At 42.9% G+C, this 239,638-nt stretch overlaps 7 protein-coding genes and 1 long non-coding RNA gene across 11 annotated transcripts in view; 3 read left to right on the forward strand and 5 right to left on the reverse strand.

Moving 5' to 3' along the window:
• Window positions 1-861: 861 nt before the first annotated feature.
• LOC310853825 lies at window positions 862-4,120 on the reverse strand. Its single transcript, XR_014568843.1, has 5 exons — window positions 3,908-4,120; window positions 3,392-3,745; window positions 2,798-2,930; window positions 1,805-1,871; window positions 862-1,704 (listed from the first exon to the last, which is right to left on the reverse strand). It is a non-coding gene; the product is annotated as an uncharacterized lncRNA (long non-coding RNA).
• Window positions 4,121-4,754: 634 nt separating this feature from the next.
• LOC310854140 (motile sperm domain-containing protein 2-like) lies at window positions 4,755-14,876 on the reverse strand. The gene is made up of 15 exons (XM_083758659.1): window positions 14,836-14,876; window positions 14,674-14,731; window positions 13,925-14,080; window positions 12,875-12,961; window positions 12,474-12,628; window positions 11,944-12,004; window positions 11,072-11,110; window positions 10,573-10,697; window positions 9,687-9,821; window positions 9,102-9,199; window positions 8,307-8,400; window positions 7,675-7,771; window positions 7,289-7,412; window positions 6,228-6,342; window positions 4,755-4,999 (listed from the first exon to the last, which is right to left on the reverse strand). Exons 1-15 carry the CDS (start codon window positions 14,869-14,871, stop codon window positions 4,850-4,852), a joined length of 1,530 nt encoding a protein of 509 aa, XP_083614785.1. The 5' UTR covers window positions 14,872-14,876; the 3' UTR covers window positions 4,755-4,849.
• A 912-nt stretch (window positions 14,877-15,788) lies between these two features.
• On the forward strand, window positions 15,789-22,120 carry gemin8 (gem (nuclear organelle) associated protein 8). Its single transcript, XM_083758551.1, has 4 exons — window positions 15,789-15,804; window positions 17,884-18,082; window positions 19,309-19,494; window positions 19,989-22,120. Exons 1-4 carry the CDS (start codon window positions 15,799-15,801, stop codon window positions 20,246-20,248), a joined length of 651 nt encoding a protein of 216 aa, XP_083614677.1. The 5' UTR covers window positions 15,789-15,798; the 3' UTR covers window positions 20,249-22,120.
• Window positions 22,121-39,885: 17,765 nt separating this feature from the next.
• On the forward strand, window positions 39,886-86,395 carry LOC310854429 (neuronal membrane glycoprotein M6-b-like). Its single transcript, XM_083759075.1, has 7 exons — window positions 39,886-40,045; window positions 74,283-74,469; window positions 75,294-75,453; window positions 77,425-77,596; window positions 80,788-80,861; window positions 81,241-81,306; window positions 82,054-86,395. The coding sequence occupies exons 1-7, from the start codon at window positions 39,976-39,978 to the stop codon at window positions 82,204-82,206; spliced, it is 882 nt and encodes a 293-aa protein (XP_083615201.1). The 5' UTR covers window positions 39,886-39,975; the 3' UTR covers window positions 82,207-86,395.
• LOC310854323 (SWI/SNF-related matrix-associated actin-dependent regulator of chromatin subfamily A-like protein 1) lies at window positions 66,329-68,881 on the reverse strand (the record flags this gene model as incomplete). Its single annotated transcript, XM_083758920.1, has 1 exon — window positions 66,329-68,881. One exon carries the CDS (start codon window positions 68,879-68,881, stop codon window positions 66,329-66,331), a length of 2,553 nt encoding a protein of 850 aa, XP_083615046.1.
• On the reverse strand, window positions 69,000-69,251 carry LOC310854324 (small ribosomal subunit protein eS21-like; the record flags this gene model as incomplete). Its single annotated transcript, XM_083758921.1, has 1 exon — window positions 69,000-69,251. One exon carries the CDS (start codon window positions 69,249-69,251, stop codon window positions 69,000-69,002), a length of 252 nt encoding a protein of 83 aa, XP_083615047.1.
• A 4,954-nt stretch (window positions 86,396-91,349) lies between the features above and the next one.
• Window positions 91,350-199,914, reverse strand: filip1l (filamin A interacting protein 1-like). 4 transcript variants are annotated; one of them, XM_083758781.1, is made up of 8 exons: window positions 199,601-199,914; window positions 158,321-158,538; window positions 157,351-157,532; window positions 154,870-155,043; window positions 153,538-153,621; window positions 152,722-152,816; window positions 101,658-104,493; window positions 91,350-92,147 (listed from the first exon to the last, which is right to left on the reverse strand). In XM_083758781.1, exons 2-8 carry the CDS (start codon window positions 158,526-158,528, stop codon window positions 91,974-91,976), a joined length of 3,753 nt encoding a protein of 1,250 aa, XP_083614907.1. In that variant the 5' UTR covers window positions 158,529-158,538; window positions 199,601-199,914; the 3' UTR covers window positions 91,350-91,973. The 4 variants fall into 4 exon arrangements, with proteins under 4 accessions (XP_083614907.1, XP_083614908.1, XP_083614909.1 ...); XM_083758782.1 differs by having other exon boundaries at window positions 199,571-199,914; XM_083758783.1 differs by lacking the exon at window positions 199,601-199,914 and adding an exon at window positions 175,385-175,401.
• Window positions 199,915-239,166: 39,252 nt separating this feature from the next.
• LOC310854118 (uncharacterized protein) overlaps window positions 239,167-239,638 on the forward strand; it is a 29,683-nt gene continuing 29,211 nt past the window's right edge. Inside the window, exon 1 of the mRNA XM_083758634.1 lies at window positions 239,167-239,291. The gene's annotated coding sequence lies outside the window, so the exon portion shown is untranslated. The remainder of the gene's footprint in view (window positions 239,292-239,638) is intronic.

Consider the following 239,638-nt stretch of genomic DNA (forward strand, 5'->3'; position numbering starts at 1 on the left):
GCGGAGGGACTGCACTGATAGGTCCCATATGGGGCTAATCTGATCTGAGCAGCTTAGTTCAGTCAAAAATCTGAATATTTTAAAACATTCACATCATTGTCTCTGACATATTGAGATGTGGTTAGTTCAATTTCTTAGGGAAATGAAAATGTAGATGAACTCAAACTGCAATGCGGTTTACACCGTTAACTACTGAACCTATGCTGTACGTACTTTGTCACAGGACACATGAGTTCATCAGGGAAGTGTTAGGGTTTTTGAAGATATATCTTTTGGGGTTTGAAAACTTTGGTATTGTATTTGTCTTAAGACCTGTCTCAGTCCAGACCAGGCTATGCCTGCTGGTGTGGGAAGGAATCGCACCAGAAATCTTCTCTCCCATACGGTGTACAACCAGAGCCTATATATTGATAATGATGATGATAATTAATTTTATTTATATAGCACCTTTTAAAACAATGTTCCAAAGTACTGCACAGAGCAGGGTAAAACACATCAAGTCAAAAAACTAAAAGCAAATACAGTATCAAAAATTTAATATGTATAGTCAAGTAAATAACAGATTATAAAAAACATTTGGTGTAGAGCTAAGTCTTCTTTTATTATGAGTAAAATATGCATCATTGATAATATACTGAGATTTTCATATATTGTACTTAGTTTGTTTCACTATAATAAAACTTTATTTGTATAGAACCTTTCATGACATGAAATGCAGCTCAAAGTGCTTTACAGAGAAATAGAGAAAAAAAGAAAGGGCCTAAAACAACATGACAATAATAGCAGTAATGCATACGGTGAGGACATGAATAAAAAGCTCAACTAAAGCTCAACTAAAAGCAAGAGTTTAGAAGGTAGGTCTTGAGATGTGCTTTAAAAATGTCTACAGAGGCTGCCTGTCGAAGGCATAGTGGGAGTTTGTTCCACGCCGTTGGCCCGTAGAGGCAAAAAGCTGCTTCAGTTGACATTTTTAGGCACATCAAGCAGGCCAGCAGTGGAGGACCTGAGGGGGCGGTCTGGGACATAGCCTATGTAGGCAGGCACTGGCAGTCATGTTGGTAAGAATTGGTGTGAGAACATTGAGAGCTTTATAAACAAGTAAAATAATTTTAAAATCAAGCCTACAAACAATCGGGAGCCAATGCAGTGAAAGCTAAAACTGGAGTAATATGTTCTCTCATCTTAGTTTTAGTTAAAACTCTGGCTGCCGCATTTTGAACAAGTTGTAATCTGTCAGTTGTTGTTTTGCATCGTCCAACGACAGATAGGCTCTGAATCGCGTAATATTTCAATAAATTTCAATTCAGAATACCCCCAACCAAGTTCTTATTGTACTGTTACATTCTACAGTCAGGTTGCCAAGTCTACTTCATTCATTCTGCTCACTAGAACCAATTATGAGAACTTAATAAGACTCATGTCTTATCCACATTTAGCTTGAGAAAGTTCTCATTAATCCAGCATTTGATGCTGGATAGACAGGTCAACAATGGGTCTAAAGCACACGGATTGTGTGGAGCTACAGAAAGATATAATTGGTCTCTCTTTTCACACATTTCCTGGTCTTCGGAGCAGCCAATCATCATGTTCTATTCTATTGGCAGGGTAATTCTAGGGAGAATGACGGGGACCTGACTGGACAGTCTGGTAGAGATCGTTGTCTGGGTGCTGGAGGGCAGTGTATGTGTCTTGGTCCTCTTGGTCCTATATGGAAATGCATTTTTTAATTGTTTACTTACAGTAATTACATGTTACTGTTATGTTATGTTGTTGAAAAGTAGAGAGAGAAAAAAAGGGTTCATACACCGTTCACTGTATAATGAAGAGTTGCTGCTTTGATGGATGAGGCAGAGACATGTGAGTTTGTTCTTCTGTTTCATATAGAAAATAACAAGACAGAGTTAGCATGATAGTGCTTATTGGTTTTCCAATAATAGGGCTTTTGTAAATTAGCTTTGAAATTAAAATAAAAGCTGCAATGATATTGTACAGCCATTATTCCTACTATATTTACTGTATCATTCATAATTCACTATCCACAAAAAATGCCACTAAGAAGTGATCTTACTGAGTGTAAAGTCCCGGGGTGGGGGGATCACATACTCTGATAGGCAGAGCTCACAATACTATTGTGATCTAGACTAGAGCAGTTGTTCAATTTGTCAAATATTATAAGAATGCGGCGAAAATGAGACACTGAGTGCTTCTAGATCTGCTATTTTCACACTTTTCGCCTCTTTCTTATATTATTTGACAAATTATTGGCAAATAATAATTATTAAGAAATTGCCATTGCCTCATGTTGAGAGGCGTTGAGAGCTTGTAGATCTGCTATTATATATATATTTTTTTTTTATAGGGATGGGAATTATCGATTAATTCATTAATTGATGATAAATGATGAGTTTTGAATAACCTTATCGATCGATTATCCAGTTATAGTTGATATATGAATCAACTATAATTTTGAAAAATAATATGAGAATCTTAATTTCTCTCAATGTCTAACACAAAAATCTACATTTTGCTGATATACAGAAAGAATACAAAAGGCATATTATATTCCTTAGTCAAATATTTTGTGGACCATTTGAGATACAGCGCAATGGCATCTTGGTATGAGGAATATAATTAAATGAAACGTGCACTGTCTTGTCTGTCACATCACCTGCAAAAGCAGAGACGTTTCTGTGGTTACCAAGGTGGGGAGTTGTTAAGTCTAATTGAAGAATTTCGTAACGCTGATAAATCTATTATATATATACTGCTGAACGGAATGCGGGAATATAGTACTCACCGATGGATGATTCTCCTGATGGCAAAGGTAACTGCAATTCCAATGATGACAGTGATCTTGCTCATCAGTGGTATAAGAATGTACATGGTGATGGGTGAAGTATTGATATCGTCCACTGCATGCTCTCCAGTGACTGTGATAGAAAAAGAGTAAGGCATTTGTAGACCATTACCGTCAAGCCAATGTGTCACAGTGATAAACAGATCCCTTATCCTGCTTCAGTTTTCATAATGTGGTAGGCTATCAGTGGCAACATGAGTTAGGATCATAACAGACGATGTTCAGCATTTGTTCAGTCAGGGAACATGTCAAAAGTTTGCTCAGGTGAGCTGTAATCACGGCTGCTATATCGTTATGTTGGCCTTGTTCATTGTTGTGTAAAATGCACAGTGGGTACTATTAAACAAAAGATCGCACCAATAAAGACCTATAAACAGGGTAGAATGAACATCATTTATGGGCAATCCAAGACCCTTGGAATGATCCAAACTTTTCACTTGTATTTGATGCTAGTGCTCTGGAATAAACATGAAATATGTGATATTATCTTACAATGTAAAGACAAAAAGTGAATGAATGTAAAACATAAATTACCTTCCACTGTAGTCTGGGAAATACCAAAAAAGGACTTAATGTTCACAGTAACGTTGAGTTTGACAAAATGTGTTCCTCCATAGAATGCACACTCACAGTTATAGCTTCCATTATCTGCTGTTGTTAATTTGTTGAGGTGTAGAAACATTCTCTGATTCTGATTCAACAGTGTGATCCTGGAGTCACAAGAACTCTCAGTGTTATTCCCAGTCTCATAGCTATAACGCAGTTGACATTCTTCTCCTCCCCTCCTTGTTGTGATCGTACATATTATACTTATGATGACATCAAATGTTTCATTGGCACATATCGGAGTGACATCTGGTTCTTCACCAATGGTTTTAACAAGAGACACTGCAAACAATAGAACATGAGTCAATCTGTATACTATTAATCTTGTTAATATTTTTTCCCCTGACAAAGTCCACCAAAAAATTTGCACTGGGAAATCTACCACAGATGTATGTTAACACAAATAACAAATCATCTGTGCAGTATAACCGATAATTACTGTACCTTCTGTTGCAGCACACAAACTCCACAACTGCAGGAGAGAAACAAATTGCATTTTCCATGCAGACTTGCGGACTAAGGACAAATACAAATGCACCATTCCTTCCTCAGCTCTGGGCTACACAAGAACTGTAATGTAGATTGCAGCAAATGTTGCATTGAAAGAGTCTAAACAACTTCTGACCCACACTCACCCACCATGCACGTTCAAATGGTACCGTATGCATTCCATATGACTAACATGTGAAACTTCACCTCTTCACCTCTCACCTCACGTCTCACATACCTCAGAAACACAGTGATAATATAATGAGGAAGTGCTTCAGTTATTGCTGGGAGGTAATTATGTGGTAGCCAAAGTTGATCTGATCTGAGCTTAATTCAGTCAGAATTCTGAATCTTTATTTGATTAGCTCGTTAACCACTAAACCTATAGGCTATTGTACTTCAGACGAAGTAAGAAAAAGGCGTTCTACAAGCTCACAGCAAGTCGCATTGCGACGAGTTATGAGCATGTAGAACAGTTATTTTGGAAAATATTGAAAAGTTAGAACATTTTTGCCTATAATTAATTAATTATATTCCCAAAACAGGGACCCCAGGGTTTACGTAGTGCCAGTGTTGCTGTGTTCACTGTGAACGGCTCTCAATTTTTATTGGTTTACTTCCGTACAAAATACACATCAAATCATACACTATAGACATAGCAAGAATATAATCATAAGCCGATGAGGACTGCAAATCGGTACAAATAAAGATGTTACAGATTGATAGAGCAACGTGTTAAACGAGTCAGTCGTTTTCATAATGCTCCCGGACAACCAAATCACACATAGTAGTGTAAAGTGCTTGTTCAGTTTTTCTCCGCCATCAAGTGGACAGTTTCACTTCGCTATGGCCGCTGTGCGGTCTACATTGCCGTTTTGGTCCCGGGTCCGAATACGGTCAGAAGCACCCGTTTTCTCCTCCGTACAGCAGCATGTAGAGGGTGGAGCAGCCCAGCGCCGTTACCAGGACGACGAGGACCTTCTGCATCCAAAGACAACGGTCCAGCTTCTGCTCCAGACGTCCACTGCTGGACAACAGCCTCAGGAGCTGAGGAGGAGGCGCTGAAGTGGTTACTGTATGATTTGTAATAATAATCAAAATCTAAAAGGTAACTAATTTTTATTTTTCAAATAATTGTAGTGGAGTAAAAGTACAATATTTGCCACTGAGGTGTTGTGGAGTGGAAGTAAAAGTACTGGCAAATGGAAATAGGATGATACTTTAAGTAAATTTACACCACTGTTATAGAGTACCACTGACTGGAACCATGAAGAATGGCATGCTCAGATGCAGGCCCTTTTTAAATTATTATTAATTTATTCTTCAAGTGGAGTGTCTGACTTCACAAGCAGTGCTCTGAAACCCCCCACACATCCTGCAGAGCTGCCAACCGGCACACATTTTGTGTACCAACCAGGCAATTCTAGGCGTATAGACACCTAGAATTGCGTGGTTGGTACACAAAATGTGTGCAGGTTGGTAGCTCTGCATCCTGTCTGACTTCCTTGGCTGTCCACATTTGTCACTTTGTTCAACATCTGAAGGGTTCAGTGTCTTGGTGCAAAGACTACGGTAAATGAAAGTTAAGCTGTATAATTTTGCAATTCAATTGAGTGAGTGATAAAATACTGTAATGAAGCAAGTGTGCATGTACAGTTTGTCATGTAGCCTGTGTGTCCATCCCAGTGTGTTAAAAATGACAAAACAAACTTGGTCTACTGATGGACGGACCCTGGAAGGGGTGGGAAAAGGGGGGAAACTATATATTTATAAAAAATAAAATAAAATGTTGACTATACTGCTGAATGTCATGAAGTGCTATTCAATAAACCGAAATAATAAAAAAATAACTTGGTCTTAAAACCCCACTACCTGGCACCAGAGGTAATGAGCCACAACGCCTCAATCATCCTGCACACCTCTAGCCTGCCATGTATGTGTGATGCATTATTATTTAATTATCATTATTTGGTTTGTTTCGACCACAACAGAGGTCTTCATCCCTGAAGAAGACATCTGAAACGTAGGTTTCTCATCGTCGTGTGACCTCCCTTTTCATCTCCTTCATCCTTTGCTGTGGTCCGCACATCTGCAATATTGCTGTGCACCCTTCTATTCCTGTCTGTAGGTTTGGTTGTCTCTGCCATGAGTGCCAAAGCACATTTCATAACTCCATAATACTACTCTACTAATGTGTTACTTAAATGATCATCAGTTCCATGTTATTCATCATTCTCCAAGTGAATGGTGGATGTCTGGTGCCATATAAACCAACCGTAGTGTGCGTGTCTTGGTGGCTGTTCGTTCCGTTTGTGAACGGTGGTCTGTTGCACGTGTTGGTGGGCTGACTGAGGGTGGGCTTCAGACCCTGCAGGACATGGCACTTAAGCCTGAGAGAAAAGGAACACAAGTAACCATTACAAGGAACGCAGTTTCCGGGCATGGATTACATTGTGCAGGATTTGCTTCTGAAGTTATGGCCACTAAGCTCATTTGTTTTATGTCATACTATTTTACATTTCTAGTGACTACAGTGGGAAAAAATAGGGAATATAAATTTGGTGCCCAAAAGCAACAACAAAAAAGGGACGCTCATATCATCTCTCCCCAAGCAGAACAGAAAACAAGAATGACTCTCGGAGATAACTGCCAGGTGCAACAAGCTCTTGTAACGCGTTTTCTTGTAGCGTGTTTTTGTTCGTTTGTTTTGCTGGTTCACTCACTGCGTTTTGTTATGGTTGTCCTCTAGCTCCAGTTAGCTCATAACGTTAGCTTCTGTTAGCTTCTGTTGCGGCGTTCAGAGTATGGGTTTTTATGCAGTTCAGACTATCATTGGCTTAGGAGGCAGCCAACCATGACTAGGTCGCTAGTAAGATCGCAAGGAGGCAGCCAATCATGACTAGGTCGTCACTGAAGTAGTCTTTACGGTCGCCAGTAGTGGTGGGTGAAAATGTGGCCCAGGCGCTTTTCAAGCACCTGGCAAAAAAATCAAGCTGGGAAAGTTCTTATGTTTTTTTTCCCTGCCCTGAAACATTATCATCAGGTATTATTATTATATAAAGGAAGAATAGAGGAATAAAAAGTGTACAATATTTGTTAAAATGTCATTTGTATGTGGACACGACGACCAGTTCATTAAGCCTGGTTTGCCTGGAGAGTGGTGATGATCCACCTGAACTGAAGCCACAGCTGTTGTTGTATGATAAACCCTAAATATAAAGGGAAGACATCATTGCACATAACCACGCCAAGGGGTCTAATGAAGTCACCTCAAACACAATACAAAAACCACGGCACATGGGAAAGCGTCTGCAAAACTACTATCATGGTCCTGACCGATGCTCCATGACTTTAGCCTTGGGGGTGTCCTTCCAGAACTGGCTCAGGTCCTGCTGGGTGCCCGCAGGTTCCATTTCAGCGGCCATAATGAGGAAGCGCTCCTGAGGCAATGATTGGGAGCCTGGAGAGCCAATCACAAAACAGGAACTTATATACACGTGTGTGTGTGTGTGTATGTACGCATGTCTTTTTCTTTGTTACAAATCGAGCACTGGGTATGATTGAGTGGTGGTCTCTAGTCTAGCCCACTGTAGAGCAGTGGTTCTCAACCTTTTCAGGCCCTCAAAAGCACCATATATGAAATGGAGGGACCCCCCCCCCCACCCCAACAGAACCACTGCCATATAGGTTAGGTCTGGTAGAGTGTGATGGTCTGGAGGTACCTCCATGCAGAGAGACCGTGATCTCCACGATGGTCCCCGCTGCACAGCTGCTACTGCTGGGCTTCACCCTGTACTTCTCTGGGGCTGTGGTCCGTACCTGAGAGCGCACGCACACACGCACAGTGGTATTACTCAGAGTTTTTACTTAAGTAAAAGTATCGATACTGCAATATAAAATACTCTGTAACAAGTAAAAGTCCGTAATTCAGTACAAAGTACAAAAGTATTGGCATCAAAATGCACTTAAAGTACTCATTATACAGAATGTCCCATTTCAAGTTGTCTTTTAGTCTTTTGAAAATAGCAGATCTACAAGCTCACAATGCGTCGCATCATGACACATTAAGACCTGATGCCGTATTCTACAAATGCCTTCTAAACTAAACTTTTATTTTTTTAATTACATTTTCAATAAGTGAACAAAGTGATAAAGTCACAGCGGTGAGCTTGTACATCTTCTATTTTTGAACAGCCAACGCGAAAATCTAAAATGACACAGAACGCTTTCCTGGTTTGAACGGATTAATACATTTATTCAGCTCCAGTAGTTGCTGTTACAGTATGTTGCTGTGGACAAGAGCTTCAGCTAAACGCGTCAAACATGGGACGGAATATCAAGGAACAGGACTGACCTTATAGGCCACATAGTTTTTGGTCACGTTGTTGAGGATGATGAGACATCTCCTCTCCGTCTCTTTCTGACCGAAGGACAGCGCCTCAGCCGGACTGCAAAACGACATCCGACATGAGTCACACACTGTTGTGAGATTGTGGATTGGCTATTTCCAAAAAGCCGATTTAAATAGGGTCAACATGTTCCACATTAACCATTTTTTGCTGGTGGGGACCCCCTGGAACACCCCAAGGACCCCTGGGGGTCCCCGGAACCCCACATTGACAACCACTGCTCTACTGTACACAACACACACAGACAAGGAGGAAGAGAGAGACATGCATCACTGAATTCACAGGCCTCAGCGTTTACAGGACTTCCTGTAGAGCTCGATTAAAAAAAAAAAAAAACAATGCGGTGACATGACATTTTCTCTTTACTCCAAACTGAAAGTATTGAGTTTTGAAAGTATAAGATTTAGATAACAAATGCCATGTCACATAGGATGCAAGTTTGCAGTTTGAAGATCGGCTATTTGATGAGATATACTATATTTTCTACTATATTCTATTCTATTTTTCTACTATCATTAGTTTACTGCTTAAGCATGCAACATTGTACATTTCCAACAGTAATGGGTCGCACAGAGCAGTGAGAGTGTGTTGATTCTTTTCTAAAATGGCCAAACGTTGTGGCTATCCTCCAGCCTTGGTCAGTGTGTTATATTTCTACCACTGATTTTAAGATGTTCTGAGCAGGAACATAAACTAAACATTTTAAATATAGCCTAATAAGTTAGCCACAGCAAACTGACCTGACATGAAGCAGAGAGCCTTTGAATGTGGTGGTAGGCCTGCGGGCATATCGCCCCCTGCTGGCTGCATCTGTATCACCTTCATCAGCAAAACACACCTAGAGTAGACAAGTTGTTCAGGGACACACATATGGTAGTAGTAATCTGGCATTAATAATAATAAAACGCTATTTGTATAGCACCTTTCATGACATGAAATGCAGCTCAAAATGCTTTACAGAGCAATAGAGAAAAAAAGAAAAGCAAAGGCATAAAACAACATTAAAATAATAGCAGTGAATAAGGCAATACAGTTACAGCCACAAAAGCTATCATGTGGCAGATATCATTTAGCATCAACAGCATTTAGTTTGAGTTAAATTAAGCCTAAGTCACATGACGGTATCACACATAAAAATAAACCTACAAGCTCACAACGTACACTCTCGGTGTTAACCAACACATAAAAGGTCCATTTGCTTCCAAACAATCTAATTAAGTGGGGAGTCCCACATAGACCCCTGTGGGTGCTCGAACCGCACATTGAAAACCACTGTGTTAAACTGGGAAGCACAAAAACAGAGTAAGAACCAGACATTTGAGGACCTTTCTGGGTCTGAGAGCTGGTTCAGAGTTCTGTTTCTCCTTTGTTGCCATCTCCTCATCCTGGCTGGGCTTCAAGGAGACGGGCGACTGGAAGAAATCTTCTGGAAGGGGAGGGTAGCTGTAAGCGAAGCCGTCCTAGAGAGACAATTTGACCGGTGCATGCTTAGTGAATGAGAACAATGCATGTATGAGAATGGAAATTGTTCTCGGGGCTGATTTTAATATAATGGGTACAATTACTGTAAGTCCACTAAGAGCTGCATCCCTGCTTGTTAATGTAAGTTAAGATGCATTGGGGAAATAGCATCACGCAGTACATAAAACTACCTGTAAGAGTAGGCTTTATAAGATCGTCTGCCTCCGTGTTTGAGCTTGTTAATGATTGTGGAGTATTTCATTGGTACACGTGTACATACATGTACTTCACATTCATTAATTCACTTACTACTTTGCTGATGTTCTTATGAAACGACCTAGAGAGACACAGACGACTGCTCATTGACAGTGTGGTTTCCATGAATGAAACCTATGATATTACAGTTCTGATGGCCTCTCTAATTAGTTACCATCTCACATGCAGCCATCGTGTCACACCCGTGAAGTGTATACCGTTGGCAAATAACTGTGCGGCAGATCTTTAATTAAAAGGAGTGTTTTTAAGTGGTGCAAACCACTTCTACGTCCAGCTTACAATGCCTTGCACGTGTTTGTTTGTGTGTGTGTCTGTCTGTGTGAGCATGGAACGAGAGAAGTATGTGACATGGCTGCCACCTGCTGGACGCACGGGAGTTGCACCACTTGGTTCACACTGGTGTGATTTTTTCAATAGAAGCAAAGTGTATACTTGTGCAATATGTGTACTCTGTGCGTGTGTGCATCTACATACAGTGCCTCCCATGTGAAAGGGCAAATGTTCTGGGTCGATATAGGTCAGAATGTCTGTTTTGGAGACAAACTCCAGCTTGTCGATGGCCTCTGGATCCAGCCAACTTTTAATGATCTTCCAAGCAGCTGGAATCACACATAGACAGATTACAAATTACAATTTGCATCAACAGTGCTTTTTAATATGCATGATTCGAATAACCACTTAAGCACTATTTTGTACTTTGTCACGTGACGGTGTTACACAATGTGAGTTTGTAGAGCCTTTTTTTTGTTGATATTTTAGAAAGTTTAAGAAAATTAGCAAACATTTTTTTTAAATGTTCACCTATATGACATGCCCAAAATAGGGACTCCAATGTGAGATTAGTAGAGGTCCCCCCCCCCCCCATGCATATTTCATGTATTTTTATTATATTATTTTGAGGGCTACACAGCACCCCTATCATCCTGCCAGGTTGAAAGTGGTTAATGTGTGTTTATCGGCCACATCAACTTACCATTCATAATCCATGGCACTTCATACACATAAATTTTGTCTGGGGAAACAAGAAGACAAATGTATCGATATAAAAAATTACGTAATGCATTCACAGAAGATCTATCTGAATACTATCTGCTCTGCAGACAAATGCAACCTTTACACATTTAGCCGAAATTACAATGAATGCAGTGGAATTTACAGAATGACTGAATGTTACTGTGAAACTAGGGCTAGTTCCATGATAAAAGATGGACAATAGTTACCTCACACCAAATCTGACATTGGGCGACCTCTGGATAGAGGCCCTCAGTAAGTAGACAGTTGGATATAGAGCAATTTACTATCTAACTGAATGATGGATACAATGTATGTAACCTAGATACCCTTCCCTTCTTACTATGTTCATTAGTACTTTCAATACTAGTTTACTAATTACTTTTACTGTCTTGTACTGTCTGTCTTTGTTTTATTTTTCTTGTTCTGACCTTGATTGGGGGTGGGGGGGGATATTTACATGTCGGATACAGCAAAATGTACACATATGTTTAAACATTGCTGCATCAATAAAAATAAAGTTGATGGACAATAATTGCAATAGAATGTATGATTGTATATTTTAAAGTAGGACTGTACGATGAAACAGAATTGAACTTGTACTGTAAATTAATAATAAATGTAATTTATTTTACATTTAAAAAATAACTCCTTACACCTACCGTATAATATTTGTTTTCTTTATACCAAAGACTAACCTAGAATCACGCCTGACTCTGAGGATTCATGAGTTGATGGTGTAATATGTGCACATTGACACAACATGATGGTTGGATTGGTTGGTCATCTGGACTTTACTTTGTGAGGTGTGCACTGAAAGGCCTTGGTACTTACACAACAATCTGGGGTAGTACACCTGGAAACAGTTGATGATATACTTCACAAAGTCCATGTCCTGCAGGGGAGCAGCATATTGTGTATCTATTCTTAAGAATTAAAAAAGGGTACATCTTCCTTGCTGGTTTTAGAGCGCCCAGAGGCCCAAAACCCTCCATGAAAACATGAATTGTATTTTTATGGCGTGGGCCGCGTGGCTCTGGAAAGTCTCTACCAGTGTATAAGGTTACTGTCTGTGTGTCTTTCCTGAGCTAATCTTGCAAACCGCTGGACCGATCATCAGCGCCAAAGTTCTCATGCACTCTGCACTACCATAGAACACCACGTCACAGAAGATTGGCATATTGGCCAAATGACCACATGAAGATCAGGCTGTGTGAACAGATAATAGCAGGAGAGGAGTCGAGGAAGGGGTTTGATGAGGCAATGGTAATTGGATGACTAGCTGATGCCTCATTCAAAAGCCTAAATACAGTAGTAGAGAGCCAGAAAAAACACAGCACCGGAGTAGTGAGAATGCTTCTTACCACATTGCTCAGGCCAGAGTCAGTCATGTCAAACACTACAGTGAGATGGGTACCAGGTTCTTTCCTGATAAAACTCTCCAGCCAGAAGGCCACATATGTCCTTTTCTCCTGTAGCCCACCCACAGCTTTGACAAGTAGTTTCACCCTAAACCAGACTGAGGAACAGCAAATACAGTTTAGAAATAATGTGTCGTCTATCAAGAAGATCTTCTCAGGAACATGTACACACCCTGGCCCTGCATATAATGTTGAAATGTTCTAAACATCATGCCTGGCTGCTATATCTGTATTATGTATACTGTATATGTTTGATTAGATTTGACATGTTTCTAATTCTAAGATAATTAGAATTTCTAAGAGATCTAGATAGACAAATGGCAAAGTCAATAAGCAGCACTTACACAACGTGTTGCCTTCCTTGTCGTAACCATGGAGATAGTGCATGCCAGTCTCCATGAGCTGTTTTGATACAGAGCTTTCATTGATATCTGCAAATGGAGATAAACGTGAAAAAAACAGTGTGCCAATACAGACTAAGCTACACAGCAATGACAAATCAAATAAACACAAGGTCAGTGTGTATGCGTGTATGGAGAGAGAGACGATGTATAGGCTTGTCTAGCCTCAACAGTGCAGTGTCTATGTTGGCACACTGACACAGTCGTTTTCATTGTAGCCTATGATTCAACTGTCAGTCACAGTTTCGTCTCCAATAATGGCTTATGGGGATTAAAACTAAAGGTAGACAGTACGTAAAGTACTGGTAGAGAACAGGATGGATGTTTAAGTTCTTCCTTCCTTGGGGGCCATGTTGTGATTTGTGAATATTTCAAGACTTTTTGTTAGACATGATGCATCCACTTTATGAGGGGTGGCAACAGCTCCACCAGAGAGCTCCAGACTTCCCTCTCTCCAGAGCAACATCCTTGGTCTCCTTCCAGTGGGACGTACATCGAGGACCTCCCTAGGGAGATGCTCGAGAGGCATCCTAACCAGATGTCTGAACCACCTAAACTGGCTCCTTTCCAGGCCAAGAAGCAGCCACTCTACTCCGAGTCTCTCTCGCGTGACTTAACTTCTCACCCTATCTCGGGAGATGCCAGCCACCCATCAGAGAAAACAAATTTCGGCCATTTGTTTAGTTAAATATGTTTAGTTGTTTGTTGTTGTTTATGTTTAGTTAAATAACTGAAAAATATGAATAACCTATATAAATAAGAAAATATTACAAGCAAATGTCTTGACATGACTAGTGACTTCAATAATAATATTTTAGTTTTGGTTGCTTTCTGTAATGGAAGCTTCATATTACAATGCAATGTTTCATATAAAACACTATTTTCTCAACTTTCTCAGCTTGTCGATCTACTATTTTCAACAAAAGCTCTCCCAACAATACGGATCTTGGGGTTCAAGTGGTTAAGTTATGTTATGCGGACAGAAGAGCGTACCATTCACACAGAGTTCTTTTCTCCATTGAAAGCTCTCTGCTATCATCTTCAAAGACTCCTCCACATTATAGTGCCTCCATTCCAGGTAGCTGTCCACCAACACATCATCCTTCCACAACCTCTCCAGATCACTGGCTTCATACTTGTCTGAGGACTCTGCACATTAGATGAACAGCAGGAGATAAACAGCAGTGTAGTTCCAACCTCACCAATGCTACCACTATTTTACCAGCATGTCACATACTGATTACATACCGGTACACTACTAACAGCACAGTTTCAGAATTGGTAAATAATTAAATAAATGCCTGACAAAGTGGCTTGTAAAGCAGGGAAACCCCAAGCCAAAAATAACAGCATTTGGCTGGTGGTATTGTTTAACTAACACAATTTAGAGATCCTGCATCTAAAATGCAAATAGGTAGGCTATAGCCTATAGCCCACTGGCTACTGCAGAATAGCAGATAGGTAGCCCTGGTTCTTGACAGATAGGCAACCTTAACAATGTGGTATGATCTGAGTAATGTTGATCTATGCATGCTTTTTTTATCTTCAGGAAGAAAAAACAAAGAAACAAAAACAAAACAAAAAAACTTCAGTCTGAGACTCTGAGTAGATAGCTCAGTTTTTTGTGAGTCACTTTAAAAAGGGCACAGTCAGGAAGCATAAACTTCATAGCTACATCGACACACCCACATAATTATCAGATTTCTGCTTGTATTACTTTTATTTAGGCTACTTTGCCCTACCTTGCACATATTCAGAGCGGAATCTTTCCCTGGTTTCTTCTATTTTCTTTTGGATACTCTGTGGACAGGTGGTACCACATAGTTAAACACATGAAAACCAACGTCAGCGAAGCTGTTGCACGAATTCAAATCGCACTAGTTTTGTAATAGTGAACTTAATACCTCTGGGGATTCAGCAGCCGTGCAATCCGCCGTCATGGTCGCAAACGGTGCTGCCGTGGGAGCACAGTGCATTGTGCAAGGAAGTGCTGCTTATTATAACATTCGTTGCACAACTTGCATAACAACTATGTTTATTGACCCATAGCCGGGGGCAGCACAACCTATAGGATTAGGGTATAAATTAAATGTTATACATTTTCTATTGTATTTAAAGCGGCATTTGGCAAGAATATTTGTAACATAAGCGGAACTGAACAACAACAATAGTGTTCTTCGTGCACAGCACTTCATTATGCAAAATGCACGCTATAAATTCAGCTACTGCAGGTTAATTTACAAATATAGTTGTAAATTAACCTGCAGTAGCTGAAGTAGCGCCTGTAAATATATTTACAGGCGCTGCTCTGAATTGTTGCATACGTGTATATGGGTGCAGTGCAGCAGCACGGCCTCCAGATGGCGCCACATACTCACCAGTCCACTCACCATCCGCAAAGGATGCTGGGTAAATCTAGCAGCCGGTGGGGTTGCCATGTCTGCTTATTATAAGCGACTTGATTGATTGATTGATTGATTGATTGATTGATTGATTGATTGATTGATTGATTGATTGATTGATTGATTGATTGATTGAGTATTTATTAACAGTTTGCAGAATTACTTACAGTACATTTCAAGTACAACTCAATACAAAAACTGTCAACTGTGAGTAAGTGCTTAATTGGGAATTTGGGCTTGTTTCCTATGCAGTGATTCTATGCCAGATTTGTGCTCTTAAAATGTTTAAAAAATATTCCACATTTGTCTGTTTTTTCCAAGATTTTGTATAGCCGATATACAAGCTCACAACGCGTCGCGATGCGAACGTACCGTATACAAATATGCCGGTAGCTAATATTTTGGTATACCTGGTTGCTTGTTTCACTCGCAGAATTTGGCAACACTAGCATCCAGGCTAACAACATGGAGGTAAACACATCTCCTACTGTCTCTTGTCGTAGAAATCTTAGAAATGTCGGATAAATGTGATTTATGCTCAGCCGGTTGCTTATTCGTTTGTGATTATATTTGCCACTGTAGTCCCCCATCTTGTTTTCCAACGTGGCATCTCTGTCAGTTAGAAGGAAGTTAGTAGCCTACACAGTACTATACCACCTGATCGTTTACCTTTATACCACGAGGGATCCGTGTCTGTTTTATTTCATGGATGTTATTAGCTCTGGTCCACTCCATAGCCCGCCCGTAATGCCCTTGCTGCCGTTGAATTAATCATTAGGGCTATGGACCAGACCAAAAACAAACTGGTTAGGCTCCTACTTGGCCTCACCCTCCGAACCCCTCCTGCCCACTTTGACAGGCTGGAATGGCTTTAGGGTGGATGACAGAATACAGCATCTTGCAATGGGTCTGGTCCACAAGATTCGATACACCACCAAACCATGTACTGCTACCCATGCATGTACCTGTCTAAATACTTCCTTAATGTAAACGAAGTCCACACCCACAACACCAGAGGGAGTGCAACAAACCATGTGCAATCCAGATTCGGCACAAACAAGGGACTAAATTATTTTCGCTCCTATGCCACCAAAATGTGGAACGCCCTACCAACAGTCATTAAGACATGCGAATCCCTTGACTCCTTCAAAACCGCTCTCAAAGGGCACCTACGTATTGCTGCAATTCGAAACTGCCCCCCGTAAAATCTGAATCCCCCCCACCACCCAACCCCTTTTCCCCTCACTGTAGGCTATATGTTTCTTTTCCCTTTTTTACCTCCTTTATGATGAATTCCTGTTCTGTTCGTTGGCTATATAGAAGTGTCTATTTGTACGTCTCTAAATGTTTTGATAAATTGAACATGGTGGACCCTCTTGTAAACAAGTTTAATGCGTTATTGGGTCGTCCACTCACAGTTAACAGTCTTTGTTTTGAGTTTGTGCTGAAATGTACTGTAATTCTGCAAACTGTTAATAAATATTTCAATCAATCAATCAAACTCAGAGCTAGGATGTTATAAAGCTCTGGACAGAATCCGTGTTTACAGAGCTAGGAGCTTTGATTGATTGAAGTATTTAACAGTTTGCAGAATGGGTACATTTCACTTTCACATGAAAGCACAATAACTCAATACAAATACTTAATTACTAGTGTGGTCGACACACTGATAAAGTATTACACATGTTTACAACAGGGTCCACCATTTTAAATTCATCAGAGGTTATGGTCATGTCTTGACAGTAGCCTATGTCTGATAAGTCTTATGACAGACTCATGACTGTCATACATGTGTTCATCACAGACATTTGTGAGCGGGCATGAGCCATGTTCATGTTCTTGGCTACTAGTATTTTCAGGTTTCTCTCCAAAAACTAGAATAAATTAAGCAAAATATTTAATGTATTAATCGTTTCACAAAATAAGGTTGTGCTGAACTGCTGATATGTGACTATTGTGTATTAGGAGAAAAACTGCTTTCAATTTTGTTTCCTTCAAATGACTTGGGACTTGGGACATTAGTTTTAAGAAGGATGGCATCTCTACTTGTCAAATAGACAAACCTTCCAGCCATTTTGTAGCCGTTATTGTTGTATTTCCCACCCTAAAGTAAATAATTGTATTATATTTATTTATATTGCTTTGGTTCTTGACTATATAATAGTCGTGTTCCTGTCATTCTTACTTGTTGTTGCTGCTACTTTATGTATGACACCTGCAGCCATTTACCTCTGGGGATCGATAACGTTCCATCATATCTATATCTGTCACGATTACAAATTTAAGTTTACGATGAATTGTCACAAATAATTGGAATGTTACAATTTCAGTGATGTAAATATGTTTTCAATGTAATGGGTCTGAAATATACAAAGAGATCATTGACACATTTAAAAATGTATTTAAAAAAAAAGAATGGACATTTCTCAACATGTAAACGATTGACGATTATGCAAAAATAATTGTGATTATCTGAAATAATTCTGATTTGCCGATTATGTAATAATTGTGAGTGTATTCATATCTTATTTCTGTGATGGATGGACACAGGAGGAGGTTGGCAGCGCTGCGAGCTGGTTTGCAAACCCGGTGTACGGGCGCTACTGGCAACACTACCAGCTGGCCATGTCGTGGCACCAGAGGCACAGACGTGCCTACCGAAAGGCACTGGAGGCGGCCTACGGCCCTCTGTACCAGCCCTACCAGAACCCCGGTCGGCCTGTGCAGCGCTACGCAGACTGGCATACAGGTATAGCAGTGGTTTTCAACCCTTTTCATACTAAGGCCCATTATTTCTTCGGCATTTGAGCCACAGACAACCATTTGATGAGATTTAGCCTCCAATACGAAATATGTTTTTGTCTCACAATTCCATGCCGTAGGTACCATAGAAGAGACAACAGGAAATGTTGATCAAAATAACAATTCTTCTACATTCTCTAATTGTGTAGACTTCTTGTAAATGAATTATTGTAGATGGTCAACAATAATTTAACTCTTGAGAGTGTAAAATGAAAACAAATGGACCCTTTTCTTTTCCTTTTACCTTCTCAAGAGTTCTATTAAGGGACCACCTGGAACCCCCTCAAGGACTACTGGTGGCCCCTGGACCACTGGTTAAAAGCTACTGAGGTATAGGACTGTACTTGACAATTAATTGTCACGCAAATAATTGCGATTAACAGTAGTTGAGCTTTTGACATGAAACACAATATGAACTAAAAACTGCACATTTCTGTGTGGCTCTTAGGCTTCGTAAAGAAATGACTGACAATGACAGACGCCAATAATCAAAATAAATAATATACTACGGATTGAATAGGCCACATCTTTTAATTTTATGCTTAAAGGTATATTCAGTGATTTCACTTAATTCAAATATCACTTATTTTGTTGTTTTGTTGTGATAATCCTCCCTACTATAGAGTGTGCTGGCCATATAAGGAGTTCCTCCCTGTCCCAAGTTAACCCCTGGGGGTCAAAAAACCTTGGACGAAATGCTGGGTCCCACAGCCAAAAACGAAACCTAAGGTTTTTTGAGTGGAATCACTGAATATACCTTTAAAAAAGGAAGTTGTAGGAGTTGTAGATCCGCTATTTCCTCTATTTTGGAAAATATTTGAATATGTATGAACTCCTTTCAGCATGGAAACGATTATGCAAAAATAAGTGTAATGATCTCAAACCGACTGCTATATCGGGCAATTATTATGTGATAATTGTGACAGGCTTACACATGGGTTAAAGTTCTCAGTCACCATTTGGATTCCACAGCAGTCTTCAATGGAATCATGTTGTGCACCGAAAATAGCCAATCTATAAAATCACAACGCGTCACGTGCTGTGAGTTTATAGATTGGCTATTTTCGGGTTATTAGTTATATTTAAGATGAAAGAGAGAAGAAGTGTTCAAACTAACAATAGAATAGATTAATTTTAGGATTTTATTTTGCTTTAAACCATGCCTACATAAAGGAGAGGGTGGCGGCGGTCGGCAGGCCACGGTCCACGATGATGAGGAGGTAGACAGTCGGCGTGGTGAGAGTGACGAGGACGACAGCAGCTCGGAGGATGAAATCGAGTGCGACGTCAGCAACATGGAGATCACAGACGAACTGCGCCAGTACTTTGCCCAGACGGAAAAACACAGGGAAGAGCTGAGTAAGTTACCTTATTCATTATTTTCTTATATCGATTATCAATCGGGCGTGCTCTCTCCTCCGCGTCATCAGTGCCCATAGCCTAGGTGGGGTTGGCGAAAGGGCCTTTCTGTGTGGAGTTTGCACGTTCTCCCTGTGTCCCCGGCCTAGGGTGGGTACCCCAACAAAAAACATGCAGTAATCCTGGTCTCTAAAACGGCCTCCCCCTGGCCAGCTGTGGGTGCCTGATGGAGGGGAAATGAACTGGTTGGAATACCGTGTTCCTTCCACGCGCTACGTCCAACAGGTGAAACGGGTCAGGTGAAAAGAAGTAAGTCTTGGACTCCTCATGTAATGAAGGAAGCATGAGGTCAGTCCGTTGCTCTCCCTAGGTTGGCGGAGGAAGTGTAGCGCCCAGGATCACAGTGGACAATTGACACTGTGTGAAAAAAGGGTTAAAAAATTTATCGATTAGTTTGATTAAGTTTTCCGCCCCTCTTTCCATCCTCCCTACAGAGAAGCAGCAGCAGTTGGAGGAGGACGAGCAGGGGCCGTACGTGCCGGCCGACAGGGACATGCACCGGGAGGCGTGGCTCGGCAGCGTGGCCCCGCCCGCCGAGCGGCCTGGCGAGCGCCGCGCCGCCGAGATGAAGACGCTGTACGGCGCAGCTGCCGCCAAGATCCAGGGCATGGAGGCGGCCATGCAGCTGACCTTCGACAGGAACTGCGACCGCAAGCAGCCCAAGTACTGGCCCGTCATCCCTCTCAAACTGTGACTGACGTACGTCGCTGGTTGGTTGGTTCGCCATTTTACGTCTGCTATTTTGTCCAATGGGCTCTATGTACACACTCCATTTTGGAACGAACTTGGTGCCCCTTCCCTACTTCCTTCACAGGTGTTACCGCTGATACTAATGAAGTCTCTGTTCCATTCTGGGTGCTGCAATGTGCATGTTGGCTCACTGGAAATATTATTCTGTGTGCATAAACTGCATACAGCCCATCCAGTGCGCAGATGGGCATTTCCTAAGTAGCGAGATGCCATTCACTGACGTTCTCTCCTGTGTTGGCCATTCTTCTTCATAAGTAATGAATGGAGAGGCGTCACTTTGTACTGTAGCTGGCTGCTGCTCAGTGCATTTGATAGACGTTTATAAATTCCTTTGGAAGTGCACTAGACATTTTCGTTTGCAGCAAATGTATTTTATTTGTTTAATGCCATACGTGATATATTACAGTTATTAGCTCTGCTCTTCTGGATAAACTGGTTTTGTTGTGGGCGAGGACTACTAGATACGCTCTGCACCCCTGCCCCCCTTTGAGGAGGCAGAGAGACGACCTTTGCTACTTAAGGAGTGGTCGTGTTACAAACAAATGCAGCTCAGAGGGAGGCTCTGGAGGAACTGAAGCTTGAGTCTGAGGAGCTGTACCAAGCCCATCACACACCGGGTGCGCAGCGACGCGGCACAGGCGTTGCCGCGCGGCAACGCCTGGAAAATAGAACAGTGGCGTATCGGAGCGTCAGGCGAGGCGTGAACGCGCGTCGGACGCCACCGGTGTGCGATAGGTTCATTGAAAATAACGGAGGCGGCTGTTTTGACTCGCGGCGTTCGCAGACGGTGTGTGTAGCCCTCCAGGAAGCTCTGAAGCCTGGCCCCCTTCTTTTTCCCTTTAGTCATGAGGGAACAGAATTTCTTTGTTCACACTCAGCAACGTGTTATTTGACTATTGGTCTTCACGAGAAATACTCAATCATTACGATCACAACCTGCCTCAGCCAATATTATTATATTACTTTCAACGTCCAAAAGATGGCACCATTTCCACAACATAGCTTTTCTCTCCACTGCATACAATCACTTAAGTTTCATGACAAAGGCACCATTGGGAAGAAAAAAAACCTGCATTCTGGGCCAGATGGTAAATCCCTAGTAGGTATTCACCCACGGGTTAAAACTACATGTGTATTTACGTAACCTCCTTTTCTCAAACTTGTTTTAGCCACATGACCATTTTTATTTTATTTTCTTCAGCATTGAGGGTTGCATAGGAAGGGTTGTTTCTCTCAACGTGCAGGCTGTACATTAGTGCTGAATACATTTTTGATTCATGTCCTGTTGAGGGAAAGCCATTCCTATGCATAATGCAACCCCTGACAGGGTGGCTTTGAACCCCATGCATCCAAAACATATACGTATATCGTTGATGACAGACAGAAAGCTTGTATCTCCTTATTTCAACATGTTGTTTTTGTAAATGAATGCCTTACTTCGTCATACTATGCTGTAGTAGCCAAAAACTGCCAATCTTCAAGCTCACAAACCGGTTCATGCTCACAAGTCACAACACGATGCGACACGTGAGCTTGTAGATCGGCTGTTTTTGCTATTTCAGCATGTCTTTAAGGTGAAAGTGAAAAGTGACAGTTTTGAACATGCAAGCTTTCCACCAGACAGAGACGATAGTTCATGTTATTTGGCTTCAAAGCCACCCCTGTGGTTCCTCATGAAATGTTGAGTTATTCTGTTTGATCTGTCTTGGCAGCTCTTTCAGGGTTCATGTGTTTATGCTGGATGTTTTTAAACCCTGTGTCTTACAGTATTTCTTTTTTTATATTGTTGATATGGTTTCTAATAAAGTTTTCTTCAGTGAAATGACAGTAATTTTATTTGTGTGTATTCACTGCCTTGCTCTGGGAAACATCAGAGAAGCACTTGCACTTAGACTCTTAGTGGATTTTCATGATAAAATGATAAGAGCCGGGATCTCAACCACGGACCTCTCTTAACCACTTAAACCCTGCTATGTACTGTGTTGTATGTCAAATTGCAGTAATAGCAGATCTACAAGCTCATGACATGGCAAAACGTGCATGACACGTGATGTGTCCGTGTAGATTTTTAAGATCGTTCACCTCCTTCCAGTGGTGGAAAGTAACTACCGGTATGTGCATTTACTTAAGTACAGTAGGCTACTGTACAATTTCTAGGTATTTGTATACTTTGTACTTGAGTATTTCCAATTTCCAATACTTTACTTCAGCATACATTTCCATCTACAAGATCACAATGTGAGGCATTGTGAGCTTATAGATCTGCTATTTTCAAAAATATTTGTATAGGCTACATTTGGGACATTTTGCATAGTGAGTGCTTTCTACTTTTGGCACTTTTGCCAAAAGTATTGATGCCAATACTTTTGTACTTTTACTCAATTCCTAACGAAGTAGTTATACGTACATTGCGAATCCCTTGACTCCTTCAAAAGGGCACCTAAGGACGGCTGCAATTCAAAACTGGCCCCACCCCCTTTATATGTTTCTTTTCCCTTTTTACCCCCTTACATGATTTCCTGTTTATTTTATATTGAAGTGTATATTGTTACGTCTCTATATAGAGAGAACATGTATGTTCTGATGAATTGAAAAAGTCGGAAAAGAGGATGGGCTGTTTGAACTTATCCCTAGCTGCAGTTTGTGACAATGCTCATTTGTGTTACATTACAATATTACAATATTTTTTAGATGTGGCCAGGGCAATGTTTTCTGTGTACGGTAAATGTATAACAAGGGTTGTTAATTTTAACCCCGTAGCGTCTCTCTCTAGCTCTCTCTCTCTCTTTCTGTGTCAGAATGCAGAATGTGGTGACGCTATGCCTCGCCGCTCCGGACGCATGGTCCTCTGACAGCCAGAGAACTCTCCCTGGAGAAGGCCAGCCAGTTCCAGGAAGAGGGAGGGCCTGACGAGCAGGAAGAGGAGGAGCCTGAGTAAACATCCGCCCGGTGGAACTCTGGACATGGTGGTCAACATGGAAGGAGTGCAGGTGAAAAAAACACCACTTTTCAACCTATCTTCATATAATTAGTCCTCACTATTGATCATGATAAAATAGCACAACCCTTCCCGTGATATAATTGATGGGGAATCCAAGGCAAGCTAATAGAAACTGCAGGCTTTCTATTCCTGAAAAGTTGCAACGCAAAAATGGAAGCCATCCAGGATAATAAAAATGTATATATTTTTTTAATCTTGTTTAAAAAGAATCTGCCTAACGATGATGTGGACAGGTTTCTGAACTGCCCACAGCCCTCCTATAGGAAGATGGGTTGAGAAGTGGTGAAGTAGTCCTTTAATTGTATAACATCAGTATAACAAATAACACTGCTGTCCATGTGTTGAGAATGACCAGTTGACCAAAACCTGCCTTTTACTAGTCTGCACTCTGTCATTGGGTATCATTCTGAAAACTGGTGTATAATCCATGTAGCACCTCAGGCTAAAACAGCATCAGTGTTGACTAAACGGGGACCTAGCTGTTCTGCTCCAATGCAAATACTGATGACTCCAATGCAATCCACGTCCACTGCATTAGACATTAGTCTGACATTAGTCCGTGCCCCCTAAGCAATTTCTCCTGTAAGAACAATAATGCTTTTAAATCCTTGCCTCGATCGTTGTAGCATAATATAGATTCTAAAATATGTGTACATATGTGTGTGAATTGTGAATATTGCAGATTATATCTTCGCTCTTCTACTACCATGAGGAGGCAGGGTAGCCTACCCAGTGCACGCCCTATAGTGACATCCCACAAGACATACCAGTTGAAGTTTTGTGACCATGTCTCGTTGCCTTACAATATGGGTATGTGGAATCATTTCTATTTTATTTTCATGCGTAAACTCCTGGTGAGAAATGTAGTCACTCTTTGATTTTGTCACTGCGGTTTGTGCGAACCATCTTTTTTTCTTTTATGATAGTTTGAAGTGAAGATAGACAGGAAAGAGGTAGAGAGAGAGAAGGGGAGAGACTAGCCCCGGCCCCCATATGTGCCCTCTCCCTACGCTCATTCTGTAGCTCCGAGATGAGGTCACACACTGGGCCCCTCCCACCGCGTTTCAGAAACGGCGCAAGTTTCCGCAAACATCGTTTCTTATCCTTACCAGACCATTAATCCAAAACGTGTAGGGCCGATGCAGGTTTACACTAATTCAAAGTTAGGATCGGCCCAGAAAATCCAACTCGCCATTTGAACTGAGCCTTTACGTCCCGTCTTTTGTCAGTCGCTTCCATGTTTATCAAGGAAGTGTGCGTGTGCGCGTGCATGTCGAGTGAACTGAAGTCGGTTGGAAAGGCTAGTTTAGTAAGGGCTCAGTTAAAATGGCGAGTTGGATTTTCTGGGCCGATCCTAAGTTTGAATTAGTGTAAACCTGCATCGGCCCTACACGTTTTGGATTAATGGTCTGGTAAGGATAAGAAACGATGTTTGCGGAAACTTGCGCCGTTTCTGAAACGCGGTGGGAGGGGCCCAGTGTGTGACCTCATCTCGGAGCTACAGAATGAGCGTAGGGAGAGGAGTCAGAGGACACATATGGGGCTAGGGAGAGACACGCAGTAAAGGTCATCATGAGCTGGACCCGAACGCGCAACGCTCTGTCAGGCCAGAGCCTCTGTGGAGCCTCATGCATGCGCCCGGAGGACCGCCAGGCCAGCGGGTGCCCCGGCCTATGCCCGTCTCTGTTGTTTGTGCGCGCTCGACCCAAATGGCTCCATAACGTCCGATTCCATATTTCATTTCAATTCCAAAGTATCCCCGTTAGAAACACGTGGATCTGCCTCTAGTTTTCCGTGGTCCTAAATCTAACTTGTAAGTTCAAGAATCAAAGGTTATGACTCAGCCTTTCATCTTAATATCCTTCTCTTTTAGTGATTACAGTGTGCGTGCACTCGCACACTCACTCAGAAATCTTTACATGTACTGTATCTGTGCAGCATGAATGTATATCGAATTTCAGTATTTAATTGATTGATGCAATCTGCGCCTGCGGCAGAATTATCCATTTGTGCCAGTGGCAGGAACTGCGTGTCAGATGAATTCTATGCTTTAGCCTTGCTATGGTATGATGTTTTCTTGAACACAGCCATGCAAAGTGTGTAGCTTAGCTGCAGTGTGATAGTGCATGCAAAGCATGCCACTGTTTCTCTGTTAAGGTGTGTGCTGTGACTGTGTGTGACTGTGTGTGTTAGCCCTATCTATCAGTACCCACGAGATATGCCATCTGCCTTCTCAATGTGCATCCGCAATAATGCATGCATAAACGGAGTGGCAAATCGAGTAGCATAGTGAGTGCAATGTGAGTTTAACGTTGTTTAATGCAATCAGGTAGGACCTTTCTGTTTGGAAGGATGGGCCAGAAAGTAGTTTTTTGCCACTTGGTAGGCGTTCCTGCAAAACTTCCGGTTATGATGATGATGTCACGCGCATACCCCATGTGTGCAGACAGTCATAAGTTAGTTAGTTAGTTAGTTAGTTTCATTTATTGTCCACGTGTGGAAATTCGTCTTCGGTCTCAAACAGTAAAAAACAAACGGTTACAACAACAGCAACAACACTTAACACAATTATTTTCTCATGGCAAAAAGTGCAGGACAACAGTGGCAGATACATTGGAAAACAAGACAAATATGTTGTTTTATCAAATTTACATTTGATTGTTGCAGGTATATAATCCATAGAGGACTATAATCTAGGGACTATAATCTCATACACTATATTATATTTAGAGGGAAAGGACTACTCTATGGTCCTTCTATGGGTTAAAGGTTACCATTACAGTGGCCAGGGGTCAAGGAGGTCATGGCCTCTTCCCTCCCCATGCATACAGGAAATATTGCAAAAACTAAACTCTACTTGATTGATCCTCAACATCCATGAGAATATGAGATGATCTCCCGGCGGGTGGCGTCCACTCCTTCATGTCAGAGCTGTTGGTGCTGATTGGATTAAGAGGGAGTTGATCTACTCTGTGGAATCCTCAGTGTGGATTAGACCAGTGTGGATGTTGCAGGGCTTGCTCAAAGCAAAATACCGGGCTAATACACACTCAAGAAGAGAAAGGATTGTTATGCTGCATTCTGCGCCTCGGTTCCTCAAGATTTGAAGAAGAGGGCACTGCATTAAATACACAAAATCAACCGTTATCAGGACGTTGGAATATGGCCAATATACTGGCATACTAGACGTGTTTAGCTGTGTTCACACACTGCACGCATGCAGGGTGGTGCAGACATAGCCTGGTAAACGACTCTCCCTGCTGGACGTGTCAGGGCCAACTCTGTGGTCGGGGGCATGGAAACTAGGGGGTTCTAATATTGACTATTCTCTGCCTATCGGGATGCAACACGAGTCGGCTCTGGTGGCCGTCGCAATGCTCGGCATGGCGATTCGCTCGACTAGCGCCTCGCTCGGCCTCACATGGCTCAAGGCCACCAGAGATGGCGCACAGCGCGCCTCCGTCATGGTCACAAAAAGCAAAAACTCCCATAGTTTCACTTCCGCGTTTCCCAGTATGTGTGATTATGACATTCTGGCTGTATTCTAAGCTGCTGATCACGGACATTCTCTTGATTAAGGGGTGATTACATTCGAAGCGGGTGGGTCAGTGAATCTGGATGGTGTTGGCATTCCAAAGTGCTTTGGGAAATGTATTGGTCGACTCGTATGGTGCAACCAATGCTGACTGAGTCTCTAGCTAGACACCCCAGTCCCCTTTTCCACCGGGGTTGAACCCGCTTTGGTTCTTTTTCCTCTTGAGCCAGTTCAGAGTGTTGTGAATGAAAATGAATCGGAAAATGAATCGGTACAGAAGTTGGTTTTGGAAGTGGAACCAAAAAATGGCTGGTTCCATAAAAGCACCAAAGGTTCCAAGAGTCTAGAACGGAACCAAATCACGAACGAAAGTTATTTTGGTGGAAAAGGGGCCCCAGTGATTTCATTTGCTGCTTTAAAGTTAAACAATGTTTTTTTTTGCCTATAATGCCCAAATAGTCACTAGCTTGAAAGTAGTTGCTACACAACAAGATACAGTATGCATATTATGGCTGTTGATGGACACACATTTGGCCATGGCAGCCTGTGGGTCTGTGATCTACTGATGATGTGTCTCTCCAACCACAAACACTTCCTCACCCCTTCAACCCAAATCAAAATTATGGACAGTGATTGACTGTGGCCAAACGCACACACACACACACACACACACACACACACACACACACACACACACACACACACACACACACACACACACACACACACACACACACACACACACACACACACACACACACACACACACACACACACACACACACACACACACACAGTCTCTCACACACACACACACACACACACATACACACACACATACACACACACACACACACACACACACACACACACACACACACACACACAGCAAACATAGCCATTAAAGACCAGTAGCACTGGCAGGATATCAGGACTATTAATCATTCTCTTTCCTGTGGATTATTGATTGTAGAGTTTCTCTCTGCAATCTGTCTGTCTGTCTGTATGTCTGTGTGCCTGCCTGCCATTTCTCGCTTGTTAAAATGTGTCTGTCCTCTCTTGCCGGCCCCTCCTCCATCATCCCGTCTTACACACAGACTCTTTCTTTCTCTAACCCCCCTTCCTTGACTCTCTCTGCCTCACTTTCTCTTCATTCATCTCCAACATCTGTTCCCAATAAGGCTTGGTGTGCCTCGCGGCCGGTGAGAAGTTGAGAACAGACAGGATGTAGCCAAGTGACATGATTTAGTGCCAGGAGGAGCCGGAGACATTCTCTCTCTCTCCAGGAAACACTCATAAAAGTCCTCGTATTCCCTGCTCCTCGTTCCTATTTTCCCAGGAGTTATTTTCCCATCATCACCCTCGTCGTCGCAATCATGATCATCATCATCACCGCCGGAATCGTCTACTTTTTTTGTTGTTGTATTTTATTCTCTGCGTTGCATCTGTTCCTCTCATTAAGTTCCTTTACTTCTCTTCTCTCCTTCCTCTCTGGTGGCCTTTCATTCCTCCTCTCCTTTTTTTCTTCACCCTTCTTCAAGCAACTGCTTTTCTTGTGTGTGTGTGTGTGTATGTGTGCGTGCGTGTGTGCGGGCGTGCGCACGCGTGTCAGCAGAAGCAGACAGACTAGAGGAGTTTTTAGGTTTGAAAGTGATTAACTGTGATTGAATGAATGGAACAAGGCATCACAGCAGCCAAACAGGAGCTAATGTAATGGCTGACAAACAGAAGAAACAGTCACAACTAGATCACAATATAGAATAATACCATGATCAAATATATACTGTCTGATATAAAAGATATAATAGACCCCCTAGCAGCCCCCAGTGGCCATGATGCTTTTTCTATTCTTCAATAAAAATATACAAAGTCTTCAGAAAAGACCCAACTGAAGTAATTGTTTTTGGAGCCAAGGAAAAACTATTAAAAGTCAGTGCTCAGTTTTAGTCAGTAATGTTAAAAACCACAACCCAGGCCAGAAATCTTGGTGTGTTCATAGACTCAAAAACAAAGTCAGACTATATTTCAAGAATTCGGAGAGTATCCATATTATGGATATCACCATATTTGAATCATATCTGGTAATATTCTGGCAACAGAATCTAGGGATTCTTGGGTTTTTCGCCCAGTGTTATTATCTAGTATTCAAAGATTTATATCCCGGCAACATTTGGAAAAACAATGTGTTCATCTTCAGTATAGGCTAGACTACTGTAAGGCATATCGTTACAGGTCTCCCTAAAAATAGATCAGATGACTCCAGTTGATTCAAAACGCTGCTGCTCGAGTCCTATACCAAGAAAGTAGGTCATATCGCTCAAGTTCTTCGATTTTTACACAGACTTTCTGTCGGTCAAAGCATTGATTTCAGAATATTACTGTTGTTTTATAAAGTATTGAATGGCTTACGGCCAATACATTTCAGATATTGTTGTATAATCTATATTATGAACCATTCCAGACCTCTCAGGTCTGCTCTCTGTCTCCAGAATCTGAACGTTTTATGCATATCCCCGGAAACTGCAGGCTACAGCTCTTTGTTCTTTTAAATAACATTGATTGATTGAATACTTTATTGGCAGAAATGTAATCAGTACAGGGTACAGTCAAACAGAAATGTAATCAGCAGTATAGGATACAGTCAAACAGGATTACAAATAAAATGTCCATTCATAATAATATGAAGAAGAACAAAACAACAAAAATCAAATCATCATAAAAGGTAAAAATATTAAAATACCAAAACTATGTACAGGTTGGGGAACAAAGAAGGGGTTATAAGGAGGTGGGGGTAGTCACTAGACTAAGGGGGGGTAATCATTTCCTCTCCCTTTGAAAGGTGGATTTTCAGGCTTGTTTTAAAGGACGCCATGGATTTGCATTTTTTGAGGGAGGGAGTCTGGGCATTCCACACTTGGGTGGCAGTGCTGTAGAAGGAGAATTTGCCCATGTTTGTTTTGAAAGTGTGTGGTACCAGATCGTTGTTCTCGCTTCCTCTTGTATTGTGGCTGTGGGTGTCACTCACTTTTTTGAGGTAGTTTGTCAGGTATGCGGGTACAGAGGGCATTAATTTATTTATTAGTGTGATTGCCCTGCAACTATATAGTAATTGCTTATTGAGCTACTCGAGTGTGCACTGTGCAACCACACTCGCAATTTCCCCTATTCCGAATTTTCTAGTTTGCTTTGCATTAAGAACAATGACTTTATAAGTATGCTAACTCTCCAGGAAGAGAACGGCTATAGTCTCTATTCAAACTCACTCAGTGCCACAGTTCGCCTTATGACGCCAATGTCCACCAATGAGATGCAGAGTGAGTAGATGGAAATTGTGCCATTTTAAAATACCAAAACGCTACGCGGCCCTCACGTGTACGCTGCACAGCCGATCTGACCGATGTGTCTTTTAGTCATAGTTTTGGGGTACCTGTTGTACCTGTCTGCCTCTGTCCCTTTTGTGCCCATATATGGAGATCAGATTTCTGTATTGTATCTGACTGTCTGTCTACCTCTGTCCCTTACTGTATAGGCCCATAAATGGAGATCTGTTCTGGACAACCGCCTATCCAATCATTTTAATATGAATTCATAAGGAACAGGGGGAAAAGATGAACGTTTGAATACTGTAGTCGACATAAATTATGCACCCATGCATGCATTAGTACCACCATTAATGGTGACACGGATTTATGCATGCTTTCTGCACTCCCCCATACACACATCCCCATAACTATTCATTCCCCTACAAGCAATACTCTACAACAGTATATCTACCATGACAAACTGTGCTTTCCTCCTATGTTGGCTCACTCTGAGCTTCGCGTATATCTACCTGTTCGTTCACTAGCAAGGGACCACATCATCAATCAAGATGTGTTTGTGATGAACTAAATAAAACGAATCAGACTGGGCTTCACACATTAACTTTTGAAGGCACTTATCCTTCGAACAAGTACATTTCCCATTCACTTGTCTGGGCACAAAAGTCACTTGTATCACGGAGCATGTGCACACACAAATACAATTTAAATCTGTTGGTTTTGGTGAATACATGATGTATATTCTCAGTTTACAAGTTAATAGCCCTAGAATGTCTGATCTGATCTGATACATACATTTCATCGTCAGTCTGCTAACCGTGCGCAGATAGGACAGTGCTGTGTATTTAAAATACATGAAATGTATGTAAGATCACATACATTCTAGGGCTAACAAATTAACAGAAGTCCATCGATCGTCATGCATACTTTCGCAAAAGAGCGGGGCAGTCTATTTTCTGAATAGCGTATCGTTTTTTAATTCATATTCTTGATTTGATTTTAAAACATGTATGTTAATGTTTCATGTAATCATCGAGTCTTAAGATTGATCGCTCATTTAGCACAAAGAAAGACGATGATATTATGATGTCACTATATCACTATCTTTTCATTGGCACGTTTGACTGTCAAGGTTTCAGCCTCCAGGAAGAAACCCTAAATACAAAGTGAAGACATCATTGCACATAACCACACAAAGGGGTCTAATGAAGTACTGTCACCTCATAAACATGTGAAAAACTGGAAAAAAATAATAATTATCACGGCACTCCATCTAAGATGTTGGCCCACCACGCGGGAGACCTGGGTTCGATTCCCAGGCGTTACATATATGCATTGTGGGGAAGCTTTGAGGGAGTCCGCAAGCACCCCCCGGGCGCGATGAACCCCTTGAGGGCAACACAGAGAAGCAGAGTGTGTGGGAGTGGTGCAGAATGCGAGAGTGAAATAAAAGGGAGGGGAGAGGATTATAGGTGTGTATTTATAGAGGGTATATGCGCATGGAGTGGCAAAGTGAGTTTAACGTCGTTTAACGTTGTTTAATGCATATGATAGTCATGGCCAGAAAGTAGTTTTTTGCTACTCAGTAGGCGCTCCCGCGTAACTTCCGGATTTGATGATAATGTCAAGTGCATACCCTCATATACTGTATAGGAAAACAGAAATGTAATTGAGGTGTGGTCCTGCAGCTGAAAATCCACGAATAACTCCAAAACTATGGGTGAGTGGCAGTGCACTGCCCACACAGAAAGCATGGTGCCTACAAATACCGGTCTGGTAGAATAGCAGAAGTCAACCATGCACTGGTACAGTACGTCCTAAAATCCGTTTTGTCAGGACAAGCTTCTTTTCTATGGAAAATCATGGCTGGCTAAACACAGAGCGACCGACCCGTTTTGGAACTCTAACAAGCCGTGTGTATAGCTGGGAAAAAAAGGAAGAAAAAGTAACCTTGCCCCATTTTTCCCGTGCATTCTGTCCTCCACAATGTGAAACGGAGTCACTGTGTGGGCAGCTCTGATGCTTTTAGCCCACATTTCAGCATGCAGCCGCAGCTTCCTCCGTCAGGCATGGATTCAGTGGGTCGCAGGTGCAGCCTGAGGGGGGGGGGGGGGGGGGGGGGGGGAGGGGGGGGGGGCAGCCTGGTTGGTCCTGTGATGCTGCCATCCCCAAGGGGTGGAGCTGATGGAGGATGAGAGAGAGAGAGAGAGCACCAGGAGATGATGGGCTATACTAGGGTAGGACTGAGGTGAGCATGTTGGGTGAGCTGAGGTCGGTGCACGGGGGGGGGGGGGGGCACTTGATGACGAGGAGGATGGTGTTAATGATGAGGATGAAGGTGATGCTGGTGATTTTGATGAAGATGATGACGAGGGGGAGAATGATGGTGATGATCAGGATGAGGAGGATGAAGATGACGTGTGATGAAGAGGTTGATGATGAGAAGGAGGAGGAGGAGGATGGAGATGAATTGTGATGATGATGATGGTGGTGGTCGTAGTGATGGTGGTGATGACGATAACGATGATGACGATGATGACGATGATGAAGAAGAAGCAGGGCGGAGCAGACTGCGGCCCCATCATATCTGGGCCAGCAGGATTAGGGGGAGGCTCTGCAGATAAACCACCACAGGGGGAGGGGAGGGTGTGCGTGGGATTGTGCGTGTGTGTGTATGTGTGTGTGTGTGTGTGTGTCTGTCTGTCTGCGTGAGTGGTGGGCGTGTACGTGTGAGTGTGATTGTGCAGAGGTGGGTGCAGGGTTAAGCCATCCATAAAGACATGGGAGTCAGATATTGTAGATAAAGGCCGATCTCAGAAATGCACTCGCACTTTCATCTGATCTACACCCTCACTATACCAGAACCATTCAGAAAGGTGCGTGAGTGTGTGCGTGCGTGCATGTGCACATACATACACATACACGTGTGTTGTGTGATAGAGAAAAAGAGACAAAAGGAGAGTTTATGCCTCTTGCTTCCATGCATGTTCAATCCAGTAAACAATTTTGGCAACATTTTTCTTGCTGTGTCCATCTATTATCATAATCCCTGTTCACTGACATTACCATGTCAGCGTCGATTTAGTCTTCAAAGCAATTGTGCTTTGATGTAACCATGGAGGCCGGAGGAAACCATATGCAAAGTCTGGGAGGAGAAATGGAGAGCAGGTGTGTTCTGCACGATAAGAGTAGTTTGCATGAGTTTGCATAAAATTGCCCCTACATGTGTAGAGGAGAGCGAGAGCGCAAACGCATCGTATTGGCCTTTAACTGTAACCAATTGACCAGTAAAAGGAAGAAATTGCGCATGAGAGTGTGTGTGTGTGTGTGTGTGTGTGTGTGTGTGTGTGTGTGTGTGTGTGTGTGTGTGTGTGTGTGTGTCTGTGTGTGTGGATTACCCTCAGTCACCATCCCACGGTTCCGTTCGGGCCATGGGAGGAAGTATCCTTGGTGATCGACCGTCGGGAGCAGGCGGAACAGGGGGTGAAAGTGGGTCACTCTACACCACAGATTAAGGCACAGATCTGACGCACGCACACACACACACACACACACACAAGCACACAGACAAATAAACAAAGTCATGCAGAATATATCACATACAGAGAAAGAAACACATGCACCAACACAGGGATGTATGTTTACAGAATACTGGAATCAATATATGTCTATCTCATCACTTTCACCCTTTTCGACAAATACATTTATTTTCTTTTTCCAAAATAGCAGATCTACAAGCTATAACAACGTGTTGCTATGCGACACGTTGTTATAGCTTGTACAGCAGTTATTTGTGCTATTTCTCATGGTGAAATATATAGGGCTTAAGTGGTCAAAAAGCCATGGATTAGGCTAAAGTAGGAGACTGGTTATGCTCAATTTCTTGCATTTCAAAATAAAACAGCTCCATTCCACTAATGGACACAGACACAAGTGGACTTAAGCATTAAAGCCGAGACAGGCAAGTTGAGGGAAAAGCTTATGTCCATCAAAGTCCCACTTATGTCTCCCATGTCCCACTTATGTCCATCATGCCCCTCTTATGTCCACCACTGCCCAATTACAGCATGTCCGGTGCCAATGTTCTGAGTGTGCTGCCCCTCGCTGCAGATGAACCACTCTCTCAGTGGTCGAAGTTCAGAAGGATATAGCAGTCAGGGTTCAGGGGTAGAGGAAACTCCATGTGGAGGGCAGAGAATATAGACGGTCAGGGGTAGAGGAAACTCCATGTGGAGGGCAGAGACTAGACGGTCAGGGGTAGAGGAAACTCCATGTGGAGGCAGAGACTAGACGGTCAGGGGTAGAGGAAACTCCATGTGGAGGGCAGAGACTAGACGGTCAGGGGTAGAGGAAACTCCATGTGGAGGGCAGAGACTAGACGGTCAGGGGTAGAGGAAACTCCATGTGGAGGGCAGAGACTAGACGGTCAGGGGTAGAGGAAACTCCATGTGGAGGGCAGAGACTAGACGGTCAGGGGTAGAGGAAACTCCATGTGGAGGGCAGAGACTATAGACGGTCAGGGGTAGAGTGGCCGGTAGAGCTGCCAGGTTCCCAGTTTGATCCCACAGGCTCCCCCAGAGTTAGTGTCGAAGTGTCCTTGAGCAAGACGCTGAACCCCTAATTGCTCCCGATGTGCAGGTTTGTGCCTTGCATGGTTTCCTCCGATATCGGTGTGTGAATGGGTGAATGTAATGCACAATCTATGTAAAGCGCCTTGGATAAAGGCGCTATACAGTAAATGCACCTTTTATTTAAATCCTGCTGGCAACATTGACATTTGTCTGGAAAAAGAAAAGTATAGTAAAACAAATAAGTCAAATATTAACCCTGGCAGGGATGTTTTTTAATAATCTTCTAAAAATGAGTGATTCCATACAGACCGCAGGATTAATTTAATGAGTTTAAAGAGTAGAAATGTAGGGAAATCCTGGACTTTCTGTTCCATAAACCGCAATAAGAGAAGGTGTGTATTTCTGTGGCAAGCATGGTGTTCAGTGGGTGTGAAAAATGAAGAGTGCTGGTTGGCTGTAGAATCCATAATACATGCATTGATGCACACGCATGCATGGTTTGGGTTTCACCAATCCCAGGATTCCCAGCTTGATTGATCTTGATCCCCCAAATTGAAATCAGCTGCTGTGGAGCGTGGACATCCAGAAATGCTACATCTAGCAAGACTTCAAATGTTTAAGTTAAAAGACTTTTTGAGCCAGCTTTGTGGAATACACATATTTTAGACTAGAGGGACATGTCTGCATTCTTTGGCTATCAGAGTTGATTGGCCAACAATTGCAATGGAATTAATTTGTTCCATCTCCATCGAGTAGGTGCTCAGCTTGCATCCTTCTTGAACATTTATTTTAGTTTTTAGGCTCTGCTAACTCAAGTTGCTTAGAGGAACTGATCAAATCACTGAAGATGCTTATCAATGTTATCTACTACTGTTTTAAATGTCGCTATGGGGACAAAAGTACAATATTTTGTTTGAAAAGCAGCGGAGTAAAAGTCCTGCACTTGCAAAACAATTACTCAAAAAGTACTGTCCACCACTGGTCCCTTCCATTGAGACCACACATGTCTGAGGACATGAGAGCAGTGTTGATTTCGTCGAGTAATACTATGACAAAAAATGTCCGACTACCTTTTTTCACTGCCGAAAACTAAATGGAAACTAAATATAAACTAAGCTACCATTATGATAGTATGATGACTAAAACTAAGACTAAATATATTGACAATTTCGTCAACAAATATGGGAAATGGAACTAGTGGACAAGAGATCCAGTATAAATCATTTTACACTTGGTTGCATGCTGAAAATAGTGACGCGTTGTGAGCTTGTAGAGTGTAAGTCATTACGACGGCATCAAATACAACTGTACAATTAGTCGATTAAAATCTTATGATATTCAGTCGACTAAAACTAGACCAACATGTGACTAAAACTAAATGAAAACTAGAGACTATGGCTAAAACTAAAATCAAAATTTGCTGTCAAAATCAACAATGGCCTGAGGACATGAGAGGACTGTAATGGCCTCATTACTGTGGGGACAACCCCATTTTGGCTTCCATCCATGTACAGTAGCTGTAATGAGGGTAGGCAGGCGTCCATGGCACAGCTAGGCCTGTCACAATTATTACGTAATCGCCTAATCACAATTATTTGAGATAATCGCAATTATTTCGCATAATCGTCATAATCGTCTTAATCTTGTCCATGTTGATTTTTTTTTGTTATATTTTATATAACGTATTCAAAGAATAGTGGAAATAGCACCTCTACAAGCTCACAATGCATCGGAGTGTGAGCTTGTAGATTGGCTAGTTCCACTCTTTATTCTTTATTTTGTTATTAAATATATTAATAACAAAGGTTATTAAATATATTAGTTATTTATTTTTATATATTTTTGTTTATGAAGCCTAAACAAATGTAATTTTTCTTTGAACTTTTTTATTGAACATTTACTTTCTGTTGAGATGGAGGGAACCCTGTTACTGAACAAACACTACCGGTATATAGCAAATCATTCTGAATCTGAATAGAGATACGGTATTTAACAATTGTTTTAAACAAAGAAATATCACTTATTTCACACCCCCTTTAATGCTGAAGGTTTTACCAGTATGTACACATACATTATGTCCACACACTCTCCAGATGTTGAAGTGGAAAATTCCACAGGATCATCATTATACTCTAATAGCTTAGTATGTATACAATATACAATATACTGTATATTGAATGTTTTGTGTATGCATGTAAATCATAATTATTACCGAAGGCTATTTCCCCCACAATATTAGCATTTTAAAGTAGGTCAGCAGTTCTATTCTAGTTCCACATTTATTTTATATGACCAGAGCTCATTTATTTTATAGTTAAAACCACGTGATAACACCCATGCATTAAAATGTAATGTTAGAGCCACGGGCGAGGTGTGGAAGAGTCATGTTTCTGACACACACATGACAAAGATCTCAGACTAGCTTGAATCTTTTGTACTTCCATAATGATTTGCATACTGTCATACTGTGGGTCAGCATACTGCATTACTGCACTGTGTGTGTGTGTGTGTGTGTGTGTGTGTGTGTGTGTGTGTGTGTGTGTGTGTGTGTGTGTGTGTGTGTGTGTGTGTGTGTGCGTGCGTGCGTGCGCGCGCGCGCATGCTTACGTACGTGTGCGCGCGCGTGAGTGTGAGTGTGTGTGTGTGTGTGTGAGTGAGTGAGAGATGGTGGAAAGTGCCAGAGTGCACTGCATCTCATTTTCTGGACAAGTCCTTAATCTGTGTGATCCACGGACGGATTATGATGGTGTGTCACACCGTGTGTGTGTGTGTGGGGGGGGGGGGGGGAGGGGGGGGGGGTTCGGAGGTGTCACTGCACTTGAGATTCAGAACTGAGTTTGGACAGGCATTTGTGTCTTTGTGTATGTGTTGCACTCACACACTCACGCGTGTGCGTGTGCGTGTGTGTGTGTGTGTGTGTGTGTGTGTGTGTGTGTGTGTGTGTGTGTGTGTGTGTGTGTGTGTGTGTGTGTGTGTGTGTGTGTGTGTGCGTGCGTGCGTCCGTCATGTGAACAGGATTCAGTTCCCCATTGAACACTGAATGGATAGCATCTATTCTTATATAAGTGATTGCTGGCATGAATCTTCAGCACATTATATACTGAAAGCCCTGTGTACATTGTCGACACGTTGTGAACAGGTAGATCTGTTATTTAATTTAAATATTTTTTTTTGCCTGACTGTAAATCATCTTTAAAATAAAAAATGTTTTCTGCATCATGACTACAGGCTGCAGTGCGACCTCTCAATGCATGTTCGCCAACCAGCAGTACATGTTTGCCACCGTTAATGCATGTTCGCAAACGTCAATGCATATTCGACAACCTTAATGCATGTTCGGACTAACTGGACTTCGGATCTATGGGCAGACACCCCTTTTTTCAAGTTCTTCTCCCGTAGAGTATAGTAGTGTTAGTAACACAGACCAGTCTTTCCTCCGAGGTAGAAAGTCTGGTGACGCGATAAATGGTTGGGTGTCTCACCTCCCCCCCTGTATGACATAAGAGCAAAATGGCCTCTATATGCAATATGGTCAATTACCATGTGATTGGCCAAATCCCAGGACGTAGGACGTGAAATGTATGGATTTCAGTATAAGTAAGTCAAACTGACCTGCTTTAAAACCTACTGTATCTCCCTCCATGGACAAAACATCAGGCACACACACAGAGGGTACACAGAGGGTACCTCTGAGTCTACAAGCACATCTGCGCGCACACGCGCCCCGCATGCAAGGGGGGGGGGGGGGGGGGGGTCCTGGACAGTTGTGTGGGGGCTAAGCTTTGCACTAAGGCTACAGTACGTGTGTCTGAATTAATACCTTATTTAAGAGGATTGCAGGCAGATGGCATCCCTTTGTTTGAGGATGTGTTTATTATTACAAAATGAGGTGAACTGGAGCCCGGAGCAAGCCCACTCCGCTCAGCTTGCTGGCTGGCCCAGTGGACACACCCTCTTCCATGTTTTTTCTTGTGGATTCAGGATTCCTGCCTATAGGTCTCAGCTGTCATTGGACGGCGAGAGTGGATTTGGTATCCCCGGGCCAATCAGAGCTCTTTCAGAGACAAAGGGTTGGAGGGACTGGCATGAGGAAAGTAGACTATGGTCCATGCATCATGCATGCATTGCAGTTCATAGAAAAATGTTAATACACAGGAAGGAACCTTTTATGTGGGGTGATAATCATGCTTCTCTTATGTGTTCCACAATGTCTCTGCCTCTCTCACTTCTACCTTTAAAATGTAAATACATACAAGCAACTTTTTTTTGCTGTCTTCCCCCAACCTAGCTATAGCTCTGGTCCATATACTATACCCCCCCAACCCCCGCAATTCCACTCTCCCTCAAGTTACCAGATGGAGAGAGGGTGTTGGGGGGGTGTTCGATAGGGTACGGACGGTAGACCCTTAATGATCCCCGTGGGGAAATTCAGGTGTGTGCGTGCGTACTGTGTGTGTGTGTGTGTGTGTGTGTGTGTGTGTGTGTGTGTGTGTGTGTGTGTGTGTGCGTGTGCGTGTGCGTGCGTGCGTGCGTGTATGTGCGTGCGTGTGTGTGAGTGAGAATGAGAGCACTCATACAGGCTTGTGTGTGCACAGTAAGCAGTAAAACATCTTCAGAAAAAACTGTGGTGGTGCATTAGCCTACAACACAAGAGAGTGAAAATGAAAAACAGAGCGACAGACAGACAGCTATAGGCCTTTTCTTGATGAAATAAATTGACATTGTCTTGGGATGATAAGGGGGGAAAGACATGCAGAAATATCTCCTATCTATCACCGTATAATCTCATCTCCAAGTGGGGCATTCAAAAAGCGTCGAGGCATCACATCAGCACCACTCTCATCATCATGATCATCCTTGTCCAAAGTAGGCCTGTGTGTGTGTGTGAGTGACGTGACGTAGCGCCAAAGCGTCGCCTGGCATCGTTTGGGCTGCGTTAATCTGAAGCAAAAATAAACCCAATCCATCTGATAGCACACGCAGTTACGTCGCCGTCTTGAAAAGAGATTGTAAAATACAAAGAGAGAGAGAGAGGGTTGACTTGACGGGGAGGTGGTGGTTGGTTGGTTGGTTAATAGAAAAAGCGGCGAGAGACGGAGAGAGAGATAGCGAGGGAGAGAGAGAGAGAGAGAGAGAGAGAGAGAGCGAGAGAGAGAGAGAGAGCGCGAGAGCGAGCACAAGACAAGTCGACAGGATACTGCATCCAGTCAGGGTACAAGTGCCACAGGGGGAAACTATTTCAAAATGGATGGAACAAAGCCTACCCAGGAGTCTAATGCGGAGGAAAATCAAGACGAAGGACAAGAAAGCAAAGGTACGGAAGTCGGTGACCTTTTTTTTGCGCGTTTTGGAGACATTTGTATATTATTATTATTATTCCCTCGCCAGCGTCCTCCTTTCTCCTCCTGCTGCTCGATCCGCGCATGGCTGAGCGCTTTAACCTGGCAATGGCTTCTTCTCGGTGCGCGGCGACGCCGGCGACACAATAGCGACCACCACCAGCAGCAGTAGGCGGGGGGCTCAGATCCCTCGGCTCGGTGTGTAAAGGCTACAGACATCAATGCTGTGCAAAACAATTGATCAATGCAAACCAGCCAGCGGAGCGTGGAATTAAAACAAACAAACAAACACATACAAATCAATTATCTGCATATATTGTTTCGTGTAGGCTATTGGTGTTTGACATTTTGGTGCGCGCCGCGGCGGCAGACGGATAAGGAGGCGTGTGTGTGTGTGTGTGTGTGTGGAGGGGGTGGGGGCGCTCACAGTCTGTTTTATGGGGCATGAATGTGATATTAATGCTAATTTGCCGTGCTTTGTTGCAGCCGTGTGGGATCACCTCATTACCCTATCTAATTAATGAGCAGGGAAATAAGACTGGAGCATAATAAAAGCGTGTGTGTGTGTGTGTGTGTGTGTGTGTGTGTGTGCGTGCGTGCGCGCGCGTCACGTGTGCGCCTGAGCGCAGCGGCAGGACGGCATTGTTTTGCGAATTTGCGAAAGGTGTGTGTTGTGACTGTGTGTAGCCTGTTATGTTATGTCTTACAGATTCATAAGATCCCTCGACTGATCGAGTACCGTAGTGCCTATTCATGGCTGTATGAAGAGGTGGTCTTGCGTTGTAGACTGCAGTGATTTAAAATCAAATCATGACATGATCTGATCAACTTGATATAGGCTACACACTTGACACAAACACACTGGGGGGATGGTCAACACGCCCATGGCCATAGTAGGTTATTATTACCGTAGTCCTCGAACTATAAGGCACCATGCATGCATGCAGTGGCCACCATGGGCTTACTCACATCACATCACATTACACACACAGTGAATTGTGGCTTTGGATTTCAACAGATTATCTTATTGAAACACCTTCTATACGGCTGTGTGTGTGAGCGCTTAATAGGATAGAACGAAGACTCCACAGAGTGGGTGTATCTGGTGGTGGTGGTGGTGTGTTTTTGATGTGGCACTGTGGCAGTGATTGCACCTTAATTTGTCTGGAATGGATGCAGACTAAACCGTGGACACTGGACAGTTTAGATGACTGTAATAGTAGGTTCTTATTTACTCCATGTTTACCCCATACCTTAATTCAAGAAGAGAGCTGTCATCTTGTTATATATTATATTTTTTATTTATGCCTCCCCCCTCTCTCTCTCTGTCTGTATGCATAATAATTGCAGGTTTCCTTTATGACAACCATAAAGGATGTCATAAAACATTATATTCAACATCACAGAATAGCCAACTTTTTAAAATATGGTTTAAATTGTATAGTCTAGAGACTGAGCAATGGACCATTTTGACAGCAGCAGACATTTTGACAAGTAAACACAGCTGAAGGTAATTAACATTATGTGGGTGTGTTTCTTTTTTTTGTTTTTGTGTGTTTCAGTAGCCTACATGTTTGCATCTCACCCAAATACGGCGAAATAGCAATTCTGTACATACACACACACGCCTAGAAAACCCCAAAATCCGTACATACAGTAACATTATATACGGAGGCATGGCTAAGGCGGCTGTCGCTAGGCTATAGTATTGTACGGAATTGCCAATCCGGGCTATTTCACCGTGTTTGGGTGAGTTTGGGTTTGACATTATTTACGATTCTGTGCTAGGGTTACAACTCGGAAGGGGCTGAGTCGGCTCTGCCGAACTTCGCAACACTCGACACGGCAAATCACGGCTCTTAGGCCGCTCTGTGGTATCTCCCGTGGCTCAAGTTCGGTAGAGAGTCTAGAGACGGCACCCCTCCGTCATTGTCTACGGGGAGGATTTCAGTGTAATATGTATGAATTTTGGGGTTTTCTAGGCGTCTATGTACGGAATTGCAATTCGTGCTATTTCACCATGTTTGGGTGAGACCGGTTAGATGTATGCCAGCATGAAATGTACACTGTCCATGCTGGCACACAACAGCACAAATGAAACACATTTAGTGTTCACTTCTCACTGCAGGTAGTTGCCACCAATATCTCTAGCTGTGATGTAATGTGCAAAGGGGGGGGGGATCTCACAATGCATCGCGATGCAGCGCACTGTGAGCTTGTAGGTCTGCAAAAAATATTTTTATATATTCTTCCACATTTGACAACGTGAAACAGGATATTCTGCATAATGAGTACTTTTGGTACATTTTGATGGAGATACTTTTGTACTTTTATTCAAGTACATTTTGAATAGGGGATTTCTACTTGTAACAGAGTTGTATCTACATTGCAGTATTGATACATTTACTTAAATAAAACATGTGAGTATACTCTCCATCACTGTGTAGTATGTACCAGTCAAATTTACCACACCATCCATCGTGGCATTCATGTCTGTCTAACCCAGGTCCTGGGGGGGCTTTTAGAGGGGTCTATTCCAGTGATGTGTGAGTGATGTGTCAGACCACTGAACCTACCAATGACACTAATGTAATGCTAGACATAGGACTAGATTTAAGGATGGCCTGCTTGGTGTGTGTGTGTGTGTGTGTGTGTGTGTGTGTGTGTGTGTGTGTGTGTGTGTGTGTGTGTGTGTGTGTGCGTGTGCGTGTGCGTGCGTGTGCGTGCGAGCGAGTGCGTGCGTGTGTGCATTTGACAGCTGGAATGCGTGAGTGTGGCCGTGCGTGCGTGTGTGTGTGTGCATTTGACAGCTGGAATGCTGCGACCATAAGCTTATCTCCCGTTAAGATGCTGAAGATTTGTGGCGCAGACTCAGAAATGAAGTTTGGGGTTGTGTGTCTGTCTGTCGCACATGTGTTTTTGTGATGGAAAACAGTTTAGAAAGTAATTTACTATTGTAGTGTTCTCACATATAGACTTACAACAAAACACCATTTGTTTAAAAGTAAAGTGAACAGACAGTGAATGTCAGGCCCCTTTTACAAGAGAACGGTGTTCATCGAAAACGGGTGGTGAAAGTGAAAACACCTTCCAGAGTGGAAATCTTTGAAAACGCTGTTTCCTCCCGTCTCCATGTAAACCGGCAAAACGGTGAATCTGCAGCTCATGTGGGTTTACAACGCATATGATGCAGAGCCGCAGGTGATATTTGGAGTTCCTAGAATGAGCAAGCGCTCCCTCGCCCTGCTCAGCATCTCCCCAGATCACTCAGTAACATACCAAAGTAATATATCACATCACATGATGATATTTTTATTTTATTAACAGTGCTTAATTATTTTGCATTTTGTACAAGTTGATGTTTCACTACTGTTAATTACACTATTATTATTTTACCAGCTTGTGGCTGCACTTTAATTATTATTAATGGAAATTGTAATTTATTCCTAGATGTTTGCTATGGATTGGTATCCGAGTTGTACTCTGTATTGTCCGATATGCAAGTTGCGCGAATCGAATCGTGAAGAATGAATGGTTTCGGAAGATCTCTAGTGTGCCTCCTCTGCTCTGATACACATGGAGACACCATACACTTTCACCTGTTAGTTAGGAAGAAAAGTACAAGTCTGTGTGTTTTTGCCAGGTCTGGACTACATTTGCTACTTCTCTACTAGCGACCTTAGTAGACACTTTTTCATTATTGGTTGCCTCTGAGTCTAAGCCAATGGGAGACTTACACGTATACAAAACCCATAGTCTGAACGGCTGCTATTGTGTTTTGTATGAGAACGCAAGAGAGAAGTGGAACGCGAGTGGCAACAGAAGCTAATGTTATGAGCTAACTGAGAGCTTGCTGCACTTGGCAGTTATGACTGAGTCATTCTTGTTTTATAAATATTGAGCCAATGAAAAGTATAATAAGAGTTTGTGACTAAATAAATAATAACGGCAATGACGACATGATCCTCGAGGGCTTAATTCCCACCCACGAACACTGTGACTTGTGTTTGTTGGAATGCCCACTGCCCGGCCAAGCCGGAGGCACTGCTTTCGTTTCTGACTCTACGCCTCCAGGACGCCCCAGAATGGCAGCTGTAGTATTTGATGTTGAAGGCCAATCTGTGTTATACCGTACTTTCAATATCCTGCTTTCCTGACAGACAGCATTGAGGGACTTACCATTCCAGTTCAGGTTTTGTTTGAGACACACACAGGTAATGCTTGTACAATGGGCAAGGAAATGGTTGTTAGCGTACTTAAAAAGAATCAGACCTGTCTGAAATGAGTGGTGCTGTGTGTGCTTTGTCACCTGTTGGTACCCTAAACAGACAGACATAGGGACACACATTGCTGTTCCTTACTAAAAAAAATATACTTTTAGTTACTCCACTGCGCCCCCAAGATTTTTCGGAAGGGCAAAAAGTGCATTTTATTACGTGTGGTGGGCTCAGAGTGCGTCCAATATGTAAAGTAGGCTTTTTGCACCACAACCGTCTTTGTATTGGTGAGGAGTAAAATCGTTCTTTTTATTTTAGCACAAGTCGAGAGGCTGTGCTGCATTTCATGCGAGGGCAATGAATTGAGAGTCCCATAGCCTTAAGGCGGAAGTCTTAAGGCTATGGACCAGAGCTATAGCCAGGGCTACTTCTTTATATAACCAGGGCTATAATCTTGCTGTATGTCCAACATTCTGCTTGAGGAACACCAACACCATGTACAGTCTCACATTCAATGTACAGTACAAGTGCTACGTTACGTTAGTGTCACGGTTACGTTTAGAGACTTCATTGCGGTAAATGGGAGTTCATGGTCTCGATTGGAGGAGTTAGTTTAGTTTATGAACTGGAAAATGAGAGTGGAACTGTTCATAATCCCAGAGAGAGGGGACATACAGTACACATTGATGTTTTTTGCCTGATTGCTTGGCATAATCTCTAATCTGTACTTCTATAGACATCAGCTGTGCTCAGAACTCTGAAGACACCAACCATTAGTGTTCTCTTCTCTGCTGCCATGGCTCAGCACTAGTGTTATGGCACATCGCATTCACTATTGGATAGTATGAGAAGGGATTGCATGAAACGTATTGTTTCAATTTTATATACAATATTTCTTTAAATACTCTAATATTATATTACATATTTTACTACAGGGAAAGTATTGGCATAGCTTTTTAAAGCAGGTATTACTGCTAAACCTTAGTGAGAAAAGTACTGACAGAATGACACTTCACATCTTAATAGATGGGAAGGGGAAGCGGTATGACTAGGAAGTAGTGATGGGAGATTTGATTTTAGTTGTTTTTAGATTAATCTGCATCGGTTCGATTAATCCATCAGACGTCGGTCTGTCTTTACAGATAAGCAAGCCCAAAGTAACAGCTTGGAACAGATCTACAAGCTCACAATATTAAATATAAAGGTATTTAAGTTAAATCTGACTTGCCTTAGACTGCAGCAGATACCCTGTTACATGTATTTTTCAGAATGGACAAAATTATTATAATATTTCAATACAGAATGAGATCATATCGACATGGGTAATATCGGTCTCACCCAAATATCGGCCATAACAGCAATTCATTATATCGGATATCGATATCGGCCAAAATGTCTCATCGGCACATCCCTACTAGAAAGTGTTCTGCTTTCATCACTCCCTCCATAATGAAATCTGTTATTCATTCTTTGGTTCTGTCTCATTTAGAATAGTGCCCTGTTATCTGGTCATCAGCTACAAAATCTGATTTTAAAAAGTTGCAGGTTGCGCAGAATTAAGCAGCTCGTCTGCCACTAGGCTGTTCATACAGGACAAGTATTAGTTATATGCTTGAACATCTGGCATGGCTAATGGTTGAAAAGAAATTAGCGGTGAGTCTTCTAATTCTACTGCGGAACATTATCACCACCGGTAAGCCGTATAGCTTGGCTCACCAGTTACGAATGACTTCTGAACATGGTTACAACACTAGAGGAGCAGCTTCTGGAAACATAAGAATAAAAAAAAAAAACATAACTTAACCACTTAAGCTCTATAGACTTCGTCATAGCAAAAATAGCCTGAATGAAGAAAGCGCTGGTGCAACTCGGATGATTTGAGCCTTTTTACTTTAGTAGCAGTGTGCAAAACACAGAAAATTGCAATGTGTTCTCTGAACGGTCAAGCACATTCCATTGCTTTAAAACCTGAGACCAGATTTATAAAATGTCTTCTGAATCCAGATTTCTTTCTTAAAAACGTATGTTTCAATATCAGTAGTTGGCATACTTTTTCATGTCAAGGACACCCAACAAACATTATGTGTATTTGGTTGCGGACCCGCATCTCAAAATATTACGTTTCATGGACCCCAGAAGCAAAGGTTTGAGTTAATTTGTTTTGCTTTAAAATAATATATATTGGGTGCACGGTGGCACAGTTGTTTCGCCTCACAGCTAGAAGGTCCTGCATGGGTTCGATTCCCGCTGGGGATGGGAATGCTTTGGCAATGTCCACGCCCCTCCCGACCCCCAATATAAATTGACTGCTACAATAACCTTAATAATAGAGACAATATCCGACAAAATCGTAAAGCAGTTATTAGCAAATAATTATATCATATATCAATGAGCTTGTAGATTGGCTATTTTCAGCATGCAGCCAAATGTAAAATCAGGCATTACGGCACCATTAAGGCATGCCAAAAGATTTAGTCGGTTGAAATCGTATGATATTTAGTCAACTAAAACTAGACTAACAAAAACATTTCAGGTGACTAAAATATGACTAACGGGCGATTCACACTATGGTCCCGGGTGCGCCCTCGGGGCCACTTGGCAGATGTTGTGGTAGTGTGAATGATGCTTACCGTTACCGGGAGTGGATCGCCCAAACGTCCCCGGGACCGCATGGGGGTACACTCTGCTGGAGAAAATAAATCATTACACTAGGTTTAAACCAGACGCAGCATGTATTCTTTATATCGGTGGCCAATCTGAGACATTTTCACCGATACGATCCATATACTGTATATGGTCATATCGGCCACCGATATATCGGTGTACCGATTATCGGTGTACCGATTATCGGTCGGTCTCTAGTGCCAGCCATCAAGCACACCACCACCTGGAGGATCAAAGTGTGTTATGCAAGTGTACCCGCCGCCCGGGTGCGCTGTTGAATCTCAGGCAATGTGAATCATGGCCAGCGGGGACCAGGCAACCGTTTCGGGAACGGTTGGAATGAAACAGACTCAGTCCGTCTCAGTGTGAATCCCCTATAAAACCACATCAAAAATTGCTGCCAAAATCAACACTGTTGGAGAGCCACACCCACAGGTGTCAACAATAAGTGTGGAAGCGTTTTTCTCAGTGCAATTGTGCAGCACCCTGGACATCTCTCTCTCTCTCTCTCTCTCTCTCTCTCTTGCCAGCTTTCCTCTTTGTTCTAAATGAGTGACTTGACCTGTGTGAACGTACTGTATACCTCCTTTCACTGTTCCTACCTTGCCTCAATACATACCCCCCCTCCTCCCACACACACACACACACACACACACACACACACACACACACACATGGGCGCATGCGTGAGTGAGTGAGTGTGTGCATACAGTACGTGTGTGTGTGCGTACCATCGCACCATTACATAACACGGCGTCTGCTTGCCATTCTTGAGTTGTGCTGGTTTTCAGATCAGATCCATGAGATTACAATAGCAATAGCTTATATATACAGTATATATATATAAGAGAGAGAGAGAGAGAGAGTTTATTTATTCTTTACTTTAAACTGAGTCTAGTCTACACCGGTAATGAAACCTATTGTTGATAATGTTTAAGGTTTAAATAAATTCTTGCCTTTTAGCATGGAGTTACAGGACAGATGGAGTAGAAAGAGAGATGAGATGTGATACAGAGTATGAGCAGGATTCCAACCTATGACTAAGATTATGTCTGTACTGTGGTATGCAAGCTAATTGGCAAAGAAGACTCTTTTAATGATGTATTAAGATTAAACGATGAGATTATCAATAGTAGAACGCCTACAGAGTGTCAAAAAGTACTTTCTGGCCTTGACAGCCCATACATCCAAACTAAAAAGTCATGTCTGATTGCATTAAACAACGTTAAACTCACTTTTAACACTCACTCGATTTGACACTCACTTTATGCATGTGTCCTCTATTGGTACCCAGATGCAGGCACGTGCAGAAGGGGGGCCTTTGGGGCTTGGGCCCCTGCCTTCCCCCCCCCCCCCTCCTCTTATCATCATACCTCATCATACATCACATTCCGTTCTCAGCCAATCAGCTGAGCACATTCCATACAGACAGACAGACATACACACAAAGTTCGAATCCCGGGCGTTTCATGTGCGTGCGTGTGTGTGTGCATGTGTGTCACGTAAGCATGAACTCTACCATGGCGTCTCTTTGACAGCACCAGGGCAACAGGACAATACCATGTGTTACTTTGGTGTTCAAAGTAGGAGTCACTGGGCGATACCACTTCAAATCAAATCAGTATCACAGTTATTTGTCTCGATTGAAAATGTGAAAATTAAATAACCAATCCAAAAGCTCACAATCGGAAATGTGTATGTTGTTGCATGGGGTCTGCTTTCATTTCCCATTGGTACTAGTAGTAGGGATCCCGCGGGGCGGTAGCCTGGATCCAGCCCAAAGACCCCGCCCACTCTCTGACTGCATCTCTTGGTCTGGTGTTGCACTGTGAACCTATAATTTCTTCGGGACAAAAATTTATTATCCAATGAGAATCGGTGGTGGGGGTGGGTCTAACGAACAACCAATCAGCGTTTTCAGCGTCATCACACAGCGCAACACACATGAGGAAGGAGGGAAAAACAACAACAATGGCTATTGGTTGAGGGAAATTCTAATCCCCTCCCCCTTGAAATCGCTCAGACAGGAGACAATGTCAGACTGAAGCTTCAAGAAAGCTACAGTCTGATAATCAGGCTAGCGGGGCGGGGCATTTTCACATTCTAATACAGCCTGAAAACAGAGCAGCCTGCTCAGTAGCACGCTTCGCTAATCATCCACACCTCCCGGGATCGAATCCCGCTGCCGCCACTATTTTTCAAACAATCGCAGACTCGTTTTTTTTCATAGAAATCATCGTAACATTTTGTAAAAGCTAAAGAAAGCAGCAAATGATACAAATGTAACACTCATCTTTTACAATCTCTAATAACAAGCTAAAACATGAACCTTGGTTGAAGTTGTCCTTTAACACTGATTATGTTTTTTTAAACACAGCACACACGCGCGTGCAGTGGCAGTGCACACACACACACACACACACACACACACACACACACACACACACACACACACACACACACACTTTGATTGTCCTCCCTTCCCTGAAGGTGTGCAGTAGCATGTGAGAGCCATCACAGAGGGAGAGACTCATGTGTTCTTCATTTGGAGCCATTATTTGCCCAAAGCATGCTGTCAGGCTCCATCTGGTTGTGTGTGTGTGTGTGTGTGTGTGTGTGTGTGTGTGTGTGTGTGTGTGTGTGTGTGTGCCTGTGTGTGTGTGTGCCTGTATTCGTTTACGTGTCAGTGACCCCGGTGTGGGCGAGGCAACATGGAACGCTATTGTGTCTTCATATTCACGTTTTCTTTCACCTAATTTCTGTGCCCCGATCTAAATTTACCAAATAGCAAAAATAGACGATCTACAAGCTCACAACACCATGCATTGTGTGTGTTCTGTACAGTCATGGTCATATTTCTGTGTACGACTCACTGTATATGACTGTACTTTTAATTGCCTCATTTCATAGATTTTTCCTTAAGCCTTTTACTGCCTTATATTCCACTGCTATTTATACCAAGCACCTTATGTTTATATCATTCACTTTATATGTCAGTATTTCTTCCCACTGCCATGCTGACATCTGGTCTTTCTTTCTTTCTTTCTTTCTTTCTTTCTTTCTTTCTTTCTTTCTTTCTTTCTTTCTTTCTTTCTTTCTTTCTTTCTTTCTTTCCTTCTTTCTTTCTTTCTTTCTTTCTTTCTTTCTTTCTCAATTCCATTCCACCTTTCCTGAAACTCCAATGATGCAGCTTGTACGTCAAAGAATTTCGGCCCAAATGTTTTCGCTCCTGTCCGTCCGTCCGTTACACTGCAAACAGAAACACAGAATATGAGAGAGAGAGAGAGAGAGAGAGAGAGAGAGACACACACAGAGACGGCTACTACAGCACCAAGGACAGCGACACAGTAGGGTAGGCTGTGCTCACTGCTTGTGTCAATTATTTTCAGTAACAAGACATCAAACATGGGGAATGCAATATGTCAGACCTGCCTCCTCAATGCTTTGCTTTTGCTTTGTAATCGCCAGCTTTGATCTTTTCAACTTGTTTTGTTGACTTCATGCTGCAACGGTGCACGCTTCAGGTGGGCTACATACAGTTTATTGTGGGACGGTGCTTGACCCACAGGTTGTTGTTTTCTTTGAACGCCCTGTCCGCCCCCACAGCAATTGAAAAACCTTTGCAATCCAAATGGAGGGCTCTACTATACAGTAACGTTGTTTTTCCACATTCTACTTGTTACTTGACCCCTTGGGCCTTTCTCGGCCCCACCCCGCTCCCATTGTTAACATTGTGTTTAGAATCCAAGATGGCCGCAGCACCAGGAGGGGGTGAGGCAGAGGGGAGCGGGGCGCGGTCGACATATACCCTTACTGGGCTGCATTCACACATTCAAGACACCGGTCTTGTGTTTTGTCTGTGTTTAATGGCCGCTCCAATGCATTTCCAGTGGAAGCTCAATGGTTTGTTTGATGGGGGGAGGGGGGCAGAACACATCCATCAAAGCTGTGTTCAGACACAAGACAGGTGTCAGACACAAGAATGAGTGAACGCATCCCAGTAAGGGTATATGTTGACCCCGCCCGCTCCCCTTTGCCCCACCCCTCCTGGTGCTGCGGCCATCTTGGATCCTAAACACAATGTAAACATTGGGAGCGGGGTGGGGCCGAGAAAGGCCCTTATTGCAACAACACGTTGGCTTTGGCAATGATGATTGAATATTGAATATTATTTAAGTATTCTTTAACGGAAATATAGCTCTTTAAACTAGAAAAATGCACTCCATGGAGGGCACTTGGCCCCTGGGCACTTGGTATGACAGTCGACAGAACGATGCAGCAAGCAAGTCACTATGGGCAAAAGTGGACAAATTCTTTGGAGTTGCTCTCAGAGGTCCCTCCTCAACATGGCATGCGATTCCAATTTGGAATATGACTGCCAGAGGGGGCACGGTGGCACAGTTGGTAGTGCTGTCGCCTCACAGCTAGAAGGTCCTGGGTTCGATTCCCGCTGGGGACGCTGTGGGCACTGGCGGCGTGTTCCCTCCTCCGCGTCATCAGTGCCCATACCCGAGGCGGGGGTTGGCGATAAGGCCTTTCTGTGTGGAGTTTGCATGTTCTCCCCGTGTCCCCTAGGGTAGATACCCTCACAAAAACATGCCGTAATCCTGGTCTCTAAAACTACCTCCCCCTGGCCAGCCGGGGCGCCTGATGGAGGGGAAAGGAACTGGTCGGAATAACGTGTCCCTTCCACGCGCTACGTCCGGCCGGGGAAATTCCCCTCTGTCAGGTGAAAAGAAGCAGCTTGGACTCCTCATGCATAGAAGGAGGCATGAGGTCAGTCCGCTGCCCCCCCAGGTTGGCAGAGGAAGTGTAGCGCCCAGGATTACATTAGATAATTGGCACTGGGTGAAAAAGAAAACTGGGTTACAAAATCGTGGGATAAAAATTAAAAAAAGAATATGACTGCCAGAAATTCTTTCCATATATACTCATTTCCGTATATTTGGAAATGAACATCTCCTCATGTTTTGTGCGTGGGTGGGCGGGCATGCATGATGTGCGGGAGGCGAGCGAGTTCACGCTGCGCGGTGCAAATTAGTCTACGGCGGATACTGTATATGAATAGCATAGCGAGTGGCAGGTTGGCGCAGCGTGCCTTGTTCCTGCACGCTGCCAGCCTGGCCTGGCCTCCCTCCATCGCCCACTGTTGCACAATCTGTTCCTCTTCCACACACCCATAAAAGGGCGTCCCATGCCGCTTATAGCACTCGTACTTATCAGCAATTCAGCATCGTACTGTTGATTGACACCTGTGTAGATTATTGACAGCATAATCATTTTTTGGTTTGTTACGGTTAGTGGAACTGCTCCGACTTGGATTAGTTTGGGATAAATCTTAATTCTTGCTTGGTTGAAATGATTTCATGCTCGCGGATGGCAATGAAAGACATCAGAGACACATATTTCCCACGGAGATTTTGAAACACGACTATTGACCAAAAAACTCCCATATCTGCAGAGCGAAGTACAACATTAATGTGCAAACACAGCAGCAAGATTCGTGAGCTGCTGTGATAGGAGAAGGATATAAAATGGAACACAACCACCCTAAAGACTAATCATTGTGTGTATTCCCTCTGCATCGAGTGATCTTCGATCTTCGAAATTGATTTATTGGAGATTCTGACTTTCAATTGTACATACTTTTTGTTCCACTTTTTGCGTTGGCAATGTAAACGTACTCAGAGAACTGGTTCTGCTCTATCTGTTCTCAATTTAACACACACACACACACACACACACACACACACACACACACCAACACACCGCAATCTCTCATTCCTTGTGTGGCAGGCGGCCTGCGGCCCCCTGAGGCCGTTCTACTGTAAACGGGACCCTGTGTAATCGTATCATCAGTGAGCGGCTGAAGGGCCCACGTCCAGGGGCCACTGACTTTGACATCTCAGAGAAAGTGACATCATCATCCCACAGTCACACAGCCCACAGTTACATAACCCGCGGAGCAATTACCGGCACATCATCGCTCCTGCCTGGCCAGAGGGGCCATACTTTTTTTTGGTGGAACAGGGGACTAATCCACTAATAGCCATTGTTAGAGTCCGCTGAACCGACCATCAATCGCATCGCATTACAGGTGATCACTGAGATGATGGTGCCTTTGAATAAGGCATGGGGAGAGCATGTTTTGCACTCCGTCCGTGTGTCCGTCCGTTACTAGCTAATCTCCGGCACCGTTAGCCCGGTCGATGCCAAACTTTGCACACACACTCCCTAGATGCCAACAACGAACCTGTGCCCCAGATTTTCCAGAACGGCCTGTTATAGCGCCACCATGAGGCAGATCTTCAAATTATTACCTATAACGGCACCGATCTGCGTGAAATGTTGCATGCACACGTCCTAGAGGCCAAGGAAAAACCTTTGACCTGCATTTTTCACATCTGCCTTTTATAGCACCACCAGGAGGCCAACTTTTGTAAAACACATTCTTTGATATTACTCCTCCAGATTTAGTCCAAATATCCCGCACATCGTTACACAGTATCTCTATAGTCTTGTGCTCAAGACGGATCTGGCCGATATTTCATATTCCATCCTAATTGGCTAACATTGGCCTCCAAAGTTTGCAGGATTGGCCTGTTTAGAACAAAAAGCCTCAAATCAAATGCAGCGTGCAATTTATGTGCAATTAACATTTTCATGCACTTTCCTACTAGGCTGAAGAATAAATCCCACCCTTTTCACATTGGCCTGTTATAGCTCCACCAACAGGTGGATTTTGGCAAAACACATTTTTGGAACCAAATGCCTCCAAAAAATCTCCAATTGCCATCAAAGGCGTAGGAAGAAATGGCACCCTTTTCCCATTGGCCTATTATAGCGCCACCAGGAGGCCACAACCTGACCTGGCCTGGTGGAGACCGAGGGGCACTTTTTCTAGTTTTGCTTTGAATTTGCAGGCTGGAAGGGAAAGACATGCATGTACTGTAACATGCCGGAATTGAACCGGGAATAAAATACCATCCACCCACTATACGGTCACACCAATGGTGGAAAGTAACTCAGCACATTTACTCAAGTACTGTACTTAAGTAACATTATGAGGTACGTTTACTTTACCAGTTTCCAATACTTTTCCCTCTACTACACTACATCTCGGATCCAGATATTGTACTTTTACTGCACTACATTTATTTGAAAACTTTACTTTATTTAAATATTTGTTTATTTAGACAATTTAGATTAATGAACAGTACATTTAAAAAAAAAAAAGCGTAAATACACCAGATTTAGCAGATTTATTTTCCATCCGTAGTCCCTTTAGGACATTGAACACTAAACAAAACTGACATTACAAGACACGAGAGGACAGCATACAAAAACATAATGCATTTCAAAACACAGTAAAAGGAGAAAATAAGAAAATATTAAAAACTATTGCTAGGGCCAACTCTATTGTGGACTGCCAGTCATACGTGATCACAAGACTGGTTGTTGAAGACTTTAGTTGCTAGTTTGTAGATTTTTATCATTTCAAAACATCCATTAACCACTTCATTTCGGGCATACGAAAAGTTCACAATGCGTCGGATATGCTATTTTCAATAATATTTGTATGTATTTGAAAACTTCAAAAAGTACATTTTGAATTCCGGTCTTTTACTTTAAACAGAGTATTTCAGATTTAAGTTCAAATGGCGTGCCCCGGTCCTCTTTTCAGGAGGCGAGGTTGTTCGAAACCATTTAAAAATGGACCTCACGCAGTGGTTCACCTGATGCGTTTTATAAAAGAGATTTTGGATGAGGCACAGTGTAGGGACATTTGATATAGACTGGTTAAGGTTCCTTGCAGGGTTCAATCCGCAGGGGTCCAGAGCAGTGGTCATAATCATCTGTGTAGACCCACGACACGCTCGACTTCATCTGACAGTGAAGAGAGGAGAGACCCGGGAACAGCGGGGCTGTCATCTCCATTTAGCTTCACACAGGAACACTTCACTAGTGGAGCTCAAATACACTTATATTATATTTGAGCTACCTCTAGTGTGATGGATAAAGCTCGCCTTGTTCTATGCCATGGGATTATATAGAGCATGCATGGGCAACTGGCCACATGCGGCTCTCACCATCACTTAATGCGGCCTGCAGGTTAATATCCGAATACTGATATATTATTGATTTCAGTTGTTACAAATTCCAAACATACAAAGTAATTACTTCAATCTATATTAGTAGCTTTTTTCTCCCTTTTTTCTCCAAGCTCAAAACGTGTTGCAATGCGACGCGTTTTGAGCTTGTAGATTAGCTATTTTTGCTGCTTTTGTGTAATAGGATGACAAAGTAGGACATTGATATGGAAAAAAAGTTAAAAAAAAAAGTAATAATAGGGAGATAAGAGGCTTCTGCCTGACCGTATATGCAATGTGGCCCTCTGGAGTGAGTGGGGAAATATAGTGGCCCTCTCCATCATCAAAGTTGCCCACCCCTGATATAGAGCTTCAAATAGAATGTCCCTAAGATAAGTTACATTATATTAAACCACTTGTTTGTTGAAAGTGGTTAATGCTCTGAGTCTCAGTGGTGTCTACAAACCTTTTTCTCATGTTTATTATAACTTTCTCTGCAGCAGCAGCAGCCGGATATTTCCTCACTATTCTTTGTCTTTATTACCAGAGCTATAGAATCCTCTGCACAACAACACACCCTTTTGTTGTTTTCTTTTTGGCCTTTACCCTTTTGACTTGTTGCGTCTTCTGGCGCTCTTTTTTTGGTCTTTGGCTTGCCTTTGTCCTGGCTCTTGCATTGGGGGGGGGGGGGGGGGGGGGGGGGGTTGACTGTACCCCCAGGCACAGTCACCTCTTTCCCTTTTATGTTGGCTATGTCTTGACTTCTGCCACAGACGCTTTCTCTGTCTTCTGAGCGCGATTGCGTCCAGTGATGGCGTCTTGCTCTGTAGTGGGGTGCAAGCATGTGTTTGGTCCGACGTATTAACAGTCCTACAGTCATGAGTCCGACACCCTACCAAAACCCAACCCTAAACCTAACCTCACAGGAAGCCACGGGTTACTTGTAACCTGCCGCGGGTTACTTGTAACCTGCCGCAGGTTAGTTTTAACCTGCCGCGCATGTCGGGAGCCACGGGTGAGTTTTAACCCCGGCCACGGGTTAGTTGTAACCGCCCCACATGCCGGTGTTGTCGGACTAATGCCTGTCGGATTGTTAGTACGCATGCACCCTCTGTAGCGTGCCATGGTCACTGGATCTCAATGTGGGTACCAGGTACCTGAGGCGGTTCCAGGCGTGTCCCTATAAGCGAAATTATTCATATTTCATAAAATTATGGTCCGTGGCCTAATGTATAACACGTTTTATGTTAAAAGGGAACTCACTGCCCACTTTTTTACACTGTGTGTGTAAAAAGTCTGTTAATTTCTTGCCAGAGGATGACAATCTCCTTGCTCTACACTGTGATTCACAGACACATACAGCCTGACCGAGGTCTCCAGGTTTGTCAAAAGTTATCAGTGACTATAGCTTAACCACTACCAAATGCTTTAATGCCTCCTGTTTTCACTACACTTAATATCTTTGTCGAAAATTGCCAGTCTACAAGCTTAGCAGCAGCGCATAAGTTAAGCATTACTCACACCTACAGTATGTCATTCCGTGAATACCACAGGTTTCTATAGTAAAATATTGCCACCTGGGCCTACTAGTGTGTGTACCTTTACGTATGTCTCTTGAAGACTAGTCACTTTGATTCTTCTTGTATTCTCCACTACAAGGATGCTGGTGTGCGTAGCTTGCATTCCTGTGCAATGGGGAGCGATTACCACAGCAACCAAAACAGATAACTTAACAGTAGGTTGATGATGTCTGAAGTACATCATAACAGTGTGGACAGTCAGTCCTAAAGATACGACGTGACCACAGTTTAAACACTCGTACGGAATGTGTGCTGGCGTAATTATTTGTGAATGTTCACATATACACAGCCGATACTTTCTATAATAGTTTACTTTCATGGTATGCCGTAAGTGTGTGATGTTTGACTGCAAAGTTGAGTGATTGTGCGTTTGTGTGTGCGTTCGTGTTTTACGGCGCTTTGTATTCTTGCAGTTTACGTTGTTGGCATGTAGTTTCAAATGGTCCCACTTCTGAATAGGAGGCCAGATGTACTATAAATGTGCAAACACGCTTGCAGTAGTTGACAAATTGTGTGTGTGTGTGTGTGTGTGTGTGTGTTTGTGTGTTTGTGTGTGTGTGTGTGTGTGTGTGTGTGTGTGTGTGTGTGTGTGTGTGTGTGTGTGTGTGTGTGTGTGACTGTGTGTGTGTCCTGTTGCGCATTCCATCTGTGTATACAATTACCTTTCCTTGTGCCCTATAATATTTGCATATGTACTCTTTAACTGTGATATACTGTGTGTGTACAGTATATTGTATGTGCATTTGAGTGTCCATGCATGCATGTGTGATTGTGTGTGTCCAGGGACTTGTGTCCCCTAGTGCCCAGCTGTTGGAGTTTAACCCCGATTTGCCATGCCGCAGAGTAGATGAGAGAAGGGGGGGGGGGGGGTGGGGGGATGTGGTCAGGACGCGGTGAACAAAAGGCCTCACCACCAGGAAGGGAACAGGCCCGGGGAAGACCCCGGCCCACAGGTCAAATAGATAACGCATCGATTAGCGCGCCACCGTGATTAGGACTCAAACCTTTATCCAGATTATTATTTTTTGCTAGATATTGTGATCGTGATTAACCCCCCGATTAAACGAGGAAACAATAAATATGCCATGAGCCGCACATCGTCAGTGTGTCCGACAATGTTTTCAGTCTTTCTAAATATAAATGAAATAATTATCCCTGCATGTACTGTAGCTGTGATGTGGGTATTGTGCGATTAGAAGCCGCGGGTAGACGGATATGCACAGTAGTACAGTCGGTAATGATCATCTGCTCTGAGTGGCAAGAGAGGGATTTAAAAGCCATTCGCTTCATTGCACTCTATACCAGGGCTGTACCACTCTATACCAGGGCTGTACCACTCTATACCAGGGCTGTACCACTCTATACCAGGGCTGTACCACTCTATACCAGGGCTGTACCACTCTATACCAGGGCTGTACCACTCTATACCAGGGCTGTACCACTCTATACCAGGGCTGTACCACTCTATACCAGGGCTGTACCACTCTATACCAGGGCTGTACCACTCTATACCAGGGCTGTACCACTCTATACCAGGGCTGTACCACTCTATACCAGGGCTGCGGTGCGACTGCTGACCTTGCAGGCAGCCGCACATGCAGCGCTGGAAAGTGGCCAAGTACATTTACTTAAGTACTGCACAGATTCTACAAATTTGTATCCCCATTTTTTCACCCAGTGTCAATTATCTAATGTAATCCTGGGTGCTACACTTCCTCTGCCAACCTGGGGGGGGGGGGGTGGGGGGGGGGCAGTGGACTGACCTCATGCTTCCTTCTATGCATGAGGGGTCTAAGCTGCTTCTTTTCACCTGACAGGGGAGAGTTTCCCGGGCGGACTACCCGCGTGGAAGGAACACGTTATTCCGACGAGTTCCTTTCCCCTCCATCAGGCGCCTCGGCTGGCCAGGGGGAGGCAGTTTTAGAGACCAGGATTACTGCATGTTTTTTGTGAGGGTACCTACCCTAGTGGACACGGGGAGAACATGCAAACTCCACACAGAAAGGCCCTTTCGCCAACCCCGCCTCGGGTATGGGCACTGATGACGCGGAGGAGGGAACACGCCCCCAGCGCCCACAGCGTCCCCAGCGGAAATTGAACCCAGGACCTTCTAGCTGTGAGGCGACAGCTCTACCGACTGTGCCACCGTGCCCCTCTACAAATGTCTTCTAAATCTGTAAAATTATATCTATCTAGTATCATGTCAAGGACCCCCAGAATTATATGTATTTGGCCGCAGACCCCCGTCTCAAAATATGTTGTTCCAGGGACCCCCCGGAAGTAAATATTTGAGTTAAAAACGTTATATATATAAATATATATATTTGACACATTTTCATGATTTTTCAAAAATAGAGCTTGTAGATCTGCCATTTTTCAACAGGTAATTAAGTTTAAAATAATGGTTAAAGTGGTTAAAAGCTATAAGGTGACACAGACGCACAGACTCAGGTCTAAATCGGTTAAGTAACTTTACTGGAGTATTTCCAATCTCCAATACTTTTACTTCTACTCCACTACATCTCGGATCACTTTTATGATTATTGTTACATACATTATCCACTTACACCCCGTATACATTTCGGCCCGTTTGAAAATAGCTGATCTACAAGCGCGCTGCTATTTTCAAAATATTTGTATACATTTGAAAACGAATAATGGGACGTTCTGCATAATGAGTAGCCTATCTTTTACATTTTGAAGCCAATACTTTTGTGCTTTTTTTTTTAAATCTGGCCTTCTACTTGTAACAGAGTATTTCTAATATTGCAGTATTGATACTTTTACTGACACAAATGTGAGTATATTGTCCCACCACTGATCACAAGCACAGGGGTTCAACTTCTGACATGCTGGAAGGTTAGGGTCAGTATAATGCAGAGTAGAAGTGGGGGTCGCTCTGACCTGGAATCAAGGACGGGCCACCGGTATATGATCGGCTTACTTACCTTCGTGCCGGGATCCCACCCTCAGCATTTTACATTGTCACCTTTCTGTCGAAACGGCAAAGCAAGCCGATTAATGGAAGGAAAACAAAGGTTCACACAATATTTGTTTTGGGGATGGGGTGAGCCTGTGGTATGCAGATGCGGGCAGATGCAGGCAGATGTGGGCAGATGCAGAACAAAAAGAGAGAAACATGCCACCTTTATTTGGGGAAATTTATGTAGCACAGTGTAGCACAGACTGCTTTTGTCAAACAGATGGAGCTGTTTCAGTTTCATCTGTGCTTTGCTGGGTAAGGTGGCGGCCATTTTTAGAGCATATGTATGTACTTCATCTCTCTAATGCTCCACGTATCTCCTGCTCCCTTTATCTCTTGCCCTGCCTCTTGTAGTTTCTCTCTCTCTCTCTCTCTCTCTCTCTCTCTCTCTCTCTCTCTCTCTCTCTCTCTCTCTCACTCTCTACATCGCCCCCTCTCTCTTTCCCTCGTGATCACTCGCACTCCATCACTCTCTCTCTCCCCCCATCTCTCTCTCTCTCTCCCTCTCTCTCTCTCTCTCTCTCTCTCTCTCTCGGTTCTGTCCGCAACTCTTTTGGGAATCTACCCACAATGCACTGTGAGGAAATTGCCCCCATAATGAATGCAGAGCGTCTAAATTGGAATATGGCCCTAGGCGGGGGACCAGGCCGACCGTTGAAATATTCACACAGCATTATTAAAGCTTCTTTTAAGAGACCAGATGTACTGATGTGTGTTAGAAGCCATGATGGAACGTCAGGTTATTTGTGCCATTGTGGCCAGTGCAGTTTACGGCAAATCATGAAGCTGTCTGATCACTAAGTGACACATCATTTTGAATCATCTGGCAGCTAGTGTGTGACTCTCGTAAAGCCTGAGTTACGCTTGGTGGCGCATCATCTCATGCTCCGCAAATCGCAGGTCTATACGCTGACGTTGCATCGCAGCGCAGCGCAACCCGTTGTGAGCTTGTAGATCTGCTGTTATAGCTGCGCAACGTCGGCGTGAAACCAAGCATCAGTCAGGCTTACATGTAAATGCGACTTGAGCCACAGTCAGAGGTGGTTTCAAATCTGATTCGAGTCTGATCGGAGATCCGTCTCAGACTGAATGCAGTAACCTGATCTGAATCGGATCGAACATATACTTATTTAAACAAATCAGATTCCTATCTGGATGTGGCACAGATCTGATTGAGGCTGGATTTGAGAAATAAATCAGATTTTAATCAGATTTGACTGGATGCGACTGCAGTCTAAATGGGGCCTTCAAAAACTCTCTCTCTCCCTCGTTTTAGACAGATGTAGCTTCCCTTTGAGAAGACTAAATCACCTCATTCTTGAATGAACGCTCTATTGATCAGCAGATTCGTTGACTCAATTCTTGTCAAATACATATCAATAGTGAAAGCTAGCGGTACGTGCCAGCCTCTCTGACTCGTTATTTAAAACCTCCCTAGCTCAAGAAATGGAGGACATTTGTCAACGGCCTATGCACCCTAGAGGAGCAAAGGGCTTAAGTAAGTAAGTAAGTAAGTAAGTAGCTCAACACAGGCCGTGTTTTCAGTACTTGAGGCATCCCTGGCTCCTTATTGAATGGTTGGCTTTTCGTTTTGTATTCTGTGGGATATGTTCAAAGTTCAGTGGAGCAGGAAAGGTTCACTGCTGTCGTATTTGTGCACGTGAGAATGTGTGTCTTAAGAGTTGAGTAGTAAGTGTATGGCATACATGTCTGTGTGCATTTGCAAATGTGCGGGTGAAGAATCGTGTGTGTGTGTGTGTGTGTGTGCATGGATGTGTGTGGCTCTGATGGTCTTCTCTGCCGCTGAACTGGGTCGTGGGTAACGCGTTGCCATGGCAACTGCTATTCGCCGGGCCCCGGGGCCAAGAAATGCTTTTCGCTTTTTTTTGTTACACTCTCCTCCTCTGTTCTTCCTCTTTCGCTTCGTTCCGTTCTTCTTCGACTTCTTTTTTTTCTCTCCTCTCTTCAATGCCTTCATTTCATCACTTCGTTTGGCGTTCTCTTGGGGGGCGATTACTCTTTCCTTCGTTGATTCCCATCTTCATTTCTTTCTTTCTTTCTTTCTTTCTTTCTTTCTTTCTCTCTTTCTTCTCACCCGCCATTCTCGCCCCCCTCTTTTTCATTCTCTCCCTCTGTCAGTGTCAGCCACTGTGTCCATGCATCCTCTCCCTCTCTTTCTTGCATTTCGTCAGTGAAAAAAGGTAGTCGTGAACATTTTTCGTCATAGTTTTAGTCGACGAAATCAACACTGCTTTCTTGTACCCCATTTTCCAACCCTTTTCTATGCCCCCCTCACTAGGGTTGTCACAATTATTACAATTCATCCTCTAATAAAGTGTAACATTTATAAAAATGCCAGTAATTTCTTGGTAGCCCATATTTCAGTCCTGTGCACTTTTTCATTACGAAGCCTGAGGGAAAATAAAGGGAAGCTCCGCACACTCAGATCTGCGCACAATCAGTTTATTTTTGGCAAGCTTTCGGTCTACTGACCTTCTTCAGGCATCAGCAGATGAGCGGTGGTCCCTTTTCTATTTTCTTTTCTTCTTTTCTTTTTTCATTACGAAGCCTAAAAGGCAAACAGAAATGCAATTTCTATTCATAATGTTCCAATTGCGAATGCCAAAAACACAATTCAATCGTTAATCGCAATTATTTGCGTGACAACACAAACCCATTTTGGGTGGGAACCCCTTTTGGTGTTAGCATTATGTTATGCTTTAGCTATTGAAAAATAGCAGATCTACAAGCTCATAGCGCGCCACTCGGTGGCGCGCTATGAGCTTGTAGGTCTGCTATTTTTGAAAAATCAAAGAACGACTGACATAGAAACATAGCTTTTTCAGAAAACTGTCAGGATGTAGAAGACGTTTTTAGAATCTGATCTCAGGTCAGAATGGGTTAAATGTGTAATGGTGACAGCCCTATACCCCCCACTCTCTGTCTTACAGCTCCCCTTCACATACAGCATTATCTTTTTATTGAGCAATGTTTGGGTCGTTCAGGCCTTCATCAGGCATTCATCTGTAGGTGTGTAATGTTTCGGTCGTTCAGGCCTTCATCAGGCATTCATCTGTAGGTGTGTAATGTTTCGGTCGTTCAGGCCTTCATCAGGCATTCATCTGTAGGTGTGCATAAGGTCGTTCAGGCCTTCATCAGGCATTCATCTGTAGGTGTGCATAAGGTCGTTCAGGCCTTCATCTGGCATTCATCTGTAGGTGTGCATAAGGTCGTTCAGGCCTTCATCAGGCCTTCATCTGTAGGTGTGCATAAGGTCGTTCAGGCCTTCATCAGGCATTCATCTGTAGGTGTGCATAAGGACTTCATCAGGCATTCATCTGTAGGTGTGCATAAGGATCGTTCAGGCCTTCATCAGGCATTCATCTGTAGGTGTGCATAAGGACTTTTCTCCCTCTTTTCTTTCTGCCACTCCCTCCTCGAGCCGACATGCTACTCCTTTCCTTTTCTCTCATGCGACAAAAACCCTGTATTTCCAGACAAATAGTTCAATGGAGTATGAATGATCTATTATGCCCCCCCCCCTTTATCTCTCTCTAGTCTACCCCTCTATATCCTGCACCTCCGTATGGCTGTCTTTCTCATCTTCTTTCTTGTGCTGTCTTCTCTCTTCCCACTCCTTCCGTCACGCCACGGTCTAACTCTCCCACTCCTGTCTGTCTTTGCCATCACTGAGTGGTGGGTAGCTAAACCGTCGTGCTTGGAAAGTGTTGTCTTTCGCAAAGGATGGAAGAAAAAAAGAAATCACACCCATGTGAAATGAGGGGAGCTCTTATCATTCATACATCATCATACAATCACAATTTGCATCCTCACTTTTCCATCTTAACTTTTCTGCTTTCACTTTTATCTTCAATATGTACTTTGCTCAGCCAATCGAATCATCGCTATGGGGTGATCAGCCAATCACAAGCCAATGTTTGTGTTTACACAAACCTGGAAAGATAGGCATACCCCTAAAAAAAATACGAATCAATTGTCTATTGTGTTTCTCGCCCCCTGCTTCCCTCGTCACTGTGTGATTGTCATGTTCCTTTATCATGTGACGGGAGTGTTCTCCCTGTTGTTGTTCTGGGGAGGCTAAAGCCCAACACACACAGGCTGCGCAGCGTAGCAGCACAGTATCGACGTGCCTCGAGTCCCGCCCATAAGCACCAACAGGACGCGGCGCTCTGCCGTACAGTTGTAGCACAGTAGTAGAAATAGAACTTTGGCGCATCGGAGCGCCGTGCGATGCGTGAACGCGCGTCTGATGCCGCCGGTGTGGGATAGGTCCATTGAGAATAATGGAGACGGCTGTTTTGACAGCCACATGCCTCCCGTATTGTATACCGTACATATACCGTATTACTGATGAATTGATTACAATTGACCACAATCGGGGAAAAAACCTGGGGATTTTTGTGCTATCCTTTTAGCATAACCTTTGTCTGTTAACAATCCTGCAATATACAAAAAACAATATTCAATCAATCAATCAATCAATCAATCCTCTAGCAGCCACATACCGAGGTTCACACTATCTCCCCCAGTCCCAGAGAATGATCCCCTCCCGGCTGAACAGGACAGACAGACAGACAGGCAGACAGATATAACTATAAATATAGGCACAGGATAATGTATGTATCACCAGTGTGTGTGTGCGCATATAGAAAGCATTATTGTCACGTTCTGTGACATGTTTTGTATTTTCATGTGTTCATTGGTTTTTAGTTAGTGTTTTCCTGTGTTTTTGAAGTATTGTATTTTCCCAGTTTCTCAGTTGCCGTTTAGTTTTACTTTACACCTGTGTACTTTTATTTTGTAGTATGGTTTTGTGCCTTCCTGTATGCCCTTGTAGTTCTGTGCCTGACTTGTCTAACTTTGTGATTAGTCTGTTATCCACCTGTGTCCTTTTAGTCCCCCAGCCTATTCCTGTACATATACTGTAGTAGGAATGAATGTGCAGATTCAACAGTAATGTGTATATCGGCAATAGGTACAGTGGATCTGCATTGAATTGAGTGAGAACTATTTAAAAAATGCTAACAGCAGATAGTCTGAGCAGGCTTAAGCAGGCTTCCGCTTATAATAGAGTGCATCCATGAGCCACAGAGCCAGAGTGAGCGAGCAGGATTCACTAAGCATTAATCCAGTGATGGTGGCATTTCTCAAACATTGCATTGTCAGGGACTGGCTTGCATGTGGTGGCAGTTTCAGTTAAAACCAGTACTTTAATAGAAAACACTTACACTCACCATTAAACACTAAAGGCAAGCAACATGCTAGCAGACCCTGATTATTAAAAAGAAAACCCCAAGTCAGTGAACCAAAGAAACTGCTATTGGAGACCATATTAGTCAAATAAAAAAAGTTAAACTACTATGTGACTAATAAAATTCTGGACTAGACTAATGGTGTAAAACAGAATGCCTTTGCCGAGCTACAGCAACTTACTAGAACTGTGAATTCCTATTATGAACGTTGCCAGCAGCCAATAATAGTGACATTATTGAGTGAACAGGTAAGTCAGTTAGAATAACAGTGGACAGTGACATGAGGCATTTGTTCTTGGCTCTGGCTTCTGACATTACATCACGACAGGAGAATGGCAAAGTGTCCACGGCTTCAGCAATGCACTCAGCAGCTGGTGTCATTTTTCACCTCGGGCTCAGGGACAGGAGTGTGTGTGTGTGTGTGAAGGGGGGGGTGGTTATGATAGACAGAGAGAGAGAGAGAGAGAGAGAGAGAGAGAGAGAGAGAGATGCAGCGAGATAGGGCGAGGCAAAGTGAGAGTGATGGTCCGACCCCGCTGCATCTCCTAAATCCTACAGTAATGAATAGACCATTGATTTCCATTAGGGGCCGGCTGGCCCGCTCTGACCGCCCTCCACTGAGTCCACTGTCACCGCTCTCCATTAACTCCCTTTAAACTGTGCCTGATAAACAGTCAGCATGCGTTGCATTGCCGCGGGGGGGGGGGGGGGGGGGGACACACCGACTGGATGACAGATCCCGGCCTCTCTGTTTAAAAAAAAAGAAGGGAGAAATGTGCATGGTCGCTGGGAGGCTGTTAGAAAGGGAGAAATGTGCACGATCGCTGGAGGGCTGTTAAAACATCTGACATTCTGCTGATGCTTTGATCCGAGGTCCCCGGCCCTACAGTGTCACGACGAGTGCATGCATGAAACATGAACTTGCGCAAAGTAGTTCATGGCATGGTATGTATTCCCATTCAGCTATTCAGGGGAAAATATTCTTAATCTTATACCAAGTACATTTTGGTATTCGGTCTTGAAATTAAGTTGTTAAGTAAGTACAATGTATGTATTTGCAATACAGTGGACTAACCATTTGTTCTCAATGCGGTTGTACTTGTTTCAGTGACCACGGCCGATGATGCCCAGTGGGAAAGAGGTCCGTTGGGGAACAGTGGCTGTTGTACCGTTGCCCTTTTTTCCTTTCTTTTTTGTTGTTCTTCAACCCATTAAAACTGGGAAACATGCATGTCATTTTAGAAAAAAATTTACAAGCTCACAGAGCTTCGTGCCGTGCTGTGAGCTTGTACATCTGCTATTTTTTATTTTATTTTATTCTTTTTTTATTTACAGATTTATTTATTTATTCAGACAAAACAATTTTTTTGTAATTTATTTCACTAAAATATGTGAAGTCATTATATATGTCTGCCTCAGCCAACAATAGCCTTATTGTGTGTACCGTTTGGCTAGGTGTGATCACTTCCTGGGTGGCTGTCCTCCCATTCATCAAAAGCCTCCATTAAAACAGCTTCATCGCCGTCCTCATCCTCAGTGAATGACCTCTGGAACATCTCTGTGATGGCCCTCTGCTTAGTGTCCTTGGAATGGAAGCTGGCATTTTCTGCATTCTCTGACAAGTTTGCCTCAGATAGGCCCACCTGCCCCAAGACGTTCATCTTCCTCTGAATCATGGGCCACAGATACTCGTCAGCCGTTCCTTTGGCCACCAGGTAATGAATATCCACGTTGCTGGTTTGCCCAATGCGGTGCACTCTATCCTCGGCCTGAATGAGGACCCCCGGGTTCCAAAAGAGCTCTGCGAAAACCACCAGGTCAGCAGAGTGCAGGGTCAGGCCCATGCTGGCTGCCGTGATGGATAGCACGGCCACACGACTGTTTCCACAATACTGGAACTTCTCGCACAGCTGCCGCCGATCCGCCGACGGAGTGGTCCCGTCGATGCGGATGTATCCGACGTGCCTCTTTACCAGTTCACGGGTGATGTTGTCCAGGATGATCTTATGATGGGCAAAAACAAGAAACTTCTCCCTTCCGCACTCCACCATGTCTATGACGTACTCCACTACGGCTTGCATCTTTGCTTCAGCCGTGTGGTTATAGAAGACGAGGAGGGCCTCCTTCTCTTTCATCTTATTGTCGTATCCCTTGGCCAGCTCCTTAGCTGCTGCTGATAGGGCAGCCTTGGTGCGTGTGTTTACTCCATCTATGGTCACTGTGACAACTTTGCGCTGCTTGGCGGGTAGCTGGGAGAGAACTTGGGACTTGAGGCGGCGAAGCATTAGACACTCGTCCAGCAAAAGCTTCAGCTCCCCGAGGTTAGACGAGCCTGAGTAGTCCCAGCCCCAGGGCAACTGTTTGGCACTGCAGTAGCGGACCCCGAATTCATGAAAGCGTGGGAAGAGGGTCGGTTTGACAGCCAGGATCTGCGTGTAGAGCTCAGAGGGTCTGGACAATGCAGGAGTACCAGATAGAAGGATCACTCTCTTCGCTGCCTTTAGTAGTGGCAATATTGCTTTACAGCGGGCAGTCTTCATGTTCTTCAGAAAGTGGGACTCGTCCATGATGAGAACATTGAAGGGATTGGTTTTCTGCTGCTTGTCCATCCTGCTGAGGAGATCATAGCTGATGATGTTGACCAAACCGGCACGCAGCTTGTCCTTAGCCTTCACCACCACATTAATGCTGTCTGGACTCACTGAGGGAAGCCACCGTCTGAAGGCCTCTGCCCAGGTGAATCGCACAGAGGAGGGAGCCACAACCAGTAATGGCCACTCCTTCTTGTAGTAGGCTGCGATGCAGATGGCCTGCACTGTCTTCCCCAGCCCCATGTCATCAGCCAGGAGGAGGCGGCCGTCCTTAGACACTGCAAAATTTACTCCCTCCCTCTGGAAGGGCATGAGGCTGCGTGTGAGTGAGGGGTCGATGCCGGAGAGGTCTGCCTCGGGGACCTCTAACGACCTGGCTCGAGTCCCATTGAAACTGTCTGCAAAAGCCTGGATGACCACCCTGGGCAGAGGCTCCACCTTCACTGCCGCAATCCCACTGAGGACATCCATGAGACTTTTGTAATCCTCCAATGAAAAGCTCCACTTCCTCGTCTTCGTGTCGTAGCTTTTGGATGGCATCTGCTTGAAAGCTGCTATGGCATCAGCGTGGTAGCCAATGTCAACTTTGAATTGGGTCGGAGACAACAGACTGCACTGACCCTGGACAGTGGCTCCAGGTTTCTGCCAGCCACCCATATTATCGACCTCCTCCATATCCTCCAGAGGTCTTACGGCGACTGATAAGATTGAGCCAGCTTCTTCCATCAGCCGCTGATAATCCTCCATGCCAAAGTTCCACATTTTCGCCGCAGGGTCATAATTCTTGGACGGGATGGCTTTAAACAGGGCAATAAGCTCTGCATGGTAGCCCACTTCTATTCTGAAGCGGCCCTGGTCGTGAGGCACACACTTCCCTCTCACAGAGATGGCAGGCTTCTTAGCGGGTACAGCAGTCAATGTTGAAAGCTTTGAGGAAAGCTGTCCCCTGGGACTTTGGGCAGGGTTAGCATCTTCTTGTTTGTAGAATGCAGAGCTACTGGATGTAATAGGGATGTTCACATGTTGACTTTTTCTCTGAGGAAGAGGGTCTATAGTTTTTATCTGTCTCGAAACAGGGTTACTCTGTTCACTTTTCTTCCATACACCAGAGCACAACTGCTGGGGCTTGTTTTGGTTTTGGTGGTTTGGGCTCTGTGAGATCCTTTTGAAAGGAGGAACTAACTCAACTGGTCCAGACGTTGAAGCAGAAACTGGTCCTCTTTGATGAGAGGAGTCAAGATAAGATAGCACATTCTGGTTGGAGTATTCTGGGGTACTGTCAAACCCTGTTGATCTTTTCAGACTGGTGTTGTTGACAGTCTGATGATCAAATCTTTGGGCTCTTCTCTCTAAAGCCTTATGTCTGTTTTCCTCAATTTTTCGCTTCTGTTCATCAGTGAACTGAGTGGACATTATTGAATTATCGCCGTAACATGCAGTTAACGTTACGCTGTAGTGGAAATCTAAATCTGAATGCCAGCAGTAAAAGTAAATGGCAAATACATATAATTTTGGGGGGCATTTAAGGACCTCAGACGTCCTTTGAAACAATGTTGTCACGCTGGGCCAGTCGGAGGAGGGACTCGTCGGCCTCGCCCATTCTACGGATGTCGCCACAGATGGCGTAGGTATGGTACTGGCCGTTGACGCGACCGGTCACCTTGTCGACCTCGGCGATGTTGATCTGGATAGAGGCATGGTCCTTGGCTGCGATGATCCTGTTGCTGGCGGAGCATTTACGTGGGACGTACAGGTCCACAGCGTCACCAGCGTCGTTGTGCATGTTTAAAGATGTGACTTGTCGATCTCCCACAGAATCAATTCAAGACAAATAACAGATGGGAAAGCTGCCGTTGTGCACTCGTTGTTATAGTACTTGAAGACTATGATGTCAGTATCATGGCGTCATAATAATTCTCCATATATGGGCAATGAAAGGCATTATCATAGTACGAGTAGGAAGGCCAACCCGCCCAACCTATGATGCCAGTATTGTTATTGAAGCATATTGATGACATCAGGGATCTCCATATATGGAATTAGAGGAGCACACAGTACAGTGCTTATTTTTGGATATATTTTGTATTGATACAATGACAATGAGACATGAAGGGTGAGAGAGAAAGGGGGATGGGATATGGCACGCCATAAAGAAACTCGCTTCATGGTATGGTGATGTAATCTCAGCTTCATATCACGGGAGCTTTACATTATGTAGGAGTTCAGCACCCGAAACAGCCCTGTGTGTGTGTGTGTGTGTGTGTGTGTGTGTGTGTGTGTGTGTGTGTGTGTGTGTGTGTGTGTGTGTGTGTGTGTGTGTGTGTGTGTGTGTGTGTGTGTGTGTGTGTGTGTGTGTGTGTGTGTGTGTGTGTGTGTGTGCGTGCGTGTGTGCGCGTGCAACCGTGCGTGCGCAGTGGTGGAAAAAGTACTCAAATGTTTTACTTAAGTTTAAGTATCAATACTGCTATTTACAAATGGCCGAAATTTATATGGCTGACGTGGTTAATGTATGTTTCCTGATCAAAATCAAAATCTACAAAGTAACTAGTAAAGAAAGTTTTCAAATTATTGTAGTGGAGTAAAAGTACAATAATTGCCTCTGAGATGTAGTGGAGTAGAAGTAATGTAGAGTGTGCGTGCGTGCGTGCATGCGTAGGTGCGTGCGTGCGTGCGGATTGGCCGACACAGCCCCAGAGGCACACGACTTAACTTAACTGGAGGGAAATCGCTTAACCTCATCGCCTGTCACAATCAATTGATTAGGTTTTGTGCTTGCCGCGTGCGGTCACAAAGAGGTCCCAGTGCCTGCCTGCATGGATTCTCATGTGGCTGGACGGAAGGGACTTAACTCACGAGATCCGTACTGTGATACAGATATACAAAATGACAGCCACTACTGACCTGTCCGTTGTTCAGATGGGCCTGTGTAGACTCTGTAGAGACCAGAGTACTGCAACGGGTCGGGTATCCGCGGATACCCCGCGCGTACCCGAGTTTGACGGGTGAAAACGGGTGGGAAAATATACTTTTATAAGTTAACGGGTGCGGGGACGGGCGGAAACACAACGAAACACGGGCGGGTAACATTTTAATCAGAGCACACTGCAGGTTGTTATAAACAGCAGCTGGGTGCTTCTCAACAGGTGAGACAAGTTAAGTCTGTCACATGCCCAAGGAATCGCCAGTGATGTCACATCACTGCAGTGATCGTAGCATTTCACGGGGGGGCTCACCGGAACCGGCCCGACCCCCCCTGGGCGTGTTCCTGGGGACCCCCGGGGACCCCCACACGATAACTCTGTCATTTCTCGACCGTTTCGGACGCGGGTGGCTCGCCGGCACCCTGGGCACGTTCCTGCGGGTCTGGATGTTCCGCGGACCCCCCCAGGGACCCTCACACGGAGTTGCACCACTTACTTCACACAGGTGTGATTTTTTCTGTAATGATTTGATACACCAGCTTTGTGTGTTTGTGTGTACCACATAGTGACGATTTGATTGGCTGAGCACAGAATGTGTACCACATTTGTGATGATTCGATTGGCTGAGTTCGCCAATTGTGATTGGCCGGAATGACTGATGTTTTGTGTTGATGTATGATGATAAGAGTGCCCCCCTCACTTCAAACAAGTGTGATTTTTCAGGGCCTCCTACGCCCAGCTTTGTCTGTTTGAGTGAACACAAACACGACGAATTGAATGGCTGATCACTGCATAGCGATGATTTGATTGGTTGAGCAACGTAATGTGATCTATGATGATGTATGATCTTTCTTTTTTTTGAGTGGTGCAACCACTCCTACAACCAGCAATGTCCGTGTACACCTATGTGTATGTATGTGTTCATGTATGTGTTAATGAGCACCAGTAGGGGCGCTGTTGTGCCATGCAGAAACGGAGAGAGAGAGACAGTGCTGACAGACTGTTGCCTGCTAATGAGAGAGAGAGAGGAGGGGGGGGAGAGAGAGGGGAGTTGCACCACTCGGTTCACACGGGTGTGATTTTTTTGTTAATGTCAAGGATTTTCAAAACATTTCGAAATGTTCATCTACGGCTGCAGACATGGCTATGGTTGTGTGGGGGTCCTTCACATGGAGAGGTTTGGGACCCCCTGCCCTAATGGATTTGTTTCTTCTTTCTTAACCCAAGCAAGTTCAGTGTCAGACCTGATGGCTGAATTGCAGGCCTTTCCACACAAGGAGAAATATCACTATGGATTTAACCCTCGCCCCTATACTCCTGAAAACAGAACAGGGTGTATATATACGATGCTAAAACAAAACAAAATCTCAACGTGAAACGATGAGGCTTCAGAGAGGTTGCCAATTGGAACAGGTTGTCATGGAAACAGCAAAGTGGCACATGCAAGATGGTTGCTTTTTTTTCTTCCTAGGCTTACTTCCTGAAGACCTATTTTTAATGCACTGTTATATAAGATATGACTCCTGCGCTCAACGTAATGCGCTCGTGTGTTCCCTTTTATAGTAGTAGTGGTACATATATTGCTTGTGAGGGTACTGGGAATCTGGGATCATCGCGAGCCCTACTGGTGTTAACTGCTACTATCTGTCCAATGTGTCTATAAGCTATAGCGCAATGCTCTTCGTGTGATTTTGCATTCAATGGCCACGATAATGGGCAAAATTGATCGGTCATCATCATCCTCATCTTCAGAAATTAATAGATTCATTACATGTGATGTAATTAACGTTTTTTTTGTATCATACCGTTTACATTTTCAATGAATTGTCTAGAAAACTGCAAATCTCTCTCATGCATTAAGTGATGTTTATAATGTGTTCTATATACTGGGACCAAAGCTGAACACGAGGCAGGGCAGCATAAACTAAACAGGATTTAGCCAGTGATGCGCACTGAAAATAGCCAATCTACATGCTCATCATAACACGTGAACTTGTAGATCCGCTATTTTTGGTGCATTTCGATACCTGTGTGCAATTAGGTTTAAATGATGAAGCATTAGCGATCTCATGTAATTGCGAGGAAACTTTTCAGTATCTGCCTGCTAGGATGTGACACTGGCAACTAAGCACTGGGTCCCTCGCTCCCCGGGTGCCCTAGAAAACCACTAACAGATCATTTATTTACGATAATATCATGACTTATTCATGCTATCTGGTACACAGAGTGTGGAGATTTCTTTCATTTTTTTAAAAATTAAAACCGTGAAAGTGTCTGTGTAATTTATTGTTTTTTAACCACTATTTCATACTTTGGATATTCAAAAGAATAGCAAAGATATAATATACAAGCTCCTAAGCGTGATAATGTGTGCGAGAAGTTTTACATGTGATGTTCAGGCAGCGTTCTGCTGCTGGGCTCTAGCTGGATCTGCACTGATGCATGCTAACGAAGCACTAATGCAACACAGCTGGGCTGGCAGGGAGACGTTTGTGCACCTCGCTTGTAGCCTGAAAGTACAAATGCAACCTACATGACTCCATCACCCCATGTCTACTACTAGTACAGTATGTGCATTTACACCATTGACTCAAAGTATTGTCACCACTTTGATTCTTAGAACCTCTCTACGAGTGGTTCTCAAAGTGGGTCCTTGGGGAGAGAGAGGGGGGGGGGGGGGGGTTCCAGGGGTTACTCCTCAGCAATATTTGTTAATACAGCAATGATTCTAAAAACGGTATTATCCATTTATACAGAGAATGTCCCACGTTCGATTCCTGTCCCTGGCAATGTGATTGAGGACGGTGTCCCTCAGCAAGACACGTAAACCCCTAACTGCTTCCCTGCCCCCTCCCCACGCTTCTCTGTGGGCAGCACTCGGCTGGCGGGCACAGAAGATTTCTTTAGTTTTTTTGTTTGTTTGTTTTTAAGGCTGAATTTCCCCCGCTGGATGAAATTGGTCTAATTATTATAGCATTAATGTCACTTGAGGGCTGGTTGCAGTGCACTACACACAAACACACACAGCGTTTGGAACCAGGATTGCAATCGGTGTCATCAGCAGCAGTCTGCGTTGTTGAGCCCGTAGACAGTGCTTTTATCGTGACAAGACTCTCTTTCTCTATCTTTCTCTTTGTTCTACCTACTGTACCATCCCACGTACGACGTAGAACACAAAAGAAGACCACCCCACAAGATCAGTGGTGGAAAAAAAGTACTCAATTGTTTTACTTATGTAAAAGTATCAATACTGCAATATAGAAATACTCGACTACAAGCACTACACATTATGCAGAATGTCCCATTTAAAGTTTTCAAATGTTTAAAAATCTTTTAAAAATATACCGATCGCATCATGACGTATTGTGAGCTTGTAGATCGGCTATTCTATCTATAAAGGTATCTATCTATCTACAGGTATTTTCAAATGGTCGAAATGTACCGTATATACATAGGGCTGAAGTGGTTAAATCTACAAAGTAAGTATAGAGATGGTTCTGGTGTTTAAGGTCATTTTGGATACAAACGTTGAGCTTGTAGATTAGGAAACGCGGAGAGGTCCGTTGGTCACGTTGTCCGACTATTACTAACCCTAATCCTAAATCTAACTCTAACCCTAACCTCAGTCTAAACCGGCCACGTAAGTCCCATAACCTCATCTCAGTCTTAACCGGCCACGTAAGTCAGTTTCACGTTGTTTTCGCTTCGGCAGCAGTAATTTCACTTCCGTGTTAAACCAAAATCGCAGCCAGTATGCATGCAGTACTGCAGTAGGCTCCAGGTCGAGCCTGGTGACTAGATTGCGTTCCAGTGATACCGGTGATTATTGGTTGATAACATTCGAACATTCGTCCCTGACTAACACGGTCTCTCCTCCACTCTGCCCCCTGCAGGATGCTTCGAGTGCTGCATCAAGTGTCTGGGCGGCGTGCCCTACGCCTCGCTGGTGGCCACCATCCTGTGCTTCCTGGGCGTGGCTCTGTTCTGTGGGTGTGGCCACGTGGCACTGACCGGCACCTTCACCATGCTGGAGAACCACTTCTCCAAGGAGCCCAGTGACAACATCACGCTCGGCACCGTGTAAGTGTGCGTGCGTCTGTGCGTGCATGTGTGTGTAGGGCTGTCACAATTACACATTTACGTTTACGATTAAACATGGCGTTGAACATAACATTTTTATTCCAGACTCAGGGTCCTATTTTGTGTGTCTTAAGTACCAGGTCTTATGACTTAACTTAAGACCTGGAGGCGTGGTCAATGCTGTTTGGCTTAAGTCTCTGCCTGGGCCAGACTCCATATTTGGGCATGCCTAAATACGGGTTTGTCCCACTGACTTCTTCTGACATCATTCTGACATCGGCATAGCCCCCATATTCACTCCATAAAAGGGGAGACCGCTGACATCAATATATGGGCATAAAAGGGGATACCGCTGACATTACTTTACAGTTCGCCCCACAAACTTCAAAAATTCGACACACGCGTTCCACACCTCCACAGGGTGTGCAGTGCCCAGTGTCGAGTCAGTCGGACCCATGGTTGTCCAGAACCGCCCCCAAAAGGCCTCTGCCCGGGCTCTGGACCGGGCCCCTGCCCAGTGCCCATGCATGCCTGACACAGAACTCCATATATAGGAATAATGGTATATAGACAGAGAGACAGATACAGAAATATCCTGTTCTGACATCACAATGTCTGACAAAGAACTCCAGAACTCCATTTATGGGCATAAATAGTGTGTGTGTGTGTGTGTGTGTGTGTGTGTGCGTGTGCGTGTGCGTGTGCGTGTGCGTGTGCGTGTGCGTGTGCGTGTGCGTGTGCGTGTGCGTGTGCGTGTGCGTGTGCGTGTGCGTGTGCGTGTGCGTGTGCGTGCGCGTGCGTGTGCGTGTGCGGTGTGTGTCCAGGATTCAGATCTTTCAGTACATCATCTACGGCATTGCGTCCTTCTTCTTCGTGTACGCCATCATCCTGCTGGCGGAGGGCTTCTACACGACCAGCGCCATCAAGAAGGAACTGCAGAGCGACTTCAAGACCACAGCCTGCGGACGCTGCATCACTGCCTTTGTACGTTTTAACGCCGCCATGTCCTATAGGGCTGTCACGACATTTAAGTTGATGATTCATTCTCACACAGATAATTGCGATTCAGGATTCAGTTGTGTTTTTTGCATTGGAACATTGGAACGTTACAATTTGCGTTTCTGCTCGCCTTTTAGCCAATCACAAATTGCACAGGGGCAGATATGACAAATAACTGAAATATTACAAATATACAAATCATTGACGCATAAAAATAAATACAAAATTGCCGAAATAGTTGATCTACAAGCACATGACGTGTTGTAAGCTTGTAGATCTGCTATTTCAGCTATTTTTCAACATGGAAATGATAATTGTGATTATCTCAAATAATTGCGATTGAGCGATTATGAAATCAAAGTGACAGGCCTAGCTGTGTCCAGACGAGAGCTTTATGGAACAAACATTGAGGTGACAAATGGAGTTTACAAAGGAAACATAGTTACACTAAGCGGTGTAACTATACTTTTATTGTGATAGTTACTGCACTGTACTCTGTATTGTACGGTACGGTACGGCCGGGGATTGAACCCTGACCCCCCAGTCTTAGGGTGGACACTCTAACCACAAGGCCATTGAGCTGGTTAGATAGATAGATAGATATTAACTAATAATATATTTTATTCACCCAAATCCACCCGCAACTGTGGTTAACCGTGGCAACCGCGGCTAATTCGGCCATCTACAGGTCTCTAGCGTGCGTGCCTTGGTTATGCGACTTTAGTCAGGAAGTAGGCGCTATTTACAAAACGACAACAAAAGACGTGATGGGAGTAATATCATAGGCTATACATTGTTGATATTAACGTTAACGTACCGCTTTGGTTAATGGTTCAAATTTGGTAAAACAATAGAGTTGTCATAGCGTGTTGAACTTTATGCTCGGCAGTGCAAAGCCTGATGGAAACTCCAAGCTGAAGATAAAGATAAACAACTGCTGTAACATAAATTAACGGTGGTTTAACAATGACTAAGAAGAAAGATTACACACACACTACACATCTTTTTATTTAAAAACTGTCCACAGTCTGCAATGATTGACTGGTATATAAAAAATAGGTGTGCAAAAATGCACAGACACACACACACACAGACACACACACACACACACACACACACACACACACACACGTATACGTATACATACTGTACGGACGGACGTGCACGCACGCACGCACACAATGCACAGAAGAATCCTTGAGGGGAACTGTGGCACAGTTTGTCCTTTCTATCCTGATTACTGTAATTGCTACAGATGTCCAATAACATTAGCTTACTTATGGACTGTGCGTGCGTGCATGGGTGTGTGTGTGTGTGCGTGCACATGTGGCGTGCGAGAATTCTCATGGGTGTTGATTGAAATAATTTGGAGGTATCTGACCGTGTCAAATTTGACCATGAAATGCACAGATGATGAAGAAGAATGAATCACCTCTGTTAAAATTAACCCTCTCCTCTGCTGCTCACATTCTTTCTCTGGACTCCTCTTTCCTCATTCCCTACCTCCCTCCCTGTCTCTCTCTCTCTGTATCTCTCTCTCTGTATCTCTCTGTATCTCTCTCTCTCTCTCTCTCTCTCTCTCTCTCTCTCTCTCTCTCTCTCTCTCTCTCTCTCTCTCTCTCTCTCTCTGTCTCTGTCTCTGTCTCTGTCTCTGTCTCTGTCTCTGTATCTCTCTCTCTCTCTCTCTCTCTCTCTCTGTATCTCTCTCGCTCTCTGTATCAAATTCAAAGGAGCTTTATTGGCATGAGAAAACATACGTTTACATTGCCAAAGCAAAAGTAGAACAAAGCACTCAAGATACAACAATGTATATGGTACAAATAAATGTTGAATATAAATAGGAATTAAATAAAGGTGTAAACAGAGCTGTGTTACATTAACACTTTGCTTGTGAAACTATAAAATCTCTCTGTATCTCTCTCTCTCTCTCTCTCTCTCTCTCTCTCTCTCTCTCAGTTCATGGGTCTGACCTACATACTGACCCTGGCGTTCCTGGCCATCTTCGGGTTCACGGCGATCCCCGTCTTCCTGTTCTTCAACATGTGGACCTCGTGCGCCGCCATGAAGTCCCCCGCCGCCACCAACCTCACCACCACCGACTCCGTCTGCGTGGACGTCAGGCAGTACGGTCAGTATGGCGCTTTAATACCAGCCGTCCACACCGTAACGTAACGTAACTCAATGATCAGGGGCCACCAAATATGTCCGTACAGGCATACACAGACAAGTGTGTCCGTGGCAAAGACTTGGCCTTCTCCGTGGCAAATGTTAGATTCTATTCTTTAGACACCATTATAATGTTCGTATTTCGAACATAAGACACAATTTCTGAATGTCCGTCTCCAGGTTTTCTTCAGAATATGTATTCAGAATTATGACTTAACTTAACCCATTCTGACCTGAGATCAGATTCATACGAGGTTTCCCACTGGACACACACTGGTCTGATTAACCCATTCTGACCTGAGATCAGATTCTAAAAATGTCAGTCGTTCTTCGATTTTTCAAAAATAGCAGACCTACAAGCTCGTAGCTATGAGCTTGTAGATCTGCTATTTTTCAATAGCTAAAGCATAACATGATGCTAACACCAAAATGGGTTCCCGTTCAGAATGGGTTAAGACCTGGAGGCGTGGTCAATGCTGTTTGGCTTAAGTCTCTGCCTGGGCCAGAATATATTTGATTTGCAAGGACCCTCTTAACTCTGAGAGTGTACAAAATGGAACCAAATGGACCCCGTAAACGTATAAGGGTTCATTTGGTTCCATTTGAACACTCTCAGAGTTACAGACCTGTTATGGTCATTCAGGGCTAGCGTTTTATGAGTTTCCGGTAATATTATTGTACACTCATTTTGTATGTCCGTGACAAAAGAAAAATATTTTGACAAAAATGTCCGCCTCAAGCCAACATGCTGACCCCTGCCAATGATCCTACTGCATGTGTAATCCTGTCTCCTGAGTGTTCATTTCAGAACTGAGTGAAAGGATAGCCCTTTAAAGTACCATCTCATTTTCGAGTGGGGGCTACCGTGCCAATACAGTACAAAAAAATCATAATTACATTCACTGCAAATACACAAATATACATGGCTTGCTCAGCCTCTCCCATCCACAACCCCCAGCCCTCGACTGTTAGAATAGATGAATCACGTGTAGTCTTTTTTTCTTTTGTTAAAATAACTTAAGTTGTTTCTGTTGGCTCCCACTTGTGTCATGCGGTTTGAGTGCAAGTTCATTTCAAAGCACGAAACAGGTTGTTTTAAGAGTAGAAAATGAGGAAGTCCTGAAGCGGTGGAAAATAAGTGATAGATCGATCTCAGAGAAAGAGCACATTTATTATTCCAGTCAGCTGGAGCTTTGTATGTGAATGACCCGCTGCACTGTGTATGATTAATGTCTGTTACTGTGACATCGGGGATGAGACGGAATGCCATTTAGTGTGCAGTGGTTCTCATACAGGTTTAATGTTTGTTTTTAGTTCAATGTTTGTTTTAAAAACGCCATTGACAATGGAGGGAAAACTTACGCCATCTTGTCCCTAACACAAACATTAAATGCCATTAACAATAAAGAGAATTTAATGTTTGTGTTGGCACCATTTATTTTACATCACCATTACATCACCTAATCAACATGAGTTAGACTTTAATATATTAGCGCCTCTCACTTCACACGGGTGTGATTTTTGGTCAGGTGACAACCTGACCAAATTACCAACCTGAAAATGTAGACGACATTTCGCCACCCATTCGCCTCGTCGACTCTAATAGAACAGTTGTGATATTGAGGTGGCAGTAAACAACTTCCGGTTGTCACCATTCATTGTTTTAATTTCAAGGACCCCCACCCCATAACTCTGAGAGTGTACAAATTAGTCCATTTGGTTCCATTTGTATACTCTCAGAGTTACACACCCGTACGGGGCCATCTGGTGTAGCTGGAGTGTTTTTCCAGAGAGTCAACACACACAATATCAGCACCCTGACTCTGGTTGTATTAACAAATACTCGACTAGTGAGTTTTGTATCAGCTTTAAAATAATACGTAACAATTTGGATTGTACAGTAACGTTTTCTTGCTCACACACAATAGAGATGGTGTGTATAACTGGTATGTTCCTATACCAACTTCAACTTCAATGTTATTGTCACATCACACGTTTACGGGTGTAAAAAGGACTGGGTGCAATTTAACACGTCCCGATGTGTTTTGTGTGTCTTGAGAGCCTGCGCCCAAAGGGTGCTGAAAAGTCACCGCTAGTCTAGAAAACATGCTGAGAAACACTTGCCTTTTCATGCATAATGTATAGACAATATAATACAAAGAATGCCATGTGGCAACTGAAGGTAGCTTATACACGTTGCCCTTATTTCCCAAGAATAGGGGAAAACATTTACTAAACTACTGCAAAAAAATAATAATTTATGTATATAGCGTGCGTGTAATTGTGTATGTATATATTTTTTATTTTATATAAATATATATATATATATATATGCGTGCGTGCATGTAATTGTGTATGTATCTTTTTTTTCTTTTTCCAATGATCCCACCCAGCACCACCTGACCTACATTTGGTCTACTTCTATATTTCTAATAACTTGATTGGACGCTGTGGTAGGATGACAATCCTTTATCTGGTATGCAGTTCTCATATACAGTATAGCTCTCCTGTGATTGCATATTATGTGCAGATCTGTACAGTGACCTACTGTACTGTAGCATGACCCACATTCATTCAGGGGGGACAGCTGGCCTGTTCATAGAATGCACATTGCATATGTTGTTGTTGGCGTTCGCACTACGCAGCACTGCATAAATTATTAACCCCAATTATCGCATTGAAACCAGCATTGAAACTACTCGAAAGCTACTGTAAATTTCCTGATCTATGGTAACGGATGCAAGTGATATCAACCCATATCAACCAGTAGGTAACTTATCAAGCTCATGCAATGGAGCCAGTATGCTCTACTGGAGCGGAGACGTTGTGTTGTTGACGTGGCGTTGGTCGCGTTGTCCGACTACTAACCCTTATACTAACTCTAACCCTAACCTCAGTCTTAACCGGCCATGTAAATAAACATAAAGCAATGTTGTTGTATAGCACAGTTTCACAATGTTTTCGCCTTGGCGGCGGCAGTAATTTCACTTTCCTAGCAGCCAGTAGGCTACAGTTGACCATTGAGGTTACTGGTGACTATGGGTTGAAAACATCGAAGCGGGTGTCTTTCTTTGGTTGTGCTTCCATAGATTTTTCAGGCACTATCTATTTCTTAGGGGTAGACTTCATACGGTATATATTTTTGTCGTTCAGGTGTGATTCCGTGGAACGCCTCACCAGGAATGGCCTGTGGTAACACACTGACAGACATCTGTAACACAAGCGAGGTGAGTCACCCATAGTACAACAATGCTCTATTCATCTCTGTTATGGCCCTGTTTATTCTATCTGCTCCTTTTCTTCTTTTCAGCTGTTATTTTTATGTGCTCTATGTTGTCTCCTCTCCTCTCCTCTCCTCTCCTCTCCTCTCCTCTCCTCTCCTCTCCTCTCCTCTCCTCTCCTCTCCTCTCCTCTCCTCTCCTCTCCTCTCCTCTCCTCTCCTCTCCTCTCCTCTCCTCTCCTCTCCTCTCCTCTCCTCTCCTCTCCTCTCCTCTCCTCTCCTCCAAACACAAACATCAGTCAAACTTGTGTCGTTTTGGAACACGACATCAGAGCACTTTACGTGGTGCTCCTTGCTAACTGAACATCTCCCATGGTCCTTTGCAGTTCTACTTGTCCTATCACCTGTACATCGTTGCGTTCGCCGGTGCCGGAGCCACCGTCATTGCGTTGGTAAGTAGGCTCCTCGCCATGACAAGCTCCCCATAATGACTCCCAAATATGCACGTTGCCATGGCGCACGTATCGGTCGCCATAGCAACCCTGCCGCCTCTCACAGTTGTGTGTGCATCTCTCCCACCCAGAGGGATGCAAATGTGCCCTATATAGCCTGCAGCGTATACAGTGCACACACACACACACACACACACACACACACACACACACACACACACACACACACACACAAGGATATACAGGCTGACACACATCATGATGGCACTTTTTTGTACGCTTGCTTTTTAGTAGGACACAGTGTGATGACTCTTGTCTTAGTCGACTAAATATCAAAATCTTAGTCTCTCTCTCTCTCTCTCTCTCTCTCTATCTCTCTCTCAATTAAATCTATTATTATTATATTATATATTATTATATTTTACTTTATTGGCATGATAAATATGTTTTACATTGCCAAAGCGTACATACAACAAAACAAAAGTCAACAAACGTCCCAACAATAATGAACAACAAGCAATACAGTAACAATGAAAATAAATTAACAAACATAAACATAACAGCAACTTAATGACCCTGTTCAGACAGATGTACCTGTCTCTTCTGTCCACTGGCTGTCCCTCAGTTGATGACAACTCCACACATGGAGTGATGAGTTATTAATGGTGGATTCAAATTCTTTATATTTTTCTTTAAATTTAGGGAAGAATGATTCTCTGATGTCTTTATATTTGTCGCATTGTCCAGATCCACTACCTGATGATCCTGGGGGCCAACTGGGGCTACCTGAAGAGCGCCGTGGGCACGCACGAGTACCAGGACATCAAGACCAAGGACGACCAGGACCTGGAGGCCGAGGCTCGCTCCAAGGACGGCCAGAACTCCTCCTCTTACTCATAAGGACGGGGGCGGTCCTTATGTTCGCTAACCCCTCCTCCCATCTGCACCCCCCCGCCCCATAGGGCATAGCAGTGGGTGGGTTTTTTCTGGTTCCACTGCGAGAGTCGGCCATTCATTTTTTCCCCATAGAGATTTACACAAATATTTATATCAATTATTTTTTAAGCCAAGAATCAAGCCATCCAGGATTCTGGTGAAATCATCACCATTAAACCTTTGATTCGGTGAATAAAAAAAAAACACTAAACAAAGTGTATTTATTAAATGTAGTATATCATATATTAAATATTCAAATAATATGGGTTTCACAGAGTCAAAGGTGTTATGGTCATGATTCACCAGGATCCTGGATGGCTTTATTCAAGGCTTAAATTCATTGATGTAAATATTTCTGTAAATCTCTATGGGAAAAATGAATGGCCCATTTCGCAGTGGAACCAGAAAGCCACTGCCACAGCTATGTCCTATTCACACACCCCTCTGTCTCTCCCTCCATTTCTCGCCCCCACCTCCTCCCTGTCCATGATACCTACCACCCACCTCTCCGCTTCTCCCCACCAGCAACCGGCAACCCCCGTCTCTGAATTAAACAAAACCAACTCGGTCATGTTTGATAATAGTCACGCAAGCCGATTCTTTGTCCCTCCAGCCCGTTCTCCACTGTGGGTTGATTAGTGGTCCATGATGAGTTCAGTGCGTGGCTGGTTATGTTCATCTACTGGACATACAGCCATTTTGGTTGGTATAATCTGCCATTGTTTAGAAGGTTCAAATATCTATTCAATAAAACAGTTGGTGGGTAAAATCGTCAAAAATAGTAAACAGGGTGGATCCGGTTTGAGTGTTGGTTGGGGGTGGGGTGTTGTGTGTGGGGGGGGGACGACGACATCGGGGGTGCTTCAGTGGGCCCCCCATAAAAAAATTGCGAGACGCTTCAGAACCGTCAGAGTTCCCTGTCGGCGTCGGGTTGAGCTCGGTGTTCTGATCGGTGAGTAGTAGATCGCGTCGACTAGCTTCTCTGGGGCCGCGGCTAGTGAACGTGACCCCATAGGCTGTGACGGCCGTTCAGACAGAACCAGTGGTTCCCAAACTTTTCAGGTCGAGACCCAAAAGAGAGATTCAACGTTTGCTATACACTCGTTAAAATAGCAGATCTACAAGCTCACAACGCGGCGCGAATATTGTGTTCTAATTTATGGAATTTCTTTCTTTGATTTTTCTTCATGAAATTACTGAAAGAAAAGAATCTTAGAATTTTGTTTTCTAATGTTTGCTTTTTTAGGAATGTTTTTGAAAATGTTTTGAAATAATAATAATTAAAAACAAAATGAAGAAAACAAATAAATAAAGGGATCCACAAATGGGTCCCGACCCAGTGTTTGGGAACCAGTGTCCTAAACAGCCTAGAAACCACTCTGTCACTGCCTGCTTCCACCTCAACCTTTCAGGCAGCAACTAACTTCCTCTGCTTTAGTTTGGTGTTTTATATACGTATATATATGAATATGAATATATTGTGAGAATGTGTATGAATGTTTTTTTTTTTTTTTTTTTAATACACTTTAAAAAGTATGCCAGGTAACTATTATTCTTATTCTTATGATCTTTTCTGGTTTTCTTTATTCCCTTCATACTTTTTCCTAGAACTTTTTCTCTTCATATTCTTTTGACTGGTACTTTTTTATTGGTGATGCTTGATATGTTGTTGCACTATTTACAAAAAAAAGGAAGTTCCGTGGGAGAAAAAAAGCCCTCATCCCTTACAAAGCACTCAAGGACCCCCCACCCCCCTCTCATAAGAGTAACTAAAGACGGGAACTCCGATTGAGTACCAACTTGGAGATGATCACACAGTGTGTGATCCGTATTTTTCCGAATCTGAAAACACGTAAACGGTCGCATTTGATGCCAGAGTTGTAGTAGTGCATGTCACAGAGAGTTGTTTTTTTCTTCAAAAACCTCTCCAGCAGCTCTGTAAACACCTGCTCAGGATCACAGATCCGTTTTCTTTGGTGCATTATATCTGGTTACTCATCGCAGGCTTAAAACTGAATCATTACCTCACTCGGTACTGACCCACAGTTAGGCCTTAAGGATACAGTCAGCCACACATGCATGGCTCAGTTCATTTCCATTCCGTGCGAGCAAAGGTGATGGAGCAAGTTCACGTTCACTTGCATCTCGTCAAAATTAAACTTTGTTGAACTTTGACAAGAATTCCGCCTCGGCGGGCGTCGGCCACTCCACTGCATTTGTGCATGTTGTGCGACCGTACCCGGAAGACGCATTTACACAGGAACTGAAAATGTGACTATTAACTCCTCGTGACACAGACCTGACCCTCTCAAGGTTTCTGAACCCATTTATTCACTGTTCAGGCAGCCTATGGGAAGCTCAGATCTGTGCCACTGAAGGGATAAACCTCACAGCCTGTTGTCTCAGTACAAACTCTGTCTGTCTGTACCCTTAGCTTGTCGCTCCCTTTTGGACTTGGGTGACACCCCAGATTTTATATATATCGCAATGCTGTCCCACCAAAGTATCGCAATATTATGAAAATATTGCGATATGCGACCAAGCCTAACCGCACCATCAACAGTGAACCGTTGATCAATCAGTTTGTGGAATAAAACGGACCCGAGGATTACTCATTCTATCAATTTATACAGCCACACCCTTTTTGTAAATTGGGTTCACTTGTAAATATCTGAACCAGACCTATGAGGATCTCGAACACCTCTCCACATGGGGGTAATTCTCTTTATTATTCTCCACAGATATGTAAATGTACCGTTTGGGATATGTGTTTAGCATTCAACCACTAAGGTATGACAATGATAGAATTGAGGTGCTTGTGATGTATACATTTTAAAATGTGAAGGAAATTGATTTTTAAAATTTTGGTTTTAGGCAGCTGGGTATTTTTTTTCCTCTTGTGATTCTGTAAGAAATAACTTTTATGGAAATTGTTTGTGCTTCTTTTACGACGGCCAGCCAAATGAGTGACTCCAATGTTGATGATGTCACGTTTTTCTTTTCTTTTTATTATTATTATGCCTATCACATGAGCCACAGAGACTGTTTTGGATGTTTACACTAATATAAATAATACAAAAAACAAGTCAGGAATTTTCATACGTTGATTTTATAATTAGATATCATTTAATATTCAAAAACTATAACGTATATCAGTCATCGGCTGGTTAGCTTAACCCCTCTGAAACAACCATGGAGGGATAGTTTTTAAACTCTCGTGAGATGAGCATGTCGATATCGTCCACGTGTGCAACTGTGTATTCTGGGGGATGGAAAAAGGAATATATTGCCATGTGTGTTATTTTTGTTTGATATATGTGCATTAGCCCGCCCCAGGAATCACTATTAAGAGGTAAAAACAAACACATTCAGTGTCCTATTAAGGGCTAATTCATACTTTGATGGGACCATCGTCTCACTCCGAAGACGAGAGGTTCTCGCACGAGTGCGGAATCACGTTCGTGTTTGAGTAAATGTTCAAGCCTCCCCCTATAGTACTACGGGATAAAGTACAGTTTTAGACCGCGATGGAGGGGCTGCTGTCTCAAGCAAACATGAGCCACGAGACACCACCGAGCACGCTAAAGCGTGCGAGTTGCCGTGTCTAACGTTACTGAGTTCGCTTAGCCGACTCAGCCCCGTTCGAGTTGCGACCCGATATGGACAGAATAGCAAATCATGTTGTGGAGACTGGCGAGAGCGTTTGCCCCGACTGCCACTCAAAGTGGCTACTGGCCAATCACAGCGCATCCTTGCACAAACGCGAAGGCAATTCCGCACTCGCTTCCACGACGTATAAATGTGACTTTAAGGCGATGCGTGGCAGGTTATGTTGTCGTTTCCTCGTTCTTGCATGAAGGAGACATGACTGTCTTTTTGCAGTTTTTTCAGGTGATGTGTAGTCAATTGTACTGACAACTAATATGGTAGGCAGTGTTTGCCCCCCCACCCCTTCTCCCTGCCCGTACCCCTGCCTCTTTTTCAAAACAGGAACACTTCCGTTGTGCTTTGATGGCATTGTAGACCCCCCCACCCCGTAGGTGTTTTCATCATTGTTTTATTTTTTAAGTTGGCAAAATAGTTCTATGACTCATATATAGTGATGATTTTTGTATCCTTCTCTAGTAAAAACTGATATTTTTTATTCTCGTGACATGGCTGGCTCCTGACTCTTTCTTGAGTGTGTTCTTGTGTTCAGTCGGTGGACAACCTAATCCGGAGCTTCATATTAATGAATAGAACGTTGTTTTAAGTTAACCAATGTTACATTTTACAATAATATTGTAAAATGTAACATTATACGTTATATTATAACTATACATCTGCTGTGGTTGGAGCCTTGGAGGTGGTCTCCCTAGAAATCTAGACCCAATTGGTTTAGTCTCACACCCATTGCATCAAGGCAAAAATACAGTTGGTGTAACTGAAAAGCCTTGTTGTACCAAATAATTAAACTTGCTTAATAAAGGTGAAATTGTAAATAGAACACCCTATCAATTGTTGTGGCATGATCTTACACAATAACCATAATACAGCCACAAACTACATACTGTACTACACAATATGCTATTTTCAGCCTACTATTTAGTACCGGTTTCACTTCAAAAAGTAATTTGCTAAACTAAATGAAATTTCAGACGGGGTCTTATGCTGGCGCTATTGACAATAAATGATCAGAAATGAGTGAGTCATGCATGCGAGATAATAATCCAAACAAAAGTGGTCTATAAATTAAATTAATTAATGTGAAGAATATGGTATAGTAAAACATCTTGGAGCAAAGAAAAGGGAATGAAAAAACAAATGTAATTGAATACCCTTGATAACAATGCATTGGGCCCATATGGATTCATCTTATGAATGTGAGTGTCAATATAGGGATTTTATGAGTATGCAGGCATTTATGATTTATCATGGGCAAAAGTCTATTAAATCTGGTGGTGCAACACTTTTTTCGGCCACAAGGTGTTAATCGAGCCTAATAAAAAAGAATGCCTGCAGTCGTGTATAAACTGTCCTCTAGACTTCAGCCTTATATTGTCTTTATTCCTGGTGTGTCGCTTTCATTTTATAGATTTGAAAACTTAAGGGACATTCTGCAGATCTGCACCATTGAGTACTTTTATTTTTCGTACTTTAAGTACATTTTGACGGCAATACTTTTGTAATTTACTCAAGTAAATTTTTTATTCCGGACTTTTACATGTAACAGAGTATTTCTATATTGCAGTATTGATACTTTACGTAAAACGTACTCTTTTTACACCACTGACTGGGAGGACCTGACAGGCGACGGCCTCTGACTCCGGCAACCAGAGCCATAGCTGAGAGTGGCGCTATTGAGAGGTCAGAAAACAGCTTACTTGGAGCGCTGTTCATGCAGCCTGAACCGGGACAATTGCTGGAGTTTGAAATACATTGTTTTCAACGAGGGCTTCGCAAATATCAGCAATTTTAGGCATGTGTGCAACATGACAACTGTTTTAAAGTATTGCACAGTGACAACTACATAGTCTCTGTAATGTTTATGTTGTAGGCTACTTTTTAGTAATAGTCTATTTCTATTACTAAAAACTAGCACATGTAGAAGAGCCGCCATTGGAGTGGCCCCATGAAGTGAACGGAGTTGTCTTTCGTATTTCAATATTGCTCTGACTCCAACAGTGTTTACACAGAGCCATTGAATGACGTCCACTCAGAGTTTGCAGCGCTGTTCAGGTACAGTAAACAAAACAGTTGTATCTATCTATCCTTCACGTGTTGTAATTTGTAAACAATTGTAAACAAAAACATGTGTAGATATAGCCGTATTAGCCTCCATTATGTCGTCCTGTCCTGGGAGGGATTCTGAAGTCCTACAAGTCTGAGTGATTATTACATTCACGTGCGTTATTGGACAAGCAACGGACGGAATGAACTATAAACAACAATAGTCACCGACACAGTCAACTCTCAATTATTCACGTTCACGTGAAGGTAAGAGAGCATTACAACTAGTTGTATAAATAATAATTATTTATACGGCCATGCTTTTACTAAAACGTCACAAATAATATGTATAATGTTGTGCACCGGGCGCTGACTGTAGCCTTTGATGTGGAACGTGCATGCAGGAGGATTCTAAAAACGACTTATAAATCCTAAAGCCTTGTTTATACTACTGTGCAACGGTCCTATGCTGGAAAATAGCAGATATGCAAACTCACAGCACATCTCATTCAAGACACTGAACTTGCAGATGTGCCATTTTTGCCCTAAGAGGGCCCTAAGAGATGCAGAAATGAACTAGAAAAGTGCCCTTCTGGGCACATGCAGGTATCCACCAGAAGGATAGGAGAGTGTGTGATGTTTGGCAAAATGTTTAGGAGTAATTTAAACATGTGTGTGTGTGTGGGGGGGGGGGGGGGGGGGGGGGGGGGGGCGCTGTTGTAGCGCCACCATGAGGCTGATTTGAAAACTGTCAAGTGGCATTTCTTCCTCTATAGTGGGAATAGTCATGCACGGCTTGGGATATCCGTGGATATGCACGGCTTGGGATATCCGTGGATATGCTCCTGAGGAGGAGGATTCTAAAAACGACTTATAAATCCTAAAGCCTTGTTTATACTTCACTTCTTCAGTGCAAAGATACCTTAAAAAATTATTTGGAGGCAGATGAAATAAAGTTCTGAGAAAGCTTAAGGTTTTAAGGCTTTTTAGTTGGTATAAAGTCAATTTACATAGAGAATGTGCTACATGGTTCAGAATATGATAGTATCATTAATACATCAATATAATTTAGAATAATCAAATGTTCCAAGATGGATTCCAAATGACCCACTGAACTGAACCCCCTCTTCACAGTATTGTTCCAGGCTAAATACTGCAGATCACGTCAGATTTGTTGATCTAAAGTTCATTGGCTGGAGATGATTCATGTCCGCAATGTCAGATGACAAGACCAGGGTTGGCGGTCGCTCATTAGTCCAACGCATTGATGATGAGGAGGAGTAGTAGAGTAGAGGAGAGTAGCCAACTTGACATGACATGTAAACAACATATCAGAATTATCTAACAGTAGTTATACATTTCAGTATTGATACTTTTACTTTTACCACCACTGGCCTGAGGTCCTGCCTGACCTACAGAAATGCATATTTTCATCAACAGCCTCATTCTCCAAGTCTATCTGCTGCATGCATTGCTTCAGTACACATGGTGGCAGTATTGGCCTCTTTTAGAAAGCAAATAGTTTTTGATGAATAAACCATGAGGAAACTCAAGTCAATTGGGTAAATATGTTATTTGGTTGTAATTGGGTTCCGATAAGAAACAAGTTCTATGTATCACTATACTTTTACAAAATTGTGTATACTGTTATGTTCCTGTTATGCTGCCTTTCACATGCTGTCATGTTAGAATTTTAATTTGACTCCACTCCCAAATACAAAACCATACTTGTTGTCTTTGTCAGTATTATTGATATAACGTTTTACCATTTATTACCAAGTTAGTACCATTGGTGTATTCAAAAGATGATTACTTTTTTCACTGTGTTCAATCAACCTGTTTCTGAGCATTGATGTATTGTATATCTTTCCACAGTCTCACCTCACCTCACCTATCCCGTAACCCCGGAGGGTCGTTGGGGCACCACAGACGATCTGTTGACCAGCTCTCTCCATCCCTCTCTGTCCTCGGCAGCTCTCATTGCCTCACTGAGTTTCAAGTGAGTCCATAATAATTCTCCGATGTTATCTTCCTATCTTTTCTTTGGTCTCCCTCTTCTCCTGCCACCTTGTACGGTGCCTTGCAGGATGGTCTTTGCAAGGCCTGAGGATCTGGTGATGTGTCCATACCACCTCAGTTTATACTCCATTTTGGGCGGGAACCCCTTTTGGTGTTTACAATTTACAATTTACAATTTAGGCATTTAGCAGACGCTCTTAATCCAGAGCGACTTACATTTAAGCAAGAACAAAAGCATGGGAATACATCACATAAAAGCATTTATCATGAAACATGCGTAAGCTAAGAAGGTAACAGTGGAATATCTATATGATGAAACTATACATACACTATACATAATAAACTATACATATTCACTACTATGCTATACATATGTACTATGGCGTGCTATGACTATATACAATACAATTATAGTGCTGTCTACATAACATGCTATAAGTCTGTGTCAAATGCTATCTAAGCCAACAGAAAAGCTATCTAAGGGGTTAGGGTAAGTGCTATGGGCCATGATGGAGTCTGAAAAGGTGGGTTTTCAGGCTACGGCGGAAGATTGGGAGTGATGCTGCAGTTCTGACTGCAATGGGAAGTGCATTCCACAGTTTTGGAGCCAGAAGGGAGAAGAGTTTGGGACGTGTGGAGCGTTATGAAGCATTATGTTATGCTTTTGCTCATAGCGTGGCTATGAGCCGCTATCGTGAAAATGTGGCGCAAATCTTTGAATATATATTCTTTCAGAGCGAAGGTTTTTAACTCAAATCTTTGCTTTTGGGGGGGCCCCTGGAACAACATATTTTCAGATGGGGGTCGGCGGTCAATTTCATATAATCTTGGGGGTCCTCGACATGAAATAGTTTGAGAATCACTGACATAGAAACATGGGTTTTTCAGAAAACGGTCATGATTTAGAAGGCATTTGTAGAATCTGGTCAGTCCAAAATGGATTAATGACAGTGGTAAGCAGGTCATGTGGACCGATGGCTTGGGCTGATCTTTTGCCGTAGATCAGAATCAGAATTTGGGTGGTATAATTCCTGTAGCATTTTCACATATTTCAACATGATCAAATACTGAGAGTGTAAAACTATGTCTGTATACAATAACCTACAGTCCTACACAATATAAGTATGTACCGGTATGTGATACAGTATGGTGGTTTGGTGTCAATGTTTCTCCTTAGGTAAAACAACTAATTGTTAAAATGTTATCACTTTAACCAAACTTTATTCAAGCCTAGAGTCTACCATAACAATTATGAGAAACACCATCCTAGGCAAGGTATAAAAAAATCTTTATTGATAACCAAAAATAACAGATGTTAAATTTGAAAGATTATCACGAAATAAGCTGCATTGCAACACAGATATTACACATTTATTTACATTATTGTCATTTTAAAAAAGGAAAAAAATAAAAGAAACTTCATTCCATTCATAGAATTGGATGAAATGAGTGGATTTACAGTTACACACAGCAGTACAAATGACAATACAGATACATTTTAAACTATCACTAACCTAAGTGTTCTTTATTATTTATTCATTTACCTACTGTAGATTATGTTGCCTACAAACAAATCAGTTACTGAGAGCCTATGACATCTCGGTCTAGAGTCTAGACAGCAAATTATAACTAAAATGTTTGGGATTGCAATTTAGAATCAGTAGCCTATTATAGGCTACAGTACAGTGTCTACATTATTAAGTATGAATAAGCCTATGAACATGAAAATAAATCAGTCTTCACAGCACCACTGAAGAGGTTTAATTAATTTTGGAGCACATGTTCCATCTTGAAAGATGCAAAAGTCTTTTTAGTTTAATTCACCAGTTAAACAAAAATCCTGTCTAATTGCGTGAAGGCAATGCTCTATAGGTTATGCTTAACTTAAACTATTTCATGCTCAGGTATGTTAGCTCAATGTTTTGTGCCATTAAGCGACATTGTCGTGGTGCACGAAAATGAAATACCGGTAATACAACTGTCAAAGAACTCCTTTAATAATATCACAATCTGCGATGGACTAGGTTCAGGTTGTTGTTACTGTTGGCTACAGCTTGAGGGGTGGTGGGTAGGGGGGGTGGCTGTGCCGGGACCCCGTTGGTTACTTTCGGGGGGCTGCAGCCTTTAGGTTTGGGGATTCTAGTGGGTCCAGGTCGTCGGAATGCTTCAATAGGGATCTGAGAAAAGAAGGACGGGGAGCACATGAGTACGGAAGGAGGGCCAGCAACAATCGATGCAAAAATGTGGGATTGGATTGCTGTCTGCGGTTTGTCATATTTATTCTCTCAGATAGGCTGTCACGGGCTACATTATGGCCCTTCTAGTCTACCATATAGCGCAACTTTTCTTTAAAGATGGAGTGCCATGCTTTTTGTACTTTTTTCTGTTTTGTATGTGTATATGGAGTTAACACTATACTCTAATAGACCCCCAGCCTGGTGTGGTTATAATATTCAAATATGTCATCCCTGTATTCTTGGTTTCTTCCTGAAAGCTGAATGCCTTTGAGTCAAAATGCCCAATCAAAATACACCACTTTAGTGACATCATAACCCTAACCACTCCCACGTTATCATACAACGGCTGTGGGCGAGGCTTAAGCCCAAACCACACCAATGGGTCAAGACAACAAAATGGTTTTAGCTTCTGTCCCAGCGGTGTGATATGTCCTGTTGCATGTCGGCACCTGGTGGCGCATGTTGATGCAAGTCGACCCAAGTGATTCAATGGGTTCAATTCAATGGTTGCTTGCAACTACATGCGTCTACATGCGTCTACTCACAACAGTTTGGTTGCAAGGATTTGGGTTTGCACTTTAAGTTCAGGTTGGTGGTACTAACGGCCGAACTACACCAGGCTCGAGTCCCGCATACGCACACTATAGAACTGGACCTATATGTCCGTGTGTGCGTATAAGCGTAAACGCGTGCTGAAAAGTCTGTTGTAGCTTGGCCGTAAGGTGAAAACCAGGTATACTTGATGAACTGGTGGGTGGGCCACATAATAAAAACATAAATTTAGCACTTTCTGTACCCCGGGGAGGGATCGTACGGCTAGGCTGGCCCGGGCCACAGCACTCTCATCTATAAACATTGACCCCTCTGTCATGGAATTAGGTTTTTGTGCTGCTGCTGGCGTAGTGATACTGGACACAAAAATAGTTCCATGTGACAGACTGATGGGTCAAAGTTAAAACTAAAGTTACTTTATATGGTAGAAATAGCCGAGGTCAACAATACAAATGACACTAGTTTTGTGGTTTAATTTATTTCTAATGAGCCCCCAGTCCCCCACCATATGACCGGATTGGAACTATTTAATTCACCAAAACCAGACCAGAACTTCCACCACAGGGCTCAGGCAATCAATTAATACCTTTTGGAATCATGAATATAGATTCACGGCAAGTATTTCCTACAGCTTTGGGTGCATTTGGTGCACTGGTCACTGTCACTGCCATGCTAAAGTGATAGATGGGCTAAAATGGATTCAGCAGCACACACTCTCCACACAGTGACAGGAGTGAGGACCACCAGCATTGAATATCAATGGTTTAAACAAAGAGTGCAGCGAGTGAGTACATACATAATATTATGAAGCCGGTTATAAATTGTTATAAATTAGTTTATAGAGCAGTCTACATTTTTGAGACTGAATAGAATGCAGTACTATCTATGACCACTAGAGCTTGCCATTGCATCATGCCATGCCATTGTAATCATGCCATGCAAACACAATTACTTATTGGAATGCATATACAATTATACATTTAATATTGTTGCCTATTTCATATACTATTTGCTGTGATGCACATTAAGACAAAATACTGCAACACACACACACACACACACACACACACACACACACACACACACACACACACACACACACACACACACACACACACACACACACACACACACACTAAACTTTATTTTATTTTATTTTTTAAAACAAGTTAAGCAATTTTCTTATGGTTATGGCGAACCTGATGGAAAGTGAATCTGAATGCTAAAAAGGGAAAAAACAGAAAATTACATTAAAAAAATGTATATATTATTACTTATAGCTACTTTAACAGTATAGTCAGGGAATATTATCAGAATAATGTCAAATCTGGGAATACATTTCTTACCAAGAATTTTGTGTTTGTAAAGATCTCTACCAACATATCCCATATTGGTTTCTATTCAACCACCCTAGGGGAGTCTTTGACAGCTGCTGAAAGTTGGGGTACCATCAACAACCAATATAAGGCAAAATGTTCTAAATTGCATTATGCTTTAAGTAACATGTGACATGTCAAACTAGGAGGTTTTCATGATTCTGAATCCATTCCAAGCAATAGTTTTGCACGAAAAACTCTCCTTGGGCTAAAAACAGCCATAGCCAAACACATTTGGGCAAGTGGCTATGGCTATGCTTGGAATGGGTTCAGAATCATGAAAAACCCCTAGTTTGACACATATGCTACTTAAAGTATAATGAAATTTAGAACATTTCGCCATTATATTGGTTGTTGATGGTACTCCAACCTTCAGCAGCTGTCAAAAGTTCCCCTACCGTGGTTGAATAGAAACCAATGTGGGATATGATGTTAGACACCCTTACAAACACATTGGTGAAGATAATTCTTGGTAAGAAATGTATTCCCAGATTTTATTAATATCCCCTGACTATGTACAGTATCTATTTTTCCAAGTGTATATTTGTACGTCTTTATATGTTCTGATAAATTAAAAATGGAGGACCCTGATGTAAACAAGTCTTAGTGCTTTTTCTAGTTTCATTCTCGTAGCAGTTTTGTATTGACCTGTACCTTTTGAACTGCACCCATTCTACTAACTGTGAATACAAATTTCAATCAATCAATCAGTGGATCTAAAACTTCTATTTGCTGGTGTATTTAGGAAGTTAAACCCCTCATAAAATGTACTGTTGGTATGTGACTGAACTCATTTGCCATGGAGTTGAAAGCTTATGGTGTGTGGAGTTACTATCAGTAGTAGTGTTGTGCATGTAAACATGCATTCTTACTTTCAAAGGTTACAGATTATATTATGTTCTAGACCAGTGGTTCCCAAACCTTTTAACCTGTGATCCAAAACAGAAATTAGACATTCTCCAGGGACTGAGGGACCCAAACTACTACTTCTTAAATATTTGTTCTAATTCATGGAATGTCTTCGAGCCACCACAATGCTTGGAGGTCAGGTATGTTTATTCCTACAATGTATAGTTCAGGAACTTGTTAATTAGGGAACCGGTGATGGTCAGTCAAGAAACTTTATGATCAATTTGCAGCAACTGTCTTGCGGATGGGAGTGGAGTGGATTTTTCAAGGTCACATACGACTACCCTTCTATAGCTTGTGTAGTGACAATCTGGTTACAATCTCTCTTAAGCACCACGTTTTAATAACCGTCATTGGGTTTTGTAAACTCACTCGAGTGATAAGGACACCTTTGATCACTGAGATTGAGTTTGGGACCTTTATTGTCAAGGATTAGAGACGGCTGCATTGCAGAGTGATGCACTGAGGTTATGTACTCCTCTCCTGTGAAGTTGCGTGCGAAAATAGCCAAAGAATCTAAGCATGTTATCAGTGATCTTCTGCAGATCTATGCAGCTCTGTGAGAAATCTTCCAAGGTCACATGTATTGCAGTTGGTTTCATCACATCTGCCTTTGTTCCCTAAACCCATGCTGAACCCCGCACTCAGTCTAGACTGGGAGAATCAGTCCTGGAAGAAACCGCAATGCTGTGTTATGTCATGAGTTGATTGTGGTTTTTGGAGAATTCATTTTAAAACCTCCAGTGAACCGTGACCTAAAGTTCCTACGGGGTAGGCAACAGACATAATGGCCCAGGAAATCGGTGCAGGCTATAACGTCATGGAAGCAGTGTTGACTTTACATGCCTTACCAAGCCTTAATGTAATGCTTTGTTCTCTCGTATATCAGCAGGAGCAGCGGGAGTTAAAGTAAGAACTTCCTCCACCGTGCACACACTGCAATGCCGGCGCCATTGTCCCCATGGCAACCAAACACAAGGTTTGTTTTGGGGCTTGGGTTGCGGTTAGAGAGAGAGAGGCTACTCTCACACAGTGTACATCCTCTCTCCCACTGAATATGAAGCCCTTTGTTTTAGAGTAAGCCTAGGCCTTGCCTCCCCCTCCGTATTTTTTGTCCTATCCCTGGTTTTATTGTGCCTGACGGTCAAGGTGGTAGGAATTCCTTTGTGATTATTATCATTGTAGACAGGGAAATCCGCTTTAGCCTGCAGTCAGACACTTGATACACAGCTTATCTTTTTGGCAGGGGATACAGTGTGGTCATATTACTTTCTCGTCGCTATTCAATGCGTAACCTTGGGTGTGATATGTTTACATATCACAAAGTGGGTATTGTTGAGCGGGATAAATAGACATTCTCCTTTCCTATCTTCCCCCTAAAGTACACAATTAAAAACAGTAAATTCTCAATATTGAGTATAGCTATCAATTTGACTCACGTAGCACAATAAAATGGGCCTTGGCCTCCGGTGTGCGTGACTGGTATGTTGGTGGAGATGCACTACTTGGCTGTAGTGTAGGAAGGTATATACTGTAGGCTCTCTCTTGCCAAACCTAAGTCAGCTTGAGTCAGCTGCTAATTGAGGTCACAGACAGCGACCCCAGCTGCTGTGCGGTTGTCTCGTAGACATCTTGTTTGCACCCTGTGTTGTTTTTACTGCACCCCCTGACCGATTTGGATCGGGTTTAGCTGGCCGCATTCCTTTCGTATCAATTCAATGCTTGATTCGGTCACCTCAGTGCACAGCAGTGACAGTGACTAATGTGCGTGCGATTGTGCTTGAGATAATGCAACAGCATTTTATGGACACAGTTGTCTTGCTTTGTCAGAAAACCGATATCAAGAAGGTTGTAATGATAAGCTTTTAGCAGTGGTACTTAATTCTGTTACAATGTAAAAGTTACTTGAGTAAAGTTACTTGAGTCCAAAAGTATTGGCTTCAAAATGTGCTTAAAAGTACCAAAAGTAGTCATTACTTAGTACAAACCTTTTGAAAATAGCTTGTTATTGCTATTTCAAATTTACTTTTTGTAAATAGGGCTGAAATGGTTAATCTATGTTTTGTAATGAAAATCAAAGTAACTAGTAACTAAAGTTTTCAAATAAATGTAGGGGAGTAAAAGTACAATATTTGGATCCGAGTAGTAGAAGTAAAAGTATTGGAAATACTCAAGTAAAATACAAATAGCTCAAAATGTACAGTAATTAATGAAATGTACTTAGTTACATTCCACCACTGGCTATTAGTAATTCAGCTCCTACCATCACTGGTATATTAAGATTATGTTGTGCCAGTTCTGTAACAATGAGTGTGCTATAGGGAGGGATATAGTTAACCACATGAACTCCAGCATCCCTATTTTGGTGAAAATGGCTGATCTACAAGCTCACAACGCGGCACATTGCAACGTGCTGCTGTGAGCTTCTACACTGTAAACAGAAGGGGACTTTCTTAGTATACACCCCTGGGGGGCTTCAGTCAAAGTATATAGTGTTTAAGTTAATTGTTGGCCTATTCTTAATCACCCTGTAAATGGGCCTAGATTTAAATTGGATAGCGTTTGGAGAGAGCTGATCCATTTTGACCACAGCTTGCTATGACGCAAGTAATACAACAGTTGTTAAATTCTGTGATATACAGTAACACGATGGATGTTTTTGCTTGCAATATTTCGTTGTGGCTGTATCTGTCCCAACTGAAGTCATATTATGAGATTTATTGCATATCCAAACCTTACAGTGGCTTCAAGATATCTCCTATTAACTTGCATATCTTATTTTTTGTGCACAACATTACGTATAATTACATTCCTGCAGCGACCAAATTATAGCCCTGCTGTCAAATTAAAATCTCCAGTTTAGCTGGGGTTTTCCCCCCTGTCTTTCCAAACACATTTTATTAGCTCAGTCATCGAGGTGACATCAGTGAAATGTGATTTACCTGGCAGTGAAATACACTGCAACGTCCAGATTTCCCATATCTCCTTTCTAAGCTGTCCCCTCTAACCCTGCCCCAACTTCATTCCATGTCTTCCTCCACCAGTTCCCCTGTGTTGACCTTCAATACAAACTCAATTTAAACACGACAAAAAAGAAGAAAAAAAAGCATCTCTGTGTGCCAACATTTCCCCCTGCGGTCATGTAGGACCACATTTCAAATGCATATGCATAGAGAAACACACCCATAATTGGGATGGATGAGTCATGTGAAAAGAGATGATTTGTGGGAGAAAAAGCTAAATAAAAGGAGATTATGTTACAAACCAAGTGAACAGAGAGAGCCAGGATACTCCTGTAGTCGGTCTACCAAATAATGCCATAAGGGAATTCAAATACTTTTGTTGAACCCCCCCAGATGCACGCAGAATATATTTGGGTCTCTGAAATGTATGCATTGGGCAATGCCTCAATGAGGTTGATTGTATCCATACAGTTATTTTTGTTCTGTGTCAATTGGAAACATTTCGACAGTGGATAACATAATGTTATACATTGTCCAACATGCCTGGTAGATGTTTCCTGACATGGATGTGCATGTTCCTAATGTAACCAAAGCAAGAGTGCCGAGTCAGCTTCTTGGATACTTGTTTAGTATTTTACCCATAAATTGCCTGGGGGGATTTTAATTCGATAATCAAGTCAATTAAATCTTTTCTGTTTGACCATGTGTGCATGAAATTATCTGACAGAGGTCTTGAGTGCTATTCCAGTATAATTCAGCTTGAATCAGTCCTGATTTACAGAGAACAATAATTGTCTACCATTGACCATTCACACACTGGAAAATGTTTTAACATGAGTGAGAGCAAAATGGCTGCGTGTGAATATGGTGAATGGTGACAATGGGCTTTCAGGGGTTGACACTTAAGGTCTAAGATGTAGCTTGCCCATCGGGAAAGTACAGGTCATGTTCTACTTGTCCTCAGGTCATGGCCACTTGCCCCCCAAACATATCGTTAATTATCATTCATTTTAATTAGTTGTTTTCTATCTTTTCTTTTCTTTTTTTAAGGAATAAAAACAGCACTATAACATGAAAGTAGCCTTACAAATGCATGGTAGGGAAACCTTTTCATTGCAAGGACCCCAACATTTTGAAAAGACCCCCAGTTCGACATGCACCACAGAAATTATGGACAGCAGATTACATTTCAGGTGCATTTGCGAATGGTCGCAATTTTGAGCCTGCAGCCTGGTGATGTGAGCTTGTAGATTAGCTGTATTTGCCAGAGTGCACGCCGTAGCCAATTCACGCTCAGTGTGTAAGGTGTGTGTGGTGGGAGGGGGGAGATGGACATGGTAAAGAGATGGGGAGAGACGCAGAACGCTCTGACCACATTCAAGACAGTTATATCTCGTGTTGTGTTTATAGGGAAAAGCGAACTAAAGCTGAAACCACACCAAAGGGTCGGGTTGGGACAAAACAGTTTTTAACCCATTCTGGGCAGGAACCCCTGTTGGTGTTTCAAGCATTATGTTATACTTTAGCTATTGAAAAATCGTGAAATTGTGTCACAAATCTTTGAATATATATATATATATTCTTTCAGAGCCAACGTTTTTAACTCAAATCTTTGCTTCTGGCGGGTCACTGAAACAACATATTTTCAGATGGGGGTCAGCGGCCAAATACAGATAATTCTTGGGGTCCTTGACGTGAAAATGTTTGAGAACCACTGACATAGAAACATGGGTTTTTCAAGAAAAGTTTTGAAGACATTTGTAGAATCGTCCTCAGATCAAAATGGGTTAAGGTAGACCACACCAATGCAACTCAATGAATTGCATTGGTTTTGTCAGTTTTGTCCCAACCCGACCCTTTCGTGTGGTTTGGGCTTTAAGACTGTTTTGCATCCCCACTCAAAATGTGCACCTGCCCGGTCCGGCAACCAGGTAGCAAACTTCACCTGCCTGACCATTAAACCTGCCCTGGGCAGGTGTTAGTGCCGACCCCTGCTATATGCATGCACGCCCTTTTGGAAAGAACTTGGGCCCCTTCCATACTTCCTTCACATGTGTTGGCTCTGTTCCATTCTGGTCAAACAGAGTCAGGGTGCTGCTATCGTGCGTGTTGGCTCACTGGAAACACTTTGCTACACCTGTGGGTCTCAAAGTGTCCTTGAGTGAGTTCCAAATGGCCCCGTACGGGTATAACTCCGAGTGTAAAATGGGTCCATTTGGTTCCATTTGTGCACTCTCAGAGTTATGGGGGTCCTTGAAATGAAAAGTTTGAGAACCACTGCACACTACATGGAACAGAGCATTAAAGGAAGTAGGGAAGGGGCCCGGAAGTAGGAAGAGTTATTCTGTGTGCATAGAGCCCTTGAATCGCAGGATAGCTTTTGCGGTTTTCACCCAACAGCAACGGGCGATTCTCTGCAAGGAGCACCACTCCATAGTTTTAAAGGATCTAAAGTGGAGTTTCCATTATGTCATTAAAAAGAACTCAAAGTTCACCCGTGTTGCTTTTCACTCTAGGTCACTGGGTTTCTGAGCTCTGGATGCAGGGAAGAAACTATGATGTCAGCCTATGATTTTAACTCAAGCAAGCAAACACATGTCAGTACCTCTCAATTTCCCCCCCCCCCCCGTTCTCCCTTTCTTGTTAATCCTAAAGGCTGTAAGTAAGCACAGCACAGGTTATTTTTTTCACTTGATATCTCTAGTTGTGAAATGTATAATTGTTATATCTAGCAGTGCATATTATCTTTAACCACAGGAACTCTTGCGTCCCAATTCTTTGCCAAAGATTTAGCAGACATACAAGCTCACAATGTGTTGCGCTTAGACGCATTGTGAGCTTCTAGATCGGCTACCTTTGGAGGGGGAAATACTAGCAGACCTAGTATAGACCCCCGGAGGACTCGTATCAACTAAGTATATAGGGTTTTGGTGGTTAAATGTCTTTTGATATGCAAAACTGAACAGTCAAAGTGAGTATATTTTGTGCACTCAACAGCACAGAACCTGGTACTAATAAAATGTGACTGAACTCAGTGTTTAGATGTTAGAGATCATGCTATGAATTCAAATCAATCCGAAGTTCTTCTGATTTATGTTTAATCATTTAAAACATGCCAGATTGTGTGAGTAACTAAATTAAGTATGCAAGCATAGATGACAAACTAAAACATAATGCCTCTTTTTTGCACACTTTAATAGTGATAAAATGAAAACAACTTAAAGAAAGATGAGTAATATGAAGTATAAACAGCATTGAAATCATACATCAGTGTAAATAGCCTGCCCTACATGGTAACTTTACCATTGAGTATATTACAGTAAGTGCACACAAGTTCAAACCTAGTGTAGAGTCAAAATCATCTAGTGCTTTCAAATGGTTATTTTTTTCTCATGCAAGCAAACCATTGCTTTATCTAATCAAACAGAACTAATGAAATCAAAGTAAAAACCAACTACCTTTCTATTCACAGATCAATGAAAATCATTTTAAAGACATCAGGGGTATAATATCTCTGTCAAGACACCGAGAACGGTTACATGGAGGGGGGGTGTTGTGGATCTAATGGGCAAGGATCATAATTAACGGGATGGTATGAAGGGTTTTGGTGAGGAGTGGATATTAGGTCAGTCATAGGCATTATTACTTACTGTAATTTGTGCTGGCCTTTGGATTGGGGTGGAGGTGGGCTTTATCATGATGCTACTTGTGATTTTGCTGTTGGCTTTGGCAGCAGGGGGGCTGCCATTGGTCGAGACCTGAGTCCTCTGCTCGTGAAGTCCAGACATGTGGCATGGACCCAGGGTCTGTGACGGACCACTGATGGTCTGAATAAAGGGGTTCCCTAAGTGAATGTGGATTTTGTTGTCCTCCGTGGTGATGACGTTTGGCCCCGAGCTGTTGGATCTCTGGACCTGCCAGTTGCTCTGCCTCTCCGGGGTCACTCGGAAGACGGCGTGACCCCCCACGACCTCCACCGGCTCTGTGGAAATGGTCCGCTCGGGGGTGCCCGTTGTCACGGAGACAATTTGAATTGGCGATATAGCTCTGTCCGGGGTCACAGAGCCGGAGGAATCTGGGGTCATGGTTCTGGAGTAAGTAGCCATTGTGAAAGGTGACATGGCCCTGTCGGGGGAACAAGGTCCATCAGAAGACACTGGGGAGGCGCCCTTTGATTTTGCTGTGGGGGAAATGCATTTTGTGGTGGGGGAAAGGGATGCATTCTGGATGATTGTAATTCTTTGTTTGGGTGGGCCTCCGCTCGTGGGTATGACGGCGGTGCTGGTGTACGACTGGACGTTCTCTGTGGTGGGGCTGGTGATCTCTAGCATGGCGGTGTTGTGTCCGTGGTCAGGAGTCACTTTGATGTGCAGAGGTTGCCCGGGACTGTGTGTCAACACCACGTCACCATGCTGGACATTGTTGGCATGTTGCCGAGGTTGCACTTTGCCGTTGACCACCTGGGGGCTTTCTTTGTTCTTTAGTGGCACTCGGGCCCTTCTGATGTTGTTGTTTAAGTTGTTGACGTTGTTGATGATCGAGGGGCTGCATTTTGTCAGTTGAAGCTCGTTGTAATTTGCATCGTCCTCCGGTTCGCTCTCGTCGTAAAGTTTTCCGTTCACAACGGCACGTTCTAGTGGCGCCATGGTCATGCAGTTGGGAGGCAGGAGGTCAGGCGGTTCAGTTTGGACTTCCTTGGATGAAACGTGCAGGTCTGAAAATCGCCTTCCGTTCATACCGGGACGGAGACTTTTGCTGAAGCGCCTGTACCTCTCAAGCTCCCGGGTGAGGGTTTCCATCTCTCTGGCCAGCTCTTTGTTCCGGACCTCCTGCTGGGTTAGTTTCCTCTGCAGTGTGGAGTGATCGTTTTTCACGCGGCAGATGGAGTCTTCAGTGCCCATATACTCGTGGACTTTCTCCTTCAGAGCTGCTACCTCTCTGGTCAAATGGCTGGACTTTGCCTCCTCATCCTTTAACCGATTGTAAAGGACATGCTCTTGGTTGCACTCTTTCTTTTCGGCCAGCTGGTACTTTGCAAGCTCGTTCCTGGATATCTCCAGCTCCTCCATCAAAGCCTTCGCCCTCTCCTGCTCGTCTGAGAATTTCTTTTCCAGTGACTCCAACTCCTCTGTTTTCAGCAGGTCGCCTTCAACCACCTTCATGTCCTTGAGTTTACGCCTCAGCCGCTCAACCTCCTGCGTCAGGTCCTTGACTTTGTTGTCTTCCTGTTGAAAGCGGTTGCTGGCGGGCGTCTTGATGTGCTCCTCTTTAGCCTTGATCCTCAGGTATTCTCTCTCAATGGCCTCCAGCGACTGCAGCCTCTTCTTCATCACACCAACCTTAGACTCCAGGTCTTTGCTCTTTTCTTCCTCTGCCCCCAGGTTGGCTCTAAGATCATCAATGTCCTTAGTAGCACTGCACATTTTCTGCTCCAGCTCCGCCTTTGATTTCAGTGCCTTCTTGCTCTCTTCGATAAGCTTCTCTGTGACAGACGTGACTTTGTCCTGTTCCGCCTGGAGCTTACCCGTGCTGTTGTGGACCTTGTTCTCCATCTGCCTCAGCTTCTCCGCCATAGCCTTTCTCTCATCCACCAACATCACCGTCAGTGTCTTGAGCTTGGTGAGGTCTTCCTTAAGTGTCATTTCAGTCTTCCCCAGTTGGCTCTCTGCAGTTTCCAGTTCCTTGACCCTGACTTTCAAGATGTCCAGCTCGCTGGACAGAACCTTGGAGACAGTCTTCTCTTTCTCCAGGTTGCACTTGAGCGAGCCACATTCTTGCTTGCTTTTGCTGAATGCGTCTTCTAGTCTCTCTAGGTCAATTATCCTGTGATTCAGTTTGTCCACCTCAGCCTTCAGGCTCTGACCTTGGCCAGCCTCTTTCTCCAGCTTCCTGTTGAGGTCCCTACACTGGTCCTCCATTCTAATCAGCTCCTCATCCTTGCCCTCCATCTCCAGCACTCTCTTCCTCAGCTCTTCCACCTCGGACATGAGGCCAGAGTCTCCACACTCGCCGCGGTTGATTTTGTCCCTCAACTCCTGCAGCTCTTCTTCTGCCCTGCGCAGCGTCTTGTTGGTCTCCCCCAGCTCGTCCAGCTGCCTGCTGAGAGTGGACAGCTTCTGACGGAGCTGTCTGTTCTGGGCATCCTCGCCGGTCAGTTTGGCCGTCATGGCCTCCTGCTCCTGGTGGTGGCGACTGGCCTGGTCGCGGAGTTCAGTCTCGAGACGAAATACCTTGCTCTCCTCTTCCTGCAGGCGGGTGTTTGCGGTGCTCAATTCCTCCTGGGTCTTGGACGCGCCGGCACTCAGCTCCTGGACTTTGGCCTTCTGCTGGCTCAGCTGCTCTGTGAGGCGTTGCTGCTCGTCCACAACCGTCAATGCAAATGACTTGAGCTTGGTCAGCTCCTCCTTCAGTCCTGTAACCTTCTTGTTGTTCTCTTCCTCTTTTCGCTCTTGGTAGGCCTTCTCCTGATCAATTAGCACCTTCAGCCTGTAAGTAGGAAGACAAAAGGCAAATGAGAACGAGTCATTTCCAGTTCAAAATGTTTTTGAATGGAGACAGATGATTGTCATTTGCATTATCACTATGAGACCATCGCAGAGCTGAGCATTGGAACCATAGTTGCACCTTGTATAATAATATAATAAGTTTGAGATTTCTGTGTTAAAATAAGTTTCTTCTTTGCTCACGTTAGGTGAAAAGTGCATAAGAATAGAACTGCCAGTCCATCACTGCCATTGCCCACTGACCCCACAACTCAAAGCACAGTCACACAATAAACACCCATATTTGCCCTTTATTTCAAACAGGACTCAACAGTTTATGTCATGGAAAATCTAACACATCATAAACATCACTGCATTTTAACTCACGGTTGGTCGCCTGCAATGCTCGGGTCACCTTTTTGTTTTAAGTTCCCTTCCCATGTTGCCAGTTAATTCTCACATCGTTTGGAAACTTGACTTATGGCTATAAATATAGAGCCTTGAGTTTAAAGCCCAATAGTAAGTTAAGCTGAAAATGTTTCCATGGTATTTTAGGGTGCACTGCACCATTGATGCATCTTATATGACCTTCTATATATCCTCTGTGAAACAGTACCAACATTGGTAAATTACTAACTAATCACTTAAATAAAAAGATATTGGGGCTTGCCCTTTGATTTATTAGGTTGTGAAAAAAACTATTCCAGTCCAGTATTTATGTGCTATCTGCATGCTAACACTTTTGAAATATACTATACCCAGTATACTATGTAGGCTATAATATGGTAAATATATGTTTACCATGAGCTAACAATGTGCTGAGCTGTGTATAGACAGCACACTCAAATGTTAGCATGAATTGTATAGACTCTACTAGACAGAGAACACCATAATTGAGTAACCCTTAACTCACAATAACTTCAGATTAACCATTCAAACTAAGGGTGCTTTAAACATGAATCCCGGCATCCTTACTTTATAGGCAAAACTGGTCAAAAATTGCCTAGGACTAGGCTTAATAAAACAAGTTGTACGCCAGTGGTGTGCAGTGAAAATAAGTGATCTACAAGCTTACAACACGTCGCAATGCGACACATTGTGAGCTTGTAGATTAGCTATTGTCTTTGTGTTAAACTAAAGTGGTCAACCAAAAATGTCAGATGGAATAAAACTAAGTGAAACCTCGTCACGGTATTAACTATTGCGTGAACACACCCATGGTCCCGTTTACAATTACAGTGCATAAGGCAACGTGCAGAGCCACTAGCCAGGGTCACCGTGTCTGGCTCATGCGTATATATCAGGGGGCCAGAGTGCCGCCCGCATCGCCCGGGGGCGCGCGGGATGTTATGACTGCTGCATATGCAGCTGCCAGGCATTTCCACACAGATGTCCTGCTGGCATGGAACAATCCCTTTAATGAAGGGCTTTCTCGGGTACCCCCGCACGCACGCTTTCCCCCGCCTTACCAAAACCACCATGACTTACTACCCTGCCTGCCTGCCTGCGCTAAAAAAAAAGGTTATTAAAGGAATTCCCCCTGTTTCTTTACAGCAATTACAGTCCCACAGGGTATATACACAGCACTAAAACACTCTTTTCTTTCTTTATCTCTCCACCCCAAAGATCACTGTATCACACAGATCACTGACTGTGTGTGTGCGTGTGTGCTTGTGTGCGTGTGCGCGTGTGTGCCAGGGTGGGTGGAGGACTCATGTAAATGTCTCCATGTGTTCCAGTCGCGTACTGTGACTGCTGACTTGGAAAGGTGACTGTCAAAGCATAAACGTCAGCACTGTAGGCTCACGTTTGCTGTTTCATTGTCGTTAGTGTGCAGGGTTGAAACGTGAACCTGCACCTCAAGGTTCAAGGTTGTATTTTATTGTTACATCTTGGTACATAATTGTTAAATTGTTTGGCTTCCTTCAGACAATGGAAGTGACTATACTGACTTTGTTACTTTTCATGTCATATAGCCAGTGGTGTAATGTAACTAAGTACATTTACTTAAGTACTGTACTTAAAGTAGTTTTGAGGTATTTGTGCTTTACTTGAGCATTTCCAATTTCCAATTCTTCTACTCCACTACATCTCAGAGGTGAATATTATACTTTTACTCCACTACATGTATTTTACAGCTTTAGTTACTTTGTAAATTTAGATTATCGTTTCAAAACATACATTAACCACTTCGGCCCTATATGCATTTCGGCCATTTGAAAATGTTGCATCGCATCGTATGCATTGTGAGCTTGTAGATCTGCTATTTTCAAAATCTTTTACAACATTTGAAAACTTGAAATGATACATTCTGCATAATGCGTACTTTCTACTATTGGTACTTAAAGTACATTTTGATACAAACACTTCCGTACTTTTACTCAAGTACATTTTGAATTCCAGACTTTTTACAGTATCTCTACACTGCAGTATTGATACTTTTACTTAAGTACAAAATGTGAGTACTATTCACACCACTGCACATAGGCCTATCACATTTGAACAACAATACTTTAAAAAAGGGACACCGTTCTCTATCAACCATAGCTTTAACTGGGTACGCCTGCAGCACAGCTCGTGTTCATTGCAACATGGCGGTTTTTATTGATGTTACCCGCTACCGCTAACAATTAGCAAATAATACTTGAGTAATACTCGGCACTTTATCCTCCTTGCTACTTGTTTTAAGAACACCCGTAAAAGGGAGGGCGTTTTCTCCGCAAACCTGCTTGTTCCTGTGTAATCGCTGTTTGCTCTGCCCCTTATCTCCAGCCCCTAATGTTATTCCAGTGATGTCATCGAGCCAGAATAGAATAAGAAATGGACTTTGGACTCTATTAGGAGGACTAGCAAGACCAGACCCCCCCCCCCCCTCCCCCCAAATTAAAATACACAAAGTACTTCCAAGTAGTGCTAATGGATGTGTATATATATATACCCTCATGTACACCTCATGTAAGGGCACTTTATATCAACAGAGGACGGTCCTCTGAGAGGAAACGACATACAATGTATCCCTGACCCACCCCCTACCAACACACACTAATCACTCCACATTAGAGTTCACGCCCCCACCCCCAAAGAGGACTGCAATTTGGGTTTTTTACCAGCCATTTACTGTGTTCCACAGGACAAGACACTTGGGGGGAGAGGAGGGAGAGCAGCGCTTAAATCGGGTCAATCTTGTACATTGACATACGTACACTATGAGCCACATTTTTGAATAGTTCACAACGTGTCAATCTAGATCGGCAAGTTGAAAAAATATATGTTTTACAAAATAGTTTAAAAGTTAAAAAATAAAAGGCAAAGAAGTTTAGGGATGAGTGGGTAAGGAACTGGTGAAAATACGGCCCCATGTCTTCATACATTATGTCTTATGTCTCATTCTCATCATGTCAAACACCCAGCCTATTCTTGGGGGGGGGAACATTCTGTGAAATCTATCTACAAGTTGTAGATGGATGGTGTGGAGAGGGGAAAAGGAAGGGGCCTCTTCTAGATCCCTGGGGGACTCCGCTCAATGAAGTATAACAAAAGGTTTAAGTGGTTAAATCAGATTATTATGAAACTATATAACTATTACTCATTTCCCCATCGGGACACTGTGGAGCTCACAGACAATTTTCAGTCTGTGCTGCTGCTGTCTAGTGAGCCAGCTACCTTCCACTGAGACAGAGTGTTCAGGACAGTGGTGGGAAAAAAGTACTCACATTTTTACTTACTGTAAGTAAAAGTATCAATACTGCAATTTAGAAATACTACAGTAAAAGTCAGGAATTCAAAATGTATACTTTTTTTTTTTAGATATATTTTTTTGCGGCTTACGCCTTTTATTGATTTTTGAAGGGACAGACAGTAGGCTGACAGGAAATGGGAGAGAGATGGGGGGATGACATGCAGTAAAGGCCGTGTCGGGTCCGGGAGTCGAACCCGCGGCACACTGCGACTGGATTACCAGTCCGGTGCCCAGACCGTTACGCTACGGCCTGGGCCCAAAATGTATACTTGAGTAAAAGAAAAAGTATACAAAATTAGTACCAAAAGTAGAATGTACTCTTTATCAGAATGTCCCGTTTCATGTTTTCAAATGTTTGAAAATAGCAGATCTACAAGCAGTTAATGTATGTTTTGTAACAATAATCAAAATCTACAAAGTAACTATAGTAACTCAAGTTTTCAAATAATTGTAGTGTAAAAGTACACTAGTTGCAGTGTATTGGAAATTGAAAATAGTTGAGTAAAGTACAAATACCTCAAAGTTGTACTTAAGTACAGTACTAAGTAAATATTACTTTCCACCACTGGTTCAGGAAGTTCATACCAACTACAGCGTAGCCCAGCGTGATGCATCGTCGATGAATCTGGATTCATCATCGACGTGCCATTGAGTCACGTAGCATTTGACTACATCTCCTCTTGATGGTTTCATTTCATTTGCATGCTCTAACCATTAAGTCCACTTAGGACGAATAGCAACGGGGGTGTGTTGGGTTAGACCAGTGTAGAGAGAGACAGTCGGCCGTGAATCGAACCAGGGACTCTCTTTCGGGAATTAGTTAAGAGCATATATGCAGTATGCACACTAAAGCTGTCAGGGCATCCAAAATTTGACAATTTGTTGATTTATTTTTGCTTATGACATGCCATGTTGAAAGCCATTACAGTCGAGTATTTAGTCCATTGGCCTTGATAAAAGAAGCGCGGCTAAAAGTTACGTACGTCACGTACGGTGATATCATGATTTTGCTAAATGGCACGACGTCAGACACACACAGCCCACACTGCTGGTTACACAACGCTTGACCGCGGGCTGCCAATTCTAGAGGCTGTGCTCACCTCAAAACGGATGCTCTACCTCCTCCACCACAAGTAATTAACATGTCATGCTGCACTGTCAGCAGGAAAAAAAGGGTGTTGGCACAGATGGTAACTAACCCCATAAGCAGGCCTTTACTATTTAATTTGACCTTTAAGCCCATCAACCTTCTAATCTATGGGGAGGCACAATCTGTGGGTCTTTTCATCCAACACTGAGCACTGAGTGTACGATTTCCAGTATTGGTGGTGACGTTGGTGGTGCAATGTCTACTCCTAATCTTTGTTAAAAAAATCCCTGTTGTCATCGTCTCTGACTGTCTTCTTCTGGTTGCATAATACCAAATGAAGCAAAGAAATATTAGGGAGGGAAAATGGAAACGTGCAGGGAGTCGCCGGGCAAACTGTCAGTGGAGTCCCAACCGCCAACAGGCACTGTGGTTTCACAGAGGGTTCCCCCTCTCTCTTTACGGGACTCCTGAAGTTTGGAAACTGTGGCTCACACGCTTCTTAAAGCTGTGTTACACGTTCCATATGTCAGGGGGCCCGCTATGTCATTTCCTAACCACGCGTGATTAAGGCATGTATACACACAGACCAATATAACCCTTTGTGTAGGCTACACCATACACAACACACTGACCGTCAATACTGTATTACTTGCATATATATATATATATATATATATATATATATATATAATGTAACGCAGCCTGTGCCATTGTTTCAAGTCTTTAAACTAAGAGTGAGGGCTGATCGCTTACAGCAGCAGACTTCTTTCAAAGTGTGCACAAGCTAGTCAATATGCCCCAAGAGGGCACTCGGCTTCTATAGAGGTCTAAAAATGATTAACTTTCCAGTGCTGGTATACTTATACACAGCATTGCCCATGAGAGCCCTAGATTTGTAGGAACTACATATAAGTGCTCGAGTTCTGGAAAAGCATTAAAGTACTTAAGAGGGAGCATAGCTAGATAACATCACTGATGAAAACGGCGAAACAGGATGTTAAATAATAAGATGCGTGATCGTTTTGTCAAACGGAATTACATTTTCTCCGTCAAACACCCAAATGTATTTGGACATGAATGTTAAATTGTGCTGTGGGATGTAAATTATGTTGCATCATGTGGTGTTATATGCATTATATCCTTTTGGATGGTACAATATGTGTAATCCTGTTACTGTATATCATGCTTGTCAATATCCCCCATAAAGTTACAGTGCACTACTCCACACCAACATCACAAATGCAAATATGTCAAATTGTACAATGTATGTACAGTAACTGTTCTTGCTGTTCATGTTTGATGCCTCAGTGATGAATGGTTCATCTCTTCACTAAAAGTACAGTTCATCACTTACTGTGATAGATCATTTGTTGCATTGCTTGACCGCAACCTCTGCCCCTCTCAAGTTTATGAATAAAACCCAAGGAATGATCTACTCTGATGTCTCTTCAGGCGTAATTAACTGTAAGTTGAGTTGGTCAGAGATGTAAATATTTTTAAATGATCACAAGCCTGTGCTGCTTCAATTCTAAACCACCTTGCCTTGAGCTGTAAATAAATTAATCCAACAAACAAATTTAATCAAAAGATTAGTCACATTCCGCTCAGTAGCTACTGATTTGACTTACAAAAAGTCATTGACTGCCAAAAGTTTGACTGCCATTGGCTTGAAGAACACAACTACTTTTTAACATTTGATACAGCTCAGCAAGTTATTTCAAAAGATGTATAACTACACAATGATAACTCCAAGCAGCAGGATAAAATTAAAGTCATACATCTCAGAACATCTTAACTTAACAGCAAAACCAAGACCCCAGCAAAGCCACAAGTGATTACTGCACTTGTACTTGACAAAAAAAAAAAAAAAAGTAAGTGTAAAAGTTCATTTCCCCTCAATTCAAAAGTTATGTTCCATTATTATTATTCCCTCTTTTGCTGTTGCCTACCTGTGGTCCTCGCGGCTTCACTGCGATAAACTCATTATCTGACTTGTCCCACACTCAAAGTCCCGCTACTCTCTCCCTCTCTCTCTGTGTGTCTGTGATGTGGACATTCCGGCAGTACGAGCAAACAATAAGGAATATGCTCACTGCACGCTCCCTGCCTATGGAGCATTACATCATCAGCATGCCCTAATATGGAGCTATGCATCTAAAAAAAGGGGGTGTGTGCTTGCCTGTGTGTGTGTGTGTGTGTGTGTCAGAAGCTGTTTTATAACAAGACGTTGTAGGAAAGGGTGGTGGTGGTGTGTGTGTGTGTGTGTGTGTGTGTGTGGGGGGGGGGGGGTGTTTCTTGACATGCGTGCCGTGTGAAATATCTGCTAGTCTGTCAGAGCCACCAGAGGCAGGGCAGTAGGTGAGGAGAGACATGCAGTTTGAGTTACCGCGTTTCCTTCTGGCTCTTGTCAGCGTTAGTCATTAATTGGAGAGAAGGGGGGTGTCAAATAAAATGGGAAACAAAAAAATAATATATATAGAAAGTATGAACTTGTCTGTATCAAGTTCGCTTAGTAAGAATATAGAATAATATTCATACTATTCCGTTTGGATGCCGAATTTCAACTGTTCACTCAAGACATATTTTTACACTAAAAACTTTAACTCAAGTCTAAAGGCAAACATTGAGATTGGTCTTTTAGGTTCCCACGAATATCATGTTAGTAATATTGTTTTCTCAACTGGTGCTGGTGTTTCCCTTATACACGTTTCTCATTCATGACAGAATGAAGATTATATCATCACTAAATCCACCCATTGAAAGTCACCTACCCTTACGGGTCGGTCCATTTGTACACATCATTAACATGGTTTCCACTGTGCATTTGTCACTATGACTGCTGGGATTGCACTTGACAGAGATTCATTAGGGTTACTGGGTTAATTGCCTTTCAGCACGTCAGTGCCTCTATTGTCCAGAGCAAAGAACACAGTGTTTGTTCAAATAGTGAGAAGGGCAACATGAATGGATCCAAATGGCTATGCCATCAGTCACGTTCAAGTAATACGGAAAGAGTGAGACTCTTCCTGTCTCCTGCACTTTTAAATCCAACGGGTCACGGACCCACAATGACTGACGTACGTCTGCCTTACCAGACAGTGCAAGTTCGGCCCCACCAACATGAACAACAGACATTTTACTGAGGTTGGCCACTTTGATGGCCTACATTAGTGGTTTTCTGTCATACTGAAGTATTACGAAGACAAAACTCATGAAGTCATGATTGTAACAATATTATTACAGTGCTAATGTTAAATGTCTTCTTCACAGTGGAAATACACTGGAGCAGGATGGAGAGGATGCTGGAAGTGAAATGAAAAAAAGTTGGATGGAGCACAGATTTGATGTCCAGTATGCATCTGAGCCAGGCTAAGACATCATGGTTACGACTACAACAAACGAAGTAAAAGTAAGTAATAGACTTGTTTTCCTCTGTTGTTAATATAATACATAACAGTAAAGCATTCTGGCAAAATGCTTTACATCAAAGTGAAGAAATCATGATGGGGGAGGGGGATTTCTTTGACCTTTATTGATGGTGTAGCATGTAGCAAATGGTCCAATGGGCCTGGGAATTGTACCAGGGACTCGTTGTCATTCACCCACCTCACCCAGGTAAAAATGGTCTTGTGAGTCATGTGAGATGGTACGTCTAACAGATTTTTTATATTCCATACGGTTCACCTGTAATTACCCTATTTCTTACAAAAAGCATGCGCCACATATCATGAACGAAACATCAAATCATACTCCAACTGCAATCGCATGTTTAGGGGCCTTTTATAGAGAGCATGGCATGCTATTCCAGTTTAAAGGGGCAGTGTCAACCAAGACGTTTTCTCCTTAGCGCAGTGTATGTTTTGAATTGTTTACAATTAGAACACCGCGTTTTGGAAACCCGAGCAGCATGACTAGGCGCTGAGCATTTATTTTGCACTCGCATGTTCACTTGTGTTGTTTTTCGTTGCTTGCTGAGAGCTCAAATGTTTTCAACTCGGGCGTTTGGAAGTGTGCCAAAGCGAGCGCTTTGGCGATTTCAGTAGGGACTAAACGTCCCAGTGCATTGCACACAACAGCCCCTAAATCTCTGAATTGTTTACACCCTGTTTTAGCCCCTATATATAATTTAGATGTCACCAGACTTATAATTAAGCGAAGATCTCTGATTGTCTGGCTACACGAGAGACTGCTCCCTGAGGACCTCAGGCTGCGCACAGGCTTGTAGTTAGTTAATGACTATAAAATGTCATTAGGAGCTAGGCCACAAAGGGCCTTTAAAGTAATCAGTAACATCTTAAAATCAATCCTAAAACAAAACCAGTGTAGGAAAGCTAATAATACCGGTATTATCTTCTCCTGGTTTTAGTTAAGAGTCTAGCAGCAGTGTTCTGTACCCATTTTGTGTTTTGCTTATTATTATCAGGGCCTGATAACATAAATAACACAACGTTCCTCTAATGGAATCGTTACTGTATAAAGATTTCCCAACTCACATAATAAAAGAACACCAAGGAACGGTATGAACTATGAAGCGATAATGTTAAGATCCATGATTACGAATGAACGATTCACCTTTCATTCTCAGTGATGCATTTAAAATCAAGGAAATCAAATGTCGGTGATGTTCTCCGTAAAACCAGGCACTTGGCAGGGCTATAGGCATGATCGACTCCATTTAATGCCTCTTAATGTGACTGTCACATGGGTAATTGGTGAGTCAGTGTCAGAAGAAGCCAGTGATAATAGTCTGGAGGCTGCAATGAATTCTGAAACCGGGTGAAGAGGAGATCAATTTGGGCACGTTGCCCAGAGTAACCCAACTCTTCTGTCTCTCTCTCATACCCTCTCTCACTCATATTAACCACATATTAACCCTATATATATATACTGTATACTGTACTTAAGTTGAACAGAAAAAGGCAAGCAGGTCTATACTCAGTCCTCTCCTGTTCTCCCTGTACACCAAAGGTCTTACCCGAAAATAGACCCATCTACACAAGCTCACAACGCGTCACAACATGACAACATGTGTTGAGAGCTTATATATTCGTCAAATGTTCACTGCAGTGTTCGTGTTGTTGAGCCCTATTTTCTAAAATAGCTGATTTCAAAGCCCAGAACACATATTTCTCTCTCACTCATATTAGCACATTTACTTAAAGGGCCACTTCACCCCTTTTGCAACCAGATCTTATTTTAATGATGTTTGGGAGACAAGAAACACTTTCCTGTAGGTAATATGTGTTTTTAGATATTTTAGTATTTCAAAGTGTATGTGGTATAAGTACTGTACTTTACTGTACTTTACTTGAGTATTTACAATTTCCAATACTTGTACTGCACTACATCTCGGTTCCAAATATTGTACTTTTGCTCCACTACATTTATTTGAAAGCTTTAGTTACTAGTTACTTTGTAGATTATGATTATTTATTGTTACCAGTAAGGCACGCATCTGCCTGAGTGACGGCAGACTGCTGGGCGAGCGCTGGCTCTTTGGCATGGGGGGGTCAGATCAACATAATTATGGAATGAATTCTGTACTGGCCATACAGTATATGGAGCGTGTCTTGAGTGTACAGGGATTGATGAGGTCGGATCAACAAGAGTTGCTGGCCGGCTCCATATATGCAGATCTATGTGATCCAGTCTTCTCCATGTATGGTGTTAAGGTCAGTGTTGCGATCTCTATATATGGAGATGGCCATATATGGTGGCTTGACGTGTCACAAGGCGACGCATTGTGAGCTTGTAGATCTGCTATTTTCTTTTCTTTATATATATATTCTTTATCCCACGATTTTGTAACCCATTTTTCCCCCATGTGTCAATCATCTAATGTGATCCTGCGCTCTACACACCCTCCACCAACCTAGTCCCCATATATGGGGGACAAGGGGAGAGCAACGGACTTGAACTCATGCTTCCTAGATCTGCTATTTTCAAAAGATGTTTGTGCATTTGAAAACTTGAAATGGAACAGTCTGCATAGTGAGCACTTTCTACTTTTTGTGCAAATACCTTTGTACTTTTACTAGTACATTTTGAATTTCAGCCTTTTTTCTCCAGCACTGGTTTTTGCCTATAATGCCATGGCCACAAGCCAGGGTTGAAGTGGTTAAGGGATTCCTTTCCTTTTGAATGCGCTGTAATCTGATTGTCCAGAGATGTCTTTCATTGCCTTTTCTTCGCCTAGGGCACTCCAGAGACTTCTAACGTAGAGCTGTAATGCATTGCTGTCAGGACATGCGTGGGAGACACGGGAGACTGGAACGCACACACCGGTCAAACGTAATTGATGTCGGTCAACAGCACACAAAATAAAACATACACAATCATAAGTATTTTGCAATCTCCAGTAAATCTGGCACCAGAGTCCAGAGACTGTATGTATATGGTGTGCTTGCGATGTTGGATTAGTGCTCCATTCCTCCATTTTCTCTGTACCCAAACAGTTTAGGTTCTCACTACAAACAACTCAGTCATCCAAAATCAGTCTATTTCCAAACCCTGGATGTGTCCGGGAAACCAGCGTGCTGTTGTGCACAGACATGGAAATGATCCAGATGTCAGGGATGAAAACGTCAGGGAGTAATATGTGGCCACACACAGCATGTTTGCTGTGACGAGTCCCAACCAAAATGACAAATGGAGGGAGGGTATATGACGCAACGTTATGTAACATCTCTGGCACAATGTGCTCCACAGAGGGATGTCGAGGTTCGGACCTCAGTTTTGTGGAGTGGGAAGGTTCAGTGCTGTTGCGGTTCTGCAAAACAATTGTCAAAATGTCCCGCGTTGCTCCGACCTGTCACACAAGGGCTGCGTTGACTTTCAAGAGCCCACATCTGAGCTGGAGTCAGCACATGTATCCAACAGCGTTGGGTTTCCAATGTAAACCGCATGGCGGGGTGACGCCACCAAATGTGGGTTCCAGTAGATGGGCGAATCATGTTCTGTTTGGATCCACGTGGTTTTTATACATTGTTGTAATGCTATGATCAAGCTTCAACAGCTCGACATGTTTTGGTGACAGACACTGCCCCCGAGAGCTCAATTCCTGGCGAGGATCAAACGGAACCATCGAGGGCCAAGTCACATGAGACAAACTGTGGTGGTGTTGAGTCGTTGTTGTTGAGCAGAGAACATACAAAGTTCTGCGAGTATAAGAGAGAGAGACTACAGGCTCTATTTTCATCCATGCTAAACCCCTTATCCTTAAACTTCTTTGCCTTTTTTTTCTTTCTTTTTTTTCACTATTTTGAAAATCATTTTTGAATGTTAATTCCGTGCCGGGAATGGATTACTCCAGGTTAATGTCGCTGCCATATCGGACATACGCGACTTTTGTTTTATGTGTTTAATCCGCCGTAATGTAAAAAATACATTCTTCGCCGCGGAGATAGAGAGTAGGTGCATCTGTTTTGACGATGAAACCGGAAATCGTCACATGCTGTGGGCTGCTAGGGCTTCTGGGAAATTCAGGCCAATGGAAATGCATGGGGTGCAACGCCTCATTGAGACCAGTCTTGTGTGCGTCTTCCGGGTGCACCAAGATGGTGGATGCTACGCTCGGATCATAACAAACCACGGGAGCTTTTTTTGCTGGATTTTCGCGGATTAAAAGCCCAAAATACAACAAGTAAGACGCGAAAACGCGGGAAGCGAACGCAGCTCGTGTGTGTGTGTGTGTGTGTGTGTGTGTGTGTGTGTGTGTGTGTGTGTGTGTGTGTGTGTGTGTGTGTGTGTGTGTGTGTGTGTGTGTGTGTGTGTGTGTGTGTGTGTGTGTGTGTGTGTGTGTGTGTGTGTGTGTGTGTGTGTGTGTGTGTGTGTGTGTGTGTGTGTGTGCTACAGCTGCGCCCTGTGTGTGTGTGGGTGTGTGTGCTACAGCTGCGCCCTCTGGTGGCGGGCGGGTGGTGTCACAGCGGGACAGACACACAGACACACACACAGACATGATCTGCAGGGTCTCATAGTTAGTGCTCATTGCATTCGCAATCATTGCATTCGCAACAATCTCGGCAGTGAAGGGGGGTTGATTAAAAGTCTGGTAAATCGTTTTCAGCAGTAAAACTGTTAAAATAGACAAGCTCACAACGTGTCAATGTAGATCGGCTAGTTGAACTATTCAAAATAGCAAAAAAAAAAAAAAAAAAGGCAAAGAAGTTTAGGGATAAGGGGTTTAGCATGGATGAAAGTGGAGCCTTTAGGGTCTATACTTGGTCCCCTTCTTTTTGAGGGCCCCTCCTACAGTATATACAGGTTTAGTGTTTGTTTTTAGTTCAATGTTTGTTTTAAAAACGCCATTGACAATGAAGGGAGAATTTACGTCATCTTGTACATTAAAACACATTGACTCCCATTAACAATAATTGACAACGTTTGTTTCACATCATCATTACATCACCTAATCATAGCATGATAAGAGCGCCCCTCACTTCACACGGGTGTGATTTTTAAAAAGTGTATTCTACTCGAATGCTCAAATATAGCCAATCTTGTAGATTGGCTATATTTGAGCATTCGAGTAGAATACACTTATACACCCACAACATCTGGTATTTAGCCTATCATGACACGCCCAGGATAGGGTTCATGTGGTTAGGCTTGAGCCTCAAAAACACTATTTTATACTTCACCCTACCAAGGCTCTCGTGTGACAACCGTACCTCACATCCCTAACTCTGCTTTAGAGCTGCTATTTGTTTTTGCATTTATTTATTTTTAATCTTTGAAAATATTCCCCTATACTACTGATATAATGACATCCTCAAAAAAGGGATGGCAGGTTCAACGTGTTTAGTTGGACGATTGGAGCAGTCACAGACCCACTGGCCCATATGAGCACCTGCGCTCTCCTTGTGTGTGTGTGTGTGTGTGTGTGTGTGTGTGTGTGCGTGCGTGTGCATGTGCGCTAAGAAACAAGTGGAAGCCACTTCGACAGACCTGTGCTTGTATGTGTACACATTGCACACACATGTGCTTGTGTGTGTTTGACTGTGTGCGAGGCAGCGCACTACCTAGGGGCTCGATTTACGAAGCAGATCAGACAAAGTCTTTACTTTGCAGCTGTCACAGATGAGGCCTGGTCTTGCCAGTCAGTGTCGAGCAGGCGGCTGGCCTGACACACACGTGTGATATGCCGGCGGAGCCCAGGGGGCTGATTACCTGACAATGCACACATACGTACGTGAGGTGACATCACTGGCTCGTAATCAAATCCACATGGCGCCTTCCATTCATCCCCGCACCCTTCTCCCCCCCGCCCCACACACTTTATCCTGTCTGCCCCCATTTTTCCCTCTTTTCCCCGTGATGTCTTCCTATCTACTCACACCTCTGCCTCTTCACTCTGTTCCCTCATTTATTTTTTTGGAGGTGCTTTATTCTCATCACTTCTAAGCAGATGTAACTTAAACAAGTACTGTACTTTTTGTAATTTTACATGTTTCTTATTTTACTGGATTATTTCCAATTTTCTGTACTTTTACTTCTACTCCACTACATCTCAGGGGCAAATAGTATACTTTTACTCTACTACAATTATTTGAAAACTTTAGTTACAAGTTGCGTTTTTTCTTATTAGAGATTAAAGATTTTTGGAATTGGACATTCTGCACAATGAGTACTATTTTGATGACAATACTTTTGTACCTTTTCCTCAAGTAATTTTGAGTACCGAACTTTGACTAACCGAGAATGTTTAAATTAAGTAAAAATCACACCTGTGTGAACTGAGCGATGCAGGCTGCTCATCAACACCGCTGGATGGCTGCAGTTATAGTTATACTGCTCAGTGTGAATGGCCCTTTAGGTGCATGTGCAACAGTGCATGTGTACCCCGAATGCGACCCCAATCAGCTGCAGGGGTCAATGGGTCGTACCCCAAACAGACAGAGAGACATACATAGGCTTCATACACTCATGGCCAGTCATTGGAGCGGTTGCCGGTTGGGCACCGCTCCAAAAATGTGAGTACTTCTTCCACCAGCGATGGCAACACCTTTGTTGTTCATATTATCATCAGTTCAACGTGTATGTTATTGTTCTGTAATTGTCTATATTGTTGGGTGCCTGGTACCCACTCAAGCTCCTTTTATGATAACTACATTCACACACTATACGTTAATGTAGTTAATGTTAATGTTAATGTAGACTTGATGGGTCACGTAATCACGTGATTAAGGTGTTGACCAAACCCAGGTTTAGTGCTGTGAGATACAGCTCTCTTATGTGGAAACACTGGTATGGGTGCCCTTTATAGTTTCTTTTATGAGAGGTTTTTATTTTATTTTTATGAACTCTTCTTTTGGCTATGGCTGTCAATAAAGTTCATCAGATGGGGGTCAGCGGCCAAATTCTTGGGGTCCTTGACCAGTGACGGATTAACCCCTCTCAAGGCCCTGGCGCTTCACCAAATCAAAAGGCCCCTATACTGATTCAGTCAATTAATTAATTAACATGCATGCGTTTAGCGCATATCCACTACTGCCTGCGCTGCCTGCTGACACAAGACACAGCAGCCAGCAGGCATGCCGCACTGGGCATATACAGCCTTTCCAACTTCAGTCTCTGCTAAACTATCTGCAATTTCCCCGAAAAATAATTAGCCTATATCTACAAGCTCCATTAGCAGGCAGCAGCATGTTTTGTCTAAATTGTCCATGGCCAACAAATGTAGCTACATTTGCAAACAGTGCTGTTGACCATGTTGTTACATGGTCCATATAATGTGTGCACCAACAGACAATGACAATATGCTATATTAATATTGGAACGTTTTAAAGACAGATTAATTATTGACGACAATGCAACCTGTGGGTCCAACGTCACTGAAACTTTCATAATAGCAATTAAATTAATTTACTCACGAGTGCTGGAATCGTGAAATGGAGGATGTAAGAACACACTTTTGTTGCATTAGAGCAGGGTAAATATGAAGTTTTGTTTATATTCCTCTTACATAGGCTGTATGTTATTGTCGCAACAACACACGTTGGTCGGTCTGAGTGAGGGGGGCCTTCCTGAGTGAGGGGGCTACTGACGGCGTCGCTTACTCGCTTCCCCTCTGTCAGAGGAGGAAGTGACGTGCAGCCATCGGGAACCCCCCCAAACAGACTGCTCCCTCTCCTCCCGAAAACTGCTACAGAAACTAGTCTGTCAGACGAGAAGACCAAAAACACTAGCGGGGGTTCTTATGTATGTTGCGTTATATTTTTCGAAAGAAGCAACAGCTGTACCTAACCTATAGTCTCGTACCAGGCCCTGCAAGCTTCGGGCCCTGGCGCTTAAGCTCCACCTAGTTCCATTGTTCGTCCGGCTCTGTCCTTGACATGAAAATGTTTGAGAACCACTGATATCGAAACATAGGTTTTTTCGCTCAGTCGTGTCGAAGCCACTCTGCGAATGGAACGGATGCATGCAGTGCCCAGTTTAGCCCGGGCATAGCGGCACGGGCATGTGCTGGCTGGCACCAGGGAAGTGATGACGGCACAGTGACACATTATGTGTGACTTCCAAATAGAAGGGTTGGGCCAGGTGTGCGGGCTATGATTTAAGAGACTTATAACAGCTGTTGAGTACATTCAAAAGCATAAAAGAATGAACTGTGTGTGTGTGTGTGTGTGTGTGTGTGTGTGTGTGTGTGTGTGTGTGTGTGTGTGTGTGTGTGTGTGTGTGTGTGTGTGTGTGTGTGTGCGTGTGTGCGTGTGTGCGTGTGTGTGTGTGTGTGTGTGTGCGTGTGCGTGTGCGTGCGTGCGCGCAATGCATACAAAATCGACAGGGCAGACGGCTGCCATCAGCAGATCACAGGTGATAATCATTACTCTAGGCAAGTGTTTTGGACTTTGATGTAGCAAACACTTAAAAGGGGATGTTCTTAAGAGCTGCATTCCCAGATGTGGCACATCTCAGAGTTAAGTGCCACACACAAACCACCACACGATGGCTAGAGTCATACTAACAGTCCGACAGGCATTAGTTGGACAACGGTGTCGCTCCGGACATGCGCTGCGGGATAAAACAAACCCGTGGCAGGTTAAAACGAACCTGTGGCTCCCGACATGCGTGTCGGACCAAACACATGCACCCGGCTAGAGTTTTAGGCCTGCATCTCCCTCACAAAACTCTCCATAAACATTAAACATAAAAAGAACACATAACTTAGACATTTTCAGCAAGGCTCACAGGACGAAAGGAAGATACACACACACACACAAACACACATTAACACACAAACGCCCACACTAACAAACAAGCACCCGGACGACGCTGTCCAGCTGTCAGGTGAACAGGGTGGATGTTCCTTAAAGAGACTCTTCTTTGATGGTTTCCTGATGGATTACAGTTAATCTCAGGGATTTCATGAGGCTCATGCAGGCGTATGAGGCTATGAGCTAGGATCTATAATCAGCTTTCAAGGAGAAGAGATGTTTTAAATTACAGACCTAAAAAAAGGTTTCATACCGTACCTATAAATATCAGGTCTGTCTGTCTGCCTACTCACCTGCTGCCATTATGCTACTGTATGTGGGATAACCTAAATAAAGTCACAAGATTCAACCTTGTGACTGTGACCAGTGGCACAGTCGGTAGTGCTGTCACCTCACAGATAGAAGGTCCTGGGTTTGATTCCCGCTGGGGACACTGTGGGCACTGGGGGAGTGTTCTCTCCTCCGCGTCATCAGTGCCCATACCCGAGGCGGGGTTGGTGAAAGGGCCCTTCTGTGTGGAGTTTGCATATTTTCCTCGTGTCTACTAGGGTAGGTACCCTCACAAAAAACATGCAGTAATCCTGGTCTCTAAACTACCTGCCTGATGGAGGGGAAAGGATCTGGTCAGAATAACGTGTTCCTTCCACACGCTAGGTCCGGCCGGGGAAACTCCCCCCTGTCAGGTGAAGAGAAGCAGCTTGGACTCCTCATGCATAGTAGGAAGCATGAGGTCAGTCCGACACCCTGGGGGGGGGTGGGGGGGGGTGTGTGTGTGTGTGTGTGTGTGTGTGTGTGTGTGTGTGTGTGTGTGTGTGTGAAATGGAGCTGGCCTAGCATTCAGTAGTGTTGTAGTACTCGAGTCCTTGACTCGTCTCGAGTCCTGGCACATTTTAATTTAGTCTCGGTCTTGCCGTTAATTCTAGTTGGAATCAACTCGGTCTCGGACCAAGGGACTCAGGACTCTGCCCCCGAGTCCACTCGAGTCACTACAATGCAATGAAATCATTTTATTATACCTATATTATGAGGACCCCATTCACAAGCTGTCTTGTGCTTATAGACAGCTCACCCCCCTCGGACTTAGTCTTGAGTTGGACTTGCTTTAAGTGGACTCGACTACAAAACTATTCATAAGTTTACCCACTTAATTCTGACACCACAGTCTCAGCCTGCTACTCTGTGGTTACTATGGCAGAAATCACACTAACACCAAGCGCCTGTTGCCTGCCAGAGATCGAGACAGAGTACTGGGGCCTCATTCATCCATTCTGCGAGTTATCTCCAAACACTGTCCAGCATCTTTATACAAAGGAAATGGCCTTCCTAATCTCCTCATTCCTTCACGATTGCATTAGCGGAAAAACTCCCAAGTGCTGAAGGCCTGTGTGTGAGAGGGGCGGGGGGAGAGGCTGCTCCCAGTGATGCAGGGTCATCACATCGCTATTTCAACACTTCTCAGACTATCAGGCTATGATACACAAATCATAATTTGAGTCAATCAAGTGTGTAACATGTTACATACTGTAAGTGACGCATTACGTAATATATGACTTTCGACACAGTGGTATTGCTAACCGTTGCTGTTCTCCAGTTTTACTAATGACCTGCCACAGATCTGTTCTGATTGTCCTACTCAATTATATGCAGACAAGACTGTGAATCATCTGAGATGGCTGATGACATCCAACAAAATCAGTAAATTCTACGTTTTTGTCTTAACGTACAGATACAAAGAAGTCTTATATTGTGTTCTTTTGGACTACTATACCTATAATTCTTTGCAATTCAATTCAGTAATTGGTCAAATCATTTCTTAGATGGGACACCACTCGAGAAAGTGGTGGAATTTTAACACTTCAGTCTCAGGCTTGAAAGAAAATAGATTGCCGTCTGAGAATCCTATCAACTTATATACTGTAATATATAATAAATGCATTATTGATGATATGTTTTCCAGAATAGCTCAAATAGCCTTATACTTAGAAAAAGCTTGTAGTATAAAACATGTTTTTTATACAGTGATCTTTTATAATATTTTTTTATACTATATAATTTTGATTATTAAAAAGCATTCTTCTCGAATATTTGATTTGTTGAAAAAGTAAACGATAAAAGATAAGAAGATAATAGATAGTTGCAACCCTAATGCAGGTATCATAATCAGAGTCGAAGTCTGCTAAGAGGATGTTTAAAGGGATATTTCACTTTCAAAATAACGTTTGGTCATTTTATCGTCTATAGGCTTATGTGAACACCCTGGACAGTTTTTAAAGGAGAATTCCATGCAGGAGGCTTTCTTACCTTTATTTGTAGCTGTTACGTCCCCACCAAAGAGGTCCAGGTGTTATTTCGCGTAAAAGCGCATAATTGGCTATTTCCCCTACCATAAGCCCTCAATGAATTGAATGGATTTGAATTGCATAATTGAATGGGGAATTGGGCATTACTTATTTCCATCGCTCAAAAACCTTTTTTTTTGTATATATCCTTTCTTCATAATGTAAATATACCCAAGCGGCACACTTTACTACTTTTTTCGATGGAAATAAGCGAATTAGCACAAAAACCCAACCCCAATTGAGGGCTTATATTAGGGGAAATAGCCAATAATGCACTTTTGCACAAAATAACACCTGGACCTCTTTGGTGGGGACGTAACAACTACAAATAAAGGTAAGAAAGCCTTCTAGCATGGAATTCTCCTTTAAGTTACTTGATTCAGTATTTAGATATTTGATATTCAATTAATACAAACTCTTAACTTCAAACTCCATTTTAACTATGATATAGAATCATCGAAAACACATTTTACAGTTTTTCTTTGTTTTGTTTTTTACAATTCTTTGTGATGTTTTATTCTCCTCCGTCCTCCTCCTCCTTCCAAAATAATTATACAAAATAAATGAAAACAGTATCTGGGTTGGGTATTTTCGATGATTCTATCATGGTTAAAATGGAGTTTGAAGTTATAATGGGTTTGTATAGGAAGGAGGTGGGGCAGCTAAAATACTTTACTTTACTTTATTTAATTATTTTATTATGGATACCCATTATCACTTGCAAAGGCATGGCTATTCTTCCTGAGGTCCAACACCCAAAACACAACACATCATTCACCACAACATACAACAAATACAATACACACAAATACAATTAAAATGTAATTCAAACCTCCATCTGACTGAAACAACGTAATTTAGATCTATTACCTCCTTTCATGTCTTTAAGGGATCTCTTTTTGCATAACTTCAAACAACCTGCCCTCGCTTCTATAATTTATAGCTAAGCTGAGATATGGAGATAATGTGTCTGTAATGTATAGGTGCATGTGTAGTTTGTGTACGTAGTTTGGGAGTGGCTATAGGACTGGGAAAGCTTTTTTATGTTGTGTTTTATGTAGGCCTACTGTATATTTCCTGTATATTGGATGATGGTCCATCATAACCCATTAAGACCTGCATGAGACCTATTCCACAACATGTCTTTCGCCTTTTATTTTATATTTTTTATGAAGGGACAGACAGTAGGCTGACAGGAAATGGGGGGAGAGATGGGGGGGGGGGAGACATGCAGTAAAGGCCATCGGGATTGCGAGTTGCAAGTCGAGCCTGCGGCACACTGCCAGACTGGATTACCAGCCAATGTACCTGGACCACTGAACCATGGCCCAGGCCATCATGAAAGTTTTCTGAAAAACATTTCTTTCTATATCAGTGGACCCCCCCCAAATGATATGTATTTTGCCACAGACCCCCATCTCAAAATATTTTGTTCCAGGGACCCTCCAGAATTAAATATTTGAGCTATTCAATGTTTGCCTCCCTTAATGGTACCAACATCAATACAGCATGGAATTATTGCAGACAAAATCTTATCCAACCGCAACGACGACCTACAAAAAACGTTAGTCTGAGAGACTAAATGTCATGCAGGTGGCTCAAACGCTGAACAGATAATGGGCCTTGATATGGAGAGGGTTGAAAACCACTGTGCTAGGTGGTACAAGCTAGGCTCAGGCTGTTAAAACGGCAAGATCTCCGTCTGTAGCACAAACGTATCTATAAATAGATAATCTAAATACATGACCGAGAGAACTAAATATGTTACATGATCACCAGTCCGATTCACAGCGGCTGTTACGACAAGTAGCGTCGGAATTCCTGCTCATGATGTCATTCATTTGGCTTGTTTAATTCGAAGTGGTTTCTTATCTCTGTCTTTATCTCATCTTTTGGCATCTTTCGATGCCAAAAGTAAATCACATTTAGTTTTTTCTTTCATTATAGCATCATAGCATTTCCTTTCAGTCTATACATCTCTCACACCGACTTTGTACAAGCTCCCGCCCTCCGTCCTTTATACCATCCTTGTTTGAAGACAACCTTTCGTCTGTATCGCCGCCTCACATTAAGACCTGGAACGCATCTGTGTCACCTTGGCTTTTAACCACTTTAACCGTTATTTAAAATTTTAGCTGTTGAGAAATAGCAGGTATACAAGCTCATATCATCCTATTAGCTAGTAGATCTGCAATTTTTGAAAAAATCATGAATATATTATTCTTTCACAGCAACCGTTTTTAACACAATCTTTGGTTCTGGGGAGTCCCTGATACAAAACCTTTTGAGATGGAGGTCGGCAGCCAAATACATATAATTATAGGGGGTCTTGACATGAAAAGGTTTGAGCACCATATAGAAACATAGGATTTTCAGAAATGTAGAAGACATTTGTAGAATGAGGTCTTATAGGGTTAGTTCAGATTTTTAGACTTAAAGCTGTAGGAAATACATGTGACCATGATGTGACAATGGTATATTGATAATTGCAATTACAGTATGAAGCACAGTATTCTGCATTATCATTTTAGCCATAATCGTGCGCAGCCCTACCATGCTCTCGCTCTCTGTCTCTCTAATAAAACAAACCTTCACCAGATGTCATAAGTCATCGTTTCGTTGAACCCTCTCATAAACGCCATGTTCACAGTAAAATCCACAAATGGACCTTTACAGGTCCCCGATGGGTCCATGTGGGTCCGTCTTTAACACTCTCCGGGTTAAATTAACATTGAGGATTTTGGCCTGCGTTGGCTGCACTCCATACTCCGTTCCAGAGAACGCCAAGCAGCCCCTCAAATAACACATTGTTCCCTGGATGTAATGGATTACATACCAGGGGATTTCAGTCCTGAAATGGACAGAGACAAAGAAACAGTAATCCTACAAGTTACAGTTACATTTCACGACCGCCGTATCATCAACGCCGATGTTGCTCTCTCAGTGTTTCCACCAGGGCCGGCCAACTGCTTGCTTGCTCCCTCACAACACACACGCATGCACGTACACACACATGCACGCGCACACAGACACACACCATGTCTCTGTCTCAAAATCCAGTGACATGCATAGACGCACAGATGTGCAAAGATCCAAATACACACACACACACACACACACACACACACACACACACACACACACACCATGTCTCTGTCTCAAAATCCAGTGTCACACCCTACATCCCCAGTCACTATCATTTACATTCCTGTTGAACGCTAAGACACACAAAGTTGTGTGTGTGCACATGTGTGTGTGTGTGTGTGCTGACATCACTCTCCTCTGAGCACGCTCAGAAGGGATGAGACTGGCCAGGGCGTCTAGTCGGGTGTGGATCTTGGATGGATTGGTTTCTATTGTCTTCTCACTTCCTGCTCCGTCTATACACATTTTCATTATTTCTCACATTTCTTTGGCAATGTCAAACGGCCTCCCACACCACCACAGTGAAACCAAACATGTAGGGCCTCTGCCGGCTCACGTCATGTAGTTGGAATGTCGTGCGTTCAAATCCAGCAGCACGCGTCGTGGCAGCTGGCATGATGTCGACCCCCCCCCCCCCCCCCCTCTGCTATATGACATGAATGACACTAGCGGCAGTGGTTCCCAAACTTTTCAGGTCGAGTAAAAGAGAGATTAGAAGTTTTAGCCCGGCACCCAAACTAGTGAAAATAGCCAATCTCACAATCAATCGCACAACGCGGTGCAAAGCGAAGAAATCATTGAATTTTGTTTTTAATCTTAGCTTTTTTGGTAATGTTTTGAAATGGTAATTAACAATCACACCCGTGTGAAGTGAGGGGCGCTAATATATTAAAGTCTAACTGTAATGGTGATGTAAAACAAAGGGTGCCAACACAAACATTAAATGCCATTAACAATAATGAGACAATATGACATACTGAGGCACAAATGATGTAAATTTTCTCTTCATTGTCAACGGCGTTTTAAAAACAATGTAGGAAATGTAGGAAAGGGACGCGTAAAAATGTGTCCGACTCACAAATGGGTCCCGACCCAGTGTTTGGGAACCAGTGCATTAGTCACAAAAACACATTGAAGACCCTAACAGGAGCCCTCATACAAGGTTTCTTCAACTATGCTTGCACCTCTTGGTACCACAGCACTTCAAAGGCCCTTAAAACAAGGCTCCAGACCTCCCAAAACAAACTGGTCAGGCTCCTATTTGGCCTCACACCCCGAACCCACCTCACCCCTGCCCACTTTGACAGGCTGGAATGGCTTAGGGTCGACGACAGAGTACAGCATCTTGCAATGGGTCTGATCCACAAGATTTGATACACCACCAAGATACCCATGTACTTCCTAAATACTTCCTTAATGTTAACGAAGTCCACACCCACAACACCAGAAGGAGTGCAACAAACCATGTGCAACCTGGCTGCAATACGATACTGGCCCCCGTAAAATCTGAATCCCCCCCCCACAAACTCACCCCTTTTCCCCTCACTGTATATGTTTCTTTTCCCTTTTTACCTCCTTTATGATGAATTCCTGTTCTGTTCTTTGAATATATAGAAGTGTCTATTTGTACATCTCTAAATGTGTTGATGAATTGAACAAGGTGGACCCTCTTGTAAACAAGTGTAATACTTTATTGGGTCGTCCACTCACAGTTAACAGTCTTTGTAGAGTTGTGTTTGAAATGTACCGTAGGCCTACTTCTGCAAACTGTTAATAAATATTTCAATCAATCAATCAAAGATTTATGATTAGGTGCTGATGTAGGACCAGTCTTAATTAATTCAACAAAACATTCAAATGTGATAATAAGATCTGCAGACTGGTAAATGTTGTTTTGATGTCATATCGATTGACGACATCAATCTTGCCCAAATTTGAAGGGGCAGGGAATAGTGGATCTGAGATTATTTAACTCACAACATGTGATAAATATTCATGAAATCCACTACATGAAAAATATTCTAACTCAGACGCAGGCCAGGGCCATATTGGATGTGTGTATTGTGGAATGGTCATACGTTATAACCACTTAAACACACATACAAAAAACAAAACGCCTGATGGAGGGGAAAGGAACTGGTCTGAATAACGTGTTCCTTCCACACGCTACGTCCGGCCGGGGAAACTCTCCCCTGTCAGGTGAAAAGAAGCAGCTTGCACAGAAGGAAGCATACGGTCAGTCCGCTGCCCCCCCCCCCCCCCCCCCCCCTTCCCCAGGTTGGCAGAGGAAGTGTAGCGCCCAGGATTAGATAATTGACACAAAATCGTGGGATACAAACTTAGAAAAAATAAATAAAATGCATCATCATACTTCATAACCTGGCAAGCTTGCACCAAATCCTTGGTATGAGTACAAAACATCAACATTCAATCATTCTTTAACCATTTTCTTGACAATATCAACCACTTTAAACCTTTTTCTCACTGCTGTGCTGGGGCAGACCACCACATTACACCACAAACAAAATGGCGGCACCACCAGGGATTTACAGTTGTTACACAAATCCGAGTCGGCTGGCTCTCGTTTGTGTTTATATTCTGTGGTTCCTCCATGTTTGAGGGAATATTCCTGCATTTAACATGACCATCATTTTGCACTACTAGAGGCAGGGTCCAAGAGTGAAGAACAATACCGCCCAGGCCAGTCACATGCAGGCTTGATTCATAGTGGTTCTTTTGTAAATGGAAAACGGGGTTGTCCTTGGGACGTACTGATAAGGTAAATAAACTTGATGCAGTGCTAAGGCTAATACAGTCTTGATCCAGATATCTTATCTGGATATTGCAGGTCAAGGGCCAGTCCTAATAGGCTTGGATCCCTTTTTATAGATTGAGTGCTGTGATTTCCCTGAGTGTAAAATTTGTGCCTTGATTTTGGGCAATTTAAACGGTATTATCACTTATCGGTTTATCACTTAAAGACCCACTCCCCACTTTTTTCTTTTGATTCGTTTTGTTAATTTTGAAGCTTACGCATGAGAATCCTGGTAGATTCTTGCACTCTGCATATTTCAAATCCTAAGCATTAATATAGTGCTTTACAACTTAATGCTGGTCTTCAGAGTTCAGACATAGCACTGGATCCATGGCTTGATAGAGAGCAACGCAGACAGGGTGTGACGTAACGTGAGGCCAATCATAGCCTCAGTAAATGCATACCTGATTATCAGACTGAAGCTTCTTAACATACATTAATATATTGTATTCATGGATCTTGTAATACTAAATGACTAAACGAGGACAAAGATATAGCGAAACATTTAAAGGTGCTCCTAGGGACTTTATTTCCCTGAGGCTTTAAACCACACCAGCAGGGGACATAACATATGGACAAGGACTTTAAAGAATGCAGCTCTATAGCCATTATGTAACTGGCTTAACATTTTTAAAGTGCATTTAGAGTGCATGTTCCCATGTGAATCTTGCCCTTTAGTGCAGCCTATCATAACTCAATTCATGATCCAATATTCCAGTTTTGATATTGTGCAGTGCCAGATAGAACCAAGCCAATGCCTTGCAAGAGCCAAAATAAAAGCTAGTTGAGATTTTTCATGTTATTTTGGGTTGAGCATAAAACTGCCAGTAATATATGGCTTCTTGAAATGTGAGATCATAATGTTCTTTTGTTTGAAAAAACAAAAACAAAAACAAAACGTGTACTTTAGGAATGAGGTCATACTATACTTACATTAAATTAGAGAGAGATCTAGGCATGGTATTTATTCGCCGTTTTCATTCTCCATGCACTCGCTTGTCCCAAACCGCGGATGCCCCGGCATGATTAAACTTTATGGGGAATTGGCTTAAATGGTCGTGTGGTGTCATGCAGATTACGAGGAATGTTAGAGCCCCCGTTATACTTAGGTCACCAGTTTCGTGCACCGAAAATAGCAGATCTACAAGCTCAAAGTGCATCGAAGAGTGGTGTGCCATGAGCTTGTAGATGGACTAGTTTTGGTGCGCGACACCAGCATGCAATGGAGTATAAATCCGGCCCAATAAGAAGTGATCTTCTCATACTCTGCCCCAGAGGTATGGCAAAAGCCCTGGAACACTGCTGACATGATGGGATTGTAAAATAGAAAAGCTAGTTTCCTGATCTGATCCGTTGGCAAGAAAACATCATGTAATGATAAATGCAATGAATCACTGAAACATGATGTCTTTATGACGATAAATACCAGTGGTGGAAAGTAACTAAGTACTGTACTTTTACAAGTACAATGTTGAGGTATTTGTACTTTTACTTGTACTCCACTACATCTCAGAGGCAAATATTGCACTGTTACTCCACTACATTTATTTGAAATTTTCAGCTACTGGTTACTTTGATTATTTTTTACAAAACATACATTAAACACTTCAGCATCGCAACACTTCGTTGCGATGCGTCTCCTTGTGAGCTTGTAGATCTATTTTGAAAACTTTAAATGGCACATTCTGCACAGTACATTTTGAAGCCAATACTTTTGTAATTTCACTCAAGTACATTTTGAATGTAGTATTTCTACATTGCAGTATTGGTACTTTTACTTTGCAAGTAAAACATGCGAGTACTTTTTCCACCACTGATAAATGCAGTGAATCAGAGTGAAACGTGATGTCTTTATGATGATAAATACAGTGAATCACAGTGAAACGTGATGTCTTTATGATGATAAATACAGTGAATCACAGTGAAACGTGATGTCTTTATGATGATAAATACAGTGAATGACAGTGAACGTTTTATGCTCTTTCTGCGGGAGCAAGGAGGCGAGCACACTTGTATTGTCTTATGTAAGTTGTTTTGTATTGCTTATTTATACAGTACATGTTCTCTCTCATGGTGCCTGGGGTGAGGCCAAAAATAAATCTCCAGCTGTGGTGGTTGGATAATAAAGTTGTAATCTAATCTATATAAATAAATAGCCAGATCACTCAAACTGAGTATAGGACGTAAAGCATGGTATCTCCACATTTTCTTGTTCTCTGCACGTGTTCCCAATTATAAGAGCATAGTGACCCAAAGCCTTTTGTCTCAATAGAAACATTCAACAAACTTCTTTCAACCATGTTATTTTGGAAATAACTGAATATTTAAAAAGCCTCCATGTATGTCAGATCTTTCGTCAAGAAATATCATCCAGTATGATAGCACCTCTCGCTTTGTCACTTTCAACACGGTTTTGGGCATGTCATTATAGTTAGAAAAAAAAGCTGATATATAAGCTTTTTGCGCTTACAGTATATGCATATACAGTATATTTTGAAATTGTTTGAATAGAGTTTAAGTGGTTAAACTGCATTTTATCAGGCTAAACATTACAGTGAACTAGTGAAGTCAGCAGGTGACGCTAAATGCAGCTCTACTCTCCCTTGAAGCAGTATCTGTGTCTTTATTATGCAATAATGTTACAAGTGTGTCAGCCTACTTCACACACACACACACACTTGGAAAAACACAGTGTAATTGAGGTTTGAGGAGGGAATAAAAAAAATATGTTTGCCCTTGAGACGACCTCTCCCGTCCTGGGTAAAGAGCTGTGGTGGGCCGGAGCTATCTGCTCTGAGGGAGCCGAGAACGCTGCATGCACTGCTTATTGCTATTATGATGCCGTCGTTCCAAAAATGTTTAGTGCCTTGTGAAAATCAACAGTGCAGCGTGTGGAGTATAACTGTATTAATGACCACCAGTCTGGTCTCTCTCTCTCTCTCTCTCTCTCTCTCTCTCTCTCTCTCTCTCTCTAGTTCCTGTCGTTAAAAAGGACGTACGGGATAGGATTTGGCCGTTGCACATTGTTAAACGATGTGGATTATTGTGGGTTTACAATTACGTTTACACAATGTTTTTGCAGAGGATTTAGTGGGCTTGTAAAAGTTGAAAAACCTTTTACACTGTGTCCAACATTCTCACTTAGAAAATTCACTTTTGGTTGCGTACACTGCTTACAATAATTGATTTGTTAATTCATAGAATCGTTTTTGTTCCCCTCATACGTGTCTTCGAAGAATGACTACAGCATGCCACCGCAAGACACCATTCCCTCTCAATACTCCAACAAGGCGTAAAAAAATATAATACTAAACACAGCCTAGTGAGCCTACACAGTTAAATCAGTGTTAATTTAACTGTACAAATGGAACCAAATGAGCCCTCGGTGGTTCCATTTGCACACTCTGGAGTTAAATAAACACCAAGGATTCGACTGCGTAAGGTCCCATGCAGTATTACAGGAAAGCGTCCTCATCAATCATGTCCAACACCTTGCGTCGAGCCAGGCTAGAGGACGACGAGAGGAAGAAATGTAACACCCAGCTACGGCTCCTATTTCCTGTTTTTTTAACGTCTCGTCAAAAAGCCCAGGATGCATTGCAGTGGGACAGGGTGGTCCCTGTGACAGCTCGCTGTTGTTTGCTGCCAAGGAGTCAATCTCTCCGTAGTTTAAAAAATGTTGGGGTTTCCATATCGTGGCCTGACACCCGACCACCTCCGTCTCGACAGGTCCAACCCCCACCTATACTGTACAGGATACACTGCTGGATTCTTTCACTCACCTTGTAACCACAATCGCGCCAGTGCATCAGTCGCCCTCCATTGTGTTGCTGAGGAATTCACAAGTTGCATTAACACTTTGACTGTGGCCTGGTGGCCACAAGTGGTAATAGCTTGTGTGGCGCCGGAATTGGGGAGATTACTATTCAAGTGCTTCCGTTTTCTCCGCTCGGAGGAGGCTCGCATACCTTCATTGTAAGAAAAGGCTAATGTTAGCATTAGCTCATACTAGCTATCTTTCTCGAGAAAGAAATCAGATCCAAACCTCGGACGTCTGATCAGCACAACGGACAGCAGCGTTATTTTCAATCCTAATTATAACAGTAGGCTTTGCATGCCTTACTCTCCCCTGCACGCACGGAACGTGCTAGGCATTGCCTAGCAACCGGCTCAGGGAGAAAAGTCGTTTTTTAGCGGTGCCATTTCAGATCCATATAAAGCGATATAAAACGGTATATACAGTACGTCAACAACAGATGACTATTAAAACACGCAACAGGTATATATACGTCAATCGCAGACAATGTGTTAACAAAGTCCCTGAACGTGGATGGAGGTGGATACAGTACAGTAGGTAATAGCCATACTGGCCTACAAGAAAACTGCTCCCCCCTGAAAGAAGAGCTGCATTTTTCCTCATTTGCAACTAAAGGCAGTGGTGTTTTGGTCTTGACTGGACTCTTCTTGCCTCGAATCCATCGAGGAAAAATAAATTGAAAGCTTGTCTCCCATAAACTGTGGTAATTAACATTAACACTGGTCTCGTAATGGTGTTGCTTTCTGACACCCTGTGAGTGCTATACAAGTGCTGTTTTCAATCTCATGCAAACAGGAAAACTGTAGCAGTGACTTGTTTGGGGCTCAACCACATTGCTTTCCTGTTGATAGGATAACTTTACCACAGGAACCCTAGCATCCCTATGCTGAGGCAAACATTCGGCGAAAATTGCAGATCTACAAGGTCACAATGCATCACATTTGCAAAGTGTTGTGAGCTTGTAGATAGGCTATTTTCGGCTAAGAGATTTAGTGAAAGGGTAAAAAATGAGGGGGCCTAGTATAGACCCTGAGGGACACCAGTCAATATACTTACTATAATTTTGTTTCTAGTTACTTGCGCAAGCAGAGCGCGCAAGTAATGTGATCGGCCTGGTCCATTTGTCGTGACAGCAAAAAAACCGTTCCGCCATTTCAGGACCCCCCCAGAAAAACATCAAATCTGTGCCCGTATTGCTGGACCAATGATGACGAAATGACCATATTTCTTACGTCATCATTTAGAGCTAGTCATACACATACGTGTATGACTAGCTCTAAATGATGACGTAAGAAATACGTGTATGACCAGCTCTAAATGATGACGTAAGAGATATGGTCATTTCGTCATCATTGGTCCAGCAATACGGGCACAGATTTGATGTTTTTCTGGGGGGGTCCTGAAATGGCGGAACGGTTTTTTTGCTGTCACGGTTTTTGGACCAGGCCGATCACAGAATACTGCTAATCAACTTACAACTACACACTTTATACAGTATAGAGTATATAGATATACGTATATAGTATATGCCTATATACGTATATAGATATTGTATAACTGCTCTCAGTAATGACGTATGTAATACAACATTATGATTCTGGAATGTATAAAAGTCACAACGTGTCAAAAATGTTACCATAATTATTAATATTAGTGTGGTTTGCAAAATTAAATATATATCTAAGTATATAATTATATATGCAAAAACTAAGTTATAATATCGCAAGAAGCTCAGTCATTTAACACTCTCCGAGAAAGACGCAGACAGACTTGGCCATATCAACAATCCAGATCATTTGACACGTCCACGGGGGAAGGCTAGAAAGGGTGAAAGACTCTCAGGTGTACCAGTTAGCTAAATCCAGAAGCAATAGATGCAGCTATAAGGAACCTTGAAACTAATGGTCCACCGGAACATGCTTGGGAAAATATCGCTCCTTGTACGGAACACGAAGAAATACTTATACGAAAAGAGGATGAAGAGACGGAACGAGAAATAAGTCAAGAGGACCTGGATGCTAACACAGAACTTGTATCTAGCAAACAAAGACACTACACAAGGGATCTTTTCAAACAAGAAGTTAGGAGAGATATATTATCTCATCAAGAATATTGTAAAATGATGAGATCATTGAACCAGAAACAAAAACAATTAATGGATTTCCATCGTCAATGGTGTAAAAATACAGTTATTGATTTAAAGGAAGGAAAGAAAACTGTCCCATATCACATCTTCCTTAGTGGATCAGGTGGGGTAGGAAAGAGTCATCTTATTAAACTGATCCATTACGACTGCATGAGATTATTCAAAACAGCCAACTTCATACAACCTGATGACACTATTTCTATGATTACGGCATCAACGGGAATAGCAGCTTTCAATATTAGAGGTGTGACACTCCATTCAGCTTTATCTTTAAAATCATCGAGATTTGGAAATTCTTTCTTACCACTGAATCAAGAAAAGGTAGCATTACTAGAAAATTCCTTACAAAATCTGCAATTATTAATTATAGATGAAATTTCTATGATTGGTGCAGACATTTTTCTCCAAGTACATAAACGATTGAGTCAAATTAAAGGCACAAATGTTATGGAAAATGGCTCAAAGGTACAAGAACCATTTGGCAATGTATCTATTTTAGCTGTTGGAGATCTATTCCAATTACCACCAGTAATGCAAAAATACATCTTTCAAGGTACAAGTAATGCAATTGCAAATATATGTGGTAATGGATGGGATTCATTTAAATTGTTGGAACTTAATGAAGTAATGCGCCAGAAAGATGATTTGAACTTTGTTGTAATGTTGAATCGAGTCAGAGAAGGAAAAATAACAGATGAGGATATCCAACAGTTACAATCAAGAGAAATAAATGCTAATGCTGATAATTACCCAGAAGATGCACTTCATGTGTTTGCAGAGAATAAATCTGTCGATGAACACAATAACTACAAACTTGAAAAATTGAATATTACTATTTATCATATAAAGGCAGAAGATAGTAGAAAAGATAAAGACACACGACTATTTGATCTGGATTGCACAAATAGGAAACTATCACAAACAGGAGGTTTACCAACTACACTCAGTATAGCAATTGGTGCACAAGTGATGTTGACTACTAATGTAATGGTATCTGATGGATTAGTCAACGGTATCAGAGGATTTGTTGAGTATATTGACTTTGGGAAAAACAGCACGTATGTTACAGTAATACTCGTTAAATTCCAAGACAAATATGTTGGTCTTAATGCGAAGGCTAATAGTACCTATAAAAAATATCCAGAAGCAGTTCCAATTTACAGACATGAAGCTATCATTTTCCATGGAGGCAGAAAAACAGGATCAACAAATAGATTTCAATTCCCGTTGACATTAGCTTGGGGATTAACTATTCATAAGGTCCAAGGTTTAACTATACAAGAGATTGTCGTATCTATGAAGGGCTCACATTTTAACCCGGGACAAGCCTATGTAGCATTCAGCAGAGTAAAAAGGATAAAAGATCTATATATACTTGACTTTAATCCTACGAAGATCAAAGTAGATAAGAATGTAGAGAGAGAAATGATACGATTACGACAATCACCTCTTGAAAATCCTAATATACGTAAAATAACTCAATTACCATTAAAACATTCATTAAATATTGGATTATTGAACGTCAGAGGTTATCTACCACATTTAGAAGATATAAACTCAGATTCCCAACTCGAAATGTTGGATCTAATAGCTTTTACTGAAACACACTTAAAGAAAAATAATAACATTACTTTTAAATTAAAAACAACGAACACGAATTACAATACAATGAGGAATGACAGAGAAAAAGATATAGGTGGGGGAGTTATGTTTGCTATAAAAGAAGATATTTCCATTGAAAGAATTCCAACTGAAAGCAGGATATTAGAGAAAGTAGAACATATATGTATACATGTAAAAGATAAAAATCTATATATCATTCTTATGTACAGATCACCTAAAACAGACCTTTCAAAATTAAACACATTTCTCGAATACATGATACAGTACATATCATCTCCGACTTCTGCAATTTTGATAATAGGAGATTTCAATGAAGACCATAATACTGAGATAGAAAGAAGTATAAAGACCTACATGTCAAAATTAGGCTTTAAACAATTAAATACAAATCCAACTACAGATTACGGAAATATTTTAGATCATGTATATTTTAACAAATGTGAAAGTATTATTATAGAAATTGAAGTTAGAGACACATATTACTCTGACCATGATTTAGTATTAATATCACTATAGTCTAACATGAAATAGATTTAAAATTAAAATTACATTTTTAATTCAGTTTATATAGTTTTTTTTATAGGCGTTTACATACATAAATTAGATAGGTAGTTAATAGTTACACCTAATAATTACACATTTCAAATGTTCCTTCACAGAGATATTGAGATTCCACCGTTTACAGAAAAAGTATACTGTATAACATATTTTAATTCAGTTTATATACCTTTTTTTTTCAACACATATAAATGATTTATTTGTCTCTGAAAAACAAAAAATGGATCCAGAATATATCTACAACAATAAAACAGTATTTCTTATATAGATAGAAACTAGAATCATACTTAATACTAAATGATTACATGTATAGTAGGTAGCAAATAATTACATCTAAACATTAATCATTTCAAACGTTCCTTCACAGAGATACTGAAATTTGGCAGTTTACAGCGGGCGAAAAGATTACATGCGCGCTCTGCTTGCGCACTAGTTGGCCATTTATGGCCTACTAGTGTGCAACAAGCAAGTATGCACTCGACAGAGTGCAGTTCTAGTTACTACTATTATCATCATCATACTATAATTCAGTCAATGTCTGTGTGTGTGTCTGTCTGTGTGTCTGTCACTGTGACTGCCGTAGCTCCTTACTGCCTGCAACAATCGCTCCCACACAGGCATTGACCATAATAATATGGAGGTCTTAACGAAGCCCTTTTTTCGATTTGACACATTAATGATTAATAATGAATTTATTAGTGAATTAAAACGCTGACTTAAACGCGCAACCTCGCACCCTCACACACCTCCGCCCCTTAGCGACACTTGCATCACAGGCCACCGTTCTCACTGTTACCCCACTGGCATGCTTCCTCTAGCTACCGCCGCAACACAACAAAGAGTGCCCTATACAATTTGGCGCCGCCGCCACGGCACACACACACAGCTACCGCCGCAACACACAAGAAACAGTGGCACACAGTACACACTACACAGCACGACACACTTTCTTTCACCCGTCGCAACTACTTTCGCAACGCACGCGTGCGTGGGTCCATATACACACTGACGGAGCCACAGCTCAGTTTCCTTCCGCCAGCCCAGGTAAACAATTCCTTCCAGCTACTTTCGCAACGCACGTGTGTGGCCCAGGTAAACAATTCCTTCCAGCTACTTTCGCAACGCACGTGTGTTTGTGTGTGTGTATGTGTGTGTGTGTGTGTGTGTGTGTGTACTTTCGCAACGCGCGTGTGGTGTGTGTGCTTTTGCAACGCACGTGCGTGTTTGTGTGAGTGTGTGTTTGTGTGTGTGTATGTAGCACGCACGTGCGTGTAGCTACTTTCGCAACGCACGTGTGTGTGAACGCACGTGTGTGTGAATGAGATACATCATAGTTTACGGGTAATGCATGGGGGGAGTTCCCCCATGTCCCCAGCTACATTATAATTTAGAACCCAATGGAACCACACCAAATGAACTCATTTACACTCTCACAGTTCAATTAACATTGCTTTTACCATAGTCTCATGTAACTCAGAGACAGCGTATACAATTGACCCATTTACACTCTCACATTTAGCAGACATACAAATGCCATTCAATGGGGGGCTCCACAGGCATCTTCACCTTTCAAATGTCTCCACGTATATTTGTTACGCGTGTGTGTGTGTGTGTGTGTGTGTGTGTGTGTGTGTGGACACAAATGTATTATACAAGTTAAAATGAAGAGCAATTAAATATATTTATGGGGGGCAATAGTCCATACAACGGGTAAGGACTAGTTTCTATAAATCTTCAGTCTGGGTCATGATTGTTTTTGCAGACCCAATGACTCTTATCTCCCAAATATAAATAAAGTGTAATATGTGCACTACTCAGGTGAAGATACATACTGTACAGGCCCTGTACAGACACTATATCCCCCATTTACTGAAACAGAATATGAGGTCATAATTTGCGCTGACATGTTGACTGTTGCCAACTAGTCTTTAACACAAGTTCACATTTTCCTCTGACATTGACCAAGCTAAAATCTTTAGTCCAAACGATGGATGTGTTTCAAACATTCCGTTAACCGATTGCAAATTGACCACCTCTTAGATTGAAGATGCAGATTAATAATTCACATGAACAGCATGAAATGATAAAGTAACCCTGCATGGACAAAAGTATATGGAGATGGTGCCACTTTCACTCACTTTCCCTGTCCACACATTGCATTGCGACAACATCCGGCAGGCCCAAGATAAGTGATTTCATTTGGCAGGCACCCTGGCAGGCTCTCCCTCCCCGACTATATATCATTCACTATCTTTGACACCCTGTTGGCTCATTGTTCAGACGCGGCAGCTGCCAGGTACAAGGACGTAATGTCCAAGTTCTTGCCGCCGCTTCCTTCCAGCATGACAACACGGAAGGAAATAAAATAAAAAAGAACGGCTCTCCGCTTCCCTTTACCATGTTTTGCCAAGCCGTGACTCAAGAGAACAAATGTGAGAAGAAAGTAAATCAGAGACCTTAGCTTCGCCGGAGGGTCAGCGTGTGTGTGGCTACAATGTGCATGTAGTCCTCTGGATCTTTGCTGCCATTTTTGTAATTTGAGTCTCACCATCGGTTGCCGTCTCACAGCGCAAGCAGAGGCAGTGCATGGTTGATTGGCGAACTAAGAAATGTCACAACTAGCTGGGGTGCATGCGTTCGATCCAACGTACTAACAGTTCGACAGGCATTAGTCCGGCACCCTATACCCAAAACCCAAACCCTACACTTAACCTCACAGGAAGCCACTGGCTAGTTTAACCTGCCACAGGTTAGTTTTACTACGGGTGAGTCACACTAGGTCACACTAATCTAACTAATAATTTTAGTAATGTCTTCAAAATATGAGGACGGAAAATGACGCCGAATTTGAGGATGGAATTGGCAAAAAGAAATCCTTTTCCATTACCCTCCACACAAAGGAGGTTTGATGTATTACTGGACTGATTGTTCTAAGACAGACTATCCACTCATGTCCCAATAAAATCCCATCCCGGGGGGGGTAAGAGTATCTTGCTAACTCATGCTACTATTCGCTGTTGATTATAGGCAGCACCACACCGGTCTGATGACTTCACAAATTAGGATCATGGGTCTCGTATGTTGGCTCCGGGGGAAAAGACAGTTGTTCATCCTCACAAATTATACTGACTGCTGAAGATTTCAGGGACAGCACCACAGCAACGTTCCGGATTTCTGTGTTAAGGTCGTCGTCCCCCACTGCTTTAACACTTTAAGACCTAAGGACCCGAAAAGTCATCTTTTTTTTCTATTACATTTTTATCCCACAATTTTGTAACCCATTTTTTCACCCAGTGTCAATTATCTAATGTAATCCTGAGCTCTACACTCCCTCTGCCAACCTGGGGAGAGCAACGGACTGACCTCATGCTTCCTTCAATGGATGAGGAGTCCAAGCCGCTTCTTTTTCACCTGACAGGGGGGAGTTTTCGTGGGTGGACGTAGCGCGTGGAAGAAACACGTTATTCCAATCAGTTCCTTTCCCCTCCATCAGGCACCCCGGCTGGCCAGGGGGAGGCAGTTTATAGAGACCAGGATTACTGCATGGGGATAACATGCAAACTCCACACAGAAAGGCCCTTTCGCCAACACCACCTAAGGTATGGGCACTGCTGACACGGAAGAGAGAACACAGTTTTCTGAAAAGTTTAAGTTGCTATATCAGTGGTGCTCAAACTTTTTCATGTCAAGGACCACCAACATTTTGGTGTATGTATTTGGCTACGGACCCCACATCTAAACATATTTTGTTGAGGTAAAAGTGTTTGCTTTAAAAATATAAAGATTTACACTTACAAAGATTTCATTACTTACTATTCAAAGATTTACACTTACAAAGATTTCATTACTTACTATTATTTTTGCAAATCTACAAGCTCACAGTATGCCACCAAGTGAAGTGATGTGAGCTTGTAGATCTGCTATTTTTGAACAGCCAAAGTAATACAACTAATGTGTTTTAGCTCAAAATCTAAAACGACACAGGCGCTTTCCCAGTTTTAACGGATTAAAGAAAGTTCCAAAAGGCTAAAGGAAAAAGCCGTTGGGGTCTCATGTTCTGCGGTCGGCGAGGTCTAATCGGCACATTCATGTCAGCGAGACGTAATCACATTACGCCATGCAGCGACGGCTCACTGGGCCTAATTACCGCTCTACCGCTTTACGGAGGCACCGCAGCATTTATTTTCTTTCTTTTTTTCCTTTTTCTTTTGTTAAAGTCTCACACACAGTTTGAAGGGACTTAAAGGGATAGTTCAGATTTGTTTAAACTTAAGCTGTATGAAATACTTGCCATTAATAGTGGTTGCAACTGTATTAATTGATTGCCCGAGTCCTGTGGTGGGAGTTCTGATCTGGTTTTGGTGAAATATTAAGTAGTTCCGGTCATTTTGTGGGGGGCACTGGGGCGGCGGTGGCTCAGGGGTAGAGTGTCTGGATGGTAACCGCAAGGTTGCCAGTTCGAGTTACTGTCGAAGTGTCCTTGAGCAAGACACTGAACCCCTAATTGCTCCCGATGTGCTAGTTGGTGCCTTGCATGGTTTCCGCTGCAATTGGTTATTGCCATTGGTTATTGGTATTGATTGCCTTTGGTTGGTCCCGTGGTGGGAGTTCTGGTCTGGTTTTGGTGAATATTATTAAAGTAGTTCTGGGGACCACGCATACAAAAATAAATGAATCTACAAAACTAGCGTCATTTGTATTGACCTAATTCTACCACCAGGTTTTGCGCTGCTGCTGGCGTAGTGATACTGGATACAATAAACGGAACTATAACCCTTTAAAGATGTGTACTGTACAGTACTTGGTTACCTTCCACCATGAAAACACAACCGTCTGCTGAGGACCTTTTACTTACAGCAGGGGTTCTCAAAGTGGCTGCCGCCCAATACTTTGATAATATTTGGAATTCATCAATATCAGTTTAAAGCTGGAATTCAGTGATTTTTTCCCCCCAGTCTTTCGTGTGTTTATGAGGTGACAGTACACACATGAAAAACTGAATGCGTTAAAATTGAATCCCAGAATAGGGATGCTGGGGTTTTCTTCTGTCAAGTTTTCTTCTTGACATACTGTATCTTATATTGGCATGTGTACTGTAATATGACATAGATATAAGGTGCTATTTACAGTTGTGCCCTGCCAAAAAAAGGTTTGAGAACCATTGACTTACTGTACGGTACATACCACTCCACTTACTTACTGTATTTATCTGGGCTGAATTAGGTCACAATCAGGATAGTGGTCACTTTTTCCTATGACACTCTTAACATCCCCTCCTGTTGTGTGACTCGTGAGTGTCATGGTGGAGTCTGTGTATCGACTGAGACACAAGAGCAGGCGGGGCTACGAGGAGAAACTAGTCAATTTATTAAGCGTGTGAAAGATCAGACCAGGGAAAAACTGAACAAATGCCGTAAACATTAAACCTCCCACCACTAGCATTAAGTTCAGTAATAAAATAAGTGAATTGAACTCGACTTGTCTCGCAGTCGTTTATTCATGATCACCGTTCCTCAACCCATCTGCCCCGCATTATCATTTCAGGATTCCAAAACGCATGTCCCTTGAGAGGTGGATTGACAGTATGTCGGCAAGTACAGCAAGCATGGAAGAATTGGCATTTGCATCTTTCATAAAGACAGGAATGCATCGCCTTCCCTCTTACCATGATAGACATGACAATAATTTGAATTCTAGGCACTGTAGAGAGCTAATATCGATTTAACATGACACAAGTAGACATTAACATAAGGTTGTGATCTATAAATACTGACACCAGTAATGAGAGAGAGAGAGAGGCCCAAATGCCCAGGGCCATCACATAAAAATGTAACCCCTCGAAGTAAACAAAACTGTTCGTTTTTCCCAGAACTGCAGCCCCTTGAATTCTCTGACTCATGTGGAGATGAGCCAGGTTTTTGTTTTGAACGAGCTGTAGAAGACAGCCACATGTCATGTGTGTGCTTAGTGGATGTCTTTGAATGTGGCACATTTGTATGATTCTTAACTTCCAACACCGGTTGCAAGGTGTCAAGCACACAACTGCCAAAGATATGATATGAATAACGTCATATTGGCCAGCTCAGAGAATTCTCCTCTTCAACTTCAACTTCAAGATTGTGAGTACTTATCTGTAATGTGAACCACCCATTCAGTGCAGCAAATGCATGTGATCAGTTGTCAGTTGGCAAGTATGTTTGCAAAAGTAGGTTATTTGATTTAATACTGAACCACCTATAGGTCTGTGTTACCTGACATTAAGTTTTATGGATGTCATTGATCTTGTATCATTTCCTCTCACCTCTCTTATCAAGAGCAGCCTCCTCTCTGGAATGTACAGTATGTATGTGTAGGGGTCGCCGGGTTGAAACCATTTTGGGGGAGGAATACAGGTGTGTGCTCTTCCTCCGGGGGGTCATGAAAGACCAAGCGGCTTTTGCTGAGAGCTCGGGAGTCATATTCGTCAGCAACAGTTGATGAATGAGGCGGATTCCTCTAGTCTATAGCATCCACAGTGAAGATGGGGGGCCTAGACTCATGCCTGTAGCGGCTGTCTGACACCCCCCCCCCCCCCCTCCCCAAAAAGAGGCGTTTGTGGCCATGTGATCATTAGGCTGAGGCCTACAGTATAGTACGTTCACACTCTGCCTCCGAGGTGAACCCTCGTCAGGAACCAATGCCGATCGTTCATATAACGAGACGTTCCAGGTCGTAAAAATCAAAACGCTGTGCTCGGATTCAAAAGACGACAGGGCAGGATGGGATAATAAGCACCCCGGGCCGATGTGATAGCATCGCCAAAGAATGTTCTAGAGATCCTACGCACGCACGCACACACACACACACGCACGCACACACGCACACACGCACGCACGCACACACACACACACACACACACACACACACACACACACACACACACACACACACACACACACACACACACACACACACACACACACACACACACACACACACACACACACACACACACACACACACACACACACACATATGGATGATGTCACCGACCGCCGCTGCTGTTAAGTCAACCAGATGGCATGGAGATAGTGTACAATGTGTGTCCTTCAAAGTGATGACAGGGAAAGAAAAGTTTTGTTATCAAATTTAGGGCAACTGAGTTTATACATACACACACACACACACACACACACACACACACACACACACACACACACACACACACACACACACACACACACACACACACACACACACACACACACTATGCTATGTCTACATGAAATGCTATCTACATAAGTTGAGCCCAATTGCATACATCTATAAGGTCATCGAGGCTGGGGCAAGTGCTACGGGCTAAGATTGAATCTGAAGAGGTGGGTTTTCAGACAGTCTGTAGTTCTGATTGCAATGGGAAGTGCATTCCATAGTTTTGGAGCCAGAAGGGAGAAGAGTTTGGGACGTGTGGAGTGTTGTTCCGGCGTTTTTAGTGAATGTACTTAATTGGCTCATCTGAGCACGCGGGAGGGTATACAGTATATTAATGTATTGCCCTGCCCTCATGCATGTGTGGTAGGATATGGTGATGAGCTCTGTCTCTGTGTGTCTGTCTACTCAAAATAACATGAGAACAGATACAGTACTGCAGTGTAGGTGGATGTTCATGAAACCTGGTGGTAGTGATCAGTACGCTAGCTGCCCTGAAAAGAAGATTTTCTTTTGTTTCAACAACAAGGTGTATTATGTGTATAGTGTATTATGGTGTAATCCTCAGAGAAATGAGACTCTTTCAGTGGAGCAAGTGCAGAGGGAAGCTATGTGTGACCATGCTGATGGTCGTTGGGGCACTCATCAAGGAAGGCAACTGTGTTGCCATTAGGTCCATAATCATTTTTACTTTTGCTGTCATTTCACCAGTTGTCAAAGTAAATTTCTCATATGCATCCCATACTTGGCAAAAAAGTGCATTTCACTTCAGATTGTCTCATCCCATGTGTTTCATGTTATCCGCAGGCCATTACGTACTGCAGGGTTCTTCTTGGTATGACTGTGGATGTGCTCCGCTTAACATCACAAGTGTTTGGCACTTTGGCTTGACCACAACTGAGCTTTTCACCCGCATGACAACCTATTACGTAGCCTTGTTGGGTTCTCTCTGTACCAAAAACGCATGCGTATCTCTCTAAAATAAAATCCCCCCAAAACCCTATTATCTGTAACCTTAATCTTAAACCGGACCACACAGTGGAAGTTTGACTTAGTGGAAGTTTGAAGTTTGAATAGCTTCCTGCTGACATACAGTACTGCATTGTTTAATGTAAGACCTAGTTTGGTTGAATCCCATGCACACATTCAAATCATTCTGAATGTTCCAAATATAAACATGGAGTCAAGTGTCCTAATCAGCGATGCGGTTCATGGAACCAAATAATATAGAAGGTCATAAAATTCACTCCACGCCGCCCATGATCCCTGCAAAAAGAACAAAGCAGATCCGTGCAGGCAAGGAAAGCTTGCCTGGCCTGCTGTATGCAGTGTGTGTACTGAAGTCATGTTTTAAGTAACATCTGTTGATAGTTAGGGTCCTGATCTCGCTCTCTCACACCCCTGCTGCTTCTGCAGTACCCGGCGCACGATGAGGTCATCACTCACGTACGGCTGCTCAAACGTCAATTAATCAGAGGGGGGGAGGGGGGGACTGGTTGATCCCAAACCCCCTGCCCAGATTTACATGCTTTTAAGGGCTTCCAGTGAGGGGTGGTGGTGGTGGGGGTCACACCGCAGTCACATAGCTTCCTGCTATGAAACTAATTCAGAACAAAAACTTGACAGGGGAGAGCGAGTTTATAAATGGACGGCGTTATGCAGTGTGAGAGACAGACAAATGGAGAGAGAGACGGAGAGAATGAGAGAACGAGAAAGAAAGAAAGAAAGAAAGCAAACCCGGGGTCCATTCCCAGACCCTTGCTGCATATACGTAGCCCTGGGATCTAGGCCTAATCACAAGTCGCCGCTTGCTGCCAGCGGCGCCCCCAGAAAAAGGAAATGATTACATCCAGCTAAAATGCATCATACAACGGATTAACGAGCGTGAAATTAAAACCTGCTGCATGCAGCGGCACAGCGCTTCCCCCTCAAAGAGGCGAGCTGCGGCCCCGCATGGATGTACGCGTGCTGCAGAGCGAGCATGGCCGTCCTCGCCTCGGGGTGAGTGATAAGTTTGCTGTCTGCTCGATGAAGCCGGAGCCTCGCCGAGCCTTGTTACCGCATGGCATGTTCTGCTGCGGTGATGTTTTTGGAGAAATCTCTGCGCAGAACGGAAGCCGCCGAACGCAGAGGCTTCTTTGCTGCCGGCAGGATGGCCAAAATGGCTGTTTACCCATGCAGGCCGCTCGCCCATTTTCTGCTTCCTCTTCTCCACCCCTCATGTGTTTAAAGAGTGAGGAAATATTGATACGAGAGAACCAGAAGGTGTTGTTCATCTTTTATCTCCCACCCCCCCCCTGTTTGTGCCAAATACCCTACGTATTATGTGATGAATATTCAACATACAATGGATATCTAAGGACAGAACACGTTATACCTCCACAACACATACACACACACACACACACACACACACACACACACACACACACACACACAATTAATCTACATTGATGCTTTGCCCTAACAACTGTAACTGTACTCGGCTGGCCAGCTAAACAGAGAGCTGTCCCGAAGCTAAAGACAGATGCCGTTGGCAGATGTCGAAAATCCCATGCATTACTACTCCACTCGGACACGAGTGTCTGGATGTCTGCTACTGAAATGGAGACCAGAATGAATGAATGAATGAATGAATAAATAAACTTCCCTAGCATTTCCATGGCAACCTGGCATCTCCTTGAGCATGCACTGTGATTGATGCTCCTTCCGAGCTATTGTGCTCTCTCTCCCTCTCTCTCTCTCTCTCTCTCTTCTTTTTCTCTCTTTTTATTTGTATTTTTTTGGATCCCTGTCTCGGTCGTATAAATCCTTCTCCTTTTCTCACGCCATAATTAACGGGACCCTGGACGGGGATGGAGGAGAGGACGTCGGTGGTGAGGGGGGGTTTGATATTTTTCATGGCATCGGGGCTCTTCCTGACACGCTCGGTGACGAAGCGCAGGCCTTGCGTCGTCAACGTCGATCCTTCGATCCAAGTCAAACAGCCTGATGATAGACCTAAAAGTGCAGTGATGTGGTTGTCCCAATTAGGTCACGGGCTGATGTCCAGATGTGTTTCCCTTTTTGCGAAAATCAAGTACTGAAGTGCATGTCTTCACGTGTGTATGATTGCATGCGTGAGCGTGCGTGCGGGCGGGCGTGCGACATTTGATATCGCTGAGGAAGCGATGCAAAGTTAGCACGGCACAGTGAATGCACTATTATGGGGCTTTATAGAAAACATCACTCAAGCATGTTTCCACCAGGCCTCCGGCAGTCTCAGCTTGGCTGGTTGTGTTAATACAGTGACAGGTAAACCTTTCCAAAAGAAAGTAGCCTACAGAATATGGCATTGACTAGAATGCTGTAAAGTAACTGCTTCTATTAAATGTTTTGGTTGTTCTCAGATTATTTTCAGCCCATGCAAACGTCATAGTTCGTTAGTCGTTATCAACTCATCCTCATGCCAGTTGAGATACAGAGAATGTTTCTTCGTCGACATTACGCACACTGAGGCGGCAAGAAGGGTTGTCCCAATCCGATCACGTGATCGGAAATCGGGGCCCATCACACCACTTTCAAATGATCGGAATCGGATCGGGAGTCTGTGATTTTAGATATTGTAATATTGTGATATGTGTTCTATAAAAATATAAATATCGGATGGAGAAAAATGGGTATTGGCAGATAAATACAGATCAAATGATCGGAATTGGATCGGGAGCAACAAAAAACGTGATCGGGACATCTTTAGTTACGTGCATGACTTTGTTGCAGCTTTCTCCAAAACAACAGACAACTGTCAACGGTGACGGTTCCTAAAAGAACAAACAGTGACTTCTTCATGCAGCTTGTGCCCCATAATCCCAGGTTTATGAAGCCAAATGAGTGGAAAGAGTGGAAATTGCCTATGATTACACCATTTATCTATACTAGAACACAACTCTCCCCCTCTTCCGTGTTAAGTATAGGTCTACTCTATTCTGTTCCTAATGTAGCATGTTCGTTTTGCTTCAGAACGTTACGCTATAAAGTTATGCTAGCAACCCCCCTGTGTGTTTATGTAACGCCCGGGATTCGAACTCGGGTCTCCCGTGTGAAAGTCCAATATCTTAAGCACTACAGCGTAGTGACTACACCAAAGGGATATCCATATGGACCGGGGGAGATATTACACTTTTGAGGCCAGCAGGCTGAGGCTCTGAGTCACTCTGCTACATTTATGTGGACAAAGGAACTAGCCCCTGTGTTTCAACGGATGTGAGTAGATAATTAGAGAATTAAATTAACCAGTTGAACTAGCATCCCTATACTGGGCACGAAGACATTTTGTGTGGAGCGAAAAAAGAAGGGGGCTGCCTAGTATAGACCCCTGGGGGACCCCGGTTAAGAGGTACTGTATACTGTATAGGATTTAAGTGGTTAAATTTAGAAAGTTACTATTTTTGGACAGCTTCTTAGGCCATAATATTTCTGAACCCCCCCCCCCGCCCAAGAGGGAAAAGAATCTCATCTGTAATGTTGTCAAGAGGCACATTTCGGAACGGTTACATACTCGGTGAAAACAGAGACTGAGCATGCAGACATGGGTGATATCCTCCCGGAATGATTTTCACGGGATATGGTTTCACTGTCTTGTCCAGTGATGTTCACAGCGCAATGATAACATAACGCTCATTTTTGGGAGGTGAAAGCACTCGAGTGTCGTGTGTGCCAAGTATGAATCCCATGCGTTTTTTGGGAGAGATATTTATGCTCATTCAAAGCAATCGAACCGTCCAAACTCACAGGAAGGACTAACAGTGTGTGGATTTTGTTTTAGGGTAGAGATTCTGAGCTCGAAATGACGTTGCCTTATAAAGACATTCATACACTGGTCCAGGCTACAGGGAATGGAGTGTGTACTGTTTATTAGAACGCTAAAACAAGCTAGCCTTTACAAGCCAGCAGTAGGCCTATATCATCTGTCCTTTTGGCTGTAAGTTATTTATCTGTGTGTGTCGTCACGGCCATCCATCTGTTAAGTGTGGACTTTGAAGTTTACAGTGTCATTATTTTTATGTAAATTGGTATTATTACATTAATGTTACCTAATTAAGTGCTATTTCTGTTCCACTGTGAAGGCATTGGTAGACTTCAGTGTATTAAAGAGGATTTATTTTTATTGTGATGTTTTTCCCCCCTTTTAATGGGGGTTTTCGTGTGAATGTGGTGTTTTAATAATCACTGGGGAATTATAATATCTGGTGGTTCCTAGGTACCTCATGAAACGTTTTATCAATAATGTCTATCTATAGGATTGCTCTAAATGGTAATTTGACTCCTCTCACTTACTGTCCATAATTGCCTTCATAAGTACAATGTGAAGTTACAGTATACATACTGTTTATATTATTTTCACATATCTGCACAACAAAATCCTTGGTGTTAATTTTATGTCAATTTGGGTAATTGTTTTACTCTCTTGTGCTAAATTAAAACTGTTGCTGCGTGACGGAATGTGTGCATTAAGCCTGAATTATACTTAATTGTGCACCGGTTTCGTGCTCCGACCATAGCCGATCTACAAGTTCACAAGGTGTTGCACTATGATGCGTTGTGGGCTTGCTGATCAGCTGTTTAGACACTGGTGGGCAACCAAGTTTAAATCAAACTTTATGGGTGCACTACGTCCCTGTTGCATTGTGGGCTATAATCTAACACCTTTAAGTCCATAAAAAACACTTTTAAGTACATTTACCAAGTACTGTACTTAAGTAAAACATTTGAGGTATTTTTGCGAACGCAGTGAGCCACTTACTATGACAGCAAGGGCTGAATGTCTGTGTGTGTGTGTGTGTGTCACGCTGTTACACCACCCGCCCGCCACCAGAGGGCGCAGCTGTAGCACACACACACACACACACACACACACAGGGCGCAGCTGTAGCACACACACACACACACACACACACACAACCACACACACACGAGCTGCGTTCGCTTCCCGCGTTTGCGCGTCTTACTTGTATTATACCTTTTATACTAGTACTATACTACACAACATCTCGGAGGCAAATATATTGTGCTCCACTATGGCACACACATACACACACATTCTAAAATAGCGCGCAATGCTTCACGTTGCGAGTATTGCGACGCGTTGTGAGCATGTAGATATGCAACATTTTTAATGTATGTGCTTTTACTTTTGTACTATAATTATATTTTCATGACAATACTTAAGTATTTTACTCAAGTTACATTTTAAACACGGGCCTTTACTGGAACAGAGTATACTACTTTCACTCCTTCCACCACAGAACTGTATTACTTGTTTTGTAAAAAAAATAAAACAATAAAAAATAACTTAAAGTAACATGACGTAATCCCCGTGCACACAGTGGTTGCCAGAGGTGGAGGCTTGCAGTGAGCCTGGGTAACAACATAATACCAACTCTACTGAATCCCCCTTTGGGGATAAATAAGGTTTTATCCCATCTTAACCCTCCACGTCATCCTCCTAAACCGCTGTTTCTCCACGTCCGGTCCAGCGACCACCAAGGGGTCAGAATGGGCCATGACGGGTCTGTAACTCTGAAAGTGTTCCTACAAATCATCCCACAATGCATTTCGCGGGCAAACATCGGTCAGGCTCGCCCACTGGCCCCGTACACATCTCAAGATGTTGCCATACAAATACAGCCAGCATGGACAATGTCATGGCCAAGAAAGATCAAGAAGTAACCCCTGTACTGTAGTTTTCACCCCATTGACACCACTACGATAAACCTTACAGCTCAACTTTGGAAGCGCTTTATAGCGAAAATAGCAGATATACAAGCTAACAACGCACCTTTGTCATACAATTTGGTATAGCAAAACGTAGTCTCGCGTAGCTATTCCACAATCTCCGAATGCTAGTCTGGAACTACACTTCCCGAAATCTGAGCAAGGAAGCATTTCCCTTAAAGGTTTTATGACATTCATTTTAATTTATTTTTATTTTTCGTTTTTCTTTTAGGTTTTATGACCTCAATTACACCCCTAAATCCTGAACTTTGAACATTCAGTGGATTTTCTGTGGTCTGGAGTTTTCTTTGGGGTTTGGAAGCCTTTTGAGCTACAATGAAAACAGGCAAGACAGTGAAAACAGTGACATCTGCTGGCAAATCCCATTGACATATATGGGATTTGCAGGCTCTTACATCACAAACTGCCGGCAAATCAGAGCACCTGTTTGAGCCAGAAAACCCCAGACCACAGAAAGTCTACTGAATGTTAAAAGTTCAGGATTTTTGGGTGTAATTGAGCTTAGAAAACCTAAAAAAAATAAGAACAATTCCAAAACCTTTTTTTTAATGTCACAATCCCTTTAACGGAAATCTTTACATTTCACTTTTTTATATATGCTGCATATAGCAGCAAGCTATATGCTTAGATGATTTCTATTTATATTAGGATACATTTGCGCGACTATAAAGACAAAACGGAAGTGTGGAGGAGGCTTCACTTTCGCTTTAATATCGCTTACTCAATATGATCAGAGCTTCCATGCTCCAGAAGACTGTATGACGGCATGATTTGAAAATTGCAGGATGCTATTTTCTGCATGCAACCAAGTGTAAAATGACTTGTGTTTTGTACTTAAACTTACTAAACTAGTCCCTTCCTAACATTTTAGTCTAGTTTGTATTTGTTGATGAAATTGTCACTATATTTAGTCTTAGTTTTAGTCATCATAGCTTAGTTTTTATTCAGTTTTCACCACTGAATTTTTCGTCATAGTATTAGTCAACAAAATCAACAGCGGACTGACCTCTCTCTGTCCTGCTCCAGCAGGTTGGTGAACTCGTCGCTCTTCTTCATGAACTCCCCGTGGTTCCTCTTCTCGTCATCCAGCTTGTACAGGGCCTAAAGATACAGAGAAAGAACACTTTATTGTCCATTAAGTTTGACATGAAATGGAAATGTTGTCTTTGGCACGCTGCATGGCAAGTCAGTTTGCAACACTAAAAAACAACATTACATACACAATGCATTATAATACTATATAAAATGCATTACCATAACGTAGGAACAGTGATCATGGGGGCTGTGGGGATTAGGTGGTGGAACTATTTAAACATATTCTTATTTAAAATGTCCACAGCGGTTTTCACAAACTAGGTCTTATTACCCTTTTTAAAGCCTGCTGCCTGATGTTAACCGGTCAAATTCCGGGCGAAGAGGGTGGGTAGAATCATTGTAAATCTGAATTGCCTTTTTTGGTTATGGACCGGTTGTATTAATGTATTTACGTTTTTGACTGAGGCTAAATCATGGAATTCTTCCTCTCTTCATGTCATATGAAAGCAGGGAATCATAGCTTCAAATTGACATATTGGTTGTTTGGTTTGATCCACCAGTTTTGGAGATATGACTTATAGAGTAATGTCTTGCAGAAAACGGCGAGTTGAGAAAACGGGCTTGAAATGTTCACTTCTGTGGACTCTTAACATTACACCTACCTAGCTACATGTTTAAGCATTTATTTCATATGTAGTTAGTTAGTCTTGCTGCTGTGACTGTCTCTGTATGAAAAAGAGTCACGTGTCCTGAAGTTGCAATTGTTTGTCTCCATTAATGATCTTACCTGCTTGTGCGACTGCTCGGCCAGCAGCAGCTGCTCCAGCATGCGCCTGTGCGTTTCTCTCTGCTTCTCCACCAGCTTGTCCAGCTGCATGTGGCGGCCGGGGGACAAACAAACAAACAAACAAACACGCATGTTGACTTTTACGTTTTAGGCGAAGCCTATAATAATGCAAAAGCTCTCATTGGCTGAGTGAGTGAGTGTGTGAGTGTGTGTGTGTGTGTGTGTGTGTGTTAATGTTAGGTGATGTTAATTCTTAATTGACAAGATGACGTAAATGTTCCCTTCATTGTCAATGGCGTTTTAAAACATTGAACTAAACATATAGGAGTGGCTCAAAAAAACAACGCGCCTCATCATAGTGATTCGATGGTATGCTGGCAAAGTGGCCGACTGGGCCCCAGACTGGGCCCCAGACTAAAATGACCAGCATTTTTGGCAAGTGTTTATTTCACACTCTGGGGGAACATGTTTATAGAAGGGAAGACCGGCAGCATATGGGGGGATAGGGAGATTAGATAACAAGCAGGCACGGTTACAGGAGCTTCTGCGGACCATTATGCCATTGACGGGCACAAATCAAATGTGCATTGGCAACAAAAGGCAACATTAGTGTGCGCCTTGCACACGACACATCACACAACGAAAGTGGCGGCAGATTTGTGTTGCGGAGAACCCGATTGGAAGGTCTGAATTAATGGTCATATAGACGACGCCTTCATAAAATGTCACGTACTTTCATTGTTTGGGAAGACGATGTATAAGCTGAGGTATTTGTACTTTACTTGAGTCTGTCAAGTCTTCGGTACTTTTACGTCTTTCAGAGCAAATGTTGTACTTTTACTCCACTATTTGAAAACTTTAGTTACTTTAGTTACAAAATATTTGTATACATTTTAAATTTTGCAGGATGAGTACTTTTACTTTTGGTAATTTATTGACATTTCGATACCAATACTTTTGTACTTTGACCCAAGTATATGTTGAATTCCGGACTTATTACAAACTACTTACTACTCAACTAATTACTACTGTACATATACTACAGTATTGATACTTTTACTTAACCCATTCTGGGACGGGAACCCCTTTTGTTGTTAGCACTATGTTATGCTTTAGCTATTGAAAAATAGCAGATCTACAAGCTCATAGCGTGTACGAGCTTGTAGGTCTGCTATTTTTGAAAAATCCAAGAGCGACTGACATAGAAGACATTTATAGAATCTGATCTCAGGTCAGAATGAAAACTGTCAGGATGTAGAAGACATTCTTAGAATCTGATCTCAGGTCAGAACGGGTTAAGTAAAACGTCTGAGCACTTTCCCCCCCCCATACCTCAGCCATGGGCTTCTCGTAGATGTCTTCCTGGAAGTCGTCCGTCTTGCCCTGGATGGCGTCTCTCTGCAGGGCCTGCAGGACCTTCTGCGGCGTCACGAAGCCGTACTTGGCCTCCAGCAGCGCCAGGTCGATCTTCTCCGCCTTCAGCACCGTGATGACCTCGTCTCTGGCCTGCATGGGGCCGACGAGGGTGTTAGAGTGGGTGGACGAGGTTTGGCGTTATCAACCCAGTATGGGTGACTTATCAAGGCCGTTCAATGGAGCCAGTATACTGTAGTACTGGGGTCTACTGGAGCGGAGAGGTTGTTGTTGTTGTCAGCCTTTGTCCGACTAATACTAACCCTAAATCGAACAGTCTCAACCAGCCACATAAGTCAGTTTGACCTGTAAAGGGTCTATTTGGTTTCATTTGTAAACTCTCAAGAGTTACAGACCCGTAAGGGTCCATTTGGGAACCCCCTCAAGGAACCCAGATGGTCCCTGGTCCCCACTTTGAGAACCACTGGTCTCTACACAAAATAAGCTTCCGCACTAAAACATTTGGAAGTGTCCATTAGACTGTGTGTGTGTGTGTGTGTGTGTGTGTGTGTGTGTGTGTGTGTGTGTGTGTGTGTGTGTGTGTGTGTGTGTGTGTGTGTGTGTGTGTGTGTGTGTGTGTGTGTGTGTGTGTGTGTGTGTGTGTGTGTGTGTGTGTGTGTGTGTGTGTGTGTGCGCGCCTCCCTTCCATACCAACTACTCCGGGGGTAGTTGGTATATCGGAGGGAGTAGAACTCCCTCAGGCTGTAAATAACAGCGTGGTGTTTTAGTCAGCCTTTTGTGGTTTCAATTAAGTTTTTTAAGCAAATGAAGTGTGGCCGTCTTTAAGGGCCTTCCATCTCAATAAGACCATGGGAACATGGCAGTTGTTGCTGCACTTCTCTTTCTAGCCAGGATCACCAGCTAGGCTTCCACAGTCTGCTAAATGGATTACCCCCTCTTTTCTCAAAAGTTGGAAGTCAGGATGCTTGACTCGTGCCAAAGTGAGTGTATACGGCTCCAGTAGATGCATGCAGATGTGTTGTACCGTGTTCCTAGGTGTTTGGAATGGAAAAGACGGGAAAGCACAATACTCTCTGTATTGTACTCTCTGGGATGTTGTCCATGGGAGAGTGCATTTGAATGAGATGTACTGTGATGCCCTCTCTCTCTCTCTCTCTCTCTCTTTCTCTCTCTCCATTTTCGATATTTCTATAATTTCCATTTAATAGACTTTTCAAAAAGTATTTATTTAAAGACGTTTACGCCGTGGACAAAGCCAACTCGAGTTGTGACACCGGGTTTTTCCCTGCTGTAAGTGCGAGGGTAGGGGCGGAAAACGGCTTCAGCTGTTCGCCGTCCATTAAGCCATTGAGACTGGAAACGCATGTATTGTGTCACGTTAGCTTTTAACCACTTCAACCATTATTTTAAACTTTAGCTGTTGAAAAATAACAGATCTACAAGCTCATAGCGCAGTGAAAATCTGGCACAAATCTTTGAATATATACAGTATATTCTTAGACTGGCAAATGTCATATCTTTGCTTTTGGGGTCCTTGACATGCAAACTTTTGAGAACCACTGATATAGAAACAGGATTTTCAGAAAGATTTAGGATTTAGAAGACATTTGTAGAATCTGGTCTCAGTTCTCTATGGCTCTCTGTGTGTCTTGAGTGCGTGTCGGCTAATCAGTCCCTGTGTGTCTGACTATGTATGACCCAGTTGGGGCGATGCCATGTTCGCCTCGCAGGCCTGTGTCATGCTGTCATGGTCAAACCTTCCAACTGTTTGAGAAGTTTGTTCAGGTTCACTTATCACTTTGGCCTAGCAGGCAGTGTGTGGACCAGTCTAAAACCACGGTTCCCAAAGTGAGGTCCGAAATAATTCAGATATATTTGTAATGTATGTGTGATATGTGAGCTTACCAGAATCACAGTAACACTTAATGATATTCCATCATTCAAGGGCACGAGTATAGAGGCTGAGTGTCTGTGACCAGCTGATGGTCGTTGACACTTGCATCACATGCATCAAGGAAGGCAATTATATTTCTGCAATGTCAAATAGTTCTACATATATTCTAAGATGGCGTCTTAACCAAATGTTGTGAAAATGTGTTGTGACTTTGATCGACACAAGCATACACACACACACACACACACACACACACACACACACACACACACACACACACACACACACACACACACACACACACACAACAAGCTAGTCGCAAGTCATGTCATCTCTGTAATTTTGAACTGCTTTGGGACATCTGGCAGTAGCCTATGCCTACCTAACAGACTGCAGTACTTAGCAGTACTCGTACATATCAATGGGCAATTTTGGCCATAGATATGCACGAGCCATCAGCTTTTGTAGCTTGGCGTTAAGGAGAAGTCGTTACCGCTATGGACCCGAGCTAGGAGTGAGAAGAGAAAGGGGGCGTGCTCTCTCACCTGCAGCTCTCCCTCCAGCATGCTGAGGAGGAACACCAGGTCGTCCCTGGAGAGGTCCCTGCCCCTCTCTCCTCGTTGACTGCACCTGGTGCTGCCTCCGCTGCTGGAACTGCCGCTGCCGCTCCCCCCGCTACCACCGCTGTTCCTGCCCCCCGGCGCCTTGTGGTTCCGCTGAATGGTACCTGCAGTGGTGGAAAAACAGTACTCACAATTTCCATCCATCCATCTTCAACCGCTTATCCGTAGTCGGGTCGCGGGGGCAACAGCTCCACCAGAGAGCTCCAGACTTCCCTCTCCAGAGCAACATTAGTACCTTCCTCCTGGGGATCCCGAGGCGTTCCAAGGCCAGTGTGGTGATGTAATCCCTCCATCTGATCCTTGGTCTGCCCCGGGGTCTCCTCCCAGTGGGACGTGCCTCGAGGACCTCCCCAGGGAGACGCTCGAGAGGCATACTCTACTACTCTACTTTTTACTTAAGTAAAAGTAGCAAAACTGTGATACAGAATTACTCTGTCACAGGTATAAAAGTCCGGAATTCAAAATGCACTTGAGTACAAAGTACAAAAGCATCGGCATCAAAATGTACTTTAAGTACCAAACGTAGAAAGTAGGCTACTCACTATGCAGGATGACCCATTTCAAGTTTTCAAATGTATACAAATATTTTGAATATTTTGAACAAGCTCACAATGCGTCGCATTGCAGCGCATTGTGAGCTTGCAGAAATGTATATAGGGCTGAAGTGCAGGTTAATGTATGTTTTGTAATAATAATCAATGTAACTAGTAACTAATGTTTTCAAATAAATGCAGTGGCGTAAAATACAATATTTGCCTCTGAGATGTAGTGGAGTAGAAGTAAACATGTTGGAAATTGGAAATACTCCAGTAAGGTACAAACACCTCAAAATTGTACTTAAGCACAGCACTTAAGTAAATGTACTTAATGTACTTCCACCACTGGGGTATACCTGTGTCGTCCGGGGGTTCCCGGTACCTGCTGCGCCCCCTCGCCCTTATCCCCGACAGCTCTTCTCTCTCGCCGCCAGGCCGCCTCATGCGCCGCGTCTCCGCCCGCGGTTGGTGTTCTTGTTGTGGTGGTGGTGATGGTTGTAGTTGTTGGTGTTGAGCCAGCTTGGCCTTGGCCGTGTCTTCCAGGCTGTTGCTCCGAGAACGCATGTTTCACCACCTGTCAGATAGTGAAAATAAAGGGAAGATGACTTTAATCACTCTGTGATTTTTTTACTTTTTTCTGTTTTGTATGTGTCTATGGCGTTAACGTTACTCTAATAGATCCCCAGTGGTTAGAATATTCAAATATATATTGTTTGTATGTATGTATGTATGTATGTATGTATGTATATCTGTGTATTTTCGGTTCCTGAAACCTGGAAGCCATTGAGTCAAAAGGCCAATGAAAAACCACCAAACACCAAATACCAAATGCGTGGTGGTCGAAATACCACCACGTTAGTGTCATCACAATATCATCCCCTCCCCTAACCCCTCCCCCTTTAACATACAACAACAGCTGTGGGTGCGGCTTCAGTTCAGTTTGGACACCACCCACCTGAAAACCAGGTATACTTAATGAACTGGTGGGTGTGGCCACATAAAAACATCCTTTTAACACTTTCTGTACACAAAAAAAAGACATCCTCGTAGTATAATCAATACCTGATGATCTCACGGCACCACCACTGAACCACAAAATAAATTCTATATGAATTGTGATGCCAGGATTTAGGTGAGGACAAGATAACATGTGTATGTTGCGACGTGTGTGCATGTGTGGTCACATTGTTTATTTTCAAAAGATTTGTAATGCACTTGAAAACCTGGAATTTGAAATTCTGCATAATGACTTTTACTTACTTAAATCTGTTTTAGAATCAGTCTTAATGGGTTAAGACCAACATGAAAAAAGGTAAGGGAATACATGCAGATAAAAACTACCGGTAGGCCTATATAAAAGGGCTTGAAAGTAGGTTTTCAGAAGTGAAAGACTCAACAGAGTTGATTGGAATTTGTTTCAGTGCACTAAAAACAGACATACAAAAGGACACATATTCACATCACATACTGTATTAAGACAGTAGAAAAAGATACAAAAGTACAAACATCATATGAGAAGGACCAATAAATAAAGAGTGCAAAACGTTATAATTCATGTTGAATAAATAGCAGTTCATCGTTCTTACAAAGCAGCTTCATGCTGTAAAGTGCGAGTGAAAAAAGGGTCAGCATTCAGGAGGCGCACAGCCTCGGGATAAGCGCTATTCTTAAAGTGGGAGGTATTGCATTTTAGAGACCGGAGTCTCTTACCTGAGGGCAGGTGTGCAAAAAGAGAGCTGGCATGGTGGGAGGGGTCGGCGATCACCTTCTGCATCCTACGCTTGGTGCGTGTGGTGTAGATAGAGGAGACGGATGGGAGGTCGAGGCCAATGATTTTTGACGCTGTGCGTACCACACTTTCCAGCTGTTTCCTCTCTAAGACTGTTGTGTTTCCATACCACACTGAGACTGAGAAGACGAGGACACTCTCGTGGCTCTATAGAAGTGAACCAACGCCTCCCCAGTCACATCAAACTTCTTTAAGAGACGCATAGGAACTATAGCAAAAAGTCGACTAACTTAAATTAAATAAAAACAAAGCCTAAAGACTTGACAATTTCATCAACGGATATAAACTAGACTAAAATGTTATGGAGGGACTGGTGGAGGAGAGATCCAGTAGATCTCATTTTATGCATGGTTGAACTTTGCTGTCAAAATCAAGGCTAATTGGTGTGGTGGTATGTACAGCACAGTATGTATGCACTCATTCTGGTAGTTGCTACATGTGCCTGTGTTTCTGTCCGTCTGTCTACAGTACTCTGATCGCTTACATGTCAGCGGACGAGTCATCGCGACCATAATGCTTGTAGGCCGGTATAGACCGCCCGTCCTCTTGTGTGATTTATCTCTTCTTTTTCGGCATTCAAGCGAAGCAGAAATATCCAAAACACCAAAAAAGGCGGTCAAAAAAGAGAGAGCTTGCAGAGACAAATCTGTGTGCCGTTTGTTTGATCCCCGGGAAGAGTAATCATCGACCGCAGGGCATTACATCATGCACGTTGTGTCGGCGTGAACGGTCTCACAGCGAGATTTACAGCATAACCCGTTGAGACCTGAGACAGATTCTACAAATAGGAATATAAGTTTTCTGAAAAATGTATGTTTCTACATAATTATGTCAGTGGTTCTCAACATTTTTTATGTCAAAGACTCCCAAAATTATGTAATTGGCCGCCGACCCCCCCCCCTTCCCCCATCTGAAAATATGTTGTTCCAGGAGCAAAGATATGAGTTAAAAACATTTGCTGTGAAATAATACGATTATTGCCGTGCTACGATCTGCTTTTCTTTTCAACAGCTAATAATGGTTAAAATGGTTAAAAGCTACAGTATAAGGTGACACAGTTGCGGTTGCGTTGCAGGTCTTCATGGATTAAAGTAACATTGCACAAACAATGCTGTCCTGACCAGACAAGGGCACCGACTTTATTTATTTTTTGCCTTTTGATTATCTCCTTTTATTTCTTCCTGCAGCGTTTTATTGTCTATCGTCTGCGGTTAAATCTTTCTAGTGGGACGCCTCAAGATCTGCTTTTAATCGACCGCTTGAGTGTGCGATAAATGACACGCATTGTTAGCATGACACTCTGAACGCAGATGTGAAATACGTGTAGGACGTAGTTTTGCATCTTGTATTTGTTGTTCGTTGTTGTCGTCCTTTGCAGCCAAACTACCACTGCATGCTCATGGCAGTTTCTGTTCACTAAAAGTACGTTTTAATTACTCTACATGGACTTCATCCAAGCCCATGTTTTTGACCTGCAACGTGCTGCAATTTTGCCTGTATTATCAACGATAGTTTTCACTTACTGTGAAAGTGATCAAATTTTCACTCACCACTTTAACATATAATTAGACTGTTAGCCCAGGAGGGGGGAAAGGGAAGGTTTTTTTCTTTTTAGTTTCTGCTCTACAATCCTGTAGTGTGTGTTTTGCATCAATGAGGTCTTGTGACACTTTATGAGTAAGAGGGATGGCTGATTGATTGCATTATGTACGCTGCAGGCAAGGCGCCACATGATTCAGAGCTGATGTCATTCTCCGGAGCAGAAGGCTGACGGCATGAGCAGCACACATTTACTAAGTCTGAGATCTGGGCTGCAGGCCACTATGCCACTGTTTCCCAAACAGTGGCTCAGGACCTATATAGTGGGTCGCGCGGATACATTTTTATGGGTCGTGAGTGAATTGCCCTTTATTTGAGTTTTTCTACGGGTGCAGTAGTTAGTTTAGACAGTTTTTGGTTTAGACTAGTCATTGATTAGACCAGACATTAGTCCTACAACTACAACCTATCTCAAACCCTCACCCTAAACCTAACCTCCCACGGGGCAGCACACCTAAACCTAACCCATGTCTAACCAATAACTACTCTAAACTAAGTATGCACCCCGTTTTTCTAAAGTATTTTCACGTATTTTATGAATTAGAGGGGACAAAATTAACCTGCCTATTGAAATTAGCAGATCTACAAGCTCGCAACTGAGCTTGTATATCGTCTATTTTCACTAGTTTGGGTCACGGGAGACAGAGTTATGTAACCACATGAACCCTAGCCTAGCATTCATATTCTGGCCATGTCATGGCAAACGTAGGTCTGCTATTTTCGGTGAAGAGATTTGGTGTAGACTAGAAGGGAAAAAAGGAGGGGACAGAACCCCAGTCAATAAAGTATTTATTGTTTAAGTGGTTTCATTGTACACCTTAGTTTGTGTGTGAGAGTATGTATCTAGACCAGTGGTTTTCAACCTGTTTCATATCAAGGCCCATTATTTATTTGGTATTTGAGCCACGGACCACCATTTGATGATATTTAGCCTAGCAGACCCAAAACTAAAGGATATTTTGTTATCGTTGGATAAAGGTTTTCCACAATTCCATGCTGTATTGATGTTGGTACCATAGGAGAGATAACAGGTAAATGTTGATCAAAATGTGTAGACTTCTTTTAAATTAAGTAATGCAGATGTTTAACAATAATTAGCTCTTGAGAGTGTAAAATGAATACCCTTCCGGGTCCATTTGGTTTCATTTTACACTCTCAAGAGTTAAAGATCTATAAGGGTCCATTTTGGTTACCAACTCTCCATCATTTAGCTGGGGACCACTGGTTGAAAATGTAGACTTATACACTGGGTGTTACATTTTGTGCGAGTGCATGTTCGTCCATGCATAATAATTGTGACAGCCTCTGGAGAACAGCTGGCAATCGTAAGCGTTCCGTCATCATCGGCATGTCACTCCGCTGTGCTGACACGTCGTAACTCCGCCGTTGACGCAATCTGCCCCTGAACGCCGAAGAAATGCAGCTATTAGTCACACTAGCACAACTATAGTCTCTGCCCTGTCGAGATTTAGTGCCTCGAGTTAGGAAATCCTCTTCGATGTACACTGATTCGAGCTACAACATCACACGCACACACACACACACACACAGGCATATTACACAAAAGATCTGGAAGATTGTGCAACAGATTTGAAGTTTGAGTTTGATCTGGGTCAGCCGCGCTGTACACAGACAGCACAGCAGAGATTCACACAATACTACATTATCTGCAAGATATCCACGATGGACCAGAAATATGTCTGGCTTTAAAACACGTACAGAGGGCCTTGATGAAGGAGGGGGGCACTTATCAAGGCATCTGGTGTGTATTCCCAGATCGGTCCCCTGAATGGGCTCTATGCACACAGAATAACTATTCCTACTTTGGGATTCATAATTACGCTTCCGGGCCGCTTCCCTACTTCCTTCATTATCATCCTTACCGATGATAATAATTAAGGCTCTGTTCCATGCAGTGTGCAGTTCAATTTCAAGGACGCCCATAACTCTGAGAGAGTAAAAATGGTACCAAATGGACCCTTACAGGTCCATATAGGTTCCATATGTACACTCTCAGAGTTACGCACCTGTACGGGCCATTTGGAACCCACTCAAGGACACTTTGAGACCCACTGGTGTAGCAGAGTGTTTCCAGTCTTTCCAGTGAGCCAACATGCACAGCATGTCTCTGTTTGACCAGAATGCAACAGAGCCTTCATTAGTATCAGCGGTAACACCTGTGAAGGAAGTATGGAAGGGGCCCAAGTTCTTTCCAAAATGGCGTGTACTTGTGTATGCATAGAGTCTATTCCCATCACACTGCAAGGCAAAGCACTACAGATATGTTGAGTGTAATTATTAGGTACCCAACTATCATCGATGATGTGTTTTTGGTCATGTCTGTCATTTGCCATTGCTGTAGAACGTCTAGAACCAAGAAGGTTTTCACCTTAACGCAGAGTTATGTTTGGTCTACAGCAGTTATGTTTGGTCTACGGCAGTGGTGTAAAGTAACTAAGGACATTTACTTAAAGGGATATTTCACTTAAAAAAAAAAAGTTTGATACACGTCTACTCGGGCTTATGTGAACACCCCAGACAGTTTTTAAGTTGCTTGATTCAGTCATTTTATATTTGATATTAATTTTAGCTGCCCCGTCCCCTTACTAAACCCATTATAACGTCAAATTCCATTCTAACCATGATAGATTCATCGAAAACACCCAACCTTTTTTCTGTTGACTGATAACTGTCACATAAGCCTGAGTAGACGATAAAATGAGCAAAAGTTTTTTTTTTAAGTGAAATATCCCTTTAAGTACTGTACTTTACTTCAGTAAACCACTACCAATTATTGTACTTTTACTCCTCCAATTATTTGAAAACTTTAGTTACTAGTTATTTGTAGATGTTTTTGTTTGATTATTATTACAAAACATACATTAACCACATCAGCCTTATATATATTTTCGACCATTTGAAAAAAAAGTCGATCTACAAGCTCACAAGGCGTAGATCTGCTATTTTCAAAAGAGTATTTCTATTGTGCAGCATTGGTACTTTTACTTAAGTAAGAAATGTGAGTACTTTATCCACCACTGGATAATTGATGTGTGTTTGGTCTTGTCTATCATTTGCCCTTACTGTCAAACGTATAGAGAACCTAAACTAAAGCTTCTCTCGCCTTAAACGCCACAGAGGCACTCAACTTATGTTTGGTCTGCGGTAGCCTCCCTGATAGCCATGCTCTTCAGCTGGCCAAAGGTCCAAAGGATGATAACAATTCACAAGAGCACACACTTTGTGTGCTCTTAAGAGTACAGTAACTCCCTATTGAGTGCAATACATCTGAGTTGCATTTTTAAGGCAGAACATAGCACAAACAGAAAGGGACAATTTGTCTTCGTGGACGCTGAGTGAAAGCACAACGTGAAAGATGTTTGAAAATTGCTCCTGGCACCATCCTTAGCACAGAGGACTAACAAACACATTGACTCAAAAAAATGCTTGTGTCTGTACGCAATGTACGCACATAGTTCTTCTGTGAGCACATTGTGCTGTCAGCTTGGCAAAAGGTGTTGAGATGAGGAATTTGCCAAAACACCAGAAGTTTATTGGCAAACCGTATGAGGTAATAACCAGCCTCGGATAACCCTGCACTGCACTAATATGGGCTAGTTTCAGGGCTGTTGTTCCAACATACAGTACATCCTCCCCAATATACACGTCTGAGCACACAGTGAGCAATACACACTCATATCATCCTCCTATCAAAGAAAGTACAACTTTCTGGAAATTATGCACCCTTCTCTCTCAGAAAGCATAGCCCCGGCAAACACGTCATGGTTTTGTAGGTGTAGGAGAGTCTAATTAAAGTCCTGTTTGTACCTGTGCTTGTAATGATGAAGTAATAATGAAATCACAGAGCTGCTTGCAACTGCTTGTTTCCAAAGTACACGTACAGTACATACACACACGCACATTCAACAACACTGTGAATGAATGTGTGACATGTGCAAAACTGCACAGAGGATGACTTAATCGCCATGTCTTCTTGCTAATTCCTCCCGAAAACCATGTGTCAAGCCAACGTTTCTAATCAAACCGGCTCGGGCCAACCCTCTTCTTTGTGTTTCGTGCTGTGAGCGTGGAGCCGTGCCAGAAGGTGAGGTTATGATTAACAGGTGCCTCCAATTCTTCGCGAGGGATTTAGGCGCAGATTTTGGCAGGGAGAGAACGTGGCACCTTGCAAACATTTATTCAAGCTATCGCATGTTTATACGTGAAGGGAGAATTGATGGTGCACTGATGTTTCATCTTAGGTATGCATGAGCTTCGGCACATTGGCATGTGTGACCACACACACGCACCCACACACACACACCCACACCCCCCCCCCCCCCCCCCCCCACACACACACACACACACACACACACACACACACATGTGGGTGCATGCGTTGGGGGCAGCACATTACATAAGCAACACAATGTATTGTAACTTCCATGATGACTGAAGTAAAATATTGTGTTACTTTTACAAATGAGTTTGCTGTTACTGTTACTACTGTATGTCATTTTTAATTACTGTATATTATACAATAAATAAAAATGACATACATATTTGGCATTGTCCAGCATGCCTCCTGTCTTGGAGACATGATCGGCTTCCAAGAATGGCCAACCCAACCAAAATTTGTCAAAGACTCTTGACCTTTGCACTGGTGCCTCACTGTTTTATCTGTCTGTGTCTGTGTCTGTGTCTGTGTCTCTGTCTGTGTGTCTGTGTCTCTGTGTCTCTGTCTTTGTCTGTGTCTCTGTGTCTCTGTGTCTCTGTGTCTCTGTCTCTGTGTCTCTCTCTGTGTCTCTCTCTCTCTCTCTCTCTCTCTCTCTCTCTCTCTCTCTCTCTCTCTCTCTCTCTCTCTCTCTCTCTCTCTCTCTCTCTCTCTCTCTCTCTCTCTCTCTCTCAATTGTTTTACTACTATTCTATTGTATTTAGCTTGTCTTTGTTTTTATTTTGTGCATGTAAAGAACTTTTCTCAGTTTTCTCTGTGAGAAGTGCTATATAAATAAAATGTACTTACTTACTCTCTCTATCCTTCTGCTACCTCGTGGCCTCATTAAGTATTGAGAACTTGTTCTTTAGGTCTCCTTTTCTCTCTCCTTCCTCTATACACCTCATGGCCTCATTAGGCAACAAGGACTTGTTCTGTCTTTGTTACTTTCTCTCTCTCTCTCTCTCTCTCTCTCTCTCTCTCTCTCTCTCTCTCTCTCCTCTACCTCCTGCACTCATTATTAAGCAGCAAGGACCTGCCTGAAGCCAGCCAGCAGCAACGCTGTTACTGGAAACACTTGGCAAGTTTGAGAGATGTTGGCAGTTTGGACATGTCTAGCCAGGACCACCAAGGCTCGTCTGACCCAACGATTTGGGATCATTCAAAGGCTCATTCATTCATTCAGGGAAGGCATTCCTCCTAAATGAAACAGGCTAAACTATTCAGTCGTCGAGTCAATCAGTGACTCGCTCGCACACTACACGTCTTTTTCATTGTGGCCATGTCAACTTCTTCGACTTCAACTTGCAAGTTCATTGTCATGTCACAAGTTCACAGAAGAGTGGTGGAATTATTCTCTGTACAAGCTTTTGCGTGTGAGAAAATGTCAAATGTACACATAAGACATGGTTCAAGGTTGAAAATGAGGCAGGATATCAGTCTCTTGCGCAAGCAAGAGATATTTAGCAGCAGAGGTAGATAGATAGATGTTTTCTATGGTGAGCTCAGTGTTAGATAATCTTGTCTTGTGCTAAAGGTATTTGGCGTCTCAAAAGGCCAGAGCGAAGGTTTTGTGGATGACTTCACTCTCTTGCATGATGCATGCTGTATAAGGACAGGGGAGGGGAGGTCGTTAAAGTGTACGGGTCAAAAGGTGAGGATGCAGGTGTGCTGCCGAAGCACGCCTCTTCCTCTTGTTCTACCACACACGCGCGCGAGCACGCACACGCACAAACACACACAGTGCACACAAACAAGCACATACAACCCTGCACATGCAATATAAACACGAACAGCAAGTGCACATTCATACAGTACACGCATGAAAACACATGCACCCACTTATACAAAAACGCACAGATGCACAAAAAAAAAAGGGAAAGCGCGCGTGCACACACACACACACACACACACACACACACACACACACACACACACACACACGCATGCATATACACACAGACGCAGCGTCGGGGCTACTGCTAAATTACAGCTCAAATTCTTGAGGCCTTACATCAGCGGCCTGTGTCTGTCGGTATGATTGAGAGGAGGACTAAAGCAGATCAAAAGAGAGAGCGTGGGGGAAAGAAAAGACGCGGCAACGTGCAGATGAGGAGAGTAATAGCATATGCTTTACAGGCTAAGCAAAGGGCCTTTCAAGATAATGTGCTAATAGGCAGGTGCAGCCTCCATAAGCTGTTTAGTGTATACAAAATAACCCTAAGTGTAATTACTAAGCCTTTTTCAACGGAACTACAGTGTACTGTATATACTGTAGCAGAAGCATGCAGTGTATGGACATCGTCACCTCACCGTCTTACTGACAACGGTCATAAATGGTGATGCGCTAAGGGGCGCCATTGTGCCAATTGGAAAGGAGAAGTAGGCTATACAATTCATAAGATTGTTGGGCAAATAATAACCATTTTCAACCTAATGTTCATATTTTGGGCATGTCATTATTGTCAAAGTTTCAAAAAGAGCTAAAATTGCTGATCTACAAGCTCACAATTATATTACATCCAATCTATAAGCTATTGACGATTGTTAATTTTTTCTTTATTAAGCCATTTCGCATTAGAGGTGCCACAGCTAGCTGATTTGAACGTTATCAACCAGTAGGTAACTTATCAAGCCCATTTAATGGAGCCAGTTGTTGTCATCAGTCATTGTCCGACGCGGCGTTGGTCGCGTTGTCCGACTATTAATAACCCTAAATCTAACTAACTATCACTAACTATGTTTTTCCCTCGGCGGCAGTCATTTCACTTTCATGATTCCTAATCTCCATTGCATGGTATGGATGAGTATCCTACTGGTGATTATGGGTTGATAGCATTCGAAGCGGGTGCCACCGCCTGAGGCCACGGCTATTTGGGGGTCCTTGGTGGTATGTGTAAAAGTTTGGGAATACCTGCTATAGCTCACTTTGCTTGCTCTCAATTACCACTTCTGCCCTAATGTGTCATATTCTGGAAGTAGCCATAAAGCCCTTTGAGGATAGAGTCTGTTTTCCTTTGCCAGTGGACTGTTTTACTTGGTCAAGGATAACCACTTTAGAACAGCAACAGTGCCATCTTTGAGCTCTGTGTTTGGCCTGAGTTCTCCGAAAGGAAAGATCTCTGCATGCTTGATGACGTACTGTAAATGTAGCTGTCTTGAGTGTTTGCATGCTTCCAGGTACAGGGAATGTTATGAGAGCTATTTTGAGTCAAAAGTGGTAACATTGCTTAAATCTTCCAATTTCATTTCTATCCAAGAGGTTTAGTGGCATTAAGTAGCATGTTTACACATAGGAAAACTGTAATTTAAACAAACACCACCTGGGGTTGAAACCCTGTCTGTCCACAATAACTCTTGTTGCACATCTCTCCGTTATGATGTGAAACAAGAGTTGGAGGTTAGATATGGCCAGTTTTGACCATAGCCTTAGTTGTGACTGAGTGACCTCAGGCCTTCTATGATTTTATTCACACACACAGACAAGCATATGCTATATATATATACTGTATATACTACACAGATGTGCAACATTTATTTTAAATGATTAGCATTAAAGGGGAAATGGACAACATTGAGCCTCAATGTCCAGTACAATACAGGAAATAGATATAAATTTGCAACTTTTGCATCTTTCTGGGTTTTGGGAGGCCATGGAGGATCCTGGAGGGGGTTAGTGTACGTGGGCTGCAACTGGAGTGCATGTGGCAGTTCAGTTCAGCGTGGGCGTGTGAGAACACAGTGGAGCTAGGCCGTGTAAAGTGAGATCAGATGTCGCTCATTTTTCACACCAAGGTTACAGGGATAAATGTGAGCACGGACAGAAGAACGGTCACATGGGTGCTGGCGGACTGTGTGATAGAATAGGACTTCCTGTGTGCTCTACTTGAGAAGGAGTACACACCCCGTAGCTTTAGTGTCCGTTGATGAATTTCAGTCGTGGGGGCGGAGGTGGTGGGGTGTGTGTGTGTGTGTGTGTCATACTTTTAAGTTATGGATACATTCATGCACGCACACACTCACACAGGAGGCAGCCCGTCACTTTGTGCCGCACCGCAAGCTTGTATACATCTGCTATTTTTGAACATATATTTTTTGTAAAACCTTGACTGATTTAAAAGGCATTTGTAATGGGTTACATCAAATCAATTTAGAAAATTATTATTCAAAATGTATGCGGAGTGCAATTTAAACTTCCTGGTCTGTTTGGAGAAAGAAAATACTCCCACTGCAAATTCCCAAACGGTAATTCTAAACCACTTTTTTTGCATACTTTGCTAAGTGGCCATAAACGTGTGGCACACAGGGAGCGCAAAGTCGAAAATAGTTCCACTTATGGACAATTTCACTACAAAGTGCTGCGAGTGCCGGAGGGGATGCTGTTCTTTCCACTATAAATTCCCCAAATACCTATATAACACAGGACGGTTCCTACTTCGTCACGAACACTGTAGGAGTGAGCGGGTGTCACGATTGAGCCGCAGGTTTTTTTTTAACCCCCCCCCAAAAAAAAGAAAAACCCAAAAAGTGAAATGTTTACAAACAGTGCTTAGGTTGTCGTGGCAATGAGGGAGCTGTAACCTCATCGGACCAAAGGGCCATAAACTCTGGCCGAGGAGTTTCCTGCTACAGTATGCCACTATGACATCGCAGCTCCGGTTTGAACTGTGACGCAAAGGGGAGAAGACGTTTTGCGTCGGAGAAAGGTCTGCAACTGGCCGGATGGCCGCGGGCCGTATAACTCCTCTTGAAAAGAGAACCTGGCGGGGTGGTGGAATGCTCCAAACCACGCCAGGTTGGAGGAAGCAATGCGGGGAGATGTTTTTCCGTACAGATGTGCTGCGGAGCATGCGGCTGTTAAAAGCTTTAAGATATGTGGTGATGACACGGACGCCACAGGCTCCTCTACATGTTAGCTGTTAAAATGTCTTGTCTCTCACAGAGCATTTGTATATCAACACCTCCTTCCACGGCTCTCCAAGACCACGCTAGCTATCCATGAGAGTCTTTTAAATATCCATGACCACGCTGCACTCAGCGAGTGTAAAAAGAGAAAGATGGATGGCACATTATTACACCTGTGTTTATCAGTGGTGGGAAAAAGTACTTGAATGTTTTACTTAAGTAAAAGTATCAATACTGTCTGCAATGTAGTACATTGTACTCAGTTACAAGTAAAAGACTGGAATTCAAAATGTAAATGGAGTAAAAGTACAAAAGCATGTACTTCAAGTACCAAAAGTTAAATTGCTCATCAAGTACCAAAAGTTAAATTGCTCATTATGCACAATGTCTCATTTAAAGTTTAAAATGTATAAAAATATTTTTAAAATAGCCAAATTACAATAATAAATAAATATGTGTAGAGTAAAAATACAGTATTTGCCTCTGAGATGTAGTGGAGTAGAAGTAACGGTATTGGAAATTCTCAAGTAAAATACAAATACCTCAAAATTGTCCTTAAGTACAGTACTTACGGTAAGTCAATCTACTTCAATTACTTTCCACCACTGTTATCATGCCTGTGTTTATACGATCCGACAGCATTGGTGTTAATTCGACACTTTTTGATAACCAGTATTGCTCGAGGAATGTCCGTCCGTCTCGGAGCCAGATCGGCTCTTTGAGTCAACAAACACGTGCTGTGTAGAGTCAACACTGGGCAACTCGACACATACTGTAACGACACTGAGGAATGGACATTTAATAATGCCGGAGAAACCTCCGCTGCCAGAGCCGGATTGACACGCCGGCCTCTTTGACATGGCGGGGGTCACGTTGAATCACAGCTATAGTGATTTGGCCTTTCCACACGCAGCCATAACCTGGCTCTCCGTCCTCGGTCAATGACGGCCATGCTCAACCACCTATTTACTTAATCATACAATCAATAGACAAAATAGCTGGTCTAGAAGCTCGGGTTGTGAGTGTAGTAGTTTGAAAATAGTTTTGACTAAATTATAAAAAATGATTCTGACAATAGGGATGCCATTTTACAATTTATAATAGGCATTAAGCAGACGCTCTTGGTCCAGAGTGACTTACAGTAAGCAAGAACAACACATCAAATACATCTATATAGTATACACGGACAATACGGTAGCCATCAAGAATCATAAGCAAGCTATAAGAACCTAACATCCGTCTAACAGTAGAGTATACTGTACACTGTACACTAAAGTGCTGTCTATCAGGGGATGCCCAAAATGTAGATCGCGATCTACCAGTAGATCACAAAGGGTGTGCAGGCCAGGTAGTCCACATGACATGCCCCTAAAATATATATAATTTAAATAAAATAATATAAAAACTATTAAAAAAACTATTTCCCTGTCCAAGTGCGTTCGTCTAATATGTAATTGGAAATCTAAATTACATAAGTTGATCCTTTGTAAGCCTCTAAGGTCATCGAGGCTAACGCAAGTGCTGCGACAACTCGACAAGTGGTTTAAAGTGGAACGACAGGCACTCTAAACGCATCAAATTGCTATCCCTTAACACAATCAGTGCCGGGATTTCTTATATAGATATGGCCGCTTTTTCTCTGTAAGCCCCTCCCCCTTCCGTTCCGGACAAAAACCGGGAGACTGAGATTAGGATATAAATCGCTAATGATCGCTCGCTTCACATTTTGAACGAGAGGCATGTTGAAGTCAGAAATGAAGAGCTTATTATATCCATCTGGTCAAAACCACAAAGAGCTCCTTAGATTACGCGCGCAGAGTCTTTCTTTGTGAACGATAAACAGGGAAGTGAACGAGAACGCGCATGCGCGAAAGAGCAACGAGGATGGTGCAGAAGGAGAGGCCAACTCCACAAAAAAAGAAAAAAAAATCTCTCGTTTGAATGTGCACGTCCTAGCAACCCGTCGGTTGGATTAGTTAATGTGTTGTCAACACATGCAATAATAACAACATAATGCAAGGCCTTATTTTTCTGTTGAACATTATTAAGCATTAGAACAGTGACTGTAAAGAAAGAGAGACTACAACCAAAAACGGCGGTCATTATAAAAGAGCGGGGGCTGAAGTGAATATACTTAATGTAGGAGCAGCTGCTTTATAATTTTACAGCAGATTACATGCAACGTGATTAACAACAACAGCTGGAGGAAGGAAGGGATTAATGCAAGAGAATAGTCTCTGTATTGGAAAACCTCGAGTAGTATTAGTGTTTAGCATGTTATTTAAAATCTTCCATATGTCCTTTTTGAGAGGGAGAGGGGGAGAGGGGGGGTGGAGAATCAGAGAGGGGGAGAGAGAGAGAGATAGAGAGAGAGAGAGAGGAGAGAGGAGAGAGAGAGAGAGAGAGAGAGAGAGAGAGAGAGAGAGAGAGAGAAAATGAATCAGTTGCTATTCACACAGCGCCAACAGCTCACAGCTAGGCTGTGGTGGAAAAAGTATACTCACATTTTGTACTTAGGTAAAAGTATCAATACTGCAATGTAGAACTATACTCCGTTACAAGTAAACGTCTGGAATTGAAAATGTACAAAGTAAAAGTACTCATTGTGCAGAATGTCCCATTTCAAGTTTTCGAATGTATAAAAATCTTTTGAAACTAGTAGATCTACAAGCTCACCATGTGTCACTATGTATGTGACGCATTGTGAGCTTGATCTGCTATTTTCAAAAGGTTTTTGAGGTTAATGTTTGTTTTCTAATCAAAATTAAAATCTCCAAAGTAACTGCAGACACACAGGCAGGCAGACAGATGGACGGACGGACGGGCAGGACGGAGAGAATCCACAGGCCCAAATTAGACACAAAGCCCCCCCTCACAAACACAGCCAAGACAAACATTATGAATCTGTTTACAATCTCACAGCTCATCCAAGCAGTGGGACGACGATGTAAGCCGTTGATTGTGCGTCAAGGAGGTTGAGAGATTTGTCTACGTGCACACGTACGATGGACTTAAACACTGACTCAGTAAACACACACGCACTTGAGTGCATGACACACTCACTCATGCCCTGAGTAGATGCACACACACACACACACACACACACACACAGTCACACACACACACACACACACACACACACACACACACACACACACACACACACACGAACGAATGCACAGACACACACGCACGCGCATCGGGTTGTTTGTCAAGATCTCTGACCCTGTGTGCTTATGTTGTGAAGGACTGTTGCCATGGAATCGTCTATCTCATGACCTCACCGCTGGCTCCGATTGCTGCTGAAGCGGCCTTAGTGTGTGTGTGTGTGTGTGTGTGTGTGTGTTCTGTCTAATATTATTGGGGAATAGTAGCATAACTACGAGTTCACATAGCTTGTAGATCTGCTATTTTCAAAACATCCTGAAATGGTCTTAAACACTTTTAATATAGAAGGAAAAAAAAATTAAGTGTCATAATAGCTACATTTTGAGGTATTTGTATTTCATTTGAGTATTTCCAATTTCCAATACTTTTACTTCTACTCAGCTATACATCTCAGAGGCAAATATTGTACTTTTACTCCACTACATTTATTTGAGCAATACCCCCAGAGTCTCCCGAGAGACTCGCTAGGACAGATTCAACGGCTACAACGACAGTGACACAGATGCAGAGAAGGCTCAAACAACCCACCTTGACTCAAAAACACGTAGGAGGACCCTAGGCACTTAGAGGTCCTAGAGACCTCTCAGTGCCTGCAATCCCCCAAGAACACACAAGGCAGGTGGAGCCTCCGGTTGGCTCTGGCATAGAGAAAGAACAATAGCTGGAAGCCTGGATGAGAGGGGCAGTGATTTGGCCAATCACTGCTGAGTGTTGTGGTTAAGTTTCGAAACACTCTAAGAAGGTTGGAGACCACCTGATGACCTCTCTTCCAGGCCAAGGCTTTATAATAGATGGATTATAATCGCTTCTTTGATGTATTTACAAACTAACCACTTCAAGCCCTGTACATTTCGGCCATTTGAAAATAGCCGATCTACAAGCTCACAATGCGTTTTATACATTTGAAAACATGCATAAATTAGTACATTTTGAATTCTGGACTTACTTGTAACGGAGTATTTCTTCAGTGCAGTACTGATGCTTTTACTTATTAAGTGAAGAATTTGAGTACTTTTCCAACCACTGTCATTGCGTATAAAATATCCAAAAGAGAAATGTGTTGACTGACTGTAATAACACAGACTGTGTGAGTGAGTTGTCTCTACTCTGTGCTGAGGACATTCATATTGAACACTGTCACCAGAATGACAAAACAACGAGTGTTGCCATGACACCGACTCGGTTCGGGAGTTCATTCATCGCTGAACCTTTTGCACAGTTCATTTCTAAATGGAAGCATGCAGCCACGCACTCAAACGGTAGCACTTAACAAACATGAACTGAAGTCTAGACCGCATGATCTGCCACTTCACCCTATTTTAAACCGCAACAACTCATTAAGCTTGTTGAAATGCATACAAAAAGGTCCATACAATATGTATTTTCAACAGTTTTAGAAAGATGCACGAGCACACACACACACACACACACACACACACACACACACACACACACACGGCAGAAATACGGCAGAAATAGCCCTTGGGAATAGCCCATGGGAATCTGGTCAACCATGTATATAGTGTTGTTTTTATTTTATTTTTTAGAATATGATATGAAACATATGCGAAACGTATTTGTTGTATGGGCATCGGGGTATGCCATGTGCATGTCACAGACCAGACTTCTATCTTTAAACCTGCCTTGTGGGCTCTCATCATGTCAGTCTCGGAACATGCCCCGGACATGCCCGATATTACATTTAATACCAACTCTCCACTTTCCTGCCTTGGCAGGTGCACTCACGCTCCATGTCATCAGCTTGTAACCTGGTCTCCCTTGCAGGCAGCAGGTGATTATCAGAGGAAGAAAAAAAACCTCGAGGCCTGGCTGAGGGTTCGACTGTGCCAGGGTCTGGGGTGAGTCACTTTAATTTCATTTCATAACGGACAAATATGACTGCAGGGGGGGGGGGGGTCATAAAGTTCACTGTATTCCTGAAGAGGCTCGAGGGTCCAATGCATAGATGAGACATGAGACTCTTGACAAAATGGTGACAAGTCTTCTTTTATAGAGGTCCCTGTAACAGAATCTGGGGTCCTTGACGTGAGAATAACTGATATTTATCTGCCTCTTGGTCAGTTCACAGTTCACACTTTCAATGTCTCAATGTGGTTCTTTTTTCCTGGTTAAACGTTACAATAAAAGAGCAGCATTGTGGGTTCAAGTCGTGTGCGCTAGAATTCCAGGAGTTATTGGAGTTCAACAGGTGGAACCAGGATCTGGGTTAGAGAAGACATGACAAATGTACACCTTATATTATGCTTAAACAAACAGATACAGATAATGGACAACATTTGGACTAGTATTATTGCCACACAGTATCAGTGGTGGGAAGAATGAATGAATGAAGTACATTTACTTAACTGAGGTATTTATACTTTGCTTGAATATGTCACATTTTATGTACTTTTACTTTTACTCCACTACATTTATTTGAAAACTTTAGTTACTATAGTTACTTCTAGTTTTTGATTATTATTTCAAAACACACATGAACCACTTACACAGCTATATATATATATATATATACATTTCGGCCATTTGAAAATTGCCCACGTACAAGCATTGTGAGGTCGTAGATGTACAAGCATTGCGAGGTCGTAGATGTACAAGCATTGTGAGGTCGTAGATGTACAAGCATTGTGAGGTCGTAGATGTACAAGCATTGTGAGGTCGTAGATGTACAAGCATTGTGAGGTCGTATAGATGTACAAGCATTGTGAGGTCGTAGATGTACAAGCATTGCGAGGTCGTAGATGTACAAGCATTGTGAGGTCGTAGATGTACAAGCATTGTGAGGTCGTAGATGTACAAGCATTGTGAGGTCGTAGATGTACAAGCATTGTGAGGTCGTAGATGTACAAGCATTGTGAGGTCGTAGATGTACAAGCATTGTGAGGTCGTAGATGTACAAGCATTGTGAGGTCGTATAGATGTACAAGCATTGTGAGGTCGTATAGATGTACAAGCATTGTGAGGTCGTAGATCTGCTTTTTTATACATTTGAAAACGTAAAATTCTGCGTACTTTCTGCTTTTGGTACTTTAACTGTGTGGACCGGATGGTGAAAGATGAAAGATGTACGTGCTTCCCCATTTGGATATGCCACGGACAAAGGTCAAATCTCTTTCACAACAACAAAATGTGAAAATATGATCCATCTGTTCCTCACTGTGTGAATAAAAGAACCCCCCCCCCCCCCCCCCGGGAGCATGACCCATGCATGCAACCAGCTCCAGACAGATCAGATAAGTGGGAGGTGTGAATATTTCGGACCGGGGCTGTCACCGTCACAAGCGGCGGAAACAAATCACTGCGACTCCGGCTCCCGATACCAGTGGTGTAAAGTAACGTACTGTAAGTACATTTACTTACATACTGTACTCCAGTACAATTTTGAGGTATTTGTAATTTACTTGCATATTTCCAATTTCCAATACTTTTACTTCTACTCTGTATTGTACTTTTACTCCACTACATGTATTTGAAAACTTTAGTTACTTATAGCCGATCTACAAGCTCACAACAAGATTTCTATATATTTGATAACTTCTGCATAATGAGTACTTTTACTTTTGGTACTTTAAGTAGGCCTACATTTTGAAATCTGGACTTCTACTACATTGCAGTATTGATTTACTTAAAAAAACTACTTTTAAACTAAAAAAAAAAACTTTTTCCACCAGTGCGTGATACAACGTTCCCTCATCCTTCCCTGTCCTCGCTGCGATCGGCTAAGCATGCGCACAATTTCAATTTACAATTTAGACATTTAATATGTTATAACAGACGCTCTTAAGCCAGAGTGATTTATAGTGAGCAAGAACAAAAAATACATCATATACATAAAAGTATAGTCATCATGACTCATACTTAAGCTAAGAACCTAACAGTGGAATCTCTATATAATGAAACTATGCGTATAGAGTGCTATTTCTAGTATAAAATGCTATCTAAGTTACATAAGTCGAGCCCATATGGTCGTCGAGGCTAGGGCAAGTATGCTACGGCAAGACACAACATTCAATCTGACACGAGTGTGTCTGCATTTTATCCGTCATGTTATCCGCTTTGGCTCCATTCCTTGGACGCTTGCACAACTCTCCTGGATCATAAATCAGTTGTTCTGATGTTGTACGTGTCACTTAAAGACAGGCTGGGTGCCAATTATAAGGCATCCATGACTGCTAGCCAGGTCATCTAGGCACAGCAGCACAGCACAGTACAGAAGGACCAGTTCAGACCAGACCGTTAGAATGGCCTGGTCCGACACTGACACATCTGTAGTGGTGTAAAGCAACTAAGTGCATTTAAGTACAATTTTGAGGCATTTGTACTTTGCTTGGGTATTTCCAATTTCCATTACTTTGACTTCTACTCCAATTCATCTCGGAGGCAAATATTGTACTTTTACTCCACTACAATTATTTGAAATTATTAGTTACTATAGTTACTTTGTAGAGTTAGATTTTTTATTGTTAAAAAAAAATACAGTAAGTCTACCACTTAAGCTCTATATACATTTCGGCCATTTGAAAATATTGTTTGGAAAGCTTGAAATGGGGCCATTCTGCATGAGTACATTTTGAATTCCGGACTTTTACTTTGTAACGGAAGAGTTCTACACTGCAGTGTCGTTGCTTTTACTTACTGTGACTAGTACTTTTCCCACCCCACTGCCCGTCAGCTTCTTTATGTTATTGAACCAGTAGAAATAAGTGCAGGCTGACCATCCGTCCGTCCATCCACCTCGGCTCCTACAGCGCTTATATGGCGTTACTGATGTGCACACCGTGAGCGTGGCTTAACCCATTCTGACCTGAGATCAGATTCTAAAAATGTCTTCTGCATCCTGACAGTTTTCTGAAAAAGCCATGTTTCCATGTCAGTCGTTCTTCGATTTTTCAAAAAATAGCAGACCTACAAGCTCGTAGCTATGAGCTTGTAGATCTGCTATTTTTCAATAGCTAAAGCATGACATAATGCTAACACCAAAATGGGTCACAACAACAACAACAACAACACCCATGTTCTTGCTTGGGCGTTCATAATTATGATACTGTAAAAAGAGGAAAAGATTTATCAAAAGTATCTCATTGAAAATCTATTTTAGACCCTGGAAATAGATTCCCCCAAATGTATTCTACACAAGTTGTTGTGTGCCAAAAATGTATTTTCCTTACCCCCACCCTTTTTTATATATATATATATATTCTTTTACATATTATTTTGAGCAGCATTTGTTTTTTTTTGGGCCAGAAACCGCTCCTACTTAGCCAGCAGATGGCAGCAGTTATCTTTCAATGTGGACATAATTATATTATCTCTTAACCTAGCCAGATAGTACAGACTTTATAGCATTAAACTATCCAGTTATTGTCAGTTCATTCTATCCTGGACGATTTCCAGTTAAGTTGCAAAGACGCAAGTCGCAAGAGAGCGATAAAGACAGCTAGGAGAAGAAGACTGCAGAGTTTTATGCATGAGCTATACCTCAATGTCAGCTTATAGCGCACTGCGGAAACCTTGTTCCTCACACACAAATAGTCCCACAGGTTCACAGAGAAGCAGGTCAGGTTTTGGGTTGGTAGAATGGAGACGGAGCTGAGGAGCCTGGTGCAGATTTAGAGGGACGCTCGGAACAGGCACGCAAAGCAGCCGCCGCAGTGGTGGGGGAAAAAAAGTACTCAATAATTCTACTTTATATGTAAAAGTATCAATACTGCAATGTAGAACTACTCCTTTACAAGTAAAAATTCGGAAATCAAAATGCACTTCAGTAAAAGTACTAATGTATTGGCATCAAAATGTACTTAAAGTAAAATAAATAGTAAAAGTACTCACTATGCAGAATATCCCATTTAAAGTTTTCAAATGTATACAAATCTTTTGAAAATAGATGCGACACAGTTGTTAGCTTGTAGATTCGCTATTTTCAAATGGCCGAAATGTAAAATGGGGCTGAAGTTGTTAATGTATATATGTTTTCTAAAACAAATGCATTGTAAAACAAAGTAACTAAAGTTGTCAAACAAATGTAGTGGAGTAAAAAAGAAAAGTACAATATTTGCCTCTGAGATGTAGTGGAGTAGAAGTATTGGAAATTGTATATACTCGAGTAAAGTAGAAATACTTGAGTAAATGTAGTAATGTACTTTCCACCACAGAGTCTAGTGACTGAGAAGTGACAGGAGGGGATTCGATTTTTTCACTGACAAACTAAATGAAAGCTACGCTATAATGACTAAGACTAAATAATATATTGACAATTTTGTCAACAAAATATAAAGACTAAAATTTGACAAAAAAATGTGTTGTGTTAGGAAGGGACTAGTGGACAAAGGAAGGGACTAGTGGACAAAGGAAGGGACTAGTGGACAAAGGAAGGGACTAGTGGACAAAGGAAGGGACTAGTGGACAAAGGAAGGGACTAGTGGACAAAGGAAGGGACTAGTGGACAAAGTTCCAGTATAAGTAAAAGACACAAGTCGTTATCCCAGTGGTCGTATATGGCCATGTCACCACTCACATGCACAACATTTTATTCCTAGGGTTGCATTATTAGAGTTTATTTTTACAATAAAAAATAAATAAAATAAATATAGCTGCAAGCAGCGATAAGACGTGGCCAAGCCATAGTGTTGGAGACTGGAGATGACGTCACTTTTGTTTTGTTACGCTGAGGGGGTTGTCTGTCAACGCTCTACTCCCACATTAGCAGGGTCTAGACTCTTCCGCACGAATGAATGGAAATGTGATTTCAAGGGGGAGTGTTTATCTCCAACGCCATTCGTCAGGAGTGGATAGAGTGGATCATAATTATAATAATTCATACAATCATATAATTGGGAGATCTAAAGGTCAGAGGCCCTTTGACGAATCACTGAGCTTCAGTTCTTGACCGTTTCCCATGACCCTCTACCATATTGCCACATTCTTGTGGAAAGCGACAACACAGAACTGCCAGAACTACCTGGAAAAAGTGGCGGAAGAAGAAAAAACTGTAGAAAAACAAGAGGCCCCCCTCGGGCTCGGCCCCTAATTATTAATATAATTATAATTTGTGTTATGGCCCACATTGTTGAGAGAGCCACTGCAAGCAGCCAAGCAAGCATTGCTGTGCACTTGAATGGTGTAACTATTGTAATTTGACAAAATGTGAGCTTACTTTCAAAAACATATGTCATGTTTTCTTGCTATAGGTTGGAATTGGTGTAGCGGTCAGCTTGACCTTGCGGCCATTCAAGGCCCGGTGTTTACGACACTCTTAAGTTCATGAGCAGCATACAGGGTCATTCGCTACTACCACTAAAGTATATCCGATTACATGTAACAGAAAATGAAAAATTAGAAATTGAGCATGTAAAGCAGTGGTTCTCAAAGTGGTGTCCGGGGACCCCCAGGGGTCATTTAGGGAGTTCCAGGGGGTTCCCAGCAAAATGATAGTTAGGAACCAAATGGACCCTCATGCATGGGGACTGTAACTCTGAGAGTGTACAAGTGGACTGGGTCCATTTGGTTCCATTAGTTCATTTAACATGGGGTTTCTCAATATAAATTGGGGTCCCAGAGATAGAAATGCCGTTAAATGGGTGTCCGTCCTAATGTAGCCTAATGCATGTCACAATGGGGGTCCTTGAAATGAAAGCACTTGAAAATCACCGCTAGACCCTGGCCAGCTGGGGCAAAATCACTGCTAGACCCTGGCCAGCTGGGGCACCTGATGGAGGGGAAAGAAATAACGTGTTCCTTCCACGTGCTATGTCTGGCCTGGGAAACTCCCCTCTGTCAGGTGAAAAGAAGCAGCTTAGACCCCTCATGCATAGAAAGAAGCATGAGGTCAGTCCAGGTTGGCAGAGGGAGTGTAGTGCCCAGGATTACATTAGATAATTGACACTGGGTGAAAAAATGGGATGCAAAATCGTGGGATAAAAACTATAATAAAAAAAGAAAGACAATCACTGAAAATCAAATTAATTCCATAAATTAGAATAGTATAGTGAAAATAATTAATTTAACTCTTGAGAGTGTACAAATAAAGTGTACACTCTCAGAGTTACAGACCCATAAGGGTCCATTTGGTTCCAAACTATCATTTAGCTTCCCCCCACTTTGGGAACCACTGGCTTACACTACAGGGTCATGAGAGCTGCGTGGGCTTGTCCTCATTTTTCACCATTTCATGTACATACAACAGGAAAGGGAAAGTTTAGAGTTGTCATGCACTGTATAATCAATCAACTAGCCATATATAGGGAAAAAGGAAATCAACCAGGTGCTCAGTGGAGGTAGCCTGGCTAATAAGCCAGACTAATATCACACAACACTGTCGCGGGCAGGCAATTTATTTCAACGGGGATCAACGGGTATAGGAACATGCATGCCCTGATGAAGAGTCGAAAGATGTTTGCTTTGAGTACCCCGATTGTACGTCCGCCCTCTCCTCCTTTAGTTTTTTTGTACTTTTTCATAGTGCTCAGATCAACCCTCTTTCTTTAACTATCCATTATATAGTCTATTTTGCATTTAAATAGAGCATTTATCCAAGGCGCTTTACATAGATTGTACATTAGATTCACTCATTCACACGCCAATGGCAGAGGAAACCATGCATGCACAAGGCACCACCTGTACATCGGGAGCAATTAGGGGTACAGCGTCTTGCTCAAGGACACTAACGCTGGGGGAGCCACTGCCACCCATAGGCCACACTGTACCCCTGAGCCACTGCCACCCATAGGCTACATTGTCTACATACAGTAGGCTACATAATATAATTCAGGGGTGGGCAACTTTGACGATGGAGAGGGCCACTATATTTCCACCCTCACTCCAGAGGGATTAGGGTTATATTATGTTCAGGGCTGGACTGGCCACAGGACGTACCGGGCATATTCCCGGTGGGCCGCGACTGTAGGGGGCCGCATTAAAAAAGATAAAAAAGAAAAGAAAACACCAGGAAAGGTCCGGGCGTGCTGCCATTCTGCCAGTGCCATCATGATAATTTCACTGTACCTGTATCAGTGAGTGACAAATAAACCCTCTACAAAGGGTTGTGTAGTTGTCTGTCGGTTTGTATCATTTATGTTGTTCTGTAAAGTGGTGGTATTAGGGCTTGTTTGTGTGTGTGTGTGAATCGACGGAGCGGGCCGTAGAGTTTCTGTGCGCTGGTTGTGGTGGGCCGGTCTGGGCCAAATTCACGCGGAAATGACCAGGACGAATTTTTGTCCCAGTCCAGCCCTGGTTAGAGTATGTTAACTTTATGAACTAAATACAAATACATTGGACATCAAAAAAGGCAATAACATTTTAATACCACTCATTAAGCTACTAATTTAGACTGAAGTAATTAAAGCGTGTCATGTTTGCATGTTTGGATTTGTAAATCAATAATAGGCTATATCAGTATTCTGATATTAACCTGCGGGTCTCATTATGTGATGTTAGGGGGCCGCGTGTGGCCCCCGGGCCGCCACTTGCCCATACGTATGTGAGCTAGACTACTGACCCGTCAAAGGCAGATGGGCCATTAGTGATAATGTCATTATACTAGTCCCTACTACGGGTTAGTGGTGGCTAACAAGGTTACTTTCAAAGTGCAATCTGTTACAGAAGACTGATTATCATCCCCCATCCCCTTAACCCATTCTGACCTGAGATCAGATTCATACGAGGTTTCCGCCGGACACACACTGGTCTGATTAACCAAATTCTGACCTGAGATCAAATTCTAAAAAAATGTCAGTCGCTCTTCGATTTTTTTCAAAAATAGCAGACCTACAAGCTCGTATCGCGCCACTCGGTGGCGCGATATGAGCTTGTAGATCTGCTATTTTTCAATAGCTAAAGCATGACATGATGTCGACACCAAAATGGGTGCCCGGTCAGAATGGGTTAAACTGTGTGATCAGTGGTTTAATCTGCTGGGTTGCTTCGAGTCATTGAGGTAATCTGATTGCTTTTATGGAATAAAAATAATAATTGAACGTGAACGTAAATATAATGTGAATATTGTCTGAATTCAGTGATCAGCATGTCGTGTGATTTTGTTATCAATTTCGCAGCGTGCAACACTTAATTGTGATCCTATATTTTCAAAAAGTATTCACCTTGTGTTTTATTTTCTCAGTAGATGTAAAAGATGACAGATTCCATGTAATCTGTTACTGCACAGAGGAGAACCTCATGACCCTATAGGCTAATAAAGTAAGCACTCCACCTTTTACGTTAATATCATGGTTAGTTGCTATATATATACTGTATATATATATATCTCAAATGGCTGAAAGGCTATAAGAAAGGCTAGATGGTTCGCCCGTGCTGCTGGTCAATGGAGAGTGACGTTGCCACAGGCTATCTTGCTACACGTAGCTCGCCCACTCATAACATTTTCTATGTGGCATGTACTTTTTAATAACCCTAACTTGCTCAATTTTCAATCGATTTTCAAAACGGCTTGGTTATTATAACCATCAAATGACACTGCATAATTAAAATGGACTTTCATAAAAAAAATATATTAAGCCATAAGCATCCTGAATCATAGCCGTGTTGATAACCCTTGTAATAAACCAGACGTTTGTAAATCCGTCAAAACGTGTGTGTGTGTGTGTGTGTGTGTGTGTGTGTGTGTGTGTTCAGCGAGCGTTGTGGTACTGTGTTTGCTCTCCACGGAGTTGCCCTTATTAAGTGTCAGCATGCTTACCAACCCCACCCTACCACTCTCTCTCTCTCTCTCTTTAATTCTCTCTCTCCCACATCCCCCCCCCCCCCCCCCCCCCCCCGGATTCCAATGCTGTGTTTATGTGCCTGGGCTTGGGGCTCGGATGATCGCCCTGTAATCCACGCCACCCAGCGGCCGTCGGCCCTGCGGCTAAAATTAGGGGTGGTCATTCAATCCCTCCGCCCCGGGGGAAAAGGAGGGGAGAAGGGGAGAAGGCGAGAGCGAACAGATAGCCCACCTGACCGCACTTGGGCTCACACCAGGCCAGCGGCCTTGTACTGTACTGTAACTCTGCTGTTTTCCCCCCAGAGGAACAGCAGACGGGTGCATGCGTTTGGTCCGACGTACTAACAGTCATGAGTCCAACAGCCTACTGAAACCCTAAGCCTAACATCACAGGAAGCCACAGGTTAGTTTTAACCTGCCACCGGTTAGTTTTAACCTGCCACGCATGTCGGGAGCACTTAAGTGCCGATGCGACGAGGGGGTGATTTGAGTTTTACATTTTATAATTTTTTTAAATCAAAGCGATTGAACATAATTGATCATTTTGTTACAAACGGTAAATTAGACGGTTGAAGTTGCCAGACTGTTGACTCTCGCAATTTTCAATGGCTTCCGTCACATCATACAGTCTGGAGAACTAACTGGAGAACTGGGCTTATTTCGTCCACAGCCACTTGCCCAAATGTGCCGAAAATGTGATGACCTCATCATGTGATGACGGCTATGGCCTTTTTTAGCCCAACGAGTGTTTTTCGTGCAAAACGAATGCTTGCAATGGATTCAGAATCATGAAAAGCCCCTAGTTTGACACGTCACATGGTACTTAAAAAAATAAATTGTTACAGTTACCGAGGCAATCTTTTTCAATACACTGACCGATGAATGATACACCCGAGGTAGTTTACAAGCAGAATGCACTGCAGCCTGGGATAATCAAATAATTAGAACATTGATTTGTTGTGTCGACGTGTTAATGAATGTCAGTGTTCTCCCATCTGTATTAAGGTCAAGGATCAGGCGATACATTAATATGTGTGATTTACACACATTGATTCACTCTTCAGAAAATGCACTTTGTCTGTGGACAAATTATACAAACTAATTATCCCTGAGAAGCTATGAATGTTCATACATGGATTGGACACGTGAGATATTGTACAAGAAAATTAGTGCCTACAGTATTCACGCTTACAGGAGAGTCACAAACTATGATATGCCGATACAGATTTTCAGCAATTTTCAGCTGCGTACAATTGACTATGCAGGCCGCGGCCATCTTGCCATTGGAGTTTGGAAGCAATCGTTTTCAGTAAAGCAACATCATGCCGGCAGTGGAATTTCTTCACAGTCAGAAAGTAGCTCATAACATGTCTACAGTGGGTTTTTGAGTGGTGCAACCACTCCAAGGAACAGCAATGTCCGTGTTCACCCATGCGCCTATGTGTTGTTCACCCACCTATGTGACGTTAATGAGCACCAGTATATGACTATGAGTACCAGTAGGGGTGCTGTTGTGCCAGAAACAGAGAGAGGGATAGTGCTGCACTGTTGCCTGCTAATGAGAGAGAGAGAGAGGTGGGGGGGGGGGGGGGGGGGGGGGGGGGAGTTGCAACACTCATTTTTATGAAACAAACAGGATAATTCAAGCTTTTCGTATGGCTGCAATGTTGGTGAGTTTGACGTTGTTTAATCATACAATCAGATGGGACTTTTCTGTCTGGATGTATGGGCTGTCAATGGCAAATTGTGGCTATAGTTAACACCCTGCCATTAACTTTATAGCAAGATGGCTGTGGTCTGCATATAGAGCACCGAAGTCCTGACATCACTGTCAGTAGAGGGCGCCAGTCCACATGTTCGTGTACTTTTTATTTGCATTGAATTCCCCATAGGGGGATTTTAGATCTCTTCATATAAGAACTGTGTTTGAAAAATAAACCGATCATTCCGGCCCTTTTCACTCATATGGATATAAATCATCGACTGAAGCGGAAATGTACAAATATACCCAAAGAGTAACAAAATAAGCGTTAGAAATCAGTCAAATCAGTCAGAGTCAAACAACCCAGAGACTACATTTCCGGGTAGGCGGGGTGGCTGCAGCTGCCTGTCGCACAACAGAAACTGACATGTTAATTATGTTCTTGAATGAATGAATTGATATTTAATGTTTCGTGGTTAGTACGAGTCGAGTCACCGCCAGCTGAGCTTACGTCAACGAGGAATCTCAGGAACGCAATGTGTTGTCAGCTGGGCGTGACGTATATTAGCAGCGACATTGCTTTCATATGTAGTTTCAAGGCTTTTGTGGCCAAATTAATTCCATTTTCTCCACAAACTGGCTGTATCAAATATTAATGGACATCATTAACGACTCACAGCCACCCCCCTGACAGAAAGGCCGGATGATGACAGAAACACCCGTGTGAACTGAGTGGTGCAACTCCCCTCCCCCTCTCTCTCTCATTAGCAGGCAACAGTGCAGCACTCTCTCTCTCTCTCTGTTTCTGGCACAACAGCCCCTACTGGTACTAATAGTCATACTGGTGCTCATTAACGTCACACGGACACATAGGTGAACCAACACATAGGTAGGTGAACACGGACATTGCTGTTCCTTGGAGTGGTTGCACCACTCAAAAATACATGAACCTGTGTACTGGCGCCCTCTACTGAAAGTGACGTCAGACTTCGGCGCTCTATGGTCAATACATTTGTGTTTTGACACAATGTGCTTTGAAATGAATTATATTTCTGTCGCAGACTACCACATGCCACCTTTAATTCAAGTACAGTGCAGTGTACACAACTCCGGTACTGACGCTGGGGGCCTTTCCACACTGCACTGCAAAATCCCGGGTGTTGATTGAACTCTGAGAGTGTGTTGCAGTGTGCATGCCTATGAGTCATCTTGGCAGATGGGGGTGTAATGTATCCGCCTCTTAATGCCCTTAATGCAGAGTAAAGTTGGCAGTGGTGTAAAGTAACTAAGTACTGTACTTGTTGAGGTATTTGTCACTACATTTCAGAGGGAAATATTGTACGTTTACTCCACTACATTTATTTGAAAACTTTAGTTACTTTATAGATTTGAATTACTATTACAAAACATGCATCAACTACTTCAGTCCTATATACATCTACAAGGTCTAGATCTGCAATTTTTAAAAGATCTTTTAAACATTTGAAAACTTTAAATGGGACATTCTGCATGCTCAGTACTTTTGTACTTTTACTCAAGTGCATTTTGAATTCCGGACTTTTACTTGTAACAGGGTATTTCTACAATGCAGTGTTGATACTTTTACTTTTAGTAAAATATTTGAGTAGTACTGGAAGTTGGGCCTATAGCTGGGCCTCATTCCATGCTGACGCTACTGGACCACTCCTACCCATCCCGACACACTGTGAGCTGCCAAAACGCCACAGTCTGTCACTGTGCCAAGGAACAGAACAAAAGGATGGGGTCATGATGTCATGCACAGTAGTGCGCATAGTTGCTAGTGGGACTATACCTTTTAGGCAGAGCCTCGGTTTCGATGGGCTCTGATGGGACACTTGTTTTACAGCTCCGGCTACTACTAGTAGGGCGGACGGGCGGTGTTATGTGACCTCACAAAAACTATGCCTAAACCTAACCCTAACCTGTAAAACAAGCGCCCCCTCAGCGACCATTGACTCCCGGCTCTGCGAAAAAGGTTATCCCATTTGCCTGTGGTGCCTGTTAGCTCAGCCAGTTTGTTAGTGCAGACCATATCGTCTCTGTTGGGCCAATTCCATCTATTTATCTATCTCACTATAACTATATACTAACTATAAATGCACCAAGTCTCTGTGTGTACGTGTGTACGTCTGTAATCCACATAACTCGAGAACTGTGCTCGTTGTCGAGTCGGTCAGACCCACGGTTGTCCAGAACCGCCCCAGAAAGGCCCTTGCCCAGGGTCCATATATGGAGCTGGCCTGTTCTGACCTCACAACACTCCATATTTGGGCATGCCTGACACAGAACTCCATAAGCTAGCCTGTTTTGACATCCCAACACTCCATAATTGGGCATGGCTGACACTGAACTCCATATATAGGAATAAAGGGACACAGAGAAAGACATCTGACATCTGACGTTCTAACGTTGGGCATAAAAGAGACACAGACATAACATCTGGGTGGGGCATGCATTTCCAACTTGCATCATTCCATGTAGGCCAGTGCCCAACAGGCACCGCGGTAGAGGGCCCACGCGGGCACGTCTCTAGTAACTATAAATGCGTCAAGTCTGTGTGTACGGTACATGTGTACGTACCACGTAGCTCGAGCTCTGGACCTGATCACCCCTATATCTCCATATATGGAGCTGGCCTGTTCTGACATCATAATGTTGTTCTGACGCAGAGAGACAGATACCTGAAATCTACGGCCATAAAAGGGACACAGACTGATGGATGTACGGGTAATGCATAGCCGGGTTGCGCATGGATCTCCTCCAACTTCCATCGTTACCGGTGCTCTACAGCCGGGCACCGGTGACGTAACATGTCGATTTGCTCAGACACATATTATGACATGGAATTGTGGACAAAATCTTATCCAACGATAACAAAATATTCTTTAGTTTTGGGCCTGAGAGGCTAAATGTCATCAAATAGTGGTCCGTGGCTCAAATGCCAAATAAATAATGGACCTTGTTAAGAAAACGGTCACACCGGCCGCCATACATGCTTCGCCGACATTCACCTCAGTGGCCTTTCGCTGCTCTCTTGTGCAGTGGACATGCTGTACATGCCTCGAGTAAGAGAGAGAAGGGGACATGTTAATGGGTCAGCAGAAAATAGCCTCGTAATTGTCCCTGTGATTCGACGAATGCCAGAGCCATGGCGTGCGTAGTCCCAAAGCCACCACTAAGCCCCCTTGTCATCTTGGTTGTAGGGCCGATCGCTATAGCAACACGCCGCATGCACAGAGAGAGAAGTGACAATGAATGTTTTGAGCTCAAGGCGCCCGGCGAGAATCTGGAACATTGTTTCCCCGGTACGCTCGGCAGTGCCCTCTTTGTACCGAGCCTATTTAGCATCAGTGCTGGAAAGTAACTAAGTGCATTTACTTGAGGTACAATTTTGAGGTACTTTTCTTTAACTTTAGGCTACTGGAGTATTTCAAATTTTCAGTACTTAATTAATTTGACTTCCACTACATTTCAGAGGCAAATATTGAACTTTTACTCCACTACAATTATTTGAAAACTTCTGGTTATTATTACAAAACATACATTAAACAGCCCTACATTTCGGCCATTTGAAAATAGCCGATCTACAAGTTCACAATGCGACGCATTGTGAGTTTGTAGATCCGCTATTTTCAAAAGATTTTTCTACATTTGAAAACTTGAAATGGGACATTTCTGCATAATGAGTACTTTTGCTTTTGGTACTTCAACCACATTTTGACCCCCATACTTTTGTACTTTTACTCAAGAATTCCGGACTTATATATATATATATATATATATATACTTATAACAGAGGCTCCGTTCTATATTGCACTATTGATACTTTTACTTAAATAAAACATTTGCTACACCTGTGTAGCCTCGTCCCATCGCGTCCCATGCTGATGATTTTCGTGAGCAAACCAGTCGGCTCCCGTCCCGGCTGAGAATACAGCAGGGAGCTTCATGGGTCACGGTCGAGGATATGGCAACACGAATCCTGTAAAGGTTTCATTTACATAATGCGCACAAGTACAATGTAAGGCTAACGATATGACATCGAAAAAACTGCTGTTTCATGGCTGCAGTGCGGAACTGTTCTCCACTCATGCAGCGTTTGATCAGCACATGATTCAGCAGAAGCTGACACGTTGGTTTGTAGCGCTATGTGAAGGGTACAGTGGTACGCTCTATCTATGACATGTAATATCAACTTAACCACTATAATAACTGCAGGGGAAGATGGTAAGATAATAATAATAATAATACAATTTTCAATAATGGCAAAAATAGCAGATCTACAATCTTTCAATGCATTGTTTTTTAAAGTATATAATAGGCTTAAGTGGTTATGTATCATTCTTCCCTACTATAAGAATCCTGGTCTTCAAATCAGTTTCACCTGAGGTCAGACTAGCTAATGAATATGGCTGCACATTCTTAGGCTTACTTTGACTGCCTCATGTAAAATGTCTCATTTGTCCATATTATGTAAATGGTGCATTTACCGGTTTATAGCACTTTTATCCAAAGCGCTTTACATAGATTGTGCAATACATTCACACACACATTCACTGATGGCGGAGGAAACTGCCAACCTGCACATCTGGGAGCAATTAGGGGTTCAGCGTCTTGCTCAAGGACACTTCGACGAGCTGGGAAACGGGGCTGTTCATCCTTTGACTTTCAATCATGCTTCACTCGCAAACAGACAGCCGGAACGCTCCCACCTCTGTGCAGCCAGCGACGGTCGTACATTAATTAATTGTTCCCTCCCTCCCGTTGATTTACTGTGCAGACAGCACTCAACAATGTTCAGTGTTTCACGGTACAGTGAAAGGGAGGGAGGTCATTAAGATTTTGTACACTGCCCTTTTTTTCTTCTTTCTAATTATTTGTTCGGCCCAAAAAGAATTGTCATGATTTGTCAACACGCCTATGGGAAAAATGAATGGGGAATTATTTCCTGGTGCCCTCATCGTTCTGAAGGGGACTGCGGCGCTCTATTAGGGGTAGAAGAATAATTTTCATAAAACTGCAATTTTCATTGGCTCATAAAACCTTGTGTGTAGACATTTTTATCAAAGATTCTGGGAGTGTGTATAACTGTATATATATATATATATATATATATATACATACATCAAACAATGTTTTTATGAGATTCTCCTGAGTCAGCAGCATATCTGCTCCAGGGTGTCTCTAAACTGCTGTAGTCCTCTATATACTGTCTACAGGACAAGCTCTTCTCTCCTGGATTCCGGTGGGACAAATGAACTTTCAGAAATAAAAACTGAGCCATCATCATCATTCACCGCTGAGTGTTTATAATGCAGTGCAGACGGCTATCCATCACTGACTAGACCGTTGGTGCATCGCTGCAGCGCAACTGCAGACCCATTACTCACTTTTACACTTGCGGGGGAGATGAGCAAGAGAAGGGACTACTGTGTGTGTGTGTGTGTGTGTGTGTGTGTGTGTGTGTGTGTGTGCACATTGTGCTGTGACAACCAGAGCTGATGCAGCTGCGGCACCAAGCAGGCTTGTTCACTTGCCAGGCCCCCGGACACGACTTTGTGTACCATTAGCAACCTGGGACGGGACTTGTCCCACGGTAAGTGGAAGTATACAGTAAGGTGTCGGCACATAAGAGAGACGGGTTGTCCATTCACAGGCTTGTCGCTGCTCTCTGAATGATGTGCTTTGTTAAAAGTATGCAGATGTAAGAGTAATGTGGCATTTCCCCCCAATGGCTTACCTATTGACTTTACTCTTTTCACATAGGAGAACAAGTACATTGCACGTGCACAGCCACACACACACGTGGAACCCTTCCTCGCTATAGCCACTTGTTCCAAAAGCTTTCGTATGTGGCTATGAGACAGGGCTCTCTGCGAAGGACGGCACCTTGCAATCGACCTTTGGTTGTATGCCACGCTATACAAATAGATTTGACGTGACTTGACTTGACTTGGCAGCAGGACTCTGCAGGGCAGAGAGAGAGAGAGAGAGAGAGAGAGAGAGAGAGAGAGAGAGAGAGAGAGAGAGAGAGCGCAGCAGAGCAGCAGTGGACAACATTAGCATTTCTATCTTGATATATATAGTGCTCTTTTCCCAGAGCTCTTGCTGGTTGGCATTCTATGAGGGAAACAGGATCCCGGCAACTAGAAGTGAGCCCAACACTTCATTGCTTTGAGACAGGGGACAGGGGAACGCCCTGTGGTTCATTCTCCATACTGTGTACAATGTTACTGATAACACCACGGTGCTGCATGGAGGATGCCTTGTCTGCTATTGCCTCGACTGTCACGGGACTTTAGCCAATAGAACTCCAGGAATTATGCATTACCTTGTATAATGCACAGTGCAATCCTGTGTGTTCATGACAGTGTAAAAAATGGCCCATGATACGGTAAATCGTGCAAACACAATCTTTAACTCCCACCCAGCGAGCCCACCTCTCATGCGAACATAATTCAAAATGATGCAGCAGTGGTTTGTGATTCAGCTGAAAAATGAAAAATGGATTGGAGAATACAAAATCAGAATTGCAGAAGTCAAGTACATAGCACAGATTATAAATTAACATGTCCACTTACAATTTACAATTTAGGCATTTGACAGACTCTCTTAATCCAAAGCGATTTACAGTAAGCAAGAACAAAGCATGGTAAACCATGTATTACCATTGGTATAGATACATAAAAAAATTGTCATCAAGAACCATAAGTACGTTAAGAACCTAACAATAGAGCACCGAAGTCTGACGTCAATATCGCAGAGGGCGCAAATCCACGGGTTCATATACTTATTTGCATTGTAATCCCCATAGGAGTATTTTAGATTGCCTCATATGAGAATAATATGTGAAAAATAACAAATCATTCAGGCCGTTTCACTCATATGGATATGAAGAATCAACTGACTGAGAGAAAACTCTGCTGAATTAGTCATTTTTTTGCTAGAAGCAGACTATCATATATGATACAGTTGACTGTCGCAAACGATACAGAGACTAATATCTGACAATAACGGAGAGACAGCATGTTTATTTTTGGACCACAATGCTTATAGTAGACGATATTAAGAACACCCCATGTTATTCTCCATAGAGAATTACTTCCGTGAACATGGGGAATCGAGGGGATGAGCGAGTGACGTCAATGAAACTATATGCGTACGGTATATACCATAGAGTGCTATTGTCTATCTATGTTACAGTACATAAGTTGAGCCTTTGTATACGCCTGTAAGGTCGTCGAGGCTAGGGCAAGTGCTACAGGCTATGATTGAGCCCAACATAATTTTTGACAGTTCTGAAGCATTAACCACTGCACTCGCCCACTTTGTTCAAGCTATACCTCAACTATATTGTCTCCATTGTATGGCTGCAACAACTCTGTGCTGTGGATGCTGGCAAATGCCTTGGGCTACATAGGAACCGTACTGTACTATTTTTACACTGTCAGAGTTCAATAAACACTCGCTTTATAGCAGGCCACGCATACTGATGTGAAGTAGAAGTGATAAAATGGGCTTCACTCACAGCTTCGCGTCATGTTGCGATTCTATCCGATTTTATCTGTGGCGCATGTCAGGGCTGCCATTGCGAATTCTTTGTACCCCATTGCGATGTGTCGACAGGAATTTAATGGGGCTTTTCCATTGCATAGAACCAACTAGACTCGACTAGCTTCGCTTTCCACTGCAGATAGGACCTCGACAATGTAAAAATGAGAGTGATAAACGACGCTACATTTGTCCTGTACAGCGCAACACATTTTAGGCAAGAAATAGGACTTGACCGCGGGGTCCCCCAGGGCTCTGTACGTGGTCCAATCCCTTTTCCCCCTCTACACAAAACTCTCTTTTCTGAAAATGGCTGATCTAAAGGCTCTACAAGATCTATAAGCTCACAAGGCACCAAGATTCATAACATGATACGGATTGTTCGCCCCCAGAATGGGGATGCTACGGTTCATGCGGTTAATGTCTGTTAACAGGAGCTTCCATGCAGTATAGGGACGTCTGATCTTCTCTGATCAAGTCTGCAGTGTTTACACGTTACACATCACCGCTTGGTGTTGCCTCAGATCCCTCGCTTGGAACACTGATGGAGGTGACACCAAAAAAGAACCAGGTATTTTAGTGAGTCCAGTTGAGTCAATTGGAATGCTTCAGGCTACGGAAGGTATACTCACTATACTGGGTCACCCTTCATAGTTGAAAAGCGCCCAAACATGTAAATCGCCCTAGATTAATTTGCACTGTATAGTTGCGGTTGAAATGACAACCATCTAGTTATCGTCTAAGCACACGATTATGGCCTGACGAGGCTGGAAAAGATCTAAGGGGCGTGAGAAAATTATGCATGTACAATTGTATTTGATGGCTGTTACAGTACGTCTATTTTGGCAGGAAGAAAACCAATCAATCAGTCTGGTTGATGGTTGAGGTGAGCTTATGAATGTGACCTCACTTCTCCTGTGTGATCAATCATCAGCATAACTGGTGATGTTGTATGCACATAAATCCTACATGGGTTGGGTGAATACCAACAAACTCACCATTTCAGTCAGACAACTCTTAGAGTGAATTTAGAATATATATTTATTGCGCATAATTGAGCATAGATATATGAAGCATAGATTGGCGTCAGGGCTCTCTGTCCCTATTCATTCCCTGTAACATTAACATTTTAGTTTATTATAAGCCAAGTAGAATTACAGGGAATGAATAAGACCCCCATGCAGGGGGATCTAGAAACAGGTGGATGCTGGGGAGGCGGTGGGATCTAGAAACAGAGCCTGTATACAGGTGGATGCTGGGGAGGCGCTGGGATCTAGAAACAGAGCCTGTATACAGGTGGATGCTGGGGAGGCGGTGGGATTTGCAAAAACTTCATGAGCAGCAGGTTAGCAGCGAGCGAGGCAGGGAGACAGCAGCAGCAGCAGCACGACCGCACAGCGGGAGAGAAGCCAGGAAAGAGCAGGTAGGCAGATAGGTTTAAATAGCTGCTCTGATCAGGTAAAAGAGTGCATGAGACAGTGAGACTAGTCACCTGATTAGGTAGGCTCGCTCACGAGTTGCCTGCCTGAAGTAGCTCCGCAGGCTTCGCATAATTTTACCAACTCGCCCGGGGCGTACAGCCGGTGGAACTGCTCAGCCTGGTATTCCTTTTTTTTTTTTTTTAAGATATTTTTTTGCGGCTTACGCCTTTTATTGATTTTTTAAGGGATAGAAAGTAGGCTGACAGGAAACGGGAGAGAGATGGGGGGATGACATGCGGTAAAGGCCGTGTCGGGTCCGGGAGTCGAACCCGCGGCACACCGCGACTGGATCACCAGTCCGGTGCCCAGACCGTTACGCTACGGCCTGGGCCCAGCCTGGTATTCCTAATCGTAACCTAAGTATAATATGCTTAAACGGTTAAACCTCAACCTCAGTTAAGTAAAACCATGCCTAAGCCTAAACTTATTTCTAACCTTGCAGAAGGGAGTTCCAACCACGCCTCTAGCCTATGGCAGGCCAGTCTTGTGCATCTCAGAGGCAGGACAGGTTACAGGAGGTAAGGAGGCACTGGAGCAACTCAGACCGTTTAAGCCCTTATTTTTATTATCAGGGTTCGATGTATCCGTCACATCTTCGTCAGGTCATGGTCATTATTTCTAACCTTATTCTGAGTAAAACGAATACAAGAAGCACCTGACCAATCGGTCGGCGAAAAAAAAGAAGAAGATTTTTACCAGGAACCGACATGGTAATACTGGAAACTAATTCAGCAGAATAATCAGTATGTGGTCTGAATGAATTAAATGTACGTGTGTGTCTGTGTGATATATAGACACACACACACACCTACACCTGTACTGTGTTAATTATTGTTACTTATTGTTATCTACTGTATCTGCATTTCCCCACGGGATCAAGAAAGTTCAGTCTCTCAGTCTGTCTGTCCAACACACACACACACACACACACACACACACACACACTGCACGCACCATAACCATGCCATCTGCCCTGTCTAGCCAACCCTCCTTGGCCTACGGCAGATTATTGCACCAGCAGCAGATTACTAGTCCACCAAATGCATTGGTGCATTTCATGCATGTTGTTGTCAGTGGCGTAAAGTTATGTAAGTCTAGTAACTTAAGTAACTGGTCTCACTGCTGGTCTCACCAGCTCCCGTCCGCATCTCATTGTAAATAGAATATCTAAACGCGTGAATCTTTTCACAATGACGTTATTTTTCAGAAAGGAAGCCATTGAGGGTTAAAATGCGTCTTAATGCTTCCAACTTGAGTAGAATTATTAATGTTCTGTACAAGTGTCCATGACAAAGAAAATATATGATGTGGAGACAATAAAGACTATTATTATGATTATTATTGAAGGTGGTAACAGTCCATTTGCTCAGTACAATATTTCGGGGGTATATTTAGAATGTCTGCAGGGTTGAGTATGTTGAATCTAGTTTGCATTAATGAGGATTTAGTTGACACAATGAAATAAAAAGGCGATAGTATTCAGTATGGGGCAGACGGCCTGTCACTGTCAGATTTGGGAGAGCAGCGCAGCTTTGTTGTTGCATGAGAGCGGTAAAATGAGACTTTCGTGGTTGTTTTCGTCTCAGATTTAGTCAGACGGAGGGACACAGTATAACACTATGGGGACACAAAAGCGACACAAAAGTAGGACCCGGAAGTATCTCAGGAGGGGGCGCTCACGTCACGGCTAAAATACTGAATAGAGACGACATGTAGGAAGGAAGCGAGATCAGACACAAACACATAAAACCCACAGGGAAGTGTTTCTTGTCCCCCAAACATCATTAAAATAAGAGCTGGTTGCAAAAGGGGTGAAGTGGCCCTTCTAGAAATGAAGTGCTTTGCATTTGTGGTACAATATACAGTATACACATATTTGAGAAGTTGGCCGTTTGCCACAGGCTGCGTCTGAATGTGCTCTGATTGTCAAACATCCGAAACAGATCTGCTTCCTGCAGTAGAAAAATAATCTCTCTCTCTCTCTTCCCCCCCACTCTCTCCCTCTCTCTCTGTTTGTCTGTCTGTCTGTCTGTCTGTCTCAATTTACTTCATTTACTTTACTGTCAAAACATTTGTCCTTCTCAGCTCATTTTATGGGGGTTTTACTGGCAAAACATGGGATTCCCACCCCCCCCCCCCCCCTTCTGTCCCTGTGTCTTCCACACCTCTTCACATGACGTTTCCAAACTGAGATGTGGACGAAGGCCCAGTCAGTAACTTGACCTCCCCCCTCTGTCCCTATTCCGTCCACAGCCTCCTCTCTCTCTCTCTCTCTCTCTCTCTCTCTCTCTCTCTCTCTCTATTCCGTCCACAGCCTCCTCTCTCTCTCTCTCTCTCTCTCTCTCTCTCTCTCTCTCTCTCTCTCTCTCTATTCCGTCCACAGCCTCCTCTCTCTCTCTCTCTCTCTCTCTCTCTCTCTCTCTCTCTCTCTCTCTGTCTGTCCCTATTCCGTCCACAGCCTCCTCTCTCTCTCTCTCTCTCTCTCTCTCTCTCTCTCTCTCTCTCTCTGTCCCCAGTGAGTCCTCAGTGCTGTGAGGGGTCTCTGATGGCCGCGCTGCCCTTTGGCAGTGGTGTAAAAAAAAGTACTCACATGTTCTACTTAAGTAAAAGTATCAATACTGCAATATAGAAATACTCACATTACAAGTAAAAGCCCGGAATTAAAACATTTTACTTGAGTAAAAGTACAAAAGCATTGGTTATGTCAAAATGTACTTAAAATAACAAAAGTAGAGAGTACTCACTAGGCAGAGTGTTTTTAAAATGTATAAATATCTTTTGAAATTACCAGATCTACAAGCTCACAATGCGTCACAAAGCAACATTGTGAGCTTGTAGATCGGCTATTATATAGGGCTGAAGTGGGTAATGTACAGTATGTTTTGTAATAAACACTCAATTAGTGTAAAGTACTGTAACTAGTAACTAGTTTTCAAATAAAAGAGTAAAAGTACAATATTTGCCTCTGAAATGCAGTGAAGTAGAAGTGCCGAAAATTAAAGTAATTAAAGTAAACAACTCAAAAAGTACAGTACTTAAGTAAATGTACTTTAGTTACTTTCCACCACTGCCCTTTGGAAATACGCTGGCTGACAGCGGGACACAGTCCTGTCACAACCCCCCCCCCCCCCCCCCCCCCCCCATGTCCACAAGAGGATATCGCTGTCCAGAATATAACAGGGTGAATTATTGGCCCGTGGCTTTGATGTGCAGGAGAAAAAAGCAGGGTCCTGCGTGGCGCATGGCCACCGCCGCCCATGGGGACAATATCGGGTTATGCCCCTGTCAGCGAATTCGATTGAACAACGCTGTCGGCTGGTTTTTATTTTGGTTGCCACAGTGTGCAGTATAGTGGCAGCCTCGCGTGGCCAGCCTTCATCTGCCTCGGCAATATTGCCCCAGGCAGATTAAAGTCTGGCTCTTCTCTCAAGTGTGACTTCACGGCTGAAATGGTGACGGCCAACCAGATTTGTTCTGGAACCAGGCTGTAACCAACCAGGGGCCCAGTATTCAAATATCGGTCGGACGCGAGGTTAGTATAGGGGCTCTCTGCAGGACCAAGGTGGCTGTTATGTTGTCAACCATGAGGACCTCACTTTCTCTTGCATCTAATCTTGCATCTAATCTTGCATCTAATCTTATAGCACAAACAAAACAATGAAATGCGTACTGTACTTGAAAAATAAATACAATAAAAATGAATGCATTGGGCTGTTGCATAAGATGCAAGCAAAAGAGTATGTTATGATGTCGTACTTTATTGTCCGCTCACGCACTGGAACTTGATTTGATTTAAATTAAATCAAATCAGGTGAAATTAGATTGAGATTAGCAGATATCCCGTGAGTCACTGCGTTTCGTTTAAAACCCAGGTGCAGTGCTGCCACAAAGCCGGCCTAGACGTACTCCTGCAGAGTTAAATCTCACAAGTATCCATGTGCACTTGAACTGATTACTGTTTACTATTGCCTCCATTGGGCCGCCGTGCATCTCAACCGATCCAGCATCATGAAGACAATCAACAATAGATGTTATTGACAAGTTGCATGATTTCTAAAACCTGCATTGTACCTTGTTTTCTCTGCGTAGCAGCAGCAGCATACACTATACGCTACGGACATTATACTGCACAACCTGAGCACAGTGAGCCTTCTCTTTCAACCAATCCAATTCATACAAACCAAACTACAGTTAAGTACTGAATCAATCTGTGAAAGGTTAAGATGTGTGGATGCAATTGTTACTCGTGTATTGACAGTATTTCATTATCAGTCCATTTTATACACCCGCAAATACTGTAGCATGCACGCTTGCACACGCACGCACGCACGCACGCACGTGCGCACACACACACACACACACACACACACACACACACACACACACACACACACACACACACACACACACACACACACGTAGTACATAATTACATATACATAGACATCTCTAACTGCAGAGCTGTAGGGTCTCACCTCTCGCAGCTCGAAGCCGCTTCCTCTCCTGAGCTGCTGCCTTGCTGTCGCCTGTTCCTCTGCAACACCACTGACAAACACCACGCGTTATCCTGAACCAGTGAATCCACAGTCTTCTACTGCCTTCTCTCTTCCTCTATCCCTCCTGCTGCCTCCGGCGAGAGTCCCCCTCCCTTCTCTCTCTCTCTCTCTCTCTCTGTGTCGTGCGTCCTCGGCTGACCTCTGCTTACAATCCAGGTGGACCGGTAGATGTGTGCAATAGGAAGAGAACAGAGCAGAGAGGGGAGAGAAATGAAGTGAAGTGTAAGGCCGTCTCCTGCAGCCCGGTGAGACAGAGAGAGAGAGAGAGAGACAGAGCGAGAGAGAGGGGGGCTAGAGAGGGGGGAGGGAGACAGGACCTGCCATGCGGATAACACCCCTGTCGCCGCTAAATTTAAACCAGCCTGCCTCTGACACCTTTAGCCATAGGTCCCTCCCCTCCCTCTCTCTCTCTCTCTGTCCCTCTCAAACACGCACACGCACGCACACGCACACGCACACACACACACACACACACACACACACACACACACACACACACACACACACACACACACACACACACACTCACACTCACACTCACACTCACACACACACTGTGACTGTGCCATATGGCACTTATCAGGGGCCTGAGCCTATATGGGAGACTGCAGCAGCTCTCCCTGGAGGGGGTGTGGGGTGCAAGGTGGGGTCAGGGAGAAACAGGTATATACATGTTGCAGAGAAATAGCTTTGTTTTAGTTGTTGGTGAATAATGTACACTGAAATAGCACAATCTGCAGTTCCTCTGGCACATGGTCAGAGCGAGTGTGTGTGTGTGTGTGTGTGTGTGTGTGTGTGTGTGTGTGTGTGTGTGTGTGTGTGTGTGTGTGTGTGTGTGTGTGTGTGTGTGTGTGTGTGTGTGTGTGTGTGTGTGTGTGTGTGTGTGTGTGTGTGTGTGTGTGTGTGTGTGTGTGTGTGTGTGTGTGTGCGCGCATGTACTGTGCGGATATGTTTGACAGAGGTCAGAAGCCATAATGCAGCTATTAATGGCCTTGCATGAGTTTTATATGGCATGCTGAGCTGTGTTGAATACAGTTATTTATTTTGTGTGTGAGAGAGACGTGTGAGACTAGCTGTCCATTCAAGGTCTGCATCTTCAATCACACTGGGAGGATCTTCATTGTGTGTGTGTGTGTGTGTGTGTGTGTGTGTGTGTGTGTGTGTGTGTGTGTGTGTGTGTGTGTGTGTGTGTGTGTGTGTGTGTGTGTGTGTGTGTGTGTGTAAATAATTTTGGCAATGTTAGCTAATCACCACTGCACGGTTGACAAGTCACGGACATTTGAGTTTTTTCTTAAATCAATATTTTTTCGGCTACACTTTTCAAATCACTCCATTTTAAATTGCATTAAAAATGTAGAACGCAATCATTACATTGCGTCTTGGTTATCTGGTTATCTATGTCAAGGTGTCAAGTTTCTGCAAGCAACATAATCCAATGGCTTCCTCGATTTAAAACAAACAACACACTACGGCATGTTTTGGAAAATGGTCGGCTGTAATGTTGAGCATGTTACAGTTCATAGTCAATGGACCACAGCTATGATATCCCATGAAATATGAGAACAAGCCTGGTACAGTGGTGGAAAGTAACTAAGTACATTTTCTTAACAACTGTACTTTACTTGAGTATTTCCAATACTTTCCAGTATTTTCAGGTCCAAATATTGTACTTTTACTCCACTACATTTATATGAAAACACTAGTTACTTTGTAGATTTTGATTATTATTACAAAACATACATTAACCACTTCAGCCCTATATACATTTCGGCCGTTTGAAAATAGCCGATAAAGCTCCCAATGTGTCGCGATGCGACACATTGGAGTATCACTGCATAATGAATACTCTTACTTTTGGTACTTTAAATACATTTTGTACTTTTACTCAAGTACATTTTGAACTCTTTTACTTGTAACGGAGTAGTTCTGCATTGCAGTATTGATACTTTTACTTAAGTAAAACAAATTGAGTACTTTGTCCACCACTGGTGTGGGGTTTTCACAGCAGCACATCCAGGGAGTGGAACCAGCAACCTTCCTGTCACAACAAGCACGGGCCACGTCTCTACCACATCGGAGGATCTCGCCGTCAGCAGATTGGGTTTCTGCTCCGTCAGAGGTGACTGACAAATTAACACTTTGCAAGCTGAGTCACAGGAATACCCACTAGAACTGCCCTGTATCTGTCTGTAGCTTCACTAGAATACACCACTAGAACAGTGGTTCCCAAAGTGGGGTCTGGGCGGGGACCGCCAGGGGTCCTTTGGGGAGTTCCAGGGGGTCTTGATCCAGCTAAATGATAGTTTGGAACCTAATGGACCCTTGTGGGTCTGTAACTCTGTGAGTGTACAAATGTATTTGCATGCATTTTGTACACTCTCAGAGTTAAATTAACATTGACTTTACAATATCAAATGGGGTCCCAGAGATAGAAATGTCATGAAATGGGGGTCCGTACACTAATATATGACAGGTTGAGAATCACTGCTAGCCATAAAAATCTTCTCTTATGGGGGTCCCTGGCATGTCTCTTCAAATGGGGGTTCGCTGGCTAATAAATGTCAATTTGGGGGTCCTTGACATGAAAAAGTTTGGGAACCACTGCACTAGAACTGCCCGTACTGTATGTGTCTGTAGCTTCACCCACTAGAACTGCCTCTGTCTGTCTGTAGTAGGGCTTTCACGTCTAGTGATTTTACTAGTTGACTAGTTGCCTAGTTTACTAGCCGACTAGTTGTTTATTTTGCAATAATAATAAATAAATAAAAACTGTGTACATTGGTGACTACTATAATTATAATCTAGCTGATCTTGAGGCCTACAAAAAAAAACACTAGTCAACTAGTACCAATGAGGTCAACTAGTGCAGGGGTTCTCAACGTTTTTTGGATGGGAACCCCCAGAAATGTTTTGGCTGTGTCTCTGTAGCTTCACTAGAAAACACCACTAGAACTGCCTGTGTCTCTGTAGCTTCAATAGAAAACACCACTAGAACTGCCTGTGTCTCTGTAGCTTCACTAGAACACACCACTAGAACTGCCTGTGTCTCTGTAGCTTCACTAGAATACACCACTAGAACTGCCTGTGTCTCTGTAGCTTCAATAGAAAACACCACTAGAACTGCCTGTGTCTCTGTAGCTTCAATAGAAAACACCACTAGAACTGCCTATGTCTCTGTAGCTTCAATATAAAACACCACTAGAACTGCCTGTCTCTGTAGCTTCACTAGAATACCCACTAGAACTGCCTGTGTCTCTGTAGCTTCACTATAATACCCACTAAAACTGCCTGTGTCTCTGTAGCTTCACTAGAATACACCACTAGAACTGCCTGTGTCTCTGTAGCTTCAATAGAAAACACCACTAGAACTGCCTGTGTCTCTGTAGCTTCACTAGAAAACACCACTAGAACTGCCTGTCTCTGTAGCTTCACTAGAATACCCACTAGAACTGCCTGTGTCTCTGTAGCTTCACTAGAATACCCACTAGAACTGCCTGTGTCTCTGTAGCTTCAATAGAAAACACCACTAGAACTGCCTGTGTCTCTGTAGCTTCACTAGAATACCCACTAGAACTGCCTGTCTCTGTAGCTTCACTAGAATACCCACTAGAACTGCCTGTGTCTTGACTCGTAGCTTCGATGCAAAGCACACTTTGAAACGAAAACCCTTTGAAATATTCCACAAAATGAAATGTGAATCAGTTTCAGCATTCCATGTGAGCACAGAAGTCAATTATTTCTACTTGACTCGTTCAATTTTCCTTTTCCTGAAAAGTAATCGTTTTGGATGTACGTACTTAAAATGTATTATGTATTGATTGATTGATTAGTTTATTAGACAGAAATGTAAAAACAGCAACAGAGTACAGTCAAACACCAAAAAACAGGCCTTGCGGTCTTGTTTCCATTTCCTGTAGGCCCTATATGCAAACAATTCATAGACAATATCACAATATCAAAGTAAACCTTTAAACCCAAGGATTGCTTGAGAACACGTCACATTCACAGCATCATTGTCCAGTCCCCTCTCCCCTGACATATTATAGTATTGTCAGAAGATGCAGGGTCCCACTGTGTACCCTGACCAATATAATCACACAAGCCTCAAATATTTAACCTCACTGACAGGACCAGGTCCAGTGACGCAATGCATCGTAAAGCACAAGGCTAGAATGTTCCACCTATAGGAATCCTTGTCTACCTCTCATTGTACGTGTTGAAATTGTGAAATCTGTGGTTTAACCAAAATTGAGGTTTGTCTGAAATATTTCATTGTGTCATCATTAGAGCAGCTGATTCTCAACCTTTTCAGGTTGTGACCCCCCAAAAAATAATCATATTTGAACTGGGGACCACCCAAAATAATCATATTTTAACTGGGGACCCCCAAAAAGAATCATATTTGAACTGGGGACCCCCCACCTTTACAAATGAAACATTTGTCAACATTTGTCACCTTGACACATGGAATTGTACAAGTTGAGACATTCAATTTAGTTTGACTCGGTTCCACAGATAAATATTGTGGAAAAAGCTGATCTACAAGCTTGCGACTTTGCAAGTACTTTTTCCACTGCTAACTTTCCAGGAAAATAAAGGTTGTATAGTCTAGTCTTTATTAGCTTGGAATCCCCATCGATGATGTACTGTTAACTTGTTAAGCATGTTTCAGAACTGTCCACAACCTAGAGATGGAAGTTGTGTACATATTATGTAAGCTACGTCACATGATAGCAGGCCTGGAATTTCATGAGAGTCAAAGCCACTTGACCTTTGGTGTTATAAATTGTTTGAGGGCACAAAGGCAGCAAAGGCCAAATGCCAGGGCAGGAAAGCCATAAAATAAAACAATCATTTTAAGACCACATAAATGAATGTACCGGTAATTGAATTTGAATCTAGTATAACTTATCAGTTATAACTATCAGTTAAATCATAAGTAAATTACTTTTTTTTTAAAGAAAATAATGTATTCGTATTAATAATAATAATATTAATAATCGGGAGTCCCTGGATTAATTTGAAGATGGGGAGTTCAGAATCCGAACAAAAGACGTAGGTTGTTTCAAAACTATATTGACAGAAAAGAGGCAGAGGATAAAAGAGATAAATGAGTAGTGGGGCATTGATATGAGGTCACTGTGGCCCCCACGCCTACCAGAAGGCCACACCGAGGGGCCATGGCAGCCAAGGCCTTCATCACTACTATCACTACTACACTACTATCCTGCTTGATAGTAGTTTATCCTTATATTACAGCTAATTTCTCATGTTAATAGCTTATCTGCTTATTGTAAATGTAATATGCCTATTGATTGTTTCCACTTAGGTGATGTCCAGTGGGAGAAATAAGAGTTAGCAAAAAGTTCACTAGTAGTATTTCTATTTAGGCCTATGACTTGAAAGCTGGAGTGAATGGAATTTCCGGAACAGACGTTTTTAGTTACCATCTCTCCCGTATGACAATGACGTGTATAAGCTAGTACTGTGTCTCTGCCTCGTCTACAACTGTATGATTGATGAACGTCCTTGCATTTAAGTCATAGCTTCTTGTTAGAGAGTGTATAGAGTCTCTCAAGCCTACTATTACACCGTCTTCGAAGAGAGTCTGGTTCTGCACTGGATTTCATTTCATTGAAACTTTCACTTTATATTTACTGCATTTATTTATTTTTGCTGATCCGCAAGCTACATAGGCTTTGGCAAGTTTGATTCACAGTAGGACATATTTACACGACTGCAGTGTGTGGGTAAGCCGAAGCGGGACAGTCAGTTTATTTTCTGTGGAAAGTTGTCAGCGCTTCGATGTGCAGACTGTTACAGTAAGTGGAAGAATTTGAAAATTGTGTGAACTAACAAGTCTGTCTTACAATTACAATTTACAATTTAGGCATTTAGCAGATGCTCTTACTCCAGAGCAATTTACTGTAAGCAAGAACAACACATGGTACTCAATTACAAAAAGAAATATTCATCAAGAATCAAGAACATCAGTCTAACAGTGGAATATCTATATAATGAAAGTATGTGTAATTGCGTATACACTATAGTGCCATGTCTACATAAAATGCTATCTAAAATTATATAAGTTGAGCCTTTGCATATGCCTGTAAGGTCGAGGCTAGCTACCGCGAAATGCTACGGCAAGCGCTACGGGCTAAGATGGAGTCTGAAGAGGTGGGTTTTCAGACTACGGCAGAAGATTGGGAGTGAATCTGTAGTTCTGATTGCAATGGGAAGTGCGCTCCATCGTTTTGGAGCCAGAAGGGAGAACAGTTTAGGACGTGTGGAGCGTTGTCCTGGCGTTTTTAGTGAATGTTCTTCCAGCTTCCCTCCGTTGGCTCATCTGAGCGTGCAGGAGGGTTTGTAGGGTCCGAACAGACTTTGAATATAAGTGGGTGCCATACCTCTGGTTGCTTTGAAGGCCAGCATCAGAGTTTTGTACTTAGCAGCATCCGGGAGCCAATAGAGGAAGCGGAGAAGGGGGCAGACATGTGAGAATTTTGGCTGGTTGAAGACTATGAAGCCTCTCTTGAGAGACAAGAAAGTGTATGAGCCTATTTATGATATTTTTATCTGTTGCAACTTGCTTACAATGCTGTGACCTCAATACATGCCCAGCAGTGAGTGTCCTTGTTCCCCTTCACTTGGCATTCTTCTGTAACATTGGCGACACATCCTGTACAATGCACAAACCAGGGAGACTAAAAGATACACACACATATACCACAACTTTATTATTATCAGAGGATTGCGTCAGCTGAATTATTAATTGTATTGATTGATATTGTTTCCTTCCTGGTGGAGTTGCGCTGATTTTGTTTGTTGTGGGTAAGAAATTAAAAATCTATTCCACCTTGCAATCATAATTGACTATATGCAGACCGCATCCATCTTGCCAGCAAGGTGGAAACTACGGTACAGTAGATGCAATTTCTCATTGACAGCCCATTCATCCAAACAGAAAAGTCTTAGCCGGGCGGAGAAACTCCCTTGTCAGGTGAAAAGAAGCATCTTGGACTCATCATGCATAGAAGGGAGCATGAGGTCAGTCCGCTACCACTAAATGGGTTGCAAAATTGTGAGATAAACATTATGAAAAAAAAGTCCTACCTGTCAAACTCACCAACATTACAGCTGTACTAAAAGCGTTTAGTTTCATGAAAATCCACTGTAAACATGTTATGAGCTAGTTTCTGTCAAGAAATTCCTTGCAGATTGTAAGGGTCAGAGTTTGGAAGCACTCGTTATCACTAAAGCAATGCCCTGCATTATGTGCAAATTCAAAACAGGTGGTACGCAGGGCCGTTCAGTGACTTGGACGAGCACTTCCAAACACCAACACAGAAACATTAACACACACACACACACACACACACACACACACACACACACACACACACACACACACACACACACACACACACACGCACAAAGCCTCTGGGGTGCTGTTTTATCAGCCTCCTCACCACCTGTCTCTCTGCCCACCCTGCTCTATACACTCCATAGTGGGACAGCTGGCAGAAGAATGGCCATTTGGGGATGCTGTTCTCAACTTCAGGGAGCTTTTACAGGAGAAGGTTCACTCAGTCTGCGTGCATGTGGGGGGGGGGGGGCTCATTGTTGGAGTGATTGAATATTTGTTTGTCTAAATTAGTGTCTGAGAGGTTTTGGAGTAAGCCGTAGCGCGTGTGTTTGTGTGCCCACTCGGGTGTCAAGTCAAACCTTACCTGTCATTACAAGCACAATTAGGCATGCCTAATTGATATTATAATGATATGTCGAGTTGATATGAATAGGGTTGAAAACCACTGCGCTAAGGCAAGACTGACGGAGGATTATCCCAAATGACCCAGAGCCAAATTAAATACTAAAATCTAAATCAATTTAACCAATTTAACCCTATATTTTTATTCAGCTAGCTCAGTGATTTTCACATCAAGGTCCATTATTTATTCAGCATTTGGGCCACGGACCAGAAGAATGGAGAATTTACGTCATATAATATATGACGTAAATTCTCGGTCTTCATCTACATATTATGTAGATGAGCAAATCAGCTATTTTTGTCCTACACAAACATTAAATTCCCATTGTCAATGAATGGATGATGTATGATGATAAGAGCGCCCCTCACTTCAATACATTTCAAAGTTCAAATATATGTGAAATACTTTTCCCTTTCAGGAAAACATTTCCCCCATGCATTTGATGGGCATAAACAGAAGTGCTTGTTTGACAGCCCCCCCCCCCCCCCCCCCCCAGGTCCTAAAGGAATCGCTAATATGTTGAAAGGGATATCAGGGTGATCTTTATGGAGCGCGAGATTTGTTGGGTGCAATGTAAAACGATGCAAATCGCTTCCACTAGGGCAATTAATATACGCCAAGTCAGTGTTGTAAAAGCAGCTGATTTATGGCTCTCCTGCCCCACTTCCTCTTCCTTCTCACTTTGCTTCCGCAGCTGATCTGGGACCAGAGGACAGTTTAAAAACAGAGCAATTTACAACTTGGCAGACGTACACACCCTCTTGAGCTCCACTAAACATTTGGGACTGACTGACAGTGTGACACCCTGCGCCCAGTTTAAAGATAGCTCGTTCATGTGGGTGCCCTATAGAAACTACACTGCATTGGCCCCATCACTCACTCACTGTTGACTGCTTTTTTGTTTAGTTTGTTACTTTACTTGGGGGTAGTTGATCATATGTATACAGGTCCAATCAATACTATACTGTATTATCCCTTTATTTTATTTAACGGGCCATCAATAATATTGTCACTGGAGTAGTTTTACAGTACTTTCAAACTTGGTTATGAAAGGTGCAGCACATACAAACATTGTATTTTGATTACCGGAATCACTAGATGTTCACATAATTATGATGTTCTTGTGTCTGCTGACTTCAAACTTATAACCTAGTTATAGCTTAAATGGCTATGCATACAGCAATGCATACAGTAAGCCATCTAAGCTATAACTAGGCTACGTTTGAACTTAGTGTGAGGTGTTGCAACTGGCTCCTGGTGCTGGGATTATCTATTTTATGTTTATTAACGGTATAACTGAAGCAAGGCTAAATGATATACAGCACTCAGATGAGCGAACTAACATTCAAAGTATTGTTGATGCACTTCATTGTTCTGTAGCACCATCTGAGCAATTCACATAAATAGTAAATTAAATAAAACTAGCCCTTACCCGTTGTGAGATATTGACCCCCCCCCTTGTGGCCATGGGGGGTACTGCACCATGGGTGCATTTTCGCATTTTGAATTCACTAATAAATTAATTATTAATCATTAATGTGTTAAATCGAAAAAAGGGCTTCGTTACGTCCTCCATATTATTATGGTCAATGCCTGTGTGAAAAGTGGATTGGTGCAGGCGGTGAGGAGCTACGGCAGTGACAGTGACAGACAGACATTTAGACATTGACTGAATTATAGTATGATATGATGATGATGACTGAATTATAGTTTGATACCTAACAGTTTACAGCAGTAATTTTCCTTTGGTGCCTGGCTGCCACTTAAGTTCTCTACTAAATGGTGGAAGTTTGTCGCCATCTGCTGACCAAAGGTGGGAATAGCTTCTTATGAACCAGGTGTAAATACTTTCGACACTGAATCCGAACTAGGATATGGAAGAAAAGGAAATATGGAAGAAAAAGAAAAAGAAAAATAGCCTAATTTGTCCACTGACGAAGTGTGTGTGTGTGTGTGTGTGTGTGTGTGTGTGTGTGTGTGTGTGTGTGTGTGTGTGTGTGTGTGTGCACACGCGTGCATTGTTGAAAATGTCATAAGCAAAATAAGCAAACATGTTAAGAATAGATATACCTATTTCATCAAGAAAACGCAAAATTACATCACAAGGCATAATGACAGTTTAATTTGTAGCTATGGTATTATTATTATTTTATATTATCTCTTCACTGTATGAAACAATTGTGTGCAAATGTAAGGCTTGACTGACATCCTGACCTACACAGTTACAGACTGCCACCTGGTGGCAGAATGTGTGCACTGCAGAACTAGTCTTGTGTGCAGTGGTGGAAAGTAATTAAGTATGTTTACTTAAGTACTGTAGTACAATTTTTAGGTATTTGTACTTTACTTGGGTAATTCCAATTTCCAATACTTTCACTTCTACTCCACTACAGCTCGGATCCAAATATTGTACCATTTATTTTAAAACTTTTTCATATATTATATATATATATATATATATATTTTTTTTCATATAGATTTGAAAATTAGCTGATCTACAAGCTCGCAATGCGTCGCGATGATCCCAATACTTTTGTACTATTACTTAAGTAAAATTTTAATACCGGATTTTTACTTGTACCAGTGTATTTCTATATTGCAGTATTGATACTTTTACTTATAAGTAACAAAATGTCAGTACTTTTTCCACAACTGGATATTTGCTGGCATTGAGGTAAGGTTAGTAAGTCAAATTGTCCCTATGAAGCTGCCTTGTTTCCTACAAATATTGTACAATGCTGTTAACATTTCTTACTGATTGCTGTTTGATTGCAGTCATCTGTTAGCGTGGTTATTATTACATCTTGATTGCAACCACTTTTTTATTGTTTGCCTACCATTGTCTGCGTATATGTAATATTGTGTTAAATATGTTTCAGTGTGAGCTTGTTTTTTTTTAAGCATAACGGTACAACCAGGATTAATCTATTCAGACCTGAGACCAGATTCTACAAATCACTTCTAAATCATTTCATTTTTCTGAAAAACCTATGTTTCTATATCAGTGGTTCTCAAACTGTTTCATGTCAAGGTAAGGACCCCAAAAATGTAATTGGCCGCCGACCCCATCTCAAAATATGTTGTTCCAGGGACCCCCCAGAAGCAAAGATTTGAGTTAAAAACGTTCGCTGAGAAAGAATATACCTGTACAGTGTACAATATACATTATAGGCCTATACATAATTTTAAGTTGAATTCTTGAATGCTGAAATCAAAGGGGCACTTGTACTATGTTATGGTATGTTTGACTGATACAAAATGGTTCAGCTGTGGTCGATCCAAATTTGGATGATGTGTCAAAATTAAACAACCTAATATGATAGATCAGCAGTTATAGATGAGCGCCGTTTAAAAAGCAAAGATTATTTTGCTTGTTTTCTTAGTGCAAGATTATGATTGCTCGTTACACGATGTTTGGTTAACCTCAGCAGTGTAATCATTGGGAGCCAGCAGTTCTTTGTGCTCTCTCTCTCTCTCTCTCTCTCTCTCTCTCTCTCTCTCTCTCTCTCTCTCTCATGGAAATGAGGTATGAACAGTGCTGCTGAATCACTGTGATTCCCGTCCAGTAATTCTTGGCCAGCTGAAACGGGATCTGGGTGTTACGTTGTCGGGCCGACATTATTTCCCAATCAATTGGTCTGTGAAGAAATAACAAGCCCAGATTCAAGGGGAAAGAGTGAAGAAAATTGCATTGACACCGGGAATGCTTTGGTGAAGCCGCGCTAGTGCTATAAGTTAAGTTTGAAGCAAAAAAGGTCTTTTTCATTTTCCAGGCCCCGTTTCACGGGGAGCTGTTCTTAAGACAGGCTGAAGTGAAATCGGTGGCAGATACAGGCGAACCATTTCTGTGAATACCTGGCGTCCCACTTTTGGATATGTCGTCATAGATAGACGACCATTTTAATATGCAAGCGGGTGATTCTGCTATCCTGCCCTCTACGCTCAGTGACCTTGTGGTTTGAGTGCCCGCCCTGAGACGCTGGGGGTCAGGGTCACACATTGCAGGGACACACATTGCTGCACCACTTTTGAGTGGTTGCACCACTCAAAAATGGTTCCCAATGTGTCCCTGTGGCTTATAGTACTATGGCGTCATGTCCCAGTTTCCTCAGGCTAAGGAGATACTGTAAGAGATAGGCTCCTGGCCCATGTACCCACGTTCCCAGGCTACTTCCTGACATACTTGGGGCTGCAGTGCAGCTCAGGTAGCGGAAGGTTCCCAGTTTGAACCCGGGCTCCTCCAGAGTGGGTGTCGAAGTGTCCTTGAGCAGGACGCTGAACCCATCAAATTTCTCCCAATGAGCAGGTTGGTTCCTCGCATGGTTTCCTCCGCCATCGGTGTATTAACGAATGTGTGTGACTGTGTGTGAATGGGTGAATGTAATTGTAATGCACAATAATTGTAAAGCGCCTCGGATATGCACAATTTAGATTTAGCGCTTTCTTACAGTATAGTTTAGTGCACTCTGCAAGGTTTCTTTCATTCGGAGCATCTGCAAATGCCAGAATTAAGTTTTCCTCCTTTGTTGAACCAATGCATATTATATTATATATACTGAGGAAGAGGGTGGGGGGACCAGGGATGTTGGGGGGATATAGTTAAGGGCATCTCTGCCATGCCAGAGGCCAAAGACATGTTTTATTGCAGTAGCTCGTGAGCTCATATCCCTCCATTAAATTTGATGGTCTAATATAACATATATAGAGATTACCTTTGCAGGTGACCTATCTTGAGTCGTGCGGGGAAATCTGTAAATTGCTTGGCACTCTTTTTGTTATTTCTACATAATTTCATTTTTAAATGATTGTTTTACTTTTGACTTTTTTTTTAGTAGCCTTAGCTGGACTGTTTCTCTTCCCGTGTTTGCCAAAGCTGGAGTGCTCAACTGCTATTCAGAACAAATCCAGGCATGAGAACGTTACCTCAAATACATCAATTTCAGAAATCAGATCTTGTTTACAAGAAGACATTTGGAATCCTGGCCTGAGGAATTGTGGGCCGTGGATTATGCACAAATTGCTCATGTCTTTTGCCTTGTGGCCGGGTGAACTTCCCTCTCCTTTTAAATGCTATTAAATGACCTCTCTGTAAAAGATATCTTTCCCCAACAACAAAATATACAGTACGGCTATTATGATCAGTATGTCTATCTTATTATTATTCCTAAGCTTTGCAGAGAATCTATTCCCGCCTTCACAGGCTGCTTTAAGATAGAACGTTTATTTAAGCTATACGATTGAATGTAATGTGGAAATTAATGATTAAAACATCATCTATGTTGAGCTGCAGTGACTATATTGAAACATTGTAAATGAAAATCTGACGTCCCGTCTTTGGGCTGTAGTAGTTAACCTATTCCATCACTAGAGAGCGGTGCTGCGTACAGCTCCCATCTGTTAAACCAATGGACCGAATAGACTTACTGTCAAGGGTTAGTTGGGGTCGTTCAGCGGGAGCAGGCCTTCGTTTCGGTGTGACAACATTATTTAGTTTCCAACTCATTGCCCAGCGTCTGTCGGGGCCGGGCCATCCATAACCTCCCCTGCAATGCTGCTCTGTTTAACTTGGAGAGGGGAGGCAAGACCGTCCTCCGTCTTGTGCCAAGTAAAACCCCATAAAAGTATATTGGGGAGCGTATGTATGAGCCAGTCTCGAGTGTGCGAGGAGGCCTGTGTGACACACATATATATATATCAGTGGCGTTGCCAAGTCTAACGAGGCAGGGGAAAGCTGTGTGTGCTCACTGAAAACATCCAAATCCCAGCGTGGGACCAACGTGTGAAACCACCTCGCCACTCAGGTTCTATCTGCGCCAGCAACTCACAACTCACAACTTACACTCTCCCCAGCTGCGAGTATTATGTTGTACAATCGAAGACTCCCCTTTGATGTTTACAGCACTTCGAAAACATTGTCATGGATTATGGATAACCAGAGTTGATTCGTTCAATCACTGCAGTGACCAAAAAATGCTATAACATTCACATTGTTCCCAGGCTAGAATGCTTATCTTTTTATCTGCCTCCCCTTTTATTTATTTTTTATCCCACGATTATTCCTAAATTGAGGCCGGACCAATTTTGCTAGCTTTCTCAATAGCATCGACGAAAAGCCAACAGAGAACTTAACTGTACATTCTGGAGCTGTACCTGGGTCGGTCCAATTGTTTTTGGTGGGTTTCCTGTAATTTAGCCGTTACCTGGCTCTAGCAGTATACCACTGCTGAAATGCTGATTTTGGAGGTCTGCAAAGGGTAAACCGACCTAACATTATGGTCTGGTTTACCGTTCAGTCAGGGGAAGCAATAATGACGATGACATCAGAAGAACCTCTCCCTGGGCTGTTGGAAAGTAAATTGAAATCACCTCATAAATTGTATCCCGTCTAGCCTTTAGTTACACAAAATGAGGTGACTGGGAGACACATGTACCGCTTTGAGTGTTAATTTGGTGTTCATTTAAGTCGGGGGGGGGGGGGGGGGGTTGGGGGATTTAACCATCACACACTGGAGAGTCAATTAAGCACATTCGCCCTGGCATCCCCGTTTTGGACATGTCATATGCCGAAAACTAAACATTTCTTAGATTGCTTAAATTGCTGAAAATAAATCATTGAATTTAGTTTTCAATTCATGGAAGTTTTTTGTAAATGAAACTTTACAGAAAAAAAGCATGTAGAAAACTAAAACTAATAAAGGGCCCCTTAAAATGTGAACCAGTGGTGTAGAGATGAGACCCTGTTTGAGGAGCTGGCAAAGTGTGGATTGTTCTCTGTCTGTGCAAAGAGCAAAACCGCGCTGAAGTAATCTGTTTTGCTACTAGACGTGGAATGCCCAAGGAAAAGAGAAGCTGGGAGGGAAGGTCACCCTATACAACAGGCTAAAACAAGCAGTGTGCAGCAGCTCTGCTGCTCCATACTGGCAAGGATGCTCCACAACTGTGCAAAAATAAGACATGATAGACTAAACATTTGCACACCGTCTGCATGAGAGTGCAATTTACTTCGTCGCATGGCGCACAGCAAGGTCAGAATCCATTTCTTCCGGCCGACGCCCCGGCCGGTAAGCACCGTCGGCCGGTCTTTTTATAGGTCGGCCGGTCGGTCCGAATGCATTTTTAGCGGCCGACGTGAAATACGTCGGCCGGCCGGTGCGATGGCTCGGCCGGTCCGTAGGTGCGTCGTTTGATAGACGTAATCACGGACCGGCCGACCTAATCACGGACCGGCCGACGTAATCACGGACCGGCCGACGTAATCACGGACCGGCCGACGTAATCACGGACTGGCCGACCTAATCACGGACCGGCCGACGCACCTACGGACTGGCCGACGGTGCTTACCGGCCGGGGCGTAGGCCGGAAGAAATGGATTCTGCCCTCCCTCATGGCGCATGGTATCCATTGGGCCAGATTACTAAGGACCAACCAGCTTTATTGTCCTTATTGTGTGTCACGCCTCCATATGGTCACGTCTTGTTGTGACATCACCTTGGTTTGAACCTCAAACCCTTAGATCTCCATATACTGAGTTGACCTGTTTTGACACGGTTATTATGCCCACAATATGGAGTTATTTCAGGCATGCCCAAATATGGAGTCTATATGCAGATGTCAGAACAGCATAGTGATGTCAGAACAGGCCAGCTCCATATATGGACCCTGGGCAGGGGCCCTGTCTAGAGCCCGGGCAGAGGCCTTTTGTGGCGGCTCTGGACAACCGTGGGTCCATCCGACATCTTTAAGTGTACTGTCTACCAGTTTAGCAGCCCAGCTGCTACGGTATCTCACCTCTGCTTGCACAATGCAGATCCATGTGCATTATGCAGAGAAAATTGGACATCTCTCTATGGCACAGTTACAATAGAGGAAGCCAGCACTTCTTCATGTAAGTATAGCAATATACAGAAACCATTTATTATGAGAGTCTGGGGAAACTCCTGTGGCTTTTTAAACTGTATTTCTGTCAAAGTGTCTGGTGGTTGTTAATGCCAATGAAATGTTAAGCCTGTTAATACTAGTGGTGGGGGGGAATTTATTCACTCAATTATCGTGATATTTAAAGCCACCATTTTTTTAAAATTGATCTTAAAGTTAATAATCGTGTGTGTGTGTGTGTGTGTGTGTGTGTGTGTGTGTGTGTGTGTGTGTGTGTGTGTGTGTGTGTGTGTGTGTGTGTGTGTCAATCAGGAGCATAGTTGTTGACTTAAGCAGGAGGGTTGTAAAGAACCCTCCTTATACTCACTGGGGGTCAATACTAGGTCATGCTCAGACACACAGTCACTGTTGGGAGCGGCTTGCTCTGCTCAAAAATCAAAAATTTGTGTAGAGGGTTTAAGTGGTAGGCTACTCAATTTACAGCTCAACAGAAGGTAATTCATCCTAGTGTATGACGGAGGACAATTTCACGATAAATGATCTAATAATCTATTCCAATTATTGTAGGCCTACGTGTTCTTTTGCGTTTTTAGCACGATAAACGATGATTATCGTACAGTACCATCCCTAGTTCAAGCCCCTGTATCATGGTTCTTGATATATTGAGATTATCTACTGCAGGGGCGGGCAACTTTGAAGATGTAGAGCAGGAGTTCTCAACCTGTGGGTCGCCAAACTATTTTGCACCTATACCAACATAAGTTGTACCAAAATAACATTTATATTGTATTCTTTTTAAGTAAGAATATTGTAATTGTATAGATGAAATGTGTGTGTGTGTGTGTGTGTGTGTGGGTGTGGGGGTTTGGGTGTGGGTGTGGGTGTGTGTCAGCAGTGATCTTCTCCTATAAGCCCATGTGACTATAAATCCATCACATTGGGTTTATAGGTCAAGGAATGTGCTTAAAGCTCCCACGAAGGAAAAAAAACACACATTTGCAAATAAACTCCCTCACACTCCCAGGGTCTTTGAACGGCGCTAACTCATGGGTGGTTGTGAACATCAGTTCACGTCAGTTTACTGTACATGCAGGCTTCCATATTTTCGACATGGAAACGATTATGACAATTACATTATCAAAACGAATTGTGAACTAATAATTGTGACAGACTTACGTAACTCGTGTGCCACTGACGCGATTTCTTGCATTTAGGTACTTTACCCATCTGTACCAATGACGAGATGACGAGACTTATTGATTATTATTGATTCAGAAAGATATCGCTGATAGCTGATATCGCTGATAGCTTCCCCGACGCCAGGAAACGCTCACTTTCGCTGTGGCCAGCCAATGAAATGTTTCCCCTCCGTTCACTGCAATTTTAAGTGCGATCTTTAGCACCGTTTACTTCCTGTTTGCCATGGGAGAATCATGGGGGCGTTCAAAATAAAAGGCTCCGTGCATTCTGGTGGTTCTGGTGCTCAGTGCTCAACACTCCACTGGGACGTCACCTTGTATCTCCAAATGTCAACAACCTTTTTATGTTTAATACTTAATCATTGAATGCCCTATACTTCTACAGTACTTCTACAAGGCAAGCTCACAATGCGTTTCATGTGGGGGAGCCACAGCGCCAGGAGTCAACGGTGGCAGAGTTCAGTTCGGTTTTATTTTCAGTCAATAGAGCACCGAAGTCCTGACGTCACTGTCACTAGAGGGCGCCAGTCCACAGGTTTGTGTACTTTTTATTTGCATTGAAATCCCCATAGGGGGATTTTAGATCTCGTCATATAAGAACTGTGTTTGAAAAATAAACCGATCATCCCAGCCTTTTCACTCATATGGCTATGAAGCATCGACTGAAGGTGGAAATGTACAAATATACACAAGAGTAACACAATAAGCGCTAGAAACGAGTCAAACAATCCAGAGACTACATTTCCGGGTAGGCGGGGTGGCTGCAGCTAACCGTCGCACAACAGAAACTGAAATATATTTAATGTTTCGTGGTTAGATCGAGTTGAGTCACCGCCAGCTGAGCTTACGTCAACGAGGAATCTCAGGAACGCAATGTGTTGACAGCTGGGCGTGACGTATATTAGCAGCGACATTGCTTTCATACACTTGTATTTTCGCGGCCACATTAATTCCATTTTCTCCAGAAACTGGCTGTATCAAATATGAATGGACATCATTAACGACGCACAGCCACCCCCCTGATAGAAAGGCCGGGATGATCGGTGAACACAGTTCTTATATGAAGCGACATAAAATCCCCCTATGGGGATTTCAATGCAAATAAAAAAATACATGAACCTGTGGACTGGCGCCCTCTACTGAAAGTGACGTCAGACTTCGGTGCTCTATGGACAACAGAAGGCAGAATTAATTAACAACTGGCAATAATAATAATAATTTAAAAAAAAACAAGAATATATACAATATCATACTAGTCCAAGTCCCTGAAAAGGGGTCAGGGAGAAGCAGAATGCTTGTCGGGCCCTATACCCCTGCTAACATATCAATTAACTTGAAAAAAATCACAGTACACAATCCCCCATATTATATATACCAGTTGTGTGGCAGAGTTGTGACACAAACATAAAATAATCAATCTGGTAAAACTATTCCTTGTTTTACTGTGGTCCATGGAGCCCTACTGTGAGAACACTGCTACATATACAGTAGAGTTAGAGTACATAACATAACTCTGGCATCAGCACAGTGCCAGCTATAGCAGCCATCCACTAAACCTATCTGTCCTAATTCTTTCAAAAACAACTTTTTGACAGCTATATGGGGAGCTCAGCTCGCACTGTCTGAAATGTGGTGCCTGTTTTTTTTACCTAAAAAAAACAGCCATTGTGCAAACATTTGAGCGGGGAGGGAGGGGGGGGGGGGGGGGGGGGGAGAGAGAGAGAGAGAGAGAAAGAGAGACATTGCACCTGACAGCATTTCATTAGAGGACTATGTATGTCGGAAAGCTGCAAAATGCCAGTAGCCAGACAGGAAGCAGCCTGCCCTCCACACACCTGTACTCAATTAGTCCCACTGCGAACACTTACAGTTCACAATAAGAGTGTTCATCATAACTCGGTGTGTGTGTGTGTGTGTGTGTGTGTGTGTGTGTGTGTGTGTGTGTGTGTGAGCTACAGTATAGTATTACCATACTATCGAGGGCCAAATGTTCCTTACAAATATGGTAGAATTTGCGAAACAGACGTCAGGACTAGAGTTGGGCTAGGATTAGGATTTGGCATTCAGAGGTTTTATGCCACATGTATGCGGAATTGGACAGCGGTATTTAGTATATCGCGTGCCGGAAATAGCAGTTCTGTAAGCTCATAATGTGTCGCGGCGTGATTTGTTGTGAGCTTGCATTTCACCTACTTTAGGTACATGCCTGGCGCATGACCTAGTATAACTCAGCCTTTAGGACACAATTGCAATCCTAAAATGTCGATGTCCTCGCAAGTGTGTGTGTGTGTGTGTGTGTGTGTGTGTGTGTGTGTGTGACGAGAAGGCTAATTCATGTTGCCATAAAAAAAGGTTTGTGGTGGGGGGTGTCATATAGTCTCCTTCAGACTCATGACGTCCATGACTTTCTAAAGAACCTGCTTTGTGGTAATTGTCCGTCATTAGCGGCTGTCTGCAGAAGTACAGCTGTGTCCTGCAGCCTCGCACGTCATCAATGTTAACTCTGTCCTGAAACGTCACGGTGGTACACAGACAGACCCCGGCGGTGCCCGGGCGGCGGGGCCCGTGGTTCGTGTCGTGTGTTATCGTCTGCCGGAGAATCGTCGCCCGCTCAACACGGCTCTGTCTGCGCGTAATCCCGCCGGCGTGGCCTGCTGCGTGAGATCGGGTCAGGCCGCTGCATGTGCGCCAATAAAAACCTGCTCTCCTGGCAGAGAGAGAGAGGGGGAGAGTGGAGTCCACACAGTCCATCAAAGCTGGACAAACAAGAGTCCACAGTTCTTTGGTTCTGCTGAGGGGATTGAGAGCAGGGAGGTAAAGACCTACTAAGAAGGCCAAGTATTTTTGTGCTCCCGAACAGCAAAATCCACAGTTCTTTTTTTGTTGCCGTGTGGCCTCGGCCTGCACCTCTTTGATTCTGTTACTCGATTCTAATCGCTCTATTTATTGTTTCATTGCTCCCTCTCTGTCTCACCTGGTTTCAAAACAAGAGGCATCTCTTTTAGATCTCACATTATGTAGCTCTGATTTGCTCGATCTGACCCAGCCGGCTCCGCCAGACTCAAATCATTTCTGTCGCAACGATCCGAAAACGTCAGCATCGAGTGTTACAGGCGTAATGTCCCTGACCACATGTCCCATTGTGTGGTTCAAATCTATAATTTTCTCCCCCCAAAATGTCCCTAAGCGGCTTTTATTACCATTTTCTTTGCTCTATCTTTGCCTTCATGTTGTATCCCATATCATGTGAATTATGCATGCGTTTATTTGATCCTCCAATTACAATTTGTGTAATCCAAGAGTATGCACACCAAATGCAATGCAGGACGAACCAGCCAGTGATTTCTTCATTGCCATAATGCATGGTGGTGTCTGGTTGCGGGGAGGAGCTTGTTTTCATTCACTCCATATGCCTGCATAATGATGTCGCACCTTGTCAGAGCTACTGCGTCAAACCTGTTTTCAGTGAATGCTAGTCTGAAGACCACATTTTTATAATGCTTTGGAGATAGTCAGTACTCAAGAAACTGACAGTATTTGCACAGGTCAGCTTCATAGACATACCAAAAATCATGACTTGGTGGGGAGTGGATCTTTAAGAACAAGCTGTGGGAGCTGATAACCTAGAGACGGTGAATGGCTGACTTGGCTGTATCTGTATCCACTGCTACTAGACGTGAGGCAGAATCCCATGGAAGAGAGCTCACAGCTATCGATTATTCTGCAATGTGTCGAAGTGTCCCTGAGCAAGCGGCTACAACTAATGGTGTAGTCACGTATAGTAAATTATAAAGACGGAAGAAAAAAAACACCTCATATTATAATGATTAGAATTCACCCTTTGTCAGCCTTCTGATTGGCCCCTATGCTCTTCTGCCTTGTTCCTCCCTGGTTCCACCTAGTTTATGTTGAATTTGCTAAAACATCCTTTTTGGAAAAAACTAAAAACAAACATCATATGCCCAGTCACCACTCACCATGCTGCACCTGTGATTGTTCCTTTTTACTGACACGAAGTTTAAAATAAGAATTGAATGCACAGATTATCAATACGAAGCAACTGAAAAACCTGTTATTTCAATGGTAGTGGATGGAGAGAGAGGATTTTTGTCCAACCACGAAACGGAAACCAATGGGTGCGAAGAGGGGCAGAACCACGGGCGGGACTTGACAAAGGGTGAATTGTAATGCATGCTCACAAAGTTTAGCGTTGCAATGTGTTGTGAACTTGTGAGCTTGTGGTATTCAATGTTTTTATAGGCATACCCCCAATATCTGTTGCGCTCCTATATATCAATTACTACCGTGCAGTGTCAGAATTAAATGAACACCGTGGATGTCCCTGTGTGTCTGCTCATACCTGTGGATAGTGCTTCTTATACGTGGCAGACATTCAACAGCCCCAAACACTCAGACTAAGGTGTGGGACTCGGACTGTATATAGCAACAGAATTCTTGGGGTCAGTTTACTCTGGTCCACACTGGTATGCTGGGAATTGTTTGCACAACTATGGCTTCTGACTACACACGCAAGCACACACACGCACACACACACACACACACACACACACACACACACACACACACACACACACACACACACACACACACATATAACAATTCATTCATACAATTTATGAATTTGTGTTTTATCTTATGTGTTGTAAATTAAGGGCATAGCATTTGTGGCGTGAGAGCCCCATTTTGTGTTTGTCTAAAAATGGTGTGTATCGGAGGTGGTCGGGCGTCTGTGTGGGAACACAATACGTGCGGTTTGTGAACACGCGTGTGTCTCTGTGTGAAAACGCCCTTGTAGGCGCCGCGTACCGCAAAGACATTTCTGAACTTTCAATGTCTTCTTTGAAAGTTGCTGAAGGGCAAGCACCCTGATCCCGTCGGCTGAATGGTCAAATTAATTCCACCTCGAAGATTTTAATGCCAATATTTTGCCTGGGGTGGAAATCAAACAGGGGCTCTGTGGGTTCCTCTGACACACAGGCACTCAGGAATTCAGCTTTTGGGCCGGGGTCTCGCTCACGCACACAAAAAAGACCTCCGCTTCTGTTCAACATCACGCTCATTTTCACTTACATTTCCGAAAAACATACATTATGTCTTCGGAGAGGTATACCATAAGCTGTTTCACAATTTACAGCATGGTCTCGAAATAGCTGTGGTGTGGTTGTCTTGGGAATTCGAATTGTACTCCCAAACAGCGTAGACCTGCGTCTGTGAGTTCTCACTCGCCCCACTGCCCAGTTACAACCACCTGACATCCAGGTTAAAGAGAGGCTATAGCCATTATTTGTGTATAAAATGTTTTCTTCTCATTCGTGGAGTTAGGACTGGACTGGATAATGTACAGTACTAGTCCATACCTGGCGATGTGCGCAGCCATACTACAGATAGACTTTTGGGTTACGCGCTCTGTATGGATATTTTTTTTCTTTGTGCCCACATTTGGAGTTACATCATGGCAAGGTAACTACACAACTCAAACCTCTACAAAGTGGTTTTACCCTTTAAGTAAAATATTTGAGTACTTTTTCCACCCCTGACTGTTGGTGCAGATGAGATACTTCTATAGCCAGACAGTGATAGAGACAACCCTTGTTCTACAGACGGCTAGGCCCATTCGGCGCCATGCTATAAAAATAAATAAGTTACGCTCCATGAGAAGAGAAGGTTGTGCTTGGACATCAGTGCAAATTTCACATCCTGTTAATTAATCATCCCAGTATAGCAACAGATCCTGATGCTTCTGTTTACTTTCAGAGTTAAATCAACTCTCCACATTGTGCTTGGTATGGTTGGATTTTAATACCAAACGTACGAAAGTACCTTGCTCATGAAGGACATCAGTTCTTCGTCGACCATCCACTGATAACATGCGGAATAGTAACAATGTTTATTAGACTACACTTTATTTATCCTGAGCTGTTCTCTTATTGATGGAACTACGGTATGGATTTCCCTCCTCCTAGGTTTTGAGTACATCTCTTGACATGTTGTTAGCCACATTAACCCTTTTTGAAGCAAAAACGTACACAAATGTCTCTTTCTACTAAATAAATTAGAAAAAGCTCTGCAGAAGAAATAGATTTACAGTCTATGAGCTTGTGGATCTACTATTCTATACGAAGATATATACAGGGCTTAAGTGCTTCAGGAAATGACCGCCCCACCCGTCCCAATCTGAATCTGATTATATGTGTATACCTGGTGAGACGTAGGAGGGGCCCGGACAGGAGTCAACCCACATAGCCTAGTCCTTCCACATGCCAGAATCTGGCTCTCCCAGTCCCGGCAGAGTACTTCCGGAGCAACAGATTGTGTGGCCTTGCTCATTCCCTGATGTAAATCCCGACGTAAATCAGATTCGAAACCCCGTTGACCTCAGGATACATCACTGTGGATACGTCTCAGGTGCATCCATGCAATGTATTTGTAGTTATATTATATATATATACACACACCCACCCACACACACACACACACACACACACACGAACACTGGTTGCACTGGCATTTGCCTCCCCTCTGTCTTGGGCCTCACTCACACCTTTCGAACTAGCATACAACATTGATGCATGCTAGATGTAAGCAAGATGTAAGTGTCATGGCCGCCCCAATGCATTTCCAATGGAAGCCACATGGTTTGATACAGCATTTTGGACTACAAGCTGTTGTATGGCTTTCGGCTGTGTTTCGACTGCCCCCCTCCCCCTCATACAACACAAATGTTGTGTCAAACCATGTGACTCCCATTGGAAATGCATTGGGGCAAGATGTATCACACCCTTTGTATACAACAAGCATACATCAGTCTGTTGCGAAGGTGTGAGTGAGGCCTTGGCCGTCTTCATCCAGCAAACGTGAGACATGCACTAGACTTGTGCACGTGCTGTGTACAATGGAGGAGATCATGGTGCACACACGGGGAGGAGGCCGGGGGAGATTCAGCGGTGCACTTGGTCTTGTTCAAACACCAGCAGCACCACGATGAACTTGACATGGGGCCTCAACATCTCCACCCGAAAAGCCCACTGCAGAAGCCCGAGCACCGCCCGAAGATCAACCCCCCCCCCCCCAAAGGTCACCAAGATAGAGAAAAGTTAGATGGCTCATTTTTTAAAACACATCCGCCACGCACTCCTATACTGTGTACGAGAACATGGTTGTTGAACCTTCTGTATTATGCTCAGAATGAACCCTTTCACCGTCACAGACTGCCCTCTAAGTCGAGGGGAGGATGCTGCGTTACTATTACCGTTATGAACATTTAAAAAATAAATTTGCTTGTGAGACATTCATGCGTTCATCTGAAAACGCCAAGTAACTAAGTTGTTCCACTCTCTCTGAAGGTTTTAAATTACGTTCGTCGTTCGGGCTCACTGACATATCCAAGTTGTTGCCGTGGAAATGGCGCACCGTCCAAAAGGAAAGAAAAACAGGATGAGAGAGGTGAGGGGGTGCACAGCTAGCCTGTACCACGTGTATCCATGGCGCTGTGCGCTTTGAGCTCCTGTCTCAGAGCAATCGCAAACATTTGCCCCAAACTCCGTGGGCCCAGCCCCAGACGTTGGCCAGACAAATGAGCAGACAGTGACTCAGTGCCTTTTTACATGCTGTCAGCGGGCTCCTTTTTGGATCCAACTAAATCGATAAACTTTGCTTCCCACCGCCGAACACGCTGGGGGCTTTCCAGTCCAAATATCTGGCTCTGCTGCTCCAAGGACATGGCGGCAGAATGGAACGCAAACCCAGGCCCTTTTGGCTCAGGGTTGCAGACAAATAAATAAAACATTGGAGAGGGTGTCACTTAATGCTGTAGTATTCACTCATACTATGAGAATAGTGAGGGATGTTGTCGGACTTATGTCTAACCAACATATGCACCCCGTTGGCACAATCAGTGCTCTGAGTCCCTATATGCTCAATTGTCCCTCAAAACAAATGTTGACAATAAAAAAGAAAATAAAAATAAAACTACCAATGTCATTCTATGTTGGCACAGATTATCCAGACAAGTGTAATTCAATTTAAAAACAACTTGTTGAGTCCTTAAGTATATCGCACTAGCTAAAAGCACATAGCAGTGATCAAGCAAGAATATATAGAGCAGATTGTTAGCAGTTCATGTTCTGCCCAGAATGTAATCACACCACATTGTATTAAATAAATGGTACATTTATATAGTGCCTTAATCCAAAGCGCCTTACATAGATTGTGCATTACATTCACCCTTGCACACACATTCATACACCGATGGCAGGGGAAACCATGCAAGGTACCAACCAACCTGCTCATCGGGAGCAATTAGGGGTTCAGCATCTTGCTCAGGGACACTTCGACTCTATCAAAATGTTAGTGCACAACCTGGGAATTTACTGGGAAACACACATGAAGAGCTCTGGCAAACCACGCAACATAAGAACAAGTTGAAACCCAAATTAAACGCAGGAAATTGGGCACACCTTGCGGAAATCACCCTCCAACACATTACCAGACAGGCCTTAACTTGGAACCACCAGGGGAAAAGAAAACCAGGACGACCCAGAAACAGATGGAAAAGATCTGTCGTGGTGGAACTTGGGGCGGGCAGGGGGGGAACATCTTGGAAAGAAGCAGAGAAGATAGCCCAACACCGAACCAGCTGGAAGAAGTTTAATGACCTATACCTACTATGCTCCCCAAAGAGCAAAAGGGTTTAAGTCAAGATTGCCCACACAGCATTAAAGGATTATATTGTCAGTCTAGTCTACTGTATGTCATCGTCTCCTCACAACTTGTGTATCACACAGAATGATAAGCTATTTTCCTGGAAATGGCTTTATTTTTTGATTTTCAAATCATTAAAAATATGTTGAACTTACCAGAGTAATTGGGTCAATGTTGCTTAAACATTATGTGGCAACAAGTCATTAACGTTAGAAATTCAATCCAGCTTTTTTATTATGGACTATTTTCGGCTAGACTTTTCTAATCAGTCTGTGATTAAAAAAAGACTTAAAACACAACAATAGATAACTTTGACCAAAACAAATAACTGCACGATGAAAGTGCACATTGAAGTGTCTTGGATTACCTGCTGTACTGTATTGATTTACATAAGTACAGAAATGAATGGAATCCAATGGCTTCCTCGGCAATCAAATAAACCACAGGTTTTCTTTGGAAAAGGATGGCTGTAATTTCAAGTATGTCATGAGTCATATACTGTAGTCAAACTAATGGATTAAACATGGCAGGCCACTGGTATAGTGGGGTTCCGTCTCCATGTTAAATTTAGTTGTCATTTACAACTCATGTAAAAGTTTCACTTTCAGTACTAATTTGAAGGTGAGGGTCTATAGAACCATTTTGGTTCGAGTGGCAATCACCAAAATAAAATAATTGGCCTATAGGGGGCGTAGTCAGGTGCCAACCCCCATCAGCCCTACCAAAATATGTAAACTGTTGTAACTTTTGATTACATTATCCAATCTGAACATATGAGATATGTATGGATTCACAATCAGCAGTAGTATTTGGTACTTAAACCTTATTACACATATAATATTTGTTTCCACCCAGTATTGGTGTAAATCCACAAAAATAGCAGGAAAAACGAGCTAAAAACTAGTAGTGGGGTCCATAGACAGACCGTCATTTACAACTCAACAAAAGTTTAACTTTCACTTCTAATTTGTAGATAATGACCTATAGAGCAATTTTAGTTCGAGTGGCAAGTCTACAAATTAAAAAATATAAATATTTTGCCAAACTTCCAAAATGGCCAAAATCGGAATTATGTTTATTTGAAAAATGTCTTAATTTTCTTATATTGCTGTTTTTTCTTTGTTTTTCTTGCTATATCAAGTTACTCCTGTGTGAGGAATGAACTGGATTTCAAACATTAATGTTTTGAATAATCTGATATAGAAACAAAATAAAGATGGCTGCCAATGTACATTGAATTACTACATTACGCCTAACTTCTATCCTGTTGAACCTAGAATGGTGATGTTGGTGCCTTTACCTATGTTATCATGAATGACTAATTGTATAAAAACACAATACATATAATAGGACAATATATAATATTTCACACAAATGAGACAATGCAGTACATATGTGGGGAACTAAAGTTAGATATTGGAATATAATACACCACTTCTGTGTTATATTTGTTTATTTTATTTTATTAGTTATACTATGTACTGCCACTATAGGGGGCAGAGTAGCAGGTGTGTCTTAATTGTTCAGACTTGGTAGCTTGTTAGTTATAAGACTAAGCATACTGCAGAAGAGCATGAGCTGCACTGATTGCTCTCTTGTGGTATTGATATTTTGAAGGTAAGCAAAAAAGTTAAACACGTCATGAAGGATCCTAAAGTGTTTTTTTATGAATATGGATAGTCATGTGGGATAAGTGGCCAAAGTACTACATCCCAATAGTATGAGCTAGCATTAACCAAAGTAGCCTGTAGGTATAGCACAGACTAAAACTAAAGGCTAGCTACAGTATAGCAATTATGCTGAGGAAGAAATTGTGTTTTCATTATTTTCATTATTATGGTAAATGTGAATGTAGCTATATGCACTGCTGACTGTTTTATTGTATTAATATGTTGAGGCAAACTGTTAATTATACAAAAGTTATATAATAATATAGTAATATAATAATATAATATTTTCTATATTTTGTCATGATATGACCCTAACAGAAAACTAAACCTGGATAAAGTATTTGTCTGTTATGGCTGGGACAACGAAATGGCAGTTGTGCATTTTGTGCCAAAAGCAAACTGAGGAAAGACTTGTTTGCCCTCTTGCAAATCCAGTTGCCAGTCGTAGAGAAGGAGCCTACACAGACATCATAGGCCTTGCAAGTCAGTTCAGAGCAATTGACGCTTCTCCCCACCCAGACGTTGAACTTCCAGATACAGAATCCATGAAGCTAAATCGTGCATCCTGGCATACAACTTGTCCGCATCTTTACAGGGCAACAGCACTTGACAGTGCAAAAAAAGGCATTCTGGAGGTGCTGTGGCATTGGCAAGAAGATCATGCCGGACTGGTGCACCTGTTAATCGTAATAAATATCTCTTTTGTGGTGAAGAAACATATGCATACCATTCATTCCAGAAGGTAGAACTCACCCAAGAGATAAACGACAAGGCAGTTGCGCTGGGAGAAGACCGTATCGTAGCACTCCATGACTATCCATAAAAAACACTTTAGGATCCTTCATGACGTGTTTAACTTTTTTGCTTACCTTCAAAATATCAATACCACAAGAGAGCAATCAGTGCAGCTCATGCTCTTCTGCAGTATGCTTAGTTTTATAACTAAAAAGCTACCAAGTCTGAACAATTAAGACACACCTGCTACTCTGCCCCCTATAGTGGCAGTACATAGTATAACTAATTAAATAAAATAAACAAATATAACACAGGAGTGGTGTATTATATTCCAATATCTAACTTTAGTTCCCTATATGTACTGCATTGTTTCATGTGTGTGAAATATTATATATTGTCCTATTATATGTATTTTGTTTTTATACAATTAGTCATTCATGATAACATAGGTATAGGCACCAACATCACCATTCTAGGTTCAACAGGATAGAAGTTAGGCGTAATGTAGTAATTCAATGTACATTGGCAGCCATCTTTATTTTGTTTCTATATCAGATTATTCAAAACATTAATATTTGAAATCCAGTTGATTCCTCACACAGGATTAACTTGATATAGCAAGAAAAACAAAGAAAAAACAGCAATATAAGAAAATTAAGACATTTTTCAAATAAACATAATTCCGATTTTGGCCATTTTGGAAATTTGGCAAAAATATATATTTCTTTAATTTGTAGACTTGCCACTCGAACTAAAATTGTTCTATAGGTCATTCTCTACAAATTAGAAGTGAAAGTTAAGCTTTTGTTGAGTTGTAAATGACGGTCTGTCTAGGGACCCCATTACTAGTTTTTAGCTCGTTTTTCCTGCTATTTTTGTGGATATACACCAATACTGGGTGGAAATAAATATTATATGTGTAATAAGGTTTAAGTACCAAATGCTACTCCTGCTTGTGAACCCATACATATCTCATATGTTCAGATTGGATAATGTAATCAAAAGTTACAACAGTTTACATATTTTGGTAGGGCTGATGGGGGTTGGCACCTGACTACGCCCCCTATAGGCCAATTATTTTATTTTGGTGATTGCCACTCGAACCAAAATGGTTCTATAGACCCTCACCTTCAAATTAGTACTGAAAGTGAAACTTTTACATGAGTTGTAAATGACAACTAAATTTAACATGGAGACGGAACCCCACTAGTATGGTAAACAGGCTCTTATTACCACATAGGTGGTGATCAATTATTTCTGTACTTTATTATAGATTAGAGCGGTACCCCCCCTCGCCCGTGGGGCCTCTACAGTGGTGCCCCGTTGGGCACTGGCCTACATGGAACGATGCAAGTTGGAAATGCATGCCCCACCCAGTCGTAGTGGCTACATCTGTCATTAAAAAATTTTTTTTTAGCGAATATAGTTTTATGGGTAACTGTTGAAATTGAAATATTACACTCGAGGGGGTGCTATAACGTCATTAATGCACTTCTGCGCTGCCTTTCGGAACTGGAGTTCCTGCCGCATCGCAGGCGTGCATTCATGACTTTAAACAACTCCCTCTCGTATAATATTACTTAAATCTAGATGTTACTACATTCAGTAAGACAGGGTTCCCCAATAGGCGGCCCACGGGCCATTTGCGGCCCACAGAGCGCCCCCTTGTGGCCCATGAAAGAATTTCCAAAAAAAATGATTTTTTTTTTTTTCTTTTTTTTTTTTTTTTAAGGGTCCCAGATATAAATGGCATTAAATGGGGGTCAGTAGCCTATGCATGTCAAACTGGGCATCCTTTTCAAATGGGTTCTTGCCCTGAAAATGAATTTTCAGGGCAAGACCTCGACCTCGCGCGTGCAGACTCGGCCCCCAGCCTGGTACGCTAGTCAAAATATGGCCCTTGAGGAAAATTAATTGGGGAACCCTGCAGTAAGACATAGAGCGTCGCAGTCCCGCCCCCTTTCATGACGACGAGAGACCAGGAAAATAATTTTCCTCATAGACTTTTCAAAAAGTATTTATTTAAAGACGTTTACGCAGCGGACAAAGCCAACTCGAGTTGTGACAAATTGGGCAGATCAAATAATTTGTAAGAAGAAAAACAAAACAAGAAGTGTTGTATCCTGCCTTTTTTTTCTTGTTTATTGTCATGATTTGTCACAACTCCAGTTGGCTTTGTCCGCGACATAAACGTCTTTAAATAAATACTTTTTGAAAAGTCTATGAGGAAAATGAACAGGGAATTATTTTCAGGGTCTCTTGAGGAGCAGGAAAGTACAAGACTGCGTGGCTGTTTCCGTCCATATCCAATCCATATCACAACGTGTAGAAGTGGCAATGGGGCCGTTTGTTCAGCGTTCCCAGAACCCCTGTCTTAACCACAGACCCACTGGCCACAGGAAATGTCAAGAGAAGGGGTAATAGTCGGTTTCCTGTGACCTCACACAGAACTGCTGTGTTTACGTTTGCGCCGCAATTATCCCGACTTCACCCAAGGAAAACTTGTGGTGACAAAGTGTATTTTGTTGTAAAACTCCAGGTGATGGTGATGAACAAAGTACTTACTGCAGTACAGCATGTACACTACGAGCTGTTTATACTTTGCTAGTACAATACGTCCTGTTTGATAATGAATGGCCCAATGTGACCTTCAAGTAATTTACTGTAGCCTTTGAAGGTTATAACTTATATTTTGAGTCCATTACAGGGACGAGATGTGAAGTCCAAATATTAATTTTCCACACCCAGTGATCTTAAGAAGAGCAGGCCTCTCTGAAAGCCCCGAGTCACACATTCTCATCTTCAAAAGGCTGTGCTAGTGGTTTTGAATGGAGCTCTGGTATGATTTTTCCGCTGCATGGGTAAGCACGTGGTAGCCATTCTGACACAATTATGGCATATTTTTCCATAGCTACTAGTAGGGATGCAACTGTCCACTATCTTCTTGGTGATTATTCTATGAATTACTTTGTCTATTAAACAAATAATCGAGAAGCAAATCTTTATTGATAATTTTGATTCTGATTAACCACTTGATCACGACAACGCTATGTGAGCTTGTATAGGTCAACTATTTTCTGTATTATTGAAAAAAACAAAAAAAGATTAAACCGATTGCCTGTTGCACCCCTAGTGGAAACATATAGTGGTCATGGTCATTCTGCAGTGCTTGACTCTGTCAACTCCGTTTTTGATCAGTCGGTCGTATACAGACCCCCAGAGCGGCTGGCCCAGAGCCATAGAGTAAGACAGAGTTACGAAAAGGCTCTTCTACATAGACTTCTATTGAAAAGGGACAACCGGAAGTTTACGGAATGCATTGGAGTCTATGGGCTCGTGCGAGTACATGAACCACGTGACTGGGCTGTTTTCTGCCCCCTCAATGTCGCAACTCTGTTTATACTCTATGGCTCTGGGCTGGCCAACGTTGAAGCCGCGAATACCCTAATGGCTAAAGCTGGAACTGCAGGACGTTCCGGGTCGTTAATGGAGTTGGATGGACGGACGGACGTTCAGTGACGTCCTGACGCAAAAGTGCTTCAAAAGTATGACCTCAAAGTTGAGACCGCGCTCGAACGCCGCTCAAGCCAACAATAGCTAACAGTAGTACTACTGGGGACTTCCGGTTGATTCAAACGCCACTTGAGCAACTTCCATTGAAATTAATAGCCTGTGGCTTTGTTGATATCCAGTCCATTTTTTGTGATTTTTCAATTGATAGCTGTGTAAAGGAGAACTGTTGTTTCCTAATCCCTTGAGCCTCACAGTATTTATTTACCTGAGATTCTATTATTCACCTGAGCTGAGGAAGAGTTTCTGAACCCCTGTGACAGGTTAAGGACCACCCATTGATAGTAAAGACCTATTGTCTTTTGACTTTTCCTTGATCCCTTGACTTAAGGGTTGCCCAAATCTTTTTTGCGGGGTTAGGGTATACTTATAAAATGATCCCTAATTCTACATACAAGTGATTTGTTCCAGCGCTGGAACAACGCATGCACGCACGCACGCACGCACAGCTGTCCTGTCTGCTTTCTTTGCACCCGATGTCCCCTCCTCTGCCAAGGTTCCCAAAGCTGTCTGTCCGTCAGACAGCCTATTCTAACTCGCGGCCAGAAGTGTGGATCCAAATAAAAAAGCGCCTCAAAGACGGACTGTCAGCATTGTCATTTTTTTTACCGTTTTGCAGAGTGGAGGGGCATTACACCCGCTACATAGTGTGAATAGCCGTTACCGATTGAGTTACACTGATTGTGTACACAGTTTTGCCTCGCTGCGCTTTGAGTAATGGCCCCCTCACTCTGCGGCTGTAAGCGGTACTTTTGCCCACATCATTTGATGTAAATGACATCATGTAATTACAGTCAAGACCCACATCCACTCATGATTGAATTATTATTTTCAACCAAAATGATCCTGAAATATTTTCCACATAGCACGAGCTTAAGTGAACCAGACCGGGGGGAGAAACTAGAAACTCTGTGAACCATTTGCAGATCAGTGGGAAGTTGAAACGAGGCCATAGACACACCAATCTACAAGCCCACGTGCATGAATGGCTGCATATCCAACCTATTTGTGTGTTTATGCATGTATATTGTCGCTGTTGGGTGGAAACCTTGTACGTCCAAAACCGTTAGTTTTCAGGGAACCATTTGTTCCAATGGATCAAATGAAGTTAATGTTTAGTCACAAGCTAGTCACGCGCGCCAATTATTGGGATCCAACTTGCAACACCCCCACAGGTTGGGAATCGCTCTTTCACATTTTGTTTAAATAATCAACGACAGGGCAGCAGGAAGTCAAGAGTTCACAAATCTCTCCATAAAGCCTTAAGTCCAAAAATGTGCTTATGATTAACAGAGGGCCTTTTTGACTAATGGGTGGACACAGAGGAATAGATCTGTCATCACTGTTCAGTTTGTGACGGTCTCTGCCAGGTTAATTTAAAAAAATGTCCCTTTAAAAAAAGAAGAAATGTCCCTTGACGTTTGCCAGCGATAAAGATTTGTTGTATTCAGTGCTGCGGACTAACGGGTATACTTACAAAACAAAGCATGTACGGTATCTCTATATTTCAACTTTTTGAAGTGTTTTGTGTGTAAATGGATGCTGTGCACGAGGATGCTATATGCACACCAGTCTTATAGTAGTGATGCCAATATGGGACATACAAAGCTTCCACCTTTTATGTTGAACTGGATCAACGCAAAGGGTAAACCAGTGACGTATGAGGACCAGAAAGCACGGTGGGGAACGTCACGGTCTATGACTTGCCGATCTGAACTGTCGCACATTTTTTCAATATAAGATGACTAAGCAATGTAATGGGCTTGTGTATGTTGTTTTTAGCTTTAACCTCCTTTCCCCCCCAATTTACCTGTCATGCCGGTTCATTCCTTCCCACACACTGACTTTTCTGTGTGTTGTCACTGCTGTTGTATCCCACTGGCTCACCTGCCAGTGATGAGCCCCCACCTGTTGAACTAATATAATGAACTTCTCATTGTTGATGTCGACCTTCATTGTGCTGTTAGCCTGTTTGTGTGCTGGTGCTGGTTTTGTTTTCTTCTTTTCAGCTGAGATTTGTCCCGTGAAATTAAGCTTTACGTAACATCCATGCAGGGGCGGCTCCAGGGGGGACTTTAACCCCCTCTGGTGGAGGCTTAGCCCTCCTCCCCTAAGCCCCCCCTGACCACAAACCCAATAGAGGGTCGCAGTCCCGCCCCCCTCGAGAGACCCGGAAAATTATTCCCCGTTCATTTTCCTCATAGACTTTTCAAAAAGTATTTATTTAAAAAAGTTTACAATTTTCTGGAGCCGTCGCTGAATCCATGCAGCATAAGATGCACCGCGGCGGATTCACTGCGGCAGATTCAATTTTTTTAGGTGCAAGTGATCCTGAAGTATAATCCTTGAATAGAATATCAGTTAGAACACTACTCAAAGGTGGAGAGCGTCGGGCGCACATTGCAGTTTTCAAGCTACCGTGCAACATTTGAGAAGTCTAACCAAGAGCGAGCCCTGAGGGCCTATAAAACATGAGGCTTTTACTTTCAAACTCGGTCACAAAATTGGCAGGATCGGCGACCGCGGTCGTTCGGCTAACTGAGCTCTGGAATAAGGGGACCATCTGCATTTTTCAGAGGGAGGGAGTCATGTGACTCGACTGTGACTTTATGAAATGCTCTGACCGGCCCTGGGCGAACACGCAGGCGTCCCTCGGCAGCCAAAACCAACAACTGAGATTCCACTGCATGGAAAAAGGTGCTTGATATGAACAGAAGGCTAAAGGTGCTTTATTATACAGTACGCCTGCTGTGACAGAGAGCCCATATTTAACTTTCTTTGACTTCCCTCCATTCGTCCTTCCTTCTTTCCTTCCTTCTGTCCTTCCTTTCTCTCATTAATCTCTCTTATGGCTACAACATGAGTAACTGGAAACTTTTAATGTTCTTAACAGCATGCAGCCGTATATATACTGTGCATGTATCGCTCAGATAGAATGGAAACCCCAAGGGTGCCATGCAGGGTTCTGTATAGCCCCTGCAGCCTTGGGGTGCCAGTGTACGGGTTATAGAAAACACTCTGGTCCATGTCAGGTTTCAAGTCCAAAAAGACAAAAGTATACCTCAATGAGACATACTGTATGACAGCTCACTATGTAATGTAGGCAACCCTATAGTTCAATTCCACGGACATAGATCTCTCAGTGCTGCTGGTCCTATAGGGCATGGAGGTTTTGCTAAAACTCACAGTTGGTTTTGGACCTGACGTGTGACGTGGGTGGTAAAGGTTTCCCGGTGCCGACAAATACTGTCATTGATGTTTTTTTTATAAATATAATGTTCCACCGCTGTTCAGAGGTCTTGCCTTGTATGTACGTAACAAGCAAATAATAAATCCCTCCACACTCACTCCTCGCATGGCCATTTAACCCCCATTTTTTGGCCAAAATACATTTGTGGGAAATCAAATTTGGCCCACAGGCCCCCAGTTTGGACCGATATACAGTATAAACTCTGGAACATCGCCTTTCTTCCAACGGGAAACGGGGAACACATGGGCGGCAGTGGCTCAGGGATAGAGTGGCCGGATTGGAACCGCAAGGTTCCCAGTTCGAAGCAAGGCTCCACCAGAGTTAGTGTCGAAGTGTCCTTGAGCAAGACTCTGAACACCTAATTGCTCCCGATGTGCACGGTTTCCGCTGCCATCGGTGTGTGAATGTGTGTGTGAATGGGTGAATGTAAAGCGCCTTGGATAAATGGCGCTATATAAATGCACCATTTACCATTTAACAACGTCAGCCCTATATGCATTTGAAAATAGCCGATCTACAAGCTCACAAGGCTATTTTCAAGTGTTACATTTGAATGCTTGAAATGGGACATTTTGCATAATGAGTATACTATTACTTTTGGTACTTTAAGTACATTTCCATGCCAATATTTTTTCCTGAAGTAGATTTTGAATTCTGGACTTTAACTCGTTTGTAACAGAGTATTTTATACATCACAGTATTGATACGTTTACTTAAAGGGACACTTTATTGCAAAAAAATATATGTTAATGACGTTTAGAAGCTTTAGAACACTTTCCTGGAGATCTTTATGTGTGTAATATGTGGTTTTAGATATTTTAGATTGTAGCAGTGAGCCTGTTTTCTCTGATGTCATGGACACTGGGCTCACTTCCTTCCTGGACTACATGTTGTCTCAGTAAGACAGCTCTCCCCCTATCCACAAGGAGGAGCAGTGCACCAAAGAATTATGGGAATTGTAGTCCAGGAAGGTAGTGAGACCAGTGTCCATGACATCAGAGACAACAGGCTCACTGCTACAATCTAAAATAACTAAAACCACATATTACACACATAAATACCCCCAGGAAAGTCTAAAGCTTCTAAATGCCATTAACATATATTTTTTTGCAAAAAGGGTGAAGTGTCCCTTTAAGTAAAATTGGGTACATTTTCCAATACTGTTGATTCGACCACAATAAAGACTATAAAAAAACCATTTCAAAGTTTCAAAATATGGCGGCTGGTATAACAGGCTATGTCTGTTGCTTTGTTTTCACTGGATTCGTATAGTTTCATTTTCTGGAGGATGTGTTTTCACTTCAGGCCCCATTTCTCTTTAATATGGTGGTTTTATGAGTTTTGTAGCATTCTTTTTTGTGTCGAGGGGGGGGGAGGGCGGGGGGCACTTGGCAACGTTGTCGCTCTCTCCGCCATATAATTTGATTACATTTACAATGATTGGATTTACAGTACTGCATTTTGGATGCCTGCGCAGCCTGTCATCATGGTCACTCTGGGTTCCCTCAAGTTGTTAGGAAAATTAACGTCAAGTCGTCAAGTTAACACAAGTTGGACAAGGTCCAGAAGCAACTGGTGTGTGTGTGTGTGTGTGTGTGTGTGTGTGTGTGTGTGTGTGTGTGTGTGTGTGTGTGTGTGTGTGTGTGTGTGTGTGTGTGTGTGTGTGTGTGTGTGTGTGTGTGTGTGTGTGTGTGTGTGTGTGTGTGTGCGCGTTACCCACTTTGTATGATTGTACCACATTTTCAGTTTTTTCCGAGTAATACATAATTTGGAATGCTTTTGGATATTTTATCTCGCATGGCTTAAATGGCAGAGCGCCGATTTGTTCCTGAGTATGTTTGGTTGTGCGTGAGCATGATGCATTGTGGGTACACGACACATACAGTCACATGCAGCATGCACCAAAACGGTGTGTTTTTTAGGCATGCGTGTTTTGTGCAAACGCTGCGAGCAGCCCACGCACCTGACTGCATTACCGAGGAGCCAAGACCAATTGCTATTAGCTGCCCGACCTCAAGATTAAAAGGACGCTGATTGGACAACAGGAAAGCGGCAATTAATATAACAAGCCTCGCCAAGGTTCTGTGTGCGCTGGACATTAAGTGCAGTGACTTGGCCGTGAGATCTGAGCGGCAGGTTAATAACGCAGAGTGAGTGGAGGCCGAGCTCTGCTCGTATGAGGTCAGTGTTTCCACACAGCTGTCCGTCCCCCTCGTCGTTCTCTCTGCCGTGCTCCGCTGCAGAATAACAGACCGGGGCCTCTATGGGGGACGTCACGACATGTTGATGCTGTTGTAGAGCAGGGGTTCCCAAACCTTTTTTTGGCCCAGGTACCCCCTACACCAGTGGTTCCCAAACCATTCAGCCCGTGACCCAAAACATTATCTTTTATCCTAAATTTAACCAAATCAACGGCCAATGAAACCCAGTACCGCACGGTCCAATTTCCCCCGAAGGGCCCCTGAGAGCCAAGGGCCCCTGGGCCACGGCCACAATGGCTAATTTGGCCCTGCCCCTGGCCATGGATCAGATCCTATAGCAGAAACTTTCCCCTGCACGCACTGTGTGTGGGACCCACCTATCAGCTTTCCCTCTGCACTGTGCTAGATAAAATACCAAGGGGGATTGGACCACCGCCCACTCAAAGCCATGTTGAACTTTGGTAGAACTGTGGGTTTGTATCACTACCTGGGCATACATAGCATTATTACGTCATCCTTAATCTGTTGCTGCTGCTGTGCGACAGATAAGATCGAGGAACTGCAGGACAGATTCAATTCACTTTCAACGTCACACAAACAAAGCAGACTGTGCCAATATACTGTACAAAGAAAATGTGTGCTGATTATTGATTTGGGAGAAGAATCCACTTTGTTTTAGGGATGGGTCCGATTAATCGATAATCGTTAATAGGACCCGAAATCGATTATTAAAATGAATAATCGATTATTATTATTATTATACGTTTTTTTTTCTTCTTTTTAATGAAAATCTGTTGGAAAGGCAATATTGTCATCCAAACAGGACAGGGCTATAGGCCTACCAAAGTGTGCCTGGGATGTGTCTGTGTAGCTGCATGACAGAGGAGTGTGAGTGACTGAGTGTGTGACTCCAATCAAGATACAGGTTTGGAGGAATTCACCTAATCAGGCCGGGGTTGCTATGGTGATCAATTGGCTCAACACTGGTCCAGGGACAACCAGTGGTCCTTGAGGGGGTTCCAGGTGGTCCTCATCCAAAAGATGGAGTTAGTAACCAAATGGACCCTCATTAACTCTCAAGAGTTAAAATTATTGTTAACCATCTACATCAGGGGTTCCCAAACTTTTTTGGCTTAGGTACCCCTTGGGGAGAATAACTTTTTATTTGTAGGGTTTATTAAAAAAACAAACCAAACGATTAATCGATTAATCGTTAATATTTAATTATACAAATCGATTTTCATTTTGGACACATTTACACATCCCTATTCTGCTAAATGTCATTTTGTTCGCCATCACAGAAAAGGTCAGTAGTCAGTAAATGTACTCTCTCTTTCTAAATTCCAATAGATTTACTTCTAGTTCCACTACATCTCTGACCCAAATGTTGTACTTTTACTCCACTAGATATATTTGAATTTTTTTGTTATTTATACTTTATATTTATATTTATACATTGCAGCATTGATACTTTTACTTAAGTTAATAACAAATGTACTTTTTTCTACCACTGCAAAGCAGGTGGCTGGGGGTTATACCGGTGTCAAAGTGACCAGTGTGTACTAGTATTTGCATGGCAAATTACTTTAACAAGCAGCAATTACCCCCCCCCCCCCAACAGTGAAGACTAATCGAGGGTGGTTGACTATCAAAATGTTTTCTTCATAAAAACACCAGCATGGGTAGAACATGTTATAAAGTGAAAAAGCGAGATGAAAAACGAAAAGAAAAAAACTAAAGCACAACACATAAAATACAAACCAGCTGTTGAGGGAAGGAAAACAACACTGAACCGTCCCCTCTTAGGGTCCCCCCCCCCCCCCCCCTTTTAGATTTCTCTGCAGCTCCAGCGAAGACTTTTTGGAAAAGTATAAATTATTTTTCAGAGCCATTATCAAGTCAGACGATTTACAAACAAGGCTTGTGGAAGTAAATAACTGTACATGTATACTGCAGCCTGGGCTGGGCTATGGGTTATGTACATACTACCCATAACACACTAAAGCTGTCCAGCACAACCCGTATAGCCCCTGCGCACGGGCTAGCTGATGAAAACCTCGAGATTTTCTCTGAGCTTTCTCAGCCACGGCCAAGAGAACAGACCCTGCCTTTAAGCTACGAGCGTGCAAAGAATGCACTCCCAGCTCCAAGTCAAATGACTTGGATCTGCTGTATTGTTGTTGTGCTGTGTTGCTAAAAAGTTTGTGAAAACTTCACTCTCACTCTCTCTCACTCTCTGCCTCTCTTGCAGGTCGCCTGCTGCTCCGTCACTGTGTCACTCCCCTCCTCCGGTATGGCTCTGTGGCCTTCTCTTCTCTCTCACACACACACACACACACACACACACACACACACACACACACACACACACGCACACGCACACAGATCCAGAAGTTTCCCACTCCTCCTCCTTCAGTCCACCTTCTCACAGTAGGCGGCCCCGCCCACCTGCAGATAAAAAGCCTATAACTGGAGCCGTAGTTCTTCTATTCTGCTGCCTGTCCTGTCACACACACACTTCTCTGACGCCTGTGATATTTCCGACTTGCGACCACCACCACGCACACACACACACACACACAAACACAGACACACCCACAAAGGCACACACCGGCGAAAGGTAAGTGGCACGTCACTCACAACACTGGCAAGGTGTAAGCTGCCCTGTCAAATTGGATGATAATTCCTCTGAGGGCTGTTGATGATATGTCTGCTCTGGATTCGGGTTATGTATGTTGTTGTTTTTTTGCGCACGCACTTGTGTCTGTGGTGAGATCATCCACCGGGCCGGCGTCTGGACTGGAACGGCTTGTGTTTTGGAACTCTCATGCTGTTGGCAGGGGGGGGAGTGTCTTTTGGCAGGAGCCCGGTGTCTTTTGGCGAGACCCGCGGTTATTGTTTTCGAAGGGTCAACCACGCACCTGCGACTCACGCAGACACTGTGGATTGAAGAAAGAGGCAGAGGTG

Source organism: Protomyctophum parallelum (assembly GCF_964188405.1).
Source record: "Protomyctophum parallelum genome assembly, chromosome: 23".
In the NCBI taxonomy this organism is placed as follows: Eukaryota; Metazoa; Chordata; class Actinopteri; order Myctophiformes; family Myctophidae; genus Protomyctophum; species Protomyctophum parallelum.

Excerpts from the sequence above, each read along its gene's own strand:
- LOC310854429 (XM_083759075.1), top strand. The coding sequence starts at position 39,976 with ATGGATGGAACAAAGCCTACCCAGGAGTCTAATGCGGAGGAAAATCAA. Across the intron at positions 40,046-74,282 it reads CGAAGGACAAGAAAGCAAAG|GATGCTTCGAGTGCTGCATC; the intron begins GTACGGAAGTCG and ends TGCCCCCTGCAG. Across the intron at positions 80,862-81,240 it reads ACATCTGTAACACAAGCGAG|TTCTACTTGTCCTATCACCT; the intron begins GTGAGTCACCCA and ends GGTCCTTTGCAG.
- gemin8 (XM_083758551.1), top strand. Across the intron at positions 18,083-19,308 it reads CTACGCAGACTGGCATACAG|GAGAGGGTGGCGGCGGTCGG; the intron begins GTATAGCAGTGG and ends GCCTACATAAAG. Across the intron at positions 19,495-19,988 it reads AAAACACAGGGAAGAGCTGA|AGAAGCAGCAGCAGTTGGAG; the intron begins GTAAGTTACCTT and ends TCCTCCCTACAG.
- filip1l (XM_083758781.1), bottom strand. The coding sequence starts at position 158,528 with ATGCGTTCTCGGAGCAACAGCCTGGAAGACACGGCCAAGGCCAAGCTG. Across the intron at positions 155,044-157,350 it reads TGCTGGAGGGAGAGCTGCAG|GCCAGAGACGAGGTCATCAC; the intron begins GTGAGAGAGCAC and ends GGCCCCATGCAG. Across the intron at positions 92,148-101,657 it reads AAAGGCCAGCACAAATTACA|ATCCCTATTGAAGCATTCCG; the intron begins GTAAGTAATAAT and ends TTCTTTTCTCAG.
- LOC310854140 (XM_083758659.1), bottom strand. The coding sequence starts at position 14,871 with ATGACGGCGGATTGCACGGCTGCTGAATCCCCAGAG. Across the intron at positions 10,698-11,071 it reads AGTGCCATGGATTATGAATG|CTGCTTGGAAGATCATTAAA; the intron begins GTAAGTTGATGT and ends GTGTGATTCCAG. Across the intron at positions 9,200-9,686 it reads CAGCTCTCAGACCCAGAAAG|GTGTGTTTTGCTGATGAAGG; the intron begins GTCCTCAAATGT and ends TGTCTACTCTAG.